Source organism: Aplidium turbinatum, chromosome 16 (genome assembly GCF_918807975.1).
Source record: "Aplidium turbinatum chromosome 16, kaAplTurb1.1, whole genome shotgun sequence".
Lineage (NCBI taxonomy): Eukaryota > Metazoa > Chordata > Ascidiacea > Aplousobranchia > Polyclinidae > Aplidium > Aplidium turbinatum.
The window spans coordinates 11,742,303-12,017,033 of NC_137487.1; the positions used below are offsets into that span (position 1 = coordinate 11,742,303).

The following is a 274,731-nucleotide window of genomic DNA, read 5'->3' on the forward strand; positions in this document are numbered from 1 at the left end:
CTCAAAATGTCCCAAATTCAAAGTAATTTTTCAAAATTTTCTGGGGGAGGACCGCCGCTGGGTGTCGCCTTCGGCGATCACGCCGTCAGGCTTCGCCCGCCGACCGTCAAACCACCCCATCTCATTTCAAATTACCTAGCTACGCTACTGAATTGGATCATTGTCATTGGGGCCCGCAAACCTTATTCCGCACAGGGCCCGAAATACCCTAAGACCGGCACTGTTTGTAGCCTACACTTAAAACTAAACTACTGACGCAGGGCCAGTTACTAAACACAGTGTGAAATTTGCTCATGAACGAGGAATTACATTGCAAGTTGTAATTTTATCAGCAATTCTATGACCATTTGATGTGGTTGGTTTATGCACCAGGGCGGATCCAGCGGGTAGCGTTAGGGGCCGGGGGCGTTTCAACAAAACACAATGACGTGTGGTTACTACATTAATCGGACCTTGTAAATACACCGTGAATAAAGTTACCTTTGAAGGGGTAGGGGGCGATCATCACAGTTATGTATAATAGTAAAATGATATTTTGGCAACAAAGGCCAGTTCTTGTTCACCCTACTGATTGTCCTGAGAACTGTCTTCGATAAATATCGAACCTACGACCTTCAAAGCGCTATGTGGATGCAGTTTTCACTCAACCACGCTGCAAGTAATTGTGTTTTGATTGGTTTGTCGCCACTAAGTAGGTTTTAAGCCTACAGGATGCACAGGCCTTGCGACTGCGAGGCAAAATTTCAGTAGGCTTAGAAATTCCCTCGTTGCTTTGAGTAAACACTAAACCATCGTGTGATATACTACAAGCAAATACCAAATAGATAGTGTTTGCTTTTTAGAGCGAAGTCTCATAGAGTACAGGCCAACATGTAGCTCAATTCTATTTTATAGCTGCTGGGTTTACTCGGGTAGTTTGACGATAGAAAGCTTCGGACCATTTGAAACCTTTTGCAAATGTAAACGGTTAAGTGTTTGGTTTTTCCACTGCATGAAATGTACAAAAAATGGCGGTAAACTGTATGGGACCACATAATGTAGCAGCAGCGGCACTGCCAATAAGCATAGAAAGTCAAGTTAAAGTTTTGCCCAGTGAAGACATAGGGTAGCCTAGTTGTTCAGAAGAAAGTTGATCTACCGGAATTTAAGAAAGATTTATAAAAGAAAAGTTCGTTATACTGATGTACTCTTTGTCATTTATTTTAATGCTGTTAGCTTACACGTCTTTTTTGCTGAAGAACGATTTCGTCAGAATGACTCGAGAATATCACCGCCGAGTAGCAAAACAGCACTTGCTTTTCTAACATGTTCACATATTCACTACACGATTGATGTCCTGAATATCAGCTGCAGAGACATTGGTAGCGACAAAGAGCTGTTTCGGTCTTATGTCAGTCTAGCCTACTTCGATTTCCAGGGTATGATAGGCTATTTAATAGAGGAGTATTTCACATTACCTTACATTTATACCACACTTTCATATCAATACTTTGCAAAACTAGTCGGAGACTACTTCTGCCGTTTGATATACTTTGTTCAATAATATAAAATCTTTTGTCTCCAGATTAATAAAATTGCTGATATAAGTTAGCGACGTTTGTGCGCCAAAAGCAAAAGGAGCCAATTAAGCAACAAGACCACATTTATCACTTTAGAAAAGAAAAAAAAGAAACGTTTAGGGCTATACATATCTGGCACTTTTCGCGTAATTGAAAGACGATAATAATCAATTGATGTAAATCAGCTCATAGTTTTCTAGAGATAGGCTACGGCTTGATTTGTCACATTCTGTAGAGTTTGACAGATTTTTCCAACTTTTGATAACTGTCTGCATAAAATGTTCTAAAAATTAAATTTTATCGTTTTTCTTTGCTGTCTTCTCCACGTGATAAAATGGGTATTAACATCATCAAGCGTTAAAAAACAATTTGATACATAAAATTTCAGTCAGACTGTTAACCACTCGTTAACAGTCCGATTGGGTTGGTTTTTCTAACTTGCCTTTTCTCATTTTTAATTGCTTCCATAGGGCAACAAAAAGCTTTTATATCATTAGCCTAAAAGTCAGCAAACAGTAAAAAAGAATCTTACAAATTTTTAGTCAGACAGTTTCAGTAGCGGAAATCAAAATCTGGAAAGCGTGCAAATCAGGTCGCATCCCCAGGTAGCCATGATCAGTCCTTTAAATGCTAGAAGAGAGTTAAATAATGGAGCCTACAGCCGAAAACGTTTAAAGTTTTCTTAATAACCTCTCTGATAAAATCATTTTAACACTACCGTTGAAATAACCAGTAAATTCTTAAACGACTAGTGTTGATGTTCACAACACACCTTGAGTTAGAAATTAGAATAGCTGGGAGAAGTTTGACATTGTACTGTGGTAATTGTATGTAAAAAGTTCGTCAAAAATTTTGCAGGTATAAAAAAACTTTTCCGTCAGTGTCTTCAACGAGTCCCTGAAAATTCCCAGAATATCTCGCTGGAGTTTCAGTGACGCGCTACAAACCTGACGCGAACAATCGACAATTTAAAGTCTACACAGGGAACAATTAAATTGACAGGACAAACAAAGAGACAGTAAACTACCGCTAGCTAGCACTAGAGACAACAATACAACAAACCATGTAATTAAGATTGGTAACAAAAGCTTCGGCCATAAATATTGTTTCTCAGTGGCATAACAAAACAAATAAAACTGACCGAAAAATTATCTTCAAATTACAATTGAATGACAGCCGACCATGTCCACTGACAAAGTGTAGGGTCGTGCCAGCAATAAGAGAAATAAAACAGCCACAAGGTCAGAGAAAAAAATCTGTTTCGATATCGCAGCAAACGCTTTGCAGACGACATTTTTCTTGTACAGAAAGTCCAGCGATTAAAATTCGCTATGTTTACACAAGATAAAGCTCTGACGACCTAAAACATATGGACCCCCATCAAAATTCAATAGGATACAATGTGCCATAAGATAAATAGAAAGAGAGCATTTTTTGACATCACAGAGCAGCAAAATGGACATATAACGCCAATAGAAAAATAATGGCTTTTAAAAACTGATACAAACTGTAGGCACGGTGGGGAGAATTAGAACAACACATCATGCAACTATTTAAATGCAACCTTTGAAGAAACAACAAAGGCAAGTGATGAAAGTATACAATACATGTTATTAATATAATAAAATCGCAATACACAGAGCTTACTGTTTAAACTAAAGATTTCGTAAAAGATCTCTTCAGGTCAAAAATTGTGTCTTGGCTAAGACTCTGTGACATGTTTAATTGTCGTCTTTACGGCCCTTAGTTTATTCTTACGTGTAACAGAAGCCCACTCTAAGGGTTTTGCATCATATTTTGTTGGTTTAATATCGCCAATATCATTTCAACTGCAACTGTTCGTATAAAGTTTGGATTTCTACATAAAAAAATAGAGAATATATGTTGAAAACCTTGTGAAGATTAGTTTGCTACTTTTGAGAAAATATTCTAATGAAAAATTAGAGATATCTTAACGCTTCGGCAAGCTTTCGATTACGATTGCACTCAAAGTTTCTGCTGCTGCAAGCAAAAAGAATTAATTTTCCAATACCAAAAAGAGGTGCAGTTCGCATAGAGTACACAAAGCCACTCGCTAACTGTCTGGTTGAGCGTTTTTTAACTTACTTTTCTCATATTTTACTGCTTCGCCAAGGCAACACATAGCTTCATTACAAGACAGCAAAACATTAAAAAAAATCTTAGAAAATTTCAGTCAGATGGTAGCAGTAGTGGTAGTTAGAATCTGCAAAAATGTGACAAATCAGGCCACATCTCCAGGTAGGCATGGTTAATGTATTCTTTTTCGAAAAAAATATAACAAGAACATACATCCACTTGCTTTAAGTGGTTTAAGGTTGTGAATTTATCAAAATTAGAGAAAAAATGTTTATTTCCACAACACCCGATGTACTCTAAAGCGGACGTGTTCACAAGATGAAGTTTCATCAAGCAGCAAATGGTCCCTCTGTCTTGCAAGAAAAAACGAGCATTCGCAAACTTGCGTCCATCAACCGTTGTTTGCGTAGCCAAAGCAGATCGAACTTGGGAGAAACAAACTCATTCTTCCTTGCTTCCGTTCATGATCTCTTTATCTTTTGAATTTCCGTTTGCAACAATTAATAGATTGTCGTCGTGGAAGGAGTCTCTACCGTTGCCGTTGGCCAAGTTCTTTGGAGGAATGCGCGTGACGTCATCAGGTGTGACGTCATTTCCGTTTTTTCCAGCAACAAACTTCTCTGAGAGTATGGCTCCATAAAACGCTGGTTTTGTGTTCAATTTTGAGCCCCTCAGAGATGGATGTCCTCCTCTATGATGATCCCGGATGTCGGAGACAGTTCCATTCGGAAGAGGGGGAGACTTTAATGTTTTCATCACATCTCCACTCCCCATCAGATCCGGTTTGCCGTTGGCGTGGATCGGGGATGCCATTGGAGCTGTTGGTGGAGCTCCGTTAGTTCTGCTTCTTTGACCCATCCCTGGATGCGGAGTCATTTGTCGTTCCAATCTCCTAAGCAAAGTTTCAATTGAGTAAAAGATGCAACAAGTTATGTCATCATAAAAACTGCCGTAAAGTATGCAGCGTAGCACACCACCCAACAACGGTTACCACATGGACAAGCCGATCATACCAAGAGTTGTGAAATTTCTTTCGGAAGACGATCAAACGCTTCCAGAGAAGGTGCAATGTACTCCACACTTCATAAAAATTAACCACTTTGTTACAAAATTGTTTCTCCGTTGTTATTCGTAAAGTACAAGGTAAAATGTGTTAACACTACCAAGCCAGTCTGGAAGTGGGTTGTTTTTCAACAATTGTAGTGAATCAAGGGAAGACATCAAAAGCTTAAGATTAAGTGAGAAGTACGTGAAATAAAGTTTGTGAAAACACTGACCTGCAAGCTAGTTGTTAAAAGATAGCAGAAAGCTGGGTCGTAAAAGTGATAAAGAGTGTAGAAGAGTATATTGTAACTGTAGACTACTGTTGTATACCTTCTATCAGTTAGATCACTGATGCTCTTTGTTCCTAACAATTCGCTTTCAGGAGGAATTCTATTATCCGTGAGAGATGTCATTCGAGGAGTGGTGTAAGGAGCTTTTTGTTTCTGCATCAATTGCTTCATGGCAGCGGAGTTTGGAAGGCTCTTTGATTTTGCGAGAATTGCTTCAAAGCGTTTCCTGCCTCCAGGAAGTCCGCCCATCATGTAGTGAGGAGGAGGAGTAGGAGCAGGAGGATGTTGATGTAAAGGAGGAAGATCTAATGTAAATTCATATAATATAATTGAATATGAAAAGTTTAAAGCGTGTTAGCATCATGAAAATATTGCATCACTCGTTTTAAAATCCGTTGCAAACCAAAAAAAAAATCTACTCTTAATTGGTTAGTGCACGGTTTTACGTCTTTTGTTCTCCGCATTGCGAGGGTTAGACGTGCTACAGTCTACAGCTTTATTTTTATTAGTAGCATAGTAAATGTTTTTAAATATCATGTTTTTGAGCAGTAACTTTCTTACCCATATAGTCATCACCAAACTCATTTTTCTGGCTTTCCAGTCTCTGTCTTCTTCGAGCCTCTCTGGAGGCTTTCCAACTCATCAGAAACTGCCGTTCCAGTCTGCTGATTTCACGACCATCAAGAGAATCTAGATATTAAGATAGCTGCTGTCACAATTTCGTCATTTCATTTTCAGGCTTTCAGCTGACAGTGCTTAACATTTAAACAGAAAGACAAAGTGGGTGATATTCGATCTGAAAGCTTCATGATGTGTCTTGTAAAGTCACAAGTTTTGGGTGTACGTTGGACTGTCAATCTTACGAGTGTCAGTCAGAGGCTCGTCTACTCGGTTCATCGCTTGGTCATTGCACGGCGAGTCTACTATTACTTGAAAAGCAATACTGTATTGAAGCTTCGGTAAAGAGTTTGTCTTGTTGAACCATAGGCATACGAAGCCGAGCAACGTGATCAAGTTAAACATATTCAAGTTTATTACATTTACAGTGCGTAGTTTTGTGTTTCTGTAAATGTAATAAACTTGAATATTTTAAACTTGATCACGTTGCTCGGCTTCGCATGCCTATGGTTCAACAATACTGTATTAATTTGAGAGGCAATAGATTAAATCTGTCAATAGGTCAGTGTCAAAAATCAAATGGAAGGTCACACTATTGCGCATAATGTGTGAAGAATGGCGGGCCAAAACAAACTGCCTTTTCAATCATAACATCATAATTTATTGAAGGAAAGCTAATTCAGGTGTCATTTGCTGATGGTGAAGAACTAGAGATAAACAGCGTTTGGATAAACTGTGCTCATTCGAAAAGATTATCGAATATGAACGAAGAAACGCTAAGATTACGTAACAACGCTTCAATTCTAGGGGTGTGGCTCTCCATTGAGCCGCACTTTGTTGATTGAATAAGTTACAGACAACAACTCTCCAACAAGCGAAAACATCAATCTGTCAATTTTTCTTGTTTACAGCCTCTACAAGTATGCAAAACTTCCAGGGATAAACTTCCTACAAGGCTTTTTTACTCCGAAAATAAAGATACCCTCAATCCATCAAGCTCATCTTCCAAAAATTTGGAAAAATTCATCATAAATGCGCTACCTATTGATTGAGACATCACGATGATCTTGTCTCTATACTTTGCTTTGTGACAGATAGGATTTCCAGTGAGGTCCAACTTGAGCAATTTTTGCCACCTCAACAAAGCGCCTTGCGTGTTGGAAAACTCAGCGATGTCATTGTCAGAAGCCTGAAGGAAAAACAAAGATGAACAAGGGAGCCAATAACAGAATTAAATCAAAAAAGTTGAACGCTGATGTACGTCATAAAAACAAATTGTATTTTAAAGGTGGTGGTAGCATTGCAAGTTTGAACCACATAAATTGGGCTAGATGGTTTCAATTCGATGTGCTGCTCTTGTTACAGACCTACTCTAACAAAGCACACGTAAGAAATTAATTGAAGTCAACAACACCTAGCTTTATATTTTGCAAATTTTGCTTGCTTTATCTGAAAAACTGCTAGGCTATAGTATAAGGGACCATTTAGTCCGGCACTCTAAAATCTACTTGATTTTACAACAAGGCTACGTGTACCTAAACATAGATTACTTAAAATGAGATAAAAGTGATCAGCTTAAATGGTTAGATTTGGTTGTGAAACTATTTGCTGCGAATAAAGTAAGATGAATAAACGCCATCAACTTACTTGAAACTGAGACAATTCTGATAAAACTTCCAATTCTTTCAACGAATCTATGTGATTTCCGGAAACGTTTAAACATTGCAGGCAGTTCTGATAAAAAAAATAATAATTGGCAAAGTTTAGAAAAAAATTATTCTCTTTGTCCTTCTTTATCCGTTATAAACAAAAAAAAGTTACAATAAAACGGCTGACAAAACCAAAACCACATGTAACAACGTCCTTGTTAGGCCGTACACTTGACAAACGCTTGCAGCCTAGTGGTTAAGCATTAGGCTACACGTGAAGAATGCACTCTTATGTAGGCTAGGCTGGCCAGCATACTAGAGCAAATCAGAATATGTAAACCAGCCAACCTTGAACCATTCGTGAAAACACAGAGAACATGCAAAGAAGTAGGCTAAGCCTAATTTATCATGGCCTACATAAAAGACGAAATGTTAATGGAAGTACCCGAAGCCCAAGAAGTGTTCGAGGTTCAAAAAGAAGTTTTTCTCCTGGTGGAAGCCTTTGATATTCAACGTTGAGTTCTTTGAGGAGTTCCAATGATTGCAAGCCTTCTATAACTAAGAGGTTGTTGTAGCCCAAGTATCTTTAACAAAATATATAACGAGAAAGATTATACAAAAATAATATACACCGTTACATTTGCTCAGCACAACATCAACTGTAAGAATTTTGATCCTGGGTTTTGTCAACACAGATAGCAATAACAATTTCAGTTTTGTTAACAATTTCAATTTTCAGTTAACAATTTCAGAATATTTGGTAAGATCAACAGATTTTTGGCATGATCAATCTGTTTGTCTCCTAATTCACATTCATAGCATAAAAGTTGCTTAATTGCAAAGTCGTGAAACAACTTACAGTTTAGTTAATTTCTGTAAATGCTTCAATCCTTCAATTTTACTGATATTGTTGTTCTGCAAGTAGAGATGTGTGAGGTTTTGTGCTGTTCCAAGGTTCATTGTCTTATTCAGTTTGTTGTCATACAAATATAGAACTGTTAGATTGCGACATTGGGATAAGTTGTCCTGAAATATAATTTTATTATGTAAGCTTCCATCTCCACCAACACACAACAACCTTTCGAGCACTGTGATTTGGTTGAAAATAAAGTTCTTAAAAAAATGTAATTCAAAGCAAATTTAAAACTGATATTTTTGCATGAAAACCTGATATTTTATTAGGCTAATGAACATTGGTAAGTTTACACAATTGGCAAATCTTTAACAAGCATTCTGTTTCAAATTTGCAATACTGTAATACAAAATTATTTTATTATTAAAACAAAATCAAGACAAAGAATTCTGTATCAAAACAAAAACATGTTGTGGTTCATTGTAAGATTAGAGAAATAAAACAAAGTAACTTCAGCGGGTTTAACATGATGTACGGTATTACATACACAAATAATAATGTTTCATGCATTTATTTGTGTATGTAATACATCATGTTAAACCCGCTGAAGTTACTTTGTTTTATTTCTCTATGGTTCAACAAAGCAAACTCTCTACCAAAGCTTTATCACTGTAAGATTGTGATAAACTATGACAAAATTACATTTTAAGATTTAGCCTATCTTGCAAAGCAGTCTGCATTTGTGAAATCCGCGTCTCGGATGAACTTCAACAAAAAGCAGACGTTTATACTGTGCAATAAAACTTTAATGCCGTATTTGAGTTTTTTATTTGTACCACACTTTCACAGTCATGCTACTGAGATTGTAACGATGAAACCAGTATGTCTACAGCTAGTGATTTCAAGTTTATGGTAGCTTATTGGGTTAATCTGTTTAACAAAGTTTTCTAATAATATAGGTTGAGCATAGAAAAACTGTGCAGACTATACTTTCAACAAGGTATTTTGCAGTTTTTATAAATACAGGCAGCTAGGTGACTTTTTATGAGATTATGTTAGCATTTGTAACTTTAAGGTAATTAGTTTTGTGCATTAATTTAACGATAGTACTCAAACAGCATCAAATAACCCAACTCAAAAAATGTTTTATTTTAAACTAATGTAGCTCTTGCAACTTTGTATGTCAATTTTAATTCAATGATAGCACAGAAGAAATGTTAATTAATGTCATTAAAACTTTTTTTGCTTAATCAATGCATAGGCTACATATTTTGCAGTACAACATACTAAAGCTTGAAGTTAGAAATTAAACTGATTGTAACATATATATTATATAGCCAGTAGTATTTGAACATCCAAAAGAAAAATTTTGCTCTTACTATTGCTTCTATGTTTCTTTCTGCCATGTACAAATGTGTAATGCGTTTTAAGTAATGATTGGTTGGTTCATCTCGCTTTCTTTTCGTATGGCCGTTACACCTTGCAATGTACTCTGCCGTTAAGCGCACCATTTTTCAACAAGTTGCAAACAACAATTATGTATCATACATGCCAAAACACTAAAAATATGGGAAAAAAGTTGAAATTAATAATGTTAGCAATATTGTTTTTGTGTTTTTAATATTTGCTGACATATGTTTTGTTTATTTTTCACTTTCCTACATCAAACTTTCATGCCAGTAACCATACACATTTATTTGAACAGTTGTTACCAATATAATAATAATAACAAGATATATATAGCATCACATCCACAGTGCAAACTATGCTCCTGGACGCTGTACATGACAGATATTACGGTCAGAATTAAAAAATATTGCAACTCAAACTGTGATCGTAATATTTCTTAGTAGATATAAATAATTAATTTAAAGTGCATGCTTCCCCGATAACTTAGTTCAGGGGTGGGCAAACTTGTTAAATGAAAGAGTCACTTACTGAAAATACAACCACTAACGAGCCACCAAATGTATAGTGTCAGTAAAATAGGTAAATAATGCAGGCTTTGCCTGAAATAATATAAACTTTTGAGTTATGAGAGTACGACACTTTCTCAGCATTACTCTACAACCAGAAGAGCACAAGAAAGATGTCGCTGAGCCGAATGCGGCTCGCGAGACGGAATTTTCCCACCATTGGCTTAGTTTGTTAGGTTCCCAATTTTGGGCACAAAGATACCTGAAGACTAAGTGGATTAAATAGTCTCCAAATCAACCAAAAAAGTCTTGATATATATTGTGATTTTCATTAATGTAGAGGCTGAGGGGCAAGTGACAATAATGCTTGTGGTAGAGTCATAAGGAGGCTGCTTTGAGATAGCTTCAAAGCATGCAGCTGTGTCACTACAAGACGTTTAATGACATCCCAAGAGCAGTCAACTCGATGACTACATATTGCTTTGCTGCTTTTTGTTACGTTGCATCTGTAATTGCAAGTGTAGGCCTACTATACAATAACATTGCCACAATGGGCATGAAATAAATCATTGTTATTATTATTTGAGTTTTAATCACACATTATTGCCTCATTTCATGAGGGTACAAACTCCTTTCGGAATTCTTACTTAATTCTTACTAAACATCAGGCCATCTTTAGTTTTAACATAACTTGCCAATGTTTGAGATTTGTCACATTAAGACATTGTGCAGTCCTGAGCTGACAGTGCAGGTGCTAGGTTTTTCATAATAATTAAGCTTGCACGGTACTATTCTCATTACAAATAAATAATTCTTTTTTATATCTCAGGACCAAGATAACATACTAAACAAATATTCAGCTTGGCTACAACAGATAACTTCAAACCCTACGTTGTACGGTATAAGAAAACAATTGAATAAGCAGCTGCATCAAGTTGTAGCATCATTTGTGTCCTTTTTTATTTATGGTACATCACACTGAAAAGGATATATGTAATTCAAGGCAAATGAGCAAAGAAACTATTTTTCTTCTAACTAAAGTTTTGCAAGAATGACCTTAACGACATTCTCTGTGTTATCAGCAGATCAGTGTTCATCAGCCTTAAATCACATAAAATCTTCTACCAGATCAACACTTAACAAAATGCTTGCTAAAAAAAATTATAAATTTACAGAGAAGTTTTATATGTCACTGTGATTTAAGAGAGAATGTCCAACAGACATCAAATACTTTCAATAATTCAAAGAAGGTAATACTTTCAATAATATAATGCTTGTAGGATTCTTCACATTTTTTTTCCTTCATATTTAAATTGCCTTGTTCTGTGTTGCTTTTTCAATGCTGCGAGCATGTATTACTTGGATTCCTTAAACCTGTTTATCCTTATATTACTTTTTGCACTAATTAACAGATAATAATTTTAGATTAACTATATTTTTAATTTGTTTACATAACCTACTTCATCTATGCATCTAACCTAGCCCCATCAGTACCCTACGACTGCGGTAGCCTACCGTACGTAAGGTACCTAGTATTGTAGCCTGCTGGTAGCTTGCAAAGCTCTGGATGGTAAATCTAACGAAAAAAGAATGAGTTTTTCACTTGTAACAAATAATGACATTATAAAGTTTTATTTAAGTTGCATACAACCTCTACCTATCCAAATCAATAAAAAATGTCTCATATACTATCAATTTGACGTTTTGAAAGGGACCTTAAACTTGGTTCAGCGCAATTTCTTTTGCATGGCGCATCTACACAAACATGCCAAGTGTCTACGTTCCTAAGCAACTATTTTACCACTCAAAGAGCTACTTTATTATATGTCGGATCAGAAAGGGACTCATCAAAGTGAAGCAACAAAAGAAAGCAAATGAAATTCAAAAGTCTATTAATTTGCTAAGGTAAGATTAAATTGGTATTGACATTGAAGCTAGCAAGTAATTGATGAATTGTGTTTGGTTAATTAAATATTTATTTCTCGGCAGTCGAGTGTAGCAAGAATTGACAGCGATAGACACGTGTGAAGTATGCTCCTTCTCAACAATGAATACTTATTCTTGGACGAAAGCTTAATCCTGGCAGTTTCGCCATCAGCTTCAGAGGCTTTGAATTACTAACGCAGGCCTGGTCACCGAGATTCACAGAGTAAAGTTTTCCCATTGTTGAAGTGTTGTTTTCTGTTAATTATCCCACCTAGGCCTACTACAGTAGGTGTCGCTGAATGGAGAGCAGTCCTGATAATGCGTTGCTCAAACGTACACCCCGAGAGTCGAACCAGGGAAGCTTGATCAGCTTCTTCGTCTACGAAGTCACGAGCTAACCAACTGAGCTATCGGGGCGGACAAAGTTTTATTTTCAAATAATTTTCTTGATTTGTTTTTGCATTTTTCCCATGCAAAGCAGTTTAAAATGAAATGAAGCACAAGTTGTCACAAAGCAATCATGCGACGGAAAATTAACACAAAAGATTTCTGAGTCGAAACATCAAGTTTTAATCTGTTTCGAAAAAGTTTCAAAATAAGCCAACTGGTTTGGTACGGTACTTTTGTTTTGAACATTCGTGAGAACAACTGTTGGTCTAAGCTGGTTCTAGTACAAAGAAAGGAAAAAAGCTAAAAGTTTATCTCATTATTTGCATGGTAACTTCTACTAGCGATTTTGGCTACAAACAGATCGGATTCCAGTCAAATTTGAAGCTGCACATGGGCATGGACAGTGGTACCATAGCCTACCATTAGTGGTCACATCTACCTGGTAGGACAACGACGGTACTAGTTGTAGCCACAATCTATGAGCCGAAAATGTCTGTATGCACGTGACCTACGTATTTTTTATAATCTGTCCTTCGGATTTAAAATCTTTATTTGTTTAATTTATTAGAAGAAATTCGGCCAACTATACAACGGACACGATTTCCGAGGTAAGCTTACAGTATTATCATTGCAAAAGTTAGAAGTGCAAGCTATGACATTTTTTTTCCATAGGAGGAATAAATTGGAAGAAAAGCTGCTTGCAGGATCTACTACAGTTATTGTTGGCAATCTGATGAATGATGCCATGAAAGCGTTCCGTTTCTTCTGTGTAACGTTTTCTTCTTAGTCACTCCAAGGGTAGAGGGCATAGCCGTACGAGACCAAACCATTTTGGGGGGGCAGAACGTAAATTTGCCCAAATGTGCACGCTTTTATAGAAATTGCCCAAATACAATGTATGCGGTGCGTGATAACAATAAAAAAACTAACATAACAAGATCACCAGCAGTGGCGCAGCCAGTAATTTTGAAAGGGAGGGGGTTGACGGTGTGTTTCGCTTATGGCGACACCCAGCAGTGGGGGGTCTGGGGGGCCTCCCCCAGAAAATTTTGAAAAATTACTTTGAATTTGGTGCATTCTGAGAGTATTTTCAACAAAAATGTGGTTATGAATATTCCTGTAAAAGGGTGCTGTCCGGTGGCATAGCAAAAGAATAAGATTATGTTTTTTTCAGCATGTTTCGGAAATAAAGCTACAAGTCTCTATGTTTTCTTGTTGCTAATTCCTGGCTGAGATATTTGAATGTTTGGTAATGGCAAAACTCGCTCTTTGCAATAGCCTACCCACCCCCCCCCCCCTCTGGCTACGCCACTGATCACCAGCTAGCTAGAATTTCTTACCAAAGTAGGCTAATCAAGATAGAACAACTGAATTCATCTCTGAAGATACCTTGCTTGTGCATTGCTCGATGCTTCTGCACTTTGGCATAGTAAGTAGGAGTAACAAATATTGTTTTACACACCACAAATAATAAACAACGCCACTTAAATATTCAGTTGTGATGTCACAAAAGACTCAGAAAAATAAACATTGCAGGAAACCGGCTCAGGGTGACCATGCGGATTCAGAAAAAATTACATAACAATAGATAAATTATAATTAAATGTAATAAAACACAGACATACTACTTCTGTTCAAATAAACTTTGTTCAATCAATTAAAGTAGTTTTGATGATACAAATTTTAGTACAAAAATAAAAAGGTCTGGCAGCACTACTTCTAAAAATATGGTTAGGCTAGGTAATTTGATGACAAAAATAACTAATATACAGTATTCTAAGTTTGCATACAGACGATGACGTAGGATTCAAAGAACCCAATTAGCCTAACAGTACGTATTTACATTGATTCAATGTCTGAATATTGAATAATATTCAATCATCGGTTTGCAGAAGGCGTCGTTGGATTTTCAAAAAATCGCCGAATAGGCAACTCGCCGAATAGGCAACTCGCCGAAAAAGGCTCTTGCCGAATAGGGAACTCGCCGAATAGTAACAGAACCTTTTATAAAAGTAAATAAACAAAGCTAAGCAACACCTTAACATTACTTTTAACAGGTATAACATGTTTTTGTTAAATGTTGTGGTGTTGCTTAGCTATGTCCGTTTATGGTTGAAAAAGTACAGTGACCTCCCCACCCGAATTGTTTTATAAAAGTAGGCTAGGCTATTCACCGGATTTATATAAATTCATATTTTGTAGTTGCCCAAATCAAGATGATGCATTTATTAATATTATGAAAAAAATTAAAGACTGTAAATTTTGATGCCGAGGCAACTGCATCATGCCAATTTGGGCAGTTTTATAAATAGACTATGATCAGATATTTTCATATTTTTTTGTTGCCCAAATCTAAACGATACAGTTATGTAAATGGGAAAAATTAATGAATTTGTTCATTTTGGGGAAACTGCCTCACGCTAATTTGGGCAGTTGCATAAACAGACTAATCAGTTTCATCAAATAGCCTAATTTCATGTTTTCAGCTGCCCAAATCAACACGATGCATGTGTGAAAATTAATAAAATTAGCTATAAAGGTCAAATTTTGCCATTTGATTTGTTCAGTTTCACAAAACTATTAGAGACATATTTTGGTGGCTGCCCAAATTGGCATGATGCAGTTGGTTAAATGCATTTCGTACTACAATTTGATCACCATGGAATACAATACATCAATACGGGTGTGCCAAATGACAATTTTGCGGCACATTTCTTGTGCAAATAAGAGGCTGTACTTAGTTTGATAGGTAAAAGTTACTAATTTATAGTTTTTCTTAATTCATGCAATTTTGTAGCTTTTTATATAGCAATTTTTGCCCTAATAATTTCAAGATTTTGCCCGAATTCGCGACGTTTTGAAACAACAGGGGGGGCGGCTGCCCCCCTGGCTCGTACGGCTATGGTAGAGGGACTTCCTTTTACCATCTTAGAGCAGTGGTGTTGACTGGGACTAGATATATTAGGAAGATGTCGAACAGCCATTGAATTGATTCGTTTAAACCAGAGGTCACCAAACTTCAGTGACGTTCGGTGGCTTAAACCGTTTGGGAAAGCAACTTGGAAATATGCTGCAGCAAGGTAGTAGGCACGAAGGGCGTAACCGTCGGGCGAAGCCCGAAGGCAACACTTCCAGCGGGGGGTCTTGGGGGCCCTCCCCCAGAAATTTTTGAAAAACACTTCCAATTTGGTGCGCTCTAAGAGCATTTCCAAAACAAATCAAAAATCTGTCAAATTGTGCTTCGCCTCGCCTATGTCGTGATCATACATCCATTTAATGTTTAGAAGTCATGAACAATCTTAATTTTAACGTTGCAGGACCAAAATCCAGTGTTAGATATGGAATAATAGTTATCTAAATATTTAATTCGTCATGAATGTTCATTCTCAGATATTCAGTTAGGCCTACACTACAAAAACTAACACTTAGGCCTAAACTTAAACATTACAACCGCAAGCAATTTGTACAAAAAGCTGGTTAAGTTTTCCTCCTGCGTCTAGAAGCTTAACGAACTAAATATTGCATCCGCACCTGAACGTTCATTGGCGAAGTAACGTTATATCAACGCTGTAAAAAGGGCAAAGGCATGACTATGAAAGCTAGTAGGCTAAAGTACATGGCGAGGAGACATAAAAAAACAGCAACAATCTTCGCCTTTATGATGCTGTGCTCTGTACCGTGACGAGAGACCATTCTGACGAGTTAATCTAGCGAATGTACGCATTGACGTCACTGGGAAAGCAACTCTAACCATAACACATCTGATTGGCTAAGCAACTGGTGACGTTTTGCAAAACGAGTGAGGATTGGATAAAACGAAGGCGCTTTTTGACATTTTTGAACCTGGGGAAAGCAACTTTGATAGTTGCTTCCCTGGAGCCTCAGTGGTTGTTTTTGACAGGAGCGTTTGCGTTAATTGGCATTTATAGGCAAGACATGCGGTTTGGTGAGGACTTAAACTACTCACCAGCGTTACGAGTAATTCTAGTCACGAATACAGTAATTTTCAAGTTAAAACAGACGTGATAAAAATAATAAGTTAAACCTAGAATTCAGTCATTATATTTTGCATAGTTTTCGCTCAGGTAAGCACTGCTTTCCTTGCTTTCCCTCACCCATCGTCACTGCGGCAAACTTTTGTCTCTGAGGGCCGGATTGCTGCGAGATTAACAAGTCAAGTCAATTTATATCGTTTTAACAGCGCCATATATTAACAAACAAGCAGAGTAAATGTAATTAACAGCTGCGGGCCGGATGCAAATTGCGAAAAGATATACAAATATTTAGAATCTCCATTGACTTGAATTGAGCACAATAAATAACAAAGTCAGCGGTGCTATACCAAAGTTGTGATGAAAATCGAAAGGTTGCTGGAAAAGTTATCCCCTGCTGTGATACACTGCAGGACATCGTGCTCTTGAAAAAACGTTACATCTTTCCAAATTTGGCCTAGGCTGTTCCCATTTGTGGTGGCCTAATGATAAACAGCAACGTCAGTCCTTTATAACAAGTTTGGTAACTTTTTTCCTTAACAGTTGATGTGCAGCTGTTATTTCCGCAGCATGTGGAGGGCCGGATGAAATCAGCTCGCGGGCCGTAGTTTGGTGACCCCTGGTTTAAACAAACTTAATAAAAACTCATAAATTCTAATTTTAATAGAAAGTCCTAATGCAAACATTGAGTAGTCGATCTATCGGTCACCGGCGACTGACGCTCTTAGAAACGATCAAAGCAGTTTTCAAACCATTGCAATCAAGACGATGGTGTACTTCTTTTATAAAAACTGTCGAGTAAACTAAAATTGAAACATATAATTTTTGCAAAAGCTGACGTTGACTTTGCGTATATTGACACAATCGTACATTTCGGAACACAGAGTTAATTGATATTTAGCTCGCAATAAAGAACCAGACCAAATACGGTACGCAGCTTAAGAAATGACCAATGTATCAAAAATATTTCACAATAAAAAATATGTCCAGATTTTTAAAACTTTAAAGATTTGATCCGTAGGGAGCGCAGTTTAATGTACAAAACTCTATACATCTGCTCTGATGATCTTAAGATATTAAACCTCAAGCCAGGCAATAGCCGCATTTTATTTATAAGAAATCTCTTACAATGAGTTCACATTATTGTTGGTTAAACCTTTAAACAAACTGAAACGCTCACACTGTTAATCGTAGGCTAACATAGTGAATAAGTCTAAGCACATCTACTTTCTACCAGGGCTGTGAAGTCGGAAGGATTTTGGCGTGTCCGGGGTCGGAATCGTTAAAAAAAGACCGACTCCGACTTAATACAAAACGATGAATACAAATTTTGTTCGTAATCTTTATTCAAAATATTGTTCTTGGTCTCCGTATTGCGTTCAAAACACTTGACCAGAAATCGAAGTGTTTGTGCTTGTCAGTTTTTGTGAAACTCGCCGTTCCAATTTCAATCACAACTTAAGTGAAAATAAATTTTAAAAAATAAACAAGGACAAAAATTTAAAAAAAATTGGCAACACTGAAGGCGGCCAATCACAAATCAAGAAGTCGGAGTCGTATATTTTTCACCTGACTCCACAGCCCTACTTTCTACAAGGAACAACACTGCAAAGTTCCAACACAAAAAGTAACTCGACAAACGTCAGTAAGTTTTAAACAAATTTGAAACATCAAAACGATGTCGTTTTTGTATAAATTTTTGACGAACAAAAAGACATCAACGAAATTTTGTTGCAGGCGGACATGTTTCGTCATCTATGAACACGCAGAATGAACAAGCCAGAGAACAAAATTCGTCATTTTTACATTGATTTAACGTTTGCAGACGTTCAATCAACGTAAAAATGACGGATTTTGTTGCCTGGGAAGCATTTAAAATCTTGTTAAAAGCCTTTTAAGGATTAGTTACGTTCCAACATAACCTGATCGATATTTCATGTATTTGGCATTTTCTATCAACAGCTCTTGCTTGAAATGAGCATAATACACACGTGTTCAAATGGGAAGAATAGTCAAGAATTACAAATTAACCTTTGCACCTGAAAAACAAGCGTTTAAAAAACCAAATCAAAGATGGGAGAGATCGTTGTGCTACAAAAAAAAGACGACGAGACAGAATTTCGATCAGTGACGAAGTGTAAGGTTGACGTGAGGGCGCTGATAGACGTTGCTGAGCAAGATGAGCACGGCATAACCAAGACAGCAAAATGCGTCATTTTTGCATTGATTCAACGTCTGTAGACGTTGAATCAATGTAGAAATGACGGATTTTGCTGTATGGGAATGGACACAATAGAAAACACGATTACTGAAACTATGATTAAAGAAAAAATTACAACTTCGCTGCTGAACAAGATGCAGTGATGCAGGAGATGCGGCAGAAGTGCGTTGACTGGGTGAAAGACTGAAGAATGCGTATGCACTCTCTCAACACACCGAAAATCGTACGTTAGCAGACGAGGATACTACAAAAACTGCGAATTATACAGTAGAATTTGCCTATAGTGACTTTGGCTATAGTGACACTTCGCCTATAGTGACACCTGTGGCAAAGTCCCGTTTGCATACGCAACAGTTGAGTAGAATTCGTCTATAGTGACACTTCGGTTATGGTGACACTTTTTCCGCGGTCCCTTCAGGTGTCACTATAGGCGAATTCTACTGTATTGTAAAATAATACACTACGCAACAAAACTCTTTTCCAAGGAAAACAGCTTTATCTGCTTTTTATTTACCTCACCACGCAAAACGGAATTGGAAAACATTTTTATGTTTAAACATGACATTCTCTGCATAAAGGCACCAACACTCTGTTGTGATATCAAAGTTTAAAAGATACGGAAATAAAGTTTGTAAACCTTTACAAGGTTTTAAAAGACCTTTACAAAAAGACAAGTGTAATTTGTAAACCACTGCTAATTCCAGCCACAAAAAGGTCATTGCAAACAGTGGGAAAAGTTGGTGCATATTGAACAAAATCTGTTGCTTAGTGTAGTGTATCCATTGGGAGACAAAAACCTGTCAGTTAATTGGACAGAAGCCGCAGACCACAGCAACTGCTTTACCGGTATGTGAGTTACTGTTCAACGTATCGAGAAAAGTTAGAGTTGTGCACTGCAGCATCACGTGGCGTTCTTGAGAAACGCAATCAACTATATGTTGTCATGGTAACGAGCCTACAACGTACGTCAGTGATGCCAACAGCGAATCTACAAAGCTAAAAACACATCTACAATACCATAGAAAACCTGTTCAGCTTGGCATCGCCAATTCACAATTCCGAAAGCTGTCGTAAAGTTGTTACGATTACACGTGACTTAGGCAGCACGACACAACTGTGTTTACTGTGGGTTTATCAACTGCGGGCAAGTAGGGCCTTCCCGCCTTCTGTTTCCAGTAGCAAGGACAGAAGGTTACGAAGGGCCGTTCTCATTGTTGTTGACGATGGAGCGTTCTTCGTGCACAACGACTTTGGTAATGTTGACGTTCGGATTGTTGCGTTGGGTGTCGAGAATCATGTCAGCCATCGCCTGGTAAGCAGACACAGCTGTTACTTGTCATTTCGTTTTAATGACTAAGAATATCATCAATGCAAGGGATGAATCTTACTACAACTAAAGTCAGTTTTCTTTGGCAAAGCTTTTTTAATGCAAGCTTTCTACGGCAAAGTGAACCTAGAAAAGTTATTTTGAAAGGGATAAAAAAGAGCATTGCCATTCACTAGAACTTCACTTCGGACACGACAGCAAAAAAGTGACAACTACTTAGACTGGCGTATGGGCTTCACCATTTTGCTGACTTGATGCAAGACTGAAAGCAAAAAAGAATATAAGGATTCACAACACTACCTTGTTGTGATCGACGTCTGAATCCCCAATAGTTACCATTTGCTTTTCCACTCTGGTTTCACTGATCCCGCCATGAACAACCTGCAAACAACAAATACAGTGAGTAGCTCTGATAGGACATGGGGTAGAGAACCTGGTCTTTTTAGCTGCTAGAAGAATATAATAATTGTAATCATTGTTACCTTTGTTATTTCAGTCGTTGTTACCGTGTGTTCGGTTGATGATGATATGATTTGGCTGCTGACAAGCTGTGGTTGTGCGTCCTCAAGAGGGGCTGGTTTTGTGCTCTCGTAAGTTATCGTCTTCAATTCAGTTTGGACCAAAGGAGGCTACAAGAAAAGGAAGTGATCTTAAATCGTACGATTCTTCTAGAAGGTCGTTTTTAAGTTTTTGGATATCACATCTGTTACTCATGGAGCAAAAGTTTTTTTTTTACATCGTTCTAACGTCTAACAACGTCTAAACATTAAACAATGTAAAAATGGCAACTTTTACAGGTGGATATTCGACGGCAATGTTTACCACAAGCAACCAATACGAGACTGCGCTAGCAAAAGAGAATCGACTCACATTAGTGGTTCCTTCTGGAACTTCTTCGACGTAAGAGTCAACGACGACAGCCTCAGTCCTGATAGTTGGTGGCTAAATACAAACGCAACAGTTGAACGGTGACGGTTTTAGTAGCGACATGCAATGGCACGAAAGGCTACAACCCAGGTAGAGTTACGGTAGGTAGAGTTAATCTACCATCTCACACCAAAAATGTTAATTCCGTCGTTTACATTCATGGTAGCAGTTTGGAATAAGGTAAAGACGGAAAAATGATAAAAAGAACCAAAGAAAAAATAGGAAGACACGGTGAAGGATGACCTGACAAACAGAAACTTAAAAATTGAAAATGGTAACAGCAGTCCAAATTTAATCCGGCGATGTTACCGAGGGTGGCCGAATTCACCGCCAAGTGCCGCAATCGCCACACACTGCCTCCACATCGATCTGTCTAACGCGTCCTCTCTTGTCAAGCCCACCTTGAGGAAAGCAGCAAGGTCAGTTTGACAAAAGAGGGCGCGTTAGACAGCTCTATGTGGAGGGGGGGTGTGAAGGCGATTGCGCACTTGGAGGTGAAACCGGCCACCCTCAGCAACGGGTAAATAAAGAGAAATGGAGGAGTCGCTGCAGACAACTAGTCAACCCTGATGCTTTAAGATGACCAGGCGTCTTTGAACAAAAATGGAGCGAGAGAGAGAGATAACAGGGCATCGTATTCTAATTGTGTAAAGTACTAGTTACGCAAGATCAGCTCACCTCTTGGTAAGGGGAGGAACGGTTGGAAGACTCGCTCGATGAGTGGCTCGACAAACTGCTGACGCTGCTCCCGTTGACTGGTGCCTCAGCAACCGTGACGTTGTCGTTGCCGTGCGTCGTCATCGACACGCGATGAATCTGAAGAATATATTAATGACGTCATTTGAATAAGTTGTAGCAGGAAGTGTTGCAGTGCTTTGAATCAAGTCGAAACTTCTCAGCTGTTGATATTGCTTTCTTTTTACAGTTTCCCTTTGTAAGCTACGCTTGCACAATGCTCTGTCTCAAAAGCCAAAGAGATAAATTACATTTTTGTTTTATGTTAGTTTCAGACAACCTATTTAATGAAGTGAAGTATCGTCTGATGATGTAATTTCGCAAGAAAAATCTTCTAACCTCGTTTTCCTCCTGTGGAATGAGGACTTCTTCTACTCTGACAGTCCTTGTCTCCACAGTTGCTAGCTGAATGGGATCCTCCGGTGTGGACACATCCTCTGGTGGTGTCACTATATACGCACCGGACTCTCCGGATAGCAACACATGGTTCGTTGCTATAAGAGGATATCTTCTTTCCATGGACGAGTCATCCGAGGAGCTAACGGATAAACTTCCTTCTCTTGGGGTTCTCACTACGGGTGAAGCCTCGTTTTCATCGGAAGAAGGTGATGAGGAGGAGGACGGAAGATTGTCTGAATCCGCTTCATCTTCCTCCTGAATATCTTGGGCGGTTTCAATCATGGCGGCATCTTCCGAAGACACGGTGCTTACAATGGATGCAAAATCAACATCCGTATTGTCACCATCAACCTAAATAGAAATATTTTTTAACGCTTAGCTATTCCTACAGTGTGTACAGTAAAACCTATGGAAACTAACCACTGGGGGTCAGATCAAAAAGCTACTACAGACACTACATAAAAAAGCACTACATCAGAAATGTAATGTAACCACCTATGAATAATATATTGAACACCACAATTTCTAATGTGATTTAAATATTCTTTTAGGGATGTGTAAATGAAAGCACGTTGAGCAAAACTGCATTGAATTCATCACACTTAAGTTGACCTGCAGTGAAGTGTTGTTATTGGGGAAGGTTTCTTTGCCGGTAATCTTTTCTTCGTATGTGACCACGGTTTCGGTGGTTACTGTTTCTATGAATTCATCCTCGTTCGCTGGCTGGATCTACATGAAAAGCAAAACTATTAACCCCATGGAGGTATGTGAAACAAAGCAATGAAATGAGGTACCACGAGAGGTACCATTCACTGAAGGTGAAAGAAAAATACGTTCGTGGCATTGACATGAAACGTAACATTTATTGAGTTCCATTAAGGATAAGGGATCTCCTGACTACGAAGCAGCAGGCCAGCGATTCTCCATCAAGTATCAGTTCAGAGTTCGGTATTTTTTCTTAAAAATGGCTTGAGAATCAGCAGAGCCCTATTTATAGCATATGCATTTTGCTCTACTACTGCAGAGCATTATTAGTGCCTTATTCAAATAGAATTTTTAATAAAAATACTGAACATGAAACGTATCTTTTTCTGAAAACAGAAAAAAACAGAAAGACGATGCTAAGTTGAAAGACGTATTGCGTAGCACATGCGTAAAACGAAAATCCACAAAAGCTCTTAAACAATCTAGCAGCAAAATAATTTGAACGCTAAAATTCGAAGGAAAGACGATGTCACTCACTTGGCGTTTCCTAGTCTCTGGAGTTGTGTACTGATGAGGGTTCTTTCGAGGTGACAACCTTGCGTCGATCGCATCAAGCGAGTCCTGACTGGACGCCTTGCGCGGTGAGTCCGATTTTAAGAAATCAACTAGAAATTGAACACATCGTCACAGATAGGTCTGGATTCGATTGAGAAATTGCAAGAGAAATCATAAAATACTCAAAAAAATTAACTTTTTTCATTGATTTTTCTTTGCATTGCACTCAAGCAAAGGTCATTTTCGATTGCAAACTACACAAGTCGCTGATTGTTATGGCTTGGTCTTGTTACAGAAAACAGATGCAAGGCGTATCCTTTACGACCTTGACTGGGAAGCGAAAACCGACTTTCCCATTGTTGAGATTCGTTGAACCATTCAAAGCTAAAAAACTTCAGTTGAACATGATGTTTGGGCAAAGTATACGCAGTTAGTACAGCATAAGCTCAGTCTTATGAAATGGTTTTTGTTATATATAATCATTTTTCAGCAAAAGCGCCTCGTTCGAGGACAATCATTGTGAAGGCTATTGGAGAAAATCAAAATCAATGTAAAACAGATTGAAATCGGGAAAGAAATTGATTCTATGCGACAAGGGCAAAGCACATGGCAACTTTAATTGTATGTAAAGAAAATCTTCGCAAGCGGCGCTGGCTAACATTTAGCGAACTCAACACACAGTAAGTGGATGCATTTTTCAAAAGAAAAATAACTCATGATCACGCTGGCAATGCTATGACGGCATAGAAGCAAGCACGTTATATCGAAAACAAATACGAAGCTGCAAGCATTAAACACCTCTACGCAATTCTACAGATTAATCAATTCACCCTGTTTTCGTTCTGCACTTGAAGAAATTCTTATCAAGAGATATTCCCTAACGCAAAATGGTGTAGACGCTTTGTAAATATGGCTAATGATGCTACACTTGGATAAGCGCCATGCAGGCTCACATAAATGAACGATTATTATGTAAGTATTGTTTCTATCAATGTATGATTTTCCACTTCAATCGCACACTCTGTTTTAAACATATCATGCTTAGACATTGAACACCCAGACCGCAAATCTGTCGTTTTTTTTACATTCATTTAGCGTGTACAGACGGTTGCATACGTTAAACCAATGCAAAAAAACATCTGGTTTGCAAGCTACGAAAAAAGCCATTAGCAACCGAGATGTTGTATTGTGGCTGGCGTACTCCAACCAGGCACACGTGCTTGAAACGCATACAGCCGCATCTCTAAACGCGCTATAAATAGCTTGTGCTTCAACATTTTTCAAAGGCAAATATCAAAGCACGCATGACATGCAATGAGTGCAACTTGTTGGAGGGAATTCACTACATTCAAGCCAAGTAACTGAAACTCAACACAACATGGCGTCCATCCAGCAGCAGAAAGTAAACAAGTTTTGATATCAACTGTAAGATATTGCTGGCGTGATGATTTGCAGGTTAAATTGTACAGTGCAAATTTGCAGCACCATTATCTTGTTGATTTATTGAATTATTACTTAGATTTTGCGGTTTAAACCAGTGACTCCATATTGTACTTTTGAAATTGGTCACAAACGTAAAAATTGTAAACATAAGTCCATGACAGTGAAAAGTCGCTTCAGCTTATATCCGATACGTAAGTTTACGTAAAAAGATACGTACGACGTAACATACGCAAACTCCGTCGACTGGGACTTATCACGTTACATTTTTTTACCGATTTATGTTAACTAAGTCACGTGAAACGAATATAGTTCTACACCTAGAAGTCACTGGTTTAAACCGGTTTAAAAAAATGTGATTTTGTTTCGGAATCGACAAAATGGCGAGGGAATTGTTCGCGGAAAACGATTTTTATTGCAGCAGCTATGGATTGTAAACATGGAGCATAATATGACAAAACATACACCACTCACCGCTGGCATCTTGCTTATTGTTAACCGAAGCTGGAAGAATTTGTTAGAGTTTTACATGAAAAAGCAGAAGGCATAGACACAAAGAAACAAGGTTACTTCGTTTGTTACACAGAAAGCAGGATAGTGCTTACGTAACAAAGAATAAACAAGAGGATTACCCCCGACACAGCAAAATCCATCATTTTTACATGGATTCAACGTTTTTCAGACGTTGAATCGATGTGAAAATGACAAATTTTGCTGTGTGGATCTATGCTAGCAATCACCAACCGGTACGTTAAGACAGCTTTCTATGAGAAATGCTCCATTCAAACTACCGTACTGTAAATTTCTGATAACAACGCAGCCCTTACTTTTCAGCTTGTGGACAGTTTTCTGATGCTGAGTCATGTCTAGAGGAACCGGTTCGCTGTATTTGTCATAATCGTCATCCGAGCGCAAAGACACCTCGTCATCGCTCACGTGTGGATGGTCGACCTGCTGCGAAATGGACGAGGCGTTTCGACATTTGCAAATGCGCCATCAAAGTTAGCATTGGTTATAACATTAAATATGGTAAAATACAAGTAGTGAAAAAATAAACCATACAAATCGTCTAGCTGCATATGTATGCGCAATGCTTGAATTCAGTGTTAATCACAAAACAGAGTTGCCAGAAAGCATTTTTACAAAATATGTACTTTTTAGATGCTAGAGACGCTCGTAGCTTTGGCAACACTGCAACTACCTGCATTTCTATTGTTTCGGTTGTTGTGACCACGGACTCTTCTACGGTTTTGGTTTTGCGATCGGCTTTCTTTGGTAACTGCAAAATAGACTTTCGTTTGAAGAAGGTCGATGAATATTGGCCTAAGTTTCCTACATAACTCGCATTTAGTGCACGACTTTAGCTTTGCTCGATATACGACAGTGCAACATTATACTGTCGTGCCAAAACATTACAAAAATGATACTAATCTCATTCTCTTTAACACATTGCATGAAAGCAACGCACTTAACCACGGTTGATGCGGTGACATCTTGCCAAAATACACTTATCATCACGATCACATACAGGCGGGGGTACTTCTTCGGATGACTCCTCTCTGACAGGCTGTAAAGTCGCCTTCGCGGGGGATACTTCTCCGCCGTCTAAAAACGCAAAAAAACTTCAATCAGCTACACTAAAGTACACTCATTGCAAGATACCGAAAATTTACTTTGGTTCAGGGTATTACGATAGAATAGGAATAGCATTCATTTTTCAGTCTCATAGAACATACAATTCACAGCATCTTCAGTAAAACGAAAGACTCTTACTTAGATCTGTCTAACACGCCAATGACGAAAAACAATAGTCCAGCTGAGAATTGTCATGCAAAGCTCTACTTGCTGACTACTACATGCTAAGTTTAAAACTAGAGTACAGTAAACAACAGGCAACAAAACCAGAATTGAAAACAGGAAACAACGAGCATAGGAACAGGAGCTTCGTGTCTGCGTACATCGGATACAGAAGTAAAACTGGTATTAACTGCTTTTAACTGCATTAACTAAATACGTCAAATAAGCAACAGTTTGTATCGTGTTTCCTTTTCTGTGTCACAGACATATTAAACCAAATAACAACACAAGGATTCGATAAAGAAAATCGATAAACGGTGTTGCGTGATTAGATTTTGTGTGTTTGTACAATAAAAGACTGTATCCGCTGCATAAAATCGCTACACACCTGAACGCAGCCTTCTACTGTTTGTACGAACGACCTTTGGTGTCGGCCGCACTTGTTCACTCGACACGACAGATCTCGTCTCCTGTTGGGTGCGCCCACTGTACCTGAACTTTGAACCGATCCTGATCAGAGAGGAACGGCGTGGGGGCTCGGTCCGGACCAACCTGCATCGTAAGGAAAGTAACATGAGGCAACAACAGGTGGATCAATGTGTTCTCAACCGGTAGGGGTGCACAATGACAACATTTCAGCAAAAGATGTAATGAACTGATAGGACAGACGTCAAATCGAAGGTAAGTGGTAGGGCAGATGTACCTTTAGAAATGCGTTCCGGGTTTAATTGATTTAATTGTTTATGAACAAAAGTTGAAAGGTTGACAACCACTGGACGAAAGTTAAAGGCTTTAAAAAGCAATAGTGGAAAATAATTTACGATTTCTTGCTTAAAAAGACTCTTTCTCAACTGCCAGATGTTTCCATTGTTGTAAAAGACCGTTACATTATCGCAACAAACCATGCGAGCTGATGGTCACAATACAAAATAATGCTATTAATTGTGATCTTGCGGGATGTCAGAAAAACGCACCAGAAACAATGTCAAGTTTAAATCTTACTGAAAGATGCTCATATTGCATTGTTTCAGCAGCCGACGACTACAGAAAAACCGTGTAATTTCGTTTATCGATTATTCAGGTTATAAATATACATCACAAATGAAAGAAATCTTGAAATCCCGCCACATTCTGCCGTAATATATGATATCCCAGCCAGTAAACAAGTGCCATTTTACAATGATTTAACGTCTATATATATTGTACATTGCATCACTAGAAAAAGATTGATTTGCTGGCTGAGATAGCTTAAAACATTGCAAACACAAACCTAAAGAAAGCATGATGTTCCACAGCTGATTTCCATACAGTTTTAGCGGCTCGATGATTTGGCATTTTGAAGCCAATCATGCTCAAATGGATATCGCCCTGCAACAGACACAATCGAAAATTGGAAAGATTCACAGGGAAAAAAACAAAACACAACGTAGAGTGCTGAAACATAACAGTCGCTTTTCGATTGGAAAAACAACAATACCATAGGCAAACTAAGTAATACCAAATTGTAATACTAAAGCAAGATACAAAGGCTAGAGTACGGAGTGTACACTATGAAAATAACTTACATCTAAAGGCCTGATAGTTATGTAAAATTTGCTTCTGATGTACGAGAGCTTAATGATTCTGGGCCATGCAAATCTATTGATTAGAGTCCCATCTCTGTAGATAAGTATTCCATTCCAGCTTATCCCAACCAGTAAGCTAACACCGTCATTGTCCTGAATAATAGAAAACACTGGTATATATTACAGAGTTAACAACAAAATGTTGGCTTTGTCACATTAAAATACCATCAGTGTTGCTTTGAAAGATATGTTTGTTGTGTGGATAATAAAGCAGGTGTACTTTTGTATCAGGACATCTTTGTTAAACACATAATTCAAGGCAGACTCTTACAAGTTGTTACTGCTATCCCTGATTGGTGTTCATTTATTGCCCTTTGTTAGTGTAAAACTGCTAATGTGGCATTTTGTTTTCCCAACTAATCTCGTAATTGGCGTTGAAAATTTGATGGAACTCTTAGCACAAAACGAAGGCGGCTATTGAAGTCAAACAATGTAACGCCCCAGAAATGAAAATCCGTCATTTTTACATTGATTCAACGTCTGCAGACGTTGAATCAATGTAAAAACGACGAATTTTGCTGTCTGGGGCGTGACGACATCAACACTTGTTATCTCGGTAAAAGTGATTCACTGCGTGTACAATCAACACTTATTAGCGTTTCAGAATGGAGTAAAGTTTATTTTGAATATTTCGGAAAAACTGTCAAACGCCAACCTGTATCTATAGTAATGACCACACTACTTGTAATAAAAACACGTCGATGTTGACAAGTTATTTTAAGCTACTGTATTGATAAACCTCCGCATATAAGTCTTAGTTATGCCAGCTTAAATGAAGTCCTATGGTAGCATAAAAGAAGCGTGCCACGTTAGCTGAGTACAGTTGAATACTAATACCAATCATCATCATCATCGGCCATGCCTGAATAAGGCGTCGGCTACCGTGAGTTTCCACAACGATCGATTGCCCATACTTCTAATTAGGTTTTCAAAATTTTGGTTTGTCCATGTTGAAAGATTTTTGAAGATTTCCAAACGTGGACGTCCCGGTGCCTCTGACCAGGAAATCGCCCCATCAATCCATCATTGCCGAGTGTTCAATTCCGCGTTTGCGGTAGACATGCCCGATAAATGTCATTTGCCTTTTTTTGATAGTTGTGATGAGGACACCAGGGGTGCACCCAGAGCGTCTCCACACTTCTTCGTTAGAAGAAGTAGAATAATAGAAGTAGAAATACCAATATAGAAGTAGAATAAGTTGTCAAGTGACCTGGGACGCATGGAGATCCACACCATATAAAGATAGCTTTTTGGCATTAGCCAAGTAATTCTTTTCGGCTTCTTCAGGAGTTTGCCCTCTGCAGAAAGAACAAACAGCTATTACGTAGCGAAAGGAACGCCAGGTCAGCATAGACAAGCATCTCAAACAGAAAAACCTGTCACTTTTACATTGATTCAACGTCTGTAGATGTTGAATCAATGTAAAAATTTTGCTGTCTTGGGTAAAACCGTTGCAACTTGCAAGCAACGCAAGTAGTTATGAATAACTCAGCACAATTGAAACAATGAAACCTATCAATAGGCAATGTGTATACAATTACACAAGGAATGGAATACTGATATTCAATTATTATTCATGCTCATCAACATAAATCGTTAACACTCGCCGGACAGTTTTTACTTTTAATCGCCTTTTTTGCTTTTGATTGCCCTATATTGTCCAAGCTTGTAAAATTGAATACACAAATGCATATAGAATTTGTATATAAAATACCATTCAGAGATAATATTTCAAATAAACAGCTTCATTGAAAACTTCCAATTGATAACTTAATTTGATAAAGTAAATGTTTACGACTATGTTTTTAACGTGCTGTAAAACAAAGACCAACAGCATTAAATAAAAATCACTCTCTACCTGTGGGTTTTGTGAAGTTCCATAACTTTTTCTTCTAACTTTACAGTTTGGTTCGGGGCCAACGAAAAGTCGTGGACGTAGTTCCCTCTCATCTCATTACGGTCGTAATCCCCAAGCTCAGATTGCACAACAAATGCTCCAAGCAGGGCGTGAGTGACAAAGGAACACGGAAGCCTGCGCATAAAATCAATCTTCGGATTAATTCTTACAGCAAATACCAAACACAATATTTACAGTATTGCAGCCTCAGCTTAAACTGGCTGTTAGCCGACGAACGGTTTGGTAAAGAAATACACTCATATGACGGCGTAAGAAGGAATTTCCACGCTTTATTTGTGATTGACTATTATACGAGACGTGGTTGAAGTCAAACAAATAATACTGTGAATCTGTGATAATACCTCAGCTGGAAAGTCAAATCGTGAGAGCCTTGGTACGGCAATCAAAAAGGCGCCGGTTCGACATCGCTCACAAAACATGTGGCTGTGTCTTTGGCAAGACACTTAAAAGCATGCTTGAAGTTGAACGTGGACACAAAGATTACCTTCCTTGCGTTCCCGTTCACTTAATCTAAATCTTCAACCACCGGGCGCAAGCCTGGATACGACAAAAAAAAAACTTAGTCAGCGAAAATTGTTTTTAACAAAGACATTTTTGACTTCTTCACACTAAATTCTCAGTCGCCCAGACGAAATCAAATATAAATTAACACAACGAAAGGTTTTATTGTTTTTGTTTGTCGAAATATCTATTGATCCTAATTTCCTAAAGTCGTCAAATTATACCGAAAACTTCAGTGAAGCGACATGATGGTACATTTACAGATAGCCTTACAATACACACTAACGCTGCCTGATGGTTCCAGTTGCATCAGTAGTGTAATTAATTACTTCGTTGAAACGATGTTATATTAGCGTTTCAGAAAAACGTCTCAAGAAAAAATTGAAGTTTCACTTCTCAAAACACAAACGCTTTTCAAGCAATTGAAGGTACTCGACGCAAAAGCAAGTTACTAAAAGCCTCTACGAAGAAACGATACCAAACCCATTCAGCAGAAATTGCTTTTTTACATCGTTTCAACGTAGAACGACGTTGAATTAATGAAAAAATACATTTCTTTGATATGCTCTGATGATACATTATGCAACATTTTCATTTTTTAAACAGCACAGTGACAGAAAGCGATCAGAAGCAAGTCCAAACAGCTAAATTCACTGCTTGCTTTACACAAACAGATTTTCTTGAAACAGCAACATTGAGGGAGTCCTGTTGTTTTTACTACTTGTACAAATAAAAGTTTCTTCAAAATTGACTTCAAGATCGTAGTGGTGAGGCACATAACGACATACTTGAGTGATTTAGCCCGGGTTAACCAAGCCGTGAAATTTTCCGTGTTTACAACGATTCTACGTCGCAAGACGTTGAATCCATGTAAAATGGCATTTCGTGCAATTGCTAATGTTTCCCATTGCTCTGAAGTGAAACCGTAAAAAACGCATTCAAAAGCTGCAATTTTCCGCTTCAGCTAAAACTGCACTTGCCTCCCTCCAACAATGTCATCGCGTATCTGCAGGACCATGTAGTATCTGGTGATGTCCTCAAGGAGTTGAGCGGGGTCCGGAGGATAAAATTTCACGGAAAAATAAAAAGACCAAGGTCCATCTAAACAAGGATATGCGATGAGTTTTTTTAGCAATTGACTGTAAAACATGGAAGTAGCTACAATATTAACTGGATTATTTGGGAAAGCAGATTAGAAAGTCTTTTACGATCTGTTGCCAATGGCTTCATGTTCTCACTCAAGCACAAAAAAATTATTGAAGGTAATCGTGAACTTACTTTTAACTTGTTTTTTGATTGATTTGTTCGGTTCCAGCCAGTATTTCTGATCTGACAAATCTTTGAAATAAAGCCCGAAGTAGTCGCATTCCACTATGTTAAGGAGCTCGTTGATTTGCTTTAAAAGTACCGAGCCATCGGCTTGTTTCTGGAAACATGAAAATCAGTTTTGGATTCAAGTTTCCATTTAAACAATTCGAGTCAGGAGAACGAAAAGCGAATTTTTACACGGAAGGGTAGCAGTTCACATACTTTAAGTACAAACTTAGAAAAAAATTAGAATAATGCTGTTTGTAAAATGGTAACAGACAACTTCAAACCTACTTCTACTATTGCTAAAGTTTAAATTATCGAGATTAAACTTCAAGTGCGTTTTTGGCATGCATGTTTACGGATTATAAGTAAACATAGATCTGACAACATACCGGCACATCACAGCGAAATTCCTGCCCGTTGAGTAAGTGAACCTGACAGACGCGCTGCTTTTTTGAACTGCTTCTTTTTTTGCTGTCGTCATAAGAGTTTGAAACTTCACTTTTTTCCATTATTAAAAGCAGTAAAAAATACTAACCACACAAAGCTTACAGCCTAAACCCTGAACACAAGAAATTAACATTAAACGAACACTTCACGTGCAGAAACACAATACGTAGCTGTACGATGTGGGAATATCCCCAATTGCCCAACCAGCAAAATCAGATCAATTTAGTGTTGATTCAACGTCTTACAGACGTTGAATAAATGCAAAATAGACAAAATTATATAGTTGAGTGTCAATTTCGCTGACATCCGACTTATCAAATGTCAAGACAGAGCCACGTCAGTTTAAATCCCGGCGTATGCAGCTGAGCAGGGTAACCTTAAGTTGGCTCCCTTTAATTTTTTTACACAGCACCACAAATCTCAAACTTTCAATGCGAACAGGCCTGCATTACCGAATTTCTGTATGCCAGGAGTAAGCTTCTGCAAAGGTTGTTTCAGTTTGATGATAGATATAGATCATGTACAAAAATGGGCTACAATGCAAAAATTTGAAAACGAAACGTAACAATTATATAACAAGCGAGTTTGCGTCAATGAAATTTCAGTACGGATGTTGAGGTCCTTGTGCTGTACCAACTATACAGTTGAAATAGGTAGTGCATACTGCATATACCAACACATACATCAACTGAAAACAACAAGATCAAAATAGAAATGTTGAAATAATCACAAACGTCAGTCTCAAGCGTCACTTAACAAGTGTGGTGTTGATGGACTTTAAAATGGACTCATGTTAATAATAGTTTTGACATCTAGCTGTAGTAAAAAAAGCATAAACCATAGATCTCAGTCAAGAAAAAAGATATATAAGAATTTATTGGTTGATATTCTTGACTTTACAGTATTTCAAAATCTGCTATTAGTGAGTATATACTTTCAATAACATTCCCAGACCAAAAAATCCGTCATTTTTACATAGATTCAACGTCTGCAGACGTTTTTGTTGTCTGGGTGACTGTTGAACGTTGCAATTTGGAAATAAGCCTGTTTTTTTTTTCGGTTGCTACAAATGAAGGTACATCCCACAACAATTGCGAATAGGGCAGCCGATAGAACAACAGTTGTGAAGTACAGTAAACCTAACTAACGAATAACTAATTGAAAACAATTTGGGATGGCTGGGTATTTTGATGGCATCATACAAAACAACGAGTTTGAACACAACTAAAAATACGCAAACTGTGAAACATTAGGCAAGGTCACAGTATAATAGTCATAGGCAGTGCCGGTCTTAGGGTATTTCGGGCCCTGTGCGGAATATGCTTTGCGGGCCCCAATGACAATGATCCAATTCAGTAGTGCAGGTAGGCATTTTGAAAGGGGAGGGGTTTGGTTTGATGGTCCGAAGGTGACATCCAGTGTCGGGGGTCTGGGGGGCCTCCCCCAGAAAATTGTGAAAAATTACTTTGAATTTGGGGCATTCTGAGAGCATGTTCAACAAAAATTTGGGTATGAATATTACTGTAAAATGGTGCTGTCCGATGGCATAGAAAAAGGATAAGATCATGCTTTCTTTGGCATTTTTCGGAAATAAAGCTATGTCTCTATGTTGAGTATGGATGCAACCTATTTCGTCCCCTGAAAAATTCGTACCCCGATTTCGTACCCTGAAATCGGAGTAACAAAATCAAATTTCGACCTATTTCGTCCCCTGAAAAGATCGAGAGAAATTTTGAAATGTTTGCAGCAACTCCGATCAGCTCCTTAGGCTCTGTTGTTTTTTTTCTCGATCTTTTTCAGGGTACGAAATGTTCAGGGGACGAAATAGGTTGCACCTGTTGAGTCTCTATGATTTCTTGTTGCTAATTCTTTGTTGAATTTGCTTGTTGAATTTTTCCATTGGAAATGACAAAATTACTGCATTTTCTGAGTAAATTGCGGGCCCCCTAATTTGCGGGCCCTGTGCGATCGCACGGTTTGCACACCCTAAAGACCGGCACTGGTCATAGGTTAACTCCATCAACACTTAAACTAATTATATACATTTTCCTTTCCGCGTAATGGAAACCATCTCGATCACGAATCACGATTATCTCAACCGCTTTGCACTGTAGGTCGATATCATTTATAAGCTGGTTTCGATAGTTTGATTGCAAAGGAAAGGGGGCTCAAATTGTGAATCACTTGTTTCTTTGTCCAAAAAAAAATTTAAAAACTTTATTCCTTTGAAAGCTTGTGTTGTTAAGCCCCACAAACGTAGTTAAGAAATGAGGTTAAGAGAAGCTATTGCTTGATGACAGAGTTTCCTGACTTCTCTTGATATAAAATTAATATGTTTGCATTTCAAAGAAGAGCGAAAAAGCAGACATAAAAGCCAGGCTTGATTCTAAGGCTGTACGTAGCGCTGTCACACAGAAATGGTTTCTTTATGATTGTTGAGTTACACTTACAACAAAACAAATTCTGCAAAGAAGTTTCACTCTTACCGATAAACAAGACAGGCACAGAGCATTTGATGAAATTTGACTGCTGATAGGCTGCAATATATATAAGTGTTTTGTATCAATAAATTTCAATTATTTCCAGTGATTGATTTAACCATTTCCCTGCTCGCATGCTAAGACGGAGAGAAAAACCCCAAACAATGCACGGCAGATGCCATTTGCATATCACCAGCTGCTAATCGACGACGAAGATTGTTTTACAAGTGAAACTTCTCAGCAACCAATCCGGTGTTTAGCTCTCTGCTTTTGGTTCTTCTGCAATTCCCTTGCTTTGCGGCGGTCCAAATTTAATACCTCCAGATTTGGGTTGCAACCATGGCTGGTTGCAACCCAATGTTTGAAAACCACTAATTTATGGAATTCACTCTCTGGTGAAGAATCAGGAACAAGCAATTTTAAAGAATATGTACGCTTTTCCTTGCTGTAGATTTTATATGACTCTGGCTATGAAAATATGAGTTTCAACAGAACGATTTTAAATAGGAGTAGTACAGATGCAAACGCTATATCTTTTCTAACTTCAATCACTTCATTTCCACATGGTAGCGATGTTTGACTGAACAGGTTATGTCAGAAATTATTTTAAGTTGATCCTGGCAAGATTCCATCGATGAAGCCAAACTTGTTAGCTTATCCATCAAATACAGCATTCATCAAAGTGATAAACAATACAGAATAAAAGTATCACTATTCAAATTATCTTTTCCTGTTCGTTTGAATATTTCTCAAATACTTTCCTAGCCTGCATTGACGATGCGCAGTCAATTGGGGTTTCCCCGTCGCAGTCCTTCGCCGTTGTGTCTGCTTTGTGACTAAGAAGTAATGCGATGATGTCACAGTGGTCACAGGATGAAGCTGAAAAAATAAAGATTTGTCATTTTAGCGGTTGAAGAATGAGCAAGCCGAAAAGGGCACATTAAAGAAAATGGAATTTATTGTTTCATATTTCAGCATTGCAACACTTTTTCGTTAACTCATTCTTAATTATATCGACTGACAACCAATTATGCGTACGCATTAATAATGACGTCACATCGGGACAAAACAAATTTTTGGCATTAATTTCGGCGGGATAAAATCAGATATGTTTGAAACAACCCAGTATCGCTTCACAACATGCCTAGACTCTTGCAAACATCAAAAATCTCTCTTACCATGAAGTTTCAAGTGCAAAGGGAATGTAGAAATGACTTGATAAACATGCCTGCTAAAATAAGCGGCACTTGCTATTTTTAAAATCTAAACCGACTTTGAACACGGCACGTCAGTGTAACTTACATCACAGTAACGTCGTGCTTATACTCCATGGCATAGTCTTCTAGATTTAAGCGCATTATTTAATTCAATCAACCTGAAATAAACACACCACTGAGCACACTTATATACGAAATTATGAAATTGAAGTATAGTTAGGCTGGGAAACCAGTCCGTTAACTTACCGTAATGTAACGGTGTAGAATGATCCACGTCCAAACAGTTACAGTCGTGTCCTTCTTGTATCAAAAATTGCGCTATTTTCAAATGTCCTCTGTCACACGCCCAATGCAATAACGTTCTCCCCTAAAAACGTTTGTGACTTTTATAAACATCTGATTGTGCTTGTACAGAAATCATTCACATTGATCACATGATTGCACTACAACAGTTACAAAATTATACTCTTTCAGTTTATTACGCTTTGTACGTAAGTTACAAGAACTCTGATGCATTCAGACCGGAGAATTAAAACTTTGATCTAAAGTTTGATGTGCTGACAAAACGCAAACAGCATAAACTAGCAGTTATAATAACATATTATAATATACAATGTTATATCAGAAATTTTAATTTTGCGAAACATAGGTGGTACGGTACTGGAAGTGTAAGACCAAGAGGTTAAAGCTTGTCTGGCGTGACACCAATCACGGTAGCTATATTATATAATATTAAACTAAACTGTTTGAGCAGCTTTGAATTTGAGGCATGTCATATCAGAATCAAACGTCAAAATGATTTGAATAATGCGTCAGCAGCTTCCGGCTTGCTACAGATGATGCTTAAAACTATATTTGTCACAGTTAATTTTATCACAAGAAAGATAGCCAAAAATTGCCACTTGGGGAAAAAAAACAAAGCTAGAATCACAACTGTAAAGCCAAACGTCATATCACTGATAACCACATGCAAGAACAATTGAACATCAATTAAGTGCATGGACAAAAAATAACAGCAATCAGCAAAGTATTACTTCATCGTCCACAGGCATCTTTTCGGGGAGCAGAGATGTAACTTTTTGTAAGCAACCTTCTTTACACCAATCAAAAATATCTTTTTCACTATCTTTTAAATCGTCCTCATTATCATGATTCAGTATGCTGACGGATACTCCCAACCCAGCTCTGTAATGCACCACACTTCAACAAACCAAAAGATCGATGATGATACGATTTACGCAATAAGGGTAAGGTACAAAATTTTCAATGCCCTTCTCATATCTGACATCTTGAACATTAAAAGTTTATTGCAAAATGTTATAAAAATAAATATATAAATCAGAATAGATTGGGCCTGGTTCTACCCATTGTTTGGCATAGCCATAAGATTTTGTTTTGCCCTAAAAGCCATTTGCTGTTGGGACCGAAAGCTGTTTCTTTCAATGACAACAAAACCTAAGTATCAAACAGCAAAATAAGTATTTTTGGTATTGGTTTTTCAAAGGTACACACCCTGGCAATGTTATGTCATAGGAGATACAGCAAACATGATTTTCTACTGAACAAGATCACAAACATTGAAAGATTTCACCTTGACTCAATACAAAAACGTATGGCGACATGGTTGAAATCAATGTAAAGTGGCATTCAATCAATATAGCATATCACTCAGTATCATATGAAAAGCTATATATATATTGTCAAGACAGCTTAGCTGCACATTATGTACAATTAAGACTTAAACAATGTAACATCCCAGTTAAATTCAGACTTGGGAAAATACAAAAATGTTCCACTAAAAGCACCTAAAACAAAACGTGAAGATTACACACATACAAAGACTTTGACAATTCAGTATCCCAAGATGGATCTAGCTGTTGGATTTTTTCAACATATTCTTTCATTGCTTCTTCTTTTGTCATACCGTGTAAGTTGTTCCAGCATGACCTAAAAATAGAAATATCACTTTGAATAATATATGCTGCACAGTGGAAAAATTGTTAGATTGAAATATATGGCCCCACAAATACCAAATAATAAACTATCAATGAAACATGTAATTTATTGCATTTGCTAGAATTTATTAAGGACACAGTCATGTCACACTGTCACAGCATGCAACCACATAAATTTTAACAAATCTTGCGTCATTGCTGGAAAAATAGTACCAACATAAAAATCACTCATTTCATTGGTATAAAAACAGAAAATTTAATTTGAGGTCTATGGATCAAGTGTTGCCAGATAAAAAATTTTGCTTTAATTTGACAAAAACTTCAAAACTGTTGAAGATAAAAATTGTAATGTGGCAAAATTTGAAGTCCTGGGAAGAGAGAAAAACCCTAACTTTAACTCTTAACCCTAACCTTAATCCTAGCTTAACTATACCTGTGATAAAACAAAGCTTTTTGATTGCAACCAACGCCACAGAAATAGCCACTTCAATAAAGTTAATGCCAATTACAACTCACCATTTCTTACGAGCGGTAAAATTTAAAATATTTGGCTTAGATGTGTTGCAAGGTCCAACTGTTGCTTGCTTGTATCTGGCATACAAATAGAGTAAATCCAAATCCTTTGAGTTTTCTGCTAGACTTGGTATTAATGTTTCCAAATGATTAGCAGCAAGTTGAAACGTTTTCTCCATTGCATGATAATCAAGCAGCAACAACAGAAATTGATTAAACTGCTATTTTTGGTAAAACTAAACAAACACTCTTTTCTGAGATGCACAGGAAAAGATATCGAATGTCAAAAAAAGAAATACAAAAAGCCACAATAGTTATATATCGTCAGACTAATAAAATAATGGCGTAACTCATTTTTTCTTGTTTTGATATAATCGAAAAAAAACTGTCTACACGGTTGTTTTCATCATATTTATTGTACAGTTAAACGAAAATAGCATGTCGACACAAGTACAATGAGCATGTATACTTTGATTTGCTTCATTTTGCATCCCATAATGTGCTGGGATGAATTAGGTAATTTTCCGAATGCACAGACATGACTTAGGCCATTTGATATTTTGAGTTTATCAATGGGATTTTTTTAACGGTGACATAATAACAGTAATAATACGACTAGAATTAACAGGAAAATCCCTAATAGCGACTCCAATCTAACGATAGGAGTTATATTTCATGCTAGAATGCATATTTCGCCCAAAAACAGTTCAGAGTTGGCAAGACAAGCTGAATAATTTATCAGTGATGACTGATGAGGGAAATTATCAAAAAAGGAGTGGCACCCTGTTGGCATTACATGTTTCATAGATTGAAGATCATTGTATTTCCTCAATTTGATTGGAAAATGGGTTGAAAAAATAGGAATCCATGTACTGTAGTGTCGCCTAAGTTTGTTTGTGACTGCTATGGCAGATCCTCCCACTGTGCATTGTGTGCAGTATCATATAATGGGACCTTGTACAATACCTTTCCACTGCTTTCAAGATTCAGGCCTCTAAGATCATGAACCGTGGGATCTCCGGCTTTTTTTCCAGGCCTGATACTCAAGTCAACAAGCATCATCCACCGATTTTCATAAAATTACTGTGTTGCATCCTCTGTATGTACAATGTTGGGGTGCAGTCTGATCCTGGCATTCTGGATGATAATTTTGTAATCTCTTGTCGTAAAAATGTTGTTTACCAATTTTTGCTCGGTGGTACTGTGCATGATATCGCACTCTGTTTGAGTGTGACCAGCCACGGGGTACTTCTGAGTAATAGTGATGCCATACTTCCATACAAGGGCACAGTAGGCACTAAAGACATTAGAGTTTCTATTTTGATATCCACACCTATCAGTCTATCACTCTAAATAACTATCTCCTCCAGACCGGGGCTTCCAGAAATTACCTATTCGAAGTGATTAAACTGCAAGAAAGCGAATACTTCACTGCGTAAATCACCTTCCGTTTCATTCCAAATAGAGCAATAATCATCTTTTGATTCAAGATTGAATAGTGTAAAATTGTGTACCTGCAGCTTGGTTTTATCGGAATGGCCCGTTTCGGCGAGTCCGATTCGACTAGTCCGATTCGGCGAGTTCCCTATTCGGCGAGAGCCTTTTTCGGCGAGAGCCTTTTTCGGCGAGTGCCCTATTCGGCGAGTTTTTGAAATTTTTAAAAGGAAATTATCGGGTACCGTAGCCTAATTACAATTGCCGTTTTTACATCGTTTTAACGTTGCTAAACGTTGAAATCGTGCAGAAAGGAATAAAAAGAAAATGTTTGAACTATTAAATTAAAATTCGTCATGTCAGTTCAGTTATTTTTGACCATCATATCAAAAACAATACATGTCAACATAGCAAAGGTAGAAGCGACAAAACACGAACGTTAAAACGTGCTTGAATTCGTCATGTCAGTTCAGTTATCTTTATTTTTGACCATCATATCAAAAACAATACCCGTCAACATAGCAGAGGTAGAAGCGACAAAACGCGAACGTTAAAACGTGCTTGAACTCGTCATGTCAGTTCAGTTGTTTTTATTTCTGATCATGATATCAAAAACAATTCACGTCAACATAGCAAAGGTGTAGAAAAAGGTAGAAGCGACAAAACGCGAACGTTAAAACGTGCTTGTGACCGAAGTAAGTTATTGAGTTGAAAGAAATTTGGCAAGGTTGCATCACCTTCAGAAAAATTTAAGATATGAAGGAAAAATAAAACAAAGAAAATGTTACAAAAAAAATAATGTTTATGTCTATAAGTTAGTACTTTTGAATAGTTTAAAATCATAGGCGCCTAACTTTTTTTTTGGCCGTGGGGGCGAAAGCGTGTTTCATCAGCAGCAACGTAAATTCAGCGAAATGTCACGCAGATGGATGACGTAATTATGTCGTCACACTAGGATTGCTTTTATTGCCACACTCGGAGTTATCGCTACGTTCGACCTGCCGTTAATTAATTATTATAAACAAAGCTCGACCAAAACACATGCTATGCGTCTGCGTTGGCTAGCGGTTGATGGACTGCGACTCTTTAAGCTAAGCACAACATAAAGTTTAGCAACGAACTGGATTTATTAGCATGAAACAAGAGACGAAAAGGTTTACTAAAAGGTATACTGTAAATGGAATGAAAATACTAACTTGATCATATGCTTGAAAATATACCTGTTGAAAGCAAAATCATTCATGTTTACATCAATTCAACAGCACGTCACCTTTAATAAATTTAAAAGTTGCTGACATCCGTAAACAGCCCTTGAAAAATATTTACAGAGAGACGTTTGATTAAGTTTTCGACTTGACATTGCTCCCTTTTCACTACAATATCGCAACTTATGGCTGACCAGCTTTCAAGTTCCAATTCGCTGTAATACGCCCGTTTTCGTGTTGCAGATGAAACAAAAGATGCGCATATTTCCCGCCTTTGATCGGGTTTCTGTGGCAACGGACGTGTGTGCGCCATGCAGTTTGCGCGAGTCCGTTGTTGTGTTGATTATGCCGCTTGTGCGACTGTGGGCAGTGCGGTTTGTACCAGCTCTTGTTACGTTGGTTAGTGGTAACCTCGGGCCGAGACTTCAACTTCATTTTCACAGCAACCGATTAACTGCCGCGACAATTCTCTGCAGAGGTTTCGACTTTCGAAAGCGACAGCAAGACTGTTTGCAAGCGTCTGCAGACGTTAAATCAACGTAAATATGACAGATTTTTTGTCTGGGGTGGGATTGTAGCATCGCTACTCGTTCTAGTGATTATTTACTGCAAAGCTGTTGCGGTTTGCATTTAAAAATGTTTTCCTGCTGCCGATCGCTAGTTCATCTATTGTTTTATGTATCAATGCCGCATAAAAAGTTGCTCCCACGCGGAAATATGCGTGGGGGCCTGGTCCCCACGGCTTAGGCGCCTATGGTTAAAATGATTAGTTTGGATCAACAAATGTGTGACCTACACTCCTACAGCTTAGATTGAAAGGAAATTATCGGGTAGGCTACCGTAGCCTAGTTATCCCGACCAGCAAAAATTTGTTCCAAGAACCCAGTTAGCCTAACAGTTCATTTTTACATTGTAGTAACAGAATGAAAAGGCTAACCAAGTGTGTGGCCTATCGTTTTAACGTCGCTAAACGTTGAAATCGTGTAGAAAAGGGTGCTTTTGCTGACTAGGATACGTTGAAACTGAGAAACATCCAAGCACGTTTTAACGTTCGCGTTTTGTCGCTTCTACCTTTGCTATGTCGACGTGTATTGTTTTTCATATGATGGTCAGAAATAAAAACAACTGAACTGACATGACGAATTTTAATTTAACAGTTCAAACATTTTCTTTTTATTCCTTTCTGCACGATTTCAACGTTTAGCAACGTTAAAACGATGTAAAAACGGCAATTATAATTAGGCTACGGTACCCGATAATTTCCTTTCAAAAATTTCAAAAACTCGCCGAATAGGGCACTTGCCGAAAAGGGCTCTCGCCGAATAGGGAACTCGCCGAATCGGACTAGTCGAATCGGACTCGCCGAATCGGACTCGCCGAATAGTAGCAGACCCTGGTTTTATAGTAGGCTACATACTGCTTGCCTTAGTTTTGGGACACTGAAGTACAGCCTGTGAATCCATTGACCATACGGATTTTACTGTGCTAGGTGCTACTGCTTACTGTGCTGCTGATCATACTGTGCGAGCGGACTCTTTGTCTTTCGTCTTCTCATTTCAAGCTTCATTCTTCAACTTGATATGGTCATCGTATTGTTCCTTGGTAATATTACTGTGTTTAAATGAAACACACACGTCGCACTGATCCTTATGTGGTATGAACAGAGCACCCGGCAGCCCGTTGCAACCAGTTCCCTTGAAGCTGCACGTTTCGATCTTATTGGACCGCAGTGGACATGGAGCTGGCCAACAGTGTGCGTAACCCTCACGTAGTTACGACTACTTTAAACAACCATACTCAATTTGGACCTGGACCAAACAAAGCCCTATGGCGATGATATTACAGGTAACGAGGCAAGCTTGGAAGTGTTGGAAGCCTCCAGCCCAGTTTTACACATTGGTGGTGGATCTATGATGATCGTTTCCCAGTGCCTTTTGCCCACGTTTTTTCCATTCTAGACTGGGCCTCTAAAGCCACATACGACATTACCATCCAAAGCCAGATTCAATTTGAAGACAAACCAATGCTCGGACACGAGCTGGAGCCGACAATGAAGACGGAAAATTTCTCATATGAAATACTTCACTAAAATAGGCTGCGCTCAATAATCGTATTCCTGAAGATTCAGCAAGCTCTTTGTATTGCCGATGAAGTTGGATTATGGTAGTTCCAGGGTACAAGAATTTTTTCTTTCTGTACGTTGTGACCTTTCTACACTAATGGGAATCTATACAGTAGGCAAGTCATTGAGAAATTTGTTCTTCTCCTATCAGTGAAACTCAAGAATGATGGCGAAAAACCAGCAATAAGCTTAATAAAGTTGCTAAGTGTGATATTAAGCTGAGAATTAATTCAGTAGCCAACAATGACTTTCTACAAAAACCTGCCATGGATGCAAGAAGACTCCTAGAAATGGTGCATTGAGAAGATCTGACCTGTATCACAGTGTGAGGTGATAAGTCGCACTACCAGAGTGCTAGGAAAATGAAGCTTCTCAAAGGAACAGAAAGAAAACAGATTGATTTAAGTAGTGTAGTTACTTGGAAATGGCCAAGATTACGATACATAGAATAGAATAAAACATAATTATTTTGTGCTAAATTAATCATCTAGACTTGTGATGAAGTGGAAGCTCTATTTTTGCACAATTTAGATCGTCATGTTCTGACCATCTGCTTTGTTGGAGGAAAGCTTTATTTCCAGCAAGCGATTAAAAAGATTTGTAAAATGGCCTAAGTCATGCGTTTGAGTTAGGCCATTTGACATTTTTACGAAAATACCACTTTCTCGTTAACGTAGGTCTTAGAAAATTATGTGGCAGATGCGCTACATTTTAGGGACCTACAAAACACTAATATCTCAATTTCGTCAAAAAGTGAGTTACGCCATTATTTTATTAGTCTGACGATATATACCTAAGCAATTATATAAGCATCAATAAAGTGCACTATAAATTTCTAAGGAAGGCCTACTATTTGAAATTGGAAAAACACATTGTTTCGGCTTTCAAGTTTTCAGGTGTTTTCAGAAAGAAATTAGATTTGTTTAAACGTTAACAATTTAGTGATATATACTTCAGGTTTAGTGAAATCCAATTCATACAAGTTGTTATTACTGCTTTGAAGCTTTATACATATATTAGTAAATTACAAAAAATAATAACCAGTATTAAATGTTAAAACCATGTCTTCGTTAAAATTAAAATTTGGGTCCTGTAAGTTTATAGTTTCCACCATTTCAGCCTTTGCAACATCAGGAAAAGGTCAAATGTAATGATTCCATTCAGTCAATGCCTATTTTACAATGAAAAGTTTAAAACTATATATACAATATAACACACGAACGGAATCTTAAAAAGGTGATGCATGCTTTGTGAAGGAAGATGTATAGTCTATGTGCATATTTGCTACCATTTTTTTTCAAGGACCTCTGAAAATTGTATTTGTTAACACAGTTACTCTTTTTTTTTCACTAAAAAGATGTTTTCATAGTCTTAAGCATGTAATAATTTGGTGGTATTGTTGTGTGTAATAAATTACAATAGTGCATTTCGTGATTGCTGCTTTAATTCCAAAATGCGTCCAAACACCACTGTCATCCTGACGGAATAATTCTGAGCGATCCACCTAATAAAACGAAGCGTAAAAATGCATGATGCAATGACAGCAATAACACAGAGACCCTGATAAAAGAACTTCTCGTTAATACATTTATTTCTATGCCATTTTTAATTATTTTATTATAAAACCTAAGTTTTTCTAAAAACGTAATTTGAAAACTAAACAGCAAGTCACATAGTTCACGTAGAAAGATAATGCTCTTCCACAAGACGCCCTGTTGGTCAAGCCAGGGTTGCCAGATCCAAAATAGCTTTGCCTGCCAAATGTTTCATAAAAACTGCCAAAAAACTGCCAAATTTTTCAGGGTTTCAAAAAAAACTGCCAAAAAAAAGCCAAACTGTTAGTGCCAGTAGTTACTTGTCCTGTTAGTCAGAAAGGTCATACACCATACTATTTGGTGCTACAGATAGCTCTGTCTGATGGTATATTGTCTCAATTTAACTTGATAAACCACTTAGTATGAATAATAAAACACAAACTGCATGTATCAAGCTAAATTAAAACAAACTTTCAAAGGTTGTACGCGGCCACATAGTTGAAGCTATCAAGCATCAACCAAGCGCAATCAGAGGAAGGTGATAAAGACCAATTGGCCTTGTAGTGCATGTTTTTACAAGTGGATGTGGAGCTATTCTGGCATCCGATGGGTTTTCACATGCATTTATAATATCAAACAGCTGTCTGAAACTTTTGTATTGCAAATATTCTGTTTGAATAAGCTTAACTGAAGGTGATCTACAGTGGCGTATCTAGGGGGGGTGGGGGGAAGACCACCCCGGGCGGCACGTCTGGGGGCAGCACTTGCAGACTACAATTTTAGATTTTGATTATAATCTGATAAAAAAACGCATTTCATTTTCATCTGCTTTTTCACATGCCATATATAATAGACTGCATGTACGGTACTGGTGAGGAACTTCCGGTACCAATTCAGCAGCTCAAGTCAACGAAATTCCTGGTAGGTTGCACAGTGACCGTGTGCTCTTCGAGACAGTAGCCTCCCGTATAGGTTTATAGCCTAGTGCCTACCTGTATGTCAACATGTTCAGCCCAGCCAGCCATTCATACACAGTACAGCATACCGATAGGCCAAATACGTTCCGGTTCAAATTTCTACAAGATCTCTGGCCTAAGCTATGCTTTCAACTCAAACAGTGCGACTGCGCATCATTAACCATACCCTGTTAACACTTACTATTGGCAAGAAAATAAATGTCAAAACCGCATCCCTCCAGCTGCCCAGTCCAACTCCAACTTTGGTTGGTGAATGGTGCGACTGGCCAGTGGCCTCTGGTCTGGAGCTTCCATTTCAATAAATTAGGAATTCGGAGTTTCCAGTCCATAAATTAAAGTTTTTTGATGGACTTTCATTAATAAAATTTTTTTAAAAAACTGTAGTGGTGAGTTGTACCGGTACCGTAATAATTACAAAAAAATGCCAGACACAAAAATAAAAAATGCCAAAAAAATGCCAAACTGCCAAACGTAATTTTCTCCTGCCAAACGCTTTCAAAAAACGCCAAATTTCAATGGCGAATCGATCGTCTTCCAGTTCACGCCCTGCATGTTCACGATAATTAATTGTCTCCCATTTATTCATTTCTTACTCAATTTCAACAGATTTGCTATCGTTGAAAAGCACAAGCATAGATCTAACCAACTAAGTTAATACCAAGTCCCAAAGTACTACTAGCTCCATCTGGTGGCCACCTAAACTTGACCAAATTCAAACCATTATCAAAAGTTTATTTGCAATGATAAAAACATTAAACGACAACCAATTAAAAGAACATGTTACTGTTTATTGAAGGGCTAACTTTCATTTTTATATCTTATTCAATATGCGCGCAATCGTTGTTCGAAGACAGCCCCCCAACGAAGCTTTTGCCCAATGCATTTCAATGGCGAATCGATCGTCTTCCAGTTCACGCCCTGCATGTTGACGATAATTAATTGTCTCCCATTTATTCATTTCTTACTCAATTTTAACAAATTTGCTATCGTTGAAAAGCACAAGCATAGATCTAACCAACTAAGTTAATACCAAGTCCCAAAATACTACTAGCTTTATCTGGTGGCCACCTAAACTTGACCAAATTCAAACCATTATCAAAAGTTTATTTGCAATGATAAAAACATTAAACGACAACCAATTAAAAGAACATGTTACTGTTTATTGAAGTGTTAACTTTTTGTTTTTATATCTTATTCAATATGCGCGCAATCGTTGTTCGAAGACAGCCCCCCAACGAAGCTTTTGCCCAATGCATTTCAATGGCGAATCGATCGTCTTCCAGTTCACGCCCTGTGAGATCACGATAATTAATTGTCTCCCATTTATTCATTTCTTACTCAATTTTAACAAATTTGCTATCGTTGAAAAGCACAAGCATAGATCTAACCAACTAAGTTAATACCAAGTCCCAAAATACTACTAGCTCCATCTGGTGGCCACCTAAACTTGACCAAATGCAAACCATTATCAAAAATTTATTTGCAATGATAAAAACATTAAACGACAACCAATTAAAAGAACATGTTACTGTTTATTGAAGGGCTAACTTTCATTTTTATACCTCATTTAATATATGAGCAATCGTTGTTCGAAGACAGCCCCCCAACGAAGCTTTTGCCCAATGCATTTCAATGGCGAATCGATCGTCTACCAGTTCACGCCCTGCATGTTCACGATAATTAATTGTCTCCCATTTATTCATTTCTTGCTCAATTTCAACAGATTTGCTATCGTTGAAAAGCACAAGCATAGATCTAACCAACTAAATCAATACCAAGTCCCAAAATACTACTAGCTCCATCTGGTGGCTACCTAAACTTGTCCAAATTCAAACCATTATCAAAAGTTTATTTGCAATGATAATAACATTAAACGACAACCAATTAAAAGAACATGTTACTGTTTATTGAAGTGCTAACTTTCATTTTTATACCTTATTTATATGAGCAATCGTTGTTCGAAGACAGTCCCCCAACGAAGCTTTTGCCCAATGCATTTCAATGCTTGTTGTATGACCAAGTCTAGGCTTGCTTTTTTGGGTGGGGAAATTGAGAGAACATCTAATTTTAAAAACACATTTTGATGTTAAAACAACTTGCAATAGATTGAGTTTCGCTTTTAGCAGCATGATCGTTGTTAAAGATCGAACAAGGTAAATAGCTTGATTAATCTTTCTGTTGATATCAACAGTTTTTCTTTTCGTGTCACTTCAAAGACGTCATGCAGCTTTCTTCCTAATGTGACATCACAACCTACAAAAAATGTTCGAAACTTTAAATACTAAAGTTCGAGACTCTAATTCACTTGTGTTACTTGTTTGACGACGCGATCATGGCTTTTCCCAATTTTAGTAATATTACGTATGACGAAATGCACAAAAGTGGAGTGTTTTTAAGCACTACCAGTGCAATTGGTTGGTTGAGGCAACATGGGTTACTTTCGACACGACGTAGTCTACTTGTGGTAAGTGTGGAAGCGATATGGCGGAAGGAGGAAAGAGAAGCCTGGTGGATGGGAAACTTTGGCGGTGCAAAGAACAGGTAGTGCATGTTCAATTGATTTTAAAAAAGGATTAAATTAGTTGGGCTGTTCGAAACGAAATCCTTCTAAAAGATGTTTTATTTCGAAACGAAACGAAACCAAGATAAATAATTTTCGGGCTAAACGATTTTTCGGCTATTTCAAATGAATACTGCTGCAGAAGCTCGATATTGAATAGATTACATCAATAAAGTTTTGTTTATTGGCGGTCATCATTTGCATGCAAGGCGTACTTTACCTCATCCTTGTACTTCCTCTGGGATGGGGTATTTAACTTCATACAGTAGCCTACTTGAGTGATTAAATGTAGTGGTAAGAGGCATACTTTTGTTTAGGAAAACTGCATTGACCAAGTTCCGTTACCCGCGCAACTCCTCTACTAACTTTAAATATGCATCCATATCCAAGCTTGATATCATGTGATTGAACGAGTAACAGGAGGAGACAACTTGACAAAAATATAATACAAATTGCACTGCTTTAGGGTGGACGCATGACTAAGCTCCCCTTTGGCCTGGTAGGCTACTGAGTAGATCATGAAATTGTTTCAGCTCCAGATCACCTAACTTACTTACTGTGAATTGAGATCAATGGACTTATTTCTGTGGGCCTGTGGCTGCAGCCTTTTCACCTCTCGCCTTGATCCTGCCACAAGTTGTGATATCACATTTTTAAGGCGAATGTTTCAGTAAGCATTTGAAATTGTAACAATTTCATCAGCCGTTCCTACATATACAATTTGGGTAGAGAGGTAACTCTTTTAAACCATAAACAGACATAACTAAGCAACAACACTACATTTAACATTATAAAAAACTACGCTTGTTGTTTTTTGTTTTTATAATGTTAAATGTAGTGTTGTTGCTTAGTTATGTCTGTTTATGGTTCCTACATATGTTTCGTGTAGACCTGCAGAACAACAACATCACTTCGGAAAGGCTCCTTCTTCGAAAAATCTCATTTGGATCTCAAAACGGGAATCAAATTAATTTTTCATCGGGCAAAAGACGCTTTACCGCAAAGAGGAATTCAGGACTACACGAAAGTTGGTCATACAACGATTGTGCAATGGATGGCGTTTCTACGCGAGGTTTGTCAGTTAATGTGGCTTTTACATGTTGCCCATTGCAAGGACGTGATCTCAATAGCAATAGTGTGTAAAGCAGCGTTTCTCAACCTGGGGGTCGCGACCCCCAAGGGGGTCGCAAAGGTCATTTCACGGGGTTCGCAAAAATATTCATAAAAGATTTACGAAATCGCAAAGAATCCTGGAAAAGTGAAAAATCTTTGCAGCAATCACTTTAGTAGGCTACACAATAATGTAGGCCTACCGTAGTCAATTGTTGTAGAAAAATTAAATCTTCGTGTTTCTTAATAGTTGCACTGAGGTCTCCACAGGGCCTCTGAGAGAAATTTTCAGTAGGGGTACGAAGAGTCATTCCGGGCCTCCCTCTCACTCCGGGCCCCCTTTGTCTTTGGCAAAGCGCGTGATTTTGCTTAGGCGTATTGCACACCATACAACATTTTACTGCAGAATTGGTCATCTGTGCGCAATAATAGCATCAGGCTGCAATAAAACTATTATTTAGTGTTTTGTGTTGTGCATAGCCTATCATGTGATCTGTCCCTCGCCAATTTGCGTAGGCTATCCTGCATTGAATTCGTGTGTCAGTTGTTGATGCAGGTGCTGTTGAGAGGTGTCGCTTGTAGCTTAGGCCTACAGCTTTAATGCAAAATTTTCAAATTCATTCATTTATTTCTCTTAGATGTAGCCTATAATTAGTCCTGATGAGGACACTATGATTTGGTGTCGAAAACGTTGGATTTAGTAGTTTTTTCTTGTTTTTTTGTGTGTTTAATAAAAAATGTTAAATCCATTAACGTTACTGAGTGTTATATGTATCTGGTACAACAAGTCATGCTCTCTACCAAGGCTCAAACATAACATCTTGTCAAAACATCATCAAATTAATCGTCTGACCAATAAGCTTTCTTCATTAACTTTTGTATTCACCACATGCCTAGCAGAGGTGAACGAAGTTACTTTTTTTGACTCGGTTCTGTTCCTGCTCCAAAAGTATTGACTCCGGCTCTTACTCCAACTCCGAAATTCATTTTGAAGTGAAATAAGCGTGAAACTACCTTTTTCAAATAATTTTTAAAAAACACAAAAAAGCCCAAAAACACCCGAGCTTTTTTTAAAAAAGCCCGGGTTTTTCTCAACCCTGCTTTTGCTTCCCTATGTCCTCCCCCCCCCCTCCCCCCGAACAGGAGAAAAACCAACTTTTACGATTTAATTTTGTGTGCTTTAAAACGGAACATTTTGCACGTAAAGTAATCACCACTTTGGGCCCCTAATTTGCGCGCAATGCACTCATTTACTTTTCCGGGCCCCATTGCTACATTACGGGCCCCCCAGGACTAAAGAATAACAACTTTTATGCTTGAATTTAATCGTTTAGGGTGGTTTTAACCATCATTTTTTCGCGTAAAGTATAAAATCACAATTTTGGGCCTCCCAACAATCACAGGCCTGGGCCCTCAAGAGTACGCCGTACCCTCAGTACTCCCCTGTCATAGGCCCTGGATCTCCAAGCAAAATATTCAAACACAAACGGTTTTGGAACAACAAATATTCGTGCTTGTACGAAAAGCATACTATGTGGCTTCAGGCCACACCATCACTATTGATGAACACGAAGATTCGCCATTTGTTGATAACGTACAGATCTGTTCGGAGGATTTGTTGAGGAATCAGCATCAAATCGGTGGACCTGGCCACATTGTCGCTATCGATGAGTCCTTGGTGGCCAGACGAAAACGAGCAAATTCACAAGGGCGCCCAGTGCCACAGCAGTGGATCTTCGGCGGGATTGACACCACAACAAAGTAAGTTATATATTATGTGCATGTTTACGCACTACAACTAGGCCTACGCCTAGTCAACTACGTTCGAGCAGGTGAGCAATATCCCTGGGCTTGGGATTTGAAGGAATATTTGTCAACACTTTTATTTAACCCACCCTCCTTAGGGCACGTTCTTTTGCTTCTCAATGCCTGTAGATATCCCTAGTAAAATTGTGCTATTAGAAAATGCTTCATCGTAATGGTACCGCGGCGGGACAGGGCTACACTGGAGGCAGAAATTCTACGCCACATCGCACCAGGAACAGAGATTCATTCCGATGAATGGGGTGCATACTCTAACTTGTCTAGTGAGTGTTTCTTGTAGTTCTATTTTAAAATGACATACACTAACATGTAAACACTTAACGTAGATTATGTTAAACATTAAATGGATTGGATGAAGTACATAAAATGCATGTAGATTAAACATTTGTGTAGACTAGGTGTACTGAGAGTAAAAATGTGTAGGGGAGATGTGGCACCTATGGGACGAATATGACATTATTTCTAATAAAACGTTATTTTAAAGCAAATCATAAACTAAAGCAATTTCATTGCAAAGTTTAGTCATTGTTTCATAACATGAAATCAAAACAGTGATGACTGTAGACTAATATTCTTTATTGTTTTTTTTTCATCATTAAAAAGTGTCAGACAACTGTCCCATAGGTTGCTTACATACATGATCAATGGGACAAGGGGCTATGTCCCAGGGGACACTTTGCTAGATACATCAATTGATTGTCAAGGGTATGATGGAATGAAAGAGACTCAAGAGAAAAAGAAGCAGAACTTGTTTTCTTGGTTTTCATCAATAGATAGACCCGCTTTTCTTTTCAGACATGATAAAATAAGACACTTTAAAGGTTCAATGAATTGAAATCTAAAAAGGTATATACTTTTTCCATGATCTATAGCAAAGTGTAGCGTAATAAGGTTTTTCAAGATTGTACAAAATAAAGCAGTAGCTCTTATCTACATCCCTAGTGAAAAATACTTTTTAAGTGAAAAAAAATCCTTTCAGCCTTAAAAGAACGTAGGAATATGTCCCAAAAGTGATTGCTTGCACAGTCCCATTGGTCATTCAACCACCAGTTTGTGTTTAGCTTGTCTGAAGACATATCACAGTACAATGTGTACTTTTCTGTTGTGATAGAATCAGACTCAACCATATGGCTTAAACTGTCATGCTAGGTCCCACTTGATACAACTAATTCATAGTGTAGAAACTGTTAACAACAGTTAACCATTTAAAGTCGCTTTGGGAGCAGAAAAAACAATCTACTGACCTCGCCACTTAACTGCACAGCTCCTTTTCAAAAAGCACGATGGTTCATGTCAAAAGAATTAATAATATGCATCCATTAAAAATAAATTTACCAATTTAACATGTTTTTGTTATTTCTATTTGGAAACCGTTGCAGCAAGCATTTTACGCTGAAATTTATTTAAAGTTGCTTTCGTATTTTTTTAGATCTTGGATATCGCCACCAAACGGTCAACCATCACCATCATTATGTTTCGGCCACAGGGGTTCATACGAACCACATTGAAAACCTGTGGCTGAATTGTAAACGGAAATTTAAAAGAATGGGTGGCACCACAAGGCACATGATACCTGGGTATCTTGATGAATTTATGTGGCGACATCAGTTTCCACGAGGACGACATTTTCCTGAAGTTCTCCGCGCCATAAGGGAGTCCTACCCTTTACTGTAGCCGCCACATCGTCCATTTGCCCAAAAAAAAAGCCCTTTTCAGGGCTACCTAATGATAAAAAAGAGTTGCTGCCCACATACTTTGTGATATTTATTCTATAACAAACAAACTAGGCTAACGAAAGTGCAATGTCAGATGAAACAAAATAATTTTTTTAACTTACGTTTGTGACATGATTTTTGTGTGTCAACGTTTAAGGTTTGGACCTATGAACCATTTTGTTTACACACACGGATGCCTTTGGGAAAATGACTTCGTGTGGTAATGAAAGAACACGAGAATGCAAGCCCAAGTCATTTCATTACGGTTTCGTTACTTACCTTTGATCCATATTTAAGCCTAGGTTTATTAGGCTTAGCCTTGTGTGAAAAATTTTATGAAGTGAAAATTTGTGAAGTGAAAATTTGTGAAAAATGTGTTGTGAAAAAATTTCTTGGCTAAGCATTGAACAAAACATAAGTATCCGCACCCACTGTCTCGCTGGTTGTTGTTGCTTTTTATTATTTGCAGAGGTTTCTCCATCCAAATAGGAACAATTTTCTGGCTCCTGCATTTGGAGCTGACATCACTTGCTTCCTCAACCGAGCTTTTCCAGTTGATGTCGACTGAGGGCCGAGTGACAAGAATTCTTCCACGACCTCCCAAAGGATCAAAGTTCTACACCGCTCTAGAGCACACATCGCTTTCCTATTGATCAGTGTTTGTTACATTACTTGATTCGGACAAGCCATTACACCACCAATTAGGCTATTTGTGTGCCTGATCCTAATCCTTTCTATGACTTTAGCATTTTTTCAATATAAATGGGAGACAATTAATTATCGCGATCACGCAATGTGAATCCAGAAAGACGATCGATTCGTCATTGAAATGCATTGTGCAAAAGCTTCGTTGGGAGGCTGTCTTCTAACAACGATTGTTCGTATATTAAATGAGGTATAAAAATGAAAGTTAACCCTTCAATAAACAGTAACATGTTCTTTTAATTGGATTTGATTTAGATTGTTTATCGTTTAAAATGAAGTTTTGGTGATGGTTTGCATTTGGTCAAGTTTAGGTGGCCACCAGATGGAGCTAGTAGTATTTTGGGACTTGGTATTAACTTAGTTGGTTAGATCTATGCTTGTGCTTTTCAACGATAGCAAATCTGTTGAAATTGAGCAAGAAATGAATAAATGGGAGACAATTAATTATCGTGATCACGCAGGGCGTGAACTGGAAGATGATCGATTCGCCATTGAAATGCATTGGGCAAAAGCTTCGTTGGGGGGCTGTCTTCGAACAACGATTGCGCGCATATTGAATAAGATATAAAAATGAAAGTTAGCACTTCAATAAACAGTAACATGTTCTTTTAATTGGTTGTCGTTTAATGTTTTTATCATTGCAAATAAACTTTTGATAATGGTTTGAATTTGGTCAAGTTTAGGTGGCCGCTAGATGGAGCTAGTAGTTTGGGACTTGGTATTGATTTAGTTGGTTAGATCCATGCTTGTGCTTTTCAACGATAGCAAATCTGTTGAAATTGAGTAAGAAATGAATAAATGGGAGACAATTAATTATCGTGAACATGCAGAGCGTGAACTGGAAGACGATCGATTCGCCATTGAAATGCATTGGGCAAAAGCTTCGTTGGGGGGCTGTCTTCGAACAACGATTGCACGCATATTGAATAAGATATAAAAATGAAAGTTAGCACTTCAATAACCAGTAACATGTTCTTTTAATTGGTTGTCGTTTAATGTTTTTATCATTGCAAATAAACTTTTGATAATGGTTTGAATTTGGTCAAGTTTAGGTAGCCACCAGATAAAGCTAGTAGTATTTTAGGACTTGGTATTAACTTAGTTGGTTAGATCTATGCTTGTGCTTTTCAACGATAGCAAATTTGTTAAAATTGAGCAAGAAATGAATAAATGGGAGACAATTAATTATCGTGATCACGCAGGGCGTGAACTGGAAGACGATCGATTCGCCATTGAAATGCATTGGGCAAAAGCTTCGTTGGGGGGCTGTCTTCGAACAACGATTGCTCATATATTAAATAAGGTATAAAAATGAAAGTTAGCCCTTCAATAAACAGTAACATGTTCTTTTAATTGGTTGTCGTTTAATGTTTTTATCATTGCAAATAAACTTTTGATAATGGTTTGAATTTGATCAAGTTTAGGTAGCCACCAGATGGAGCTAGTAGTATTTTGGGACTTGGTATTAATTTAGTTGGTTAGATCTATGCTTGTGCTTTTCAACAATAGCAAATTTGTTGAAATTGAGCAAGAAAGTTGTTATAACATTACTGATAAATCAACTCCGGGAATCAACTGTTAAATTTTTTCTGTCAAATTACATTCAATCGCACAATATTAACATATTTGTGAAGTGAACGCAACTACGGTACCTGATGATTGCAAATATGCACATTAACCTAAGTTCTGCTTAAAATTTGATATATATTCTACTGTGTTAAATGGGACATTCATGTTTTTCTTTATACCACACAAAATATGATGCATGCCATATACGTTTCAAAACAACTTTTCTTGTGTTGCTTTTATTTCAATACAAAGTGTTTGATTTTTATTTTACTAGAAGCTATATCTCTATTGTTGCTTTATGTCAGTGGAAAAGTGACAGGTGCATTTAAATCGTCATAAATTGTTATTTTGGGTTCAAACTTTGTAATGATAGGTTACCTAAATTTGATTTGTTAAATTTCATCTAAAAGAAAACAGTATTGACCTATTGTTATTCACTTGTACTTAATTATTTCTCCTTTCCATTCTATTTAATTTCCTTCTCAATTTATATGGTCACATAGAGCTGGTTTCCTGTAGCCTAACAAGTCGCACCAGAGTCAGTTAACCATTTCTTTTATGACAGAACAATATAACTTTTTTTAAGTAATAATGATCCACCAATCATTTTTGTGATACTGTACTGAAAATGTGTTTACTTGTACAGATTATTGGCTTGCACTCTGGTTGGTTGCACTAAACTTAAAACGCCCTTGCTACAACAAGAGTTTAGGCTACTGATTACAAAAGGATAATATTCTTTTTTCTATATTATTTTTAAACAGCCGAAAGAAAGTTTATATTTGAATAAAACCACAGGACTTCACTGGAGTAGTCTATTGCAGCAGCATATGACTTTTTTTCATTTTTACTGAACATCAGCCTATCTTGTTTCAACAGGATGCAACCTAGTTCGTACCCTCAACAGTTCGTACCCTGAAAAGATCGAGAAAAAAAATTGATAAAAGCCGAAGTTGCTGATCGCAGTTTCCGCAAACAAACAAAAACTCTTAGGATCATTACCGAAAATTTTAAAATGTTTGGGGAAACTCCGATCAATCCTAACCCTTTTAAAATACTGGAAATTTTAAAATGTTTGCGGAAACTGCGGAAAAACGGTTCTATTTTTTTCTCTCGATCTTTTCAGTTTGTTTGTTTGCGGAAACTCCGATCAGCGACTTCGGCTTTTTTTAATTTTTCCTCTTGATTGTTTCCTAACCCCTTTTAAAGTGTTTGCGGAAACTGCGATTAGCGACTTCGGCAAACTCTTAGAATCATTACCAGAAATTTTAAAATGTTTGCGGAAACTACGGAAAAACGGAAACTGCGATCAGCGACTTCGGCTTTGTTCTATTTTTTTCTCTTCATCTTTTCAGTTTGTTTGTTTGTTTGCGGAAACTCCGATCAGCAACTTTGGCTATTTTTAATTTTTTCTTCTCGAAATTTTCCTAACCCTAAAACCTAACCCTTTTAAAATGTTTGCTAAAACTGCGATCAGCGACTTCAGCAAACTCTTAGGATCACTACCCGGAAATTTAAAAATGTTTGCGGAAAAACGGAAACTCCAATCAGCGACTTTGGCTTTGTTCTATTTTTTTCTCTCGATCTTTTCAGTTTGTTTGTTTGCCGATCAGCAACTTCGGCTATTTTTAATATTTTTTTCTCGATCTTTTCCTAACCCTAACCCTTTTAAAATTTTTGCTAAAACTGCGATCAGGGACTTCGGCAAACTCTTAGGATCATTACTGGAAATTTTAAAATGTTTGCGGAAAAACAGAAACTCCAATCAGCGACTTCGGCTTTGTTCTATTTTTTTCTCTCGATCTTTTCAGTTTGTTTGTTTGCGGAAATTGCGATCAACGACTTCGGCTTTGTGCTATTTTTTCTCTTGATCTTTTTAGGGGAAAAATTTTAAAATGTTTGCGAAAACTGCGATCAGCGACTTCGGCTTTTTTTAATTTTTTTCTCTAGATCTTTTCAGGGTACGAACTAGGTTGCACTCGTTTCAACATAATTTACCGATGCTTGACATTTGTCACATTAAGAACAGGGAAGCAGCTGACTCGATGATTGATACAGTCTTTTGTTGCTTCCTGTCAGTTGTGGTATATACCGTAGACTGTTATGGTGCTACTTTATTCATATTGTGTATAATTATAACGTATTATTCCCGCAACAGACAAAATAAAATGATATGCGTTCTTCTGGCACAAACTAACCTAAACTATCACAAGATGTATAAGGTGATAATCTGCTTTTATCCCAACGTTTCGTCAATCAGTCAGACATGACTGATTTCTTTAGGGGGCTAGGTCAGGTAAAGTACCGTAGTGACTGACTACCTGTCTAGCATGGCAAAACACAGGACTATGTTGCTTTAAACCAACCAAGCATGTACAAAAATACAAAAAATGCAAACAGTCAACTTTTTTTGAATGTTTTGTTGGTTTACAGCAACATGGTCCAGTGTTTTGCTATGCTAGAGTCTAAACAGGTACCTAGTCACTACCTGGCCTAGCCCCCTCAGGAGGTCAGTCGTGTCTGATTGACGAAACGTAGGACTAAAAACAGATTATCACCTTAGCCTATACATCTTGTGATAGTTCAGCTTAGTTTGCACCAAATGCCTGGTGAACAGCCTCATTCAATTTTTAGACAAAATAAGAGTTTTCTCTTTCTCTCATCAACCTATCGAATGCTTTTTGATAGTTATAATCAGGGTTGATCTCTAAGTGGTCAAAACTGGGTTTTGACCACTAAGCGGTTTAAACCTGGTTTTAACCGGTCAAAACTAGGTTTAAACCGGTTAAAACTGATCAAAACCCTGACCTGACTGGTCAAAACCCTGTAATGAGTTGCTTGATTGTGTTCGCCAGAAAATCACTGAAAATGTGAGGGAGATGGTAGAAGGTGACGGAGGAGGGAGAAGGTGAGGGAGAAAGAAAAGATGAAATTGACTGGTGAATGAAGCATTTGAATATACTGGAAAGACTTGTTAATTCCAATTGTTCAATTGAGGTGTTCTACATAAAGTAGATAGGCATAAGGCATCACAACTGGTTCCTTTTCCGATAATCCTTTCTTGGCTTGACGTGTACTTTGCTTCAAAGAACGAATCATAAACTATCCTGTCTTTAATTTTTAAAGCATCTTAGAATATGCATTCGCATTGTTTTATTTTAACTGGATAAAATTTGATGCCAAATGTTTTTCATAAAAAAAAATTGTTGGAATAAATTCTTGTAGGCCTACTTCAGTTGGCTGTGCAAATTGTTCATCGTTCTACCAAGCATTTTTTGGTTCATCAGAAACTCATTTTTAGAATTTGAATTTTCTCAGTAATTAAAATAACCAACTGATTGAAATATCAAAAACAAACAGAGAAGTTGAATATTTTTTGTTCCAAATCCAGCATTTAGGTTATGTTGATCAAAACAAAATATAGTTGAACATCATTACTAATAACATGGAGGGTAATACTTTTAATTCAATTGAAAAGCAACTTGATTCATACACTAAAGGAGTTTTGACCAGCAATAGGTGGTCAAAACTGCCCGGTTTAAACCAGGTTTTAACCGGTTTTCACCAGGCGGTTTAAACCGCCCCGGTTTAAACCGATCAACCCTGGTTATAATAATTCAAGGGCATTCATTGTATGGAAGTTAAACAACTCTTAGGTTAGTTGGAAGTATTACTAATGGTTTATTTGGATCAAGTGCTATATCCGGTATTCAAAATCCTAATCCGAGGATTCCGAGCTTGACTGCCTGGCCAGGCAAAAACAAAAAAATCTAAAGAACAAAAACTTGAAGCCAAATTAATATCTACTTCTTATTAATATCTAGGCTACTGTATCGTTTTTTTTTTTTTTGTTATTCTTGCAAGATCTGGCGCGTTGCGTTCCGAAATGGCTTTGCCGTGGTAGGATTTCTTTCAGGGGTTTTCTTTGCCTACCTTGCTTTACGTGATGAGCTAACCTGCTAACGCATCAAGAGTGTTCCCTTCAAGTTCAAGACCATCAACACTTTTGATAACCCCCACCAAAGTCGATCAACATAGCAACTGTCTTTTTGTCTTGTTTTTTTTTTTGTTTTTTTTTTCTATTCATATAAAATCAGAGATGTAGGCTACGTATAGCCTACGCCGAAAATTCTACTTTCGTTTTTGTTTACGCTATAGCTTGCGGCCACATTTTTTTGGATAGTTTGCGCTTGAGGCTACGCCTTAAAGTTTTCGCCGGTTTTTAGCGCATAGCGTCAACGCATACTTTTTAATGCAGCCTATATTTTTTGCTACAACACGCCAATACCTTCCAGCGCTGCAGTTGAAAGAATGTTTTCAATGGGCAAAGACATATTGGAATTAAAACACAGCAAAAGGTCAGATCAACACTTTCAGATGCTTGTGTATCTTCGTGGAAATTCAAAATACAACTTGTTTGTTTCGAGTGGTTTATACCGTGTGCATGTTTGGCACCTAGCAAACAAAATTAGTTTACGCTAGTGTATGCGCTGACGTTGACGCATACGGCGTATGTTTTTTCGAACGTTTGCGTTTACGCTGACGACGTCAATATTTTGTGTATGCTCGTACATCACTGTATAAAATTCTCTAGCCTATATTTTATCTCTCTTTTTTAAATTTATAAAAATTGTATTAAGGTGTTGCGACCGTGCCATATTTTAAATTGATTGTCCTGCTTTGGTATCATGCACGCTGCTATAACGTTCGCGTTTTGTCGCTTCTATCTTTTTCTAGACCTCTGCTATGTTTTTCATATATTGTTTTTTCGTTATTATAGTCAGAAATAAAATCAAACTGAACTAAAATTAATCCGAAAAACACGAAAGCAATCGAAATGCCTCTGTCTATAGTTGTAACTTGTAATGATGCCTTATCAGTTCAGTTTCAGTTTAGCAAGCAGTTTATCAAGCAAGTTTATCAAGCAGTTTCAGTATCAAGCATTTTCTTTTAAATCATGAAAAAGAGTTTTAAAATATTGTGATTTTCACTTAGTATGGACTGTGAGGCTACACGTGCTTGAGAGGCTGCTGACCTTTTTGTTTTCACTTGCTAGATAAAAATAATCTGAACCAAAAACACTGAAATCTTTACGGGGAATTCCCTTTGATTCAAGCGCTTTTGATTCGAAAATGTTGTCTGATTTTTGATTCTCCACTTGCGTTAGCCTAGGTTAGTCAGGTTATATTGGCATCACAGCATCTTCCTTGGACAGTTAAATGATATCATGAGTTAACCAGCTTTTCGTATTTTTGGTTAGCAAACCTATAAAACGTTGAATGAGTAGCCTATGTGAAACTGTGACAATAAACTTGTAGGCTTTAGAAGGCTCTTACATTGGAGTTGGCTTGATTCATCTGGTTTGAGCTTTGTGCAATGTGCATACTATTGGTCAAAAGAGAGTTACTTTATTGATGGCACATAGGCTAACAGATTATGACATTAGTAGGCTAATGGGTAATCAGTTAGCCTATTTACCAAGTAGGACAAGTATAGGCTTTCCCATAGCCAAAACATAATTAATAGCTTTATGAGTCAGTCAGTCAGTCAGTTCATTTATTTGTCACAAACACAAACATGAAAAGAATACAAAGTATACAATAATTGGTTGTGTGTCATATGACGAGGAGACTGCGAAAAGACCAAACGGTCATCTAGTCAGCAGCCACCTCAAGCTAGGTGATGTAGGCCTAAATAACATATACGTATACAGTAAATACACAAACACATATACAAAAAATCAAGCATTTGGTGATACAGATACACATGTTTTCATTATGCAAAAAAGAAAAAAAAAAAAAAAAGCAAACAAACTAAGCAGGTTTACCATGCTGCTGAATGAATTAATTGTGAGTGGAGTTTAAGAGATATTAATCGACAATTTTAATCAGTAAAAAAAGATAAAAAGCAACATATATATATATACCAAAGAGATGAGCAAATAGAATAGAATAATGTAATTATATAGACAAAACAGTTATTATTCAACAGTGTCGTTTAAATCAAGAAGGTAGTTTTTAAAGTTTCTTTTAAAAGAAGTTGGAGAAAGACTTTTGAGATCACCTGGGACCTCATGCCACACTTTAGGACCCCTTATTAACATCTGCCTTTTACCTAATTCAGTACTCACCCTTGAAACAAAATAGTTACTGCTGGATGATTGGCGCGTATTGTGTGAGTGGCATTCAGATAGTCTGTGGAAGATATTACATTCCGTTTCTGGTAATAAATTTAAATGGACTCTGTGCATGTATTTTGCTATCTCCAGTTTATAAATTTCTTGTATATTTAACAGCTGTAGTTTTTGGAAGAGTTGCAATGTGTGAGCTGTATAGTTGCTGAATGTCATGGTTCTAACAACTCTTTTATGCAGCTTAAATAAATGATCCAGCGCATTGTCACAAGCTCCACCCCAGCTGGATATGCAGTATTGAAGATGAGAATATATAAGACTGTAATACACAGTCTTCAGTGTGTTAGTATCCACATAATTTCTAAGTTGAAGAATGGCCCAGGAGCCTCTAGCAAGTTTTTACAAACATTTTGAATGTGACATTTCCAGTTGAGAGAGTCATCAATTAATACACCAAGATATTTAATACACTTTTTTCTTTGCAATTTAATTCCGTTTATCGTAACGTGCATCCTTACATCGAGCTTTTGTTTAGTTAGTATCATGTACTCAGTTTTGTTGTAGTTAATGGAGAGCTTGTTCATTTTCATCCAGTTGTCAATTTTGATCAATTCTGTATTGACGTTTTGTTCTAGAGAAGAAAGATTTTTGTTGGACATAGTTAAATTGGTGTCATCCGCAAAAAGGCTCACTTGGAAAGAAGAAATGGAAGGAAGATCGTTTATGTAAATAATGAATAACAACGGTCCAAGAGTGGAACCCTGTGGAACACCACATGTTATACTGCGCAGACCTGATGCCATACCATTAATTATTGTGTATTGCTTTCTGTGTGTGAGATAACTTTCTAATAGTTTCAAAGGTAGTCCACGTATTCCATATCTTTGTAATTTCTTGATTAGGATATCATGATTTACTGTATCGAATGCTTTTGCAAGGTCAAGAAATATTGAACAAGTTATGTTTTTTTTATCTATATTTGAAATAAATTCATCGTATATGTGAGAGACAGCGAGTGAGGTAGAATGACCACTCCTGAAACCATGTTGACATGAAGTCAGAAGATCTGATTTGTCAAAATAACTGTAAATCCGTTCATAAAGGCATTTTTCAAATATTTTAGAAATTGGGATGGCAGGGATGGCGAACCTTTTTTAGTGCATGGGTCACAAAAGAGACCTTAATCCTTGAAAAAGCAAAAGTGGGTCATACATTTAATTACGTCTTAATGCGAAACTTGCTGCTGCATCTTCTCTGCAAGTCTTATTATCCTTGTTTGGTAATCCGTAGTTTTTAGCTTCACACATGCAGCACTCATATCTGAGCTGAGACGATTCCATGTGCTTGATTGTATAAAATTCATGTGCGAAAATAAAGATTCGCACGAATATGAAGAACCAAACAACGTTAACAGAGCTACCGCAAATTTTTTCATAGTTTCAAACGATTTTGGCAGGAAGTTCCACTCTGTAAAAAATATAATTTCAGCATTATTTTCAACAGCAGGAAAGTCACAACCATCCATATCCGTTTTCATTTCAATTTTTTGTAGGAGCTGATTTAAGTCTACAAATTTTGTTTTCCAAACTGCACTTTCTTGAAAGTCTATCATTTCAATTTGCAAGTTGTAAAGACGAAGCCATTCGAAGTTTGATAATTCAAGATTTTCAAATTGAATTGCATGTGGGAAAAGAATGAACTGCAATGTAGTATCTAGCTTTCGGAACTGGGTAAACCTTTCTGACATTACATTTTTGGCCTCTTTCGTCAGTAAAACATACGGTACCGGTACTTGTTGAGTGCAGTTTGCTTTTGTTAATAAGTTAAATTGGTGCGGGTAAAGTGCTTCTACAACTGAGGAAAATATTTCAGCTGACCTTGTTCAAGGTCTACAGAAAAAATAGTGAGTTTCTTCTCAAATGCTTTAATGTGCCCAAACATGGATAGTACAATATTTCCACAGCCTTGCAATTTAGTACCGGTATTTAACTTATTGTAATGCATTGTGAAATCAGCGAAAAAATGTAAATCATTCAACCACGTACTTTCGCTTAAATCTGGATATTTTTGATTTTTTTCAGCTAAAAAAAGTTGTATATACTTCTTCCAACAATTCAACAAATCGCTGTAAAACATTATCACAACTTAAGTTGTGTCAGACTGCTATATGGCAATTCGGTACGGTACTAGATTAAAATAGGGTGAGGCCTTATCGCAAATATTTAGTGAAACATTTATTCTTTGCTGAAATATTTGTTTAAATTTCATTACTTTAAAAAAGACAAGTGGGTCACTGAAAATCTGTGATGGGTCACTTTGTGCGCGGGTCAGTGGTTCGCCATCCCTGCTTTATGAAATGCAAGTTATGATGTCAACAAATGGAACTTTTGCTGAATGTTCTTGTCTACTCATAGAGCAGCTTTATTAACCACTTAGCAATGTTCAGTTCAAAGAAAATTGTCACAACTTACAGGGTTCGACCTTAACTTTTTTTCGCACTGGCTAACCGGACCAGTGGCTAACCATTTGCACTGGTCCGCACAAGATCGCACTGGTCCGTCCCGTTTACTGATGAAAACAAGATTGTCATGGGAAGCACGAGGCCAACCCAGGGAAAACCACCTTAAAACGACAATAATGAATGGTGGCAATAATATGGAAATATATACAATGGCAATAACAGTAACAACAGTTTATCTAGGCACGGAATGGCCCGTTTCGGTGAGTCCGATTCGGTGAGTCCGATTCGGTTAGTCCGATTCGGTGAGTCCGATTCGGTTAGTCCGATTCGATGAGTCCGATCCCTTAACGGGGGGTTTTTTCAATTTTTTTTTTAAATTATCGGGTACCGTAGTCTAATTATCATTGCCGTTTTAGGGTTAGGGGTTAAGGTTAGGGGTTAGAAGTTAGGAACTCACCGAATCAGACTCACCGAATCGGACTCACCGAATCGGACTCACCGAATCGGACTCACCAAATAGTAGCAGACCCATCTAGGCAAGACATTCAATCTACGTTGAGTCTTCAATCTACATGGGGCTCTTCTTCAATTTCTGAATCCGATGATTGGTTATATTATAATCGGAGTCTGATGACTGGACGATCACGGGGTCATAATCGGAATCCGATGTGTGTTTGTCTGGCCTTGTATTAAGTTAATTTGATGCCTCATCACTCACATGCTCTCTAGCACAATCTTAACTTTTTTATGCATCAAATCTCTTGAGAGTACTGTACTAGGCTATCAGAGCTCACGTGTTGTTGCGATTACTCTTTTTCTTACGATTTAACAGTGTCACGTTATGTTGCAATTGCTTTTTTCTTAACACCCACAGATCACGTGTTTTGTTGTTTGAAGAGAAGTGCAAACGAGAACCACGCACTCTAAACGATCAAACGACATAATACAATGATATTTTCATACTGGACAGTCGGACCAGTGTGAAACGATTCGTACTGGTCCACGGGGAACTTGCACTAGACATTGGCCAGAGGACCAGTGCTAAGATCGAACCCTGACTTATTTACAGAATTGCTGATTTTTCTGCATTGTTTTCTGTCATTTTAACCGTATTATTACAGAATTACACACTCTACAGTTTAAAGCTTATTAGCCTACACAGTTTATTTTATTTTTTTACTCCATTTCTTGTTAATTCTTAATAATAGGCTATAATTAGCCTAATTTTGGGGATTTTGATGCATTAAATGTGATGTTTTCAATTAAAGGATGCTTTTATTACCCTAGTTTGTCAATATTTTTGTTTATTTAAATTCAAGAATGCGCCTACTTTTGAAAGTGTCAGCTTTTTTCGCAATTTTTGCACTTTTTCTTGGATATTGTATTCATTATCCAATTTCTGTGACTATTCCTGATCGAATGCATTTTCAACTATTAGTGAATGTGTTAGCGGCATCAGAAACAACAGTAAGTAAACGCTAAATCTTACTGGTATTGTATGTAAGCTAAATTGACAATGTATAAAATCTATAATTTAAAATTTAAAGTGTGACTAAAGGTGTTATTGGTAGGCTATTGTAATGGTGTGTTTAGATTTTAAAACTACAATCTTTATATTCTTAAAAACAGTTAGCTATCGGTAACCTAAAAACTATCTGACATAAGAAATAAAAATTATTCTAGACTCTATTTTATTGCCAGGCCACTTATAATGGATTGTTATAACAGGCCAGTGTTTCTGAGTGGCTTGGATTCAACCGATGGTGGTCATACCCTGGAAACCTCCCACTTTCATTTCCCTATTCTCATTCAGATGAGATACAGATTAAATACATGAATTTTGCTGGTGTTGATTCTGTCATTGTGATACCAAAAGGTATTTCTTAGAAGTTTGATTTAATATAAATGTTATCGTAGTTAGGGTGCAATGAAGTTGACGAACTGCTTCTGCTCATGTCACAATAGCTTCTGCACCACTTTCTAATTGAATGCAGACTATCAGTTTATGTTTAGTCTACATAATCAACTTAAAAACATTTAGATTCAATCTCTAATGACAGACTTACATTGTAAATAAACTTATACTCTTTGCTCATACATAAGATAGGCTGCATGAGCTACATTGTATCAAATAAAAGCCTAACAGGAACAATGCAGTGAGCATATACAGCAAATTGTGTTCTACATATTACCCAATTATGCAATAGGCCTATCAAATTGCTGTCAGAAAATGCTTCTTTGTGAAAAAGTATAGCAATTTTGTAGGCCTAAATTGCTTTCCATCATGAATATTTATGAGACCAAAACAATGTTTCTGATACAAACTTCCATTTTGAGCATGAATGAACAAGAATGTGTGATATTAAAACTAAAAGGTGTAAATCAGGCAACAACCGAATATCTTCTGTATAATACAGTATTAAGTATTTATCGGCAGCAGTGGCCGAGTGGTTAGCGCGTTGGGCTCGCAGTCGAGAACCTGCATGTTCGACTCCAGCCACCCGCACTTGCTGTTGTTTCTCTGGGCAAGAAACTTTACAATAATTGCCCCTACCCAGTGATCGATTTCGAGTAATGGGTAGTACCAAATTTAAGTCATAAGTAGAGTAGATAACCGGAAACAGACATTGCAGTCGGCTGCAGCGTGGGTCAGGTGTACGTCGGAAGGCGTACACCGATGCATAGCGCTCAAGTTCGCTTTCCCGCAATGCAGGATAAAGATAATAAAACAAAAAAAAAATTTTTTAGGTGTAACTTAAGCAGCCAAAACAGAGATTAAGCTGTAGGTGTAAACATGAGTTAAATAGGCTACATGAGCATTGAGCAATTGAACATAGGCTAACACTAACAGCAGTAACAGCACAAACATCATGACCATAATTGTTTGCAAAAATGAACTTTTTAAATTACTAGCGTGTTTAAGGTCTTTAAATCTTTTCAAACCAAACCATAAAAAATTCTAATTATTGTGTTTCAGCTTTTACTGAACGAAAAAACCCTGGACCTGCAATGGTCTTTTACCATGGAGGAGGTTGGGTGTTTGGAAACTTAAGTGAGTGGCGTCAATGTATTCTGTGCTGTACTTCTTGTGTTATATCATTCTGTTCATGATCATTTATGAGCAAAAACAATCATGGTAGGTTAGTTAGAAATACTTTATTAGCAAAGCCATTGCTTCTAGTATGTATTTGCAGACACCCATATGCGTCTTCTGATACAAGCAGCTGAAGAAACTGGACTTCTAGTATTTTCTCCGGAGTATGTTAGTTATATTCGATTTTGCTTCAGTTATCCCATACTTCAATTAATAGTAAACGTAAAAGTGCATTTTTAATCAATGCTTGTGCACGCTTTTGTAACATCCTCCTTAAAACCTCAAAAGCTTATTACCTGTTCGTGTTTATTTCCTACTCCCAATAGACACTGTCAATAACATTGTCTGAAATAATTTTGTGGTTCAAGGGCTATATCCATTTGTATATATATTATATTTACGTGAAACTGATTGCATTGGATATGCAAGACTCCAGGCAAACTATTTGTGAGACAATTGAGCATGACCTTTCTCATCGACAGAGGTCATTTGCATCAGCTCTAACTTCAAGCATGAGGAATCCAGCTAAGCAAAAATGAACTGTTACGTCACTGTGGCAAGCTATTATGTTTTTTAGATATAGAAGAGCTCCTCAATACCCTTTCCCTATTCCTTATGAAGATTGCTTAAACAGCACCTTGAACTTCATGAAACGTGGGAAGGAATTTCATGTTGATCCAGATAAGTTGGTTCTTGCTGGAGACAGTGCTGGTGTGTTTCTTTTTTGTTGAATCCAAATTACATGCTAGCAATTTGTTGAGTCTGCCATGTAAGCACCGCAAAGAGTCCAGACGCAAGAAATGGAAACAAACAATCTCACGCCCTTTCTACAGATTGCAAACGCGTTATTCACAGAGTTTGTTTGTATGTCGTATCCACGCTTACGCTCGGTAGTTAAAGACCTAGATTAAATGGACGGGAAGGCAGGAAAGCCAATCTTCATGTCCATATTCAGGCATGCCAAGTGTCTTGCCAAATGCTCTTGAGCGGTGTCGCACCGGCGACTTTTCGAACTCCAATCTAGGGTACTTACCACTCAGATATGCAGTCGACACTGGCTGAGTCATCACCATTGTTGTTTGATGCCAAACCGTTTCTTGTGTGTCTTGATGTGCAGCTTTTGTTACATTTTTTCAGGTGGAAATTTAGCGATGGCAGTCACCCTTGAGCTATTAAGACGGAAAAAGAAAAACCCTTCAATCCATACCCCTTCCATGATTTCCCTCATATATCCTATTCTACAAATGGGAAATTTTCGTCTGCCAAGTCAGCAACAAAATCATCAATTTGCCTTTTCCAAAACCCTTATTCCCAAGTTTTGGTTAGCTTACATTGGGTAAGTCTTTTTACCCTGGTCCTTTGTTTCAATTTACCCCATTCTTTGTGTGAGTGAGTTGTCAGTTTGCTAAGATTACCGTACTTTACAGTAGTCTATATTTTTAGAGTTAAGCTTATTTCTTGTAAAAACGCCGCAATCATGAACAGAAATAAGCTTAATCTACGCAAAACGCAAGAATTAGCCTGACCGTGAGTCACGTTTGTTGCTCATTGTTAATCTTCTTGTTAGCGCGAAGATGCAAGCCAGTGCTGAAATTTATAGACTAGTATTTTCTTAAGATATTAATTGTTTGTTTGTTTGTTTTATTATCTTTATCCTGCATTGCGGAAAGCGGACTTGAGCGCTATGCATCGGTGTACGCCTTCCGACGTACACCTGACCCACGCTGCAGCCGACGGCAATGTCTGTTTCCGGTTGTCTACTCTACTTATAACTTAAATTTGGTACTACCCGTTACTCGAAATCGATCACTGGGTAGAGGCAATTATCGTATAGTTTCTCGCCCAGAGAAACAACAGCAAGTGCGGTGGCTGGAGTCGAACATGCAGGCTCTCGACTGCGAGCCCAACGCGCTAACCACTCGGCCACTGCTGCCGATTAATCCGCATCCTCAGAGCATTTTTGATATTTGGTCATCGCTGCATTGCTATATTAGAGTGACTAGACAATGACTCAAAAAACTTGATCGCTGAGCACACTTTTTTGCTGAAGTTAAAGAAACTAAATTATACTAAATTGCGTGTAATTTCTGGGTTTTATCGTGTTATGGTTCAAGAAAATCACCTTTGTACCAAAACTTTCAAATCTTGTTAGTTTGGCATGGAATAAAGTTACTTGTTTGCAGCCTCAACGACCGTTTGGATTTGGCTGAGGTAATTGCTGAAAACGGCCATATCAACCATGCCGACGTTAAACTTGTTGAAAATTTGAAAGGGATCGGTGGCGAAGCTGTTCCGGAAAAGTAAGCAAAGTGAAGTGAGAAACAAGGTTTACAGTAGCAGCTCAAAATTCATTTGAAACGAAAGATGTTTTCAAATAACACGCGTTTTTTTCACATAGCCTACGCCTTATGTCCACGAAAAATTGCTTTATGCAGCTATGCGTTTTCTTCATGCATGGCATTAAACGCTGCATAATATTTAAATTATAATGAAAAGTTATACAAGTAGTAGCCTATTTGATATCTTATACAACTCTAATGGAATCCTGAATATATTGTTTCAACGCATGGTTTCTTCTCGTGCTGTTTCAGGTATAAAGTTAGAGGCTACAATTCTACTTTGGCTTCACTGACGTCATTACAAAAAGCCAAGTTGAACAAGAGAGTTTTATCTCGGATGCAAAACAGCTTATTAGATCCTAGAATAGCTCCACTGATGATTAGTGATGATGAACTTTCTGGTTTGCCTAGAACCCACATTTTAGTTTGCGAGTACGATGCAATACGAGATGATGGGGTAAGTCGAGTATAGGTTTTGTTGAACTTGATTGTCGTGTACAAGGTTTATGAAAGTGGTCCGAATTGTAGCCTATGTAGACACCATATAGTTTCAACGACGTAAAAATTCTAAGAGTAACAAAGAAGGATTGTAGGATCAAGCGCTGTTCTTGATCTGCCGCTGTGGTGAGTAGATGAACAGATGTTACACATTGTGTCATCAACATTGTTCTTATTGTAGAGATTTTCCGTCAAGCGTAGGCATTATGAGATTGTTGGCAAGGGTTTTGTGGGGTGCAGGAAGGCCTATATTAAGCTTATGTGGTCTACAGCAGTATAAATAGAGTGGCCTAGTATTAAATAGTGCATTTAGATTATTTGTACTTCACTAAGCATGTATGCAATAGTAGGCTACAGTATAGTATCATTCATAAAACATGCATATAGATGACTAAAGCTCACACACTACATTGGAAGGCGCATGTCTCCTACATCATACAGGCCATTATAGCCTACTAGCACACAATGTTGTTTACAAATTTTAGGAGATGCTTATATCTACGATATTATTTTTGTTAGGTGATACTTCATGAAAGACTTAAACGTCTCAACAAAGCAGTTACCTTCCAGTATTTACCTGATAGTCTTCATGCAACAGCTACTGTTGGCTCTTTTTTTCCTGGTACTTACTATGGGAAGCAAAATAATATTTTATTTGAATACGTGAGAAAGTATTTTATGCAATGACGGTTTTTATGTTGACAACGTTGTACTCAATCGACACTGTACTTTGTAATGTTTTCATGTCTGTTTTGTAACTTATTGTACACGTCTTCGATTTAATTGAAAAACCATCATATACTGACCAGCAAATTAGTCTCATTGTATTGATTCACTGTTTGTAGATTACAAAAATATAGGACTAATTTTCTGAGTGAGTGAGCTATAGCTTACGCGGGTTTGGCTGTCGTCAAGGTTTTGAGCTGAGAATAGGCTATAGCCTAAACACTATTTTTTTGCCAACTTGAAAACTTCCAAACTAAACCAAACAGTTTAACCGCGGTAGGCCTAAATAGAATGAATCAAAATTCATTGAGCCCTAAGTGCAAATGGCGTTGTTTTCTTTGTGAACTTTCAGTTTTTTTTTGCTTTTCAGAATTTAAATCAATTTTAACATATATCTCATGCTGTTTAGCAACCTAAGTCCCATAACACATCATGGTGGAACTTTACGTCAAAGTCCAGAAAAGAAAGATTGTTTTTATATTAAAACGAATTTGTGTTAGTTTCTAAGTTAAATTTTAAGCGTACGGGAATAAATACTAAACTAATAACAAGCTCTTTCTGGTAAAGGTGTAGCCTAGGCTGAAGGAAAATCAAAAAGTGTAAAAATATTTTAACTTAAAAGCAGTGGTGCCGAAGTTAGGTGAGGATTTGGGGGGGGGATAAATCAACGTTTATCAAATTTTAGATGATTTTAAACATCGGGGGGATGCATATTTTTGTAGCCTACACAATTGTAGTGGTACCGGTATTAATTAAGTTTATTAAAGGGATACTAAAGGAAAAACCTGACTTGGCGATTGTACACGTTCTTTGCGTTTAACATGCTACCATAAAACGATTTTCAATAAAATTTTGCCCCATTGCGGTCTGATCAGCATTCTACGCGTGCTTTTGTCAGAGCTTTTAAAACGGGAATGGGCGTGAGCAGCGAAGCGTGCGACTGTACAAGTCTACGTCACTCTTGACTAGCAATAAGCTGATCGGGCAATAGTTGTTACTGCGGGCGACTTAACTGTAGGCTATGTATGTATGTAGCCTACATCAAAACATCAGATTTCAACATCAAAACATCAGACAGTTTGCTCAAAACATCAGATGTGGTAGCGTGGCTTTTGTTATTGCTGTCGATAGTGACGTATTCTCTATCAGTGTTTTTACTTTATGGTCATTTTGAAAAAATTAACAATAAATTAAACTCTGGACCTTGCCAGTGCCATTGAAAACAAATTTTTTTTTAAATGTGTTCTTACATGTTCAGTTTACGCATTTTAATGCTTAATTCCCGTTTGAAAATTTCCTTTAGTATGCCTTCAAACAATCACCGGACCTCGGTAAATTAGCTATTATAACAGCATAATATAGAGATAAGAAATCATGGAGATAAAAGTGCTATTAGTGCTCTTGTGAATGACTGTTGTAAGATCAAAAAACAAGCAAAGAAAAGTTGGTACCTCCGGCGGAATTCGAACGAATCTATGACCTTCCAATGAATACCGGTAGGCTACTTAGTTTTTCCAAAAAAAAAACAGAATTTATGCTTTTCTTCTTGTCCTCGCTTTGACTAGAATCACTACACTTGGTGCACTATAGGACAAAGTCACTAGTCAAGAGACTGAAAACAATCGAAGCTAAAGAAGAACATTTGCAAATTTAGGAAAAAAATAATAACTTTCAAACACATCACAAAAACTTTTACAACCGAACATATTGCATCTTACGGTAGTGCACATTGAAAACTCATTAGCAATGTCATTAAGAATATTTTGGTGAATGTTGCAAACAATGCTAGCATTCAACCTTTCCTGTCCCAAAGTATTTCTCAGCCAGATTTTAAATCTACGAAGATTAGAAAACGACCTCTCACAAGCAGCAGAGCTTACCGGGCAAACTGTTTTGACGCCAAGTAAGGGCGTAAGGCAATCGCTGTCTTGCTGCAATCCAAGCTTTTCTCTTTTTCTTCACGTTCATGTAGCCTACCTCTGACTGTTTCGATGCAGTCTAAACTTCAAACTTATTCAAAGCACACGGTTTCAAACTTTAAATGCCCAGTGTCACGACTCACGTGTTGAACCACTGCAGTCTGACTCTGCAGCGCGTAGAATGATACAAAACACTCATGTAAGTTTACTATAGCCCGCCCCGATAGCTCAATTGGTTAGCGCGTGACTTCTGGAACGAAGAGGCTTTAAGATCAAGCTGTGCTGGTTCCACTCTCCGGATGTGCGCTTGAGCAACGCACGTTAAGGACTGCTCTCCATTCAGCAGCATCTAATGGATAGAATAATTCCCCGGCAACAAGACTTCAACAATCGGAAACTTCACTCTGCCAATCTCGGTGACCGGGCCTGCGTCAGCGATACAAAGCCTCTAATCTAGGCTACATACAGGGGTTCCCAACCTTTTTTGCTGTTCGTACTCCTTTGTCAGGTCAGAGCATTCTTCGTAGCCTACCCCGCAATATTCTGATTGAATTTGTTAGGTATTTATTGCTAAATTAAATTGCTTTTATAGCTCAATTAAACGTTAAACCGATAATTCACACTAAAATGACCAAAAGAAATTAAATGTCAGTTATTTTGTTTGTCACTTCTCACTGAGATATTTGTTGCTGTTTCATTGATGAAATTTGCTCCAACGATGGTTCGATTTTACTCAAGGCAAGCAACACGTAAATCATCTTCCAGTTGCTGCTTCCATAGCAAGATTTGGAAAAAATTCATACCAACACACCAAAAATCTTCTAACTTTGATTTGTCAAATAGCAGTTTCAATTTTTGGCAGCTTTTCATTTCGATGACGTTCTCCTTCAAATTATCCTCATCCGACGTTTTTGTTAAATCAAAAAGAAATGAATTTATAATCCAATGCTGGAAATAATTCAATTCGCCAGCAAAAAAGTAACCATCCAAAGAATCAACCAGCATCTTCAAATGGGAAATAATTTCATTTTTGACATTTTGCAGCAAGGAGTTAGCCTATTTGCAATTTGATCAAGACAAGAACAATTGGCAAGGTTTCCATTTTCATTTTCAGCAGCAGCAAGTAAAGAAACTCATTGTTATGAGACAATGAGGCTTCTTAAAAAAGCCTACTAAATAACAACAATTATTTGTAGATACCGTATATATATTTTTTTCAAAGCAAAGACCGTAGTGGCGTAATATCATTTATAATTCCAAAATAAAACTGTTCTGTGCCCCAAGGATCTTCGTACCCCTTGATGTTAAATCTCGTACCCCTTGGGGGTATAAGTACCCCCGGTTGGGAACCCCTGCAGTCTACAAGTATGCGAAACTGCCAGGATTAGGCTCTTCAATAAGCTTTCCCAGTCCGAGGATAAAGATTCAATCAATCAACTAGACGAAGTTGTTGATGCGATTATCGTAAAAGTAGAACAGAAGACACTATAGTTACGAGCTGCGATTAAACGCAGGAGATTAATCCATTGCATAGACTACCAGAGATAGCCTACAAGGCCTGCACAGGAGATTAATACAATGAGTCCCCTTATAAGCATTACTGCCGTGCGGTGGCCAGTTGCCTGGTCCAACTTATTACCTTCAATGAAGGTTAGGGTGGAGTGAAAAAAAATTTTTTTTCAAATCAAAAAATCAGATTAACCAAAATTGGCGTATGGACCTAAAACCAACTTCTGAGAAGGTTTTGGGTTTGTGCCACCTACACCGAGGTGGCCCATAATTTTTAAAGGTCATCCGAGGGTCAAATTTCATGAAAATCCCATAACTTGGAAACCGGTTAAGCTAGAATGTTGGTTTTTGGCTTAAAAGTTCCAGAAGGTCCATGTTTATATATGCTCTAATGCAACTTTTGTCTCTATTTTAACTATATAAGCTGATAATAATAAAAAATGACGTTTTAGTTTGAAAGCTATGTAATGTGGAGAATTGAAAATGCTATATTTGAACTATTTGCACCCATAGTTATGTGTTAAAGCATAATAGGTACAAACTGACTAAGTACTGCTTAAAATACTTTCTAAGTAGTTAGTACAAAGGATATGCAAGCAACAATCATGGATATGTGACAAACAAACTCAATGACAAAAATAATGTAGCAAAGACTCAAATGCAATAATGTTCCAATACTATTTGACATTAAGTTTCAAAATTTACATCTTTGGTTTCCATGAAATTTATAAGAAACTATTTACAATCAGGGTCACATTATAAAAAATATCATGTGGTGAAAAAATATTGAAAATCTTCAACCTGAAAACATTAGGACCATCAAAGTCAGAAAAAATATATTTCTACTCTAATCCATTGCAAATTTGGGCAAGGCTGACTCTGCTTTGGTAAAGACCCTTGCCAACCTTAATCCACCACTGTTTGCAATGAGTGTTACAGAAACCAATGACATCAACTCATTTATAATTACACATATCCAATGGCAATACACAGCCAGGGGCTCCGAGAGGGGGAAAGTCGGGCAACTTTCCCCCCTAGCATAATATTGTGAAGGAAAAACGAGTAGTTTTTCGTTTGTGCACGTTTGAGGGGGGCCCATTTTTGCCACTAAAATGATAGTGTAACAACTTAAAAAAAAACAAATTTTTGAATAAAATAGGCAGTTCCAAGTATTTTTCGATCATAGCATATGCAACTTCAAATGTATCTCATCAAGAACGAATCATTCTTGTATTAAGGTAGGCATTGTTAAACTGTTTCAAGACGTAAAATTTGATGCCTGTTAAGCCTACTGATTTCTGCATCATCAATTTTCTATTGTTTTAACTTAAAAACTGGTGCTGCTGCGATTGGCTAAGCGTGTAGCCTACTACTTTTGCTTGACCAACGGAACCTTGACTTCAAAAACTGCATTGGCCAGGCGTAAGTCCACCGGTGTTAGCTCAGTGGTTATGTGCCCGGCTCGAGATCACACAGCGCTGGTTTGACTCTCGTGGTCATATCATTTTTGGAGTAAGTGATCAACTGTAGCTTGTGTCATTTTCAAGTGTAACCAGGCCACATAGGAAATTCAAAATAAAGCTGCCTCATTCAAGAAGCCTACTTGAGCAGTTTCAAATCCATCCTTCTCTGCATTTGTTTTTCCTTTACAATATTATGCTAGGGGGGAAAGTTGCCCGACTCCCCCCCCTTCTCAGAGCCCCTGGCTGTGTATCGTTATTGGATATGTGTAATTATAAATGAGTTGATGTCATGGTTTCTGTAACACTCATTGCAAACAGTGGTGGATTAAGGTTGGTCTTTACCAAGGGTCTTTACCAAAGCAGAGTCAGCCTTGCCCAAATTTGCAATGGATTAGAGTCGAAATATATTTTTTCTGACTTTGATAGTGCTGATGTTTTCAGGTTGAAGGTTTTCAATATTTTTTCACCACATGATAATTTTTATAATGCGACCCTGATTGTAAATAGTTTCTTATAAATTTCATGGAAACCAAAGATGTAAATTTTGAAACTTGATGTCAAATAGCATTGCAACATTATTGCATATGAGTCTTTGCTACATCATTTTTGTCATTGAGTTTGTTTGTCACATATCCATGATTGCTGCTTGCATATCCTTTGTACCAACTACTTAGAAAGTATTTTAAGCAGTACTTAGTCAGTTTGTACCTATTATGCCTTAACACACAACTATGGTTGCAAATAGTTCAAATATAGCATTTTCACTTCTTTGTTGCATAGCTTTCAAACTAAAACGTCATTTTTTATTATTATCAGCTTATATAGTTAAAATAGAGACAAAAGTTACATTAGAGCATATATAAACATGGACCTTCTGGAACTTTTAAGCCAAAAACCAACATTCTAGCTTAACCGGTTTCCAAGTTATGGGATTTTCATAAAATTTGACCCTCGGATGACCTTTAAAAATTACGGGCCACCTCGGTGTAGGTGGCACAAACCCAAAACCTTCTCAGAAGTTGGTTTTAGGTCCATACGCCACTTTTGCTTAAGGGTCATTCCACATCAAATCACCCAAAAAAAATGAAATTTTTAACACCACCATCTCCAATTTTCCTCAAATTTGGTTTGTGTGTGAGTTCTGGGTAAAAAAGCATGAATTTTAAATTTTATCAAAATCCGGCCAGTGGTTTTGGAGATATGGGCCTGTGAAATTTCGTATTTTGGGGGAAAATTGGGGTACCCGGCTTATTTCAAAATGCCATTTCTCAGCAACCACTGGGTGTATTTTAATGAAATTGGTGTCATTTTGCAGGAAATTGGTCAAGGATTTCATTTCTGTGGTTAATTTTCAAAAATAAGCATGTTTAGGGGTAATGACCTTTTGACCTTTGCTTTGACCTTGATTTTGACCCTGTGGATCACGTGATACAAAAAACTTGTCTACATGAAAAATATTCTTTGGCACTATCTCTATAACATATGAAAAAATGGGAGAGGTAATATTTCTATTTTAGCCATAGTTTTCACTCAAAGTTTGCATGTCTCATGATTTTTCAACAAATTTTTTTAAAATCACCTTCAAAAATAGTATTATGGTATGTACAAATGGAACGATATGCACATTGCATCATCAGAAAGAATGGGTCCAAAATGATGATGAGGGGTGTTTGTTTTTTTTGTAAAATAAGCTTATAACATTGGGAAATGATGGCAAATGGGGGAAGGGGTAAAATATCTCAAATTCTGATGATGTAATACATAAACGCTCCCAATTAATACTGCATAAAAATGAGTTAAATGACACAGTTTAGTCAAGACACAACAGACAAAATGTTAGGTTCTGAAAGTTTTCCATAGACAGCAATCACTGAGCTGACCAGTTTTTACACAACCTGTGAAGTTTAATTGTATCGTTTTTGGAAATAGTGTAACGACATCTGCCAGATGCAATCATGGAAGGAGTTTCAATGATACAAACAATGTTATTAATATCGATCCAGCATTTATCAGCAGAGGTAGGCCAGTAGAAGATTCTGGCTGGACCATGAGGATGCATAAAGTTTACATGATAGTCTCCAAACTCATCAGAAATGTCTTTCACCAAACCTATCCACGGTTCATAATCATATACAGTATACAGCAGTCAGCACACATATGTCTGTTTTGCGATGTTGATAGGTTCATTCAATGCTTCAAGTGCAAGGTCTTCATCTCACTGACACTATTTCAGGCAGATTTTTTTGAGCACTGAGTTTGTACGCGAATAACTTTGTTTCAGAAATCGGAACAAATCTATGGAATTTTAGTGTTTCTTTTATTGTCTTTGCCAACGAGAATCTTTTTTTCAATTTTTCTTTGCAAGCTTCAAAATCCGGTCAGGCTTGACATTGAAAAATTGAATTCCTTGTATGTTGGGCCCTACTAGACCTACTAATTAAGCGATTAGTTTTTGTCAATTATTGCTATTGTTACATTCATGCAACGTCAAACAACGTTGATTCGCCGTTAAAGGAGCAAAAGTGTCCAGCCGCGCTGTTTGTCTCCACTCTGCTACTGGTAGCCCAGTGCTTTAAATCAAGTAAATTGCGCAAACCTGTGAGGAAGTTCATTTGCGGCACAAGTCTGACAGCAATTTCCACTGCTTTTACATCGTTTTAACATCGCCAGATGTTAAATCGGTGTAAAAACTGTAGCATTGTTTTTCAAAGGAGTAATTTTTCTCCCAAACAACGTTATCAATTAACTCTGCTGCCAAAATGCTCTAAATTTGTCGTCTCAATCATCACAGTTGCGTTTGTTACGTCACTGATATTAAACTCGCAAGTTTCGTCCCGCAACCCGCATATACCAATCACAAAAAATATGCTGAACTGAATTACCAGGACCAGACGTTGTTGCGTACCAATTATATTTATTACTTATTTCCAAATCGTGTTAGAGGAGACATAGACTTAAATGTAAAACTAGGCTAGCCCAACAACCTAGCAAAATCGCCCTTTTGTAAAACGCACAAAATAACCTTAATGACGTGACAGTATGTGTTCGCCCGCCCAGCTATTTTGAAAACTCGGCGCCTATGGATAACGATATACCTTATCAGACTGACCATGCTATAACAGTATGGCGAAATCAATTTCTCATATTAAAAATGAAGCTGGTACACTGTTGTTGCAAGAGCAGCAAGAATTATTCTACAATATAAGGTTTAAGCTAACCGGATTTTATGAAAATTTCACAGATATCGTCCTCTTTGAATGAAAACTATGGCTAAACTAAAAATATTACCTCTCCCATTTTTTCATATGTTATAGAGATGGTATCAAGGAATATTTTTCATGTAGACAAGTTTTTTGTATCACGTGATCCACAGGGTCAAAATCAAGGTCAAAGCAAAGGTCAAAAGGTCATTACCCCTAAACATGCTTATTTTTGAAAATTAACCACAGAAATGAAATCCTTGACCAATTTCCTGCAAAATGACACCAATTTCATTAAAATACACCCAGTGGTTGCTGAGAAATGGCATTTTGAAATAAGCCGGGTACCCCAATTTTCCCCCAAAATACGAAATTTCACAGGGCCATATCTCCAAAACCACTGGCCGGATTTTGATAAAATTTAAAATTTATGCGTTTTTGCCCAAAACCTAACCACAAACCAAATTTGATGTAAATCGGTGATGGTGGTGTTAACAGCACTGGGTGAATTGAGCTGGAATGACCCTTAATCTGATTTTTTGATTTGAAAAAAAATTTTTTTTCACTCCACCCTAATGAAGGTCCTTCATTGTCTAGCGTCAAATCCTAGACAATTTAGAACTGTGATCAATAAAAGAAAGACAACAGCAAGTCGAGATGCTTGCAAACAACTAAATCGAAGTACAACTTCACCTCTGAAGGGGGATATCCCCCCATACTTCAGCACGGCTACTGCTTGGAAGACAAGAAAGTTAGTTCGCCTGTTTCGTTTTGAATCTTTCTTCTCGGACTGACAAAGCTTTTGATAGGTTACTCCTGGTAGTTTCGTATTTTTTTACATGGAGACTTTGAACCATACTGACACGCAGGGTCATTACTCATTACCGAGATTGGCAGAGTGAAGTTTTCGATAATTATTACATCCACTAGGTGACGCTGAAAGGAGAGCAGACCTGACTCCTGAAATGCGTTGCTCGGCCGAGTGCCACCTGATCCTGAGTCGCGCGCTTCACCACTGAGTTAACGTTTAGCATAGATTGTTTTTTTTGTGATGATCAGAAACAAAACCATACTGAACTGTGTTTGTTAACAACTGCATGTTCGACCCCAGCCACCGCACTTGCTGTTGTTTCTCTGGGCAAGAAACTTCACGATAATTGCCTCTACCCAGTGATTGATTTCGAGTAATGGGTAGTACGGTACTAAATTTAAGTCATAAGTAGAGTAGACAACCGGAAACAGACATTGCCGTCGGCTGCAGCGTGGGTCAGGTGTACGTCGGAAGGCGTACACCGATGCATAGCGCTCAAGTCCGCTTTCTCGCAATGCAGGATAAAGATAAAACAAACAAACAAAACAAAGATACTGAAGTTACAGCCAAATGATGAGCAGGCTGTCCTTGAAATGTCTGCTCATCTTTACGCATAGAAAATACCACCATTTGTGCCTGATATGACCGTTTTCATGTAGAAACAAATGTGTTTATCCCTGGTTTATACTTGGGTGTCAAAAGAGTTGAGGCATTGATTGATCTTTATATCACTTCAAAATAACACCCAGCCGGGTAAACTAAAGATTTGTTTAACCGTATCTGTCACTGCTTCCTTTTGGCGTTGTAACCTTCCATTTATTTCCGAGCTGAATTGTTAGCCTATTCTACTGCAATTATGTTTTGATACCCTTTGTATCTAGAAAGGGGCAGAAATATGGCCGTTGAGAGGATATTTTGGGCCTGGTACGAATGAGATTCTTAGGCTCCGAATCAAGACACTTTTAAGAAAAACGCACTACATCTCTGGAATATGCGATGATTTCTTCAAGTTTTTGTGCCCCTAAAATAATCCCGGTCCTAAAGTACCCCTAGTCAACACTGTTGGGAAGAAATAAAATAGTTTGATCTAATAATTTTGTTACCCGACAAATATGGTAGACGATAAATGGAGTCTGATTATGTGATTAACAACATCAACCTCAGAAAATTAAGACATTTAGGACACATCATTAAATGACATTAAGACATTTAGGACACCGACATTTAGGACACCGTCACCGACACAAAATTAAGACATTTAGACATTTAGGACACGGTACCGTAGCAAAAAGCTATTCGTAAGAAAAGTTAATGTTGGCTGGATGGCCAGGATGGTGCAAGGCAAACAAACAAAAAGACAACAAAAAATAAAATATTTTGACTACCATATCAAGCAAACTACTGGTGAAAAGTATGATGAAAGTATCAGTAAAAACTAAAGATAGTTAACAAAATAGAGGAAGTTTATATTGCAGCTGATCAAACATGATTAATTTGTTGAGAGAAGACATTTGTAGTTCTAAGTATACTTTCCGAATGGAGATAAATACTAACAATGAATAACACGGTTAGCCTAGCCTACTGATATTTCTGTGAACAATTCACCATTAGCAAATTATTGCCCAGGCCAGTAATTACCAGCCTTTTGTGATAATTCCTCCCTTTGTGTTTGTTGGAGCTTTCCATATCTCTCCTATTACCATACATTATGTAGGCAGCACCGCAGCATATGACTGAACTGAGGCGTTGCTTTTTAGCAATTACTCATTTTGCAAATCTGTGCTGAACTATCATTGTAAGGTAGCCAAATTAGCCTACAGTATTATGTCATTGGATAACCACCATAATTATAGCATGGGTTGTCACAGGATAGAAACCGGAACAGCAAGCATGTTTTGAATAAAAATACCCTTGTAAGAGCAATTTTTGATAGAATAATTTTTTCAGACAGACAGTATAGGCCTACTTAATTTGTAATAAAAATGTGTCAGTAGGTTGATTGGATTTGAATTTTTATGCTTGGATTGACAATGCCTCTGATGGGTTATTCCTGGCAGTTTTGTTGGTACTTGTAGAGGCTTTTGACGCACTGGCGCTGATTCGGTTACTGAGATTGACGGACTGAAGTTTCTAAGTGTTATTGCCGCAGAATTATTCTGTCCACTAGGTACCGCTGAATAGGGAGCTTGCATTGCTCAAGCTCACACCCTGAGAGCCAAACTAGTGTCACTTGATCTTGAGTTGGGCACTTAACCACTGAGCTAACGGGTCATCGGTATGAGATGTCTAATCACCCTTCTTGCCAATGGAAATGCAAGTTCAATTAAATTGCTGGTTTAGCCGCACAGCTGAAAAAAAAAGAATTTGTAAACTGCGGCCCAGGACACTCATCGTGGACATGTTCTATGACACGAGACACTTAATACCTTTCTTTAAGTTGGATTCAAAGATTTCCTTCTCTTCTATGATATAAATAAAAATCTTTAATTATCATACATAAATTGGGATATGACAAAATAAGCTCTCCTTTTTTTAGCACTTGTAAATTAAACAATATAAAGTGGTGTAATGAATTGATATAAAGCTAATTTTACCTTGAAAACAAAAATGTTTTTACAATTAAAATCCTCGCCTCTTTCTGATACCATGGATTTCATCTCTAGAAATATATTTAACTCTGGTTGGGAACCACTGGCCTAGGCTAATCTATTTGTGTACATTGTACGTACGATACTCAACATTTCTGTTATTTTGCAAGGTTTAAGTTGAAGTTTTATTCGTATTGTTTGCATGTTATCAATCCAATTTACCTGTGATTTTCTTGGGAAAAGCAAAGGGAAATGTATTCTCCAGGAGTAAGTATCTAGGCTAATGAAGCAATTTGTTCAACCATTACCTGTGTCTCTTACCTGCCAAGTAGCTGATCTTGCTAATTTTATGCAAAATGTTATTAAAACATGAAAGTTTGGAAAAAAGTTTGCAAGATTATGAAAGTTTGAAAGAAGTATGATATATGCTTTGTTAACTTGGATCAGATCACTTGTTTATATTTTCTTAAAGTTTCTACTAATACTGTGAAACTTTATTAAAGTCTATTCGCATATTTATGACCATCGACATAATTGCATCCAGCCATCCACTTCACAAATTTGTAAATGTTTTTCAATTGAAAATAATTTTTACTTTTATTATCTCAATAGTGCTTTTATTAGCGTCCGCATGTTGTTGCTGACATTGTATTATTTACCGCACGTTTTTTGTGGTTTGTTTTATTTGGCGGATTGCACAGAAGTATTTTGCCAGAACAAAAGTGGTGTTTGGATGAATTTTGGAATTAAACTAGCACTCCCAAAATGCGTTATTGTAATTTTACTACCCACAACAATACCACCAACTTATTACACTTTTAAGAACGTTGGTTCTCAACCTTTTTTGATAGTAGGGCCTAATTTCAAATCTTAATTTTTTAAAGGGCCATAACAAAAGAAATGCAATTTAATACGAAACTAGATGTCGGTTTTGACTTTTAATAAGTTTTCCAAAACGAGGGTTAATATTGAAAGATTTATCAGGCCTACTCAAAAGCTGGTTAAGATAATGGTTTGTCAATCGGTTGTGATATTGAAATCTAATTTCGATCATTTTGCTGAAAAGTGCTTCACACATGATAGTTATGTTGAACAGAGGGATTTTTCAGTGCATTGACTAACAAGTTAGGATACTTTCCCTCTGGGACTCGACTCCAAAAGAAGTGAAGTAACTTAGATGATTACATTTGAATGCTTGTGTTGGCTTCACATCTGACTGCAAACCTAGCAGTTCTAGCTGAAAATCGTTAAGGTCGGTGCCTGCATTTGTTGCCATAGGTGTTACAGATATTTTCATCAGAGCAGAAAAAAGTTGATATTGTTAATGCGACTTTCAAATTCATCAAACCTTTTGTTAATAACTGTAATATGCCTAGTGTACTTATGAATGATCCGTTCACTTGTTGCTCTGGCTTAACCAATAACTATACCATGGCTTCACCACCAAATAGCAGTGAACATGAGCACATCTCCATAGTCAGCATTAATATCTGCCAGAAATTGCTTGAATTTGCAATGAATGAATCCAATTTTTGATTCATTTGCATTTGATTCATCAGGCATTTGCATGAATCCAATTTACTTTTCATCTTAGGGTTTCTATCACACTAGACATCTTTTCTTCAGTGACTTAACGATAATATTTTCTTGCTGAAATGCATTGGTACCACATTACAAGGGTAACACTATCTTCCTTACGCCGTTTGTTAACAAGTCCATGAAGACCTTGATTTTTCTCTAACATGGAAGGTCTCTCTCTCTCATCTGTTCTAACTGAGCACAGCTTTGACAACTCTAAATGAGCCTCTAGAAGACTTGAACAAAATTCACGAAACCTATATAGCTTATCACTTCTGTTATGTCATAAATGGAATGCAAAATGAGAAATTTTTCGCTAATGTTAAAGTAGCCTATGGTGTAGACCTAACTAACCTTGATCTCTCTCTGTAGGTATCATGGCTGATACAGCCCTCGATGTACATATCGAAAACCCCACTAAAATTTGGAAAGACGCACGAGATCGATCAAACTGGAACAGCCCTCGATGTATTCCAGTTTGATCGATTCCAGTTTGATCGATCTCATGCGTCTTTCCAAATTTTAGTGGGGTTTTTGATATGTGCTTGAAAATTGTGCAAAAATGTGAATCTTTGAGCTCCTCGACCGCTTTTCTAGTATTTTTCCACGTAAAGATAAATCTTCAATATTGATAAAAACAGCTAATTGTTCTGTGTCCGTAGTGTGTTGAAACGTTATTATAAGACATTTCTTAACAAGAAAGGAAGTTACGTGACAGCCAGGTATTTTTGGTACTTTGGGCAGTTCATCAAGCACAAATAATATTTTTTGCTGTATCGATGAGGGCTGCAGGAAGAATGGTTGAGAGCTGCATGTGGCCCGATGGGTCATGGTTAAGAATCACTGCTTAAGTGCTTAAATAAGAGTATGAAAATATTTTCCATTAAAAAAGAATATATATATATTATATATGTTTAAGTTAACAAATATAATTTTCAGAGGTCCTTGAAAAAAATAGTCACAAATACACATTACACACATGGACTATAATATATGATATGAAAGACCTTGTAAGCTCACTAAATCAGCAGTCAGCACCCACCCCATTAGTTTGTTTCTTTGTTGCTGCCTTGTAATGTTAATTCATTTCAATTACACTGGTTGCAAAATCATGGTCTGTGTAGTTTGCTTATCTGTTTAAATAAATAAATCTAAAGAGCTCATATCTATTAGGTCAAGAAATCAATACCGGTTCATTTCTTGCAGGTTGGTGTTGTGTATATTTTCAACCTTATTGTTGGAACTGGAGCATTAACTCTTCCAAAGGCAATGGCGTCTGCAGGATGGCTGGTTAGCTTAGTGCTGCTTTTTGTTCTGTGTATTATGAGGTAGGCTGCATTTATATGCTTAAGGTTTGATTGGCATTTATTATAGTAATTTGCTTGATTGCAAAGTCATCAAGATTGTGTCACTCACATTGACCTTGAACACACCATATAACCCACCATGGCTGACCAATACAGCAATTGCCTATCGCATTTTTGTTTTATTTGTTACATACCGTATAATTTTTTCATATACATGTGTTTTTAAAACTTTAATCACGTTTTCTTTACTTTAAAAATTGCCCAGACATTGTGAGTTGTGACCATACATAGTACCGTAGGCTAGTCCTTGTATTTAATAGCATATATCGCCATGGTCTTGAGCATTCTTTAACATTTATGTGTAGTTGCTTGTCCCAGTGTCCCATTTTCTCAACCTTTGCTACAGCAATTACTTTTTATGGTTGGAAATAAACTAAACTGAGCAGACACATTCCATACTAAACTTAACATGATTTTAGATCATTAGCTTTGTTATGTGATAACACAATGTATACTGATGTTCATCCATTGTATCTTTTGTATAAATTTTTATTGGTGATATTGATATCATTGTCTTTCATGCATTAATTATCCTGTGTTTTCATGGTCAACTAGTTTGGATTATCATCATCATCATCGGCCATGCCTGAATAAGGCGCCGGCTATCGTGAGTCTCTACACAGATCGATTGTCCATAGTTCTTATTAAGTTTGGATTATACAGTCCATAAATTAATGATCTTGTTGAGGGTGTGACCTGTCTGTCAAGAGCAAAGCTTTCCTCTTCACGCCTTGCTGGTAGAGTCCACGTTCTGGTCTACAAGAGATTATGCTTTATGAGTTGTTTCGTGGAAGTAGATTTGCCTTGACCAGTTTACTTTATATAACTCTTGGTTTTTTGCTTATTTCAGTTACATTACAACAACTTTCATGCTGGAGTCTTTGTCAATTGCAAACGCATGCATACGATATAGAAAGAGAGAAAGTACATCTGAAGTAAGTTAGTGCTTTGATTATAGTTAGTATTATATTGTTGTGAATTAAGTTTTATACCACTTCAGTTCCCAGTTTATGTAATAAATTAAATTTATTTTTTGTTTGTAGAACCCTTCTTTTCTTGAATGGCTAAAAAAATACTATGACTGTATAGTGTATTACTGTATAGTGTATACTCAGTCAAAACACATTTTAATCTAAGAACTGTGTGAGTGTTTTGATATATATACAATATTCATAGTCTGTTAGCATGAGTATCTTGCTTGAGATATGGCAAACCATGTTGGACAGACAATCTATTGTCATGACCTTTAATGGCAACCTCACTCACCAGGTTGGGAAGAAAAATTTTGCTTCAAAGAGATTTTAAGATATAATAGTTGAACAAAATTGTGCAGTGTGCACCTGTTTTTGTTAGTCCATTGTTAATCACTGTTTTGAATTTGCGTTGTGAACTTTTCTCTAAAGTTTTGATAACTTCTTTAGAGCAGTGAACCTATCTTCAATGAATCAGAGTCAGATAGTGGATGCAATTCACCAAGAGAACCTCTTGCTCAAGATTTTTTATCAGAGCAAAGTCCTTTGCTCCATTCCTCATCAGGTATTTCCTTTGTTTTATAGAACATAAAGTTTTGATTATGCAGTGGGACTTACCTAGTGAAGCCTGAAGAAATTTTCAAAAAAGTATTGTGATAGCAAAATGTCACTACAGTTGAATTGAATTCTACTGTATTATGCTTCCTGAGTGTTTATGAGGCTTGAAATTCAGCATCAATATTATTCAATGAATATCGGTAGGCTGTTTCAAAATTATTCTCAGTTGCTTTTTTAGTTTGAATTGTACGTTAATTACATTTTGTGAAAACTATTACCGAATGCTGATGTTTTTGTAATGCATGTTTATTTTGTTGTAGTATCTATGTCATCACGTTCTTCCAAATCGAACAAGTTTGCAATCACGCAAGCTGTGGAGATGGGAGAAATGGCAGAGATGTTTTTTAATAAAAGTAGGTTTCTGTTGGTATGGTAATATTACTTCTGACTGTTGTATCTCATGTCCCTATTGCTATTACAGGCAGGTTTTTTTTTAAGGCTTGGTTTAGGTGACCGCTAAGTAGTTTTAAGAGACCGCAAGTGTTTCATTTAAATATCAAAAAATAGCCATATTTGCTTAAGACATAGCGAGAAACAACCATTACTTTTCTACTGTAGTTGCAAGTCCAAATTTTGGAAAACCGCTGGAGAAATTTGGGGGACCGTTTCGGTCCCCCAAAACACCTTAAAAAAAACACTGATTTCAGGCATGGAATTTACTGACAACTTTGATATTTTGCAGTTGGGATATTGCTGTTTTACCTTTGCATAGCTATATACTTGTATGGAGATCTAGCAATATACGCCGCTGCTGTTCCAAAGTCACTTCGAGATATTGTGTGGTAAGCAGAATATTTCCCCAGCATGTTTATTAGATGTGTATTTATGTTTAGCTTTAGCACTAGTTTCCTGGAGAGTAACTGTAAATTTGGACGTCTGCTGCATAACCAAGTGGTGAGAACCCTTGTGTGATACTCCAAAGAGCGTCAGTTCGACACCGCTCAAGAGCATGTGTTTGCGGCAATACAAATATCGTTCCTGAAGATTAATACAAAGATAGTGACTTCTTTGCCATTTTGTCTACTTAATCTAAACTTTGTTAAACATTTTTGTCATGTCTATTGTCCAGGCGAAAGTGTGATAGTAGTTTTGAATTAATACTATAAAATGACGGTCTTAATCATAACATAATCAGTAATCATACATCGCAATACTCTAGTCTACTAGATCCTATGTTAGTGTCAGACCTCCAGTCCTCCACCACAGGCTACACAACAGCCTGTCAGTTACTTTTACCATTAGTCTGCTCATCCTATTTTTGTGGTGGTTTTCCCATTAAGTGTAGGTGGTTTCGCACAAGTCGGTTATTTTCACTGAGCTTAGTTTATTGTAACTCTCAAACATGACGTTGCACTGGCCATGTTTTTTCTACCATACGAGAAATTTACCTTAATTTATCACTAAAAAATGCCAGCTATAAGACTTATAATACCCAAGTGTTTTTTTTTCTTCCAGTGGAAATATGTCTTGCAATGCATCTAACCAGTCGCGCCACGCAAAGGACTCTGATATATGTTGGGGTTCATCCATAACAAGAATGGATGTCTACAGAATTTTCTTGGTATAGCTAAACTGTTAATATAGTTGTAGCTGAACATTATTTGTCTTGTTCGTATAAACTTAGTTTGTGTCACGTTGCTAGTAGGGTGGGTAATATGTAACTATTTTAGTCTTGGAAAAAGGGAGTGTTTTTCCTGGCTATCTGCATAAGGCTGAGTACTCACTAGTACAGCGAGTTTTACTTTGAATTTAGTAGTTTTGCGTAAGGGTGCAAATGTGTTAATCAGTGCAAAAAATTGTACAAATTGTACGAAGAAGTAAGTTGCTGCCATAACGCTTACAAATCTTGATTACATGATCTCAGCTTTGAATTGGCCGTATTTGTGTATTAGTGGGGTAATATTAAATTTTTGTGATGGTGTCGTTGTTTCTTTTTTGACTAATTTCTTATTGTTTTAACACACTTTAACTACACCCTCAATTGTGTTGTCCGAAGCTTGCTCCTTTTTGGTTCATACAATTTCCTTCTACGACGTTTCCTTGGGCCGAATTTGATTTTTGGTCAGATTTATTATTATTTTTAACCTGGTTACATACGTTTCAGGCCATTTTCACTGTCACATTGGGGCCATTTGCATACTTCAGCGTGCAAAAGACCAAGTATCTTCAACTGACAACAACACTTTTTCGTTGGATGGGTAATTATGAGATCGACTTCCACTATTTTTGTTGCTTTTTTTGGGGTGATCATCGCAATGTGTCAAAAGACAAAGACTGATATGTGATTGTAATAGCTACGTATGTATCTAGTATCCAAAGTTATGAGAGCATTATGCACTTATGAACCATTTTTGGAGCTTAGGTTCCACAAATGGTAAAACGTCGCACGGAAGTATATCTCCGTGGCCATACCCAGTGTACCGGTGCCTATACTGCATTGAGGACACCAGAAAGCCGAAATGGTGTGCACTGTCTGCAGTTATGAACCTTTAGAAATATGCAAGGCATAACAAATCATACAAGATATATTAAAAATTGTTTGCGTCACATTTCGAATCAGGCTTTATCAGGTCACATAAGAGTTTTGACACTACTTTTGGACTACGGTACTCTGCTAACTATACTACCTAACGCCCGAAAATAAAAATAAAATCGATATTTCAGAAAGGAAAGCCAGTAGTGTGATATAAAATCTCAAACTATACTTTTACTTTTTTCAGCATTCATCCTGATGATCATTCTTGCCATCATCACTATCTCCAAGGGTGGTGGAGCATCACCACCCTTGGCTGATATTTCTGGAGTTCCAAATTTGTTTGGTGTTGCCGTGTACTCTTTCATGTGTCAACACTCCTTGCCTTCGCTGGTGACACCCATACGCAACAAGCGAGGTTTAAATAAGCTGCTAGCAGCCGACTACCTCCTCATACTGATGTTTTACATTCTGCTCGGCATGACCGCTATATTCTGCTTTCAAAGCGATGTACTTAAAGACATTTACACGTTAAATTTCCAGGTAGGAGTTGCTATGCGGCTATCGTCCGTTTACCACCGACGCAGTACTGTGGTGTGGGTCACATCACATTGTTACGTAAGATTCGATATGCTGCATAACTATTTTTCATTTATGCCTCAAAACACTGGAGGTTATGTGATGCATAATCTTGTATTTTAAGGATTCCTGTGATGCGACCAGCGTATCCGTGTTCCGATATTTCTTGGGCCTCTTCCCCGTGTTTACTTTGTCGACTAGTTTTCCAATAATCGCAGTCACACTTAGGAATAACCTGAAAGTAAGTTTTTTTTGTTGGCTTTTGTAACCTGATTCAAGTTTTGTATATTTTCTGCTCTAGCTTTTCCATGGTTTGTAATTTTTTTTAACCCTTTAAAGCTGTAACCGTTGATGAAATAGGTCATCTTGGGACAATTACAAAGTGCTAACGTTATGCTGCTACGTATAAATGATGCTGCAAAAAGTTTTCGAGCTTGAGCCTTGCCATCAACCCTTTTTAAAAGTCTGTTATTCCTTTTCAGGCCATGTTCAAAAAATCATCTTCTTTCTTCATTAACCGAATCGTCTTTCCCACTCTGGCCATCGCCCCTCCAATAGCAATCGCCTTTGGTACCAACAACCTCACCACACTGGTTGGCATCACCGGCTCCTATGCTGGCGCTGGCGTTCAATACGTTATACCAGCGTTGTTGGTTCTAATGGCTCGACGCGAAGGAACTGCAATGTACGGTCGTGTCATGATCACGAAGAACGAGCACAAGTCGCCTTTCGGCCGCCGCTTATGGATCTTTTCGATATTGCTGTGGGCTGCTTTGTGCTTAATTTTTGTTACGGTGAACCATATTTTGTCATGGGCCGAATAGGTTTTTATTTTGAGCCATTAATTACTGTGGTATTTAGTGCAATATTGCAAGTGTTGAGCATTTTCAAACTGCTTTGTTGTGTTTTACTGTGCAAAGCGCTCATATCTGTTCTATCAAATGCACTGCTTCAGCAACAAAACCCTTGTTTGGAGTGTTGACCACGTTATAGAAACAGTGACGTATTTTTGGATACATTGCTTACTTCAGCGGGACCATTCCTTGTGCATTATCACACAGTATTCCACATTTCTTGCGTTAAATATATACAACTGATGTATTGTTTTCTCGTTACATAATTACTAATGCCTGTTTTAAGAAGTAAACATTTGGTACGAACGCCCACTGTATGATTTCCAGTGATTTTCATTGCATCGATTCATGGTATTTCTCCAAGCTGGCGTGGTGCGTCTTTGTCATGGCTTCAACGACTGCTGTTGTGCAATGTTGAAGAGAAAATACTTCCAACGGATTGTACTATGTAAGCGTTGCAGAATTGAAAGATCTTGTTTCCGCAATGGTTTGGCTGTTTAATTTGGTGATATTCTTCATTTTAGGTCTATGTCTTGTGCCTTTATGCAGACGCATGTCATAAGAACCTAAACGATTTTTGATGTATGATATGTTCTTTTTAAGTCTTACAAGGTTTTGCTGTCTTTCGATGCTTATTGATATATTGCATGCTGTAACTTGTACTTTTTAGTAAATTTCCAAACGAATCCAGGAAGTGATTTTTATCAATCAACAAAGTGAAGTGAAATTTTTCACCTCTTTTGTATTTTCTTTCATTCCATTGTCCTACAATGGATGCATTGGTTATACATTTTCGCAGTACATCTTACCGTCGCTGATCGTAAAATGTAAATCATTTTGCTTTTTGCTTGAGCCACGATCGAAGCGCCAATTAGCTTAGTAAGTTGTTTTGTCACGTTAGTGATAGCGAGATGAAAGCAACATTGTCTTGACTTCCTCTGCTCACATTTATTGGTAATTGTTTGCTATGGATGTTTTATCATATACTATAATCATCACTTTGCGTTTCTATCAGGGTCATTCCATGCCAAACGTCCTGAAATTTTGAAACTTCCCAGTTTGACCCTCTCCAAATTTGCTGAAAATTGGACAAAAGGTTGGATAACATGATTGAGCTAAAAATTGAAAATTTTAGCTCAAAATCTATTGTACTTTTCAAATTATGACATTTTTAAATTGGGTACAACCCTGCGCTGATGAGCGCTCGGTCATTTTCGGCCATTTTTAAACAAGCATATATCTCTCATTGCAAATTTAATCTACTTCATTTCTGGCAAAATGAGACACTTGTAGGTATATTACATGAATCCAGTTTCAAAATTATATTGTCTCAAAGCATTTTGAAAATATGGAGGCCCAAAGTGTCCCCATTTTGATGCGAAGACAAATTTTAGACCATATTAAAAAAGCTGTAGCTTCCATATAAAACATAGCATTGCTCTCAAATTTATCCTGGAGGCTCCCCTTCTACTGGATTACAACTACATTGAATTTGGAAGGAAACACTGCTTTCATTAAAAAGTTATTTCACGTCAAAATATGGACCAGCAGCAAATTTTGCTAAAATATGCCATCTTGTGGTGAAAAAATGACCCCGTCAGACACTGTTTTGAAAAAAAAAAATTTTTTTATCTCAAAGAGATATTCATGAGGAAATCATCTTCTGAGTTTCAACTTTGTTCCGCAACTATTAAGGGGTGAGATGCAGTGATGTCTAACCCCTCTTAATATCCATTTCAAGCAATGAGAAAAACATGAACATTAACTTTTAAGTTAGCCAATTGCACTTGTTGTATCGTAATGACATAAACAACTACAGCACATTGTACAAAGGAAGCAAAGAACATTCAACCTAAAATGACTGGTTGCCTTATAGGCTACTGGAATTTGACTTTCTTGTAAATGTGTTTGCATGTTAATTTTCCTCCATGTTTAGGTCTTCACAACTTTTAATCTAAAGCATTTACAAAACTGAAATTTGGTATTCTGAGTAAGAAGCAGCCCTAGTTTTCATATCAACCATCAAAATTGCCAATTTCAAATTAGTTTTAGAGATAGAACGTTTCAAAAATTGAAATTTTTTACATTTGAAAATTTTTTAGCAATTTTTGCTGTCTGCTATCTCCTAAACCAATAGTCACAGAACTACCATTTTGCATATCATTAATCTATACTAGTTGGTAATTCACCCTCATGAGACTGACACCAAACAAAAGTGAAATTATTGAAGTTTGGAGGGTGCAAAGATGAAGCCCGAGCAAAAAAAGTCAAAATGCACCATCTTGTGGTTAATATTTGACACTGATAATATATATAATATTCAACAGTGATTGTGCCTATCTTGAGTAGAAAAGCAGTTATTTAATAAATAACTGCTTTACAAATTTACTTGAAACTTAAATAACTGCTTTTCTACTCAAGATAGGCACAATCACTGTTCAGAAAGCAGTAGGAAATCATGTTTTCTGCATCTTTTGACACAAAAACCATATCTCTAGCTCAAGCAGTTTTTGAGATATGCAGATGGTATTTTGGGGGAGGGCGCAGAACTTTAGGGGGGAGGGCCAATAGGACCATCCCTAAATCAATTTCAAGACTTTTGCAGGAGTTATTTTTTTTGACAACCTCACCATTTAAAAGGGTGTCCTCAGCAAAATTTTCATTTTTTGCCTAATAAGAGCCACCCTACCTCCCCCACCCCCGAGACTTTTGCATGTGATGGTCAAGCTCATGATTTCACAGCTGCATTTACTATTAAAAGAGTTAGGTTACATATTTCAAACTTGAACTGTGTATAGCTTAGGCAAAGAAGATGTTTTTCCTGAAAGTTTCGACTTTTTGAATGACTGTCCACAGTGTCAAATATTAACCACAAGATGGCGCATTTTGACTTTTTTTGCTCGGGCTTCATCTTTGCACCCTCCAAACTTCAATAATTTCACCTTTGTTTGGTGTCAGTCTCATGAGGGTTAATTACCAACTAGTATAGATTAATGGTATGCAAAATGGTAGTTCTGTGACTATTGGTTTGGGAGATAGCAGACATCAAAAATTGCTAAAAAAATTTCAAATGTAAAAAATTTCAATTTTTGAAACGTTTTATTTCTAAAACTAATTTGAAATTGGCAATTGTGATGGTTGATATGAAAACTAGGGCTACTTCTTACTCAGAATACCAAATTTCAGTTATGTAACTGCTTTAGATTAAAAGTTGTGAAGACCCAAACATGGAGGAAAATTAACATGCAAACACATTTACAAGTTTTACATTTACGAAAAAGTCAAATTCCAGTAGCCTACAAGGCAACCAGCCATTTTAGGTTGAATGTTCTTTGCTTCCTTTGTACAATGTGCTGTAGTTGTTTATGTCATTTACGATACAACAAGTGCAATTGGCTAACTTAAAAGTTAATGTTCATGTTTTTCTCATTGCTTGAAATGGATATTAAGAGGGGTTAGACATCACTGCATCTCACCCCTTAATAGTTGCGGAACAAAGTTTTTTAATGAAAGCAGTATTTCCTTCCAAATTCAATGTAGTTGTAATCCAGTAGGAGGTGAGCCTCCAGGATAAATTTGAGAGCAATGCTATGTTTTGTATGGAAGCTACAGCTTTTTTAATATGGTCCAAAATTTGTCTTCATATCAAAATGGGGACACTTTGGGCCTCCATATTTTCAAAATGCTTTGAGACAATATAATTTTGAAACTGGATTCATGTAATATACCTACAAGTGTCTCATTTTGCCAGAAATGAAGTAGATTAAATTTGCAATGAGAGATGTATGCTTGTTTAAAAATGGCCGAAAATGACCGAGCGCTCATCAGCGCAGGGATGTACCCAATTTAAAAATGTCATAATTTGAAAAGTACAACAGATTTTAAGCTAAAATTTTCAATTTTTAGCTCAATCATGTTATCCAACCTTTTGTACGATTTTCAGCAAATTCGGAGAGGGTCAAACTGGAGGGTCCAGGACGTTTGGCATGGAATGACCCATCACTGTCTCCAAACCAAGTCACATCGGAATAGATTAGAGATTGAAAAAGTTAAAATTTTTGCTGATGGTGTCAGGAATTTAATTGTTGTAATGTACTTCATGCAAAATTGTGTTTTTGCGTCGCCTTAACGTTGCTAGACGCAAGTTGCTGATCTGGATTGTTTTACATATTGATTATTTCAGGTGGATTTACGTAGGAATGAATTATCACACAGAATCTGTTAAATCAGATCACTAGAAAGTAGTCAATAATGTATGGACTTAATAATAAAACCGTTTTGGGCTACTACGTACCATACCTGAAGAAGTTGCTTATCAACCCAACTTTGCAAAAGCGATTAGATTTCGTCAACAGAACCTACAAATGGCCAGCAATACGCTTCGCAGCTACGGGGTTTGCCATGTACGTCGCCTTTTGGAACACAGTAGAAACTGTCCCAAGATACCATCAAGATGTTATTCACAAGTCATACGCAGATCGAGGTTTGCAAGTTTGAAGCATCACTTATTTGCTTAGCGATGATTAACGATTCATATCAAGCATTGTTGTGGGTTTGACACCTGTCAAAAGATACTTCATTTTCTTAACGATTATAGCCGTTATCTTTAAAGTATCCTACGTCACACTCCTCGAAGGAGGTGTATCGTCACATACATACTTCTTGGCAGCTTTATCGACCCGTCTACCTTTAACTAAATAGATAAATAGCTTTTTTAGATGGAGCAATAATAGCAAGCCACTTCCGAAATCCCAAGCATTGTTGAGCTGTGACGTCACATTTCGTCACAATTTACTTTTAATGCTTTTACTTTTTGATTGACAGAGCGCAGACACCTTCAATATGTGAAGGAGAAGCCGGAATATGTGGAAGCTCTTCTTTCTGGCTACGAGACACTCCGTCCGCCCAAATAATCAACTCTATCCCAAACTTATCAAAAAACAATGTTGTGTTTTCTTTTAGTCGTGCTTACTCTTGCATCAGTTTGAAAAAGGACTTTTTGTCTTCGGAAAATTTTGAACTTTGTCGAAGCTTTCATGTGAAGACAAATGAAATTGAAAACGGAAAAAAGAAAGATTCTTCTTATGGGAGAAGAAAAACCAAGTCACAACACAACGCAAGATTTTCAACGTTATACAAATGTATTTTCTTCGCCAGCTCTGCCGTTACGGTAAGTTTTATATTTCCTTATGAACTGTTAAATACCTTTCATCACCAGTTGCAGACAGTTTTGAATAAAAGTAGTTAACTAAATTGAATTTTTTATGTTGGTTGTGGTATGATTCGTTTACATCTATTTTCTATCTGACTTTTGTTTCGTTTTAGTTTACGTTCGTTTCGTTCGCTCTCGCTGATTGGTGGAAAGCATTCATTAGCCAAGTTACCAACGCCGTTCAAAGCATTGATGATCCTGATATGAAGGTAGGTGGACCGTTTTTTAAATCTTTTTTCCCGTCGTCGTCGCATTTCATAACCGATGCAGCCTTCCATAAGTCAGTTGCTGAGCTCGTAAATATTGCCAACCTTCCTGGTGTCATGCAGTGCCCCAAAGTATTCTTGGTTGATTACTTTTTCTTATTCCACTGGTTCAAAAATTAACCAGGTTTTGTCTCAGTCTTCTGAATAACTGTTTCCACAATCACTTAAAATCTTTACTTGATTTCCGTGGTAGCTATAGACTGCTACCGCACGCTGTGTAGTAATAGGTCTCGCTTTACACTGTCGGATTCACATACTGGAACATACAAATCTAGAAGGCTGCCAAACCTTTGCTCGTAATTTGTCATCTAGATGCGCTGAACCAAAACAACAACATAATATTCAGTAAGCGAAAACTGACTTATATTTTGACCACATCTATTCAGTATTCAACACTGTCAGTCTGACATCGGATATCTGGTCTGATAATTGTGTTTTGGCACTGGAGATGTGATTGTAACAGGGTAGTTTTCAAAATGTTTGTAGAATCACCAGTTTACTTTATGCGCTTTAAAGCTATGACTTTTTACTTTGTGCTCATGCTTGATTAACTTACAGATCGCACTCAACGATCATTCTGTCTTGCGAGGACTAATTATTGCTGCGAATCTAGCAGTGTTTCTAATGTGGCGTATTCCATCCTTGAGCACGAACATGGCGAACTTTACCACGATTGGTATCAGTTCAGGTGAAAATACTGACTGTGGTGTGTCTAATTTCCTTTACCCTGTTCAGTTCATATCATATCACTTAAATATCAGTTGTCCAGGTGCTTGACAAGGGCTGACATGCTTTGTAGCCGAAAACGTTTGCAACATTGGTTTATTCTCAAATGTCCGTATTGTGTGTTCAAGGTCTGAGCTCTTCATTTGTTCCAATGATGCTCTCAATGTTCAGTCACACTTCGTTCTTACACTTCTTCCTCAACATGTATGTCATGATGAGTTTTGTCAAAGCCTGGGAGCACTATGCGGATACCTACCGGCATACCATACCAAAGGTTTGTGCACAAGTTGTTAACTTTAAGCATAATCGTCCGTCACACTTTTACATTGGGGAATGGTGTAACTTGCGGATATATAAATTTCGAGTCTGGTATTAACCATACATAGCTTTTTCTTGATTCTAGCCTTAGCTGCGTTGATCATCCGGTGAATATGGAAGTAAAATCATGTAATTTGTTGTCACATTTTGTAATAATGATGTCACATTTTTGTGCATCGTAATAAAGGATATCCTCAGACCGAAAAGCGTATTTCGAAAATATATTTTGTGAAATCTGAATTTTGCTAAGCTAAGTTGTCTTTTGCCGTTCAATCGATGTTAGAATAATAACAGCGCTGTTTCTATACAATATTGCTCTTATGCAGACTGTTTTAGCGCAGCTCCCAATTCTATTTTCCCAATGCTGAATGAATAGAATTTATTGCCACTTTTAAAAGTCTTTGGTATGACCTGACAGGGTTTCGAATTCACATTTACTGACTCGGACACTCTGACCCCATAATGTGGAGGCAGAATATGAAAGCGATTGCGGCACTTGAAGGTGAATCCGGCCACCCCGGTAACGAGGACATTACCGGATTAAAACTGGACTATTACTACTACTTGTAACATTAATGCAACAGGGTATGATGTCCGCCGATAAGTTGCTTGCCTTTTACCTCAGCGCGGGCTTTGTGGCTAACGCTGGCAGCCTGATTGTGAAGCATATTGGAAAGTTGGCTATACCATCGCTCGGGGCTTCAGGTAACATGCGTTTGTGTGCAATCTCGTAGTTGGTGCATTGTGCAAAGCTCGTATAAATTAGAAATTCAACTTATTATTAAATTAGAAAATTCAACTTATTTTTTAACTAAAATTTTAAAATTATTTTCGCTGCTTGTGGAGCTACATGTCGTGGAAAGCGACCAACTTTTCTATTTTCACCTGTTGGTTTCTATAAGTCAGCTTGTATTCTTTGCCGATACATCTCTTGCATAATAAATCTGTCCGACAGATGTTTGCAGTAACAATCCTTCTTTTTTGACAATTTTTATATTTGAAAACTGCTTTTGTAAGTGGAAAGTTACAATTATGTTTATTTTCTAACGCAGGGGCCATATTGGGTCTTGTCGGCTACATGTGTTGCAACCTGCCAAACAGTGTCCTTTCAGTTGCGTTCATACCAAACTTCACGTTCTCCGCCAAGTCCGGTATGATTGGAATCGCCGTGTTTGACACTGTTGGCTTGCTGGTGGGGATCGCTACAAAATGGAGATACCAAGTCTTCGACCATGCCGCTCACCTCTCCGGCCTCTTGTTTGGCATGTGAGTTCTGCGTTTGTTATCCTAACGTATTACTCTTTAAACACTGTTTTGTATATTTGTTTTTTCAACCTTGAACATATGCGGAGGCGCACGCAGGACTTCCTTGAGGGAGCATTCCTTTTTAATAAACGTTGATTTGCTTACAATAGCCATTATAGGATTACTACATTGAGCGTACATTCACGATACCATATTTGAAATTCGCTAGGGCTACGCATGGCTACCTGGAGATGCGGCCTGATTTGTCACATTTTGCAGATTTCGATTACAGCTACTGCTAGTGTTTGATTGAAATTTTTTGAGATGTTTTTACTTTTTGCTGTTTCCTAATTACATAAAACTTTTTTGTTGCCTTGTGGAAGCAGTAGCAAATGAGAAAAAGTAAGTTAAAAAACGCAAAATCAGACTGTTATTGAATATTAACAGTCTGACTAAAATCTTCGAAATCAAATTGTCTTTGTTTTTTAACATGTGAGAATGTTAAAACCTATTGTATCATCTGGAGAAAAGAATAAAGAAAGCGTAAAAATCTAATTTTTTAAAAAATTCATTTAAACGTTCGCCCAAAGTTAGAAAAACCTGGATATTTCTGGAAAATGTGACAAATCAGGCCGTATCTTTAGGTGGCCATGGGCTACGTCGGATAGACTGTGCTCCGTTTGCTATCATATTTGTTTTTAATGCAAATAAACCTGGCGGCTTTGTTAGTTTTAAACTAACGATTTGGATGGTTTAAATTTAATCGTAAAAAAGGGTCAACAACACCCCCTGCGCATATGTATGGGCTGTCGTGATGGCTTTTAATCTATAGGAAGTTCACGCAACCGTGCTTGGTGTGTTTTCTGATGATCTGTTATGCAATTTCTGATCTGTATCGCAACTACATCCAAGCTGCTGGTATTGCAAAAGCAATGTAGATTTCTTTTGTTGAAGTATTGATGTGATACATATCAATTTTTCAGTTGGTATGCAAAGCATGGCGAAGCACTGCTCTACGCATGGACGGAATACGTGAGAACAAAGCTCAGAGAATTTAGAAAACGTTGATCATCTTGTTAGTGTATATTTGTGTCGGAATAAACCAAAAAAAATTTTCATCATAAACCAGTCTCGATTGCTGTTCACACAGAAACTTCCAGTTTATTTAATCAACTTAAATTGAAACGGATAAGGTTTAAGCAATACACACTCTTAGTACATCTCTACAGTGCTTCAAAAATATGCAATAAAAAATCACAATGTATTACTTTAGTGACACAACTTGAAAATCGGGATTGGAAGCGCGGATTGACGCAGAGGAATGCAACTAAACTGTAGTCAAATGTTCAAACACATATAAAGTCTAATAAAAAAAATATTCTTTAATCTAAAAATTAGTCTGCCAGTCCACAGAGCATAGCTGAACCGCGAGATATCCAGAAGTCTGGATGTTCATCAGTTGGTAGATGGGCGGATATGACGAAGTTGGTGGAGTGTCCTGAAGACAAAAAATACAACAGCTTCAGTGCATCTGTTGTAGTAGCCCAGCTAGCAAAGTTTTACATAGATTCAACGTCTACCGACGCAGAAGTACTGATTTTGTTAGCTAGGCAGTCAAATCAAGTTGTCTGAACATCTGTTTTAAAAAACGAGCAAGTTTATCAGCATTTCACCTGTTGTCGACAGCACCCCAGCTCTCGCTCCAGTCTTATACAGAGGACACTGGTAGTCTTCCTCTGGAGTCTCGAAGTCCATCTTTGGTTCCATGTGCAGGAGGGGCATCCTGTCATTCATGACACGATCCTGTTCTGATGCCATCAGCATCGTCTCAGTGTCGAACCTGAATGCGTCAGTGAACAAACCGTGGACCATCACCCCGTCCGTGATCTCTGGCAACTGTAAGAAACGTTAGTGTTGTCATCTAAAATTACGAAATTTACTTTTTAGTGACCTGTTGGCACGCAGTAAAAAAAGGTAGGCCTACCGTTTTCTAAATACTACACGCGTTTATCATAGAAAGCAAAAAGCTTATTCTAAAGTTAAAAAGCTTTTAAATGTGCATGAAATAAACATTGAAAATTAGACAAGCCTAGGTAAGGTGAAATTAAAACTTTCACCATTTTATACCCTTGTTGGCGGGTAGTGTGGAAGTCTCTTTTGCAATTGGTGCACGGAGGCTAAAATACAATTTTTATCTCTGATAAATAAACATAGCCTACAGTAGGCTACAAGTTTATGCTGAAACAAAATCTCACCTCTTGATCGGAAGGAGGCTCCTCTCCGAACCCGAGTTGCTGGAGTTCTTCATGGTACTCCGCTTGATCTCGGAACACAGTAAGAGGATGGAAATGAAAGCTCAGTCGATCAATGGGGTAATCATACTTACGTGCATGATTTTGCAAGGCTCCCGTTAAAAAGCCTGAACAATTAAACAGGTCTTTTCATCAACCGAAAAACCAAATGTTGAATGTGGGCCTATATCTAATAGAAGTATCAGTCCAATTTTGCACTGAAATAATATTTGATATATCATGGTGGAATTCACTACTTTATCACAGTTAACCCATCCTACATTGCGGAAGTGTAGTAAACCTATAAAAAAAAACAATGTCTAAATATGTAAGCTAAGAGGCTGTTCAAATGTTCCAGTACCACGAAATCTTTGAAGGCGTTGTTAGAATTGTCATTTTATGCTGCATGGATTGACAACAATCAGATAGAAATTGAAACATATGCCGTATATAGCAAAGCCCCTAAAAGCTTATAAGTTTACACAAGCAAAAGAAAACTTTTGATGTTTTTGAATCATGAAAACATAAGCTAATCGAGTAAGTTAATAATTTAAAAAATACGGTATTTTTCAATGAACAATCCAGAAATAGTTGCTGATTTACATTATAGTTTGACTTCACGCACAAACCTTGAGGGAAAAAAAACCCAGAAATCCAAAACGATCTTGGGAGACCTTTTTCGAGCCAGCGTTGGGTAAAGTGCAGCCTTAACACAACATCCTTTACCCAGGATCCCAGCGGCTTCAATGAAGGAAAGGCAGCATTTTCCCACATTATAGGAACCTGAAAACCACTTTCATATCAGCCTGGTTTTTAAACCGAAAGTACATTTCAAGCAAAATAAGCAATGGAATCATCTTACTATCTTACAATAAGCATTAATCTGGGTAAAAGCCCAAAGCATAAAAGCAAGCAAGGTATCAATAACTTCAAGATAACAACATTAACAATATCACAACGCAGTTATGACGCCATCAAAACCTCTATGACGTCATACGTAGTAGCTAACATCACATGCGACACTGCTTACGTGATTGTTGATGAAGCTCTTGTACATCATTTCCATTTGCTCACTCATCACCACCAGACCAGCTATGGCTTTCTTCAACGTATTCAGGGAGGTTATGATCACCTTGAGGAGCTTGTTGAATCTCTCGACTTCCTGCTGCAGGACCGTTGTCAACGAATTCACCCTGATGAAGACATTGTGTAAATGAAGATTATTCTTTATCCCAACATCTTGTATCACTAATACGTATTTGGAAACACAGCATAATCTTCATGGTTTATTTTCAAACAAAAATTAGACTCGTGCAGCAAAAGCTGGCAATTTTCCCTTGACAGGTGTTTAATCTACGGTAACTGCCGTCAGCATCCATGTGAATATTTTTAACATCCACTTCAATAACCACTAAAAAAATGTTGACTAAGTCGCAAAATGATGTGCAAATTGGGCCCTTTGTAATTGGGTTTACTCTTCAACATGCAAAGTCTTTCAGTTGTAAATGAAAACACCAACCTTCCTTTAGCGTCCAATTTAAACATAGATTGCTCAGCGTTGTCGATATCCAGTTTGAAAATTTCCATTTTCTCCAGGATGCTAGCCGCGAGCTCATCCACAATCTCATCGCTCGTCTTTCCTCCTTCTCCTGACACCATCCTGGGCTGGACCTCTAGGATCGTGTTGATGAGGACGTTGGTTTCTTGTTTCTATTGCAACAAATAGACCGTGTTGTTGTTTTTTTTGCTGCAAGTTTGACTAGCCATGAATCAATCCAGTAAGTAAAGTGAATTGAAACAAGCGACTTCATTTTTGAGAAAACTTAATCAAACCCTCTGAACTGGATACATTTCGATCTTGAAAGCAGTCTCTGCCATAGCTTAAGAATAATCTCAATATTTTAAGTTCGATTCTCTCCGGTACCTACCTGGAAGGCGAGGTTAGCATTGTTGTGCATTCCAAATATTTCCGGGTCGTCATTTATCGGAAGTTGGTTGACATAATCCTGAAAGTCGGTGATCAGGTCTTCACAAGGAGCAAAATAGACTCCGGACTCGGAATACTTGTACTCAGGATCAAGTGTGTCCTCGCGGAAAAACCTGGAATATTAAAATCAGCTGAAACAACTTCATCACTTTGTTAGCAGACAAGCCAGGTGCTGCTGGATGAAAGAAATCATTGCATCGTCTTTCTGAATTTTATCAAGACAACTGGCAACACCGCTACATTTACATTCGTCTTTCTGTGATTTCAAATGCCGGTATCTAGAATAGCTCAAAGTTGGCAAAACTATGGTTTTCCAATCACCACCATGCCAAGCATAACCTATCACAAAAGATCTTTTGGAAGCAGTTGAATAATTATTGATGAGACGCATCGCAACCATCGCATTTCTTCTGAAACACACCAAGTAGTCCATCCAACGATGTTACAGCTTTACGTATCACAATTTGATTCAGCTTCTGTATGGAAAATGATGCTAACTATATTTCATTACATTTTTGAACCAGCAATCACCTGGACAAGATGGTACGAAGACATCTCTGATCAATGGCGTCTGTGACTCTTCCTCCGTATGTGATCTCTCCTGTGATGTAAAGAAGAGCGTCCCAGGGGATGTTGCCATTCTTGCAGAAGAGTTCAAGATTGAGGATACCGCATTCCCGATCACTGTCGTTGAACTCGTAGCGAATGTTCCAACCCAACGGACCAAACTTCTTTCGCTCCTGTACACAAATGGTGTAATTGATGAGTTAAAAAACGAATTGGCTGTGTCGGTTTGCACCATCGGTTCGTCAGTTTAAATACTGCATTTTAAATTACTTTTTGGTATACACCAGGAAAATATTCAGCTATTTTATGTTGCTTCAACGTCCTTAGTTGTGGAAACGAATGGTACAATCGAAGAGCCAGAAATAAAAAATGGAATCGGTAGTATCGGTTTGCAAAGTCGGCACGTCAGTTTGAACTACCGCATTTGAAATTGTCTAAGTTGGGATGGGTTATTTGGAATGACGCTGTAAGACATTCAAACGATGTAGACATGTGACATAGCATACATGGAAAATAATTTTGTCGTCTTTCATAAGGGCATTGTGAAAAGCTACCGATACGACTAAGTTGAAAAGTTACATTAAACTTTCTCAGCTAATTAAAAATAAACTTGCTGTTAGTTAGATTGACAACACAACAAAATATTGACCTGAATAATGGCGTGAAAAAAGCAGATGCCGAATATCATCCTCCTCCATTTAACTCCCAAGACGTGATCTTCAAAAAAGGATGGTGTGATGGCGGAAAAAGCTCCTCGAATGTTGGATCGCAATCCTTTTGGAGGCTCATTAGTCACCTAAGAGGAAGAGCAGTAATAAAAGCAATTATATTATTTTTATCTTCAAAGCTTGAACAAGGAGTGTTAGCTTACGACAAAAATCTTTAAAAATATTCTAGAGTTACGTCGCCTCATTAAAGTGATTTTGGTGTTGAGATTTTATTCAACTGACCTTGACTGATCCCTGCAAGATGGTGACCGGAAAGAAATTCGTCGGCATGGAACTAAGGAACAGCCGATAATCTTCATGAACACCTTCAGGTCCCATTTCTTTAAACCTAAGCAACAGATCACCAACTTTATGATGCAGGGTCGTATGACATTTTTTGCGGGACCACTAACAACTTGAACAACTAACCGCATGTGTTTTTAAGGGGGCTACAAAGTAGATTATGAAACCTCAGTTCCTCTTCGTTTTTTACAACATATTAAAGACATATTTTAGAGCACTAAAGAGCGTGATTTTTACAACAGATGGGGCATCATAGCCCACAAAAGTAATCATTATTTTTACCGTTAACGATTCTCAGGAAAACGGTGTTCATAAATCTCAACTTGAATGAACAGAAACTTACTCTTTAAATATCTCTTCCAGTCTTGACATGAATGACTTGGCCAAATGGCAATTCTGTAAGAACACCCATCCTCCATTGTCTCGTGCATGATTCATAAGCCGTTCCGCCACAGGCCCTTGACCTGGAAGAACAAAACAAAAAACTCAGTCAGTGTAAACGCAATCTCACCTGCTTTTAACTGTTGTCCATCGCCAAACCTTGCCCGAGTGAAATAGCTTCCAATTTTTCAGTGTAGTCTCTTTCCTTTGCAAAGCGCATAAATGCTCCCATGGGGTCAGAGCCAGTGCTTAACACGAACACCAACGGCGTTAGGTTGGTCATGTCGGCATAGAGGGACGCCAGTGAAACCGGAGGGTTCTCCACGAACTGCTTCCCACTGTTCGCCACCACAAAGTCAGTGATTGTAGACACCACCTGCGTAAATCATCATAACAAAAGTTAGTAAAAGTTTATTGCTATCAGCATCGTTTTTCATTGCCTAATCATTGGTCGTGTGAGTATTAATTGTTTTTAAATTATTTGTAGTTACAGCGAGGACAAAATATCAATTAGTATTAGTCATTTTACCAAACGTAACAATATTATGATACAACTGAACATACAACGGCATCCTACCTTCTCCTCCTTGAAGGTTTTTACGAGGATCAGTTTCTGAAACATGGAGAGTCTTTCCTCCCAGTGTCCAATGTTTTCATCCACTGGCTCTCCTTCGTCTTCTGGAGGAATCGGTTGGACATAAGGAGGTGGTTCCGCAACCTAAATAAAGCACAAAATCCTTTTTCACATAATCTAGCTCGTGTTTCTATACAAACAAGATGACGAATAACCGAATAAGATTACTGATCCAAAATGCGCTAAGGTTTTGTGCTATAATTCAAACATTATTTTACGTTTCAAGGATGAATTATAAGTCTCAATAACATTGTACAGTAATTACGGTGGGTTGGGACGGCGCAGAGGATAAGGCGGCGATGGCTTTCCAATAATGCGAACCTGGTTCGACACACGGCTTAAGCTGGTTGTTGGTAAACACTCTACCTCTTCACCGCTCACCTCTACCCAGGCTGTAATAAATTGGGTGGCCATAGTTGCTGAAAAAAACGCGGCCGGGAGAAAGAACCTGTCCACCTTAGTCTTGTTAGCACCGAAGGCTTAGTGTGATAACCTTATCTTCTCATTCCCCAAAGCTAGGTAACTGAGCATGGGACCTTTACCTTTTACAGTAACAAAAGGATTGATATTTCAATTATGTGACGTAATGTTCACAAATAAACTTACTGAGTAACCGTCCCATGTCTCCGGGTTGAGTCGAATTTCAAGTTCACCGAGTGCGCAATAAATCGGAGTCCGCATCAAGTCCTCAGTTAACCCGTGGAAGCATTTCAAGTTTTCTTCCAAATCAACACATTTGTTCCATTCCTGCCAAATTATTACGTAAATAAGCGTGAACTAAGGTCTTTTTTTCATAAAAAGCAATCCATAATATTGCCTATTCAATCCCACCTCTTCGGACAGCCAATCAGCTTCCGGTTTGTGTGGGCGTTTTTTATCCAATCCAGGCGCGCCACGTAGGAAGAAATTCCATTCGCTTTCTGACACGTGACCTTGTTGCTTGATGATGTCAATGCAGACCATGAAGCTGAAGATCAATTTGTGACGTTCGAACAAACCCCGAGCCACGTTACGATAAACGGCAAATGTCGTATCGTCCTGCATGAAAATCACTACAGCTTTAATGCACAGGTATTTCCAAACCCAGCTGGTAAAATCAATCGCGTAAATGTTGAATCAATGTAAAAATACCGCTTTGGCTAAATGAAATCAATGTGAGAGTGGGAAAAAGTTTTACAAAAGTACTTTCATATTAACAAGTTCCATAAAAGTATCAAACTTTACCAGCAAAATTTTCAATCTCTTATCGAGAGAGTCAGCTGCTTTCGCGTTGGTTATTGTCATGTTGAAGATGTTGTTGAAATACTGAAGCGAGAACTGGTACATGGGATCTATCTCGCCTAAGGAGGCGACGACGAAGAACAGAACTGAACCACGAGTCGCAACGGGACGGTACCTGGAGCCAAACACGTTGGTTTAATGTAATGTGCCGTAATTTTTTTGTAGCTTGCACTGGTTTTAAAATCAAATTCCAGCACTCAGATCACTTGTTCAAGTTAACTTCAGAGTAAAAAGTTATTCACAGAAAGTGCAAGATATTAAAATGTTTTTTCAAGCAGCAGTTTACACTCTTGAGATCACTTTAACACTCTTTATTGGGTAAGGGTTTAGTTACAACAACAACAAAAAAACGTTAATTAACATAAAAAATGTACTTTTCTCGAGCTTCAGAAATGTTGAGCTCTGTCGCTTCAGCCTCTTCCAATCTCTTTGAAATAACTCCGGATGTTAACTTGGACTCATTCAGAGTGTTTATCAGCGTCTCATTGTCCAAGATGTTGCCTTCAGAAGTGAAGAGGAGTTTCAAGATCTGATCTTCGATGGATTTCAACTGCGCCTTGTCAGCGTTGATCCTGGAATTCAAGTTTTGAATAACTTTAGAAAATAAACGCCAAGATCAAGAAGTAAATTTTTACACAGCAAACAACTTTAAGACAAAAACAGAGACAAAAAACTTTCTAGTGAGAAAAAAACGTCCTCTTTGGAATGATTCAATGTCAGCAGACGTTGAAACAACGTAAAAAGGACAAAGTTGTGCTAAACGGCTTTTATATATTCGGTGTTGGAGCTAGATCTTAATAGTTTGACTTAAGTTTTACCAACAAGCAAAAGTGGAAACGCAATAACATAACATTATATATTCCAGAGTTAGATGGATGCATGAACATTGAACATCAGCCCACGCTGAAACATAACGAAACATTCACCTCATTATGAGTTGATTTCTTTGTTCTTCCAAGTCTGGTCTTTCCAATCTTACAACATCACTAAGAATCTGATCTTCCAGGCCAAGTCTTGTGACTGTAAAATTGATGATGGTAACCTGAAAAAAGGTGATTTTTTGTAAAATTTAGCAATTTTATTACGCAAATCAGACGTCAACGCTACTGGAAAAATGTGATCTGCAAATCTCTACAAATTAAAAAATGCGTCATAACTCGGAAACGCCAATCCATTTAATCACATAATCCACAATCCACATCCATGATGTCCATCACAAAATCGATAGATCATTCATAAAATCGTGATACTTTATGTCATGAGGTCAATATTATAAAATCATTCATCAGGCTCTTCACGAAATTATGACGTCATTCATGAAGCCAATCACGAGCTCATTCACGATTTTATGCTTGAGAGCATCGACAAAGCCAATCATAAAGAAATTCAAACCTTGATGCAGACTTCAGGAAGATAATGAGGATTCGCCATTTTTGTCGTCATGTAAAACCGGAAGTTCTTGTCGTAATCGATATCGGAATCACCCAACCGTATCAACATGCGACCACCGGACATAAAGGTCTGAGATATGACGTCATATGTAAAAATGTAATCCTTGAAAGAAGAGATTCGAAAAGCCAAACAATGAAAACCAAACGAAGAAATATTCTCCTCCAGGCCAACAAATTGGATATCTTCGATGGAGGATTTAGCAGGCTCATCTCAGGCTGATTGTTTAAAGTTCTTGAATCGAGATATTACGTTTTCTAACAAGAGTTACATTTTCTAAAAAATTGCAAAAGCAAAGTCTTAAAGGTATTCTCAAAATCAAAATTTTCAAATAAAACAAAATAAAAAAGTTGATAGGGGACATACCCTACACTGGAACAACTTAGAGTAAGAGCTGCTACATTACAAAGCAAAGATCAGATGTAGATTGCTAACCTGCTTCAAGAGGACAGGCTCCAGAGCAGGATCAAGTGTCTCTCCGAGTTCTTCACACAGCACTGGCATCCCGATCCGAATCGAATTCTCAAGAGTCCGAAGGAAGTTGGGATCACTGAGCTTAATCACTTTAAGTCCGTTCTTCGTTTCTTTGTTCCGCACCCACCTGTCAATTAATCCGCAATAGCCTTGACAATTGACATGCTGCACTGAACTACAATAACTAAGCAACTGTGGTGGCTTGGTGGCTTTCAAATTCAGATTTTTTTACTTCACATCGTAAGTTGGTACTTCTTACTGCATGTAGGTGAAATTACCAACAGAAGATTGAGTTTGCTTTTAGCAGCATGATCGTTGCAATAATAGCAATAACGCCAACAACACAGAAACTCAACAGTCAACAGCTTCAAGCCAAACAAAAAGCCGCATAAAAAACGAATCACTGACTTCAACACCATTCGTCGTAGCACATGACTAGGGAGCTGTGTTGCGAAAGCTAGTGCAATCCGTTATTACTACAGCGAACTCGCAGCATCAGGCTAAAACAGGTCGTTAAAATCTACATTGTGAAGTTAGTAACAGAAAATGTAATAAAAAATAACAGAAGATACGTAATTCCTCTTAAGACGAAACGAAGCAAGTAGCTCGAACCTGTTAGCCTGGTCCTGCGGATCTATCATGAGTGGCCATCTTCTTGATCGCGTCACCATGATGGCGTTCTCGGTGGATACGTTATCTCTGGGCAATCCTTCTGAATTCCACTGTCTGATCTCGTAAGCATCTCCCAAGATCTTCACCAAGCTAAGGTTGTCCGAGGTGGGTAGATTCTTGAAACGTGAAAAATAGTTCAGTACAGTAGAACAAGCTCTAGTCAATTAGTATGTAGTGTGTGTTTCCCTATAACTGGGAGAACAGTAGCAGTGTCTTGCATTGCTGTCTGCAACACAACAACCGGAGCTTACCAGTTCCTTGCATGTTTTAGTCCATCCATCGACAAGTAGCTCCCTGTAGGTTGACGTGAATGCGCCGTAGTAAGCCACACAGGCGGCAGCGATGAACACGTCACCAACCACGTTGCCTATCTGATGCTCATACTCTTCAACCTTCTCTTGCCACCGAACCTGATCAAGAAAAGATATCATTAGTTTTCTTTGAATTGAAATAATGTCTTAGTTATCGGCTTGGTTCAAAAATATGACAAAGTGTTGGTTGGTTGGTTTTGAATCTTTATCCTTCGACTGACAAAGTGTTGCGTTGTGATGCCGATTAAAGAATCTTGTGGAAAGATCAATGTTCCCGTATGGGAGATTTTTCATTTTACACGATAAGATTCTTGAGGAATAGCATTGTGAAGTTAAAAACTGAAGCTTGGTGTCTATCGAAAAAAAAACAGTAGTGAATCTAGAGAAGGTTATTTGCTTAGGTCCCAGTTTTTGAAAACAAATGAGCTGTCGCAAAATGAGTAAAGTTTTGGAGAATGTGAAAGAGGAGCGCCCCCCATAGAATTTAAACAAATTTTGTTTGTGGTCGCCATTTTTTCTTTTATAATTGTTGTGACATGTCTTTCTGATTCACCACGGATGCCATACAATCTATGGTTGGTTATGCATGAGTGGTGGTTTTGTACAGTCACCATTTCTACACATCCTAACTAAGCTATCCAAACTATTCAAAGTGCAAGTGAAAGGACTATCCATCTGACATTCTGGCTAGACCCACCTGTTCGTCTCCGAGAGCAGCAGTCAGCTTCCCAGCTCTCTTCATACGCGCAGCAGTAAGCGACATGGTCTTCATCAGTCTGTCTTTCTCTTCTACGCTTTCGTCGTAGGTAGCCTGGTAAACAAAAGCATGGAAAATATATAAATTCGAATCATAACTTTCGACCATTATTGTTTCCTCTGAGCATTACACGAAATGCAAACTTTATTCATAGGCTAGCGCACAAAATTTGGCGGTGCTGTCACCTTCAAAATTACGATTACCTTTCTGTGTCAGCCGCAACAAAACAAATGCTTTGGTTAAACATTTCTTACGTTAAACATTTGTTACACAATTATAAAAAAAACACGTTTTTTACTTAACGAAAACTTCTTGATTGTGATTCAGTTCAGAGATTGAAATGCTGCAATTTCAAGACCAATAAAATATCAAAAACTTCAGCTAAATGACGGTCTTGTAAAGACTAACCTAAACACAAACTTTGCCTGAAAGTCAGTTTTGGATACTTGTAGATGCTTTGTACAACTGACCCGAGCCAGGTCACCGAAATTGACAAAGTGAAAATTTTATTTGGTAAAACCTAATACTGTATCTCCAAGTCATAGGTAAGCTTGTGATATACAAAGAGGTTTATATACTTGTTAGGTCATTTACCTGTAATTCTGCAATTTGTGCTTCCACAGCTTTCAGCTTATCTTGTTTTTCTTTCAATGCGGCCATTGTGATGTCAAGTTCCGCTTGAGCGGTTCGGAGCCTCTCTCGTTTCGGTTCCACTTCTTTCACAACATTAGAGTAGGTGTGCATAGCTCGCACCCACATGCACATAGATTTGCAAGCTTTTGACACCTGAAATAGAGTGACATCAGTGCAGTGAATTTCCGTATTCACAACAGGATTTAAGGCCGGAAATACCGACAACCGTGTCCACCTTCAAGTATCTCTGTGTTTTGCCAAGACACTGTTGCGTGGCTGCAAGACGTAGCGAACTAGCGTTTCTTCAAGGCGCCAGTCTCGTGCAAACCATGCAGCTAAATGTACTTGAAATGAATTAACATACAACTACAAAAAACGTTGCGATTTAGGCCAGCGTTCGTCATACGTAGATTGCGCGTGTTTGCGTCAAAATGACGTACCAATCAAACTTAACAATTCCACGTAAAACTTGCTTACTTTTTCAACTTTTTCGGGCACAAAGTCTGGATTGTTGATGTATTTGTCAAGCTTCTTTATAATTCTTTGCGCGATGTTGTCTTTGTCGTACTCGAGTAAGCGCTTCAAGAAGTTAGCATCGCCAAGAACACTCTTTGCAGACGCCCAGTCGGTTTTTGCATTGAGCAAGATGCAGACCTAGACAGACAAATACAGACCATTGAAGAGCGTTTGCGTACTGTGGCTCTTTGTTCATGGTTAAATCCTCGTAATCATATAAAACCAAGCATTATAACCGGATAAAACTGGATAAATCCGGTTGTGTTGCTTGGTTTTATGTTTATAGCACAAAAAGTGAACTCTCTACAAAACCTCTATCAAATCCCATAACGTGGAAGATAAAAAATAATTCATGCGGAAGCTGAAACACCTTTGGATGTAGCATTGATAAGAATAAGTGAGATACATTCTAATTCTATTAGAAAATTCTATTTCTATTAGAAAAAAATATATTTTATATTTATTAACAAAAACTAGACCATACATAGGAATTTCCAAAACTTACTGTTTCCATAACAGTTTGTACGAGATCTGGTGGTTTCGCGAAGACTTTAAGTTCAGCAATATCGCTCTTGTCCAGAGCGTCCAGTGCTTTGTTGGCGTTGTGCAAGACTGGTAAAGCCTCGTCCAAGTCCTTCTGGGCGTCAGCAGCAATGGCTTGGGTTTCCTCAGCTTTTACAGTCGCCACTGCTTCGTCCTCCAGAACAACTTTCCGCACCTGCACATAGAGCCATAGCAATGCAGACAAATATTTGCAGAAAAATGTCATTCGCTAAAAAAAATATAAAGAAACTATGTCAGAAGTATCAACAAAGACTAGTGCTAGCAGTAAGACAAAAACATAATACAGCTTTTGAAACAACATAAATTAAATCTATTGCCACATTATAGTATAGGATGCATTGCTGTTTGCTGATCAAGCAGCAACAGTTAACCAGCCCAATTTTAATGAAGAGAAATCGATTTCGCTACAATAACACTTTCAGTCTCACAACGTCCCAACAATTTATTGTCGTCCTCACAATGTATTCCGATATTATGTACAGCTCTTTTATACAAGTCACCACGTAAAACACCTGATCTGCATCTCATGGATATAAAACTAGGTGTTCAAAAACTTCAACAAACTTCATATTTATAAAATATGTCAAAGGTATTTTCATCATCGTCAGTTTCACAATAAACTCTTAAAAGAGTATCAGGTTTGGGTTAAGACAACGATAATGACATGAAGCGTTGTACTCCGTAGCAGCCAACTTCAACAAGGAAATAACATAAGGAAAATAATAGAGTCTCACCTGATCTGCCTTTTCCTGATCCACAGCTAGCTTCTCCATCAACTCTTCTGTTTCCACACTCTTCTTCTTCAACTCCGGTTCAAGAGCAGTGAGCTCCTCCTGCATGGAGTCCACCAGATCGTTTGTTTCCAGGAGTTTCGACAAACCAGTCTGTTGAAAAAAAATTTAATGTGAGATAAAGACAACAAAATGACGAAAGCATAACTGTTTATTTCAGCGTCAGGGTTGTGCTAGATACTTTCCAAAAACCCTCTTTTCAAGTGGCGAGCTCTGAAACTTGAGAACCTACGTTCTACTCTGCGTCATTCTCATCTTGGTTTCTCTTTATAACTAATGACACACGAGATAATAAAGAGAGTAACGTAATTATGTGGCCGTCAAATATGACTGCACAACCCTTCATTGAACACTTCATCTCCATTCAGCGTAGTGAGATGTGGAGAACACTGAACCTTTCCTGTCAATCATGAATCAATCTACAGTACGTCCGTTATATAAACCTCAACAGATCAACGTTGATAACTTTGTAAAGCAACGAAACACCACGAACCTTGAATCTGTCGCGAGAAGTGACCAACTGTTTTCGCTTCTCCTGCAGCATGGTCAGATAGAGGTTGATCAGTTCCAGGTAGGAGGTCGGTGTTGTGTAATAGTGGCGTCGCAACTCCTTGAAGAACCTACACAAAGTTGATGAAAGTATTCAAATGAGAGTATGATATTTTTTGAGTTTTCACGATCCAAATAAGGTTTTGTAGCTTCATTTGAGAAATACTGTTTTATATGAAAGGTATGCCCTTCACAAGAAAGTATTTCAAATCGCTTCGTGTCCATTCCCAACACGCTCAGTCAACATATTTTAACGTATTTTTAACTACGGAATTTGACTTATTCCTCTATTAACCTATTTGTTGTAAACAGAAACGTCTTCTAGGATCAGTGAAAAAGCCTATCCCAAGCTCACATACTTTTCAGCCATTCTGTTCACGCTCAAGTGAATTTCCACGCATATCTTGGAAACGGCTTCCTTCTCCTCATCCTCAAGATCATGAACCGCTCCCAAGAAGTTCTGGGACACACTGAGCAAGGCATCCTCGGGCCATTGCACAAACCTGGATGCAGAAAAAACAGACTTGTATTATGTGGAGCCTACTAAATTGTAGGTCAGTTATCAGCAACAGGTAATGGTTGTTTAGTGATTTGGCTTACCAGTCAATGGTGCAGCAGTTAACCAGTGAAGGAAACATTCTACAGCGAGCTCTGAATGAATCTCCTACTGGAGACATGCACAGAACAATGTGGAGGTTTTGGCGGACTCTGCAAACAAAGTTGCGATGAACTGAAAACAGGTTTTAAAAGAGAAAATACATTAAACGGTTTGCAGCACCTAAAAACAGCGCGATGATGAAAAAAGGCTTATGTTTCTTTAAGGCAAAGCCTACCTGGCAATGAAGTGTTGAAACACGCCATCCCTGTCCCCTTCTGATATTCCAAACTCTTTGGCCAACGGTCGGATTGCGGCAAGTACTTGCTCCAGCTCGTCTTTTTCAAACAAGTTGGGAACTTCCCCGGAATTGAGAATGTTGTTGATGTCCTCAAGAAATTCTTCTTGTACAATCTATATAGAACAAAAAAACGATTAGAACTAAGACAAATTAAATGGAGATACTTGAGAGGTAACAGACTTGTCCATCAAGCAACAAATGAAACAATTTTTTTAAGCATTACCAATTAAAATAAAAAGATACAATTTCTGAAGCAACAAATAATCAAAAACTTAAAAAACCACAAGTTAGTTTGGCCAATGAAACAGAAAACAAACTCAATTGCTATGTTCCTCGAAAAATATATATGTCACTTCGCTGGTTCCTGTCGTCTGTTGGATCGCAGTATTATGTATGTTATCGCAATGGGCGCAAATAAAAGTATGATTATTATTTCAAATTCACCTGAGTGTCAGTGAAAAGAAAAACCGTGTCTTGTCCTTGGACGCCGGCTATCTGGTAGACCTTGCGAAGATCTTCGTGAAAACTTTCATAGTTGTATCCTCGAGTTAATTCGATCTGGAAGCATTGGTAGCTACAAACGTGGCAAGCCAATCGGGTGAGAGATTGTTTGCCACACCCACCTACACCGACCAATAAGGCGTTTCCACGTTGCGTTACGATCATTCGAACGATTCTAAACACACACAAAAACGAAACAATCAGAAACTTTTCTTTTCAGTTTGAGCTCTGCTCACACGAACAACAGACAGCAAACGTGTATTGTTAAAGAGAAAAATTAATTATATTTCATGGTCTCTTTTACCTAGCTACGTGCTCAATTGCATCTTGGAAGAACACCAGTTTCATTTCTTTGGAAGAGGAAAGATTAAAGTCATCGAGGTAATCCTCAAGCACAGATCGAATTTTTTCCATTCTGCAAGACAAATTTTCAGGTGTTACTTTATCATAATAATAAATCAACAGTTTGACAAGCAACAAGATTCCATTTACTTATCAGAGTAATCTTCATAGACTTTGTCTTCTTTAGGTATTCCAACTTTAAGGAAATCTCCGAAGATAATTGGTTGCTTGACAAAAGACTCTGGTTCGATCTACAAAGGAAAGGGTTGCGGATTTTTTAAGTCGATTCAATGTCAAAAGCAGCAAAGTGTTGCCATTTACATAAAACTAAGACATAATCACATTATAACTCACAAAAAACATAGATATCGTCTGTATTTCTATCATTAAAGTTATGATGATAACACTAGTGAACACAACTTTTAGTGCAACAACGATAAGGGTTTAGGGAGGTTTCGTGGGTGGAGAATCCGAAAATCAGCGACCCAAATTTACTCTAAACACAATCGTTTAGTTTATGCACCAAAAAATTGGTTTCAAATTGTTGACCTGTGTAATTAGTTCATTAAACAAGTACGTTTCCACAAACAAGGCATAATACCAAGCTGCCATCAGAGGCAGATATTATATCTGTCTCTAATGGGGCCGCTTGGTATCATGCCTTGTTTGTCGTTTTACGTCAATGATTTCACACACCAAGCATCACTAACCGAATGACCGAAATGCTTGTGAGCCATTTCGGCGAGAATCGTGTAGAAATAATTTTTGTCGTCGTGGTTGATGAGACGGTCGTGGAAGACGCGGAGTGCTTCGTGGCAGAACAAATGGAAGATGTGGACCTGAGAAGACGTAGGAGGAAAAAATAAAAAAGTTTAGAAAATTTTATATCTTTGCAGTAAGAAAAGATATTGAAACATCGCACTGTCGTTGGAAAATGAAAAATAAACGTCTGTTGATCAAAGTTTATCAACACAGGATTGATGGCATGGCCAAGTGTTGAGAGCCATTGGGCTCAAGAGCATGCGGTTATGTCTTTGGAAGGACACTTAATGGTGCACCTAAAGGTGGATACGAAGATTGGCTTCCTTGCCTGCCCGTCTACTTAATTTAAATTTTAAACTACCGGGCGTAAGCCTAGTTATGAAAAAAAAGGCATATTTAATTATCCATCTATTTTAATGGATTTTATGTAAAATCAACATTAATGTTCATCTTTTCCACAAAACCTCACCTGTTCACGAATGACTCCAGAATCAGCTCTTAAAATGCCTTGAACGCATTTAGACAAATCTCTCAAGTTGAATACGTAGTGGGACTTTGTGGGAGTGGGAAGCAAGTCTGTAGACATCCTCCCATATATCTCTATGGCAGCGTCTACGATTGCCACGGCGCTGTCTTTGACTGCCACTGGAAAGTCGGACAAAAATCCGGTCATGATCGCCTGCGGACGGAAGTTTTGATCGTTAAAAATGTGAGAAAACAACATGTAGTTCTGTGGTCTAGATCTAGAGTTAAAAGCACTTAGTCAAAATTTATTGATCAAAAATAGCTTTAAAACTCTGTTTAAAAGCATTTCCATGAAGCTACGTCCACAGTATTTGCATTTTGCTCCTAAGCAACGTGCAGGAGCAGAGAAAAAACTTTTATAATAACCATTTCAAGTAACTTATTTTGTGCCTAAATTTCGAAGCGCAAAACGTTTTTAATCGACGTTTACGTCGCTGTAAAAGCTATATTTTGGCATAAAGTGGAGAGTTGACAATAAAATTTCATTATACTGCTCAAAAATCAAACACTTACCACAAAGATAGTTTTGAGGTTAAACTCTGAAGGTGACGGTAAAGAAAACATTCCGAAGTGTCGAATAAACCTGGGAGTGACAGGATTTCGACCACCGCCAGGGGGCGCACATGCGGCAGCAATGGTGACATCTTTGATGATCTGAAGCAAACACATCACAGGATACAGGATTTCAACTTATACAGTACATGGCACATTGTCCCAAGTGAGACATGCAATATTCTCAGACTCATAAACACTGTAAAAAATGACATAAAAATCAGCGGAAATTTTACTCTTGTTTTACTTAGTCACAGAAAATTGCTATTTGAAATTGTATTTCTGAAATTTTCCTCAAAAATAAAACACTCAAATAACCTTCCAAAACATCTTCTCCCTGTCGTAAAGCCCTCCGAAGTCTTGATATTGACGCAACAGTTCAATGGGAGGCTGACTTCCGTACCGGTCCAGCTTGGGCATGTTCAAGTCGTCGACAAATATGATGACGCGCTTGCCGGGAGGGGCGCCTACAATTTGTGAGATTTTGTTTCAACTAAATTTGTTTTTGCAACACGTTGTTATTATTGACCCATTGAAACAAGCCACGTTTTCTTTTGAGACTAATAATATTTTTAAGACCACCCACCAATAATGTTCTTTCGTTTCCGTTCCAACTTAGCTTCAATAAATTCTTGAGTTCTCATTGAAGAAGTCTGAGCTGAAAAGTTCATGTACAATGGAACGTAATTCTGTTCTGCCGAGATGGATTCCAGCAAGCCTCGTGCGACCACTGACTTCCCAACACCGGTGTTGCCTGAAAAGTATCAAAAATACATTCTAAGCGTTGAGTACGGATCTACTGGTTGTGCTGTGTGATGGTGCATTCCATGCATAAAGATATAACTGTCAACGAATTACACAACTTATGAGGAATTTTGAAACAGACTCAAAGTTTTCCACACACATCAGCTTGTCAAATGTACAATTGTACATTGAATAGTGAATACTCAGCGGCAAACAGCTATGTCGCCATGCTATGTCTCATTAGTGCTACGTCATGATAGGAACATGGTGGTCAACAATTGCTTTGAGCAGTGCAATGCTTACTGACACCATGAAGCTGGGTAAACGCTGCATTGTACAAAAAAGCATCATTCTTCACAGTTCAATACATTGCTACTCAAGGCAACCAGCAAAATCATAAACCGTCAAAACAACTATCAACTTCCCCTCAATAGCCCGTTGACATGAAAGATGTAATCTGATTGTGTGCTATTATAGAACCTAATCGGCAAACAAAGTTATTTCTCTCTCTCAACAACAAGTTTAACATACCAGTGTATAAGACTGATCGTTCCACGGCCAGAAGCTTTTCCATCAAGTAGCCAAACCTCACGGTGTCAATGGTGGGAACCAACATGTCGAAGAATGGGATTTCTTTGTTGTACTTGAACACAGGAATGATGCGTTCCCAACTCTCGAATCGCCTCAGATCAAAGTCGAGGTAGTAACTGAACAGGTCAGATCCGGTTGGGAGCTGAAATACAATGCAACAGTGAGATGTGTTCAATTCCAGCGCGGGAAGTGTTTTTTGTTTTAAAAACTTGTACGAGCCAAGGACCTGAAAAGCAACCTGAAACGTTATTTACAGTAATTAATAATTATCGTAGGTTACGTGATAACATACGAAAACAATAATGATTAAAATCACTATTGGGTTAATCATTACTATTCGAAGATGCGGTCTGATAGATAAAATTTTGAAGATTTACGAAAACGTATCTCACTTGATACCACTTGCAAAATCGATATTTTCGAAAAAATATATTTCGTTTATTTTTTTTAGGATCATAGCGCCATTACGTTACACAACGTGAGGTAGGAAGTGAAAAAGAAAAAAAGAGTGACTTTGAAAAAAATGCTGTTAGGCTTTTAGCACCAGTCGGCGATATACGACAAATCAGACTCCGTGTGCAGATATCCAGGACTCCATGCGTCAGCGTACCTTTATTTCGGGATTGTCTTCACATTGTCCACGAAGGAACGTGTCAAATGTCTCCATGCAGACCTCTGTTAGGTTTCCAGCCACAGACCAAGCATAGGCGAATACGAACGCGCTTGCGACCAATGGGTGAAGCCGGATGGCATCCTGAGTGGATGCAGAAAAATGTCTATTTAAGTATATAAAGTACTCAGACAGCAAATCAATGTAAAAAACGGTTGATTTGTCGCCTGGGTAGAAAGAATTTAACGCCAGCAGAGCTTTTCTGGTCGGTTCTCGTTAAGAGAAATTCACTGTGAAAAATAATGATGATTATTATTATCAGTTTTTGTATCAGGCAATCATCTGTAAATATAATCAGGTAAAATCTCTAATTTTGTCGTAAGAAACGTCTAAAGTTTTACTCGTTGACAATTGTCCCCAACAGCATCATCTGTTAACTGGGTTATTGTGATCATTTCTTGTATTGTTTGTTTTGTGCATGTTTGGTAGTAAATATGGACCTATTGGTCTGATGCAAATAAATTAGTAATTAAACAACGCGGAAATCGTCACTTCAGCCAGTCGGTTGTACTGTACGAAGCACGCAGAGTCTGCTGTCAGGTAATTGAAAAGGAAAAATAAGAAACACAGTTTGTAGGATCAACAATAAAATGCATCAGTATCACCAATGCATTAAATAGTCATAACCACGATCAGCAAAAATATTAGAGAACATTGACATTTAATTTCATCTTGCAAATGAGAAAAGTTTTTAAACAATTAAATTCCGCTACCAATCAACACAAATGAACACGGGAGCCTAGACTTGGTACAGCCGTGGCACTCTAAAGAGCAAAAGGTGATCTGACTAACCTGTTTCACATCTGGTCCGCCTACTCCCAACAGGAGAGACTCAATCAAAGCACACAACGTGGCAACCTTGCTTATGTTGACTTGCGGCATGGACTGAGTGAGGTTCTTCTCAACGTATCTGTGAGTTTGATACAAGAGCGTTGATAACGGAACTAGAATCACCGCTAGAACACATTCCACGCATTGCTTACATTGCACTGTCACGAAAATGTTGTAACCGCGATGTGTTTTCATGATGTTTTCAAGTAATTTTAGGTCATTTTTTGATTATTTCATTTTTTGTGTTACAAATTACGTTGTGATCTTCACCTGAGGCCGTCCTCGATGTAGGCATCAAACAGGTCAATGATGAAATGTCTGGTTTCTTCTTTTAACTTCAACATCTTCGTCTTGAGCCAAGTGGTGACGTAAGGACGCCACCCAAGCTCATTGGGATCAATGTAGACCATTCCACATCTGCTTACAGTGGCAGGGGAGGCTACGGCCAAATCCTGAAGCATAAAAAGTCTGATCAGGAGAAGCAACAAATCACTTTTAGAAAGTAACACATTCTTCTGATGAGTGTAAGGTAAGTTATGACAACATGCCGTGACTGTTCGGTTTTCTTTAAAAAATATTGCAATATCGTGACTGTTAGATTTTTAAAAAGTAAAAAAAACAGCTTTTATGGTGTTCTTGCATTGTAGCTACTTCGTATGAGCATAAACTTCCCAGACACACACCACGGAAAAAGGCGTATCTTCATAAATATTTGTTCCTTTGGTGTTTGTTGCATGTGTGTAGGATTTGCAGATTTACATTTCTTATACCACTTGCCACATTGAATGGCTTCGTATGTGTGAAACGCCACTGTCTTTCTAACTTGATGAAGAATGCAACCATTATGATTCTATCAACAACTACTCATGGACTTTCACTTTACATATTTTCTTGCAGTTCAAAGCAACACTTCCAGCTGTTATACATTAAAACCAACCCAGCTAATCACCAAAGTTGACAACCCTGAAAACAAATCAGTCGATTTTTACATTGATTCAACGTCTACAGACAGACGTCCCAGCTAGCAAAACTGGTCTTTTTTACATTGATTCAACGTCTACGTTGAATTAATGTAAAAAGGACTAATTTTGCTGGCTGGGACGTCTGTCTGGGGATGAGGTACCTGCACTTCAAACAGCATGTGCATGCTGTCGGAGAGCTTGATACGCTCGGAGTTGGCCAAACACAACATCTTGTTGTCATCCAACACTGTGTTCATGTTCTCAATCCACAAGGCATCGACTGGACCATCACACACGATCCATTTGTGATCCGGGGATGTGTCCTTGATGAAGAAGAGAGTTGACAAGTTTACTTGACAGAACAGGAATTTAATTTTACATATTGTTTAAGTAACAAACTTTATAAAAAATAGAGCATCACATTTAATGGCACTCATTTGAGAGTTCTTGTTGCTGAAAACATTAAATACACCAATACTCTAAATTACCGAGTAGCCTGTAGAAGTGTTACAACGTTTGTAAGCATAAAAATTAATTCCAAATAGGTATTAGGTAACAATGGGTATTTAAATAATATGAGATGTTCTACTGGTGCAAATTAAGCTAAACTATCACAAGGTCTATACAGTGACAATCTGCTTTTATTCCGACGTTTCGTCAATCTCTAGATGGGGGTATTGGCCTAATCTTACAGAAACATGATTTACAGCGTGTTAACCACAAATAAGACAATCTACCTGCACAGCCTGCCTGACACTGATAGCCATGAGCCCATCCTTCCATTCCAAAGTCAATTTGTCTTCTTCTCCGTACAGCTCACCCATGGCGATACTCTTAGGGTTCAACACAGTCCTAGAAAGCAAAAGTCACAAAAGTCTTTGTAAGTGACCGATCGAACGTCGTTAGCTGAACCCGCTATATTATAGACAGAGCTCAGAAGAACTGCGACTGCTCTTAACTTCGAAACGCTTTGTGAGCAAAATTTCAGTTGTTACATCTCCAGCAGACGTTGTAATGATTTAAAATGGAAATATTCGTTAGCCGGGCTTCAAGAAAATAATAAATAAACGCTAAATTGATGCAAATTTATGCAATTGCATACAAAAACATACGTTTTCACCGGTTTGTAATCAGGGTGATCCACTCCTTTTTTATGGAGCTGGGTCAGTGTCTCAGCGAGAATTTGATAAACTGTGGTCTTGCCACCGCCGGTGGGCCCTACCAACATGACACCATGCCGCACCACCATGGTTTCGTACAACTGGATCACCTGGAAACCAAAATTTCCTGTACCGTGTATCTGCACCTTGTTTGCGTCACAACGGGAAGTCGAGTGGTTAATTATGATTTGAAATTTAGGAACTTTCCGTATCGGAAAAACGACCATAGCATCAACTGTGTGAAGACGAACAATTTTCAAAACTAAAGTTTTAATTTTTTTTGTTTTTCTAATAAAAAAAACAAAAAAGCGACAGCCGCTGTTGGGCTCAGGTTAAAACATAAAAGTCATAAAACAACCTTCAACATGAAGCCAAAAACTGCATTAAAAACACGGTGGAGTTGTTGACATGTAACCTTCAATGTGAAGATATGTAAAAATCAATTCATTAATCAAACCTTTTTGACAACGGAAGCAATTGGCTGAAGATCAGCCTCTTCCAAGCATTGCTTAATGGTTGATTCAAATATGCCGTAGTCGTGCTCGGGAATCTCAACACCGGGAAACAAGTCTGATAAGATGGCTCGGAAGAGATGGGCGTCCTGCAGGTAATAAAGCAGCAATCATGGTTGATAGCTTGAAGTACGATTACAAAAAATGAATAATGAAAAAAGTACAGTTTAACGAAAATTAAATCATCATAAAACTATAAGTAGTATGTTCGAATTTCTTATGGTAGTCATTTTAAAAGTATTTTGGCCTTAACTTTTGAAAGCTGTTATTAAACCAAAAAAAAAACATAAAAATGTCTAAACTATCACGAGCCTAGCTAGCAAAATTAATCCTTTTTACATTGATTCAACAACTGCAGACGCTAAATAACCAATCTTGCAACCTAGAAGGTAATTATGTACTCAGGAAATAGCGTTACTTACTTGCACCAAGAATTTCGGTAAGTTGGAATCTCGCAACGCTCGAATAAGCACAATGTCTTCATGGATGTTTGGATTTTCACGCTTGAGTGACCCTGCCATCACCAACACAGACTTGACCGCTCTCATTCCAAAATCGTAGTGGTCTTGTTGAGAAAGCTGAAAAATACCTTGCAACATCACAATTACGTCAACCAACGTATTAAGCAACCCAAAATTCTCTTTTCAAGACCTAAAGCATAAACTTGATAAGCATGACCGTGGGGCAACACTGCAGTTGCAGCAAGCCTGGCTATCTAAAGATACGGCCTGATTTGTCACATTTTGCAGAAATTTTCAGGTTTTTCTATCTTTTTGCGAATGTTTAAATAAATTTTTCTAATAACTATATTTTTACGCTTTCTGTACTGTTTTCCCCAGATAACACAATGGGTTTTAACATCCTCAGATGTTGAAAAACAAAGAAATTTTGATTTCGAAGATTTTAGTCAGACTGTTAATTTTTCAATAACAGTCTGATTCAGCGTTTTTCAACTTACTTTTTCTCATTTTCTACTGCTTCCCCAAGGCAACAAAAAGTTTTTGTATCATTAAGAGACAACAAAAAGTAACAAACTTTATAAAAAGGCTGCATAGCCGAGTGGTGAGAACACTGGAACGGCAATCGAAAGGGCGCCGGTTCGACACCTCTCAAGAGCATGCGGCTGTGTCTGTGGCAGGACACTTAAAGGCATGCCTGAAGGTGGACACGAAGATTGGCTTCCTTGCCTTCCCGTCCATTTAATCTAAATCTTCAACCACCGGGTGTAAGTCTGGATACGACTAACATAACTAACAAAAAGTAAAAAAATCTCAGAAAATGTCAGTCAAACACTAGCAGTAGCTGAATCAAAATCTGCAAAATGTAACAAATCAGGCCGCATCTTCAGGTGGCCATGCAGCAAGATAAAGAAAATATATTTTACGTTGGAGAAAACACCACAATAACATGATCTTTAGGAATGAGGGGAAGTTCAAACTGAAGTTGTTTCTTTGCAAAACAAACCTGTTCAGAGCACAGCTTGTACATCTGCACCATCTTTTGCGACAAAGTCTTTGACGATTCAAAACCTTCACTGTACAAGATGACTTCAGCAATGAGTTTGTAATCGGGCACCATCATGGCGATGGGACGGAACAGGGCCTGAAACAACAAAATTAGTCAACTTCTGTTTCGTTTGCTGTTGTTTTTCCCTGGAGGAGATAAGAGCAACGTTTTTCTATTTCTGCTGATGTTTATTTATTAATAATAGTGTTTATTCAAATAAAGATATTAACTTGTAATATCTGTTCTTGCACAAAGAATATTGACGTCGTAAAAAACAAGCAGCCGGTTTAAACTGGTATTTGAAACAGTCTTCAGCTATCACCTTAATGGGTGGCGTTCGTTCCTTCGTGCATTGAGCGACGGCAGATACTTGCTAATATGGTGAGCACTTGCCACATACTACAACATTGAAAAACCTTTTTATAATAAAAACCAATGAAAAATCAACGTTACCTTTAAGTTGTCAGGCAGTTCAGTTCGGCCGGCGTAGCCAGGGTTCATGGTGATGAAGGCAGCGCAGGTTGCATCCAGTTTAATCTCCCTACCCTCAAACATGAAGCGGGTTACCTTGGAAGACTTGGCGTTCCTGATCGTGAGAAGTTGCTGGGCGATGACGGACAAGACCTCGATGTCGATTCGGTTGAACTCATCAAAACAGCACCAAGCCCCAGACTGAGCAAGTCCACTGTGTAAAAACGAAAAAATTATTCGATTGAAATTGAGTTTTTTTTCGTAATTGCAGATTTCGTGCAATGCGGGTATTGCGTCGGTAAATCGTCGCATGCAAAAACGACAAGCGCTTCTTAAAGTGAAGCATAGCTGGGCATTTGTTGCTTAAACTCATTTATAACTTTCTGTGTATTCAGAACTGAAGTAACGTTCAGCACTCACCGTAAACGAAAAAAAATCCAAACGGGATTGAGTTCTCTCAAACAATAAAATTTGTTACGTTTCTTTTTTGCACAAAAAAAACACAGAAGTTTCAAAAGTTTTTATTGTTATTATTAAAGAAAACGATAAAACGACTGTTTGTTACAGTATACCTGAAAAATCGCCCCATGATTTTGAAATCAAGACCTTCAGAGCAGTTAAACACGACGCATTGTTTGGCGAGAGCTTTCGCCAAATCCTTAGTGGTTTCTGTCTTTCCTGTTCCAGCAGGTCCAGCCGGTGCACCGCCCAGGTCAAGCTGAATAGGAAGCGAAAAAATACAAGAATTTAGGACAATTACAAAGCCATGGGTGGCAATTACATTGGTGTGTTCTGTTTAGGAAAGGAAAGATTAAACAAAAAATCTTCAATAACAATTCTACGTCTAACAGCGAAAGGAAAAGTTTAATGGCAGAAAAAACTTCAAGTGAGTAGGCTACACTGCCAGACGCGGTAAGTTTTTTGGTCAAACGATAGATATTCGTTCAATCAATTTGAGAGCGTTAAAATTAGTTTCCGAGAATGTATATTTGCTGCACTTCGACGAGAAACTTGCCTTAAGAAAGCCAATGACGACTTTCGAGCATAAAAAGCCATCTGATAGAGGGAAAATAAGCTTTCTTACCTGCAAGGCGCCCATAAGGCAAAGGTAGCATCTATCTGTCAGTGGAGTAATGACCAGTCTAGGGCAAGCGCCGAGGTACTCGTAGCCATAAATGTATTGTGATCCAGCACATCTAACCGCGCAATCATCGATGTCCGACTCCCAGTAATATCGCAGCTGCCGAAGCCACTCGAAGTTTGTCGCTGAGTTTACTCCAAGTCTCACCTAAAACGTATCAATCGTTTATTGGATACAATCTAACGTTTAAATAACGTAATTTACCTTCTCACCACACCCAAGAATCGACTCCGGTGTAATCATCCCGTTAAAGTTTTTACGCCATTAGAATAAACACGTTGATTTTCTTTGGTTAATTTTTCTCCATCAAGGTAAAAGCTCAAACTCATCGGCAGTATTTGGATTGTAAGCAATGAAGTAGACGCTGAAGTCTCTCAACCTCTGTTGCAGCTTTTCGATGTTCCGGAAACTTATAAATTATAAAAAAATGTAGATGAACTAGGATTTTTCAGAAGGAATAAACATAAAGTAAAAAAAATTCAGGCAAGTTCGGACACTTGTATAATTCATTCATGAACGTTCGCCACTGTAAAAGTCACTCCTTCAATATCTTATTCAAATAGAATCGTGCTGTCTCGCTCTTTACCATATCGGTGATGATATCACGGGCGTGCACATCCACGGTGATGAGAGCTGTGATGTTGTTCCTGTGGAGTTTTGGAAGATTTGTGCGGACGAGCGCCGCCATTTTGTTAAGTCTGGTAAAAGAAGTCTCCTCAAACTTCTTGAGCTCTTCTTCCGGACTCTCTTCAAGCTTCCCGGAAAGGATTTCGCTCACTTCCTGGCACCACATCGTCTGAGAGATCGTCAGAACCACCTGGAGAGGTCAGTGATGATTTAAAAATGAGTTATGATGATTAAATGATAATTTCCAAAAGGTCAAGGTTGTCACATAATAGAATAATAATGTACTTGGCCGTACTTCTATATGGCTGCCATGACACTGTCTGTTTTTTAAAGCGCTGAGAGCAACGCATAACTGCACTTATTACAACACTATATAAAAACGTTATTACATTTACCAAGCTCATAGTATCCAGAATTAAGGCTCCCATTAAACAAGGCTTATCGCACGCATGTGCGAATAGGACGGCCGGTACCTATATTTTTCTCGGGTTTGTTTTGTTTAATAACTACGCCTGTCCAATCCCAGACAGCAAGATCCATTACTTTTCAATGTAAAAATGACAGATTTTGATGTCTGGGATTATATATACCTCGAGTAGAAGCAAGAAGTGTTTTAAACAACCATTTTTTCGAATGCACCTTAGCCGGTTGGGGAGCCAATTCAGTTCAGTTTACTTGTTTTCGATGGCAAGAAAAAAATGGGCAAGCACAACAAACACAAACGGCGAATAGTTCGCACAACAAGGATGGCAGCGAAAGATCAAAAGGTCACTAAAGTCAGCTGCCACCCACATCAATGCCTACCAACGTTCTATCTTAGAAAAAGGTGAGGCTTTTTTTAATTCTTCCGGTGGTAAAAGTACCTGCGATGGATGAGCAACGCACCACTCCTCTCTGGTCTTCTGCTGGAAGTCCGTGATGGCAAACTTCGACATCTTTCGCAGATTAATCACCATGGCTTCCTCAACTTTTCCAAGCCAGTCTTCGACGTTCCCTCGAGCTATAACGAAATAAAATTTCTAAAACTGTTCGACCCAACACTGCCACAGGAATAAAATCGATGATGTCTTCAAACGTCCGCACTTGAACATCAAAACACTCATTTTAATTTTGGTTTGTTATGAAGTGTGACTACACGCAACTGCAATCATGTCACTGCATTGGTGAAGCTACCAATTAATTCCAAAGCTATTAAAAAGCACCTCCATATTCTACTTACCCTTAAGACCTTTTCCGAGACTAACATTTTCCCCTTCTGGCGATATCATTGCGAGAATGTCGTTAGTTATTTGAACTTCCCCGTTGGGTGTGCTCTTACCGTCAGTGGGCACCATCACAGTGCCGAACTCCAGCAAAGCAATGGCGTCGAAACACTTACGCAAATGTGGTTGAACCGCCTGCAAACATAAAATTGTGTTTTGTTTTTTTGTTAAATAACTTCTAAAGTCAGGCATTGTTTTCCGTTAAAATGGGAATTAAACCGAAGTCTTGTCAAGCGCGGTGTTCGAGAAAGGATAACTTGTAAAGTTGATGGGGAATTGTTGTACAGCTGATGGGGAATTGTTGTAAAGTTGATGGGGAATTGTTGTACAGCTGATGGGGAATTGTTGTAAAGTTGATGGGGAATTGTTGTATAGTTGATGGGGAATTGTTGTAAAGTTGATTGGAAATTGTTGTACAGTTGATGAGGAATTGTTGCAAAGTTGATGGGGAATTGTTGTAAAGTTGATGGGGAATTGTTGTAAAGTTGATGGGGAATTGTTGTATAGTTGATGGGGTGTTGTATAGTTGATGGGGAATTGTTGTACAATTGATGGGGAATTGTTGTACAGTTGATGGGGAATTGTTGAGCTCATAGAAAGTTATTTTTTCTTTCAAGGCTACCTGTGGATTTCTGGTTTGAGCCAAGATCTCAAGCAACTCGTCGTTGGACAAAAAGTAAAACCGAGGGAAGATGACGCGCTTCGATTCGAGGTAAGCTTCCAGACACTTCTGTATCTGATCCAACAGTGCATTGTTGTTTTGAAACTGTTCCACTAGACCAGGCTGTGTCGCAGCTCTGTAAAGTCGTCGCAACAACGTTGAAAGATGTAGTAATGATTAATTATTTAGTTGTCGTAGGCAGCCCAGTCATTCGCATTTTTAAAGTTGAATGATCTGTCTGAATGAATTAAAATCACATCACAGCGTTTACATTCCGGTTAGGCATTATTATCTACTACACACTGTTACGAACTGTTTGTAATATACAACCTCTTCTCAGCGATACGGGATATTTCAAAAACAGTATACAATTATGACGTATGCCAGATCAAAAGTTTTCAAATCAGCCACATCACGAAACGTGCCGGCTTCATTAACCAATCACCTCAGTGCGTTGGGTAGTCTGTTCACTTTCCGCATTATCTCTTTCCACGACTTGTCCACGGTCAAGAACATCTTCGCTTCGGCAGGAAGCTGGCGTTGGATGTCTGGAGCGCTGAAAATGGATTCTAAATACAACCAGTTCCGTTGGCAAGTCAGCCATTCATCCTGCAACGTTCAGAAACATGTGTCAATTTGCCTTGCAAGGTGAGCATTGCACATGTAACGTTGAAAATGGTTTCAACAGCACAATAAAAACCTTGTCCAATATCTCTCACATTACTCGTTTTCTAATTCAAACATTTCACAGTGTAAACGCTGTACTTGTACAGTGCACACTAGTGTACACGCTGTACAGTCAAATTTTTACTATAGCCGCTAATGAAGTGAAAATATGTAGTCTCAACACGGAAAGTGAGATTTTAGTTGGTGAGGAAAAGTTGACTAACCAAAGTGTCGTTCATGAGATTGAGCTGTCGCTGCCAGTCTTCAACCTTTTCTTTGATTGGCCCCACGTAACGCGATGACGCAATCGTTGCTATGGAAACTCGACTGTCGTCAAGTTGCACCTAATGATCAGAAGACAACGAAAAAGAACGATAAAATACGTTTTTGTACGTAGATCCTAACAACATGAAGCATTAGAGAAATCTATGCAAATCAGCTACAGCCTGCTGGCTTGAAAAGCAACGCTGGAAAGGATACCGGTTCAATATCCATCTCGATTAGGTGGCAATGTCTAGGCAAGGTACATTATGACATGCTTAAAAGCAGAAACAAAGGTTGGCTTCTTAGGTGTACTGTCTACGTAATCTAAGTCGTCCATCAGGGCTCCGATCGGATTGTTAGTGAAAATTGTACGGCACATTTCGGGGACCATGACTTCAATTAGAAATCACCTGAATGTCTTCTGTTCCACCAAGAATAAACACATCCTTCGATTCGCGATGAGGAAGAACAGCAAACTCCAGCGCTTTCCAGGAGTCCTCCACCTGAGAAAGACGAAAAAAATTCCAGTTAGTTGGGAAGTACAAAGATTGAAAATTTCAATTTCTATGTAGAGTGGACCATGAAATACATTGCATGCACAAATAATAACGACATTTTCAAGGAATTGCATAATTACAAGACAGATTCACTATGTCAACAACTTCATATTCTTTGAAGCAAAATTCAGCTTAAGATACGTCGGAATAATATTCGCTATGTGTCACCTTCTTCAGCATAGTCTCAAGGGATGCCTCTCCTGATGCCTGCCCAGATACATCCTCGATGGCCTCGCTGTTCTCAAACGCTCCCAACTCGGTCAAGAGATTGAAGCTGAGGAAGTTAGGGTCTTCACCCTCTTGTGGAGGAGCACCTTAAAAGTGTAAAGCAATGAGTCGTCGTCGTCGTCGTGTGAGCCTCTGAGGCCGAGGGTCTACCCTTTTACCACCCCAGATTCACGATGTTCCCGGACTACACTGGAAGGCTACTAGAGAGCAGCCAGTCTTTGGTTTCATCATCCATGACACGCAGACCTTCCACTCCGTTAGGTGACTTGAAGATGGAACAGTCATTGATGATGTGGTCTGCAGTCTGTTCCTCGGCACCACATTCACAGGAGAAGGAAGAGGCCATTCGCCATTGGTGCATGGTTGAGCGGAAAAGCCCGACGCCCGTACGAAGACAGTTGAGGCGCACCCATGCCTGTCTAGGTAGTGTCAGGCCGATGGGGCATGTGTCGGCGTCGGAGATGAACGAATGGAGTCTGGTGGCGCTTGACTTCCATTCAGAACTCCATTTATGGTCCGCCCAAGTAGCCGCAGAGATGTCTTGTACATCAGCTTCGTTGATAAGAAGTTGAGCGGCTGGCACGAATGGGTGTCTTGATCTCAGTCGACGGGGGTGCTCGTTTGGGAGAGCAGAGATCTTGTGGTGGAGAAGGTGGTTAGGCTCCAGTGCCCGTCGACCGAGGGACAGAGTGGCTTCTTCGCGACGAAGCACAGCGGGTTGGATGCCAGCGAGAATGGGGAGATTGTCCAATGATGTGGGACGCAGGCATCCGGTCACTGTGCGCAGGGCGTTGTTTATGGCAGTGTCGATGTTGTGGCAGTGAGCACTGCGGCACCAGACAGGTGCACAGTACTCTGCTGAAGAGTAGACAAGGGCTAAGGCTGCTATACGCAAAGTGTCAGCCCTCGCCCCCCAGCCAGAGCCTGCCAGGCGCCTGAGCAGCGCAGCGCGGGATGTGAGTTTCTTGCGCAGTGACACCAAATGGTGGCGGTATGTGAGCGATCTGTCCAGTGTTACCCCAAGATATCTTGGTTCGGGGCAGAAGGACAGAGATTTTCCGTTGTTCTGGACGTGTAGCTCACGATCAGCTTCCCGATTGTGGAGGTGGAAAGCTGCCGCCACAGTTTTGGTTTCGCTGAGTTTCAGTCGCCAGTTCTGGAGATAGGCTGAGAGAGTTTTCATGTCCTGGCTCAAGGTGTCTTCTAGATTTTCCCACGACTTTGTGGAGTGGAGAATTGCCAGGTCGTCCGCATAAGCGTATTTTGCGGAGACCGTAGTTGGCAGGTCGTAGGTGTAGATGTTGAAAAGAAGTGGAGCCAGGACCGATCTCTGTGGGACGCCGGTAAGAAGACAAAAGAAGACAAATGAAGCAATGAGTAAGAAGACAAAAAGAACTTACAAATTGCTGCTAAATCGATTGACGAAATCAATAACTTTCAAGATTGCTACCTCTTTTGGCGCATCATTATCAATGCTCGTTGTAAATTTCACGGATGTTTTTTATACATTGCAGAAATAAATACATCACTGACCTTCCCGGGTTTACCTTTTACAATCTTGCTAACTAGGCGTAAGTGTAAAGTTGAAAATCTTGAAAACAGACGTGTCTTGTTTATGTAGCTTATTTTTAAATTGCATCTAGCTTTATGGAACAAAGTAGTTCTTCAGTACCTGAAGGCAGTCTCTGACCAATAATGTGTTCGATCTGTTCCCAGTGTCTAGTTTTCAAGCATGGATTCCGAAGATTGGTGATGACTGGCATCTGTAATGGAGCTCGTTCGATTCGTATTTGTCGTTACTTAAGCAGGCTGTTCAGAACTGGTAAGCTACGCCCCAGACAGCAAATCAGACGTTTTTTACATTGATTCAACGTCTACAGACGTTGAATCAACATAAAAAACGACTGATTTTCTGTCTAGGGAGCGGTTAGTCGGCAAAATGTGGACAACATAACTCCACAAATATTTAGGAAACAATGGACAGGAAAGAAAACTAGCTCTCACGAATTATGTTTTAACTTCTAAACATATCTTAATGATGTTGTCTAATGAAATCTATCTCCAAATCAGTGAACCTCGAATAACAAAATTAGATGCTGATATAAGACATACTGAAATCGCTTTGTTAGGGCTGCAACAGACGTGAGTCTAGTTGATTTTTTTTGCAGAAATCTATTGATTTTCACCTTTTCTCTCATGTCGGTAACTTTCCCCTTCAGCACCGGCACCACATCGTTTGGGGGAAGTCCCTTCTCAAGTTGGTGAGAATACTTTCCGTATTTAGCAACCTGGAGAAAACAACCGGTAAACACCTCTGCAGTCTGCACTCTTACTGTGATCACTGCCTCATGCGTGACGGTTATGCTGACGATGCGCACTTGATTTTTCCAATTCTTTTTAAATAAACAAAATAATTAGTTGCTTTTTAAAGGTAGTGAGAAAAGTTGGTCTTTTCTACAGTTATTCCACGCCTGCAGACGTGGAATCAATGTAGAAAGGAAAAAATTTCGTTAGCTGGGAATGTACTTTCGTACTCAAAACGCAATAAAAATATCGGAGCAAGCGCTAAAACATAAACAATAACCGACAAGTGAAGTCGTCACAGCCAAAATATTTTCGCATCGATGAAGTTCATTCAAATATTTTTTACACGAGATGGCTGACTTACTTGGACATTCATTGACTCAGGATCAAGGGTTTCAAAAGGAATTCCAAGCCACTCGTCATAGAGGACGTCCCACTCGTCGAGTGAGTTCCACAGAAGTTCTTTGAGCTTTAATTCCGCGTGTACCTCTTCCAGTTCGTCGAACTTTGTCATTTCGACCTAAAATTGACATTTAGCAACTAAAGCTTAACCGCCAGAAAATATCGCAAAACAATTCAATGCAAAGTAAACAAAGCCTTTTATATTGTTTAACAATGCAGTAGAAATCGCTTTAAAACCTAGGGTAATAAATGTGATGCCCAGAATTTGTTTTTGTTCCACTTAAAAACACAAAAGTTTCCAAACTGCTTTAATTAATTTAACGAGCGCGTTAAACCAAATTTAATCAAAATATCAAACTATAAACTTTTTATCAAACAGTCTTACCTTGAATTGTTTCTGATACGACTTGTATTGGAAGGCTCTCTTCTGCAGCTCATCCATTGTATTCATCATCTTCTGTATCATCGATTTTACCTTAGTCTTATCCGACTTGTTATCCAAAATGTACGGATCCTGAAGCAAAATATGGGATTGTGAGGCATTTGGTGGATTAATGGGTAAAGCTGAATCTGTCTGAAGACTGGCTGCTCTTCAGCAGACAAGAAGTGTCACCAAAGAAAAACTGGAGTGGTAAAAAGATAGATCATTGGCCCAACACAGGGCCAACAGGTTTCAAAGACTGTGTGAAGCTATAAGTATGATAAGATATGAATTTCTGGTCTTGTGATAAAATATGTGTTTGTAGTATAATGTTTTGTAAAACGTACGCGCATGGGAAAGCAGTTGGCAGACTTAGACGTATTTACAACTATTCGTACACAAAATTATTAACCAAATTATGCACAAAGAAAAAAAATACAATTCATTTTATAATTTAAAAAGTGCATCAAAGAAACTTAGAAATTAAAAATATCAGTGATACTTCAAGCAATACCTGTCCATCTTGCTTGATGACTTTGACTTCCTTTCCAAGTTCTGCTATGTCTTTGTCAAGATGGTTGCAAAACTTGTCGACGTTGGCGTCTCGATCTGACACCGCCTTGTCTATGGCGTTTCTAACGTTGTGGATGGAAGGTCGCAAAGTCTAACATGTCCAAAAAATGACGTCATAGATTTGGTTGTTTAGTTAAAAGTAGAATGGAATTTTAAACGTTGCATTTCCTAAGTTGAAAGGAATTATATGACATCTATGCGTTGGATCTAGAAAAAGTGATTTTTCTCTCAGCCACCTAGAAAAGTGTAAAACTAGGTTGAGATTTTTTCTGTGGTTTAGTTACATTTCATGACGCCGGCATCAGATCTTTCTAAAATCAAGATCACAAAAGAAGATAGTATATAAGTCCGCTTAACGTATACCAACTTCCAATCATCAGAAGCAAAAATCCTCCTGATCTACCACGTACCTTGTAAACAGCAAAGTCCTCTGGAGGAGTCGGGACTTGGTATCTCTCGATCAAGTCGTACATCAAGACAACGATGCTCGAGATGTCATCAAGCGGTTCAATGCGATCCTGGATTTCATCCAGGAAGCTTAAAGATTCGACGAACTCGATGGTGGATGCAGGAACAAGCTCCAGTTTGAACTGAGCATCCTGAGCTTCGCTGATAATCGCATCCATTTGGTGTTTCGCCAATTGAGGAAGAAGATCATTGATGGCCTGGAGGAGCATGAGAAAAAAATGAAAATTTTGAAAAGTTTAAGCACGTTAAAGCGACGTAATATTACATATTTACATTGCCAATAGAAAATCAACTTTATCTCAATATGACACAAACGTATCCTTGAAGCAAAACGTACAGTATACTCTACAAATCACATTTAATCTTAACTCAAAACATCATACGTATTGTAAACTCAATGTTAAAAATCAAAGTGTTAAGAAGACGCAGTATATTATAATAGTTCTTAAAAAAACTCTTTTTGTTACATTAACATCAAAATAACTTTTTACTAGCAACTGTTTTTTGTTTGTACTAGCAACTGTGTTTTGTTTACTAGCAACAAAAAAAACAAAACTAGCAACTAAAAATGAGAATTCATGTTTTCAATCGCCTCATGTTGGTCGCGCACTTACTTCCAAACATCGCAGGGGATTGGGAATGAGTCGGGATTTCAGTTTGTTGGCGTCAACAAGCAACATTCCCAGCGGTCGCTTGCTTTTGATAGCAACTGCTGATTTGTGCTGGGTGTGGTATTTCTCGAGAGATTCAGAAAAGAATCTGGAAAAAAGTTTATCACCCACTTCAATTTTAGAATCCAGTGAAATCTGGATTGAAATCCAGTAAAATCTACTTATCAAATAATACAAAATTAAAAGCTCTTCTGCTTCAATGACTTAGTGTGTCCGCCTCTAAAGCGGTAGGCATGGGTTCGATACCCTGTCGGGTAACTGCAAAGACTTTTAAAAAGTGGTACTAGATCTCATTTTAGTTCAGCATTCAACAAAGGAATGGTTCAGTGTAACGATGGACTCAGTTGCGCCTTTATACGTCTGCACTGACACTGTCGGCTTTGTAAAGCCCTAAGAGCAATGCATATTGCGATGGATACAGTGATAAAGCGCTACGCTACAGTGATACAGCTCTATAAAAACTCACTTCTTCAGTAACCACAAAAATCTATAAAAATTGAACGTTAATAAATCTCCTACTAACATAACATCATGTTCTTCATTCTTCATCGCATCAAGGTCAAGAAGTTCGTTTTCACGATAAAATTCATGGAAATGAGATAACGTGTCGCTGTAGACGTCAGCCGCGTGGAATGCGTTGCTCACGATATCCTGTCAAGGAAAACAATCATATGAATGATTCATTAACTGCAGACAGGACGTCACTGTGATTGATTTAATATATGGTCGCGGTCGTCCAAGAAGAACGTGGAAACAACAAGTGAAGGATGAGTTTAAAATAGTCGGACTGAAGGAGGAAGATGCAAGGGACAGGGTGAAATGGAGAAAAGGGATTAAGACAATTGCTGCGCGGAAACAATCGGCCACCCCCACTAGTGGGGAACAAACCGACGATGGATTATGATGATGATATACCGAAGGAAAAGTCAATTGTTGAAAGCAAATATTTAAGTGTAATTAATATGGCGGTTCCTGTGTTTGCTGTTCAGTTTTAAATGTACTTACTATTTACGCATATGTTGTCGTCTGGTCGAAGGTAATGTAGAAAATAGGTGGAGAAGAGGAAGAAAAAGGATGGAAATATTAGATTTTTAGATATATTTGCCATAAAAAGAAGCGGAAAGCAGAAGACAGATGTGTAGAAGAGAAGCGAACCTACTCTGTGGAAGAAAACTAACTTGCTATTAGATCACGGAACTCAAGCATATAACAATCTAATAACAATCTATTGACGTTACAAGAAAAAAAAGACATAAATGTTATCAACATTACAAAAATGCTCAATGCAAGTAAAAAAGCCAAACAGGGCAAACTATATCAAATATAGCTGCTGCTACAGCCTGCTTTACCCTAATTGGCAAAAGGTTTTTGTTCAAATCGAGCACATGACGTCAGGCACGTCATAGTGCGCATGTACCCGGATGTTGGTGATCAGGCCTTGCAGGTGTCTGTCATCATCAAACATGGAGGAGAGTGATGGACCCTCCCCGCAAGTCTTCTCTTCGAACTTGCTGTTGATGATGGGTCGGGTGAACGCGTCGAAGTAGTTGTCCATCACCAGGTTGGCAACCGACAGGACTGTCTCCTGAAACCTGAGAATGGGTTTGCGACAAAGTTTAGCCAAGGTTTGTCTTGAGCCCAATGAAAACAATAAAAATTTAAAAAATACGCAAAGTTAAAAGCACTATAGATTTTAGTGGGTATCAAACGTTTTTGCTCCATCATCCCCTTGTCACTTTGAAAACATTATTTAATGTTTAATTGTATAGGCTATTCCACGAAATCAATATAAGATTGTAAAGTTTGCGGTTCAATGTGATACACGAGCTTCATTGGCCTTGAGCTCGGTGGCCTTTACTAAGGTTTGAGAGATTCGGCATAATCTTAGTAAAGTAGTGCATGGGTATTAGGTAGCGAGTATACCATCGAAAATGCTTGATCGGTGGTTAATATTATCGCCCTCCAATCGCCCATTTCGACTTTTCTCTCATCAGTTTTAATATCGTTACTTTGATAACCACTACTGTAGATGATTTGGTGAGATGTTTTAGATGTTAGAATCGTAAACAAATTATGGTATGTTTATTCTATATAATTATGTTTCGCCAAAGAAAAATTTCTCTTATACCTGACAATAACGTCACCAATAGCCTCATGGAAATCATCAACGTTAGGAAGGAACGATAGGATGTGGACATCAAGATCAAATTCGGTAAGGAAGAGAGGAGGAAGAACATGTGTCTCCTCTTCATCACCTGGAGGAGTTGTGGTTCACATTAGTAAAAAGCGTTGAAATCGATGAACTGTGATCTAATACTTAATAAAAAATATAAGGAGCCCAAACTGTAAAACTAAACTCATGTTCAGAAAACATTTCGAAAATTGCACTGTGCTCATCTACAGCGCTATTGAAGTTATCATGCAATAGCACTGAAGATGAAAATCGTTGCAGAACATGTGTTTAGTACATTTTGGCTCTTTATTTTTTGAATAGATTGACAGGCGTTCTAATCAGTTTGCTCCTAATTGTGATGCTTGATATTATATAATTTTTAGGTCACTTTTCAATACAACACGTGTTTGTATCAGATAGGTTTTTTAGTGTTGTAAATAATGTATATTCTGTGCAATAACAGTGGGTCGCTGTTTCGTAAGTTGATTTACCTAATTCAATGCCAAGCTTAATTTATCGAGGAACTCAACGACAAAAAAATAAAGAAATAAAAGCTCTGAAATGCCAGTCTTATCGCTCTGCTACAAGTGCAAAACAGCACAGTACAAACCAGCCACTGTTGCAACAACTGTAGAAGCCTTGGTCTCTTCTTTTTTGGCAGGAGTGTCCGTTTCCTTAAGGAAAAAATTAAAAGATTACAAATAAGATTAACCAACACAACGCTTATATGTAAGCGTCCACCTCACTTCAAATGAAAATATAAGACAATAGTTGTATCAAATTTCTAAATTCAAATATCAAATGACACTCAAAGCAATCAAAACAAGAATTACAACGGTGGCCGTACGTTTACAGTTACCTTGTCCCAGTTCTTAATTTCTAATTCAGTTGGCGTTTGTTGGAGTTGCTCGTTGAGATAGTTCAACAGTGTAGATACTGAATTCACAGCCAGCACATGCATCGTATTGACAATGAGATAATCAGCAAGCCTGGAAAACGTTTGGGGAAATTGAAATCTCATGGTGAAACAACTAAGTTAAGACGCTGTTTTGCGTCGGCTTTATATATATTTACCGACACATTTTTACAGTCGTATTATCCTAGGACCTAGTCTGGAGAGCTTTCGAAAATAGTGCCACAGAAAAATACACAATATAACATTGGACACGAAATAATCATTAAAATTGCTGCAATAAACACGGACAATCGGACATATTTCACACGTTCTTCAAGTGAATTCAGTGTCAAGTTGTTGGGGATAGCGACCTTCAGCAAATACATAAAAATGAATTTAGCTTCAAATCTATTTGAGAATTGACCTGATAAAGCTGGTCAGCCTTCTGCAATGAGATCTCTTGTTGGCTTGCTCTGTGTACGTCATTTTATCAGGGGCATCGCCGAACATCTCTTCCACTTGAGACTGTGGAAAAGAAAGAAAAAAAAAGCTTAAATCGTCACAATAAATAAACATGTTATAGAGTTAAGAAAGTAGTGCACCGTGGACACTTTCATTATGCTACAGTTAGAAAATTAAAAATTATTGAATAGTAAAATAGGCTTCGTGATTTTGTGTGTGTGTGTGTGTGGAAAGATCGCTCATACGCCATCATCATCACAGAAACCAATCACATAGGGCATGATTTTTTGTCGTAATACAAATTCTTATAATCCTCAACAATCAAACGAATACAAGGTCGGAGCACTTGATGACGTTGCATCATTAGTTCATTACCCACCTGGACCAAGAAAGATGATCCTGCTGTTCCAGGAAGAGGATTTCCATCTTCCATGTATCCTGGACTTTCGGAGTCGTAGAAATAATCGTCCGGAGTGAAGCCGGCCTCGAGCAGCGCAGTTCTGAACAACCAACCTTAGTTAGCTTTCACATCAACGCAAGTTACTTCATAACTTTGTCACACTTACAAGGTTTTTCTCTTGTTGATATCTAAGTTTTAATCAAAAGTATAAGTTATTTATGATTATTTCTTTTTTCTTTGACGTTTGACTCACTTAGGTGGGAGGATCCACAGCTTGGGATATTCTATGGCATTTAGCACAGTGACGGACTTAGTCTGAATGTAACCCCATATATACGTCTTTAGATTTTGGTGAAAATTTACAATATGTCCTTTCGATCGCCTCTTATCGTCTACTTCGAGAGCCATGATTCCAATCATGGAATTAAACATTTTTTTTAATTTTTAACTTTTTTCAATCAGACAGAATTCACACCTGCAAGAACTGCGAACAACTTCTTTAACAAGATCCCTGAACTCGGACAACCGGCCTTGAACTTCAGCAAGCTGTCGAAATTGGGCGTCTCTGAACTGTGCAAGCATGTAGGTGTACCCCTTCTCTATCCTGCACAAGCCCATGTCGCTGATGCGGTAACACATCTCGCGAACATTCAGCAGAGCAGGTCGGAGTGACTGAAAAATAGAAAATAGTGTTAGACAGGCCTCGAAATTCGTTTTTGTTTACGGCGGACAAACGTGTCCGGTCTGAGCAGCTATCTCGGCGGACAAATTGAGCCTCACGGCGGACACACCAGATTTAGCGTCGATCGTCATGTTTAATCACTTTATCTTGATAATTCTTCACCATTTGAGAACTATAGCTAGTTAGCTACGGTTTAGAAGGCTTTTTAAAATTTCAGCAAAGTTACTCTGAAAGGCTTTCATCAGATCAACGACGTGCGCTTAAAGAGTCAAAGCGCCGCATATCTGATTAACTTGGAACCACCGAAAGAGGTCATGTGGCTTCTTGTGTCACAATGCTCTGGGCACGAGAAGGAAAACTTCCACACTAACGCTACTATTTTCTGCTGTGCAAAGTTTCTTAGGCATTTTTCTTTAGGTTTATTTTTGCGTGTCATGTGAGCGAAAGTGAATTTTCCTTAGGCCTTTTCTTACTGTAATACCAAAACTTCAAAAATTTTGTAACCAACCTTGCCTTTTCAAAATTACTCGGAGATCAAAGCCAGACTTTGAGAAATAAGACTTGAACTAAGTTGCGCGTGATTAGTGTAGAAGTACCGGTACTCGCATCGATTCTTGGCGAAGAATTCACCTTTGTTACGCTGATTCAATGTCATCAATCGTTGAAGCAACATAAAAATCGAACATTTTCCTGCTTGAGTGGAAGCTAAGGAATACAGTAGGCCTATTCACATTGTTTAGATGCGCGCTAGAATGCGCGGGAAATTATATTCTCGCAACAATATTGTTCGTGCTATGCAATGACGATTTGTATCGCTGGTTCCTGTGTTATTTCTCGGCGGACAAATATGACCGATCTGGAGGGTACTTCCCGCGGACATCACATGCTGTGACGGCGGACATGTCCGCGGTGTCTGCCGTGAATTTCGAGGCCTGGTTAGATATTATCTTTGAAAAAAAAAGAACCACAAGTTTTTCTATCTTCCACGCCCTGGCAATTTAAAGCAGTTGTCTGGAAGCTCAGCGTTTTTGTTATTTGTGAATAAAAAGCTAAGGATCAGCAAAAATCGTGCATTCAACTCCTTTGTGCAATGTTGTCATTTCCAAGCAAATAAACGTTCTATTGCGGTCGCCACTAGAACTGTAGTAGAGGACTAGCGGTGTAGGGGAGAGCACTTGATGATGTGCCACAAAAGACAAAAACTACTTCACGGTTTTCTGCAAAAACAAAATAGTGTCAACCATGGCCACCTAAAGATACGGCCTGATTTGTCACATTTTGCAGAAATTTCCAGGTTTTTCTAACTTTGGGCGAACGTTTAAATAAATTTTTCTAAAAATTAGATTTTTACGCTTTCTTTATTCTTTTCCCCAGATGACACAATAGGTTTTAACATCCTCACATGTTGAAAAACTTGATTTGGAAGAAAATTTGATTTCGAAGATTTTAGTCAGACTGTTAATTTTCAATAACAGTCTGATTTTGCGTTTTTCAACTTACTTTTTCTCATTTGCTACTGCTTCCCCAAGGCAACTAAAAAGTTTTATGTCATTAGGAAACCGCAAAAAGTAAAAACATCTCAAAAAATGTCAGTCAAGCACTAGCAGTAGCTGTAATCAAAATCTGCAAAATGTGACAAATCAGGCCGCATCTCCAGGTGGCCATGTGTCAACATTCTTTATATATCCACTGTTGTCCATAAAACAAAGTCTTCCCAAATACAAATCTCCGCAAAAAAATGCCATCTGGCAAACTTTGTCTTTGTTATATTAACGTCTGTAGACGTTAAATCATCGTAAAAAAACACATGGATTGGATATGTAGCTAACTGCTCTAGGCTGCTGCTGAGCTGAGTCGGAGTCTGCCTCGCTTTCTGACCTAGTCTTGTTCTGAAACGATCCCTGTTCCATATCTAGAAAGCTGGATTGGATATGCTAACTAAGCTGTCGCAAATTACTCCCGAAATGTCGATGATGACAAAAGTTTTCTAGTGAAAAAGTCGTTTGGTGTTTGTCATTTTTTAGATTATTTTACTTACAGGATTGAGCAGAAAGAGGTTCTCCTGCAGCGATTTACGACATTTTACTGTTTTGTGATGACGTACGTTGCACCGCCACACGGCAAATGCTTTCCACTTTCGAAAGAGCTTGAACGTTTGAATATCCACAAGACGACAATAATAGCTGAAAGATCATACAACAATGAGACTTCTTCTAACCACCATTACAACGTTCGGTTTACATCAGTTAGATGTAATTATTTTAAATGTGAAACTAAAATATTTCGATTTATGGTGCAAATTATTGCGGCTGGTAAACTGATGTTGTGATTATTGTATTTCACGTATAACAAACGTTAAACAAACTCAATACCGACGTTATTTCAACTGTTGACTTACTCGTACTCCTGTTCCCATCTCTCTAGATGTGTAAATTCGGTTTCACCCCGGTGAATCCGAGTCACGCCTCTTTCACTCATGGTTGAGTAATCATCAGGATCTATGAGGTCATGCGTGACGATTTTTAAATTGTAAGGGGAATATTCATTAGATGACCTATCCGCGCGATGGGTGAGATACAAAAACCCGATTCGTTTACTGAAAAAAAAAAGGAAAGGAACGATTAAAAATTGGTAATCCAAAGCAGTTTTTCAATTCATTTTGGTTTTGTTTTCGTATACTCAGATAGTTAAAGGAATATTGAGTAAAAAATACAAACAACAAATAAAATATCAGTAAAACGTATCGGTAAACTGCAATTATATCGATCAATAGCTGTTTTCACAGTGACCGTAAGTTTTGCACTTTCCAAGTCAACATTGAACCCTTTGAACCTCAGGCAACACATTGGAACTTTAATCTTCATTTTAGTGAACGCATAAAAAGACTTAAAAAAAATTAATAATTTTTTCAATCCAACTAAGCTACCGATTTCAAATGCAGCGCCACTTTAACGCCGAGTGTCTTTCTAACTGTCTTTCTGACTTTTGAATCAATGACACATACATTCTATTATTAAGTAACACCGTGATTACTTTTTGGTGATGATCTTGATAAAGTCGTGGGGATTGGAAATATCTGCGGCGATGATATCTTCCAAAGTCAAACTGAGCACTGTCATCATGTCCAGGATAATACCACGTGACCCACAACGAACACGTGGACTTGATGGTCTGGATTGCTTGGGAGGGGAAGGGGTAAACACCTGTGGCAATGGACATTTAAGCACAGAATTTGTCAAAACATACTCCTGTTATCTAAAAAGTGGTATGGTTCTAGAGCACCGTACTGTTTATAATCATGAAAGAAATCAAGACCTACAGTCGAAGGGGCGCTACTCCGCAGGCATGCCTTTAGCCTAAGTATCTTGCCAAAGGTACACACACATGCTCTTGAGCGGTGTCGAACCGGCGCCCTATCGAACGTCAAACCAGTGCTCTCACCACTCGGCAATGCAGCGCCGACGGTAGCATCAGCCTAAATAGTGTCAACCAGTTGGTTGTTTGAAACCACTATTTTTTTGGTGGAAACAGAATAAAACTTCTCGCGAAGAGATAAGTATTTTCAATAAAACAAAACCAAGACAGCAAATTTTGAAAACAAAAAATTTGCTAAACATTTGTAAGCTAGTGCAACTGCCAAATCGTTGTGTCTCCAATTCACACCGACACAAAATCGCCGTTGTTGTTGTGAATTATTTTGAAACAAAACAGCACATTATTATGTAGGAACAACTCTAGTAGCAACACGATAGTACAATACGTCATTTTTACATTGATTCAACGTCTGCAGACGTTAAATCAATGTAAAAATGACGAATTTTGCGGTCTGGGACACAACAGCCGCCACACTTTGTATACGAAATAGCAAATAAGTTTCCTTACTTTGACTTTTTGCGCATGCTGCATCGAAGATATCAACGAATACGCGGCTGAACGCTTCCTAGACCCCACACTTGACTGCACCGGGCTTAGCTCCCGGATAACAGGGGGTTTCCACCCCTGCCTTAGCAGAGCGATTTTATTTTGTTCTTGGATGTAACTTGGTTGATTTCGCGCTTGAAACATGGCCAGAGTGGGCTGAAAGTAACATAGCATTAGGTTTTTTGGATAAAAACAAATTTTAAAATTTATGTTTATGCAAGTTCAGCACAGTTTACAGTTTAGTGAAAGTTCTGGCGGCTTTTCTGCGCCATAACCATTAACCACCTACATATTTTTAATGTCGAGTTCCAAGCAAACACAACACGTGAAACTCTGTTGGGATATGCAGAGATAAAATGACCTATAACATCGTCATATCGAATATTACACCAATTTTTATGAAGTAAGTTAATTTATTAGGCTGATATAAGTAAGAAAGTTTATATCAAATATAGTTATTACTTTCTAAAACCTCTACAACCTGTTTCACCCTAAAAGGGGATCATCAGAAGGTCCTAATTCAAATAGAATTTATTTATTTTATTATTAATTTGCTCTGCATGCCTTTTTTGCTTGGCACTGCGCTCTTTATGTAGTACTAATGGTATTTATTGTTTGGTAAGAAAATGTATATGTTTATAGTAACAAATTCTTAATAGTTGTACACATAATACCAATGCACAGCATCATTCCATAACATAAAAAGAAAAAAGGCACAGATTCGCTTGCAGAATTGACAACCTAAATTTATGATATTGTTGAATATAATGTCTAAATTCTGACAGATTTTTTTTTTTATGAAAAAGATTTAACAATGGCAAACAAATGCATACCAATGGCTCCAGCCGTACAGGCTTCTGTCGCTCTCTGGTTGATAACTGCGCTTTTGTGATACGATGCACTCCAAAAGTGGTGGAAGTGTATGACGGGGCTTGCAGTGGAGCCTTTGAAATAAGCCGAGCACGTAGCTTCTCCTCATCTACGACATTTCGAGGTACCACGATATCTGATCCACCTAGGACATGAATTTTAGTTTTAACATTGTGCAGTGACACAAAAACTGTAGCTGTTACTTCACTTGAATTGATTCAACGTCTGCAGATGTTGAATCGATGCAAAAAAGGGTTGGTTAATTCGATGGGATGGACACTGTTATAGACAAAAGGATATATGTAAACAAAAAGCTGCAAACACCCGTACCTGTAACTGGCCTTGCACTTTGTGGTGTTGGGGCAAGACTGATCAAGTCGTTAGGCTGCACACTTCCCATCCGACTGTCAACCTTTGATCCAGCCATAATTGCTGGTTATTTATATCCTAAATGTTAGCAAACTCTGTCGTACTCACAGTTGCTCATTGTAATACCGTACCTACAAACAACATTTTCAATAAATTACGTGATCAATTTGTGTGACGTTACAAATAGATGTGCCACAGATGGCATGTTTTCACCAGACATTGGTAAGCATGTTTACACGACACTCAATAAATTGTGGTTCAACACCACTCTAGAGCACATGGCTGTCTCTCTCTTGGCATGAAACTTAATACTGCAAGTACCAAGCGGCTATTTTTGACTGGTTAATAAGGTAGAGACATAGCAAATGAAAACCAAAAAAAACATGGGGTGACACTGTGAAAGATGACCTGACAAAAAGAAACTTGAAAATTGAAGATGCAAAAAATAGAGAGAAATGTAGAAGTCACTGCCGACAACTGGTCCACCCTGATGTTTTGGGATGAAGACCAGGCTTTTTAGAAGCAAAATGGAGAAAGAGAGAGCACAGTCGGTCAAAATTGCGATAGATGCTCTATTCTGCTACACAATACTGTGCACCAGTTTGTAGTGATAGTGCTGATTGCTACCAATTGGCAAATTATAGGCCTACAAATGGCCTTCATATGGCACATGTCTGCAACCCAATACAAGGAACCTTTTCGTCCTTACAGGCATCCAGCCTAAATGAGATAATAAACAAGATTATGTTTTATCACTGGTTCCACAACAAGCAAGTACCAAACACTGAAGTCCTCCAGCAGGCATCTATATCCTGCATTGAAGCAATTTTGCTAAAAAGACAACTATATTGATTCGGTTATGTCTTCAGGATGGCTGGATGGACAATCATAGCTAGAATCTCCAAGATTACCTTTATGTGGGGAGCTCTTTACAGGCACTGCAATGTTGCACTGTTGATGCCCCCAGGAAGAGCTTCAAAGATACTGGTAACTCTAAAAATCACTCAAACTATGCAACCTAGACAATTGACATTGAACAAATCTGGCTAAAGCTGAGTTGTGTAAAATCATGGAGGCTCACTGTGCATGAGGTTGCTTAAAAGAATGAATGAAGAAAAGTGTCAAAATAGATAAGCACATCTGAATTCTCCATTACCACTGGTGGCACGCCTTACATGTTACCATTGCAGCTGCACCTGCTAGTCACGCATCGGACTTTTTACTACTACAATCTTTGTTTCGAAGTACTGCTATACATCTGAAATCTCAATCATTCACTCGCATGTTTATTGGCTCAATCATTCACTCAATCCCTGCGACAAAATTTGTTAAAATGATGGCTCCTTAATTATACCAAATTTCCGATCTCATTTATAATTTCCAACCCTTTCTGGCCACCAGTCCTGAAATGTTCACCTGTTTAGGTGTCTTTACTGATATTACCCATTTTACTGTAGCGCCATGCAGTTTTGTTGGTTGATCTAATGTCATCATTGTGAGATTTGCTTTGAATAAATTGCCACAAAGAGAAGTTTAAATATCTGGTAAGATTCTATCTCATACAATGAGTTTAAGACGTGAGCAGTTTGATGCTTACGCGATTGTTAAATTTTCACTTAAATAACCAAACCTGCATCTAATTTGTGTTGTGCAAGTTATTGATTTAGAAATTAAGCACTGCGAAAAGTAGATTCTAGACTGCTTTGTATTTAAATAATAATTATTAATTATTGCTTTGTATTTAAGGTTGGAATTTCAATGTGTGAAATGATGCGTGACAAATTCCAGGATCATTCCAGTAAAAAAGTAGGCGCTTGTAGATAATAAGCCGCCCACATCCGATGGTCGGCAACGTCTCTCCTGTATTTTTCTCTCATAAAATTGCGGGCGGCTTAAAATCTACAAGCCCCAATAAATATCCTACTTTCATCATTGGTTGCTGACCTTTATGTTTAATCAAAAACGAGTTAATTTTAGTGTCAAAATTCAGTTTAATGAATTCCAAACGTTGCTAGACTACTAACCAGAGATGGGCAGTAGCTTGCTACTTTTTTGGTAGTTGTAGCGATAGCGCCGCTACATTTCTGTTAGAGTAGTGGCTGCAGTAGTATGAGTAGCACTTTTATTCCAATGTAGCGGTAGCAGAGAGGTGCTACAGTTCAATTTAAAGTTTAAAAAAAAATGACCTGTTCACATTGAGCACAGCTCAAACTGGATCTCACAGGTCAAATGTGTCAACATCGCAGCACAGCGGGGTCTAGATAGACCAAAACTTTCTTGGGAAGAACTTGTAAAACGTAACCTTGTAGCCCTGAACATGGACTCTGCCAACCCAATAAATCGCGAGGTGTGGAGGGGAAGACTTCGCTCTCGACAGACAGGCCACATGCTCGACATGAGGATTAATTCATGGCCTGTATAATCAAAATTGGTTGATGATGATAATGACGACCTATTTTTGGAGATTTTTATGGCTACAATGTGTGAAAAAATTGAGACAGAAATCATTCAACTATTGCGAGAAACATTAAGCTACATTAGTACCAACAACAGTGACAACAACACCAGTCAAGACTCCGAAGATGAATATTTGGTGTGTTGATGCCATAGCATGAAACGTCAGTACGGAAAGAAACATCAATTGTGGAGGCCTTTATTCAGACAGAAGCAAGTCCTTGAGCTTTCTTCACAAGGTAGATTTAAACGATCTGTCTTAGCCTGATGCTGCGAGTTTGCTGTGGCAATAGTAAGTTGCGCAAGCTTTCGGAACACCGTTCCCTAGTCATGTGCTATGATGAATGAGCTTTCCTAGTGCCGATTTAAAACGTCTATTCATTAAATGCAATAGCCCCATTGGCCATCCCTTCCAGTGCTGCCGCGAAGAGACTTTTTTTGGAAAAGACAAGCTGAAGGCAAAGCAGGCAAGACTCGGCAACTCACATTTTAAAATGCTCATGCCCTAGAAAGATGCATAACAATTAATTTCACCTACAGCATGTTTTCTATAGCGACTTTGAAATGGTAGTGTAAATGAATGGTATCAATCATTTTCAAGGCTATTGTGTCACAAAGTAATGTGTCAGTTTAACAAAAAAGTAGCAGTATCATGCACTACTTTAGCCTGAGTAGTGGGTACCGGTAGCGCACTACTTTTAAAATAGCGGATGCTCATCTCTGCTACCGTACTAGCCTATCTGTTATGCTCCACCAGGTCCAATATTTTTAGATTATCAGCTCTGTCTTAACTTGGATAGTACCGTACTTTTACTGTCTAAGTTGACAATAAAATAGACTATCAAAGTAATGAAAAAACTTTAATTGAAATATTTTCAAAAAATTACTTTTATGCTGAAAATGTTGTGGCCTAGGCTACTGCATCCACACTTAAACCAGGACTTACAAGAGTCAAGTCTAACATACACATTTCAAAATATCTATGTTTGAAAAACGGTAAACTTTATAATACAAAATAAATTCAAACTTCACTTTATTGTACTAAATTAGTTTCAGAATAAATTACGGTAATTAGGCCATTACACTTATGGCACACAAAAAACTAATCATCTCAAATGTGTTTTTGCAAGCCTAACCTAAGCCTCAGTCGGTAAAATGTGTAAATATACAAAAAATTCTCGCGTAAACATGCACAGAATTTAAAAGATCATCTCCAATGGCTAAGAACTGACATAAAATTGTAAAAAACTAGACAATTATTGAATCAAAGAAAAACAATATAAAAATCATGAAGACAATAATCTTATCCACGAGAATCTAATCCAAGAAAAAAATCACAATTTTGTTGTTATGGTAACTCATAGCGTCTTCTAGTGACGATTTCTGTGAAACATTATTACAGTACATAAAAGAGTTGTTGAAACCTTGATAACTTATTGCAAAAATATTTATCCTTGAACGAAATATGCTTGCCCGAAAGCGTTTATATATTAGTTAGTTTTCAGTTATATGAAATGTTTCAATACATCCAAATAATAAACAAGCTTTTTTTTGCTTTCACCTCGTCAAGTGCACGTGATCATTTTCGGGACACTTTTGGGATTTGTTTGTTTGTTTTATCTTTATCCTGCATTGCGGGCAGGCGCGAATCTAAGAGTTTTTTTCGGGGGGGGCCAGAAAATTTGAAAATCAATTAAAAAGAAAGAAAAAGCTAAACAGATATGAACAATGATACTACGACATAGGCCTATACGATATGCTAGAAAATAGACATTAAAACAACCATTTTCATCAATTGTGATGCCGAGGGACTAATATCAGCTGTTCAGAAGCATATCAAACCATTTGATGCGGAAACATACAATTTTTCACAAAATTTCGGGGGGGGGCCGGGCCCCCTGAGCCCCCCCCATAAATCCGCGCCTGATTGCGGGAAAGCGGACTTGAGCGCTATGCATTGGTGTACGCCTTTCGACGTACACCTAACCCACGCTGCAGCCGACGGCAATGTCTTTTTCCGGTTGTCTACTCTATTTATGACTTAAATTTGGTACAGTAGAACTTGGATAACTCGTCTTCGGAAAACTCGTCAGTTTGCCCAAGTCGTCAATGATTGCCAGGTCCCGGCAGAAAGCCTATCTTTTGTACACAATCAAGTTCGGTTAAGTGGTCATCGCATAATTCGTCAATTCGATTAAGTCGTCACTGTTTTTCTTCCCCTGGGACGTAAAATTCGTCTAAGTTGTCATCCACCCAAATGCTGGCGTGGCATTTACAGACTCTTTCGAGAAGAAATTATTGCGCTAAGACGTGTGCACGCACACACTCTATCGGGCCAGACGCACATGCGTGGAGTATGTAGGTCTGGTCGATTGCGGGTGTGCGAGCACCGCGCACGTGCTCTGTTGCCGATAAGAGAAGCGCTGTTCACCACGTGCGTGATTCATTTGCGACAATACCGTTTCGTGTAAACAAAAGTTGCAGCAACGCAGGATGACGAAGAGAAAGGTAAAGTGCTTAAACTTACAAGCTAAGTATGAAATTGTAACGAAATTCAAAGAAGGCGAAATTAGGAACAAGACTAAATTTTCTGAAGAACAAGACCTACCAAGGACGACGTTGAACATCCTCCTAAAAAATTCAGAAAAAATTATTGCGGATTATGAATCTGGTAAGAATAGCACCTCAAAAAGGAGAATACCACTATCGCATTTAATTAGGTCGCGGAGCACCATGAAATTAATGCGACACGAAAAAATGGCAAAATTTGGCTGTTTGCATTGGTCGTCAGTTCGCGTAAGTCGTCACTTTTTCTGTTCCCCCTAGAGTGACGAGTTATCCAAGTTCTACTGTACTACCCATTACTCGAAATCGATCACTGGGTAGAGGCAATTATCGTAAAGTTTCTTGCCCAGAGAAACAACAGCAAGTGCGGGTGGCTGGAGTCGAACATGCAGGCTCTCAACAAGGTCGGTTGGATTTGAATCTTTTCTCTCGGACTGACAAAGCATTTTGTTAAGTTTTTCCCAATAGTTTCGCATACTTGTGGAGCAGTGGTTCCCAACCTTTTTTTTATCACGGACCCCTTTAGACAAATTATTAATTCTGTGGACTCCTACCTCAATTTTGCCTGAAACTCAATTAACATAGCCTACTATTAACTGTTGTAATAATTATGCTACTCAACTACTGTACTGTGTCAAATTGCATTGCCGCTATGACTCCTTCGGCAAATATCAGGTTAAACAGTTGCTCAAATAAGAAAATGAATGAATTTGAAATGAATTTGGTTGCACCGCATGTTTTCTGTTACGTACTAGATGAGCCAATCCTGATTTGACTGTAATCGACATGCGATGTGGTAGATGTAGTTTAAGGTCAATGTACACACTGCAGGCAGCAGCATAGATTTAGTTTAATGCATAGGGGAAGGTATGGACTGATGAGCCACTTTTTCACATTAAAAGCTATAGTTGGTTAACTAATTAGCCTACTCTATGATGACGAAACTTCCACACAACATAGTGTGATCACTTCAGTATATTGTGTAAAAAATTCAACCACATATAATTATAGGATTGTAGCTCTGACGTCACACGTACACGTCACTAGATTTGTCCAGAAGGCTCCGCCTTGAGCGCATAACTGCACGTCTCGGGAATTCAATCCAGTAATCGGGAATGCAACTTCAGTAATCAACTTCACTATGCCGAATTCCTACCTTGGTTCATCGTTATGTAGATTTGCAGTCGTGTTGCGTTGTGTGATCGCATGTAAAACTCGCAATCCCACACTAGAACCTTAAAGAAGTTTAGCTCATGATTTTAAATCAGAGTGTGTTAAGTTTTGCGCTATGAAAAATCAGAGAGATCAGTCTTTTGGCGAGTTTTGCAATATGTAAAATCAGTTTTTTGAGTTTTTGTTCAATATGAAAAGTCGGTTCTTTCAATATGAAAATCAATTGAATGCAATATCTAAAATCAGAACTTAAAACCAGTATCAAGAAATCAGTTTTGGTAATTTTAAAGCTATATATCAGTTTCGTTGTTGCTACTGTTTCTATATTTTTTGGCACTGCCAGGATGACGTTTGGATCAGTTTATTGTTAATAATGTAGCAGCGACAACATTTCGGATCCAGTTGTTGGCGGTGGAGCTTTAATGATTCTGGTGTTTTCCTTTACTTTCTGTGTTGCTGGATCGAAGATTAAAACCTATAAACAATTACGTTGTGAGCAAGCATCGAGCTTCTGAGTTTGAATTAGCAACAATACAGCAGCGTAGTCGACCTCGTCGTGTCCTATCATTCCTTGCCGACTTCGCCCAGGAATGTTGCCATCCCACTGATGGCTGTGTATGGGTGGATATGCTGAAAGCAGCGTCCGCTACAGGATCAACAAAAATATTTGACAGCATGGACGGTGATCAGAGTGGTTCAAGTGTGCAAACGCGTTTGGACCCTTGAACCACCGGGTAGCCTATAGACCATTGAACCACTCTGATGAATTTGACCTTAAAGATTTTTAGAGCAAACTTTTATGACACTATAAATACACTGTCAAATGCGCACACTGCTAACGGTTTGCAGAAATAGATTAAGCAATATTAAACTGCGAAAAGTCGGTTCAAAACTTTTTAATGTCGACTGTTTGTTTTGTCGTTCCTGCAAGTGTTGGGGGGAGGACAAAAACAATTGCTGAGGCATCACCAGCTTCGCTAGTCATTTTATAATACTTTACACTCCACTTACAATACACAATAATTTCTAAAATAAAAAATAAATGAAACATGTTTATTGTCCCTCAACTAGGCATTGTGCTAACCCATGAACTATGTGGCTCAAGGGACAACACTTTTGGTGGATCATGGGTCAGAACTGTTGGTGACAAAGTTCCATCTTAGCTTTACTAGAATGAAGTAAAGTCTAAATGAACTGTACTAAATCCTACACTATATAACCCATTACAATTTCTGAATTTTATATCTCGATACCAGCTGTATTTAAGTTTCTGTAAACCTCCAAACGCAAATGAGAAATTTTACTAAAACACTTCAAAATCACACCCCACCCTCTAACTTGCAAAATTTTAAAAGATTCAATCTAATACTTTCCAAGAAATACTATTGAACTAAATGCAACTTATTTAGTTGATAAAAAATCTACTATAAGGTTTTATTCGAATTTGGAAGGGGGTGGCTCATGGGTCAGGTATGGTCATGGGTCCATACCTTCCCCTACCGGTACCGTTTATTCTCATGGGCTTGAGCTTGACACATTTGCTTAAAGAGAGAAATGAAAGTGAAAAGATCGCTTTTCGTTTTTTTTTCTCCAAAATTCATCAAGGTAATCACGGACCCCCAAATGCTTTCTCACGGACCCCCAAGGGGTCCGCGGACCCCAGGTTGGGAACCACTGTTGTAGAGGATTTTAATGCAGGGCCGGTTACCGAGATTGATACAGTGATGTTTTCTGATTGTTAAAAATTTGTTGCCAGGAAATTATTCCATCCACTAGATGCCGCTGAATAAAGAGCAGTCCTAAAATGCGTTGCTCAAGCGCACACCCCGAGAGCCGATCAGCGTCCCTTAAGGTTGGGTCGGACGCTCAACCATTGATCTAATGGGACGGATTGTTTGATACAAAAACAAAGTAACACTTTTCAAGGTGTTTGGTCTCGAGGTTTTCGACCGAAGATACAGTGTACGTAGGCTACGGGCGTTGCAAAGTAGCATCTTTGCGACTAAACTCAGGATGTTGAATGTCTGCAAGATTATTGAGATTGTGCAATGGTGTGTGTAGAAGGCAATAGGCATCTCTTCTGTCTCTGTCTCGTAAGCAATCTCATAAGCAAGAAGAAGAAGGCATCTCTTCATAGTGAGCAAGGCGCCACTCATTGCAAAGTGACAACATATACAGGCCTAGCGGTGGGAATTGTGGAAGCAATTTCACCACCATTATGAAAAAACGTCGCAAATTGGACAAAAATACGCAGATGGCTGGACACTTCTATCTTAAAGTTTATTCGTTCATAAAGTCAAGCACTTACCCAGCCGAGCTATCGAGGAGGACAGTGAAAGGTTGTACAAAAAGCTCAGTTGAAGCATCATTAGCAAAAAATACTTTCCATCACCTCACCAATGTCAAATGTTGAATTTAAATACAACAACATTGTATCAACGTTGGCACAATAGCCCTAGGCTTCTTGGGATTTTATGCCGTGAGGAATTGAAAGCAAACTTAAGAAATTATGTGCATGGTGTATTGATATAGGCTACTAGAAACATAATTTTGTGCCATTTAAATTAACTTCCTTGTGAAATGGAAGCAAGGAGAAACGTTTAGCAAACTAATCGAGACATTTCATTTAACAAAGAAATGGGTGGTGCAAAACTGCAGATCGCGCTAGCAATGACATTTCATACGATTGCAAAACGATAAGAAACCACAGACGTATATATTTAGCTTTGCTTCGATGACGTACGCGACGAAGTAGCCTAATCTACCAGTTCACAGCAGCAAATAGTCTTTGTTCGCAGCTAGCATAAAGACATTAGTTGGTCATGTGACAGCAGTGAAACAGAAATACACAAGAATTATAATGTAGTTTGTTTTCAACGATGGTTACAGTTGAACTTGTATAACGGTATTCATTTTTAAATATTATTCTCTTCTGTTGAAAGTTGTTACTTTTAAAAAACTCGAGCAAGAATTAGGCTACTGATAGACGAAAAGCATAATAGGCTACTGAAACAAGATTTAATTTGGTTTTTAACCAGTGGTAGGCAACTACGAAATAGGCTGCAAGAAAAGTAAACAATATTTTATGTTCAGTTTATTTTTCTTCTGTAGCTGCTGATGTCGAATAAAACTAATCAGCTTATTTGAGCAAATTTACACTAGAGAAATGGAGATTCAACCGGCAATTGGATTATTTCCTTTGACTCCCGAAGAAGAAGAAAACCACTTTCGAATGGCAATAATGATGAGTTTACAAGACCCAGTGAGTGCGTCTGAAGACGACAGTGATGAAGAAGAAACAATGAAAAGTGACTTAAAAGAGTTGAACCAACAAACAAATAAATCTGTTTCTGCAAAGTATCATAGAGCTAATACTTCTGCAGTGAGTTTTAACCTACACGTTTTTCAGAGTTTTGTTTAATGGATTTCATTGCATTATTTACCACAAAAAGTTATTCAAGCCTATACGGATAAAATTATAAATAAGGTCTAATTCAGAATACCAGACAGCAGGATGTCCGACTTCGACTTACTTTAGAAAAGGACAATGTGCTTACAAATTGTTAAATGTAAAAAGTTTGGGTAGAAAATATACTAGTTGTCAATTAGAAGACTACGATATTTAAATTTTCAATCCTATCTCGTGCAAAACAAACAAAGCAGTGCGTGCTGTCATAAGTTTTCTATTTACAACTTTTTTTCAGGAATTATATCGACCAGATACGTCCTTCCCTGACACTTCACCAAAGGTGGTGTTACGCCGGACAAAATCTATTGGCATCATAAATCCGTAAGTATAAGCCTAACTTGAAATAGGCTATTGAAGATTTGGACAAAAATTGCGATTTTCAAAGAGCTCTAAAAGTTAAAATGTTTGAACTTTGTTAGTGCTGTAAACATAGACTACTTTAGATAAGGAGTGGAATGTTACGATCTCGGGGTTTGTAACTTGAGTCTGAAGGATTAACTTGAGTTCTGGGTTGAAATGACTTCTAGAGAAGCTAGAGACACAATCTTGGAATCCATATTAGGGTTTTTGAGGATTTCAATACGACGACACGACGAGTTCAATAGTATTACTTTCAACACCATTTGAAGTCATTTTCAAGGTTAAAATATTATATTTTAAGGTCAAATTACTGAATTTTGGTCGTTTTTGCCCATTTTTGCGTCTAACTCGTAAAGCAAAACATTTTTAAAGAATTCTTGAGGAAACATGTTATTACATGAACAATATAAACATCATATCATATGTATTACTCAACACTGTATTTTATCCTCACCACCCGCTGCTGCATTTTCAGCAAATCTTAGAATTTACTATTTCTTAGAAATCTTAGAATTAACTTAGAATCTTAGCAATTACGTTTTAGTTATTTTTCCAGTTTCCTTTTTGTTACTTTACCGTCCACAACATGTTTGCGCCAGCAATGAAAATTAAATTTAAAAAAAAAATAACGAATTTCCCCAACTTTTTACATTGAGAGTCTTCTAAGGCAATTTTAAAAATGAATTGTGAGACTCCGCAAGATAAAAAATTACAGAAAACTGGCTCAGTGTCGACGCACAACATAACACGAGCAGTAACACTGAATGCTTGTTCTTGCTTGACGCTCTGTTGTCTCACAGTCTCAGTATTGAAAAAATGGTATAATTACTGTAAAGTGATAATATATGCGGTCCTGTCTCTATGACTGTATGGGGCTTTGCAAAAACAATGTGCATTGCGAAGCACTGAGGACGCATATCTTCAATGGATACATTGCTATGGAAAAACCTATCCAAATTAATACAGCTTCGTGACCTCAATTTGTTATTTTCTTCTTCGACAGTTTGTGTCCGAAAACGATGACAGATTGTTGTGAGGTAAAGAATGCGCTGATTGTGAAAGACCGAGAATACATCAAGCAGTGTGTCAGCTTATGGAAAAAAGTGACAACTCCGATGCATACAGCGGTGAAGAAAGGACATGACTACTGCTTGGAACCGCTGCTAAAGTGAGTCTACAGTTTCGTAACCTAAATCTGAACTAAACAAGAGACATTATTTGTATTGAAAACGTTATAAACCAAAGTTGACATTTAATAAGTTCAATGGAACAACTACTATAATTTTTTAATACAATCGAATGTATTTTCGAATGAAATCGAAATTGTTGTGGGTTTGACACCCGTCAGAAGATATTTCATTTTTTTGGTATCTTCTTTTAACCATTAATTTACTATTTTTTCAATTCTTATGTTGATATTTCTTTACAGTTTAATCTATTTAATAACATCATACGGTAGCACCAATTAATATTGTTGCATAATTAAATTAAATATCGAAGTATCGCCCGCCACGTTTGCTCAGTGGTTATGCGCCCGGCTCAAGATCACGCGGCGCAAGTTCAACTCTCGGGGTGTGCGCTTGAGCAACGCATTTCAGGACTGCTCTTCATTCAGCGGCATCAAATGGATGGAATAATTTCCCGGCAACAACACTTCAACAATCGGAAAACATCACTCTGCCAATCTCGGTTACCGGCCCTGCGTCAAAAGCCTCTACAAGTAAGTTATGCGAAACTACCAGGAATAACCAATCAAGGCTTTGTCAGTCCGAGAATAAAGATTCAAAACCAACCAATCAATGACAAACAAAATAAATTAAAGTTTTACATCATATTCTTTCCCTTATTTTCCTCTTTCCATTTTTATTGATTCAACGGTAAAAAAACGGATATTGATGGCTGGAAAATTGCCTTTTTGTTTTTATTTATTTCAGCGCGTTTCCTGATTTTATCAATTCTACTAATTCCAGTGGAGAAACTCCTCTTTATCTGGCATCTGTTTACTCGAAGCCACGTGCAGTGCAGCAATTATTGCAATTTCAAGTTAGATCACTAGCCTACTGTAGTCTCGTTGTGTTTATCACTTAGGGAACGTTCAAATATTACGTAACGCTTTTTTTCCGAATTTTTGACCCCCCCCTCCCCCATGTAACACCAACGTAACGCTTTTTTCAATCCCCCCCTCCCCCATGTAACGCTTTTTCACTACGAATTCAGCACAAAAAAATACTATTTCGTACTCCAAAGCGTTACGTAACGTTTTGCTTGAACCCCCTCCCCCCCCGATGTGACGCTAACGTAACGCTTTGCATAAACTCCCCCCTCCCCTCGAAGGCGTTACGTAATATTTGAACGTTCCCTTATGTTGCATTCTACGTATTTTAGATAATTCTGATCATAACAGCGTAGCCTATATCGTAAACCAGTGTGGTCCAACTACTTTTGACTTACGGGCCACTTTACAAAAACGTGACAACTTGCGGGCCATTTCCAATAAAATGATAGTGAGTGCGTAATCGAAATTGCTAAACAATACCAAATAGAAATTGTTGCAAATCTCTATCAGTGAGATGCCTAGGTCGAGGTTTCTCTGATACTATCGTTTCTACATCAATTTCAATGTTAGTGGTAGCAAGTCGGAGACTATCTTCCAGTGTTTCGTCTATCATTCGATTTCTGTTTTTAGACTTGACTTGCTTCATTCTAGAAAATGTACTCTCACACATGTACGTGCTTCCAAACATTGAGTGCATTTTTAATGCAAAATTTTTCAGTTTGGGAAATCTATCCTTGCTGATTAATTTTCAGAAGCACTCTGAAGTTTCATTTTTCCTTGACAGCAAGAATTGGTTGCACTGAAGCTCGCAGAGTTCGAGCTGAAGTTCTGGTAGCTGTGTTTCCACATTAACATCCATAGGATTGTTATACAAATGGAGATTAGGTTTTAATCTGTCAAAATCTTTAAATCTATTCTCAAATTCACAAGATAAATCCTCAATATCTTTCACAAAACGGGAGCATTCCACTTCATAATCATCTACCACAAGTGCCTGCAAAGAATCAAAGTGTGAAAGATCGTTATTTTTCAAGCATAGGCCCTAGCAAAAAGGCGCAGTTTCCGCTGGAAAGCTTAAATGTGTCCAACTAAATGTGAAACAGTTTGCTTTCGCCCCTGCAAATTTAGGTTTAACACATTCAAGTGCATTGTCACGTCTGTAAGGAAAGCAAAATTGCACAGGAAGTTTTTGTCGCATAACTGAGTTTGGTACATTTGTGTTTCGCCAAATTGTTCTGTTTGAAGAAATGATAGTATTTCCTTCCGAAGACCAAATAAATGTTGCAGTACCGGTACTTTTCCAGCACTAAGCCATCTGACATTTGTATAAAGTGGTAAATCACTGAATTCTACGTCCGGAACACTATAGGTACATATCAGCCTTTAAGAAGTCCAGTTGTACTGAGGAGACCTAATAGGTTGAAACAGTATAGGCTCTGCTGTCTACAACTTTGAATTAAATTTCTGAGACTTTTTATCCACATGCTATACTTGTTCTAATTGAAATTACTTTCTGTAACATAAAATACAAATTAAATAAAAACTGTGAAAGCTCGCGGGCCGCAAAAATTCCATCCGCGGGCCGCATGCGGCCCGCGGGCCTGTAGTTGGACCACGCTGTCGTAAACAAAACAATCATGTCAAACGTAGTAGCCTATAGTGATGTTGAAAAACTAGAAAAGACAAATCACGATCTAACATACGGTACGGTAAGTAAAACATAACTTATTCGGCACGGTCGCAGTTAGCTTGTTGCAGATTGTGTATGCAGTAGCCTCCTGTATGTTCAATCGATATCGCGTTTATATTCTGCTGAAAGCAACAGTCACAAAATTTCAGAATGGTATTTTTTAATGCTTCAGGCTGATCCGAACATTGGGCGAAGCTCACAGGAAACTCCTCTGTTGGCAGCTGTGGACAACGATCACCGTGAGGTGTTGCTGAGTTTACTCAAAGCAGGCGCAGATGTCAACAAACCTCTCAACAGAGGTTGGACCGTTCTGCATGAAGCCGTGTACAGAGTAAGGATTATATCTTCAACTATTTTTTACTTGTTCTTTTAAATGTCTTCACGCTTGCAATTAGTAGAGATCTTGTTCGGATCTTTAAAAAAAATGTAGACGATAACCAATGATATTGTTTGGGATAATAAAATATCGCATGTTTAATGCTAGAATGGAGGAGACTTTAAATGTTTCAGTAAAAGATGTAAAAATTTGCGTTAAAGTATTTTTAGTTTTTCAAACTTTTTCTGTTTTTTAAAAACTTGTAGGCCTACTAATTAGTTTTATCGACTTGGTAGGCTAAATTAACCGAAATTGGTGCTTCCATTTATGTCGTCAATCGTGGCAAATAGGCTACTGCCTACACCTAGGAACGTAGCCAGTGCTGTGTTAATCCTTTGTGGGCCCCGGGGCCGGAATAATTTTGGGCCCTTTATTATCAAGCAAACCTATAATATTGTGTATATTTTCACTGCACCGATATGGAAATGTGGTTCACTTCAATAGACTTTCTCACCAGTTTAGAAAACAACACAAGTGTAGGTAACCGCAAACACAGGTCTATCATTTCTTAGCTACGCCTTTGGAATGAAAGCCAAAAGTGTTAACAATTTCTAATAAAAAAAATACTGGCAATGGAGTATGGTCAGTTGGTCACGACGCGGTATTACCACCGTACCGTGCAAAATTTGGACTGTTTGAACTTTCCCGATTGGTACACCGCGCAGATAAAATCTGAGGATAAAACCAAAACTGTAGAAATTATTAATTTCCATTCAGATGTGGTCATCTGGCAACTTTATTGTTTTTCACCATTTTTACGTTTTATCTGGCAACATTACTTGTTCTGTCAACCAAGGATTTGTAAACAAAAGCAGTGTAAAGCGTTTTGAGGTCAGGTGTACAATTATTTTTATTCAACATTATTTCATTCCAAGGCAAAGCTTTCATAATTTTATGCAGGCATTCAAGTTAATTAAAGTGTTTAGGGTATGGTAGCCTCTGAGGTTAGTGGCAAGAATAAACAGGTCACTTGTGATAATAATGATTTTTGTTTTGGATCAAAACAATTTCAGTACCGTACAACATGTGATATGCCAGGTCTATAAGGTAGTTGAAGATAAGAGCAATTTCATGTGCATATATTCAGAAAAAAGTAAATACAGAAGAACGTTTCTGCTAAAAGTTCCCAGTAGGCTATTCAATAAAAGGCAACTTAGATGAGCTACGGTATCAAATGTGGATAATAAGTGCAGTAAGTTACTCAATTGCCTAAATTGGCCCTAATTTTTTTTCCAACATTTGCTTTTGTTTAATAGATTCCCTTGCATTTGCTGTGCACTTGCGCAAGTGCACTCTTATTTTTGGTGATGTAGGGGCAGTGTGACATTTTGAGATGTTTTGCGTTGCAGTGTACCGGAAGACATGTGCAGTGCGGCAGCGGACAGGTTTTTCATGCTCGCAGCATCACTAGGCCTAGTCAAGGATATTTATAATTACGGTATTGTAGATGTTAAAAATGAAATGATAATTAATTAAACTATCAGAAATGCTATTTTGCTTACAGCTAACAATTTTTTAAAGCAAAACACTTTTATTGATGAAAATAAATTGAATATGTGAATTCACAAAGGGCCCAACTCCATTTTTTTCATTTCACTTTTTGTCCTTTGCGATTTCTTTCAATGAAAAGAAATTGAATATGTGAATTCAAAAAAGGGCCCTCCAGTTCTTTTTTTCATTTCACTATTAGTGCTTTTTGACTTCTTTCAATGTCTTCTAAATGATACTGAAAAAAAAAACAGACAAATTTTTCAAACATATCGGTAAACACATAAAAAAATACCCTATCAATATTTCCATTGATTTTGAAATGGGCCCAACTACAGCAATTGCACTTAAACTTCTCCATAGTTTCTCCACAGAATTTTCATCGAGTGAACTTTTTAGTTATGATGCTTTTACCAGTATGTTTAAGCATATAATCGTTATCAAGTTTCACCACAAAAGTAAATGACCAAAATAATTAAAACAGTTGTGCCAAAAACACTTTGTGGCAATTGGGCCCTTCTTGAATTCACATATTCAATTGCATCCCACCTGTTATATATATATTAAATACATCTCCGCAGATCGTGTTACTAACGTTATCGCATTTTAACTTTGTTTTTCGATAATAATGGTGTTTTTAGAGATGTTTCAGTGTAGTTAGGGCCCAAACTTGAGATGTTTTAGTATAATAAGGGCCTAAATCATCTTCTTAATGGACAAGTACACGCAGTGAACTTTAGCAACTCAAAAAACACTTTACTCAAACGCAAAAATCTATTATTTGTGGGCCCCCTGAGATGGTGGGCCCGGGGGCCGGCCCCCCCTTGACACAGCACTGAACGTAGCTGACAGGAAGATAGAAACTCTCTTGAAAAACCAATGTTATATGTAGATCTCCAGATTGCTCATAATAATTTGTGTTTTAAATGAAAAATTTGCATAAATATGTTTTCAATAGAGCTCTTTCAGCTACCGGTACAGCCTTGAAACAAACCTAATTCCGATACCCAGAGATGTACGTATACGCCGCAAATTCTACGCCGCATACTTGCGGCGTAGACTTTTTGTTTACGCTAACGCTTGCGGCCACATTTTTTTGAATAGTTTGCGTTTGAGGCTACGCCGTAAAGTTTTCGCGTTTTTTTAGCGCATAGCGTCAACGCATACTTTTTAATGTATTTTTTTTTCGCTACAATACGCCTATACCTTCCAGCGCTGCAGTTAAAAAAATGTTTTCAATGGACAAAGACATATTGGAACCAAAACACAGCAAAATGTCAGATGAACACTTTCAGATGCTTGTGTTTCTTCGTGGAAATTCAAAATAAAACTCTTGTTTGTTTCGAGTGGTTTATATCGTGTAAATGTTTGGCACCTAGCAAACAAAATTAGTTTACACTAGTGTATGCGCTGACGCTGACAACTTTTTTTACAAGTTGCGTTGACGCATACGGCGTATGGTTTTTCGAACGTTTGCGTTAACGCTGACCCCGTCAATATTTTTTGTATGCGCGTACATCACTGCCGATACCTCACTGCATAAGCTGGGCCTAGACGAACGACGTCCATGGCATAAGCTGCTCTATGCCAAGAGAAAAATCAATTGTTCTGTAATCTTTAAATTAATTGCATTTGCGTTAGACATACGCTACCGTACAGACTTTAACTTATTTTTGGTGACTAAAGCGTATATTCTGTAGGGTCATCCAGAAATACTTGGTATATTGCTACGTCATGGTGGAAATCCGAATACGAGAGATGCGTTTGGAATAAGTCCAGTGTTCACCAGCGCCGCTTGTGGACGAAATTCTTGTCTTATGAATCTTTTACAAGCAGGTTGAGTGTGTGTAGGCTATGCATTAATATTTTTAAAAATGTAACTTAATTACTGAGCAATTAATTTCTCGCATTGGCCTACTGCTTGGTCGTCGGACCACTTGGCATGCGACAACTCAGCAAGTTCATTTTAGCTACTACTACCAATTCAGCAAATGAGTGCTCACGTCGGGCTTGCTTGGTCATCGCTTGTCAAACTCATCTTGCTGACTTGTGACATTTCAAGTTTCGGCTTGCTCAGGGACAATTTTTTTAACTTTTTCCTGCCAGGTTTTTTACGAAAAATGCATATCATAAGCGCGACGTTCGAAAGGACGTGGGTTCGACACCGCTCCAGAGCACGCGGCTGTGTCTCGGCGAAAGACACTTAAAGGCAAGCCAAAATAAGGGGAGCAGCTGACTCGAAGACTATATGTCACTTCGCTGCTTCCTGTCGTCTGTTGTATCGCATCTGTGATCGCAGTGTACTGTATGTTATCGCAATGGGCGCAAATAAAAGCATGATTATTATTATTATTAAGGTCTCGTGTTTTATCGGTTTGTCACGTAAATACTTTTGGCCCATGTCATCATTAACGTCACAGGTCTGACTTGACCCATTGAGTGATTTCTTGTGCGCTACTAAATAATGAATCGACTGTAGCCTATCTATTTTTGCGCAAAAATATAGGCTGTATATATTTTTATTATAAAAGGAGGAGATGCTAACCTATGTGCCAAGAGCAAGAGTGCTTCTCCGTTATACGAAGCTTGCAAAGAGGGCCATGCCGACTGCGTAAAAACTCTTCTCACCTATGGTGCTAACCCTCACCTTGTGAATTGTGATGGACTTTATCCAATTCATGTTGCTGCATACAGAGGGCATATTCAGTGAGATTTTACAATTTTATTGTAGCTTATAGCCTACTTACGTTTCATATGAAAATTATTGTTTAGACTTTACAGTGAATAGGCTACTTCATCAGGCTTTCAAAGTTTGACAGTTTTCTAGTAAGCTCTTAATGTCGTCATCGATGAGCAGAGGTGGTAAAAGAACAAACCCTAGCCCAAAGCGATAAAATAATGTGTAAAAATTAGCACCCTTTTTAACTGTCCAGTTATTTAAAATGTGATAATATGCACTTACAAAACTATAGTTTGGTTACCAATATTTATACCGGTTTTTATACCGATATTTATACACAATTTTTAGAATTGTGGAACACCTTTTGCCAATAACTGACCGCGAACAAGCTCAAAGCTGTGGGATTAGTCCTGTTCATTCTGCTGCAAAAGGCGACCACGTGGAAATATTGGAACTTCTCATCAACCATGGATATGACGTCAATATAAAATTAACCAAAGACAAGATTACGTACAGGTATAATTAAAGCATACAGACTGCTCGAAATAAAATAATCTTTTCAATTGTTTGTAGAATAAACTGTGATTTGAACGAGATTAAAAGGACTCAGCTTCTTGCCGAACTTAAAACAAATATATTTTTACGTGAACTGAGTGATTCTATGTCTTAATTTACCACATTCCGGCTGTTGCAGATTATATTGCTACTGATAGTGCTACCATATGTCCTCTTTTAAGAGGATTTGTCCTCTTTTTTGAAGAAAAATAAATTGTCCTCCGAGGACACCCAAAAATGCTCAAATGTCCTCTTTTTTAACATTTTCGGTTTTCTTGCTAATATTTTCAACAGGATTTTATTGTTATGTGACTTTTTTGCAATTTCCAACCATTTCTGTATCAATGCAACATGTTGATTTATAGATTTTGAAAAAAAACATTGACATAGCCTACTACTGTATTTGATCTGCTGTTCTAAACAATCTTAGACGTTCATTGAAACGTACTACATTGTTTTGCTATTGTCTTAAGTCAATCTTAAGTCGTAGTAGTCAAATAGTGGTCAGCGATGAGTGCTGTGGAACTGCAAATCCACATGTAAGGAAATTTCCTCATTTGAGGAGATCTGATCAACAAATTTATGAAAATGAAAAATTGGGACAAAATCAAAAAAAAAGAAAAAGGAGTAGGCTAAATCACAAAAAAATAAAACATTAAAAAACGCAAAAACTTGCAAAAGAGTTTGACATATTTACATTTTAAGCTTCTCACACTTTTGCAATAAATTATTGTTTTACCCAGATCTATTTTGTATTGATTCAGCGCTTGTAGACGTTGCTGATTACCAACTTAATAGTTTGACTAATTTGTCAAGTGAAGCAAATCGAAATAATATCCAATGTGCACAACATAAATATTTCAAAAATATTTATTTTTAAAATAAATCGTGGCGTGGATGCTTACAACTTATGTGGGTGCAAATGTAGAATGAATTTAATCTATGATGCAGTCACGGTAGCCTAACAGCCTTTTAGTTGAGTATGTCCTTAGCATCTCATTAACAGCTGTAGGCTATACAACTTCAATTATATTTCATGCAAGTAATTTTATGATTTCGTTAAAGCTGATCCTTTTTTTCTCAAACAAGGGCATGGCTACCTGCAGATATTACCTGATTTGTCACATTTTTATTTTGTCTCACAAATCGGCTTGTGAAAAACAAAGTTGTCTGGGTTTTTTGTGTCTGTTTTTTTTTTTTGCTGTAACTTTTGGTGCATACGTCTATAATTATCCAAAAGGATGTAAAAAAAAATTCATACGTAACATTCTACTTGTATTTTACCCGCTGGCAAAACGTGTCCTCTTTTTAGGTGATGAAAATATGGTAGGCCTAGCTACTGAATTTTGCAAAACTATTTGATATTTTCTGTCTGCAATTGCTATAAGTTACTAAGTTTTTCAAATGTTTAAATTTATCCATATTTTGTTTGTAATGGTGTATCTAATATTCTTTAGTATTTCTTTTAAAATTATTTTTCTTATAGGCTTGAAAAGGGCTGTATGATTAGCCGAAAACGTTAGCTTATTGTTTTTATTATGTTAAATGTAGTGTTGTTGCTGGGTTACGTCTGTTTGTGGTTCAAAAAAGTTACCTTTCTACCCAAATTGTGCTATAGCCTACTAAGGTTCCCCAACATTTTTTAATTTACATTTTGTTGAGCATAAAGTGGAAATGTTTGGAAAATCGCTGAACTTTGTAGCCTGCTTGTAAAGTAAGCTAAATTAAAAAAATCGCACTTAAACCCAAGTAAAAATCACTCAAATTTGCAACTTTGTTTGTGAGGCTACGTTTATATCACAGCAAGATTTTAAACATGAGTCTTTGCAAAATTGAAAGGATTGTGAAGCATGCAAGTTTTCAAAATATTGAGTTAACGATTTACTAAAGTGTTTTCTATAACAAACGTTTGTTTATAGTTTTGATGGAAAAACTAAATTAAAAAATTAATTCTTGCATTTTTAGAGATAGACGGCAAACTGCACTGTTCTTCTCTGTTTACAACGATTCGGAAGACGCGGTTGAACTCCTCCTAAGCGCTGGAGCCAACACAGAGTTAGACTACGTAAAGGTATCTTGCTAGAATAGCATAGCTTAGCCTATATATAGGCTACATGTATGATTTGACGTTAATTTTCTTACGCAAGTGAGCTTCTACTCATTTTATTTCTTTGTTAATTTAGGTCTGGTAGACACAGGCCTACCAATGTGCTGTAGGCTAATAAGTTATGTCGTATTTGTGTCACACAATCAAGTAATTTTGTAAACAACATTGGAACGCAGATGGGGAACGAAACATTTCCGGTAAGGTGAAGTTCAATTTCTCAAGAAATCTCCAAACTTTAATATTCCTAAAATCTTTCGTTCTCGAGTTGCAAGTACAACTTTTTTCAAGTTTGTTCTGCTAAAGCAGTGGTTCCCAACCGGTGGGGAATTCCCCACTAGGGGGGAATTTTGCAATTTTCAGGGGGAAATTTGGTTTTAGGATTGTAAAGCTTTTTAAGCCTAGTAAGTTGGCCTAGACCAGAGCTTTAAAGCGTTAAGGAGGAGCCCTTAACTCGCGATTATTTAAGCAACTGTGGATTGACATGGATGCAAACCATCACGTAGGCCTACTTCTTTTTTCTGCAAATACTCGATGGCTTTCAAGAGGAAACGTAACCAAACGAATGTTTGAGCTCAGAGACGAACTTAAATTATTTCTGGACCTTTAAATAAAAGTGGAATTAGTTTCATTGCTGAATGATGACAGATGGATTAGATTCCTTGCTTATTTGGTTAATATGTTTGGTTCATTGAATAAACTGAATCTGAAAATGCAAGGGAAAAACGCCAATATACGGTATATATTCAATCGCCATCTCCGTTTGAAGCAGATTGCGCATCATGGGTTATCTGTATCCATAAGCCATTGACATATTGATACCATGTAAATTTACAAACTGTAGGCTACTGCTTCCGTGCTGGCTCAAGGCAGGTTGGAAGAGAGTGATCGATTTATGTCATTGTCATTAGAAGATTGTCTTTAAGGTACTAGAAGGCTCTGCTGTTGTGATCGCGGGGAGACTACGTTTTGTCTGGCCTCTACCTTCCGACCAACCTGGCTTGGGTGGCCCTTCCAGGAGCAGATGCCAGTACCGCTCAGCATTTAAATATGCTTTGGGAGCTTTCACTGGCAAGCTTGATGATTGAAAGAAAAAAGTTAGAATGAACAATTGAACATGTCACCATATTTAAAAAATTATCATTGGTGCTGGTTGTTGACGGCAAAGAACAAGTTCTTTCAGAGTTGGAAAAAGAATTGATTTTGCAACATCTCACAGCATTAAAATTGGAATTCATTCGATATTTTCCTGAAATTTATGACGATGAGCTTGATTTAATACAAAATTCATTCACATTGTTGATGGAAAAACTTCCCGATAGCCTAAATTGCAGAATGAATTTTTAGAACTCAAAACGGATTCTTGCACAAGAGACTTATTTAGAGAAAAAATCAATCACTGGATTTTGGCCATTAACGTGTAATTCCTATTTCAAAGTGGCAGAGAAAGCTATTCAAAGTATCCTTCCGTCTACTTCCACTTATCTATGCAAATCAGGTTTTTCAACTCTTGCAGATGAAAAAACAGAAAAACAGATTATACGTGGAGAATGATATTCGTTATGTTCTTTCCAATACTCTTCCACTACATTCATGAGGTGTCGAAACAAAAAATCACAAGCTTCACACAGGCTGTTAAATGCGTTGACTCTTAGGCTATATATTGAATGTCGTTGACTCCAGCTCGTGTTCGATCGAATTTGGCTTGGATGGTGATATCATATGCGGCTTTGGAGGCCCAGTCTATGATCGGAAGGACGTGGGAAAAATCACATTGTATGGATGGTGGGAAACGTGGTAGTTTTAGCTTTTCTTTTCTAGTGTTTCGTTTTACTGTACATGGGCCTTTTGTATCCTGCTTTTTTCGAAAATTTTCGTGCTTTCCTTAGTTTTTTTTCTCCAGATTTGATCTATCACTAGCAAGTTGTTCCCATGAATCCAGATCGATGTTTGCATGGTTGAGGGAGACTTTCAGCTGTTTTTTTTTTTTATTTAAATAAAATACTTTTCAGCAACGTCCTTCATTACCGTAATTAAATTATTTTAAAATGAAAAGGAATATTACAGGCTAAAAAGCTTATTACTAGTGAAAGTTTAGTTTATCTTACAAGACTTAGATTAAAATATTAATGTAAACGAGTTTTTAACAAATTAAATTTATAGGGGGGGAATTTAGGTTTGAATATTGACTAAAAGGGTCCACCGGATGAAAAAGGTTGGGAACCACTGTGCTAAAGCCTAAAAGCTGAATTTTGTTTTTCAGCCTCTGCTTGTGGCAGTCAGTCACAGTCAATACGATATGGCTAATTTGCTTTTAAGTTACGGAGCCAACGTCAACGCCACTTTCAACGAAGAAAGCGCGAACTTCCCTGCTGCAATCGCATTTGCTATCAATGATTTCAGGTTGACTGAGCTGATAAAAAAGCAGTACGGTAGGCCTATACCTAAAAAATTACAAGTTGGGATAATTTGAGTTTGAAAAGTGAGCTTCACATTTAAAAATTTTGAGGGATTGAACGCGACCAGGGCGTAGAAGGCGGAATAGCGTCCGGTAAGCTACCAACGACATTTCCGGGCTTCTCAAACAAGATAGTGTTAAAATGCACTTCAAAAAACATAACCTACCGTACGCAATGTTTAACTACTCAGACACCCTAGAAAGGTTCCGGCCCTTAAAGTCATCCTGGGCCTATTTAGAGGCCTGCGTAGCCTACCCCTGCCAAAGTGTCAACGCTACCTCTAACAGAATAGGCCACACATAGGGACTAGGTTTTTTTTCATAAAACTTAATTAACCTGCCTACAGATAAATTTAATTTTGTGTTTTGATAGGTTTGTGTAAATAATTTTCAATTGTGCTCTGCTCAGTTTAATTTGTTTAAATTCATTTTCGATTTTTCAGAATGCTAAAACAAGTTTTGATTTCTGGTTGTGACATCATGAAGTGCTTGCACTGTGATATGGGAAATGCTGATCACTCACAATACACCGAGAATGTCAGACGCAAATCGGTGAGCAGTTGTTTTAACTTCCATAGGCTATGCAAGCCGTTGAGAGGATAACTTGGGCCGGTACCAATGTGATCCTCCAATCAAGCCACTTGAAAAACGCAACATATCCAAAAATACGAGGTAAAAGGTTAGCCTACGAGCTAAAAAGATTCCGGGCCAAAATCACCCTGTCAAGTTACTGTCTATGTGTATAGCCTATCCAGAAGCTGAGGTTTTGTACTTTTGTATACCGTAGCTATAGGATAACTGCTCAGACCACTAGACCAGAGTAGGCTATGTGGTGAGTAGTTGTCTAGTTGATACGCGCGATGCTTCTTAGTAGCCTTTAAAACTTTCAAAGTGTTAAAGCCAATTAAGGCCTCTTAAAGGGGAATTGCGACAAAACGGATCCGTTTTATTGTCGCTCCCAGCTCGTGTAATCCCTGGTAATATGGGCGCGGGACAAATAAGCCTACATAAACTTCAAGCAACGTCGTATAACAGTCAACTATTACAAAGCTGGGTAACTAAAACATGTTATGAAAAATTAGAAGTTATCTCCCAAGAGTACAATTTCTAATCAGGTATTATTGTCAAGATTTTATTGTCATTTGCAGTTTTGTTATTTTCTCACCGAAGAACACCATCAATCGTGGTGCGGATGTACTGTCCTCTACCTTCTCAACTTTGTGGCAAACGTAAAACTTTGTCGTCAAATCATCAATTCTGTGCAGCGGAGTGAAGAATGGCCAACCATTAAAAAGCTGACAGGTAAAATTAGGCTTAATGTTTTCTATTAACGTAAGCTGTAGAGAATAAAGACCTGGTTGATTGATGGCAGAAGTCTCAATCTAGTTGGTGAAATATTTGCGAAGTTACCTCAAGATGGACAGTTTAAAAAAACGTCTGTAACTTATGTTTGTGATGCATTATCCATGTACTTGATTCACTCACTGAGGAAATGGCAGACCATACCATAATAGTTTGTGCAGAATTTGTACGTACAGAAAACAAGTTCGTACGGTTTGTTAATATAATACAGAGAGAAAATACAAATTTCATGTACATGCAGTTTCAAGTAGCCTAACGTTTATAAGCTACTGAAGGGCGTAAACCTTGTGTGGTACCTAAAACGCATAGCCTATATATATATATTTGCATCAAGCCAATACAGATATGTAGGCCACACAGCATAATTTTTCTGGCGTACTTTTGCCGGACAGGAAACTATTTTTTATATTTCTTTTCCAGAAAATCCGAGATCATTGCAACATCTTTGTCGTTTGAAAATCCGTCAATCTCTCGGAACAAAATTTGTCTTTGATGAAGACATCTATGATTTTCTTCCCTTGCCGCAACTTCTGAAAAACTACATCAATTTTTCGGAAGTGTGAAGGAAGTTTCATCCCACCAGACGCGCAAACCATCGGATTATGCTTCCTCACCTACTTTTTCACACAACTGATGACATCTACCACCTGACTTGACTAATGAAGATATTATGGAGAAGTGCTTCAAGGATGTGAATTCTAAAACGCTTTTTTTCAAAACTATCCTCTGCTGTGCGATGCTACAAGGCATATGAACGAAAAACAGTTGCAAAGGTTAAGTGTGCAAGTGCTGTACTGGCATGTGAAGTGAAAATGAAATCGTTCACTGAAGTTTTAAAGGTATGGAGCAAAGCAAAGAAAGGTGCTCGAACCTGGGTTTTTTTTTCGGTCATTGGCCGATTTTTTAGCAAAATGACCGAAAAAAATATAGTCAATTCGGTCAATATGTCCGAAAAAATATATAGTCAATTGACTATATTTGACCAAAAATGACTAAAAATGATCGAAATAAATAAAAAGTGACCGAAATTTTTCAAGTCATTTCGGACAAATGACCGAAAAGTCTCAGCGAAAAAATAAACCCAGGCTCGAACGTTTAGATTCTAAAACATCGTCTAGCAATGAAAGTAATAGATTGCAAGCTTAATAGTTTATAAGAATTCCTCAGAAGACCCAGGTCAGTAAGAAGTTGATCTCATCGCAGAAGATGGTTAGAGTGAAAATTTTCCTCGGCAAATGAATGTTAAACAACCAAATACCATGCAGAATGAAATGAACATAATGCTAATTAAGCAAGACATTTTAAAAAATGGCATATGCCAGAAAACCGAGTATAAAAACGTGTTGCATCAGGCTTTTTAACCATCACATGACGATTTTTTTCTTTTTCCCCACAGTACGATACGAATATGACGTTTGCCTGCAAGGTAATTCAATGTGACGTAATATGACGATTCTGTTACCTACGAGGGTGGCACGTGACATTTGAACAGAACAGCTATATTGGTAATCAGTGTATGTCTACCAAAAATTACAAGAAGTCTCAGATACTTGTGTATTGCAACAATGCTTTCTCGTACGCATCAGCAAATGTGTAATTTGAACAGAGTTGAAAAATTTATTGTACAGTCCAAAGCTCACATAAGAAACCAAACAATATTTTAAATGCATACACGATAATCTGGTAGGCCTCTCATTCTTTCCACCATGAACGTAAAAGGATTTTCAATTGGTAAAGTAGGCTATTTGATTGTTTAAATGTGATTAGACAAAACAAGCCGTCCGTTGTGTACAACACGCAAACCTTTGTAAGAACAGAGAAAAATACATCGAACGAAAGCAAGATCTTGAAGATGTGAGATTGCTGTTTCGTTCGCCATTTTTACATTTATGCATGACGTCACAACGTGGTCGCTGGTAATTTGTTGTTGAAGGAAAAACACAAGTACGTAAAAACAAATTCTCGCTGCGCAATATACATAACGCCGCTCTAGAAAAGAGTTATGATAAACTGGAAAACTATGAAATCTGCTATTTTTTTTGTTTTTGTTTAAAGCAATCCCAAGGCAGCTCACAATTAGAAGTCATAGATTGTGCAAGTAGCCTAACTACCTGGAAGCGTGTCTCTCAGTTGCACAATGAACGAATTAATCGAAACGAATCGTTATAAGATCTACATTAATTTGTCGTAAGATAATGCTGAATCGATGTTTAAATCTTACAGTAACAGATTCTTTGGCGACGGGCTGGTGATTGTGGATTTTGCGGCTAGCAAAACCAAGGGACAATGAGTTAAACAATCTTGTCATTTCGCAAGATGATCATCTCACTTCCGCCGGAATAAGCGTACGTAGTTATATCTGTTATGGTGGAGAAAATGCACGTATTGGCGAACTAGACGCTTAAAGGAAAAGCAGCAAAAAAAAAAAACTTCCTATTTGCTCGCGATAATTGCATCATTAAAGACTCAAGTGACAGAGTGGCAGCGGTGGAAGCGATCCTTATGACTACGCACGTAGAGAAAAATAGCAAAATCGACCAAGCATTCAAAACAAACAAAATACATGTTTCTGTCTAAGAAGCTAACTACTTTTGCAATGCTCTCAAGAAAACAGCAGCTTGAAAACAATATTTTCAAAATGTGAAAGCGTACAGAGCAATGCGCTTAGACAAATGCTGCCACCTAATTGCAGTCAAGTTAACTATCAAGATGCGCTGGTTACAGTTTGTATCGCTACGGCCCAGGCGGAAACAATCAGCAAAATTACTAACCGAGTTACGTAAGCTACAACCACATGATCAATAAAGCTAGCTGTGCAACATTCCTAACTTATGATCTTCTGCAAAATCAAGAGCAAATATATCGCGCCATGAAACCGTAAAAGATGTCAAAGGGGTAATACAATTGGGTTCGAAAAAGCAATTTGCACAGATGGTAGAAATTTTCTATGGGAAAGTATCCATACAACTTTGTAAACATTAGCGAGAAGTAATATCCGAACAGCCGAGCATCACCATGGAAAGAAATTGCGACCACAATATCTTTGAATTAAAAACTTAGTAGTTTGGGACCAAGCACAAAAAGCCGTTTTTAAGTTTCTTAATTGCTAAACCTCTTCACGAAGTGACCAAAATTGACAGGGTTTCTTGAAACTAAACAGTAAACACACTTGGTTGAACGGAAGCAACGAAGCACTGCGAGTTCAGAACAAAACACTGTATTTTTGTGGAACACAGAATACTAGGGGCATGCTCTTGTTCAGAGAAAAAAAGCAGAAAAAATTATAATGTGGAAACAAAATATGGGCTTCCGAACAAAAATGGGGATAGTTGTTGTTTCCCCCTTTGAAGGCTGTGGACAGTGCATGAGTTACATCTTCGAAATAAGTCTTGATCACAAATTATTGGTATTTAGATATCAAAAAGCAAATAATGAAAACTATATTTTATGCCGCTCATTCCAATAAAGAAAAACAACGACTCTCCACAACCTCATAAGAGTGCAAGAGGGGGGGGGGCATGCAGAGGAACATTTCTCAATACAAATCTTGTTCCGTAGCAACTTGCCCGTTGTTTACGTCTTCCTCAGGAGCTTCAAACCCTTCCTGTGAAGAGATGAGAAAGTGGTAAAACAATACAAGCACATTGTCAATCTTTTTCGTGCAGATTTATCTCACAGTTGAAACGACTTTACAAGCAAAGTCTCCAACGGAACTACAAGAAAAATCGTTCGAAATATCACTTATTTTAGGGCCAACAAATTTGAAGAGTATTCTCTATTTGACAGAACAATATTCCGTGAAAAATTAACCATCCAAAAAATCGGTTGTTTTACAATGATTTAACGTCTGCAGATAGTGAGACAATGTAACAAGGATCAATTTTGTCGGTTGTGATTAGGATCAACCACTAAACATCACTGATCCTGAATAATATTAGTAAAACTATTCAACTTGCCTTGAATCGAACATGAAGGTTTCTGGCTCAGAAAGTAAGATTTTTCTGAATTGTCTGACCAATGAATTCCACGGCATATTGTCTGTCTTTCAGACAGGCTTACTGTGCTCATGACTGACTAAAAACTCGCTGACACCATATGTACTGAATAATTTGTGTTCTTCTAATAATACAAGTACGTTATTTCTTTCCTTTGCAATAGCTGATCACACCACAACAGTTCACATTCACTTTATCATTTATGTGCTGACAAACATCCCAAACTTCTCGCAAGGCAGTGGGGTTCGTATTGAGTACATACGAGAAGGAAGCGTTCTTTTTTGTACACTGAGATTTTGACATAACGAAACTACAGTATAATAAAATATACACCGGGCTCTTTCAAAACGTAAGTCTTAAAAAAACATATTTAGATAATGAGCTTGATCTAAATTATGAATAAAATGCTCCGTCTTCGATTTTTCTTAATTTGCGCTATAAAATTTTTATTCAGCTAGAATAATTTGTCTGGTAAGAACAAATATAAAAAGCACCACAGGCTAGACGACTTAATCTAACTGCCAAACTTAATAAAAAGAGTCTTGAGATTTCATTATCCTTTTCTAGCAGTACATCAAACCAGTGTCTTATCTAATACGTTGACAATTCATCCTCTTTGTCGATCGCTGCAGTTCTGTCACCTTGACCCAGCCCTGACTCGTCATCAATCTCATTGCTCCAATGTCCCTGAGTATTGGTCTTGTCTTGTTAATAATTGCTACACACACAAATCGGCGTGCAGTAGTTTTACTATGTTCTTCAGTGGCTATGAATCAACACAAAATAACAATGATGTGTTGTTTCAGATTACAGGTAACCCTGGCGTGTGTTAAGTTTGAGCACGGATTACTTAAACGGACCGCTACTACTCTTATACTCTATCACTCTTACTACGCTACTGCTCATTCTTAGCTTAAAACGTGAAGAGTCTGACTAGTCACTAGACTTAGAAACTGATGCAATAAGCCTACTCTTTGTAATCTTCACTGAGGTGATTTATCTAACTATAATCTTATAAAGGATTTATATTCTACTACAACACATCTAAAATATGAAATAAGAAAACTTCTTGTTAACTGTTGATATTCAAAACATAAATCAAAGGCACTTAAACTTAAGCACTTTCTACATGACATAACGGAAATAAAATCTAAGAACTCTGCTATTATGTTGTGTACGAAAAATGTACCTCTGTAGCGTAGAGAATTTCCATGATTTTACTGCACATCTCTCTCGTAATTTCCCCCCCTTCTTCTTGGCCTTCAGCTTCTTGGCATATCACTTCGATATCTCGAAGTTTGCCGAAGTAAAAATCACGTTCTTTTTCCAAGGCTTCAACAGTTGATTGCAATTCCTTTGTCTAAAAACAAAACGTAGAGCTACCAGCTTTTTATAGTTCTCAACAAACAGATATAAACTTACGAAACATCAGGACACAAGAGAACCCACGAAGTAAAAAAACGCTTGGTAAAATGTAGTAAAATAAAAGGGAAAAGATTTCTATATTAATACATGATGATACAAAGTTTTCTTCCCATTGCAGCAGTAAAGATCCAAGATTCAAACGATTATTTCTGAAAACTGCTTCACTTCGCAGTAGTAATACCCATAGCCGCCCCCCCGTGAATTTAGCTCGGGGTGGCTGCCCCCCCGCAAATTATTTAAAAAAAATCCTAAATCAAATGTTTCGAAGTGCAGATTTGCGTTAGTTTGACCTTCATTGCGGATTTAGTTTGACCTTCAATTAAAATATCTACTTGTTGCAACAACAGCGCTGCTCCTAAGATAACAAAAAAAAAACAACAGAAGTACGGTTGCTGATAAACGCCAGCATGGTGCCGTTGAAGCATAGTAACAATGATTGAAAAACGTTTTTCTTGATTTCTTCTGCTTTGTTTTTTCTTGGGAGTGTCAATAACGAGGTGCAGTTTGCTGTTTGCTCAGTTTAGTATCTACGCGTAGAAAGAGCTAAAGTTCAGAGTGACCAGCATATAATTCAAAGTAGCCTACAAGCCTCGAAATTCGTTTTTGTTGATGGCGGACAAACGTGTTCGGTCTGAGCAGCTATCTCGGCGGACAAATTAAGTCTCACGGCGGACACACCAGTTTTAGCCGTCGATCGTCATGAAAGACTCATCAGACCAACGACTTGCGCTTGAAGAATCAAAGCGCCGTGTAGCTGGTCAATACGTCACATAACTGATTAACTTCCACCGAACGAGGTCGTGTGGCTTATTGCGTCACAATGCTCTAGGCAGGAGTCGGAAAATTTCTACACTAACGCTACTATTTTTTGCTGTGCAAAGTTCCACAGGTTTTTTCTTTAAGTTTATTTTTGCGTGTCATGTGATCGAAAGTGAATTTTCCTTGGGTTTTTCCTTTCTTACTGTAATACTAAAACTTAACAAGTTTTGTTGCATCTTGCTGTAATAGCCTACTCGTATAATCTAATTTAGTAACCAACCTTGCCGTATCATTATTACTCGGAGATCAAAGCCAGACATTGTGACGTAAAACTTGAACTAAATTACGCGTGATTAGTGTAGAAGTACCTGTAGTCCTATCGATTCTTAGCGAAGAATTCACCTTTGTTACGCTGATTCAATGTCATCAATCGTTGAAGCAATGTAAAAATTGAAAGTTTTCCTCCTTGAATGGAAGCTAAGTAAGGGATACAGTATTCACATTTTCTAGATGGGCGCTAGAATGCGCCGGGGCTTATATTCTCGCAACAATTGTTCGTGCTATGCAATGACGGTTTGTATCGCCAGTTCCTGTGTTATTTCTCGGCGGACAAATATGACCGATCTAGATGGTACTTCCCGCAGACATCACATGCTGTGACGGCGGACATGTCCGATGTCCGCCGTGAATTTCGAGGCCTGAGCCTACATTATAAAGCTTGGCGATATACAATGGCAGATAGACGCAAGCAAACATCAATTCTGACAAACAAACATCAGCATTTTGAATGTAAGCAATCAGTCGGCTAGAAAGTTTGCCCCCCCGGCAATTTTCAAAACCCGGCGCCTATGCTGCCTGCTTCTGCTGTACAATCATAATGATGGGTCGACAAAAGAGATAACAAAGACGATCCAGCTGGCAAAATCCGTTTTTTTTACCTTGATCCACCGTCCGCAGACGTTGAATCAATATAAAAAGGATGCGTTTTGTTAGCCGGCTAAGCATCAACGATATCATCTACCTGTTCAGCGAGTTCCTCCATCTGGCCACGTAAAATCAAGGTTTCTTGTTGATTCACAGAAGAGGTACTGGTGGTCGATGGCGCACGCTGGGGAGCAGTGCTGGATGAAACTCTCTGAGGAGCAGAAGTTGCAGATCTTCCTCCAGCGTGTGTACGACCTGAAAGCATCCGCATCACTTAATAAGGGAATGCATGTTTTTAGGATAGAGTGGTAAGCGGATTCTACGTTTCAAGAACAACTTACAAAATAAATCAATTGGCCATTTAACGAAGCACTTCAATACAAATAATATAATTCAAGGCTTGGATTATCATCAAGCTGAACCAGGCCTACAAACCCTCAGGCTCGGCTTACAGCTCTGTTTCAAAGATACATGAAAATGTAATAGCACTGAAACTAACATAGTTGTAGTGCACGTCGTTTGTACAGTTGTACATAGAAGCGCAGCTGACAGGGTAAAGACAGGGACATGACAAGCGTAGAATTTGTAATTCTTTTGCATGATTCGCATCAAAAATGTGGTTAGACACGTCCTTTCCCCATGGCACAAACCTGAACTCAAGCCACTGCATAAACATTAAACAAGTAGAGTCTGACTTACTGTTAACATGCAACCAGTGCTGTGCAGGACAGGGTCAAGTGAAAATACGAGTAGATATTCGTGACAACCAAGAAAAAAAGTATGTAAACAGCAGAGCATCCATCCCATCTATTTAGAAGCCTTAATCATAACAATGTGTGCTATCGTTGGCAAAAGATGAATAAGAAAAACTTTTACACCACACAGTGATCTAACATTTTCAAACTGTGAACGAGATAAAAACAAAAAACACTGCAAGTTGTGACTGATCAAGCAAATTTCCACGAGTGCCCCATAACCAAGTTGTTACTTGGATCTACGGCTTCACTGCTATCGTCGTCCACTGATGCTGCTCCAACGCTACCGCTGCTACCACGAATACGACTGCGCTGTGAAGATGGATTTTCGGGCTGGTTTGAATGCTTGGCCATAGGTTTGACTTCAATAACAAGATGAAATAACTTAGATTGGAAAGGGTTTGAGAGGCAAGTGAAAGCAGTAAAATGTCTTTGTTCCATATGCTGTATCATTGGATTTGTCGCATCACAACAGGTTTCCGCTACGTAGCCTACGGTACTCTGCCATCTTTACAAACGAAAAAATATCTACATTTGAGAGAACGATAGCAAAGCTGCAGACATAATTTTGTTTGTGAAATAACACAAAATTGCAATGGCTAACACAACATTCGCTATAGCGGAAAGCAACTGTGGGGATAGAAATAAACCATACCTTGGAAATTACAAATTATTAAGCTTCTCCAACGCAACTACAAAAGGGGAAAAAATCACATTTGAGCAAATGAGTACGTAAGCGCCGCAGCTAGCAGCTCAACGTGAGCACAACTGCGAGAGCCAATGATGGTAAGCGCATTTGTAATCTGCAAGTCGGTACAGCAGATGATGTTTATTGACTTATCAAAAGGTAAGCGTTAACCCAGCTGAAAAAATTTTCGCAGGGAAAAGTTTGAGATCAGGTTTTTCACAACTCGCAACATTATTTGTCAAAATCAAACTTGGGAAGAATTAGAAACTGAGTTTTGAAAAAAAAAAAACAGTAACAAAAGTATAGTAAATAGGCTTGCGGTAAAGGTAGTTTGACTCAAGGGGCAATTATTTTAAATGGCGATTTATTTTACAGATTTGGTGGTTGATTGCGACAGCATGGTTAATTCAGCAAGCCTCAACATCAAGCATAAAACATAAATTTGTTTGAAAAAGTGTAATTTTTATGTAATATGAAGTCCTGACTTGCACTGGTTATGAGAGTGATTTGTATTCGAATAGAATATCTTCTCCAGCTTTTATTCTAATTAATCAACTCTTGCGGCTTTCAATTTAAAATTACTTTTTAATTCAATTATGCCTTACACAATACACATGTTTTAGAAACATGGAAAGCAGCATTAAAACTGCAAAGTAAATTGAAGCCACCGTGATTGAAGCATTCCGCTTTTAATCAGCAAAACAAGTTTTTAGAATCAGATGGATCGAATATATCGACAACGACATACTGTACGGCGCTGTGGGTGAGACCACTTCACTTCAACAAACTGCAAAGAGATAGATGCAATGGATAGAATGAGATGGAAAATCGGAGTGAAGGCAATCGCTGTAAGAATCGGCCACCCCCACTAGTCAGGACAAAGCCGAATTTGGATGATGATGACCAAACATCCCCAAAGACGTTACACGATAGACTTCGTTGGCAACAAAACGGAAGACCCGACCAACGCTTATACGATGAATTCAACACCAAACTTAACTTAATAAAATGTCAGAGAACGGAAACAAGTTGCCAAATCTGAAGACTGACTATTCACGGTGTATTGACAGTGCAGCAACATGATTTATAATAAAACTAAAATTATATGATATATTTTTCAAGATTATTTTTACTTGTTGCGTTGCGACCCATGTCCCATACGTGTGATGGTAATAAGACATTTCATGACATACATCATTCTGTAGCAACTATCCCATCAATAAAAGACACTGTCATGCAAAAGGCAGTTACTGGCTTTGTTGCTTCTTTACTTACTTAGCGGCAAAAGGCTCGCGTCTAATGGTACTCACAATCGAACACCAAAAAAGGATTCAAGACAAATTTCGCAAATTGGATGTAACCTACCAGCACCTCCTGACCGAAGTGGAGTTGGAGCACCTTTGGTCGTTTTTCCACCAGTGATCGCTAGGACGGCTCCTCCACGAGCTGTAACTGCATCATAAGGATCACCCTGGAATTTAAGCAATTCATCAGATTTAGACAAAAAGTTCCTAAACGCAATGAGAGTTTTGAGTCAATACACATGAAAAAAGTTAGAATCTGTTGAAAAAAGTTAGATATATGATATACAAGATAATCAATCTCGTTTTACTACGGGCTTTCGGGCAAGTGTATTTCTTCCCTTCTGAATCATTTATGACTTTATGATAGATTTAGATATACAATATATTTATGCTTTACCTGATAGTTGGCATCAAAGAATCTTTTAAACCACTGAACGAATTCAAAGTTATCTTGAAATCTCCCTTTCACTAGTTTTTCAATTGGTATAATCTAAAACATCAAAAAACGGTGAATGTGTTATTATATATATGACTAGCAGTGTACACTCTAAAATCGTATGTCACCGGTAAATTGCATCTTGACATTATTAATTATTGATTAAATAAGTTCTGTGAACAAAAATTTAGTTCGTGACAAATCGATACGTTGGCAAGCGAACTAGAAGTAGTTTTTTTTTTCATTTAAAACAATAAAAGGAACTCCAGCGACCAAATGGAGCAGCAGGTGTACACGATTTGGTAGATGACACCAAAGGCTGACTGCTCTTCAGTAGTTTGTAATCAGCTGAAACATGACCCACTCAAGATGGTCAAAGTGAAAGGATGTATCTTTGGCGTCGAAGGCTCAAACGACGATGGCGAATCATGGGATGCTGAAGTGCTGCAGTCTGCTCGTAATCCCTAAACTATATATGATATGGTAATAAAAGGTTTTACTTGTTTTGAAAAATACTTACTTTGTCAACACCAGTCTTTTTAAAGCAATCTTGAAGCAGTTTGAAATTGGAAATATACTCGTGTTCCAACTTTGAACTCCACTTGACTCTTTTAATCATCATTTTTTCTGTAAGTCAAGCAAGAAAATTTATAGTAAGTTTTTTTTCATTTGCAGGATAAGAAAACAACAATTAACTCCCTAGACAGCAAAGTCGGTCATTTTTACATTGATGCAACGTCTGGCAATTAAATCCATGTAAAAATGACAGATTGTGCTGTCTGTGTCTGGGTTTAAAAAAAAAAAACAACAATTGAGCACATAAAATGTGCCAAGTAATGTTAGCCCGACTTTCAAAAGCTAACATCTCAGCAACCAATCGTCTACTTTAAATATTTGTTTCTTATGTTTTTAAATGAAATGACGAACAATATAAATATAAAATAAAGTAAATGATCGTACTATGTAGTTGTAAAACTTTCAAAAGGTTTTATTTCACTGCAATGGTTTGTTTTTGTATTTTTTTAAGTTGACGCTCAAAGTTGGTGAAAAGTATGCTAACCATTGCTAACAAGACCCTTTGTTATGCTGCTGCCATGCTTTTTGCAGTGTAGCATATTTTTATGTAGGGCAGAGCATTTTTCCGGAAATGACCGGCATCACATCACGTTTGCTTTTGTAAAGGCGCTATAAAGGCAATTGACTTCATCAATTTTGTTATGGCTTTGATTGAACGAAAAACAGACTACTAATTGTTTTGTTCGGAGTGATGTCAGTAGTTGCCATGGCATGCCATGCTTCTTCATTTCATTTGAAAACATATATATAGAAAAATCTTGCTCAATTATTTTTTTTCTAATTTTTAAACCCTTTTTTTAAAGGTGATTGGGCAATGTTACATTGAAGTTAATTGAACCCACTTAACATTCAAACTGAACCCAAACATGACACCAGTTTTTACAGAAAAAATAAGATTCCATAAATAAAGTCACACAATGAAGAATCTAAGCAACCATTCAACACTGGAGATGCAAATTTCAAACGTCACCAACTGCATTTTTGTTGTTCACATTAAAAAGAGACAAAAGTAATTTTTCAAAAACAGTATCGTTACAAAACGGGGTACAACAATAACTCCAAACAATGTTTTGTTTCAAGTATCACAATTTGCATGTCAGGTTTTTAGAGCTTTTATTGGATTAAGCAAAATATCAAAAGTAAGTAATTCCTGATAATGTAATTGTTACATGCAGGCCTCGAAATTTGTACTTTTTTCCGGCGGTCAAGCATGTCCTACCGAACTGGCCCATTCAGCGGACATTTAATATCTCAACCGGACATATTTTTGCATGTAGATTTTGCACAAAATTACACTACAGTATTGTGTAGTCGTGTTTGTAGAAGATTTTCTACAACAGAATAACTCTGCAATGGTTGATGGCTTAATTAACCGACCCTGAAGTATACTGGATCAGATTGCTTGCAAATAAATCAGTGCGTTAATGACGCAATAAACACAATTGAAAACAACAATCCAAATTTCCTTATTACAAAAGCAACTACGATCACTTATTCCGTGGTTTTCGCGTTATAGAATCGTTGTGCCAAGCGATTACTGTCGGCGCGGTGTCGTAAATCTCCAGCTCAGGACCGTCCAGACAAATGCGCATTAGTGACTCATTAGTGTTAGCCCTCAATAGTGTTAGTGTTAACTAACTAACACAATAGTGTTAGTCTAACACCCTCCCTTCTGTGCAGAAATTCTATTTTTATCAGTATCAGCGTGAATAAGGTCGCCACATTCGCCTGAGCACGTGCGAAACCTAGCTGAGACTTGCTTCTCTGTGACGTTTCTTTTTAACAAACGATCAATGTAACGCAATAATCTTCATTGTTAAAATTAGAATACATATCCTGCCGAAAAGTTCAGACAACTTTATTTCAAGGCAACATTGCAAGGCGTTGAAATGATGTAAAAATGGCTACTTTTGCCATCAGCTCGTTAACCACGCCACTCTAATGTGATCTTTAAAGCAATTGCCTGTACTATTATTGTTTCAACTCCGTATTTGTTCGCGTTAAACAAACAATTGTAACAATTCAAATTTAAAATATACTTTTGCTGCATTAGCTCACATTTTTGTCAAGAGTTTTGCGGTGGTCATTTATGACCGACCAATGAGTCAGCTTCGGCAGACATTCGAGGTCATTCCGGAGGTCATGTCCGCCATGACCGCCGGAATTTCGAGGCCTGACATGTCAAAGTTAATGTCAGTTGGGTTGAGTTCCTTATAAAAATGAGGAAAAACACCTTTCAACTTTGAAAATAACCTAAAAATTGATAAACTGTACATTTGAAGTGAGCTAACTTGTGATGGTGATGAAAATACAATTACTGCATGGTGAAAATTGGCCATTCATACCAGTGGGAAACTAACCCAGGTTGAATGAAGACCTGATGTATAAGTTATATTTGATACACTACAACTTATATATATTATATATAATATACGGTGTATCTAATATCATCAAAACAGGAAGTGTGATGGTTAATAGGATATTTCATGGTATATTGGAATTTCTTCAAAGCAAATAAACCTTTTGGCAGGCCTGTAAAAATAAGAAATGGGTCGAACCACATTTACTGTGCCAAAAAAAATTAGCTCATGGCTACATGAGTAACTTTCTTTTCCTGTACTACTGCCACTAGCAACAACATGCATTATTGTTGTGCATCAATGTTTCAAACTCAGCAGAAACTTATGCACACTTTAATCACAAAGGTGAAAACATTGTAACACATTCTGAAAACAAGTTGATCATAATCTGGATACAGATCAAAAGTAACTACTTTCCAGATGTCCTTCAGACTTTCATATCAGACAAAGAAGAGCCTGCTTATTCTTTTTGATATTAATAACCAAAAAAGTTTGATCACGTATGTACATGTATGTACATACTGCCGAAAATACTCAACCATCTCACTTAAATGTATGGTACACTAGGCCTTTATATTTTGCATCCGCTTCCTCCAAAAATGATGGAAATGTTCCATGATCAGTGTGAGAGCATGACTGTAGTTGAGAATCAAAACTATCTCAGGCATTACATGTTTAAATTTTGAAACTATACCACAGAAAGCCTGCTGCACTGGTGTATACTAGGGGGTTTTTCGGTCATTAATCGGTTATTGATCGATTTTTTAGCAAAATGTCAGAAAAAAATAGTCAATTGTTTTTTTTTATTTGTTCATTCTTACTTGTTTTTATTCCTTTCCGTTGTACTGTATTTTTGTTTTTTGTTATTTTTGAACGTGTGTTAGTGTGCAATAAAAGATGTCTGCGGCCGGGTGTTGCAAGGTTAAGTTTCGCTGATGAACGTTGAAGAAACGTTTGTCTGTTCTAACTCTTCTCAGATAAATCACGACAAGGTTTCTCAGCCAAACTTAATGTTGTAGGCTGTAGAGTGCCGAAAAGTCTCAGCAAAAAATAAAACCCAGGAATCCAGGATGTATAACATAGTAGTTGATAAACTTTGAAAAGATTTTGTGGGTTAAACGAAGCACATCTTTACATGTATCTGACTCTGTAGGGTGCACTAAAATGACTTATGGGTTGCAGATGGTCCAAAGGCAATATGGTGTGCGCGTGCGGCCTAATTTATGATATTGGCTAAATTATGTAAAATTCTCACCACAATATAATACGGAAAAATAAGTATATAATTGCACAGGTTAAACATATGTGAAGCAACCAACTATAATAACCAGTTTCTATTAATTTTTTGTTGTATATGATACATTGTTACTACATCAATCAATGAATCAAAAACCATAAAAACTCAAAATATGACAGAACTACTACTGGATTATATATGATATACTAGAATAATTCAAACAGTTAAGTAAAATAAGTACTTACTTTCAAAAAGCATGTGCATAAACTGGCAATATACAGCTCCGGTACATAATTGCTCTACTTTTGTCAAATGTAACTGAAGACTATCATTAACCCATTCCACAAGTTCTTGTCTACTCAAGTTGTTCGTGGTTGTGGACGTAGAAAAAACGTTTACAGCTGCCATGTTTTCTTGAACTTAAATTCAGTGACTTTAACTTAGCTAAAACATAAAAGTGATAAATGAAGCTCATTAAACTCAGTCTTAAATGTAGAAAAAACACAAAGCATAAATTTATGAAAATACACCTATAAGCGACTTAAGCGTACCATGATTTTTGTTTTTGTGGTATTTGTTTTTTGGTATTGTTTTTGTGTGTCTTTTTACCTTATATAGCTGTTTACTTTTGCGTGTGTATCACTGTTGATACCTCTGTTAATCTTAATATTGTTATTATCTTTATTAGTTGTTTACTGTACGTGATTGAAAGATGAATAAGCACTCTGCTTTACAACATCTCATACATTATTATTATTATTATGATGTCAGTCTTGGATATGTAATACTGTATACCGTATGTATACCACTGACAAGGCACTTACTTAAATTCAGTCAACAAGGTTCAATTGTGAGCTGTCAGTGTGTTAATTCTACATTTTGGTACTGCCGGTAGAACTTTTATATGTCTGTCTTCATACACTAGCACAAGAACTGGAAAAAAATACTTGTTGACTGATAACTCGGAACTGCAATACTATGACAGGTATCATATATAATTTGATATAAAAAATGTACCCATTGCATTGCAACATTGTCTGAAAAACTGGAGTGCATTGAAACTGAAACTCTCTTTCCTGGTGGCTTGGTTTGCACAAAGTTTTTGTAGCGAAGGAACAACAAACATTTTTTAAGAAAAAAGAACTAAAATTTATATACGGTAGCCTACCTTTTTATGGTGAGATAAATCATAGACTGATACTGTAGATTAGGTTTGGTTACTGACAATGGCAATAACCTACCTAAAATGTTGTTGGTCATTCAATATGCATAAGCTTGACTTTAACTTTATAGCGATAGTTGTAGCAAGTTTAGTTTCCCAGAGTCGGTACTTACGGGGACGACCACGTGGAGGTACTTGCTTTCGTCCCCAAGAACCAGCTGGGCCATGGCCTCTCTAGACTTGCCTTATCAAGGCGTAACCGTTTGCTCAGTGCTCACTGGTGTTGGACGCTATGGCGCAGACATGTTGCGCTGGGGCTTGGCAGAGAGCGCTGCTTGTGAGTGTGGTAAAATGCAGACGGCAGCCCACATTATCAAGAATTGCCGGCTATGCAGATCACCTCAGGGTATGGAAGGCCTAGTTTCTATCGATGACGACACCAGGCAGTGGCTAACCAACGGATGCCCTGACATATAGCGACAACACGAGAGAAGAAGCTTGACTTTTTTGAAGTACCAAGTTAGGAAAGGTGGAAAGTTAATTCTAGAACAAGAATTAAAGTAATTACATTTCTAAAAGCTGCAGAATCTTCAGCCTAAACCAGAATGATGTACGATTTATGCACACATAATTCTGTCTACTGTGCATCATTTCGCTATTGTTTAGTTTGAAGAGTTGCATATTCTGATTTCTGACAACACCCTGGAAGGTGTAGGACTTAGTTTGCTATAATGCAGAGTACATTGTTTATTCATGATTAAATTCATTGATCAAACAAGCCAAACCATAACCACAAGACGATAATGAGCACAATAAAGGTACACTTGACAATGAAGATAGGTTTGAACAAATTGGAACTGATGTTCCCACTTAATTTATGTGAAATTCCAATCTCTATAAAACTTACTCACTGCTTATATATATATATATATATATATATATATCTACTGGTAGTGTAGATTCTACTAGACAAGGGAGAAAGTCAGATGGATGCAAAAGTCGTGATTGACAACCAGAGCTGCGATTTTTTCTTTCTTGTCGAACGACCGAAAATTCTGCGTTTGTTTGTCGAATAGTGGTATGACGTCACAAGAGTCAGATTATAAGCGTTTGGCTGCGAATTACTGCGTGATGGAGAATTTATCTTTTGGCATCTCTTTAGTCTCGCTTAGTACGTTAATGGTTATGCACGTACCTGCATGCAAACACAGTTAGGAGCGAAACATGCAAGTTACCAAGAAACACAGCGAAGATAAAGCAAAAAATGAACTGCAGTCGAGAGCCTGCATGTTCGACTCCAGCCACCTGCACTTGCTGTTGTTTCTCTGGGCAAGAAACTTTACGATAATTGTCTCTATCCAGTGATCGATTTCGAGTAATGGGTAGTACCAAATTTAAGTCATAAGTAGAGTAGATAACAGGAAACAGACATTGCAGTCGGCTGCAGCGTGGGTCAAGTATACTTCGAAAGGCGTACACCGATGCATAGCGCTCAAGTCCGCTTTCCCGCAATGCAGGATAAAGAATAAAGATAATAAAACAAACAAACAAAAAATGAACTGCAGACAAAAGAAAACAGAACAATACCACGATAATACAACTTGCCTATTACCTTGCCTTGTCCAATGTCCACTCCCAGTGACTACCTAACTATTCTTCTACAAGCGAACTCTTATTATATAGCGACCTATCTTATCTGTGTTTCTGATTCTGAACATCTGGTCGGAAACTAGGCTATTTTCTTGATGTAAAAAACTTGCGTAATAAGTAGGGTTTATTGTGTTCTTTTATTGTGTGCTTCTGCGATCATTTTCTCCTGTATCAACCACCTGCTTTAAGTTATATATATATATAACGGAAAGGAAATCTTAAATTTGTTTTCGTCATCATGCACTGGCTACATAAATCCATCATTGTTAAATCTTTCAAAGGATGGCATCTCGCCTGGTGCGAGACAAATTTCCTGCAGATGTCCAGACTTCCCAGCCAGCAAACTTGTTTATACATGTTATGCACTGTGATTCAACATCTGCAGACGTTGAATCAATGTAAAAACGACGGTTTTTGCTAGCTGGGTTGTGTGCTTTTGTGAATGTGCAAAATCGCCAATTACGTAATCACAGAAACTCTTTTTGTGGAAGGAAGTCCAGTTGCAATCGTGTTTATCTGTCTACTATTCTTTATTCACATTGCAAAACATTTCTGCAATCTTGGAACAACAAGTGCATAAGTCAGACATAAATACAAACTTGCAAACACGTTGACAACTAAAAGTAGCCTACTTTGGTTATTTTATCTATAAAAGAAACCCGTTGTGTCGAATAGCACGAAACGTGTGTGGCGAAATGTTTGATGGCAGGCGTTAGAACTTCGATCACAGCATTTTTCCGCAGTGTTTAAAATGTTCTGGAAGAGAACTCCTTTCCATAAAAATAGCGGCTTTTTTCATCTGTATTTCTGAACATCTGGTCGGAAACTAGGCTGTTTTCTACATGTGAAAAACTTTCATAGCAAGTATCCAACACTCATTTTACCAGAGCAATATTGTTAATTGGCACAAACGGCGAAATACAAACTGGCATAGACGTTGACAACTCAACGTAGCCTAGGTTATTTCATCTATAAAAGAAACCCGTTGTGTCAAATAGCATGAAACGTGTGTTGCAAAATGTTTGATGCCAGGCGTTGGAACTTCGATCAAAGCATTCTCCCGCAGTGTTCAAAATGGCGGCGCTGACGCCTTGGGAGTTTCTCGTGTGAAGTGTCGCTTTTAGACCTTGCTTTGAAGTACCTGGCTCAAGAAAGTTTACGTAAGTCAGCACTTTTATGATTGCATCACGTGATGCCCCCCCCGATTGTTCCTCAACCTGATGACGTTTAGCCGTCTCTCAGTGTTTTTATTTTCCTTTTTTATCGTTTTTTTTTTTTTTTGTTAGGCACGGCGTTTGTCGAATAGTGATGGCGCATGTCAAGTGACCTCGTCATCAAAAAAGGCAAAAATCGCAGCCCTGTTGACAACGTTGTAACGGAATCCTTTGCTACTTAAAAAATACTTTTGAATAAACCGACACAGAATTCCCATCTCTTCTTTAGCAGAAACACAACAAACTATAATATGTTGCTTATTAAGTTGTAACAAACACAACCTAAAATGAACATGGTGCCCCACTCATACACAGCTGCAAAAACAGCAATGAAATGAACAATATAAGGTCTTTTAATACAGCATGAAAATTTACGAAATATACACATGGTAAGAGCAAAGAAAAGATTGACCGTATTGAAAAACGACAACCGACTCGCAAGAAACAAGTCACGATAGGCAAGCTTTGCAGCAGCTATTATATATCCAAATTCCAAAACTGACAGCACAAGAACCTGGAAGATCAGAAGACATACGGTAATACGTCAAAGTTGCAAGAGTGGAGAAGCAACTGTTAAATATGTGCGGCTGGAGTGCCCAGTCGTCCATCCATTGATACGCAATAAAAAGCGGTTTCAATTATCCGATTTCATATGCATTTTGAAACTGGTTAGGCTTCACAATCGGTTATTCTATATTCGGTATTCTATTTTGCCCATCCCTAATTAAAAGACTGAGCGTTCGTGGTGAAGGTGATGGCTTAAAGTGACGTTATCAACAAACAAAAGACATCTGGGGACCAACAAAGGGTGCTGTTACATGCGAGTTGACGTTATAGGCGATGCTGTTGTAGCCGAACTACAATGTACGTAAAAGATAGGAATTCTGTCGGGACCGAGCGAAATGTGATGTAATAGACGAATTGACGTTATAAACGAAGCCGTTGTAGGTGAATCCTACTGTAAATGTGTTCAAAATTGGCAACCACAATTTAACAAGATTCCGTAATTTTAAGATGATGATGATTTTCCCACAATAAAAGTATGTTAATTTCGAAGGTTGTCGAGTTGCTAACAAAATTTTTTCCGGTATATAGGTTGACCTCATGTTTTCGAGCTGAAAATCAAGTGCTTGCAAATACTTCGACTTATATACCGGTACTTCAGTACCGTACTGCATATATGGTACCGGTACTAAAAATTATAAATAGTACCGTAGGCTAGGTTACAATCAAATGTCATTTGATCTACGACAAAGGGTTGTAGGATAACATATAGCCACAAATAAACAATGTCAACAATAATTAGCAAAAATATATATCTTTCTTTTTTTTAATAATCATGCTTTTATTTGTGCCCATTGCGATAACATACAGTACACTGCGATCACAGATGCGGTACAACAGACGACAGGAAGCAGCGAAGTGACATATACCGGTAGTCTTTGAGTCAGCTGCTCCTCTTAGTTTGGCTTGCCATTAAGTGTCTTTGCCGAGACACAGCCGCATGCTCTGGAGCGGTGTCGAACCCACATCCTTTCGAACGTCGCGGAGACATTCTCATCACTCGGCTACACAGCCAACAACACTTTAACAACTTTAATGACTTAGAAACTAATGATCATTAAGGCAAGAAAAACATTTTCTAAAATAGCTACTGCATAGCCTATGTAGGTACATTTTACGATATATGGCACTCGTGATGTTTCTAAACAGTTTGTTTAAAGCAATACAGCAGGCCAAGGTCTCTAAAAAATGGTTAGTAAGTAATAGCTTACTTTTTTGGTGTATATGATTGGCTTTCCAAAACGTAATGTTAAGTCACATTTAAAATAAACCCAATGTGCAAATAATGCTGAATCATTTCTTCGACTCTGTAGCCCTAGACAACCATTGGAAGCAACAACTGGTTAGGGGTGAAAGCTGACTAGGTGACCTCGTAAGGTCTTACGTTCTTTCCTCTCTCATTTCACTATGTAATGTATTGTGATATCCTGAGAAGAATGAAAAATAAACCAAACAATTTTAGTTAGATCAGTAGAGTTTTTAATTTTATAAAGAAAGAATAAGAAAATGAGCTCATTTTTTTATGAAGTTAAAAAAGAGTTTCCCAACTTTGTTTCGAAAAACATTTGTAAAAGGTATATTTTTAAGAATGGTACGGTCAGTTCAGCTTTTTATCCTTTAAGCCAATAATAGTGCCTTCGTTAAGAGCTTATTACTACTGGCGGTTTCACATACTTGTTGCAGAAGTTTTGAACCACTGACGCAGGCCGGATCACTGAGTTTGACCGTTGATAGAGTGAAGTCTTTGATTGTTCAGTTCAGTTTGTTTTTATTTCTGACCATCACAACGAAAAAACAATACATGACAAACACAGCAGAAGTCTAGAAAAAGGTAGAAGCGACAAAACGCGGACGTTATAACGTGCATGATACCAAAGCAGGACAATCAGTTTAGAATATGGCATGATCTTTGTTGTTGTTGATATTATCTGTGTTATATGTGTTAACGAACATTGTTGATATTATCTGTGAATTATTCCGTCCACTTGGTGCTCGAATGGAGAGCTGTTCTTTTTTTTGTGTTTTTGTTTTATTATCTTTATCCTGCTTTAAGGGAAAGCGAACTTGAGCGCTATGCATCGGTGTACGTCTTCCGTCTTCCGACGTACACCTGACCCACGCTGCAGCCGACTGTAATATCTGTTTCCAGTTGTCTACTCTACTTATGACTTAAATTTGGTACTACCCATTACTCGAAATCGATCACTGGGTAGAGGCAATTATCGTAAAGTTTCTTGCCTAGAAAAACAACAGCAAGTGCGGGTGGATGGAGTCGAACATGCAGGTTCTCGACTGCGAGCCCAACGCGCTAACCACTCGGCCACTGCTGCCGATCGAGTGGTTAGATATGCGTTGCTCAAGCGCACACTACTAGCTAGCCTACTAGAGCGAGGCTGTTGAAAGAATAATTTTGGTCCGTGATACCAATGCAGGGATATCTAAAGAAGGCGTTTCTTGTTTACTCAACGTCTTTTCTTGATGCGTCATATGATGCGTCTTTGCCTCGCGTAATTTAAACGCCATGTGATGTGCCTTTCTCCTTTGCTCTGCCGTTTCATTTTATGCATTTCGTTTTTCAATTCAGTGTTAAGATCAGTTATTCATTTTCATTGTAGATATGATAAGCAGTTATTTTTTTGTTAGCTTACTTGATAAGGGCTAACGTGTGTATGGCCGAAAACGTTTGTAGCTTATATTTTATGTTCAATTTTAATGGATTATGTTAAATGTCGTGTGGTTGCTTGGTTGTAGGCTATATGTCTGTGGATGAAGAAAGTGACCTCTTTACCAAAATTGTATCTAAAGAAGGGGATACAAAGGTTTTTATTACATCTGACAATAGAAGAGTTTCTGCTTATCTTAAATAATCTCTGTTTATCGTAAAATGACAATTGGCACCGATTGCGATAGTACCGTAGTTCAATAAATCTTGTTATGATAACCTGCATTGCGCTATTAGCATCCGGCCTGGATATTCACTGCATGCTCATGGTAAATTATTAGCTCAACTATCCGTAGGCTATACTTGCTTTACATCCAGCCTACTGCAAAGACTTTGTAAAGAAAAATAGCTTACTGGCAACTTTTCAACTGTTTTTTCAAACAATTAATTTTTTTTGTAACTGACTGTAGCCTACCATAGCTGCGCTACAAAACTTTCCGCAATTTTAAAAAGAACCGCATGTTTAACTCGCTACAAACTACCGCTCTGGTAGTGACGTGAAAATAAGTCAATCCCTGCGAGCCTTCGTATCCCTTTTTAGGTATTCTTGCATCAATGATATTCTCGGTAGGCACTTTAACATAGGACAGTTTTCCGTGCGATCTAGCTACCACCATTGCGCCGCGGCGCATTGGTTAAGAAAGGTAGGACAATTTTCCTTATAAACTCAATTGATTACAGTCATTTAAGATCCTTCTTGCACTCAATTCAGTTGCAGAAAAAAAAAGAACATTAGCAGAGGGTGGGAATCGAACCCACGCAGTGGCGCCGCCAGACCTTCAACAATGGGGGGGCAAAATATTGACAGTGCAAGACAGTAGCGTAGTCAAAAATTTTGAAAGGGGGGGTGTTGACAGCCGGCGGGCGCAGCCCGACGGCGTGTTCGCCAAAGGCGACACTTAACGGCGGGGGGTCTGGGGGGCCTCCCCCAGAAAATTTTGAAAAATTCCTTTCAGTTTGGTGCATTCTGAGAGCATTTTCAACAAAATTGTGGGTATAAATATTCCTGTAAAATGGTGCTGTCCGGTGGCATAGCAAAAGGATAAGATCATGTTTTCTTCGGCATTTTTCGGAAATAAAGCTAAGTCTCTATGTTTTCTTGCTGCTAATTCCAGACTGAGATACTTAAATGTTTGGTATTGGCAAAACTCGCTCTTTTAATGCAGTTTCGTTTATAATTAGGCAAACTTTGTTTTAGAGACATAGGTTGATTGCTTTTTTTTGTGAGATTGTTTCAGTTTTATTATTTATCAATTTTCTCCTTGGTTGATTCAAAAAGCGATCTTATTCCGGTAAGTCACTAACTTTTATGTTCTGAAGTCAACCCAAAGTTTAGAAAATGTAACGTCATAGAGGTCATACATCTTGATGAGTGTCAAACAAAAAGCTTTGAGACAATGAAGTTACTTTATGCTATTTCTGATATATTCAAGTTTTGTATAACGAATAGCTGTTTAGATGTTAATCTAGATCGAACAAGCGATCTCAGCAGTTGCAGATGGCTTGCATCCTTGCACAGTTTGACGAGAAATTACATCATAGCCTAAAGCTTTTCTTGTAAACAATGTATTAACATCCGTAAATTCAATTTGAAAGGTTGAAAACCCCGAACCTCTCTCCCTTGGCTACGCCACTGGTGCAAGACATGCAAGACAGTGGTATATTATTTAATTTCTCTTGTTTTCTACCAGGGCTGGAAAAAATGTTTAGCTTCCCGGGAATCTGTTTTTTAGAGAAAAAATTTCCCGCGGCTTACAATCACGATAATGAGAACCTTATATTTTACTGATCTCGGAGGCTGACGTAAACCTTAAAAGTCATGTCGACATATTCTTGATGCCCCCCTTATCGAAAATTGTACTTTGTAATACCGCTTTGAAGGAGGATTACGAGTTACGACTATGAACAAAAGAATAAATTTTAAACTTCATTTTGAATTGAAAAGACATGACGTAATGTCTTCCAACCTTAGTTATATATTTTTTCATTACGTAACGTCTTGTAGGAATAAATTGAAAATCAGTATGATCACTCAAAATGAAAGCAATGGGACTACGAATCCTCACTAAACCAATCAATCAATGGTCTTGTTGCACCGAAGATGACAACCTTATATTCTACTGATCTCCGGAGCTGACGTAAACCTTAAGGCATAGATTTGTTGACTCAAAGCAAACCCTTTGAAGGTTGGGGGGGGGACTGTCAATTCAACTTTTTTTGTATCAACAGTTGTATCTCTAAAACCACTGAGGCTGCGACTACGAGATTTTTTGACTTTTCCTAACTTTTATTCACCTCTATTGAGCTGAAATTTTGAGCGAATAAAGGTTATAAATTAAAAGATATAAGGCATTTCTCAGCACATCCTCTGAAATATTTCATATTTTATTGTGAAACATTTTCCCACCAGCTGGATGAAAGTAATTAATTTGGCCCATGTCTCGTTAATCCTAACTGTTTCACAGCGTGAAGGGCATTGGCTGTATGTAAAATAATGTAAAAAAAAAATAATCACAACATTACAATGCACGTTCTTCATTACTCTGCCAAAAAATAATGTGTAAACTCACGTGACAAATTACACTCATAAGTGACCTCAACATTACAACGTATATGAGCAGTTCTAAAATTCACATAGTTTTAATTTTCGGATATGCTCAGCGTGAATAATTTTACAAAGTGAATCCCAAATTTTGAAACCGTGCCAAAAAACAGAGATATCACTCCTAAAACATAAGAAGAAACGACAGCCCCCCTCCCAAACTGAGCAAGACTCCAGGAGCCCAACTTTCTAAGGGTTAAAAGTCATGTCGACATATTCTTGATGCCCCCCTTATCGAAAATTGTTCTTTGTAGTACCGCTTTGAAGGTGGATTACGAGTTACTACTATGAACAAAAGAATAAATTTTAAACTTCAATTTGTATTGAAAATAGGCTACATGACGTAATGTCTTCTAACCGTATCACATTTTTTTCATTACGTAATATTTACCACCACCAAACCACTTTTGACGATCGAATTTGTTAATTTATTATTCGGTAAAATGTTTAGATGATGTCACGTCATTACGCCGATTTGAGATATAATTTCATTTATGACGTCGTATGGATGAAAAACTTTTCCAAGTTTTATACTCTGCTGAGATTAAAGAAGAAAAATAAATGATAAATATTGGAGAAATTGAGTCTCCTTTACAACTTAAGAATTGAACAACTCAAAACTGCTGAAACAAAACGTTTTGTTTAAGTGAAAGAATCACTGCAAGCAACCAATGCCAAAATGCGCGCGGAAGAAGTCATGGGAGTGTGAGGTATCAAAAATTTAATAGGTTGTTATTTTTCTACATCAATGTGACGTTAGTTAAAACTTTAAAAAGTCTATGTCTTTGCTTCTGTAGAAAATTTTTCTATCTACTGTACAATTTAGTCATCAAGGTTTTCCATACTTTTTTTTAAACAGAGATCTTTTACCACCCCCCCCCCCCCCCCCCCCCCCCCCCCCTTGCAACTTGAGTTGACTTACTTGAGGTTGGGATCCAAATATTAAAAAATAATATTACTATGTATTAATAAAAAAATAAAAAAAAATTAAAAAGATGATGCCCAAAACATTGGGGGGGCAGCTGCCCCGCCTGCCCCCCCCCTGCCGGCGCCACTGAACCCACGCAATCGAAATGACTATTCCCTTGTCCTAACCTTAACCCATTAGGCCACGCTGCTTGTGGCGATACATTCACTTAATTTTCTTTGAATCAAAAATCTTTCGAGTAGATCGGTCAGAATATCACGTGCTGAGTCGCATGACTGAACTCAGCTGATTTGCAAGGAAAACTGTTCTATGTTAAATCTGTCCTATCGTCTGTTGTATTGCATCTGTGATCGCAGTGTAGCCTATGTTATCGCAATGGGCGCAAATAAAAGTATAATTATTATTATTAAAGAGCCTACCGATATTTTCGGGCCTTAAATCAAGCCACTTTTGAGAAAAACGTAGCCTACTTTATTTGAACAATACGTGGGCTAGTGGTTTTTCAAGTTTCCAGCACCTTAAAAAGGTTATAGGCTACAGGCACCAAGAATGATTTCGGGTAAGGGTCGAAAAGTAGGCTACCCCCTGCAGGGTTCCTTGATATTCTGAAAACATTTTTTGAAACGAAACTTGGTGTGCTTTTAACACAATTATATCTGCTATTTTTTTTTTCGGAAATTGAGTCAAACTCTTTTCTTTCAAAAGCTAAAGAAGAGTAGCCTAACGTAGGCTACAATAGCTGTCAATGCCCAGAATAGTGGAGGTAGGCTACAAGTTTACCGTGCTAACATCTGTGCTGAATCGGTTTCCCAGTATTTCCAACGTTCGGCAGGATATGTGTCCCATACATCGACGGATTGAGTAGCCTAACTCTATTAGGGAACGATTCAGCGACAACACTTCATTTTTGCGTTGCTATCCATCCTTCCATCAAACAAACCAACCAAGGTAGATGAGATTGAGCATTTGTATTCTTTGGATAACCTTGACTTTTTGTGTCTATAGGCTTCTACATCAGGTGGCGGTGTCTTGAAATAAACACTTTGTATTTCCTTGGAACTCATCAAATATTTGCCCCCTCCCCCCCCCCAAGTTTTTTTTTTCTGGCTACGCCACTGATACAATTCAGGAAGTTTGCATGGTCTGGTTAATGCATCGGGCGAATGTAGATAGAAGTGAACAAATTAATGATGGTGGCCTAACTTTATAAACACGGACAGAAATCACTATCAAAGATAAAATAAAAAATTCAAATAAATACGCAATCCAACTGAAATGGCGATGGCGGCTATAGTCGTAGGCTAGCTTACTTGTAGGCTACTTGAAAGTTTACTGCAGTAAAATGGTCAAAAATCTCGAGAAAACAATTGAGTAGACTATTTTTTGCATTAAAAGATAACCTTCTTTTTTTTGTGTAGCCTACTATGCCTGTTCTAGACTTAGGCATTCATGCATTGTTCTTTCCATTTATCCCGGTATTTGACTGTATTAAAAATTGTTGTAGTTGTAACGTGAAGGTGGTCTTTGGGGTTATTGAGAAAAGTGAAAAGTTTTATAACTAAAAGTTCCCAAACGAGCATTGCATGTGAATACGCAGAATTTGCACCAAACATGTTGAAACCTCAATTGTGTACTTCCTCAAACCGAGAAAGTGAAAGCATTTGGTCCGCTCGTCTCCTTCTACAATCCTCTGGGAGCCTACGACAGAAGATTTCACCCCATAAGGTACAAAAGGTTTGACCCCTTGAAGTTACTGGGGTCAACCATGTCACTCACAAAAAGTATGGAAGATTGACCGCACCGGGTGGATCTGGTCCCTAAAGCCCCCTAAAAAGCCCAAAAAGGGGGTTAATTTCATCCCATAAGGTACATGGACCAAAGTTGGTCAAAACGAATTCTTATGTCAGGACATCACAAAAATGTCAAACCTAACAATATTTTTGGGTGGAAAGGTGATGTAAGATGCCTTCAAAGTGATTTCCCTTAATGTGACCCCCTCGGAAGGTTTATTTCACCCCATAAAGTACATGGACCAAACTTGGTCAAAACGAAGTCTTATGTCGGGACATCACAAAAAATATCAAATCTAACAATATTTTCGGGTGGAAAGGTGATGTAAGATGACTTCAAAGTGACTTCCAATAATGTGACCCCCTCGGAAGGTGTATTTCACTCCATAAAATACATGGACCAAACTTGGTCAAAACGAAGTCTTATGTCTGGACATCACAAAAATATCAAATCTAACAATAGTTTTGGGAGGAAAGATGATGTAAGACTCCCCCAAAGTGACCCCCCAGGGGATTAATTGCACCACATAAGGTAGGCTACATGGACTAAAGTAGGTTAAATCGAAGTCATATTTCACAGCATAACAAAAATATCAAATCTAACAATATTTTCGGGTGAAAAGGTGATGTAAGATGTCATCAAAGTAACCCTAAGAGGGTTTATTTCACCATAGAGTACATGGACCAAACGTGGTCAAAACGAAGTCTTATAGGACACCACAAAATATCAAATCTAACAATACTCTCAGTTGAGAAGATGATAAAAGACCTACCCAAAAGTGAATCTCCTCCTGTAATTTAATTTACTTCATCCCTTACTCGAACCAACCTTGGTGTAACAGAAGTGCTATGCCAGGACAGTAGCCTACCAATGGATTAAATCTAAAAATATTTTTATTTAGGTTTTGGTGAAATACATTCACAAGCTGTCCCATGATGCATGAAATGGAACTATAGCCTACTTTACAAAAAGTTTTTGTATAAATCATGTTCAGTCAATCGAAAAAAGGCAACAAGACATGACAATACATGGCTTTGTAACACCAAAAACAGAAAGTACATGAGAAGCATATAGGCAAAGAAGAAGCATAGAAGCATATCGGCAGCAATGGCCGAGTGGTTAGCGCGTTGGGCTCGCAGTCGAGAGCCTGCGTGTTCGACTCCAGCCACCCGCACTTGCTGTTGTTTCTCTGGGCAAGAAACTTTACGATAATTGCCTCTACCCAGTGATCGATTTCGAGTAATAAATTTAAGTCATAAATAGAGTAGACAACCGGAAACAGACATTGCCGTCAGCTGCAGCGTGGGTCAGGTGTACGTCGGAAGGCGTACACCGATGCATAGCGCTCAAGTCCGCTTTCCCGCAATGCAGGATAAAGATAAACAAACAAACAGGCTACAGTAGCCAGATAATTGATCGAAGATCTTGATACGACCACTAAATGTTGAATTAATCGAACAACTGACTATCCAAATCAAAACGTTTCGAAGTGAATCATTTGGAACGTTAATTCAGGCAGTAATGAACATTTTCCAGCTGCTACAATAAATAACCCAATGTAGTAAATTTTTGTTTAATGCTATTTGCTTCATGTCTCTAATCAGTTATTGTAACTGTTCATTCATAAACAGAGATTGTTTGTGTAAATGTAAACGGTCGTTTCTTTATTCTTTATTGTCACTGCTGTCGCTTTCACTTTCTTCGTCTTATTCTTCGTCTTATTTGGATAGTCAGTTGTTCAATTAAGTCAACATTTAGTGGTCGTATCAAGATCTTGGATCAATTTTCTGGCTACTGTAGCCACGGGCGCCGATCCCTATAGGACAGTGGGGACATGTTCCCACCATCTTTTTACATGTCCCCACCATCTTTTTACATGTCCCCATCATCTTTTTACATTATTTTTGTAACGTAAAAGGGAAAATATTACCCGAATGTCACAATTTTACCAGTCAAACGTTAAAAATATATTGAAAGGAGGGGACGACATTTTTGTTTTATGCGAGGAAGCCCCAACCGTAGTAGAAATGTTTTATTAGGCAGAGAAACCCTGGTGTAACTCGCAAATTGTATTTAATTTGATTACGCCAGGGCCACACAGTGCAGAATTTTAGAATTACTTTGAAAGAGTCGTACAAGCATGTAGTGCAGTAAGTGTAGCTTGTGTTACTTTTGTATAAGAAAAAAGCTATTTTTTCAGTTATTATTACATTGAGGTTAAGAGCTGCTGAAATGTCTTTACCGGTTTGGCAAAAAATTGTATATAGGAAAATCAGCAGTTGGAAGGCTGGCAGGCAGCTTTTTTTCAATTGAAAAAACTCTTACCCCACCCAATTTTTAAAAGACTTGTCACGTTCCAAATCGTCTTCAGTATGGACATGGCCATGGTCAACCTCCTAAACTTCAAGATCGATCGGTCAGAGTATTTTGCAGTCATTGACAGCTCGCAGCAATATCTTACTGACTATTTCAAGTCGACCGATCTTGAGCACTACAAAATTCTACAAGAATCACTCTTTAGTGGAAAGTTACAATCACATTTGGTAGACGATTATCTTCAGTTCTTTGACACAGAGTCCCTTGCACAAGATTTTCGAATGATATTCAAAAAGATACCATCCGCTGTTCAGCAAATGTTTCCGCAAGTGGAACTTTTGCTCATATCACCAGCCCGCTCGTGTTCAGCTGAACGCTCATTTTCAACTTTGCGACGTATCAAAACTTTGTTACGATCTACCATGACACAGAAACGGCCAAATCATGCAATGGTCTGCTATGTGCACAATAAAGTTTTGAATTCGATCAACCTTCATTACAAGCCAAGGATCAACCAAGGACTTCGTTATTAATTCGCCGGAGACTCGTTGCCGAGTTGCAGTGTTTGGACTTCTGCTGTCCAATGCTGACACTGACAATTAAAATACATCGCATTAGACTTGTAGCCTATCTACTGTAGGCCTATTTGTTTGTTTGTTGAACAGACCCCAATCTTTCAGCTCGCTTCGCTCGTCTGCCCTTTCTTTCCTAGTAAATGTCCCCACCAATCTCAGAGAGCGATCGGCGCCCATGACTGTAGCCTATATGCTTCTTATGTACTTTCTGTTTTTGGTGTTACAAAGCCATGTATTGTCATGTCATGTTGCCTTTTTTCGATTGACTGAATATGATTTATACAAAAACTTTTTGTAAAGTAGGCTATAGTTCCATTTCATGCATCATGGGACAGCTTGTGAATGTATTTCACCAAAACCTATATAAAAATATTTTTAGATTTAATCCCTTGGTACTGTCCTGGCATAGCACTTCCGTTACACCAAGGTTGGTTCGAGTAAGGAATGAAGTAAATTAAATTACAGGAGGAGATTCACTTTTGGGTAGGTCTTTTATCATCTTCCCAACTGAGAGTATTGTTAGATTTGATATTTTGTGGTGTCCTATAAGACTTCGTTTTGACCACGTTTGGTCCATGTACTCTATGATGAAATAAACCCTCTTAGGGTTACTTTGATGACATCTTACATCACCTTTCCACCCGAAAATATTGTTAGATTTGATATTTTTGTTATGCTGTGAAATATGACTTCGATTTAACCTACTTTAGTCCATGTAGCCTACCTTATGGGGTGCAATTAATCCCCTGGGGGGTCACTTTGGGGGAGTCTTACATCATCTTTCCTCCCAAAACTATTGTTAGATTTGATATTTTTGTGATGTCCAGACATAAGACTTCGTTTTGACCAAGTTTGGTCCATGTACTTTATGGAGTGAAATACACCTTCCGAGGGGGTCACATTATGGGAAGTCACTTTGAAGTCATCTTACATCACCTTTCCACCCGAAAATATTGTTAGATTTGATATTTTTGTGATGTCCCGACATAAGACTTCGTTTTGACCAAGTTTGGTCCATGTACTTTATGGGGTGAAATAAACCTTCCGAGGGGGTCACATTAAGGTAAGTCACTTTGAAGGCATCTTACATCACCTTTCCACCCGAAAATATTGTTAGATTTGATATTTTTGTGATGTCCCGACATAAGACTTCGTTTTGACCAACTTTGGTCCATGTACCTTATGGGATGAAATTAACCCCCCGGGGGTCACTTTCGGGGGGTCTTACATCACCTTTCCACTCGAAAATATTGTTAGATTTGATATTTTTGTGATGTCCTGACATGAAACTTCGTATTCACCAAGTTTGGTCCATGTACCTTATGGGGTGAAATTAACCCCCTTTTTGGGCTTTTTAGGGGGCTTTAGGGTCCAGATCCACCCGGTGCGGTCAATCTTCCATACTTTTTGTGAGTGACATGGTTGACCCTAGTAACTTCAAGGGGTCAAACCTTTTGTACCTTATGGGGTGAAATCTTCTGTCGTAGGCTCTCGGTCTATTAGCTGTAATCAAACCTTAACTTACATGTCTTGTCAATTGGTCACTTTAGTAATGTCAGTAATCACTGCAGTTTAAATTAAGACAAACATAAAGAAATTTACTGCGATTGCCTGATCATTTAGCAAGCTCAAAAGCAACACAATCCTCTTGTAGGGACCCGAATGAATTTCCATTGTTTTTAGCTCTCTACAAAACGTAATTCTCACATAACATTTACGTTTCTAAAAAACTCACTGAACCCAACAGTGAGAATAAATAGGCTAGTTGCGTTTCTTAAGAAAACTCACTTGTTGTGCACTGGGATAATTTTGATGGATCATTTTTTACTCAAATAACCTACCACCCGCAGCTTTCTCAAGTGAGTCTGTTAAAATGGCCATTTATTGCTTATTCAGTATATCCGCGATTCACCTCTGCAATGGAATCTCACTAGCAGGAGTTCAACCAACGGTTCAACCTAGTTCGTAAACATTGTTGGAATTTGCCAATTTTAAATTACGAAACTGTTTCTTTTTCCTTTTTCTGAAAGTGCTTTATATACCTCTGCACAAAACAATTTTGACATATAATATAAGATTTACTCATAAAATTCAATTTTTAACAGAGACTCATAATATTATTGAAAGTAGACTCAGACTCATAAGATAACTTTTCAAATTCAAAATCTAAATTCAATTCGAACTCACGAATAAAAGAACTTGAGACTCATTGTGTTACCTTATTGTACCATCGAAGCTTTGTTACGCCAGCAGCGTATCTGCTGTTATAGGCAAAGGCGCTTTTTGCTTTAACGTTAAAATGCAATATGCAGGAATGTATGAGAAACAAGCGTACAAGTTAATTATCAACATACTTTCTACAACGTTTAATAGTGTTGTAAATGAGAAAATATTTACCAATATAAGATAAAACATTATCGCTTCCATTTGAAAATTGGGCTTTGGATGGAAGGCAATATTGTTAAATTAAAAACGAAATTAAAATAAGCACTTGCCGTTAGTTGATTTCTTCAGTTGGTTAGCAGAGAGAATAAATAGGCTAGTTGCGTTTCTTAAGAAAACTCACTTGTTGTGCACTGGGATTAGTTGCGTTTCTTAAGAAAACTCACTTGTTGTGCACTGGGATAATTTTGATGGATCATTTTTTACTCAAATAACCTACCACCCGCAGCTTTCTCAAGTGAGTCTGTTAAAATGGCCATTTATTGCTTATTCAGTATATCCGCGATTCACCTCTGCAATGGAATCTCACTAGCAGGAGTTCAACCAACGGTTCAACCTAGTTCGTAAACATTGTTGGAATTTGCCAATTTTAAATTACGAAACTGTTTCTTTTTCCTTTTTCTGAAAGTGCTTTATATACCTCTGCACAAAACAATTTTGACATATAATATAAGATTTACTCATAAAATTCAATTTTTAACAGAGACTCATAATATTATTGAAAGTAGACTCAGACTCATAAGATAACTTTTCAAATTCAAAATCTAAATTCAATTCGAACTCACGAATAAAAGAACTTGAGACTCATTGTGTTACCTTATTGTACCATCGAAGCTTTGTTACGCCAGCAGCGTATCTGCTGTTATCAGGGGTAAATAAACTATATAAATCAACAATAAAACCTAGAACCCCTGCACTCTCTTAAAAGTTTCACAATTGAACTAACACTTTCAAGCATCAAACGATCTCAGACTTTGGAAAGTAACTGTCCACTGTCCTTTACACTTTACAGTGGCATGCATAAGCCACCAAGCCTAATAAAAAAGACAAATTTTTTTGTTTAAAATAACATCTGCTCAAAAATATATAAAAAATGACAAAATGAAACAAATAAAAAAGGAAAGGAAAACGTCTGCTTTAGGCTATATCAATGTAACTTAGGCTATTACTCTTGTATTGGAGCAGCGCTTTTGATTTTTAATATGGCGTTGAAGATCTTTACGCTAGGTCCTAATTTTAGTTTCAAAACTGATGTAATGTCAGCTTGTGTCAACATTAAAAATGCCTCTCCGTCGATTTCATGAGAGACAAAGGCATCTCCACAGTCCGTTTTGTTGGTCAACTGGTTGACAAAAGAAGAAACTTTTTCAGCAGACCAGCTTAACACTTCACTGGCGTTTTTACCTTGAACACCAGGAAGAGAAAGAACGCGTTTGTCCCAGCCTACAGAAGATTCCCTTTGGTGTTGTCGCTCAGATACAGATGTCAAAAACGCGGCTTCGTACAACGAGGAATGAGCCTCGAAGTCGGACAACCTCAATGTTCTTAGTTTTGAATGACGTCTCAGTCTCGGATGTCCATTGTCGTCAGAAGAGTCTCTTGGTTTGGTAAATTCTCGACTGGTTTGAGACTCATGCACGCTTAACTGACTATGCACGCGAGGCCTGCCTCTTCTTTTCTTGACAACAACAGTCGCGTTTTCTTTCGTGTTGTTGTTCCCGTCAATAATAACATCTTCGTGTGAAGACGCTTTGTCGTAAATCAATCGATCAGGCATCGGATCTCGATTAAGCTTCTCTTTGGAATATGGACAACCGAATTCACTGTGATGGCTCAGAAATTTATCGTGTTTTACGTGGCCAAGTCCAATACAGCCTTTCACAGGGCAAGCTGCTTGTTCATCGACATTAAACTGTTTATAATTGACAGGAACTTGAAGATCTTCTTCTGTCCGACTACACCATTCAATAGGATGCAGATCTCTGTTGTCAGTGTCAAACCAGTGATCGTAGATCTCACTCCAACCATCGAAATGTATTTTAACTTGAAACTCATCTACGGCCGCGATGGAACCAACTCTTACAAGTATTTGATTTCTGGGATCTACGACTTCCAGTTTCATTCCGACTTCAAACCCGTGAGATTCGTCATTGAAAAGTGACGCGTCCGCTGCTTTACAGTTGTTGGTCTCAAGATAAGCTTCCCAATCAAAGATTCCATTCTCTTCAAAACCAAGTGGCGGCGTTAATTCTTTGAGGTTGCGCGCACACCAACCGACAGGTCGGATGTGATTGGAAGAGTGCAGAGTCCAATAATCATAACACGAATTCCAACCATCAAAATGTATAAGAAGATAGTCTCCTATTACGTCAGTTACCGACGCAACACACGTCAGCTCAGGATGGTGACGGTCGACTGCCTCTAACCGATCTCCTTTCTCAAATCTAGTTTTGTTTTTAAACTCCAAGTGACTAAAAGCCTCATCTGGGGCCACATGCAACGAGTATTCCTTCACAAAATTTCTCCAGTTGAATCTTTCTGACTCATATCCACACGGAGGCGACAAAGAGCGGCCAGTTTTTTCACAAAAGCCACAAGGGAAAATTAAAGGCGAATCAGAATTTACCCAAAAGTCGTATACAGAAGGATATCCGTCAAAATGTAAACGAAGACGATGTCCGATTATGCTGGCCACGGAAACAAAGGCTATCATGGATTGGTGAGATGGGTCCACTGCTTCTAAGAATGATCCAACTTGAAATATGTTTTTCTTTGCCGGAAACGGGTCTTGGTTTCCAAGTCTTTCAAATATTGAATTGGGAGCCGCAATGGCGTTTTCGGCTGCTAAGTAGTTTTTCCAGGAAAACTCTTGTCTAGTACGATATGGGGTAGATGCCATCGAGCTCCGTCGCTTTGAAGACGAAGGATCATAATCTTCATCTACTTCGTTTAAAGAAGTATTTCGTCGAATTTTCATTTTCAAATTGTTACCTACATAATCAGTGTCCGCGGCCATGGATGTGTCACCGTCAGTAGAAATGACGGAGCTTGATTTGCGTTTACGCGCAGCCTTATGCGCCAATAAAGAGGACTTTGAAAACTTTTGACGATGCCTGGCGGCATTTTTAGCAACACATTGTTTCGAGCAAAATCTTCCCCAAAATGTGCTTCGGTGACCAGAAGTCTGGCAAAAGGCACATTCAACAGTTGCTTCTTCGTGTACTTTCTGCACTGTCGAATCCGCTTTCAAGTAAGCAGGATATTCACCTGAAAACATATTTACTCTAATAAGCTTATCCTTGCTAGCAAAGTTGCGACATTGGTTCAATATCAATTGAGTTTAAAAAAAACGACAATTCAAATGAAGCAAATAAAACCAAATAACGACGCAACATTTAACAAAACAATATAAAAAATAAACTAGACCTTCTTTCGCATCTTTATTTTTCATTTCATGTATGTGTAAATCAGTTGTTTAGATGCTTGACAGGGAATATGCTGTATAGCCGAAAACGTTTGAAATTTTTAGTTTATTTCTCTATTATGTTAATGCTATGTCGTTGCGTAGTTTTATCTGTTCATGGTTCAACAAAGTTATCTTTCTAACGAACTTGTATTACAAATTTAAAATAATAACTTTAACTCTTTTTTATAAGCAATAAACTTAAAAAATCAAACTGTGCAGTCAAAAGAGTTATTTTCATGAAATAAAAAAACGAAATTATGGTATTTACTGCTTGTGTAGCCAACTACCTGTGGACACAGTACAGTTTTATATAATAATAAGTTACAGTTATAAAACAATTAATTGCATCGTACTTTCAACATGAGCTCTATTTTCTTGCGAGGGATGAGCAATTTTTATACGCTGGCTGCCAACATTATCCTGAAAATAAAAGATCGAACATCAGCATGAATTGGTTCCTCAATTCCTGTTTAATTGCAAATCTAGCAAACGCTGTTCAATGCTGTAAAATTTTCTTCTATCAAAAGCAGCAAATGTTGCAATTAGCGACAGAAATTGTCGTTAAAACACAGAAGAAAGGAAGCACATAAACCATTCAAATTAGTGAACTTTTTTCTTGAATATACTGTAGAATCCCTTATGTTTCTTTTCCTTTTTAGTATATTCAAAGAAACGTTACAAAATTTCATTTTAGAGATGACTTTCCGATAACACAGCTCGCTAAGCTGCCAACTTCAAACGACTGTAACCTCTGGCAAGTTGCAACGATGTAAAAAAGACAACTTTCGCTAATTGGGAAGTGATGCAGTTGGCAAATCACACTTGTGATCAAAAGTAATGAATCCAATGATACAGTCGAAGCACCCACATGTTTGTTCTTTGTTCACAGATGTAGGGGAGATCGTGGCAATATGAATCTCGGGGCATTGTGAACCAGCCAGTTTTCTGGAAACTGATAGAAAGCTCTGAAACCTCAAAAGCATGCTTTGTTCACTTGGCTACCATGCTTTGTGTTGGGCTATTATGTTGTTTCAGCAGTTCTTCGTGATCAGACAAACCAGAAAAACATGATTTTGAAGATCATCAGTAAATTCTGTTTTCCTTTTTGGTAAGCTTAGCACAACTTGTAGAGAGAAGCTAATTGTCCAGATTTTTGGTCAAGGAAACGTTGTAGTTATGAAGTATTACTGCAGCTTGATTTTTTGGATAATGTTGACTCAATTTTTTTTAACACCTTTAGTGAAAAAACATCATTCGGGGCATTATGAACCAACTGGATCATAATGTCCCAGACAAGTTGTAGGTCGATGTGTTGTATGTTGTTTATTCATTTTAAGCTAAAATTAAAATGGTAAGAACATTCATCAAGCAAACTGAGCATGGTAGTTTTCTTTCTGCGTCTTTAACTACTGCTCTTGATGCTGGGAAAAAGAAGGAAAAGTTATAGTAGCTCTAAGAGAAGACAGTTTAAACCATAGTACACTTTTGCCCTACATGAAAAATGTGGTAAGGTTTAATGGCAAAAAAAAAACAGATCAGTTTGCTATTTTGGACAACTGCTGCAACTTGATTCCACTGAGATAAAGATAGATTTTTTATAAAAAGATAGGAAACGTACACTTCATGAAGCCACTACTTGGAGATGTAAAGTATATGCGGAGAGAAACCAAATCGAGCAGGCTTTTTATGAACCCATCTTTATAGGGGAAACAGTGATATCCTTAAGCTCAATTAGATTTGATTGCACTCCTAACACTCAGTATGAAGTCATCTGAGTGAACAATCTGAATACCTAATTGTGTCCACCAGTGAGATGCTATTCTTAAACTACATTTTGCTGACTCGTTTCATCTGTCATTTGCTTTGAAGGCTTAAACCTGAACCATCAGGGTTAACTAGTTGTATTATTATCTAATTTTTATTTCTTTAAAACTTTCATTTATTAAACAACAGTTTTTTTACATGGTTTGTCAAATATTAAGTTTTGCATAAGCTTTGAATAGCATTTTGGACAGTTATCTTTTTGGACAGTTTTTGCACGTAAACAAATTTAATATTGGTTCATACTAACCAAGCATGGTTCATGATACCCTGATGAATATTTTTACGAAAAAAATGCAATAACAAAATGTTTGATGTCTATTGATTTATTATGCTTGTGATTTGTGTAAGGTACCATGTGATTCTATGTACTACAACTTAAAAATTGCAGAGTCCTGCATCAACTTAAGAGGTAGAGTTTAAATTCTTCTGGTTCATATTGCCTTGATCTCCCCTACAGCAAAGAAAGTGGCAAAAAACTCGCTTCGATATAAGCAATAATAAATAGGCAAACGTTTTCACTAATTCAGAAATCAAAAAGTATATGTATCTGTGGTCTAAACTTCGCTAAATTTACTTTAAAATGTTTGAATTTTAAACAAATTTAATAAAAAACAAAAAAAACACAGTTTCACCGTACATACTTCCACGTGCCGTGCAGGTGGAAAACTTTCCTTTTTCACAACGCCATCTCCTCCTGACGTCACCTCTGCATGTTGTATCTCGTTATAAGTGGGGGGAGGATTACTAATATTACCAGTGGGGGGAGGATCATGACTGGCGGCATCGTAATTCGTCACACATTTAGCTTTATCATCGAAAGCGTCCGTTTGAAGGTTAGAGCTGAGATCTTCTGCATCGACGTCATTGCCTTCGTCGACAATCATTATCACGTCGCCAAATTCATTGACTCTGAACTAAATAGGAAAATAGTTGTCAGAGTTAATACGAAAAAGTTTCGACATACAACAAACTCAGATGAAGGCGTGGTGTGGAGTATCACTTCCATAACACCAACCTCGTTGAAAGAGTAAATAAAACTTTATCTACCTTCATATCCGTGCCTGGTAAAACACCGATTCCATCCTTCCAGATCAGTCCTGGATAGCCGTCAACGGGATTTGTCGATGAAGTGATCACGTGATTCGATTTGTCTTCTTCCTTTGCCGTGGCTCGTTCACATTGACTTTCTTGTAGGTGGTTGGCTTGATCGAAGTTCTGTACAATTATGAATAAATAATTATTTCAGCGTAATTATTACATTTGTTCGTTATTAGTTTTACCATAGCTACCTGGTTTTACGATATTTTTTTACTGTTCTTTTGCCCGTATTTCCATTATTTTAACTCAACCAGCAACATTTTCACCGGTACAGATTTGAAAAAAATGTAGAAGGACCAAAGTGTAGCTGGGAAAGATGAACATGAAGTCTAAACAATAGCAGTATTTTAATGTAAGATTATAGAACCAACGTTTATAAAGTTTACACCATCTATCGAAATTGGTCGTTCACATTGATCCAACGTATGCAGAATTCAATATAAAAAAAACACGAGCTGGGATTGTAAACGTGGCATTGCAGGTCAAACCTACAAGCTGCTTTTGAAAACAATAGAAAATAAAAACTTCCACAAAGACATTATTATTTTCCGAGCAATCGCATACGATTTTCATGACTCGATCACGATAAAATGTTTACTTTAAAATAAGATATTTTAAAAGAACTTTTGTATTAATCAGTTGACAAGATGTATTGCAGCAGTAGCCTATTGGTGGATGAAACTATCAAAATATTTTACACATCGTAATTAAACAAATCTGATGTCATTGGTTTTTACAGTTACGTCACACATTTTCAAGAAATCGAAGGTAATGCAGTTTACAATCAAAATCACCACCCCATCTTTGAAATGGGGACCTGAACAAGTCGTCTTACACTCAACATATACACTAAATATGAAACAACATGACGCGTATGTAGAATACACGTTGAAGCAACGCAAACATAGCAACTTTTACAAGGTGGGTTCAATACCTTACGTAAATAATATCGATACCTATCACAACATGAAGAAATGAGCGTGCAAGATCAATTGCACGCGTAGTAAAGAATTTTTCTTTTTAATGGCTTGATATTTTTCATACAGATTGTTTAGTTGCAAGATAAGTTTGACTGAGCTAAACACGACCAATATTGTTACGTTGTTTTTTGTTAACAACGACCCCCGTGAAAATGAGGGGGCGCCTTAGGCAATAGACAACATCCAGACAACTATGCTTTCAAAAAGAATGCTCTCAGCTTCAGAACACGGTTGTTAATCTGCATTCCACCGAAATACTCGGCACAATCTAGATGGTCGTTACCGAAGGTAGGAACTGCACACTTCGTACGAGTCGTACACTGAGTTATTTGCAACTTACTTAACGGAATGCTGTCTAGGCGTCGATGTCATACCTTTTTTGCATTGTTTCAAACCAAGTTTTTTTTATGGAATTGCGTTCAAAGATCAAGCAAAGTTGAAACTGGCCGAGTTAGTTGCTACGTAAGATTTCACAAGCTACCGCAAAATATTTTGGAAAAAGCAAATTTAAATATACTAAAACATGCATCAGAAAAAACGACTTTAAACTCGCCAATGCTGAACGCAAGAAACCCAAATTAAAGAAACGGTTGGCATCTAAACATGGTTGTTTTAAACTTAGCACTTGCTACCAAATTTTACTGTAGGCTATTGGTTGAAAATTTTAAATAATATTTCTAATTACTTTACAGATCTTGATAGCGTGGAAGAATCAAACTAGGATAATCAAGATGCATTTGTATCGGTTACAAAAATGGAACACTGCATTTCCAAATGTGGGCGGAGAAATGTTATCATGTAAATGTCAACGTTGGCTGCTGTCTCCAGACATTACAAAACTTTCAGCCTACTCATTTTCAAGACAACGTAATATTCAGAAAGTACGCTTCTTTTAACATTTGGCTAACTGCGTTCACACTTCAAATTTAGAAAATAATCACAAGGGCAGTTAAAGAGAGCAGTTTGTCGCTACTAATGTAAGAAGTCTTCTCATGAAACTCGGGTTCATGTGATCTGTTCACATTGTTAATTTGCCTACGATTTGAAATTTGGTGATTTTCACATTTTTAGTTAATGTGATTGTAAATCACTTTTACTAAAGTTGTACTGAATTAACAAAGTTCAACTGCATTAGGTTTAAAAACATTTAAAACCATAATAACAAACATTATAATTGAAACTGATTTCTTTTTAACAAGTACTTTCACAATTTAACTTTGATAATGAAGTTTAAAAATATTTTTTACGAATATTTTAGAAATGTCATTTTTGTTCGTGATGATCAAATGCAATTACTAATCGTTATGAATATGGTTAAGTGTTACTCATTACATTTGTAAATTATAATTTTAAAAGAAACTGAAAATTTTAAAGTCGTTTTTTCTTATTTTGAAATAACACATTCATCACTTAGCAGCAACGCACAGCATAGCGGCTGATATCAACATCGAAAGCTTTTGTTACGTGTGGAATTTTGGAAAATACGCTTCTTAAATGTTTTCAAACAACCGAGTAGTTAAAAATTTAAGTTTGGTAATTTGAAACGGGCTTGAGGCGACCACAGAGCTACACGCCAAGCCACAGGAAATTGCTATCTCTTTGAGTCTCGTAAAAGTTTCGACGAGAAGAGCAAGAATTACTGTTTCTTTGTAAACCCATCGGGAGGGCTGAGAAAAGCGTTTGTTATTTTTAAATATATGTCATATCCCAGAAGACAAAAGTTGTCAGTTTTGATTTCACGTGTTCTCTTAGATACAAAAAAATTGTTTTTTAATAAACTTTCATTTCGTGAGTTTAGTTTTCAAGTTTTATCTCAAAACCAACCCTTTCGACAAATGATCCAGTTACTTTTTTGATAAAATAAAATTCAAACAAATGGCTTTAAATTGAAAGTTCAATAAAATTCATTATTTTACTTCCTTTGCTTAATGAAAATTTCAACAGAACTCATCGCACACTTAAAATATCACCCAACACCCAATAGGCTACTACTGTAGCTGAGTTAGATTAAGTTGCAAAAAAGATAAGTTCTTGTTTGGGCGACTTCACAGAATGTGAGCATGGTGAAAAACGTAGAACTGAAAGAAGTTTGTGAAAAAAGACTAAGTCTAAATCTGTCAGTTGCAAATAAAAATAATAACACAAATTCTTTTAGCTTCATTATGGTGAAATTGATTGGAAGGACATAACTTCTGATACAGTAACTGATTATTATATAATGCATGGCTATAGGCTAGATACAATAGCCTACCGCCTTACAACTATTGTACAGACGTATAATAACGATAACTAAAACATGTTATTTTTTGAACGTTTTTTCCGCTTGCTTTTAATATTTCAGCAGGACTTTGTATTCAAACCAAGCCTGCCCTGTATAATATCTACCAGATATTAAAATGTTTAGATTTAACTTACTCTGCTTATATGCGATATGACGTCACTTCCGCGACCACTGTCCACTGTGGCAATTTCTGCATCTGACATAGCTGCAATTTTGCAATAGCTCTGTATAAAATGTTGCGCAAACAGATTAGACCTAACATAAAGAAAGCAGAACGTTTGCGTTATTTTGAACGATAAACGAATTGATAAAAATGAAATTGAACGAATGATAAAACGATAAAACTGATACAATTTGCGTAAACTAAAAATGAGCTAAAACTCTTAAAATAACACAAAAAAATATTCAACAAAATGTATTTTCTTAAAAACATTTTTTTTGTTTTTTTCCTTGCATACTTGTAAAAACTAATATCTTTTTACGAAAATTATTTTGTGAAACACTGATATACCGATATCTTTATTTTTAACTAACACTTTGAAGTTTGAATAACAAACTGGCCGCATAGCTAGTTAAAATATAAGGTTAGTTTAGATTAAGCAACAACACAATGCAATGAGCGCACTACAGGATGCAGAGGAAGACAGTTTCCATCAAAGCAACACCATATGGAAATTGCTGAGTGGCGGTAACCATTGCTTGCTGAAGCATACAGTTAGTGGCATCTAGAAAATGCATTTTCTCTGTCTAAATCATAATTAGCTGGCAATGTAAACACAACGTAATTGAAGCCAGTTTAAAAAAAATTACACAAGGTGACAATTTTAGCTGGTAGTTCAAGCACTACTGTAATAAAACAAAACAGCAAAAAAAACCTAACCTTATTATAATATTCACAAAACCTGGTTACAATATCAGTTTATGTAATGTGAAACGAGTTTCGAGTCATCAAATATAAGCTACTGTAGGCTACTGCATTACAGTAGCTACTTTGTCATTGTAAAAAATTCAGTTTTTTCTTGTCAAAATTGAAACGTTTGCACCTTTACCCGATTAAAAGTTTTTATTGTTAATATAAGCTATTTCTCTCTGTTTTTACTAAGCTATTCTGTTGCATTGTAATTGTCTAAAAGTTAGTTTGTGTAAACTTGCCCTTAGCTAAAATGCAAAACACTCACAATAAACATGGCATGCATGCAAATAGGGCCTACGCAAAACAGATCTTTTAATATAAAGTTTTACGAGTCTTAGCTCTATGCAAAGATCCTGTATCTGTGCTGCAAAGTAGACTACGATTGATTATATAGCTAGTCATCGGTAATACAGGAACTGCTACAATACGCCAACACATGGATCCTCTGAAAAGTCTACAATGAAAAGCGTACAGAAAGACTAGGCCCGTTTTCTTTTAATAGGTAACAAAAAAGATCATAGAAAATAAGTTAAAAATGAGGTAAATAATAGTTTGAAAAAGACGTTGTTTAAATGCAATATTTTTAGTCAAAATAAATTTTTAAAACCTCTTCATTACTTATAAAGTACATGATTAGCAATGAGACCTTAAAACTGTAAAGCACATATCCTTAGTCAGTGAGCCCTAATTTACATAATGGCTGCCTGATAAATCACTCGAGAATGCTGTCTTAAAAACTAAGCAAGCTTTGGTTTTAGGCTTATTATTGTTTTTTAACATTAAAAAAATAACACTAACCAAATATTGTTAGTGTTATTTTTAATACACAAATATTGTTAATACACAAACATTACCTTTATCAATATTGTGAATTCCACTGATGTAAAAGCTTTGGCTTGCCTTGTAAAACAGAACTTCCAAAAAAGCACTCAACGCTTATGAAATTCTACCTCTTTACACAATGTTATAATCCATTGTGCAGTCACACAGCAACGGTCAATAGTAAAAAGAACCTTCCCTCCTAAACGTCACAGCGCCAAACTCGCAAGAGAATAAAAGAGAATAAAATTAGGAGAATTAACCAGAGAAAAAAGAGGTGTGCGTTTACATCCGTAAATTCAAGCCACTGACTGCCTGAAAGCAAAGGACTGAGCATTGAGCAAGAGTTTTTAATTATCACAAATTTCTTTTACACAATTCAAACTGTGATCTTCTTTCTGAGAAATGTGTTCCTGATAAGACGTTTACATGAAATTCCCAGCAGAGCACTCTAAAATTATATAAACAGAAAAAGCACGGATTACTTTATGAATACTACTTTTTTGCAATAACTAATATGAAATTAATGTAACTGTTAAAAACAAAAAGTGCTATAAATAATGCATAATCTTAAAAGTAAAATCACTTTAAAAATTTAAAACTATAAATTTTTCTTTGAATCAAATTCCAAAATTGATAAATTAACTTTAAAAACACGTTGCCATAGCTTCATGAAGCTAACCATGCTATCAGCAACAACTTGCTCTTTTTCAGCTTTTAATTTTAACAAAAGACTGTGAAGTAAATTGTCACAAATAAATAGCAAAACAAGATTCAAATTTATAAACTACAAAGTCAGTGTGTTATCAAGTTCAGTTCAGCAGAAATTTATAAAGTTTTCTATTGCAGTGCTCATTCAACCCAATGTTTTTGTTACTTGATGTGGGCATACCACACTGACATTACATAAAGCTTCACAAAATTACCTTGTGCGTATTCAGCTCGTTACGCATGAAGGAACATTAGAAATGTGAAGTTAATCACTGAACCATGGGTAGACACGTCAGTTCCAGGTTTATGAAGAAAAATTGAAAATTGAACAAGTTATATCTGAGATTTAGTACCAAGTCAACAGTCGTCACTATTTTCATTGTATTTTAAGAGTTTTTTAATTAACAAACTTGATGTTGTGTTTGCTGACAATTAAGTTGATAATACACGTCAAATGTGAGTTAATCTTTGTTTTTATGCATGGGACGCCAAAGTTTTGTTCCAATGGTTTTGTCCAATAAAACCTACCCTTGTGGAAAAACTCATGAATAATGATATCAGTTTTTATGTCTACAAGTTTATGTTTCTGTTCAATTTTGCATTGTCTTGGTATAGAATTCTAGACTTTTCACAAAAAGCTTGTTTTTGTTGTTGTTGTTTTTTTTACAAATCATTGAGCTTGCAGCCTGATAAAAGTAATTTTTATATGACTCATCTCAGATATTACGCGTACTGCAATTTAGTGAAAGATTTAGGTTACAGTTTTAAGAAAACTTTGTCTTTTCAACTTTCCGTTGTCTTGATATAGAATTCTAAAACTAGACCTTTCACAAACAATGCTCTAAAAAAACATTCCAGCCAAATAGCAAAGGACAGCACGCAGTCTGAGGAGTTATTTAAAGCGACGTTATTTAAAAGCAAAGTAGTTTCACACTAAATTTAAAGTACAGCTTGAATTTTATCTGCCAGCGAAACTTGTTTTTAAATGTTGTTCTTCTTATCTGTGAAACGATGTAAAAACGGTGACCTTCTCTGGCTAGGGAATGGTGGGAGAAATCAAGTCTAATACAGACATAGATTGGGCATTAGATTAAAGCAAAGCATCAACCACCTACCAAACTTGTTTTTTCCTTTGCAAATCACTGAGCTTGCAGCGTCATAAAAATCAATTTTCACATGATTTATTTCAGACACAACGTAGAATGCAATTTAAAGAAAGATTACAGTTTAAAAAAATGATGGCGAAAAATGCACAGTTGATCATTTGCTTTGCAGGCTATGCTAGTCAACAAATGGGGCTCGCTTTATCATGAGCTTCATGAATTTACTGATTTGTTTTAATGCTTTTCAACTACTAATTGTATTTTAGTACTTTGGTAGAGTTTACTTTTTGCTGTACCACAAACATAGCCGAGTTACACTACGGGATTTAACATACTTATTTTAAACACTCTTGTATTGAAAACGTTCGATTTAAACACTAGTTTTGTATTTAAACACAAATATGCCGCATCCAGTAGTGTGACTTAATTTTGCTATAATTGTCTTTTTTTGTCTTTTTTCATCATCGTTCCTTTTGTCTTAGCATTCTACTTTGTTTGTCACGTGCCTGAATTTTACATCTCACGTAATCTGTTTCCCGCCGTATAGTTTACTCGTAATCATTCTTTATCACTTGTTCAGTTTGTGCTTTTCAGTCGGGGTGTCGTTACAGTTATAGTGCATAGTCAGATTTATCTTACAATTTTTCTTTTATGTATATTGCAGATTTAAGTAATTCCTGATGAGGACACACATACGTTTTGAAACGTTTGAGCTGATTTCATTTTTTTAATTATGTTATATCTCTGTGTAATAATACAACATGTTAAACCCGCTAAGGTTACTTTGTTTTGTTTGTCTATGGTTCAAATGTTAAAAGATTCTTAAAAATTTCCAAACGTTGGCGCCCCCGGTGCCTCTGACCAGGAAGCCTTCCCATCATCACCGAGTGCTCAATTCCTCGCTTACAATAAACGTGCCCGATGAATGTCATTTGCCTTTTTATAACAGTTCTAATAAGAACGTCAGGGGTACGCCCAGAGCGTCTCCACACTTCTTCGTTGGTGATCTTATCAATCCAGTTAATTCCCATCATTCTTCTTACGAACCAAATTTCAGCACTGTTAATCTTCTTTTCTATATCCAAGATTCACAGTCATATGGCAGAACTGATCAAACGTACACCTGTAAAGTTCTTATTCTAGCGTTCAGAGAGATTGAGTTTGATTTTAGTATTCTGGTCATTTTAATGAAAGCTTGTTTGGATTGTGCAATTCTTGATTTGACATCGCAAGTAAACAACAAAAAACTTTGAAAGTCAAGTGGTTTTGATAGGTACAATACGTCTATATATAGAGTAGACCACTGCTAGCGTTTACTAGTGTTTTAAGTCTCACATAGTCTATTGGGGAATTGTATTTGTTATTGTGACTCCACAAATGGTTTTATTGAAGCGCCATTGCTCTGACTTCATTTACATACAACATAGCATAAGGTTTTTTATGTTTTTTATGCATCAAGTATAGTGGAGTAAAAATATGGAACTCAATCCCACTAGATATTAAAAAAAAATCTTTTGACTCATTTAAAAAACTTTACAAAAACTATCTAATTGCTGAATATTAAAGTTGATTGGAGTGTAATTTACTAATATGGACCGATACTCTTTAAGCTTTTAAGCGTTGACTGTCAACACCTAATATTGGAACTTGTAATTTTGACATAATCATGGATGCAAGTTTGTTTCTGTCTTGACTCTTTGTTGCTAGTGTAGATATTTTAGTGTAATGTTTACTAAATGTTTATCATCGACTTGGCTGAGGGTGGCTGCTTGACTCGAAGACCATCATGGTCACTTCGCAGCTTCCCGTTGTGATTTACTTATCAACGATGCAGTGTACATTTGCTATTTTCTTTGTTTCAATTGTGTTCGTTAAGTGTGCTGCATCATTTAATGATTTTGCTGTTATGATATTGCACAACAAAATAAACCAATCAATCAAAGTTTGTAAAAATTAATTGAACAGTTTAATAATAGTGCTATCCCATAGCTTATCCCATAGGGCATATGTGATGCAAAAATCGGCCACGACAATAGAATTGGTAGGCTACTGATTGTTATTTTTTATTACTCCCAGTTTTTAGGTCAATTTAACTTCAACAAACGTAGCTACAATGTCTAATAGCACCTTTCTTCCAAATATTCAAACCTAACTGATTTTGTTTACGTATTATGTTCCTTCTTTAGTGAAAAACATCTCTTAATAGCTAACGCAATTTAACAGCAAGTCTGGTTATACTGTATGCAAGCTTTTTCTCACTGCCGCTCAAAGCTGATTTATATGAGGAAATGGAAATACTTCAAAAGTTGTGGTACCGTAGCCTAGCATCAAGGATCTATTTTTTTGCATTTTGCAACTGTAAGGTTGTACGTTTTTTTAACCAACTATTGTTTTGTGTAGGCTCTTCAACTTCAAAGCCTGGTATAAGCTTACTATTTTTAAGCAACTGGTTTTGATGTCACTAAACATTTCGTCATATCCCAGTTAGCTCAACTTAGCCTCTGATCGTCTGATATATCAATATCTGCCATCCACTTTCTGGTTTCGTTTGGCAAGATTTTTCGTTTCTATTATTAGTAGATAACGTTAGCAGAAACAACCATCCATGAAACAACTTGATTTTGTACTTCACTTTCACTCCCAGCATGAGTAGGCTATTGTTGGGAGTAGTCTACCTTTACATTTTTGTGATGGTAGTTTATTCGAAAAAGCAGTTTTCACTCTTTTCAATACAGACTTTCAAAGGTTCACGAGTGAATTTTCGAATCTGTTGTTTGTGAAACTGAAAATGACTTCAGACGAAAACTCTATTCCTGTGAAATGTAAACAAGTCTTGGACTACTGTATTGTTTCAACAAGGACTAAGCTGGAAGCCTTTTCACAGTTAATGAGTGAATAAGTCATAAAGACATTAGTTTTAAGCTACTGTGAACGTAAAAAGAGCTAGTTTGAATGACGAGTTGATGTATTCCTAGCACAAAGCTAGCCTATTATGGCAATGCAACTTTCATGGAAGCAAACAGACTGCAACAAAATGAATATCACTTTTATCTGTGGCAGATTATATCCTGCTGAGTGTTGAATAGCCTAGTCCAGGGTGCTCCAAGACTGCGAATATAAAGGGCCAAAGTTGTGGGGAAAACCTTATGGGTGGCATAAAAAGGATTTTTAGCTTGTTTGCGACCGAAAAAAGTGATTTTCAGCTAGTAAAGAAGATACAATACATAACACGCCAACAAAATAGCAAAACAACTTATGGCTTCTTGTTTTGGTTAAATAGTCAATCTCTGCCTAAAATTCGGTGGTCGACAGACGTAAACCGGCACCCAGGGTTTCATAAGCCATTCCGTTCAGTGTGTCGCTTTCTAAGCACTGTATAATCGAAAAGATGCTTTCGCAAATGTGGTCCATGTGCTATCGAACATAGAGCATTTCTACAGTGCAAAGTTTCTGAAATTAAACTCCTTCGGAAAGAATATGACTTGTAAGCACACTAGACCAGTGGTTCTCAACCAGTGAGCCATGGCTCACTGGTGGGCCATAGAAGCATTTTGAAGTGGGCCACAGACATATTTGAAAAATTGAAACATTTCTGAAAAAACTGAAACATATTTGAAAAAATGAAACATTTCGTTTCATTTTTGTCACTATAGTCAATTTTACAGTTGTGTGTTTGTTTAGTTACAATGAATGATGCTGCTATTTTTAGCTACAAAGTGGCAATCATCATTCTAATTATTGCAACATACAGTTTTATATCAACTCAGTTTTTACAACACTTTATGATGTAATTGTAATAGACTAGTTTGTGGTTACAATTAAGCCATCTTTATAGGCTAAGCGGTAGCTTTGTTGAACTTCTGCAGATCCGCTTTTTAGCACGTGCAGCATTTTATTTTGTGGATTATTTTGGCAAGGAATTAACAATACTTGAAGCATTAAGTTTGATGAAGATTACATTCAGTATGTATGTACCGTACATCAATTTTTGATAACAGAGAAGAAAAAGGACAATGTGAATTACGTTGTAAAGTTCTGAGTCATCATTCATTGGGACCATCAAAACTCAAACTTTACCTGGAAAAAGTTTATCCTAATTACAAGGATGAAGATTTTTTTTTTAACGAAAAGAAGATATTGTGAAGCGTCAGCGCCTGGATTCAATAGGGGGATTCCAGGAACATTCCAAAAGCACTGTTCTGCTGCTTTTTGTTTATGAACCTTTTTTTTTAGACATATTTCAACATTTTGTCTATTGTAGGCTACAAATTGTCTAAAGTTAAAGGCTAAGGCTGAACTGCATGAACTTTGTGCAACCGATTTATCGTGATTAAAACAGGCTTTGTCTGTTTTAATCACGCACTTTAATTAAAGAAGGCTACAAGATATTCCTTGTAGTTGTAGATGACATGTACGCTCTTTTTAAATGTTCAATCAACAATTTTGATAAAAGAGTTGTTAATTTTGCTTTATTTATCATTTTCTGAGGTTTTCATAAATAAATATTTCAATAAAATCTTTATTTTACAATCCGTTGTGTCTTTGCTTCTAATTTTGTTCCACATGTCAACGAAAACACTTGACATTTGGGTAAAATGACGTAAGTAAGTTAATCTTTGTCTAATCTTTTACCTAATCATAAATGTCATCTGAAATGACGCATTGTTTAAATTTGGGATTTTCAAAGCAATTTTTTAGGTTTTTCTTTTTCTATGACCGTTTCATTTTCCCATTGTACGCAGGGTTCATTTCACGCAAGAAATCGAGATTTTTTGAAGTAAAATGATAGTTTTGCAGCTTGTATAAAAAACTTGATGCATGTAATTAGTTTGCTGAGTAAAACTATTATTTTGATAAGTAAACTACACTTCGAGCCGCTTTATAAAGCAAAAATATTGTTTTATGAGCAAGAAAGTTTTTTAATTTTAAATTCTATTTGAAAGACGTTAAAAGCATGCCTAGACAATCAAGTCTGTGTTTAGTATTATTATTCATTGTCCATTAGACGACTCGTGACATTAAATGAATGTGTAAAATATTGATTCATGAGATAAAGCTATAAACTATTTCATAAACAAGAACGATCTTATATTGGCAAAAAAACTTTTGAAAAATGGTTGATGGTTAATTTTTACTTTTTGCCTTTGTCACATTTTCAGAGTCAATCAACATTTTTAGTGAAAGTAAAACTACTTTTTCTATTGAAATAGGTTTTATTTACACAGCCATTTACACTATGTCAAATTCAAAAAAAGAAGAATAAAATGCCTTAAATTAAAGTAAAATATGGGACCCAAAGTCCACAGTACCACATCACCATCGCCCAAGTAAGAAAATCATAAAACAATTGGCCTGAAGTTTTTTTAGAAGTGTAAGCCACTAGGCCTGTTACTTTCTGTAGCATGTAGCCTACTTCTTTCCATCAGCTTAAAAATCCATCTTTGATAAACAATCAATGCACATCAACTATCGTTTAAACAGTGAAGGCAATAAACAATAAGATTATTAACCCTTTGCTTTTCAACGTTTTTTTGGAAGTTAACTGCTCAAGGGGGGGCCATTTTTGGATCAAATTCAATCAGCTGTTACGTGTTATCCGCTGGTGATATTTCAACAGAAGTTGCACTGGTGTGAAAGCAAATCATTTGTCTATAAGTTTGAAAAGTCATTATTTTAAAATTTTATATATTAAACTTGATATTTCAATTTTTGCAAAAGTACCCAAAAACGACAATTTTGATTTAACTTGCCGCTATTTAATTACCGTGCTAATCCGATTTCATGCAAACTTCTGAATAACAAAGAGCTCGATCGAACGCACGAAGTGTGTGTGCGGTGTGCCGAATCATTGCATTGATTGGAATTTACGACTTGCGAGCAAATCTTATTGTAAGCTACTCACTGATTCTAAAATAGTTACAATCAGAGTAACATTGTTACACGAATTTGAAAAAAAACAAAACTGCGTTTGTTGTCTTACATTTTTATCCTAAACTAATGCATTCCGAAACTCATGGCTAGCTTCTAGTTTTATGGAACCAAATTTCTCATAAGTAACACCTTAGCCTGCTTGAATAGCTGTTTACATCTTCGTTTGTGTATTTTATGTCTACAATTGAGTTTGTAGTATGAATATTTTTAGTAGAGAGAAGACAATTGAACAAGTTGTTGAAATTATCTGAAATTTCTAAGTTCAAATTAGGTGCTTTTGAAATTGTGGATTTGTGTCAAGTCGCAACACAAATATCATGCAGGCCACATCATAAGTCATTTCGCTTACGGGTGTTTTTAAACATGACTCATAAATTACATCCACAAAAAATACAGCATTTACATCAACAAAGCTAAGTTCGAAGCTCACTTTTTATTGAAGATTGTGTCAATGAATTTGAAATAACATTTTTAGTCCTCCAGCGTCGAAACAATACAACAGCGAATTGAGGAACATGCGTAAACAAAGGAAATGTGAAATAACCCACAGTCAGCAAATCTACATAAATTTAACATTTACAAATGTTGAATCAATGTAAAAGGACTGGATTGCTGACTGGGTTCTTATTGTTTGAAGCACAAAAAATACGCGTAAAGGCGACAACATCAGCAAGGCAGCGATTATGTTTCTGGCCAAAAAAAAAATTAACTTTTGACTTCAAAGATAAAAATGATTATAACGAAGCTTCAAAGTTTGTCGTAAAAAATATTGCAGAAATACAATAAACATAATCATTTTGTGCCAGATTGTGAGAAGACTTCCTAGATTCTTCCCAAACATTTGCATGATTGCAAATTATTTTCTATAACTTTATATTGCCAAAAAATGGCTTCTTTGTTGAAACAACGTGGCTACAATTCTATAAAAAATTCTTAGGCCTACTACATTGAAGTAATAAATTTTTTTTTGTGATTTTGCTGATGACGTTTTAGAATATCCGAGAAGTAAAAAATAATAATGATGAATTATTTTACAAAACCGTGGTTTGCAAGCGCTTTACAAAAAATTGTTGGGGAAAAATTTACTATTAGACGTAAAATGTTTGTAAAAGAAAATTGTCGGTTTACGTATTTATAATGTTTATTGCGCTGTTATCGAAATATAAACTGCCTGTATTGTCTACCTTTGTGGTTGCCGGCCAGCTTAGACCAGCATGCAAACTACGCGTTTTTGGTATTTGCATCGTGTTATGATTCTCGAAAATTTCCCACAAGGTCTTTATTTTCATCGTGATATTTTTGTGCCTTTTCTGTCCTAAACTTGAAGTCATTGTGAAGCACAATCCACATCGGTTTTTAGACTCAATCTTCATTGAAAATATTTTGAGTGGTGCATCATTTCAAGTAGTGTCTTCCCCTAAGCTGTTACACAAACCGCCCAGAACCAGGTTGATTATTATGTATCTTACAGCCGTTGAAAGCCCGTTATTGTATGTGTGGAATTATTACTGTAAATGTCTGACTAAATTCATGCCAAAGTTGAGCAAATTCTGCTTTCGGGATCCTTGCCGTTATTTACTGTATTTTTTGTTGATAAGTTTAGGCAGCATTTTTCCAAGATAAATGAAGACATCGGTATTGTTCGTCACTTAGATTTAGTTTCCTCAGCATTGTTTATTCATTCTTTGATCCACTAGTTTGTCTCACTTTTGGTATAATCGGATCCTTTATAAATGGCGGGTCTTCACAATAGCCGGCCTCTTTTTCTGTACATTGACGCAACGTATTCAGACGTTGAATCAATGATCAAGAAAGCTGATTTGTTTTTTGTCTAATGTGACGCCTAACTTTATGCCTTGTCTACATTACAAAATATTTTGTAATGTACATGAGGCATTATCATCTTTATTTTGCGCTCTTTGGAACAACACACAGTGCACGGTGAAACAATAATGCAGGACATAAGAAAAAGTAGGCGACATAAAGCAGGGAAAGGACGCCATCGAGTTAGCTGCTACGTGTAAATGGAGCCTATCTCATAATTTTGAGTGTATCTCACAATTACTGTTTGCAAAAACGCTATTTCTCCGGCTTCTCCCAAAAGCATTTGCAGTCATACATTTCCGCAATTGCAATGCTTGTCAATGAGAGTATTTCCATAAAACGTTTATTTCGAAACCAGGTTTTCGTGCCTTTACCCATGATTTCTTATTGTAACGTTTTTTATTCGTCAATGAATATTATCTACTTGAAATAACTGTTTTGAATAGTTTGTGGCCTACATAGCCTACTATTTTGATCGTGGATTGCTATTCTTCTTTGTAGAGCTGATAACGCAAAAAACGTTTGCTATTATTTTTTCTAATTAACAGCTTTGTGATCACTGGCTTTTCTTTTGTAGCGTAAGAAATAACGCGCTTTGTATTATTGAGGTCAAACCAAACAAAGGAAAACAAGAGGACGTTTCTCTCTGCTCGCGCATATCGATGCACGAAGCAATTATGAGCTTATGGCTTGTTATCGCAATGTAATCCATTTCACGCTTTGCTGGAAGTTAGCTAGAAATAGCAAAAATTCACCAAAATCTTGAATTTACAAGAAAACTACACAACTGTTAGCATCAAATTTAATATCATCAGATCCGCCTGGCAATTTTAGGAAAAGTCAAGAAAAACCAAGTGCATGGCGTTACTGTGCTTCAAATAATCAAAGGAAATATGAGGGGGGGGCCAAATCTGGCCTCCCTTTGAGGAGCAAAGTGTTAAAATCAACGTTGCATCCACAATCAAACACTTTTAATTTGAACAATTCAATTCGGTTTTTCCCATAAATAGGAAATAGTATTTTTCCAAATTTTACCAAAAGATTTCTTCAGCAATGACTGTCACAATATTAACAGCATGTGAATTTCCAAATTTGTGTATTTTAATATCAAAAAATATTTTAAGGAAGAAGTCTGTCAGTTCCAAGAACCAACCATTTGGCAGCGGTTTGAGATATTTGCATACAACTCATAATCTCATTGCACGTACCACCCAGTTTCTACCTCCAAAAAGTTTAGCATTTGCAGTTCAGCAAGCAGTTAATAAACCCATCAGAATAGATAACAATTTAAAAGGTTTCATATACAAGTAGATTAAACTAAAGACACATTGTATAATAATTTGCATATTATTGTAATATTTTCTCACGTACAATGTCAACTCAACTTGTTGATAGTCTGAGTTCATATTCACCAAAAACCAGCAAGAAACATGAACTTTAAATTATAATCAACTACTGTTGAGAATTCAAGCGTCAAACTTTAACGTCAAAGAGTACTGTCCCAAGCAAATAGAGGCCCACAAAAAATTAATATTTAACTTTGTCAGAAATAGCAACTTGATACATGACATTGCCTTGGCTTCATCGCAATGACGAATTCACTTTTTTATGGTTTTAAACGTGGTAACTTAATTAGCATACAAATAACAATTTGTGCTTCCCAAATTAATATCAACAGTGAACACATACATAGACATAACTTTTTCTGCTGTTTTTTTGATAAACTTCTTTTTATGACGTAGGCTAGGAATTTTTTGAAAATTTAATAAACAAGTTAAAACTCAACATTCCTTAGCAAAACAAACAAGATTTTTCTTGGAGCTATAAAAAGGTTTGCTTTGGTTTTTAAAAGTTGTTTTTGCTGAGAAACTTCTTTTAGAAACCTAAACCACAAAAAAATTTAAAAAATGTTAAGTTTGCAATGAGTTGCTTGCAGGGTTTCATAATTCACTGCATTGGTATCAATTTGCATCGACTAACAAATGCATAACTTAGTCTATACGTAACAATTCCAGCGCTTCAAAAAATAGTCTGAGAGTAAAATTTGAAGGTGTTCAAAACACCTTGAGGTACATTACAATACTCTTTTATGAAATATGCAAAATATTTTTAACTTAGGTAAATATCAACAGCCTAGTTGTGAACCTAAATGAGAAATTATGAAATTTACCATACTGCTTTTGAGCACAGAGATCAATCAAGAAATAAACTTGCATTTAATTATCAATCAGTTTTTTATTTTTTTTATTTAAGGCTCCATTCATTAAATAGCATTTTTGACTATATTATTCCAGGGGTGTGGTGTCAAATGTTTGTTTCATCACGACTCAAATTGTCATTTTAATTCAACCCGTTGTTAACGCCTGGGCAAAGCTCGAGTCATCAAATGGCAAAAAAAGTACGCAAATCCATCAATTTAGGGAGCAAACAAAACACATTAAAAAACATTGATTTAAGGCAAATCACCTTGTATCAGCTTCTTTTCAAGTTTGTTTAACTTATGAATTTAGACTTGATTCAAATTTACGAACCAATAGTGGTATGTTAAAGCAAGAAGATTAGACTTTTTTTACAACAATTTTAACATTTTTAAAAGCTTATCTTATAATGATTTCGTTTGATTTCGTCATTTTTTACATTTTAGCCTTTTTTAAGAAAACCAACACAGTGGTAAGAAAGTTGTAAGTATTTAAGAATATCGTGTTTAAATAGTAATTGGTTATATCCGATTGGTCATATCACTGTTGTTTAAGATTAAAAAGCATTTCCAATATGCACATTGAGCTGAAAGAAAGATAGTTCTAAGAAAATAAGTTTATTGGTTATGTGATTTAACTCCAATAAATACCTTCAAGGTAAAAAGTTCGCGAAATTTGTCACTTTTTGAATTTCTTTTGTGTTAAGTGTTAACTGTAGGTCTATTATTACAACCGGCAATATAAAAGTTTTCTTTTTTCTCTTTCTTTTCTAGGTTTGGTGGTTGTGCATTTTTATGATAGTGATTCCAAATACTGTGTTATTTTAAACTTTTTGGTTTTTGTCATATTTTCCTTTTATTGGTACAATATTTGTGTGTTCACTTTATCGTTCTGTACATGTTCGCGCCAGCAAATGAAAACTAAAATTGAATTGAATTGAAATTTTTCGTTGAGTAGATATTTAATATTGGCCAGTAGTTTAAATTATTGACAACAGCAAAGAATTGTCACCATAATAAGCATAGAAAGAGCGCTGGACTTAACTGCATGTAATATATTTTCAACAAACGTATTATACAGTATGTGTTGCTTTTTTTTCTAAACCCCTTAGCAATTTCAGTAGGTCCATAAATGTACAAAAAAAGAGCTAACGGTTCAGTATATACACTTATACAGTAGCGGAGGCTGGTTTTAAAAAGTTCTTCGGATTCTTGGAAAGATTCGAAATATCCTTTCACAAACTTAACACCATCATGCTACTTTAATGCAATTAACTGGCATCAGGACAACCTCATGCAGTAAAGTGATATTTTTATACGTGAATCAGCTGCAAAATTTAATAAATTCTACTTTTGAATGCATAGCAGTGTATGATGCTTTGACTGTTGTTATAGCCAATTACGTAAAATAACATTCCAGGTGTTTCCCTGAGGCAGAGATTAATAAAGTTTTTCTATTTGTTTATATGATGACTTTTGAGAAAAAGCAACGGATGGTAAGACGGAAGATAAAATTGAAAGACTAAGGATCACAATCAGCATTCTGGTGACAACCACAGTGAACGCAAATGAGCAAACGGACAGCTTGATAATGCTTTCATTCAATAAGAGATTATGAATTTGTTCAAGCTGGTTTACTTCATTTATAGCTTCAGGCAGTAACCCACTCAAATGTGAAAAAAGAAAGGAAAAAGCAATATTTGTAAATTGAAAACTAGTTGGACAAATTACAAACGCCTGACATATAAAAAGTTGCTCATCTGGCAAAAGAAAAAGTGATGCACCCTTGTACTCCTCTTTATGTGGGTACACTCATGTCATAATGTGGTACACCTGTTACGCCAAATCAACAAAGATTGTTTTAATTAACGATAGCATAACAACTTTTTCTAAAAAAAAATGTAAACTTACTGCATGGCCCTACCTTTTTATTACGTAGACTATTAAGGAATTAGTACGTGTCTTGCATAAATTACTGCAATCTAATTTTATTACACGACAACTGGTAAATCAAATAAATGTTTTACATTTTTGTCTTGTTGGTGAAAGGTAGCATAGTTTTATTTTAAGACCAAAACTTCATAATATCAAGACTACAAATCTTCTGGATGATCCAAGGAGAGAGAATATGTGCATTTCTTCATACAAAAAGTTTGATATTTTACAGTTACGGTGCTGTTCATTTGGTGCCAAATGAAAATCATTAAAAGCTTACAACAAAGTATCGTGGGTGTAGATCTACAATGTAGAAAAAGTTGTCAGACTTTGAGAGTTATCTATTCAGCTGCAGACTGCAAGCTATTCAATAAAAAACGCAGTTTGACATTTTCGTAGCAATGAGGTAAAGGTTAAATAACATCTTGTTAGAAACATCTGCTTTTTTCATTAATGCAATATAACAAATTCAGACGTGGAATCAACATAAAAAGACAGATTTTGCTGCCTTAGAGGCTTTTTGCGGAAATATTCATGTTAGGCAAATCCAGCCTTTTTCAATACGTTTTTTCTTGATGAATCTTTTCCAAGTAGCAGCTAACAATGAATAATATTGCTTTAGCCATACTTTTTCTACTAAACTTTATGCACTCATTCTTTTAAAAATATTGAATGATAGTTCCAAAGAATGAGCTATGACTCATTTAAAACAATATCAAGCAGTGGATTAGTGAAGTGAAACAGTTACTGTGTTTTGTGGCTGCGTGGGCGGAACAACAAACCTGCTACAAAAGTTAAGTTTTCTTTGTCACGTGGGTTGTGTTGCATCGGTTATGTCTGAGCTGGATTTGAATTGACTGTATTAAAACAAACTCATACTTATATTCAATTTTTGAAAAAAAAAATGTAGGCAACAAAAAACATCAAATTCCTTTTTTTTTTGATTTAAATAAACGCTGAGGTCTTTTTTGTGTGGATTACTCACGACCTGTTTAGTTTGAAAGTATCATTAAGTTTAGAAGTATCTCAGCTCTTCGTTTATTCTTTAACGTAAAATTAAAAAGGATTTTTTTTATCCGTCTTTTCCTTACAGCTTCAGTGCCGCTTGCATCTCACCATCTTCATGTGTTTCATCAGGCCCGTACAACATACGGGCTTCGAGATGAGTCGCATATAGTTTACATACCAATCTATGTAGCAAGCTTGAGATAAATTAATTTTTGATTTATTACCTTGATTTAAATAAGTAGCTTACGAGCTTGCATGTGTACGATAACGTTGACAGGGGAGGTCTAGGGGGTACTTTTGGATCCTTGCCCGAGATGATTTTATGGGCCCGGAATCTTTCCAAAGGACCCACAAACGTGAGAGGCCACCGTGTATTCTTTCGATATAGTGCGTGTTTCTTAAAATTATCTTGATTCTGGTCCGGAGGATCTTATTGGTACTGGCCCAAAATATCCTCTCAACGGCCCTGCATGTGTAAGCCTATTGCATAAACTCACATATCATTTGTTTGCCAACTTAGCTGTTTTCAATTGAGACCGTCACAGCGAACACAAGATACCCCAGCATAGCAGAGGTATAGCCTGATGAAATGTAAAAGTGACAAAGACAAACCTTAAAACATGCTTGAGGTAGAATTAGGTTAATAAATACTTTAAACAATTCGGCACGGTTGCAACGCCCTCAAAAACTAAGATTTAAAAAATAGAAAGAAGAAAGCATAAAAGATCGTCTTGATTGGTTATTCTTTGGCACTTTCTAGAAACACGCTTTATCACCAATAGCGTTTAAAGCAGCAATGGGTAATTGTAATACCTTCAATGGTTACCTTTTTGAGGTGGCTGGTGTCATTTTGTTCTATTTTCGAGATATCTTGTATTCGATGGTCACATTTCATAACGGTTCGCATACGATACTCTAAAATAGTGTTCCTGGTGCAACTCTTATGCCGTTTTGTGAAGGCCTGTTTTACATTTCTAACGTCATTTCAGGATTACAACACAGCCACAGTATTTACCGCAAGAAATGAAAGTAACAGCACATGAGTCTCTCAATCAAAAAACTTCCGATTTAACTTGAAAATTCAGCAAATTGTATTTAAATTTGTTTGAAACTTATCAATTCAAAACTCTTATTTATTTAACAAGATTCAAAACTGCGCTTTATCAATTTCGTTTTGGCTCTTTTCAGTCCCAAAGTTGCGTTTAAAAACAACTCAAAATTAATGTGAAAAAAAATTGAAATTAACTAGCTGTAAATAAATATTCTACACAGCTTTGTTGTGTACTACGGTGTGCCTCAATCAGTAATGTTTCAATTAAATCTAGCATCTTGTTTAAAACAGATTTGTAGGCACAACAAGCAAAGGGTTACCTTGTTAGCAAGTTAATAAACTTTTCAAATCAGCTATCTTCCGATGTTTCTAGCAAAAATCAAATATAGTTTTGAACTTTTGAAGTTGAGGCAGAGAAAGTTCAAGCACGGTTTTGAATTTTGTTCAATGGGTTCCTGCGCATTGGGTCTATCGGTTTGCTGGGCGTTTTGTTTCGGTTGTTTTTGCCTTGCTTATTTTCTATATTTTTTTTTGTATCTTTTTGTAGTGTTCTAAAATGTCCTAAACACTTGCAAAATCTGATGCCGCTTTACAAGTTTAAAATGAAGTTAATCTATAAGTGAATTTGCTGAATCATAAACAAATGATTGACAATTTTCTGCCTTTAAAATTTAATCATAATAAAAAAAAGATTTTTTTCTGTTACCAAAAAAGCAATGACGACAACAAATATTAAAAATTATATTAATATTTTAATAAGTAACAACAAATAAATAAAAAAGATAACAATCTTGCATTTAAATTCAGCTTGGCAAACTGAGCAACATCATTAGAACCTGTATGGAAGCTGTCAAGACCATTCTGTTACAAGAACGTATTAGCAAGACAAGGATGACTTTGGGAAAGATAAGACGAACTATAATAATAGCAACAATAATCTTTCCATCGCTATTCTTGTCTTGCTGCTGCATTCTTGAAAGAATCTAATCCTGAGTGACAGCTTCTATAAAAGTTCTAATATTTTTACACGGCTTGTTTGGTTTCATTTAAATTTTAACATATTTTTAATAACAATTATTGCAACTGCTTTATTTGTTTTTTCTTCCAATGTAGTTGAATAATTTTGTTTCTTACCAGATTTCGGAAAACATACAAATCTGTTTTATCTGTTGGTTTGGAATTGCCCCGACAGCAAATCAGATTTTTTTTACAATGAGTTAACGTCTGTATATGTTGAACCAATGTAAAAAACGACTGATTTGCTGTCTGGGCACAATCTTGTTTTGTCAGTCATCTGTTTGTGTAATTAGTATCAAAACTGTATTAAAAACCTTTTAAACGTTTCTATTTGAAACAAATGCAAAAATTTCATAAATAAAGTAAATTTCGTTTTCATTAACGCAAATCATGCTAAAAAGAAACTTAATCATGAGAATTGTATGCACAAGGCAGAAGAGCAAAGGCGAAAAGCAAATATTGGTTTTGTGAAGGTAATTCGGTCACTGGATCGATACACCTTGCTAGAAACCACTGACAAACAAATACCAAGCAAAACAAATTTGTCATCGCTCCAGTGTTTCCAACCACAATTCATAAACTTGAAAACAAGAAACAAAGATCAAAAAAACATCATGCAACGCAGTTTGACCGTTTCGTTGATAAATTCAAAGTAGTTTATTCGTTTTTACTTTTAAAATGAGAGTAACTACCTCTCTTCAAATGTCATGGTTCATTTCAGTTAGAGGAACTTGATTGTCTTCATGTTTTATGACAAACGCAATAGATACAGTTTGATGGCGAACTGATGAATTCCATTGATTTTTAAGAACTAAAATATCTAATATATTCTAGTGGTCTTACTGAATTTCGACTTAATTATTTGGCAACGGACATACTTGAAGAGAAACGGGTATATCCAGTGGGCACTTGGTTATTGATAACATTCGACATTTTATAGACTGCAAATTAGATTTATACAATGTAACATTTTTTTTATGAAAATAAGCATCAAAAGTTTACAGCCTTGTTAAACTTTTGATGAGCATTAACAGGAAATGTGTGATTGAACCATTTGGAAATTTTAGAAACGAGATGGCTGAAAGGTTATTTCAACGTCTTTTTAATAACTCGGAGTAAGACCGTTACCTTGGAGATGTTATCTCGAAGGTTAAGGTAAGACTCAGCACCTGAGTTTTACATTTGACAAACGTTCAAAGACGGACCACAATCCAGACTACAAACGTGTAGGATGTAAGGTTTAATGTGCATCACATTATAAGCTCTCTTTGCAGGCTACAACTGCTTTAGTAACATTTCTATCAGCAGTCGTGGATATACTGTAATATGTGGTGTAGGAAAGTTTAAATGCTTGTGTTTGTAATCCAGGCTGTGTCAGTCATGTCAGCAAAACCAAAAAACGAATATTTGAATCTAGTGAAGGGGAATTGGTTATTGTGACTTATAAGTCTTATTTTCATAAGTAGGCTAATAGGCTACATCTTTAATGATCTTCTTTATTAAAACAGTTTTTAGAAAGTATCTTGCCTTTGAAACTATAAATTAATGTAAATGTCTTTCACAATTTTTAAATTTTAGAAATATAGGGGTGTTGTGACGAAGTGAGATTCTGTAAATAATTCTAGAACACTTGAGAGTACAATAACTTGCTAAAAATGAAACAAAAACATCTGATCCAAGCTTTCGCTCATAACAAGAAACCCAGTTTTGTCAACAACAGATTACAAATAACAATGATGCCAAGTGTGCTTCCCACTTGGTCTAATAACCAGTTGCTGAACAAAAACTACAACTGAAGCTTGGCAGCTGCTTGGTCTCTTTCCGTTTACAAACATTAAAATGTTACGCACTTTAAAAGTCAAAGAACGTTTCTTGATATTTTCTGACAAGAAATTACCAAAATAAAGAACCCAGACAACAGCATTTATCTTGTTACATTGCTTCAACGATAAAGTGATGTTCAAAGAAAGAAAACGTGTTCCATTTTTCACGAATCGTAAATCATCCTCTCACAAATAGAAAATTCCTAATAATAAAGAACTATTTTCGTGATCAGCGTCAAACGTTATTTCCAAGTTAGATCGTTTTTCAAGCAGTTTTGAAAGATCTAGAATTTTAAAAGTAGCGTACTGAAAACGTACCTACTACATTTATTTTTAATTTTCAAAAATAATTTTTCATATCAACTCCATATAGTTGTCTAATATCAATCATGCTATTAAAACTTGCATTAATGGTTTGGCGCGACAATCATAACATTTTCAATTTAATGAAACTAAAAAGTAATCAACAAATAATCCGATTTGTTTTGTAATTACAAGAAATTTGAATGCGTTGTATTTTGTGATTAAAAACTACCTTTGAAAGCCAAAATACATTGAAGACATCAAAGACTTGTGGGATTCTGAAACTTAAGCTGAAAGTGACAGTTGAAAGAAAACGATGAAAGTTACCTGCAGTTTATAAAAGTAAACAAAAGTTACTTTTTGACAAAATGTTTTTGAGAAACCTCTCAACAACTTGAAGCTTATACAATTTAACAAATGGGCAAAACAAGTAATGCATTTGGTTTAATAATTGCCTAAGATAAACTGAATTAAATTATGATGTGAGTGTGACCCAATTCTATTGCTAAAGTTTTTTTTGTGAAAACTGACAAACAACGTGAATTTGCTGCGTGAGCATTTTTCGAACAGTGTTAAAACTTTTGAATATATATTAATCTTTGATTTAAACATTGCTCGGGGCAAATAAGCTAATTTAATTTACTAAAATAGGAAATTCGACATAGTAATTAAGCAGATCAGCAATGTTGAGATGAAAAATATACAGTACGATCAAATTTTGCTCTTTTTATAAAAAATGTATGCTTTTATGTTCAGCTCCATACTTACATAAGCATATTGTATGCAAAGACGTAAAAAACACATATTTAACTTTCTTTGCTTTGTTATATGATCATCTTTATTAAGTAAGTTTTTGAAAATATGTTGACTTATAAAACAGAGTGTCAAAGCAATTCTCCTGTATTTCAACTTTATCAAGTAAATAAAACAAAGAAATTTGAATAGCTCAGATAGGAAAATTGTTCTTCTTCGTATTGATTTATTGTCAATCTAGCAGCTTACGCATACCTTGTTTCGTTTGCTGTAACCAAGTTAAATAAATCTCTTGTAAGTTGTGACGTAATCGTATTCTTGTAACAAGAGGTATCAGTTTATTTTGTTTGCTCTTGGGAAATTTCCACATTTTAAACTTTTTTATGAACATCAAAATATAACTACATGTATTTTATTATCACGTTTTTACAATTTACAACTATTAACTTAGTATTTTACAACAGCAATTAGTATCAAATAAATATACAAAGTAAGTAGTTTTATTTGAAAATAAAATCACATTTGAAATGCAGTCAGGACAAAAAGACTTAAAACTCTTGATTTTCTATCAAGTTTACGATGTCATCACATTATTACCCGACTGCGTTATGCAAGATAGAACACAACCGGTACCGTTTTAAAGTGTTCGGTTTGACCCGACCTGGAATCGATCTCAAATCTACCAGCACCAGAGCCGAAGGCGAATCAACTCGGCCAATAAGCTGGTTGAGGGTTTTGTGCATAGTTTGTACGGACTTTTAGCAACCACATATAAACTGCAATTAGGTTACATTGCTGAGAGCAACGTCCGCTGCTTCAGCTTTCAAAGGAAGCAATTTGCATGTCAAAGTGCACTGAACAATCTATCAGAGCAAATTTGTATGATGTCATATGCATTATGCTATTAAGCTGTTTTGCATGTAGCATGTCGCATTTGCACAGCTTTCAGTGAGAAATTAATAACTCGTTTTACATTTTTAACAAAAAATTTGGAGTCTTGTTGATCAAATACTTTTAATGCATGTTCTACTTGAAAATGATGCTTACAAATGTAGGACACAGTGGTGTTTACTTTAACGGTAGATAAAAAAGTAATAAAAACAACTTTGATAGTTGTTTCATAAACCGTGTTAATAAAAAAAAAGGTATTTGTTTGCCTGCTTGAATATTTAAATCATCCACAAATGATTTTTCACTGTATCTGAATTTGCTTTTTTTGATAAGAGGTCTCAAAAATTGTTTACACCAGGAAGGTTAATGTGGTTTCATGGCCCACAGTGGAAAGAAAAGAGAAGAAACAAGTTGTTTTTAGTAAAATCCTTTAACAACGTAACAACGTTTCTTCCAGCTTGTGCAAATGAACACAAATACCAAAGCGAGTTAAAATCAACCAACCGTAACAACTTGCGTCATTGCCTTACTTACCCAGAAGTACATCAAAATAATCTTCATTTTTTAAATACTTTAGCTTCTATACACAAAAAAAGTAAAAAAAGGTTTAAATTAATTTCATTCCCTTGTTACGTTGTGTCAGCCAGCTTTAATTACCTGAATGAAATTTCGATTGTTTGTTGAAAAGGTCTCGCAACATGCGAATATTGCAAACTAGCAGCTCAGTTTTTCACATGAAGAATTTAACAAACTTTGGAGATGGGAAATACTTATTCCAGCATTCAAAATAAAATTAAATTAAAATAGGGTGTCAAAGAATAAACAAAGAAGATATGAAATGATGGCTTTGTACTTTTGTATGTTTGCTTATTTAAAAAAAATCTTGATAAGCACTTTCAACTAAGGCTTACCAAAACAGATGTGGTTCGACACACTTTTGAAAAGCTTCAAAATCGTGTTTGCTTTTACAACTTTGGTAGCAAAGTTGTTTTACTAAAGCCGAAGTAAACCAAGCAACAACATAATATTTATTATGGTACACAAGTTCACGAAGCTCTACTTTTTGTACCTTTCAGCCTCATTAGGCTATTTCATGCCGGCTGAACCTTTAAAATGTGATCAACTAAACTATCACATATGAATTCATTTATCGTGATGTCTTCTTCTATTATTTCTTAACTCAGTATGATGTAAATCAAGCATGTCATGATGAATGCCGTGTTACTTTTAGATTTTACCGGTAGGTCTACTCTTACATCTGTTACAACAGCATACAGTAGCCTACAACAGGGGCCTATCGAGACTGCTACCTGTTGCGAAACAAATTTCAATTAAAAAAAACATCGCCAACACTTTATATACAAAAAGATTTCATGTTCTGATGGGTATTTGTGCGTCAGTTGCCACTGTATACCGCAACAACTGTCACTGTTTTCACTGTGTTTTTGTTTTCATTTTCGATGTAAAATTGCTTTGTGGTAATCTCGCGTCTATTTCATCTCAATTTAATTTTGGTATAGTGCATGTGAATCTTTATCCTCGGACTGACAAAGCTTTGATATAGGTTATTCCTGACAGTTTCGCATACAAGTAGAGGCTCTTGACGCAGGACCGGTTACTGAGATTGACAGAGTGAAGTTTCCGATTGTTAAAGTCTTGTTGCCACGGAATTATTCCAACCATTGGGTGCTGCTAAATGGAGAGCAGTCATTCAATACGTTTCTCAAGCGCACACCCGGAAAGCCGAACCAGCGCCGCGTGATGTTGAGCGGAGCGCGTAACCATTCAGCTAAAGGGGCGGTTTTGAAAAACGGTTGTGCTTGGTTACATTACTAATTTCCGATCACCGAATAAACATTTAATTTCGACCACCAAGGAATCTTTAATCAAATCAAAATTCGCCTAATTTTTTCGCTAAAAATGAAAGTTCCTAGACTCAACAAACCAGGTTTTTGAAAGTGGAAAATGACATGGTCAACCAGCAGACCACACCGGTCAGTTTTAACCAATCATCACATGCGAGCTTTTCTTTATATTGTATGTCAGACATAACAAAATTTTCTTTGTTGTAAATTTACTTTAGATTAGCTGTTTGACCAAGTTAGTCATTGAATGTTAAATACAATTTAAACCCAAAAATTCTGACCACATCAGGACCATGAAAATCGAATCCGACATGGGTAGTAGTCGATTTCTTGTACGTGGAATATTATACAGAAATGTAAGTTTCGATTAAGTGGTAAACTGGATGATTAACTGCAGTCTCCTATGACAAAATAAAATTATTTTTGTAACATCTTGATAAGTAAAACCAATAAAAATCATGGCATTCGTCATCGATTTTGTCTGTAGTTTACCAACATTAGTATAAAATTTAGATTTACAACTTAAAATTTATTTAGAAAATTATCACTCACATATTCAACGTTTACAAATTCACATGCTCTTGTGTAAGATCAGGTTTCTAAGGTTTTTCAACTGTTCAACCAAGCATCAGCCACACCCTTACGCCAACGGTGAAATGATACAATTTCAATAAACTGCCTTGGTACCCATTAACTTTATGTCAGGGATATAGTGGACGACATTCTTCGATGGCCGAAATAGAATAATCCTGGTGGATGATTTACGACAAGTCAGTCATAGTAATTGATGTGGACCACAATCAAGTCAGCGTAAAAGATCACTGCATAATTTACATAGTGGTTGTAAAAAAAATTTCGGACTGTTTTTGCTTTTGTTTCTAGAAAGTTAACTTTTTAGAATGGCATTTTTACATAATAAGCAGTCTGCGTCCGCACAGGGATAAAGTACCACAGAACAACAATACTCTTTACAGTTCTCCTCAAGATTATAATAAAAAATTACTATTAGATCTCTGAACTAGTTCCATCAGTACATTACTATGCCAAGCGATATCGAATTTACACAACGTTTTGACCATTAGGCAGTGAACCCAACTTAAAGTAAAAATTCGTGGCTGTAAGTCGGTACATTACATTCCACAACCCCACACAATTTTTTATTTTAAGAGCCCTTGTATTTCATGCTGTTTTCTCAATTTTGTAGTTACACCTACGGTAACATACTTTTATGTAAGGAATTTCAAAAATGCGTTATATAGCCCTTTTATTTGTCAAAGTATGCAAACCTACATGGCGTAGCTTAATTAAAGGCAAAGTATGCAAAATGTTACCCTGTTATTTATAAACGATAAGTTTTGCTTCAGCCTCTATAATGACCCTCTGGCATTTCATGATTTTATGGTAGGTTTTGTAGTTTAATCATAATATGTCGTCATACCAACTATGAGATCCTGGAGAGCTTCTGCTTTATGAGCAGACATGACATCAATTGGAGCAGCTGAAAGAAGATTTCGTTTTTTGGCGAAACGAAGTTCGTCATAAGTTTACTCGGAACAAAATAAAGAAAAGTTGTCCAAAATAGAGATGCTTTGGTTCGAACATCGCTTACGTCAACACGTTTATAAATCGTGGTTAATATTGGTTTAACAATGCCGATGCAATCCATGGTTACATAAGATAGTGAATATTAATCCTAGGCTGAATAATAAAAATCAATCATTTGAATGTTAAGCTTCTACAAAAGTAACTTTTTGGAATAATGATCCGTTTTTATTATTTTGTTATAAATATTTTTATTTAGAGAATTACCAATTGCCAGTGGCAAGTGTTGTTTATAAGCTGGTGACATACTGTAATTACATTTGCTTGACGGAAAAACTTTAATGGCTTGTTTCATCTTTGTCAGTGAAATCTTCAGAAAAAAAGTCTTATTGAAATAAATTCAGAATACGATTATATTTCCAGACAAGGACCTTCTGAAGATCGCATCAAGTGTGATTGAGGGTGTTAAACTTTTTTTGAGTTGCAGTAACTTTATTTGCTCGAATTTGCTTTGCTTAGGATTTTTTGTAGCATTGACAGTGACATTTTCTACATAGGAAAAGTATTTAAAATATAGGGTACTAGTTGAAGAACTTTATTCACATAAAGAAAAACATACGCGATCATTAAATCCCTTGTTATCAAATGCTTAACAAGTGTAGGCTTTTAACTCAAACTCATCAATTACGAAAGCTAATTTTGCAAAACTCGTTTGCCAAATATGCTTTTGTTTTGCAGTCTGTAGAGCACAAACAATGCAAAAAACAAATAAGCTATAGTCTGTAGCTGTTAACAAATTTCATCAAAAATGTGAGGATTTGCACACTTCGTATTTGACTACACGCTTGTACAACAATTTAAAACTAGTTTTCTATGAAAGTTGGAGTTACAAAGTTTTGATTTCAAATCGAAGTTAAGTATTAAATCTTTTTTTTTTTCATAAACGCAAAAGAGTTGCAATAATTTATTTTTGACGAAAATTTATATGGTCCTGCATAGCAGTAGCAGGAGAATTTTAAAAATCTGTCAGGCGTCCACATCCTTCCATAGCGTAAACAAGACCTATTTCACTTCATACCTCTACTAACACTGGTGATACAGTAGGTTGGTTTAGATTAATCGTTAACTTTTTACTAGTTGAGTAAACAATGTATTTACTAATAAAATTAATTTGCGTTCTTCTGGTGACTATTTTTATTATCTTTAATCACGCAAATTAATTTTATTATCAAATGCCTGGTGAACAGTCTCTCTCTGTTTTTAATGTATTTACTGATAAATTTTGAATTATTTTATCAGTTTTTGAGCCGCACAAAAACTTCTATAGACTGCTAAAAAGTAAAAACGGGTTGCCTAAACTGGAGGTTGCGACCTCGCAACTTTTCAGGCTAAAACTTTTGGGATGAAACAGGCAGTGGCGTACCAAGGGGGGGTTTTGGGGGTTACAACCCCCCCTTTGGCACGCATGTGACGTCATGATATTGAGAATGATGCTTTCAGTCTCTAGGATATGTCTCTAAAACAAAGTTTGCCTAATTTTAAACGAAACTGCATTAAAAGAGCGAGTTTTGCCAATACCAAACATTCAAATAACTCAGCCAAGAATTAACAACAAGAAAACATTGAAACTTAGCTTTATTTCCGAAAAATGCCCAAGAAAACATGATCTTATTCTTTTGCCATGCCACCGGACAGCACCATTTTACAGGAATATTTATACCCAGATTTTTGTTGAAAATGCTCTCAGAATGCACTAAATTCAAAGTAACTTTTCAAAAATTTCTGGGGGAAGCCTCCCAGACCCCCCGCCGCTGGGTGGTCAAAACCCCCCCCCCCTTTCAAAATTCCTGGCTACGCTACTGGAAACAGGGTTGAGGTTTTTCGAGTTTTAATTGTCTTGAAATCTATTGTGCTGTTTACTCTCTAGGCAGTGGTGTACGCAAAATTTTCTCAAAGGGGAGCCATCCAATTTTTTTTCGTATCGAAACGAAAACGAATTTAAAAAACTCCTATTTGCTGATAATAACCAGTAAGTCTTATTGTGTAAGATTAGCTTACCATACTCAACTCAGCATGAATCACGCGTGTTGAGAGTACGTTTATTGGCATACGCAAGATTTTTTTACTGGGGTAGGGGAGCGTTCGATATACTGTAATTTGACATTTTTTACCAAAAGTAACCTAATGCTAATTTATAGTCTGACCAAGGTTTAAGGTAGCTGAGACTATTCGTCTGTGAAATAGGCTATAAACTCTCACGATCTATGCGTATGTCACTGTACTTTTGAATTGAATTATTAGACATGTGAATATGAAAAGCATGATAGTAGGGGTAAACGGATAAGTAAAAACTGTAATGGTTTGATTGACCGGTAATGTTCTTAGATCAAAGCATAAATCGAACTTTTCTGTGACAGTTTAAACATCAAATGCAATTCATTACCGCACATTATTTTAAACAAAAATTATCGTACTCTGGAAATATATAACGAAAAAGAAGGCTTATCGTGTGCTGAGCACCATCCTGCCTCCCCTCCCCCGAAATTTACCAGTAGGCCTTTTCAATAAAAGTACTTAAAATATCTTTTAAACCATTGGTTGTGAATTCGGGTCAAAAACTTCAGATTGACTCCACAATCTGTTGGAATTTCATTTTTGACTACATAACATTGCAAGGGCTATGGAGTTAAACTACAATAACTACAAAAAATTACTGGGTTGTTTTTAGAGGATGATTTGGTAATGAAAAAAGTCGTCTCTAAAACACGCAATTGCATTACCCTAAAAATATAAAAACTAAAACTAGGAAAAAAAATTACGCAGCGTTTGTCTTGAACAAGAATAATGGGTTGATTGCAAAACAGTTTAGATAAACAAGATAATTACAAAAACTTTGGCGACGTGGAGTTTCCTTCCGTATGCAAGCCCCATCTCCTAAAAAGTTTTTGAATTAAAAAAAGTTATCTCGAATGCAAACGTGCACGCTGGATATTCCCTGTCAACGCTTCTGCTATGGATGCTATTATTAAACATCTTCGTCGTTTTACGAGCATTTAATTTCGGACAATTCTTATGCTATCAACCGTTGAAAGACATCTTCCAAGAAAACGAGAACGTAGTATTATTTCTTCTCTAAACTCCAACTAAACAGCATAGCCTTAGATTCATGGCTTCGCCGATTTGAAATAGTCCTTTCAAATGATGATCAACAATACTAAACCGATGGGTGCAGCCTTAGCTATAATGTCAAGTTTTTGTAGCAGTATTGTTGCATTGTTCATATGAAATTGCCGAAAAACGCTGCACCAACTAAATATGAATGTCGGTTGGCCTCTAAACAGAGATGTGGGTCCACTAGCCGGAGTTTGGAAGCGATCATTAGGGCTTTGCCTAATTTTAGCTATTCAATGTCGAGCTTCTATAGAAATATTTATAACATTTTATTATATAGCCAACAAAACATTAAACAAATTGAAATGAGAAGGCCCCAAAACAACAGTTTCACGCGGAGGTAAGAGGGGCAGTTAATACGGCCCTGATACTCAATACCACTTTCCAACAATAACATGTTTGCACTTTGCACCACACAATTATAAAAACGCTAAAGATAATCAATATTTTTTAAAGGGGGAGGGGCCATGGACCAATGCCCCTCTTGCGTACGCCACTGTCTGTAGGCCAGGCCCCATAAATTATTATTATTATTTTATAAGTTTTCTACCTTATCATCAAGTTACATTTTTTTAAAACTAGCATTAAAAAAATCAAAACCTGATCAAGAAGGGTATTTTTGTCTTTAAGTCATTGTTGTTCTTTCAAATCATACCAATCAATATATATTATTATCATCAGTGGGTCTTAACTCTCTAATTGAAATTGATTGCTCGTTTAGGAAGTGGCATGTCTACTTTGCCAAAAAACTAATTATTATAATTTGTATGTGATGCAATCGTATCAAATCGATCTTTTTAAAACATGAAATTATCTTTAGACTTCACTGAGTAGGCTAATTGGAAATTGGAATAGAAAACCTATTCAGGCAATACTATTAGATTTTAGACGAGCTGCTTCATAGGTTATGACAGACTTCAAGAGAGTGTGTGTGTGTGTGTGAGTGTGTGTGTGAGTGTGTGTGTGTGTGTGTTCTGTATTCTGCCAAAAGCGGTGTTTGTTTTGTTCTCTCTTATAATTTCTGCTCAGGGAAAAGCGTTGTCACAAAGCGCTGTCACAAAGCGCTGTCACAAAGCGCATTCTTCAAAACGATTTGAAAATTATCCTTACTAGAGTGACTATAGGCTATAAAATTTTAACAATGTTTCAAAATCGTATTTATTGTCTGTGTTTTTTATAACCTGAATTTATTAACATTCTTTGAAAAGAAAGAAGTAGCTGCCAATGCAATACTTGCACCCACACCCACAGGCTGTACAACAAAATGATGAAAACCATGTCAATAACGATCACCAAAATATCCTGCGTTAACTTGGCAATATGACCAGTTATTTCATGTCGGTTTGACAGTGCCTAATAATGAATATTTAATGAAGGTGAAACTTGAGAGAGGTTAAAGTGGTTCAAACGATTATGAATCTAATGTAGTAAACAATTGTTTATATGCGAAAATGGCATTTTCATCAGACTCCCCACTCCCTGGGCCTGGCACTACTTTAGGTTTGTGCAAATATGACTGAAAAAAATTAACGAGTGATAATTTTTATTCCAATTTTTCTCGCTTTTTATGGAGTCACATTACTGAGTGCCTCTCCGGATCCGCTGCAAATTGCAGAGACAAAGAATTGCAGCAACGAAAGTTAGACTACAACTGATGTCTGAGCGAATTGTTATTATGGTTCTACAATTCGTTTAAAACTTTAAATCAGGGGTGTGCAACCTTTATTACAGGAGGGCCAGATATAAATAACTGGGTGAAACCGCGGACTGAGTTGCAGGCGCAAAAAAGTAGTTTTTTTGTTAATCATGCTATTATGGCATTATTAGGGGTTATCTCCTTGCAGAAATAATAAGTTAAGACGCATAAATTTCTGAAGAAAACTGCCATTCAAATTTATTGTCACACCGTCCATTTAAACGAGTTCATTGAGAAGTTTGCAGCTGGCTTATTTTCCCGACGGCTTTTTCTAAATTTACCGTACTTTAACGGAAGTGTTCGCAATTCAAAGTCCATTTTCCAAGTGTTCGTCTGTCAGAACCGATCGATAGGGAGGTTTCATGACGCCCTTTTTAGAAAAAAATTGTTCGCACAAATACGTTGAGCCAAAAAGAGCCATTTTTGAAACAATGGATTTTTTCCAATGTGGAAAGCCATCTTGGTTGAGATGTTTTCGGTAAAAATCGCCAAGATTCATTTCTAAAGACTTTGCTTCTAAATCTGCTTTCTCTTGAAGATCAATCAGTTCAAGTTGGATATCATCAGGTGCTTTGAATGGCGAAGAGAATATACCAAACAAATATTCATGAGATTTGAAGTCCTTGAACGAGCCAAAAATTCATACAACAATTTTTCAAATTTAGTTTTCTTCTCAGGATGCATTCCATAGTCTCTCAAAGTGGAAAAGATTTCCTATCTGTATGTGAGCTTTCCAAAGTCGCAATTTGTTCATAAAGTCTTTTATGTGACCATACATTTTTACGTTCAAAATAATTAAACACAATGGATTAGCGGTGGCCGGTGGGAGATTTTTAAAATGGTTTACAGAAGATGCGAAATCTATAATAATCTACTCCACAACGAATCGTTCACACATACCAGACTAAACTAAATTATAAACACGTTTCGCGGGCCGCACACGATTCAAAATTGGCACATCTTTGCGGGCCGCACAACTTTTCTTCGCGGGCCGCATTTAACCCGCGGGCCGCACGTTGCACACCCCTGCTTTAAATAGTCAAATTCCACTTCAAACAAGACCCTGATTGATGCTTGAAATAATCTAAATGATATTTAAAAGTGGCAGTGGCTCCAGGCTCTTAGTTTGGTCATTTTCTCTTACAGTGCAGTTCACGACATTTACTATTCCGCCTAGGTTTCTGTAACCATGGGTTGCATTGTCATTTTTAGACCAATATTAACCACGATTTATAAATGTGTTGACGTTAGCAATGTTCGAAACCAAAGTTGTGAATTATGTGATGAAATGGGCAGCGTTATTCTTATCAAAAATCAATTAATTTCCAACTTAACTTTCTCAACTGCATTTTTGAAATTATTTATTGTTTAATATCATTTTGGTAAAGAGGTAATTTTCTTGAACCATGCCACGATAAAACCCAGCAATCACACGGCATTTAGTATAATACAGTAAAGTGAAAATAAACCATTAATTGCCAACGGCCATTCACATAATAACTCTTATTAAGCAATGAAGTAACTGCTCTACGCATACAAGAATTGAAAATAAAATTTATAACGTTTGCAATTTGTACTTTATTTTTACTTTACTGTATTATGTTAAATGCCGTATGGTTGCTTGGTTTTATTGTGTTATGGTTACTATTTAGGTTTTGACTTTGCCGATGTTTAACATTATCTTTAATCAAAGCAAAAGCCTTTATATTTAATGCTGTTTTCTCAATTTTATAGTTAGGTTACACTTAATGTACTTTTATATGAGAAATTTAAAAAAGGCGTTAGAAGGACCACCTGATATTTGTCAAAAATACGATATGCGAACCTGAATGGCATAACTGAATTAGATGCAAGGTATGCTGAATGTCATCTTTCTATTTATAAACGATCAATTTGGCTTTATCCTCTAATAACCCTCTGACATTTCATGATTTTATAGTAGGTTGTACATAGTTAAAAAAAAAGTTCATAATATGGCATCGTACGAACTGTGAGATCCTGTAAAGTGTATACTAAAGTGATTGCTACAAAGATTTTTCTTTTATTCGGAAATTTTTGCGATTTCGAAAATCTTTTATGAATATCTTTGCGACCCCCATGAAATGACCTTCGCGACCCCCTTGGGGGTCGCGACTCCCAGGTTGAGAAACGCTGCTGTAGAGCGTCTACTTTATGAGCAAAAGTTGATATCGACTTGAAAAGCTCAAAACAAATTTCGTTTTAGGCGAAACGAAATTCGTTAGAAAAAGTTTATTCAAAACCAAATAAAAAAGTTGTCCGACATAAAGATCTTAAAAGGTTTTGTTTTTTTTCTTCAATGTAAATGACTAACAGGATTAAATTCTATTCTTAAACGTTTGCAAAATGTAGAGGTGTTTAAAACTTAGTCCCAATAAGTTTTTATAAGACACACATTCCTTTTAATATGATATCAAGCAACAATGTAGACAAGAAATGCATATAGGTTGGCTTATCGAGAGCTCAAGTGAAATATCAACAGAAGCAAATGCTTTCAGATATAAGTTTTAGCTCAAGATAAATCAATAATTCTCACAACATTATTTTCAGACGACTGAGATAAATTAATACAGCATAATAAAAATAAATAAACACAATTCTTACAAACACTCAATTGAACTACTAATGATCCGGAAACTATACTGCAGGTAAGGATAAAAAAACTCTTCATTGTTGAACTACATCACTTTTTGAGCAGTGGTTCTTTACTTTTTTCTTGTTAGCACCACACTTTGAAATCACCTATCATTTCTCGCACCCCTTCTAGAATGGCTGAAAAGTAACAGTCACCAACGATTTAGAATATTGGTTGAAAACCTGGTAAACAAATACAATTTTACATAATTTTATGACTACAATGCTAATGATTCAGCACTATCGTGCTCCTTTGTTGTGCGTCACCCCGAGGTAAGAACCCATGTTCTAATCTAGACTTTAAGTGTAGAGGAACAATTTTTGCATAAAAATGTTAATGCTTTGCCGTGAACTTAGCAGGAAACGTAATTGATTCGAAATATAATACTGCCATTTTTCTATGCTTTTTAAAATGAAAATTGTGTTGGGTAATACCGCCAGTTTTTTATTTTTGAGTGGGCTGCCCTTTGTAACTGTCAGAACGTTGTCTAAATTCAAAATCGCTTGATATAGTAATGCATTGATGGGATTATAGCTTAAATGTCTGATAACAATTATTTATTATGATGTTGAAGAGTGCTACAAAGAGTATTGTTGTTCTATGGTATTTATCCCTCCACGGAGGCAAACTGCTTATTTAAAAATGCTATTTTAAAAGGATAGCGTTCTTGGGAAAAAGTAAAAACAGTCTGAAGAAATTTAAGTCGGCTTTACAACCATGCAAATCATTGCAGTGATCTTCCACGCTGATTTGGTTGTGATCCACTCCAATTACTATGATTGACATGTCGTAAAATTATTTATGAGGATTATCCCATTTTAGTCTACGAAGAATGTGATGCACTATGAGCATACTTGATGCAAAAATGGTAGGTGCCAGCCCGGTTTATCAAGATTGTGACTTCATCGTATTGCTGATGCTTGGTTGAACGGTTGGAAAAGCTTAAAGAACTGAATTTGTACAAAAATATAAAGTATTCAAAGATAAATGTTTGAGTGATAATTTTCTAAATATCTTTTTAATTTCAAAAACCAAATTTTATAAAACATTTGATGCAAGAAAAATCACCAACCAGTTCTCGCAACTCCTCCTAAAACGGTTGAAAACAGTAGCCTACAATTCAGAATGCTGGTTAAAAGCCTGGTAAACGAACATAGCCTACATTTTCATTAACTGTTTTTATAACTAACTCTAATGATTCAGCATCTGCACACCCCTTAGTAGTGCGTGCAGCCCTGGCTAAAACCCCGGTTTTAGAGGAAATGTATTTGCATAGAAACAATTTTGAAAACAGCTAAGAAAATATATCTTTTTGTACAAATCGCATTTCGCCAATCTTTACAGGTCACAGTCGCCCGCCAGCTCAGTGAATAAGCGCCGACTTTCTACACAAAGAAACCTCAAGAATCAAGATCGAGCGGCACTGGTTTCGCTCTCTGGATGTGCACTGTGCAACTCTTGAGCAACGCAGGACTCATTCAGCGACATTCAGGACTCATTCAGCGAATTACTTTAACAACAAAAGGAGACTTCACTCTGTCGAGTTCGGTATGTCGATTCCGACCCTGCATCAGTGGTTCAAATTCTCTGCAAGTATGCGAAACTACTAGGACTAACCTATCAGAGTCTTTGTCGGTCCGAAGATAAAGATGCAAACCAACTAACTATAGCCTACAACATTGTAAAACTAGAAGTAGAAGAATGTAAACTACCCAAGCAAGGCTTGTTTTTTAGTTGTTAATTTTTTGTTTCCAGTTTTCAAGCTATCAAGTTACAAATCTCTTGCCTACATATGATCGTTGACAAAACGATTCAATATTATATAGCTCTCTTAGTTGAAAGCTGTGCGTTAATTGACTGAATTTTTTTCTCTTTTTAAACAAAATGTTTTAGCACAAGAGCTCCAAACAAGCATTTCACAAACACTTTGTTGGGTTTCTTGTGTGTTGTGTTAAGTGATTCATTATGCTGATAGAACCTTAAATCAAGCTGGTGCATGGTTTGGAAATTTCCAACAAAACCTCTCAAGCCCTTCTTTAAATTTGTGAGTTGGTTGTGTGAAATTGTGATTTACATACAAAACTACACTTTCTAGTTTTTTACGATTTTTGATTATACGATTGAGGTTGATATTAAAGTAACAGACAAGGCATTTGTCTGGTTGTGTTGACTAAGGCATGATTGACAGCCACACTAAACTATACTCTACAGACAATGTGTTGGTTTAACAGATATTGAAACGTCTTCTTTTCAAATGCACAAAGTCGTACATAAACCGTATTGAATTGAATTCAAGTCATCTTTTCTCAAATATTTTGCTTATTTCGGCTACCGGAAGCATCGAGTCATATTAGTCTGTCAATTGGAAATCCTTTTAGATAAAATAAATTTTTATGCAATGCAGGAACATCTTGCTTAAGCAGAATGGTAAGAATTATCATGTAGTGTAGCCTATTTCTGTAGGTCTACATTAGATGTAACTCATCATCATTTTGTTCCTTTCTCGTATGGAGGGTTGGATACAATGCGCCATTTTTCTCGACCATGAGCTGTGCGTACTGCACATTCATAAGTTAATTTTGTCCATTTTGTGGTGTTTGTTGTCCAAATCATTCTTGGTCTGCCTTTATTTCTTTTACTGGTACCGTTTATCTTCCCTTCTATTAATGATCTTTGTAATGAATTTTGCCTTATTGTGTGTCCGAAATACTTCAATTTTCTTCTTTTGACTGTTTGTAAGAGCATTTTGCTTGAATTGAATTTGGAGAGTACTTCATCGTTAGTGATCTTTTGTTTCCATAAAATTTTTAACATTTGCCTGTATGTCCAGAGCTCGAAAGCATCGATCCGTTTCTCCATTTTTTGTGACATTGTCCAAGTTTCAGAATTGTATAACAGGGTCGACCAGATATAGCATTTTAAGATCCTGAGACGAATTGATAAATTTAAACGTTGATTGGTTAAAATATTTTTCATTTTTCCAAATGTAGTTCTTGCAATTTCTATCCGTCTAAGAATTTCATGGTCACACCTCCCATCTTCAGTTATTAAATGACCAATAAGATATGAAAAAGATTTTACTTTTTGTATAATTTCATTGTCAATTATAATTTGGAGTACGGTACTGGAGTGTCTGGTGATTTTGAGATTATCGTTGATTTGGTCTTTTTAGCGTTAATTTTCATATTATTAGAAGGGAGATGTAACTAGGTCATACATATTCGACTTTGGCCAATGCCTATTGTAGGTTACTGTGTACTGATGTAGTAGATGTATAGGAAAATTAACGAATAAGCATTTATCATAACATTCCTGATTCACAATAACACAATAACCTAAACTGAGAAATGATAGAAATAGACGACACATCACGAATATAATGCATTGCATGTGTGATAGCTTAGTTGATCACGTTTCGAAGAAAAAAGAAGGTTCAGCTGGCATACAACAGGCTAATGAGCCTTGGGTTGCTAATTGTAGTAAGTAGGGCTTCTTGAATATGTGTGCCATGATAAATACCCTGTTGTTGTTTAGGAAAATAACTTCTCTACTTAGATTGCAAAAGCAGATATGATTTCAAACCTTTTCAAAAGTGTCTGTAACCACATCTGTTTGAGTAAGCTTTAGTTAAAAGTGCTCATCGAGATTATTTTAAATAAGCAAATTATGATAAAAGCACAAAGCCATCATTTCATTACTGCTTCTTTATTTATTGACACCCTATTTTAATTTACTTTTATTTTGAACGTTGGAAAAACATTTGTTCTCTGCAAAGTTTATTAAATTCCTGATGTAAATAATTCGTAATTTCAACCAGTTAATTAAAGGTGGCTGGCACAGAGTAACAAGGGAAAGAAATTAATTTAATTTTTTTTTGACTTTTTCTGGGTAGAGAATAAAAGGTATTTAAAGAATGAAGATTGTTATTGGAATACTTCTTGGCAAATAAGGTAATGACGCAAGTTGTTACGGTTGGTTGATTTTGATTCGCTTTGGAGTTGGTGCTCATTCGCACAAGCTGAAAGAACAAAGATTTATCAGATAAGGAATTGTGCTAAAAGAGGCTATTTCTTTCTTTTCTCTTCTGTGGCCGTGAAACCCATAATTAACTTGCCTGGTATGAACAATTTTTGCATTCACTTTTCACAAAAAAAGCAAACCAGGCTGAATACAGTGAAAAAACATTTGTGAATGTATATTAAGCAGGCAAATAAATCAATTTTTTTTCATAAACATATGTTATGAAACAACTTCCCTTCTAATAATTTTTTGTTTTATTAATTTATAGTCTTTCATCAACGTAAACGCAACCGTGTCTTGTGTCTGCAAACAGCAATTCCAAGTGAAAGATGCACTGAAAGGATTTGACTAACAAGCCTTCCAACTATTTACGAGTTATTAACATCTTACTGAAGGCTGTGCGAATATACCATGTGCAAAAAGGCATATAATGGCATATGGCGTCATACATTATTGCTTTGAAAGATGGTTCTAAGTTCGTACAGTACTTTGACCTACTGCAAGTCGGCACAAAACAGACAAATTGCTTCCTTGAAAAGCTGAAGTGGACATTGCTCTCAGCCATTTAGCCTAATTGCAGTTTCCATGTGCTTGCAAAAACTCAACAAAAACCCTGAACAAAAACTGACTGTGTGTTTTTTCTAAAACTAACTTTGTGTCAAAATAGCAAGTCTTTTTCTGGACTGCGTTTTAAAGGTAGCTTTGTTCTCATATGAAATCAAGCACTTTATGAATTTAATTTAAAATTCCGAGTTTAAAATTGTAAATTATAAAAACTTGATAATAAAATAGCCTACATGTAGGCCTAGTTATTTCTTGTTGTTCGTAAAAAAGTTTAAAATGTGGAAATTTCCCAAGAGCAAACAAAATAAACTGATACCTCTTGTTTTAAGAATGGAATTGCGTTACAACTTACAAGAGATTTATTTAACTTGGTTACAGCAAACGAAACAATGTATGCCTAAGCTGCGCATTGACAATAAATCAATACGAAAAAGAAAACTCTTACTATATTAGCTACTCAAACTGTTTTGTTTTATTAACTTAGTAAAGTTCAAATACAGAATAACTGCTTTGAAAATTTGTCTTATAAGTCTACTATTTTCAAAAACTTACCTTTAAATAGAGATGATCATATAACAAAGCAGAGCAATTTAATAATGTGTTTCAAAGGTCCTTGCATACAATATGCTTAATTTCTATAATTTAAGTATGGTGCTGAACATGTATGCAAACATTCTTTCATAAAATCATAAAGATTAAAATTCAATTGTATATTTTTCTTTTAGAGTTTGCTGATGTTTTAATCTGCTTAATTACTATGTCGAATTTTCTAATTTTTAAAGTAAATTAGCTCATTAGCCTCGAGCAATGCTTAAACCAAAGGTTAAAACATATTTAAAATTTTTAATGTACTGTTTGAAAAATGCTAACGCAGCAGATATACGCTGTTTTTCAGTTTTTACAAAATAACTGTAGTAATCGATTTAGTCCATATTACACTTCAATTTAGGTTTTATTGCACCAACGGGTCTCAAACTTAAATTGCTCTGAAGGCCAAATGAATACTTATGAATTAACTCAAGGACCGCAATACTTCCCAGACAGCAAACTAACCGATTTTTACATTGGTTTAACGTCTGCATACTTTAAATCAATGTAAAAATTGGTTAGTTTGCTGTCTGGGTTCTTTGCATTGCGGAAAGTTAAACATGTCTTGCTGGCCCGTTCCGTCATTCTAACTTTTGTGGTCTGGTGCTGCAGTCCACGAATTTCCGATCCACACTCTTCTTCTGCAAGCACCTCGACTCTACAGCCTGGACCCCGCAACCTAAGCTGGTGGACCTTCCCCGGGTACATTGCCACCCCAAAACCACGCCGCTCCTCGCCACCGCGGGTGTGACTGGCCGGTTCTTTGTGGTCTCTGACCTGGCTATGTTTATTGTGCTCTTCTCGCAGTGTCAATTTTTTGTGACCGTGAGTTGTCGATGCTGATAAAACAGTTCATCACCCTTCAATAAACAAAATAACAGAGTAAGGACGCAACAAAAGAAATAGTAAGAACGCACCAAGAACGTAACATCGCTAAAAATAAATAGTAGTAAGAACAAAGAGAAAAAAAAACACTGTAAAAACAAAAAAGTGCAAGTCGATCGACTTGGACCTGGAGAGCAAAAATCTTGCAACCAACTCTCAAAAAGTGCTGAGAAAAACGAAATCCTAGAAGAACTGCTTGTTGCAAATAGGCTACCAAGGTTGCTATTGCGATGACGACACAACAAGTGAATAAGCAATGTGATTGTGATGTAACAATACGGGTTTCTGGTACGCAATAAATGGCACGACAATAGAATAGCGCTTAAAAGTCGTGTGAAGTTTGATGGACATTTTCAGATTTTTTCAGCTATTTTAAAGTGACTATAATCTTATAAAGTGAATAGTAAGTTTTCATTGTTGATTATTATTTGAAAGTAAAATGCATCGCGGCCGCATCAAATCGTCCTCGCCGCCACATCATACTTTAATTTAGTTTGCATTAGACAATTATATTAAACCAAATGCATTACTTGCTTTGCCCATTTGTTAAATTGTATAAGCTTCAATTTTTTGAGAGATTTTTCAAAAATATTTTGTTAAAAAGTAACTTTTGTTTACTTTTTTAAAACTGCAAGTAAGTTTCATTGTTTTCTTGTAACTGTCATTTTCAGCTTCAGCTTCGGAATCCCACAGCTAATCATTTAGCTGTCTTTGATGTATTTTGGCTTTCAAAGGTAGTTTTTAATTACAAAATACAACACATTCAAATTTCTTTAAATTACAAAACAAATCGAATTAATTGTTGATTACTTTTTAGTTTCATCAAACTGAAAATGTTATGATTGTCGCGCCAAACCTTTCATGGAGGTTTTAATAACATGATTGAAGTAAGACGACTATGTGGAGTTGATGTGAAAATTTTATTTTAAAAAAATAAAAATAAATGTAGTACTTTTTTAGTAATTTTAAAATTCTAGATCTTTCAAAAACTGCTTGAAAAACAATCAAATTAGAAAATAACGTTTGACGCTGATCACGAAAATAGTTCAATATTATGAGGAATTTTCCATTTGTGAGAGGATGATTTACGATTCATGAAAAATGTAACACGTTTTCCAAGCTAAAAGTTTCTTTGAACATCACTTCACCGTTGAAGCAATGTAACAAGATAAATGCTGTTGTCTGGGTTCTTTATTTTGGTAATTCCTTGTCAGAAAATATCAGGAAACGTTCTTTGACTTTTAAAGTGCGTAACATTTTTAATGTTTGTAAACGGAAAGAGACCAAGCAGCTGCCAAGCTTCAGTTGTAGTTTTTGTTCAGCAACTGGTTATTAGACCAAGTGGGAAGCACACTTGGCATCATTGTTATTTGTAATCTGTTGTTGACAAAACTGGGTTTATTGTTATGAGCGAAAGCTTGGAACAGATGTTGTTTTTGTTTTATTTTTGTGAGTTATTGTAGCCTACTCTGAAGTGTTTTGCAATTATTTACACAATTTCACTTCGCCACAACACCCCTATATTTCTAAAATTTAAGAATTGTGAAAGACGTTTCCATTAACTATTAGTTTTAAAGGCAAGATACTATCTTACAACTATTTTAATAAAAACGATCATCAAAAACTGTTTTACCCATAAAATAAAACTTATGAGTCACAATAATCATTTCCCCCTCACTAGAATTAAATTTTTGCTGTTGGGTTCAGTTGATATGACTGACACAGCATGGATTACAAACACAAGCATTTAAACTTTCTTGTAGTACATACTGTATCCAATACTGCTGATAAACAAAGGCAGTTGTAGTAGCCTGCGACGAGAGCGAGCTTGTTCTGCAATAAACATTAAAAGTTTGTAACTTACTGTCTAGTGGGTCTGTTTAGATAGTGGTTTGCGACGTCTGTAAAATAAAAAAAAAAGTCAGATCTCCAGGTGGCCATGGGTTTCTCAATCCGAGTTCCCAAAAATGTTTAAATACTCTTTTAACTACCGAGTTCACAAAATTTCAAAATGGTTGAATCAACTATTACCTGTTAATGTTCATCAAAAAATTAAAAAAATGCTAAAAACTTTTGATGCTCATTTTTGTAAAAAATGTTCCATAGTATAAATCTAATTTGCAGACTTTAGCAGTTTGAATGTGTTCGACCAAGTGTCCACTGAATATGCCCGTTTCTCTTCAAATATGTCCGTTATCTCAGTCATGTGTAAGTCCAAATTCTGCTACAACATCTTACATAGTTATAGGGTTATAGCTCTTAAAAATCAATGGGAGCCATTAGTTCGCTATATCAAGCTGTAGTTGTTGAGTTTGTCATAATAACAAGTAAATTTCTCTAACTGAGGTAGACTTTGACATTTGACGACAGGTAGTTACTCTCATTTTAAAAGTAAAAACAAGTAAACTACTTTGAATTTGTCAACGAAACGGTCAAACTGCGTTGCATGATGTTTTTTTGATCTCTGTTTCCTGTTTTCAAGTTTATGAATTGCACTTGGAAACACTGAAGCGATGACAATTTTGTTTTGCTTGGTATTTGTTTGTCAGTGGTTTCTAGCAAGGTGTATTGATCCAGTGACCGAATTACCTTCACAAAATTTTTGACCGAATTACCTTCACAAACCAATATTTGCTTTTCTGGCCTTTGCTCTTTTGCCTTGTGCATACAATTCTCATGATTAAGTTCCTTTTTAGCATGATTTGCGTCAATGAAAAACAAATTCATTTTTTCATGAAATCTTGGATGAGCTGTATGATATGCATCAAATAGAAATATTTTAAAGATACAGACTGTTATTCACATTAACAGATGACAAAGCATAATTAGGTGAGATAACATTATTTTAACAATAACAAAACTAATAAATAAAATAAATTCGTATCTTTTTGATGACCTGATAAAGAAGAAATAATCAATCAACATGTGAAGAAAAATATAAAAATAAAGCAATTACAATAACTATTAAAAGTTGCAGAGAAGATGTTAAATTTAGCCTACATAAAACTAAACAAGTCATCAATACATACAAGTATCGACATTTTCAAACATTGGTTGAAAGATCAAAAAGGCCGTCTATGAAATGTGCACACCATACCGTTCTACTTCTACTGCAAGAACGTAGCAGTAACACAATAAAGCGATTTTACTGCAAATCTTTGACAACTCATGTGTCATCTGCGCAAGCAAGATCTTAGGTTTGTATCCAAAGAAAAGAATTAGATGCTTTTTGTAGCCTACATTTTTTTAATCAAAAATTGAATATAAGTATGAGTTTGTCATTTTAAATTCAGCTCAGACATAACCGAGGCAACACAACCATCGTGATGAAGGAAACTTTTGTAGCAGTGTTTGTTGTTCCGCCCACGCAGCCACGAAACACAGTAACTGTTTCACTTCACTAATCCACTGCTTGATATTGTTTTAAATGAGTCATCGCTCATTCTTTGGAACTATCATTTATTATTTTGAAGAGAATGAGTGTATAAAGTTTAGTAGAAAAAGTATAAAGCTAAAGCAATTATTCATTGTTAGCTGCTAAGGTTCATTAAGAGAAAACATATTGAAAAAGAGTGGGGTTACCTAACATCTATTCTCCTACAAAAAGCTTTCCGGGTAGGAAAATTTGTCTTTTTATGTTGATTCTACGTCTGAATTTAACAGCGCTAGTTATTTGACCTTTACCCTATCATTATGAAAATTTAGGAAAATTTGAAACTGCGTTTTTTATTGAATTGCTTGTAGCTGAATAGATAACTCTCAAAAGTCTGACAACTTTTCTTACATTGTAGACCTACATCTACGATTCTTTGTTGTAAGCTTTTAATGATTTTCATTTGATACCAAATGAAAGGCACGTTAAGCATAAAATATCTTAAAATTTTGTATGATGAAAAAAAGAAATATACATATGCTCTCTCACTTTGATATTATAACGTTTTGGCCTTCAAATAAGTGTAAATATAAACAACTTATGCTTCTGGTTGTCGTATCACAAGTTTGGCTTGCAGTAATTTAAGTGACGCACTTAATCATCTCATGGTAGCATGTGTGGTTTCGTTGTTAGGCCATAAAGCAATTTTACATTTTTTGATAGAAAAAATTGTTATGCTTTGGTTCATTAAAACAATGTTTGTTGACTTGGCGCAACAGGTGTACCACATTATGTCATGGGTGTACCCACATAAAGAGGAGTATCTACAAGGGTGTATCACTTTTTTATTTGCCAGATGAGCAACTTTTTATATGTCAGGCGTTTGTAATTTGTCCAATTAGTTTTCAATTTACAAATATTGCTTTTTTTTCTTTTATTTCATTTGAGTGGATTACTGCCTGAAGCTATAAATGAAGTAAACCAGCTTGAACAAATTCATAATCTCTTATTGAATGAAAGCATTATCAAGCTGTCCATTTGCTTATTTGCGTTCATTGTGGTTGTCACTAGAATGCTGATTGTGATCCACAGTCTTTCAGTCTCATCTTCCGTCTTACCATCCGTTGCTTTTTCTCAAAAATCAACAGAAAAACAAATAGAAAAACTTTATTAATCTCTGCCTCAGGGAAACATCTGGAATGTTATTTTACGTAATTGGCTGCAATAACAGTCAAAGCATCATACACTGCTATGCATTTAAAAGTAGAATTTATTAGGTTTTGCAGCACATTTACGTATAAAAATATCACTTTACTGCATGAGGTTGTCCTGATGCCAGTTAATTGCATCAAAGTAGCATGATGGTGTTAAGTTTGTGCAAGGAGATTTCGAATATTTTCAAGAATCCGAAGAACTTATTAAAACCAGCCTCCACTACAGCGTATACTAAACCTTTAACTGTTTTTTTTTTGTACGTTTATTGACATACTGGTATTACTAAGGGGTTTAAACAATTGGGTATGGTTGTAGTGTACAGAGCAATAAAATATTTTCTTTAGGGTCTTAATTTTCATTTTTCCTTTTTAATGGTTGGTTGATTAAAACAATGTTGGCAATTTTAACCTTTCAAAGCTTTAAATTCAATTCAAAGCTTTGATGATAGCAAAAAACAACATTTGATATGTTCTCGTGAAGACTTCCGTTTTTAAAAACTGCTTTACCTTTATTGGAATACAAACTTAAGCAAAAAAATTAAAAGATTATAACAAGATGCTGTAGTGTCTTACTTGTTGGTCCATTTTGAAATATGTGTTGCTTCTGTTTTAACTTTTAAGAAAATTAGAAGGACACTATTTTATTCCTTCAAAAACATAATGACTCAAAAAAGCAACACCTTTAATACATTTATTAAAAATATCTTATATTAATATTAAAAATATCTTATGTTAAGTCCAGTGCCTTTTCTGTACTTATCATAGTGAAAACTTTTTGCTGTTGTCAATGGCTTAAACTACAGGCCAGTGATTAAATATCTAGTCAAAAAAGTGGCAATTTTTATAGTTAAATCTTATATTCAATAAACTTATTTTCTCAAAACTGTCTTAGTTCAAGTTTAACATATAATTTTACTTTGTACTTATCGGAAATGCTTTCAATTTTAGACAAAAGTCGTATGATCATTTGGACATGACCACTATCTAAATCCAGCATTCTTAAATACTTGCAAGTGTTTTAGCACTGTACTGGTTTTCCAAAAAAAGCTGAGTGTAAAAAAGTGGAAAAATCTCCATGAGATAAGCTTTTAAAAATCTTGGAAGTGTAATTGCAAAAAACAACTTTTAATCGTCTTGCTCCAACATACCACCATTGGTTAGTGAGTTTGAATCATGTCTTAAATCTTATTAATCACAAGAGAGCGGGAAAAAACAGTGTTTGCCTTCAATGTTGCAACACGAACAGCAGAGGCTAAAACTTTAGCCTGCCTAAACTTTCCCAGACAGCAACATCCATCATTTTTACATTGAGTTAACGTCTGCAGACGTTGAATCAATGTAAAAATGATGGATATTGCCGTCTGGGTTCTCATATGTCAAAGACTCTTTAAAGAATTAAAAGATTTGTTTTTAAGGAAACTGTTAATCAAACTGAAATTGCTTTTCAGATTCATAAGCTATAGCCTACAAACTTGAAATACATACAAAGCGTTTTGCATTAAATTAACGTTTTTTAATGTTTTTTGTTAACACCAAGTTATGGTGATGTAATTGCATACGTTTTTTGCTATTTGAAGACTCGGGCATTGCCTAAATATTAAACCAAACAACGAGTTGAATTAAAATGAAAATTTGAGTCGTGACAAAATAAACCTCCCACCACGCCCTGGGCTAATATAGTAAAAAATGCCATCTTCTGTATCGGTCGCTTTTAAAAATTAAAAGCTGGGAGATGATTAATATCACGTTTATTACTTGATTAATCTTTGTGCTTTGTGTTCAAAAGCAGCATGGTAAACTTTATATTTTCTCATTATAGTCTACTGTTCTTCATGTTGATTATTACGTAATTTAAAAACATTTTGCTTATTTCATGAAAGAGTAATATCGTGAAGGTTTTCCTTCAAATTCTACGCTCAGTCTATTTTTGAAGCGCTGGAATTGTTACGTATAGACTAAGTTATGCATTTGTTAGTCGATGCAAATTAATACCAATGCAGTGAATTATGAAACCCTGCAAGCTACTCGTTGGGAACTTAGCCTTTAACAAGTTTTGTTTGTGGTTTAGGTTTCTAAAAGATAAATTGTAAAGAAACAAATTTTCTCAGCAAAAACAACTTTTAAAAACCAAAGCAAACTTTTTCATAGCTCCAAGAAAAATCTTGTTTGTTTTGCTAAGGGATATTGAGTTTTAACTTGTTTAGTCAAATTTCAAAAAATTCCTAGCCTACGTCATAAAAAAACGCTTGGAAAAAACGCCAAATGTAGGCTATATGTTCATCTTTGATATCAAACTTTCCCATCACAAATTGTCATTTTTATGCTAGTTATCACGTTTAAACCACACAAAAGTGAATTCGTCATTGCGATAAAGCCAAGTTGCTATTTGTGGCAGAGTTATCAAGTTGCTATCAAGTTGCTATTTCTGGCAGAGTTAAATATTAATTTTATGTTTGGGTCTATGTTTGCTTGGGACAGTACTCTTTGACGTTAAAGTTTGACGCTTGAATTCTCAACAGAAGTTGATTATAATTTAAAGTTCATGTTTCTTGTTAATTTATGGTGAATATGAACCAAGATAACCAATAAACTGAGTTGACATTCTCCGTGAAAAAATATTACAATATGCGAATTATTATACAGCGTACTTAATAGATATAGAATGTATGTATAGAATAGATCGAACCATTTTCTGTATGTACGAAACCTTTCAAATTGTTATCTATTTTGAAGGGTTTGTTGGCTTGTTGCCATTCGTGTAAAACGACAAATGCCGAAGCTTATCGAGGTAGATATTGGGTGGTACGTGCAATGAGATTATGAGCTGTATGCAAATATCTCAAACCGCTGCTAAATGGTTGGTTCTTGGAACTTACAGACTTCTTCCTTACAAGATTTTTTGATATAAGGATACACAAATTTGGAAAATCACAAGCTGTTAATATTGTGACAGTCATTGCTGAAGAAATCGTTTGGCAAACTAATGGTTATTTCCGGTAATGCGTTTATTTCACTCCCAAAGCATTATTGTTATTTCTGAAAAATTCAATTTAATATTTAAGGGAAAAACCAAACTGAATTGTTTAAATTAAAAGTTTTCAACTTTCACTTGTTTCACTTACAGTAATGCAAATATATTTATTGTAATTTATCTGTTGTGGATTCAATGTTGATTTTATTTATTTATTGTTTATTGCCTTCACTGTTTTGACGTCAGTTTATGTGCATTGATTGTTTATCAAAGATTGATTTCTAAGCTGACGAAAAGAAGTACATGCTAAAGAAAGTAGCAGGCCTACACATCTAGAATGTTTTGTTATTTCTTGGCATGAGTGCTGGTGATGTGATGCTGTGGACTTTGGGTCCCATAATTTCATGTTGAGTTAAAGCATTTTAATAGTTTTTTTTTTTTTTTAGTTAACCTGACACAGGCTGTGTAAATAAAACCTATTTCAGTAGCATTAAAAGTTTTACCTTTACGAAAATTGTTTTGATTGGTTTTGAAAACGTTACTTGAAGGAAAATAATAAAAAATTAATCATCTCATGTTTTTTTTTGATGTAAGATAATTCTTGTTTATGAAGTAGATTATAGCTTTATCTCATGAATCAATATTTTACACATTCCTTTAATGTCACCAGACGTCTAATGGACAATGAATAATAGACAGACTTTGTTGTCTCGGCATGCTTTTAATGTCTTCCAAATAACAATTTTATATAAAAAACTTTCTTGCTCATAAAACAATTTTTTTGCTTTTTAAAGCAGCTTTAAGTAGAATTACAGTAGACTAATAGTTTTACTTTACAAAAGCATTACCTGTCTCAAATTTATTTTAATGCAAGCTTCAAACTTATCATTTTACTTCATAGCGCTCGGTTCTTTGGGGGACAGTGATATGTGTGACATAAAAATGTAGTGCATTGATTCCATGAAAACCTTGCTACATTTTTTTTGTTGAGAGAAATTAAACAGTCATAGAAAATGCAAACGATAAAAATTTCTTTAAAAACCCCAAGTTTAAACAATGCATCATTTCTATTGACATTTCTACGCATTTCAGGTCACATGAGGAAGTTGATGCTGTGGTCCTTTATTTTTTATTTTTTTTTATTAGTGTGTCTCGGCTGAACACAATGCAATTGAAAGAAAAGCAACAGAAACCACGTAAAAACAACCTGTGCATATATGCAATCTTATTTACATTGTTTGCTGTAAATGGTTTGGTCTTAAGACCGTGTGACTTGCAACACATTTTAAACTAAAATTACAATAATTCTTCACAAGGAAACAGATGCAGTCAGTATTTTGCAGGCTGAAATATTCACAAATTGCATCACGTAATCACGAAGGCTACTGAGACTAAAGGAAGTCAGTATTATGGTTTTCACTTAATTTAAATGCTAATTGCAGAAGACAATGTGGCGATGGAAATGATCAGGCAAAGATTAACCTATTACGTCATTTCATCCAATGCCAAGTGTTTTTATTGATTTGCAAAACAAAAATAGAAGCAAAAACGACATATTATTATTGGAAAATAAGAATTTTATTAAAGCATTTGTTTCTAAAATCCTCAGAAAAGTGTTTTACCAAAATATGTTGATTAAACATTTAAATAGAGCGTGAGCACACATGTCATCTACAAGGAATGTCTTGTAGCCTTTTTTAATTAAAGTGCGTGATTAAAACCGACAAAGCCTGATGAAGTTGGTTGAACCAACTTCAAACAGTTCAGCCTTAACCTTTAACTGTAAACAATTCGTAGCCTCCAATAGACAAAATGTTGGAATATTTCTAAAGTATCTTGTGCAGTATACTACCACATGAGGAAGCTGTTTCAAACGTCAATCAACACACAAAGTTTGAGAATGAATAATACCGCAACAATACGTATAATCTACGTAAATATGAGTAGGCTAATGAAAACAAAGAAATCCCGCTTTTGTTTAGGTAAGGAATTGTGGGTTTTTTAAAAAAAGTTTTCATCTGGTAACAATTTTAAACGTTAGCAAGTTCAAATTAAACACATTAACTATTTTTGTGATGTTATTTATAACTAGAACTGTATTTAAATGCATGTCCATTGCATTTTGAAGAAACTTAAAAAATCTCGCCTAACAATTGTTAGAGGAGCTCAAGACTGTTTTGAGTAACTGTGTAACAAACGATCTGTTCAACAAACGTATTTCAACAAAACAACAAGCTTTAAATAACAATCTACTGTGTTGTAGTTTAAGCTAAGTGCCTTGAGATTAGGAACAGTAGAATATCGGGATGCGCAACTACATCCGCTTTTGGCTTATCCGCAACACAAGAAGGGTTGCGATTTTTTCTGATTTACAAAATAATGTACATTTTATAGGTTATATAAGAAGAAAGAAGTTGGTTTTAAAGTAATTTAAGGTTTTTAGTTGAAAACAAGCGAGCAACAAAGCGTGAAAAAATGTCAAATTGGCAATTGACCCTTCTAATGTTGGCGGAACAACGGAGTTGCGCGTCCCGGTATCTACCGTTCCTACTTGAGATCATTAATACAAAGTTTTGCCGTTAAATAAGTGACATCTCTCAAATTGAAACTTGGCTTATAAATGGTTGTCTTAGTTGCAATGTGAGCAAATTTTATAAATCGAAAAATACAAACCTATGCCAGTTAACTACAGTACCGTAGTTATTGCGATTGATCACGCTATGTAGCCTACCTTGATGGTTGAAGCGTACAATAGCTGTCAAAAAATGCAAGAGATTATGTTTGAAGCAAAACAGAAACCAACACTATGACAGACTATAAGAGCCATATATTGACATGCACTCTTCATTCAACAAAGAAAAATCTGTTATAGCATTTTAAAGTAGTCTGTTGTGAGATCTTGCTAGTGCTTCCATTAAAAATTGTATTACGCTAACAATAGGCTAGTTTTGTGCTTTGAAACAATAAATCAATTAGTCGTTTTAAACTACCTTTGTGTGCGTTCATAGTAGCTTAAAACTAATGGCTTTATGACTTATTTATACTGTACATCAACTGTGAAAACTGAAAAGGCTTCCAGCCTAGTCTTTTCAGTCCAAGGCTTGTTTACATATTACAAAAATAGAGTTTTCATCTGAAGTCACTTTCAGTTTCAAAAAAGATTTGAAAATTCACTCATAAAAATTACAAAGGTTTGTTGAAAAGGAAAACTGCTTTTTCAAATAAACCACCACCACAAAAATGTAAAGGTAGACAACTCCCACCACTGCCCATGCTGGAGATAAAAGTAAGTTACAGATCACTGAATTTGAAATCAGGTTGTTTCTGCTAACGCCATCCACTAATTACAGAGACAAAAAATCTTGCCATACGAAACCGAAAAGTCGATGGCAGAAATCGATATATCAAACGAATAGGGGCAAAGTTGAGACAACGCTATATGACAGAAACGTTTAGTGACATTAAAAGCAGTTGCTTTAGCCTGCACCAGGCCTTGAAGTTGAGAAATCTATACAAAAATAACAGTTGGTTAAAAAAAATACATCCTCACTGCTAAAAAATACAGAAGATACCTTGCTGTTGGTTATAATAACCTATAAAGGTATTTCTATGTCATTAATTTGAATTTGTCATGTTATCCTAAACCTAAAGCCTTATTTGAACATTTAAAATTTGATTTAAAATGATCAAATGTAAATTTAAGTCTTTTTTCTTAAAACTGTAACCTAAATCTTTCACTAAATTGCAGTACGCGTAATATCTGAAATGAGTCATATAAAAATTACTTTTATCAAACTGTAAGCTCAGTGATATGTAAAAGAAAAAAAAAACAAGTTTGTTATCAAGTTTGTTAATTAAAAAACTCTTAAAATACAATGAAAATAGTGACGACTGTTCACTTGGTACCAAATCTCAGATACAATTTGTTTTGTATTTCAATTTTTCTCCATAAACCTGGAACTGACGTGTCTGGTAACGCCTAGAACATCACATAACTAAGGCGAAAGAGAAAATTGAATTGAGTCCTGTCTTTGTTATGAGTTACCAAGGGGGGTGAGGGGATTTGTATTACTGGGACTGGTATATAAGTCCCCCCAACCCCCCTTGGTAACTCATAACAAAGACAGGACTCAATTCAATTTTCTCTTTCGCCTTAGTTATGTGATGTTCTAGGTTTTTCCGACGTGTCTACCCATGGTTCAGTGATTAACTTCACATTTCTAATGTTCCTTCATGCGTAACGAGCTGAATACGCACAAGATAATTTTGTGAAGCTTTATGTATTGTCAGTGTAGTATGCCCACATCAAGTAACAAAAAAATTGCGTTGAATGAGCACTGCAATAGAAAACTTTATAAATTTTCGCTGAACTGAACTTGATAACACACTGACTTTGTAGTTTATTAAATTTAAATCTTGTTTTGTTATTTGATTTTGGCAATTTACTGTTTCTTTGTTAAATTAAAAGCTGAAAAAGAGCAAGTTGTTGCTGATAGCATGGTTAGCTTCATGAAGCTGAGACAATGTGTTTTGAAGTTAATTTATCAGTTTTGCGGTCTATTTCAAAGAACAATTTATAGTTTTAAATTTTTAAAGTGATTTTACTTTCTAGATTATGCATTATTAATGGCACTTTTTGTTTTTAGTAGTTACAGTAATTTGGAATTAGTTATTGCAAAGTAGTTTTCATGAAGTAAGCTATGCTTTTCTGTTTATATAATTTTAGAATGCTCTGCTGGGAATTTCATGTAAAAATCTTATCAGGAACACATTTCTAAAAAAGAAGATCACAGTTTGAATTGTGTAAAAGAAATTTGTGATAATTAAAAACTCTTGCTCAATGCTCAGTCCTTTGCTTTCAGGCAGTCAGTGGCTTGAATTTACGGATGTAAACGCACACCTCTTTTTTCTCTGGTTGATTTTCCTAATTTTATTCTCTTTTATTCTCTTGCTAGTTTGGCGCTGTGACGTTTAGGAGGGAAGGTTCTTTTTACTATTGACCGTTGCTGTATGACTGCACAATGGTTTATAACATTGTGTAAAGAGGTAGAATTTCATAAGCGTTGAGTGCTTTTTTGGAAGTTCTGTTTTACAAGGCAAGCCAAAGCTTTTACATCAGTGGAGTTCACAATATTGATAAAGGTAATGTTTGTGTTTTAACAATATTTGGTTAGTGTTCTTTTTTTAATGTTAAAAAACAATAATAAGCCTAAAACCAAAGCTTGCTTAGTTTTTAAGACGGCATTCTCGAGTGATTTATCAGGCAGCCATTATGTAAATTAGGGCTCACTGACTAAGGATATGTGTTTTACAGTTTCAAGGTCTCATTGCTAATCATGTACTTTATAAGTAATGAAAATGTTTCAAAAACTCACTTTTACATGAAAATATTGCATTTAAACAACGTCTTTTTACAAATTTTATTTTCATCATTGTATTTTTTTTTTCTATCGATTTTTTTGTTTCCTAGAAAACAGACCTAGTCTTCCTGCACCCTTTTCATTTTAGACTTTTCAGAGGACCCATAGGTTGGCCACTTGGCCTATTGTAGCAGTTCCTGTATTACCAATGTCTAGCTATATAATCAATCGTAGTCTACTTTGCAGCACAGATGCAAAATCTTTGCATAGAGCTAAGGTTCTTGAAACTTTATACTGAAAGATCTGTTTTGCGTAGGCCCTATCTGCATGCATGCCATGCTTATTTTGAGTGTTTTGCATTTTAGCTAAGGGCAAGTTTACACCAACTAATTCTTAGATAGTTGCAATGCAGAAAAATAGCTTAGATTGAAACTGCAAACTTTTAAACGTTGAAGGTACAAACGTTTTAATTTTGACAAGAGAAAACATAAATTTTTGGCCACCACCAAGCGATACAATCGATTACGAGAAATTCGTTTCACACTCTATAAACTGATATTGTAACCAGGTTTTGTGAATATTAAAATAAGGTTAGGTTTTTTTTCTTTCTTTTTTTTATTACAGTAGTGCTTGAAGTACTAGCCGAAAATGTTACATCGTGCAATTATTTTAAACTGGCTTTAACTACGTTGTGTTTACATTGCCAGCTACTGTATGCTTCAGCAAGCAGTGGTTACCGCCACTCAAGCAATTTCCATATGGTGTTGCTTTGATGGAAACTGGCTTCCTCTGCATCCTGTAGTGCGCTCTTTGCATTGTGTTGTTGTCTATTCTAAACTAACCTTATATTTTAACTAGCTATGCGGCCAGTTTGTTTTTGAAGTATTAGTTACGAATAAAGATATCGGTATATCAGTGTTTCACAAAATAATTTTCACAAAAAAGATATTAGTTTTTAGAAGCAATAAAGCAAACAAAAAATTGTTTTTAAGAAAACACATTTTGTTGAATATTTTTTGTATGTTTTAATGAGAGTTTTAGCTCTTTTTTATCGTACTTGAATTATTTCAGTTTTATTGTTTTATCATATAAAATAACGCAAACGTTCTGCTTTCTTTATGTTAGGTCTAATCTGTATGCGCAACATTTTATTCAGAGCTATTGCAAAATTGCAGCTATGTCAGGTGCAGAAATTGCCACAGTGGACAGTGGTTGCGGAAGTGACGTCATATCGCATATAAGCAGAGTAAGTTAAATTTAAACATTTTAATATCTGTTAAATATTATACAGGGCAGGCTTGGTTTGAATACAAAGTCCTGCCAAATTATAGAAAGCAAGCTGTAAAATCTTAGGAAAACAACGTCCTTAATTGATTGATAGTACGCGCTTCTTTTATTATATGCTTTCATGCAATAGTTGTCTGCATAGTCATGCATTATAAAAATGAGTTACTGTATCAGAAGTTATGTCCTTCCAATAATTTCATCATAGCCAAACTAAGAGAGTTTGTAAATGTTTTTGTTTGTAACTTACAGACTCACACTTCATTCGTTTTACTCATTTGTTTTACTTGTACAGTTTTTCACCATGCTCACATTCTGTGAAGTCGCCCAAACAAGAACTTATCTTTTTTGCAACTTGATCTAACTCACCTCAGCTACAGTAGTAGCCTATTGTGTGTTGGGTGATATTTTAAGTGTGCGATGAGTTCTGTTGAAACTTTCATTAAGCAAAGGAAGTAAAATAATGAATTTTATTGAACTTTCAATTTAAAGCCATTTGTTTGAATTTTATTTTATCAAAAAAGTAACTGGATCATTTGTCAAAAGTGTTGATTTTGAGATAAAACTTGAAAACTAAACTCACGAAATGAAAGTTTGTTAAAAACCTTTTTTTTATCTAAGAGAACACGTGAAATCAAAACTGACAACTTTTGTCTTCTGGGATATGACATATATTTAAAAATAACAAACGCTTTTCTCAGCCCTCCCGATGGGTTTACAAAGAAACAGTAATTCTTGCTCTTCTCGTCGAAACTTTTACGAGACTCAAAGAGATAGCAATTTCCTGTGGCTTGGCGTGTAGCTTTGTGGTCGCCTTAAGCTCGTTTCAAATTACCAAACTTAAATTTCTAACTACTCGGTTGTTTGAAAACATTTAAGAAGCGTATTTTCCAAAATTCCACACTTAACAAAAGCTTTCGATGTTGATATCAGCCGCTATGCTGTGCGTTGCCGCCATTCTGTGCGTTGCTGCTGGGTGATGAATGTGTTATTTCAACATATGAAAAAAACGACTTCAAAATTTTCAGTTTCTGTTAAAATTATAATTTACAAATATAATTGAGTAATAATTATTCATGTTTGTAACGATTAGTAATTGATTTGACTAACACCTAAAATAATGACATTTTTAAAAATATTTGTCGAAAATATTTTTAAACTTCATTATTTAAAATTAAATTGTGAAAGTACTTGTTAAAAAGAAATCAGTTTTAATTATAATGTTTTTTTTAATAGTTTTAAATGTTTTTAAACCTCATGCAGTTAAACTTTGTTAATTCAGTACAACTTTAGTAAAAGTGATTTACAATCGCATTAACTAAAAATGTGAAAATCACCAAATTTCAAAGCGTAGGCAAATTAACAATGTGATCAGATCACATGAACCCGAGTTTCATGAGAAGACTTCTTACATTAGTAGCGACAAACTGCTCTCTTTAACTGCCCTTGTGATTATTTTCTAAATTTGAAGTGTGAACGCCGTTAGCCAAATGTTAAAAGAAGCGTACTTTCTGAATATTACGTTGTCTTGAAAATGAGTAGGCTGAAAGTTTTGTAATGTCTGGAGACAGCAGCCAACGTTGACATTTACATGATAACATTTCTCCGCCCACATTTGGAAATGCAGTGTTCCATTTTTGTAACTTATACAAATGCATCTTGATCATATCCTAATTTGCTTCTTCCACGCTACCAAGATCTGTACAGTAAATCAGTAATTAAAAACATAATTCAAAATAACACAATGTAAATTAAGTTTTGAGTGTATGTTAAGTTTTGAAACAACCATCAGCTGTAAACCGTTTCTTTCTTGGAAAATTTTGCAACATTGGCAGGTTTTCAAAGTCATTCTTTTTTCTGATATTATTATATTTTCTCGCGATTTATCTTTAAAGGAGCCTGGTCTTAATCCCGAAACATTAAGGTCGAAAAGCGCATAGGCTATGTTAAAATATTATGCGGTAGCTTGAAACAACGAACTAGGCCGGTTTCAAGTTTGCTTGATCTTTAAACAAAATTTTGCATACTGTTAAGCCTAGTTTAAAACAATTAAAAAAAGGTATGTCATCGACGCCTAGATAGCATTCCGTTAAGTAAGTTGCATATAACTCATTAGCTCAGTGTACGACTCGTACGAAGTGCACAGTTCCTACCTTCGGTAACGACCATCTAGAATTCTAGATTGTGACGAGTATTTCGGTGGAATGCAGATTAACAAGCGTGTTCTGAAGCTGAGACCATTCTTTTTGAAAGCATAGTTGTCTGGATGTTGTCTATTGCCTAAGGGCCAAGGCGTACCCTCGTTTAACGGGGGTCGTTGTTAACAAAAATCAACGTAACAAGATTGATTGTGTTTAGCCGAGTCAAGCTTATTTTGCAATAAAACAACCTGCATGAAAAATATCAAGTTATTGTGAAAAATTCTTTACTATGGGTGTGGATTTGACGTGCAACAAACATTTACGATCCCAGCTCGTAATGTTTAATAAAATTGAACTTGTGCGCAGACGTTGAATCTATAAATAATATTAAAATTTGAAAGTTTGACCAATTTTGAAAAATGAAGTGGAGTTTCATACACATTGGACCTGTGGTCTTTCAGTCGTGCTGCCATCGTCTCTAGATATGATGTTCACCTTTCCCAGCTAGAAAATTTGGTCTTTTTTTAAATTTGTTTATATTTTGTACACGTCAAAATTTTGCTAGTTGAGTTAAAATGATTTAAGTTATTAGCCTACGTTGGAAACACAGACAAAAGACCAGTAACAAAAACTTCGTAAAACTCTCAACAAACAAAAGTAATAATTACGCCGAAATAATGATTTGTCCATAAATGTGCAGAAATTCGATCAAGCAAACCACCCACAAGAAAGTCAAGGTGACCGAGCCACGGCAAAGGAAGAAGACAAATCGAATCACGTGATCACTTCATCGACAAATCCCGTTGACGGCTATCCAGGACTGATCTGGAAGGATGGAATCGGTGTTTTACCAGGCACGGATATGAAGGTACCGGTATATAAAGTTTTATTCACTTTTCCAACGAGGTTGGTGTTATGGAAGTGATACTCCACACCATGGCTTTATCTGAGTTTGTTGTATGTCGAAACTTTTTCGTATTAACTCTGACAACTATTTTTCTATTTAGTTCAGAGTCAATGAATTTGGCGACGTGATAATGATTGTCGACGAAGGCAATGACGTCGATGCAGAAGATCTCAGCTCTAACCTTCAAACGGACGCTTTCTCTGATGAAACTATATCTGGGACGAATTACGATGCCGCCAGTCATGCTTCTCCCCCCAGTTGTAATATTAGTAATCCTCCCCCCACTTGTAACGAGATACAACATGCAGAGGTGACGTCAGGAGGAGATAACGTTGTGAAAAAGGAAAGTTTTCCACCTGCACGGCATGTGGAAGTATGTGCGGTGAAACTGTGTTTTATGTTTTTATTAAATTTCTTTAAAATTCAAACATTTTGAAGTAAATTTGGCGAAGTTTTGATGACAAATATGTTTTTTAATTTCTAAATTTGTCAAAACTATTGGCTATTTATCATTGCGTATATCGAAGCGAGTTTGATAACATCACTTTTTTTTCCTTAATATTCATTTTTGAACAAGGAACAAACAACTGAGGGAAAGCTTGCCAACGTTCGACTGTGTCATCATTGTCTGCTCATAATATTTCACTTAGCGGATATTCATTACTTTTGACCACAAGTGTGATTTTTCGACTGTATCACTTCCCAGTAAGCGAAAGTTGTCTTTTTTCCATTGCTTTTACGTTGCCAGACGTCACAGCCATTTGAAAGTAGCAACTTATTGAGCTGCGTTATCAAACGTCATCTCTCAAATGAAATTTTGTGATGTTCGTTTGAATATTAGAAAAAAGGAAAAGCAACGTAGATTATTATTTATTTAAGAGAAAAGGTTTATTAATTCAAGTGGTTTGTGTGGCTCTTCTGTTTTTGAACGACAATTTGTGTTACGAAAGTTTAGTTGAAGGTGTAAAGAGTCTGTCAACAGGCTGTCCCAACTCGCAAAAGGTGGCCTTTTGTAGATGTAAAAGACGGAAACATTTGCTTCTTTTGGTAGAAGGAAAATTAATAAAATTAAACCGGATAACGTTTGCTAGATTTGTAATAAAATAGCAATTACTAAACCATTCCCACTGAGACTTGACTTTTTATTTTCAGGATAATGTTGACAGTCAGCGTGTCAAAGTCACTCAATTCTCGCAAGGAAATAGAGCTCATGTTAAAAGTAAGATGCACTAAAATTAATTGCTCAATCACAGTATTATATATTAAAATGCTACTGAACTCACAGATTGTAGTTGGCCGCTTATGCAGTACATAGCCTGCCATAGCTTTGTTTTCCTATTTCATGACGGTAACTCTTGACTGCACCCAATCGATTGATTTTCAAGTTTAATGCTTATAAAAAAGAGTTACAGTTATTATTTAAAATTTGTAATAAAAGTTTGTTTGAAAGATAACTTTGTTGAACCATGAACAGATAAAACAACGCAACGACATGGCATTAACATTAAACTAAAAATTTCAAACGTTTTCGGCTATACAGCATGTTCCCTGGTCAAGCATCTGAACTACTGATTTACAGGAAATGAAGTAAAAAAAATACAAGCAAACGTACAGTTTATTTTCTTTTATTTTTATGTTAAATGTTGCGTCGTTATTTGGTTTTATCAGTTTAATTTGAATTGTCAGTCCTTTCAAACTCAATTGACAATATTGAACCGATGTCGCAACTTTGCCAGCAAAGACAAACTTTGTTAACGTAAATATGTTTCCAGGTGAATATCCTGCTTACTTGAAAGCTGATTCGACAGTGCAGAAAGTACACGAAGAAGCAACTGTTGAATGTGCCTTTTGCCAGACTTCTGGTCACCGAAGCACATTTTGGGGAAGATTTTGCTCGAAACAATGTGTTGCTAAAAATGCCGCCAGGCATCGTCAAAAGTTTTCAAAGTCCTCTTTGTTGGCGCATAAAGCTGCGCGTAAACGCAAGTCAAGCTCCGCTATTTCTACTGACGGTGACACATTCATGGCCGCGGATACTGATTATGTAGGTAACAATTTGAAAATGAAAATTCGACGAAATACTTCTTTAAACGAAGTAGATGAAGATTATGATCCTTCGTCTTCAAAGCGACGGAGCTCGATGGCATCTATCCCACATCGTCCCAGGCAAGAGTTTTCCTGGAAAAACTACTTAGCAGCCGAAAAAGCCATTGCAGCTCCCAATTCAACATTTCATAGACTTGGAAACCAAGACCCGTTTCCGGCAAAGAAAAATATATTTCAAGTTGGATTATTCTTAGAAGCAGTGGACCCATCTCACCAATCCATGATAGCCTTTGTTTCCGTGGCCAGCATAATCGGACATCGTCTTCGTTTACATTTTGACGGATATCCTTCTGTATACGACTTTTGGGTAAATTCTGATTCGCCTTTAATTTTCCCTTGTGGTTTTTGTGAAAAAACTGGCCGCTCTTTGTCGCCTCCGTGCGGATATGAATCAGAAAGATTCAACTGGAGAAATTTTGTAAATGACTACTCGTTGCATGTGGCCCCAGATGAGGCTTTTAGTCACTTGGAGTTTAAAAACAAAACTAGGTTTGAGAAAGGAGATCGATTAGAGGCAGTCGACCGTCACCATCCTGAGCTGACGTGTGTTGCGTCGGTAACTGACGTAATAGGAGACTATCTTCTTATACATTTTGATGGTTGGAATTCGTGTTATGATTATTGGACTCTGCACTCTTCCAATCACATCCGACCTATCGGCTGGTGTGAGCGCAACCTCAAAGAATTAACGCCACCACTTGGTTTTGAAGAGAATGGAATCTTTGATTGGGAAGCATATCTTGAGACCAACAGCTGTAAAGCAGCGGACGCGTCACTTTTCAATGACGAATCTCACGGGTTTGAAGTCGGAATGAAACTGGAAGTCGTAGATCCCAGAAATCAAATACTTGTAAGAGTTGGTTCCATCGCGGCCGTAGATGAGTTTCAAGTTAAAATACATTTCGATGGTTGGAGTGAGATCTACGATCACTGGTTTGACACTGACAACAGAGATCTGCATCCTATTGAATGGTGTAGTCGGACAGAAGAAGATCTTCAAGTTCCTGTCAATTATAAACAGTTCAATGTCGATGAACAAGCAGCTTGCCCTGTGAAAGGCTGTATTGGACTTGGCCACGTAAAACACGATAAATTTCTGAGCCATCACAGTGAATTCGGTTGTCCATATTCCAAAGAGAAGCTTAATCGTGATCCGATGCCTGATCGATTGATTTACGACAAAGCGTCTTCACACGAAGATGTTATTATTGACGGGAACAACAACACGAAAGAAAACGCGACTGTTGTTGTCAAGAAAAGAAGAGGCAGGCCTCGCGTGCATAGTCAGTTAAGCGTGCATGAGTCTCAAACCAGTCGAGAATTTACCAAACCAAGAGACTCTTCTGACGACAATGGACATCCGAGACTGAGACGTCATTCAAAACTAAGAACATTGAGGTTATCCGACTTCGACGCTCATTCCTCGTTGTATGAAGCCGCATTTTTGACATCTGTATCTGAGCGACAACACCAAAGGGAATCTTCTGTAGGCTGGGACAAACGCGTTCTTTCTCTTCCTGGTGTTCAAGGTAAAAACGCCAGTGAAGTGTTAAGCTGGTCTGCTGAAAAAGTTTCTTCTTTTGTCAACCAGTTGACCAACAAAACTGACTGTGGAGATGCCTTTGTCTCTCATGAAATCGACGGAGAGGCATTTTTAATGTTGACACAAGCTGACATTACATCAGTTTTGAAACTAAAGTTAGGACCTAGCGTAAAGATCTTCAACGCCATATTAAAAATCAAAAGCGCTGCTCCATTACAAGAGTAATAGGTTACATTGATATAAAGCTGACGTTTTTCTTCACACATTTTATTTTGTCGCGTTTTCTTAAATATTTTTAATACAAATTATGTTTAACAAAAAAACGGTTTTCTAATAGGCATGCCGCTGTGATAGACGCTGCTTGACAAAATTTGGGATGGTTTTGATTCTTGAAGTATTGGTTCACCTGTGAAACCTTGCGGGAAGAAGTGAAGACTTGTGTTTGTGCACTTACTAATTAGTCAAGCGAGTCCAATTAATCGTTTTATTATGTTTACCGCACCAGTGATTTAAACTAGGCTGCATGCGTCGCAAGGTTTGATATGACGAAAGGTTTGTAGGTTTTCATAAGCAGTGACGTAACCAGATCGATTTTACAGACAGGGCAAAGCTTTTTTTAGGGACTTCATTTTAGTGACATCATGAACGAAGGCGGTTTGAATCGCTTTAATATTGAAAATAGCCTAATGTTAGGCGAAGTTTTAATTGACAATAAAAGATTAACTTTCTTGCCTTCGAAGTTTTTTGGACTGGTCATGCGCAAGGAGCAAATGAGTAGCTGTGAGGTAGTCTGGGGGCCCTCGCCAAAAATTTTTTGAAAAAATGTCTTGAAATTAGGCTACCCATTCTAAAAATGATTTCAGCCTTAATCAATCGTAAAACTTCGTCAAATCATACTGTAACAGAAGGTAAAAAGTTTATTTCAGTGACATAAATCCAAAACAGCTGTAAGAATAAATAAACTGGACTAGGCCTCTATGGTTGGTTCAATGGTAGGGTTCATTTTGTCAATAAATTCCTTTCGCACAAAATACAACGCAGTGCTTATTTAATGTAGGTTACGTATTAGATCTGAGGTGTACGGCGTACGTAGAAACACAGGCTACATTTGACATTAGGCTACCTTTGGCTACTGGCAAGCAAAACGTTAAACAACAGAATAGCTTATTACTGCCTCTGAATACTGTTTGCAACTAAATGTCGCATAAACTTGATCAAAAAATACATCTTTTGTAACAAACTTTTCTACAGATTTTCGATACAGCTTTCCCTGATTAACGTTCTGTGAGCTGCATTTTTACAGGGAGGGCAAGAACTTTTACAGGGGGGCAATTTCCCCTTTTTGGTTACGCCACTGTTACGGCAGCAGTGGCCGAGTGGTTAGCGCGTTGGGCTCGCAGTCGAGAGCCTGCATGTTCGACTCCAGCCACCCGCACTTGCTGTTGTTTCTCTAGGCAAGAAACTTTACGATAATTGCCTCTACCCAGTGATCGATTTCGAGTAATGGGTAGTACCAAATTTAAGTCATAAGTAGAGTATACAACCGGAAACAGACAATGCCGTCGCTGCAGCGTGGGTCAGGTGTATGTCGGAAGGCGTACACCGATGCATAGCGCTCAAGTCCGCTTTCCCGCAATGCAGGATAAAGATAAACAAAAAAAAAAAAAAAAAAAAAAAAAAAACTGTCCATAACTGGCCTAAAAATGAGGTTTTAACACGCTTGATGTTAATTCCAATTATCCAATTTTTAAATATAATTCAGAAACCTTTACAATTACCAAATCAATTAATAAAAAAACAAATGGGTTTGAAATGTGGGCATTCCGAAAAAATGCAGAGGATATCCTGGACTGACAGAAAAAAGCAACCAAACTGTTTTAAATCAAATCAAACAAAGAATCTACTAAAAAATATCAAAGAAAATCAACTTCAATTTTTAGAACACGTGCTGCGAAAAGGAAAGTTAGAACATCTCTTTCTCACAAGCAAAATTGAAAGGAAGCGTGCCCAAGGCAGACAAAGATTAACCTACTTAAACCAACAAACCGTCAAAACTAACACCAGAGAATCTTGGAAACTTTTCATGCAAGAGGCAGTCAATGCTTGAAATCAAGTGCGACAATAAAAGAAGAAGTTGTTAATTCTGCATGTTTACATAAATGCGAAAAATAGCCTCCTAGATTTGTTTAGGCTACTGGAGTTTTAATCACTCAAGAGAAAAGAAAACTGGCGCAGCTCAATGAAAAAGAAACATGAAAAGAAGAATAGGCTACGGTAGTAGCCTAAATCTAAGCAGAAAAGATAAGGTTAGAAATAAAGTTATCAGAAGCAAAACAAATATCAAAGACGTAAATAAAAATAAAATGGCAAAAACTTGAAATGGCAATAATCAAAACATGGAGCAAAGTGATAGACAACATATGGATAATTTTTTTGACAACCTTTATAAATCACGTTAAATTTGTTCTACTCTACGATATTAGACATAGGCCTAACAGTAGTTTTTCCGATGGTTCTTAACAATTTTGTTGCGCGACGCACCGGCAGTAGGCTAGCCTACTGAATTAGGCTATTCATAAACCCGAACAATAAGTTGCAGCTTTAGGCCGACGAAAATTCTGCCCAACATAGGCTGAATAAGAAAGTTCCTCATGGAAAAAGGTTGAAATTTTGAAAATGCTGTGCTTCTCGAGGACCAATTATTGTGCCATGAAAAAACTATTGGTCCGGTTCAGAATTACTCCCAGTCCTATCCGAAAGACCAAAATCGTCCTGTGCCGAAGAGGGGCTATAGGCTACAGCCTCTGTTACTGTAATCAAAAAAAAAGATAACAAGAATTTCTGCCAGTAAAAAGTACCGTAATTACCTCGTTAGCTCTGTGGTTACGAGCCCGGCTCAAGATCACGCGGCGCTGGTTCGACTCTCGGGGTGTGCGCTTGAGCAACACACTTTCAGGACTGCTCTCCATTCCGCGGCACCAAATTAGTGGAATATGAATAATTCCCCGGCCAACAAGACTTTAACAATCGGAAACTTCACTCTGTCAATCTCGGTAACCGGTCCTGCGTCAAGAGCCTCTACAAGTATGCGAAACTACCAGGAATAACCTACCAAGGCTTTGTCAATCCGAGGATGAACATACAAAACCAACCAACCAATTCAATGCTGGAGTCGCAGTATTTTTTTGTCGCATTATTTTACGGATTGTTTTATTAGGCGGATCAAGCAGATTTTTTTTTCTAATGACAAGTTAGAATAAACAATTAGAACAATGAAAGAGAGCATCAAATCAGTCAACAGCTTTGAGCTGTGTAAACAGACAATGTTTAGGTTATGGCCTGTTTCTCGGCCATTAATAAAAAATTAAAAAGTGAAACATCTTTTAACTGCCTGATATATTAAGGCTTTCTCCTGGCTCATCATCATCCAACTCTCCCAAAGCATCTTAAATGTACCGTAACAATTGTAACCAAACTTTTAAAGCCAGGATTGGACTCATTAGCCATTTAAGAACTCACCGTTAGCTTTTATTTTATTGCAAAGGCCATCATCCTCGAAGACGAGGGATAGCCATCATCATCATATTAAGACTTTTGCTTGGCTTGAAGATTTAAATTAAGTGGACGGAAATGCATGGAAGGAATCTTCGTGTCCACCTTCAGGCATGCCTTTAATTATCCTGCCAAACTGCATGCTCTTGAGCAGTGTCAAACTGGCGCCCTTTCGATTGCTGTTTCATGGCTTTCACCACTCGGTTATGCAGCCAATACTTTATCTGATGTAGTGGTAAAGTTCAATCAATCAATTGTTGGTTTGTTTATATCAGTTGGATTCCAGTTGTGGAACAAGTTTAAATCTTCCAGTATAAAACCATTACGTGTTGCTTACAAAGATTCTTTC

The 274,731-nt window shown here is 36.9% G+C and overlaps 11 protein-coding genes across 15 annotated transcripts; 5 read left to right on the forward strand and 6 right to left on the reverse strand.

Annotated features, from left to right (window-relative positions):
* Nucleotides 1-1,386: 1,386 nt before the first annotated feature.
* On the reverse strand, nucleotides 1,387-9,662 carry LOC145785698 (protein phosphatase 1 regulatory subunit 42-like). The gene is made up of 8 exons (XM_082597393.1): nucleotides 9,490-9,662; nucleotides 8,117-8,283; nucleotides 7,703-7,841; nucleotides 7,256-7,342; nucleotides 6,650-6,797; nucleotides 5,552-5,680; nucleotides 5,031-5,295; nucleotides 1,387-4,548 (listed from the first exon to the last, which is right to left on the reverse strand). Exons 1-8 carry the CDS (start codon nucleotides 9,619-9,621, stop codon nucleotides 4,098-4,100), a joined length of 1,518 nt encoding a protein of 505 aa, XP_082453519.1. The 5' UTR covers nucleotides 9,622-9,662; the 3' UTR covers nucleotides 1,387-4,097.
* A 7,760-nt stretch (nucleotides 9,663-17,422) lies between these two features.
* Nucleotides 17,423-32,353, reverse strand: LOC145785139 (band 4.1-like protein 3). Of its 2 annotated transcripts, XM_082596841.1 has the most exons (20): nucleotides 32,188-32,353; nucleotides 31,763-31,910; nucleotides 31,465-31,585; nucleotides 29,924-30,097; nucleotides 29,276-29,363; nucleotides 28,006-28,158; nucleotides 27,711-27,808; nucleotides 26,829-26,992; nucleotides 26,172-26,248; nucleotides 25,845-25,922; nucleotides 25,471-25,597; nucleotides 25,118-25,147; nucleotides 23,186-23,313; nucleotides 22,556-22,672; nucleotides 21,884-22,294; nucleotides 21,488-21,625; nucleotides 20,753-20,824; nucleotides 20,365-20,511; nucleotides 20,183-20,263; nucleotides 17,423-19,864 (listed from the first exon to the last, which is right to left on the reverse strand). In XM_082596841.1, the coding sequence occupies exons 1-20, from the start codon at nucleotides 32,305-32,307 to the stop codon at nucleotides 19,748-19,750; spliced, it is 2,589 nt and encodes an 862-aa protein (XP_082452967.1). In that variant the 5' UTR covers nucleotides 32,308-32,353; the 3' UTR covers nucleotides 17,423-19,747. The 2 variants fall into 2 exon arrangements, with proteins under 2 accessions (XP_082452967.1, XP_082452968.1); XM_082596842.1 differs by lacking the exon at nucleotides 25,118-25,147.
* A 4-nt stretch (nucleotides 32,354-32,357) lies between these two features.
* On the reverse strand, nucleotides 32,358-38,654 carry LOC145785141 (acyl-CoA-binding domain-containing protein 6-like). Of its 2 annotated transcripts, XR_014291129.1 has the most exons (6): nucleotides 38,414-38,654; nucleotides 37,779-37,889; nucleotides 36,977-37,127; nucleotides 36,189-36,309; nucleotides 33,945-35,604; nucleotides 32,358-33,871 (listed from the first exon to the last, which is right to left on the reverse strand). XR_014291129.1 is itself a non-coding variant. In XM_082596843.1 (5 exons), the coding sequence occupies exons 1-5, from the start codon at nucleotides 38,587-38,589 to the stop codon at nucleotides 35,441-35,443; spliced, it is 723 nt and encodes a 240-aa protein (XP_082452969.1). In that variant the 5' UTR covers nucleotides 38,590-38,654; the 3' UTR covers nucleotides 32,358-35,440. The 2 variants fall into 2 exon arrangements, 1 of the variants encoding a protein (XP_082452969.1); XM_082596843.1 differs by having other exon boundaries at nucleotides 32,358-35,604.
* A 26,377-nt stretch (nucleotides 38,655-65,031) lies between these two features.
* Nucleotides 65,032-70,962, forward strand: LOC145785603 (arylacetamide deacetylase-like). The gene is made up of 9 exons (XM_082597275.1): nucleotides 65,032-65,227; nucleotides 65,489-65,636; nucleotides 66,738-66,812; nucleotides 66,955-67,018; nucleotides 67,432-67,565; nucleotides 67,992-68,190; nucleotides 69,038-69,154; nucleotides 69,446-69,650; nucleotides 70,211-70,962. The coding sequence occupies exons 1-9, from the start codon at nucleotides 65,081-65,083 to the stop codon at nucleotides 70,376-70,378; spliced, it is 1,257 nt and encodes a 418-aa protein (XP_082453401.1). The 5' UTR covers nucleotides 65,032-65,080; the 3' UTR covers nucleotides 70,379-70,962.
* Nucleotides 70,963-82,074: 11,112 nt separating this feature from the next.
* LOC145785109 (putative sodium-coupled neutral amino acid transporter 12) lies at nucleotides 82,075-91,180 on the forward strand. The gene is made up of 11 exons (XM_082596811.1): nucleotides 82,075-82,174; nucleotides 84,692-84,813; nucleotides 85,703-85,787; nucleotides 86,274-86,388; nucleotides 86,702-86,794; nucleotides 87,124-87,223; nucleotides 87,897-88,002; nucleotides 88,546-88,639; nucleotides 89,162-89,457; nucleotides 89,618-89,734; nucleotides 89,976-91,180. Exons 1-11 carry the CDS (start codon nucleotides 82,160-82,162, stop codon nucleotides 90,315-90,317), a joined length of 1,485 nt encoding a protein of 494 aa, XP_082452937.1. The 5' UTR covers nucleotides 82,075-82,159; the 3' UTR covers nucleotides 90,318-91,180.
* Nucleotides 91,181-93,569: 2,389 nt separating this feature from the next.
* LOC145785110 (presenilin-associated rhomboid-like protein A, mitochondrial) lies at nucleotides 93,570-99,258 on the forward strand. Its single transcript, XM_082596812.1, has 8 exons — nucleotides 93,570-94,830; nucleotides 95,172-95,517; nucleotides 95,673-95,768; nucleotides 96,384-96,513; nucleotides 96,680-96,825; nucleotides 97,454-97,574; nucleotides 97,922-98,135; nucleotides 99,098-99,258. The coding sequence occupies exons 1-8, from the start codon at nucleotides 94,712-94,714 to the stop codon at nucleotides 99,180-99,182; spliced, it is 1,257 nt and encodes a 418-aa protein (XP_082452938.1). The 5' UTR covers nucleotides 93,570-94,711; the 3' UTR covers nucleotides 99,183-99,258.
* On the reverse strand, nucleotides 99,042-144,088 carry LOC145785108 (dynein axonemal heavy chain 6-like). 2 transcript variants are annotated; one of them, XM_082596809.1, is made up of 81 exons: nucleotides 143,985-144,088; nucleotides 143,618-143,799; nucleotides 142,746-142,940; nucleotides 141,897-142,066; nucleotides 141,262-141,459; nucleotides 140,902-141,046; nucleotides 138,657-138,853; nucleotides 138,161-138,281; nucleotides 137,744-137,844; nucleotides 137,284-137,413; nucleotides 137,035-137,098; nucleotides 136,380-136,506; nucleotides 135,669-135,843; nucleotides 134,775-134,902; nucleotides 134,195-134,339; nucleotides 133,523-133,777; nucleotides 133,054-133,203; nucleotides 132,504-132,632; nucleotides 132,081-132,236; nucleotides 131,599-131,700; nucleotides 131,085-131,175; nucleotides 129,353-129,498; nucleotides 129,038-129,130; nucleotides 128,588-128,707; nucleotides 128,143-128,306; nucleotides 127,659-127,833; nucleotides 126,994-127,171; nucleotides 126,638-126,774; nucleotides 125,734-125,964; nucleotides 125,091-125,294; nucleotides 124,579-124,724; nucleotides 123,989-124,220; nucleotides 123,494-123,631; nucleotides 122,452-122,607; nucleotides 121,975-122,118; nucleotides 121,470-121,627; nucleotides 121,095-121,209; nucleotides 120,519-120,680; nucleotides 119,666-119,847; nucleotides 119,357-119,474; nucleotides 118,505-118,648; nucleotides 117,835-118,036; nucleotides 117,146-117,313; nucleotides 116,878-117,026; nucleotides 116,521-116,661; nucleotides 115,952-116,161; nucleotides 115,431-115,559; nucleotides 114,871-114,971; nucleotides 114,683-114,793; nucleotides 114,322-114,553; nucleotides 113,815-113,990; nucleotides 113,582-113,689; nucleotides 113,341-113,484; nucleotides 112,926-113,052; nucleotides 112,376-112,525; nucleotides 111,583-111,795; nucleotides 111,039-111,215; nucleotides 110,523-110,714; nucleotides 109,869-109,982; nucleotides 109,112-109,270; nucleotides 108,801-108,976; nucleotides 108,150-108,315; nucleotides 107,658-107,786; nucleotides 107,192-107,307; nucleotides 106,640-106,837; nucleotides 106,209-106,380; nucleotides 105,816-106,022; nucleotides 105,591-105,731; nucleotides 104,928-105,068; nucleotides 104,510-104,726; nucleotides 104,313-104,433; nucleotides 103,910-104,015; nucleotides 103,609-103,755; nucleotides 102,924-103,132; nucleotides 102,334-102,505; nucleotides 101,925-102,115; nucleotides 101,436-101,598; nucleotides 101,035-101,188; nucleotides 100,370-100,533; nucleotides 99,788-100,010; nucleotides 99,042-99,612 (listed from the first exon to the last, which is right to left on the reverse strand). In XM_082596809.1, the coding sequence occupies exons 1-81, from the start codon at nucleotides 144,079-144,081 to the stop codon at nucleotides 99,509-99,511; spliced, it is 12,621 nt and encodes a 4,206-aa protein (XP_082452935.1). In that variant the 5' UTR covers nucleotides 144,082-144,088; the 3' UTR covers nucleotides 99,042-99,508. The 2 variants fall into 2 exon arrangements, with proteins under 2 accessions (XP_082452935.1, XP_082452936.1); XM_082596810.1 differs by lacking the exons at nucleotides 99,042-99,612; nucleotides 99,788-100,010 and having other exon boundaries at nucleotides 100,413-100,551; nucleotides 101,052-101,188.
* Nucleotides 144,089-153,406: 9,318 nt separating this feature from the next.
* Nucleotides 153,407-170,639, forward strand: LOC145786004 (dynein axonemal heavy chain 12-like). Its single transcript, XM_082597694.1, has 13 exons — nucleotides 153,407-153,597; nucleotides 153,920-154,005; nucleotides 155,048-155,212; nucleotides 155,979-156,087; nucleotides 157,963-158,121; nucleotides 161,355-161,490; nucleotides 162,186-162,360; nucleotides 162,683-162,850; nucleotides 164,855-164,960; nucleotides 167,257-167,396; nucleotides 167,895-168,003; nucleotides 168,600-168,753; nucleotides 169,234-170,639. The coding sequence occupies exons 1-13, from the start codon at nucleotides 153,448-153,450 to the stop codon at nucleotides 169,374-169,376; spliced, it is 1,800 nt and encodes a 599-aa protein (XP_082453820.1). The 5' UTR covers nucleotides 153,407-153,447; the 3' UTR covers nucleotides 169,377-170,639.
* On the reverse strand, nucleotides 170,354-183,712 carry LOC145786005 (microtubule-associated protein RP/EB family member 1-like). 2 transcript variants are annotated; one of them, XM_082597696.1, is made up of 7 exons: nucleotides 183,518-183,712; nucleotides 179,620-179,726; nucleotides 179,061-179,153; nucleotides 178,725-178,830; nucleotides 176,014-176,171; nucleotides 173,998-174,168; nucleotides 170,354-172,417 (listed from the first exon to the last, which is right to left on the reverse strand). In XM_082597696.1, the coding sequence occupies exons 1-7, from the start codon at nucleotides 183,678-183,680 to the stop codon at nucleotides 172,349-172,351; spliced, it is 867 nt and encodes a 288-aa protein (XP_082453822.1). In that variant the 5' UTR covers nucleotides 183,681-183,712; the 3' UTR covers nucleotides 170,354-172,348. The 2 variants fall into 2 exon arrangements, with proteins under 2 accessions (XP_082453822.1, XP_082453821.1); XM_082597695.1 differs by lacking the exon at nucleotides 170,354-172,417 and adding an exon at nucleotides 172,990-173,495.
* A 17,141-nt stretch (nucleotides 183,713-200,853) lies between these two features.
* Nucleotides 200,854-212,531, reverse strand: LOC145785464 (lethal(3)malignant brain tumor-like protein 4). The gene is made up of 6 exons (XM_082597114.1): nucleotides 212,436-212,531; nucleotides 210,803-210,892; nucleotides 207,357-207,524; nucleotides 206,951-207,223; nucleotides 204,839-204,905; nucleotides 200,854-204,286 (listed from the first exon to the last, which is right to left on the reverse strand). Exons 2-6 carry the CDS (start codon nucleotides 210,869-210,871, stop codon nucleotides 202,185-202,187), a joined length of 2,679 nt encoding a protein of 892 aa, XP_082453240.1. The 5' UTR covers nucleotides 210,872-210,892; nucleotides 212,436-212,531; the 3' UTR covers nucleotides 200,854-202,184.
* A 50,033-nt stretch (nucleotides 212,532-262,564) lies between these two features.
* On the forward strand, nucleotides 262,565-271,475 carry LOC145785454 (lethal(3)malignant brain tumor-like protein 4). The gene is made up of 6 exons (XM_082597107.1): nucleotides 262,565-262,631; nucleotides 264,006-264,095; nucleotides 266,975-267,142; nucleotides 267,282-267,554; nucleotides 268,334-268,400; nucleotides 268,954-271,475. The coding sequence occupies exons 2-6, from the start codon at nucleotides 264,027-264,029 to the stop codon at nucleotides 271,053-271,055; spliced, it is 2,679 nt and encodes an 892-aa protein (XP_082453233.1). The 5' UTR covers nucleotides 262,565-262,631; nucleotides 264,006-264,026; the 3' UTR covers nucleotides 271,056-271,475.
* The last annotated feature ends 3,256 nt before the right edge of the window (nucleotides 271,476-274,731 follow it).

Coding starts and splice junctions, on each gene's coding strand:
- LOC145785698 (XM_082597393.1), bottom strand. CDS start 9,621: ATGGTGCGCTTAACGGCAGAGTACATTGCAAGGTGTAACGGCCATACG. Junction 7,842..8,116: donor TTACAGAAATTAACTAAACT/GTAAGTTGTTTC, acceptor ATTTTGTTAAAG/ATACTTGGGCTACAACAACC. Junction 4,549..5,030: donor AGTGATCTAACTGATAGAAG/GTATACAACAGT, acceptor AACTTTGCTTAG/GAGATTGGAACGACAAATGA.
- LOC145785139 (XM_082596841.1), bottom strand. CDS start 32,307: ATGGAAAAAAGTGAAGTTTCAAACTCTTATGACGACAGCAAAAAAAGA. Junction 26,993..27,710: donor GAACATCATGCTTTCTTTAG/GTTTGTGTTTGC, acceptor CTTACGATGCAG/GTTGGTCCGGACCGAGCCCC. Junction 22,295..22,555: donor ATAACAACACTTCACTGCAG/GTCAACTTAAGT, acceptor ATTTCTATTTAG/GTTGATGGTGACAATACGGA.
- LOC145785141 (XM_082596843.1), bottom strand. CDS start 38,589: ATGGAGAAAACGTTTCAACTTGCTGCTAATCATTTGGAAACATTAATA. Junction 37,128..37,778: donor ACTGAATTGTCAAAGTCTTT/GTATGTGTGTAA, acceptor GGTGCATTACAG/AGCTGGGTTGGGAGTATCCG. Junction 35,605..36,188: donor TTCTACACCGTTACATTACG/GTAAGTTAACGG, acceptor TTATTTTTTCAG/CTTCATCCTGTGACCACTGT.
- LOC145785603 (XM_082597275.1), top strand. CDS start 65,081: ATGCGCCTACTTTTGAAAGTGTCAGCTTTTTTCGCAATTTTTGCACTT. Junction 65,228..65,488: donor TAGCGGCATCAGAAACAACA/GTAAGTAAACGC, acceptor TTGTTATAACAG/GCCAGTGTTTCTGAGTGGCT. Junction 67,566..67,991: donor TCTTGCTGGAGACAGTGCTG/GTGTGTTTCTTT, acceptor ACATTTTTTCAG/GTGGAAATTTAGCGATGGCA.
- LOC145785109 (XM_082596811.1), top strand. Junction 84,814..85,702: donor TTTGTTCTGTGTATTATGAG/GTAGGCTGCATT, acceptor TGCTTATTTCAG/TTACATTACAACAACTTTCA. Junction 88,003..88,545: donor ATGTCTACAGAATTTTCTTG/GTATAGCTAAAC, acceptor CATACGTTTCAG/GCCATTTTCACTGTCACATT.
- LOC145785110 (XM_082596812.1), top strand. CDS start 94,712: ATGGCCAGCAATACGCTTCGCAGCTACGGGGTTTGCCATGTACGTCGC. Junction 95,769..96,383: donor TTGATGATCCTGATATGAAG/GTAGGTGGACCG, acceptor ATTAACTTACAG/ATCGCACTCAACGATCATTC. Junction 96,826..97,453: donor ACCGGCATACCATACCAAAG/GTTTGTGCACAA, acceptor TTAATGCAACAG/GGTATGATGTCCGCCGATAA.
- LOC145785108 (XM_082596809.1), bottom strand. CDS start 144,081: ATGGCTGGATCAAAGGTTGACAGTCGGATGGGAAGTGTGCAGCCTAAC. Junction 113,690..113,814: donor TTTCAACACTTCATTGCCAG/GTAGGCTTTGCC, acceptor CTTTGTTTGCAG/AGTCCGCCAAAACCTCCACA. Junction 104,727..104,927: donor AAACCTTCAAGGAGGAGAAG/GTAGGATGCCGT, acceptor TGATTTACGCAG/GTGGTGTCTACAATCACTGA.
- LOC145786004 (XM_082597694.1), top strand. CDS start 153,448: ATGGCAATAATGATGAGTTTACAAGACCCAGTGAGTGCGTCTGAAGAC. Junction 154,006..155,047: donor TCTATTGGCATCATAAATCC/GTAAGTATAAGC, acceptor CTTCTTCGACAG/TTTGTGTCCGAAAACGATGA. Junction 155,213..155,978: donor TGCTTGGAACCGCTGCTAAA/GTGAGTCTACAG, acceptor TATTTATTTCAG/CGCGTTTCCTGATTTTATCA.
- LOC145786005 (XM_082597695.1), bottom strand. CDS start 183,680: ATGGCAGCTGTAAACGTTTTTTCTACGTCCACAACCACGAACAACTTG. Junction 179,154..179,619: donor AAAAGACTGGTGTTGACAAA/GTAAGTATTTTT, acceptor TTGATGTTTTAG/ATTATACCAATTGAAAAACT. Junction 174,169..176,013: donor TGGAGGAACTCGCTGAACAG/GTAGATGATATC, acceptor TTTTGTTTTTAG/ACAAAGGAATTGCAATCAAC.
- LOC145785464 (XM_082597114.1), bottom strand. CDS start 210,871: ATGTCAGATGCAGAAATTGCCACAGTGGACAGTGGTCGCGGAAGTGAC. Junction 207,525..210,802: donor TCATATCGCATATAAGCAGA/GTAAGTTAAATC, acceptor ATAATTGTACAG/AACTTCGATCAAGCCAACCA. Junction 207,224..207,356: donor TACCAGGCACGGATATGAAG/GTAGATAAAGTT, acceptor TTTCCTATTTAG/TTCAGAGTCAATGAATTTGG.
- LOC145785454 (XM_082597107.1), top strand. CDS start 264,027: ATGTCAGGTGCAGAAATTGCCACAGTGGACAGTGGTTGCGGAAGTGAC. Junction 264,096..266,974: donor TCATATCGCATATAAGCAGA/GTAAGTTAAATT, acceptor ATAAATGTGCAG/AAATTCGATCAAGCAAACCA. Junction 268,401..268,953: donor AAATAGAGCTCATGTTAAAA/GTAAGATGCACT, acceptor ATATGTTTCCAG/GTGAATATCCTGCTTACTTG.